Source organism: Erigeron canadensis, chromosome 6 (assembly GCF_010389155.1).
Source record: "Erigeron canadensis isolate Cc75 chromosome 6, C_canadensis_v1, whole genome shotgun sequence".
Taxonomy (NCBI): Eukaryota; Viridiplantae; Streptophyta; class Magnoliopsida; order Asterales; family Asteraceae; genus Erigeron; species Erigeron canadensis.
This window is the reverse complement of record NC_057766.1, coordinates 29,414,194-29,677,287: the sequence shown is the minus strand read 5'-3', so window position 1 is coordinate 29,677,287 and position 263,094 is coordinate 29,414,194. Positions and strand designations below refer to the sequence as shown.

At 33.4% G+C, this 263,094-nt stretch overlaps 40 protein-coding genes and 4 non-coding genes across 50 annotated transcripts; 28 read left to right on the top strand and 16 right to left on the bottom strand.

The window, feature by feature from the left end:
• The first annotated feature begins 2,719 nt into the window (after nucleotides 1-2,719).
• LOC122604663 lies at nucleotides 2,720-3,055 on the top strand. Its single transcript, XM_043777536.1, has one exon. It carries the CDS (start codon nucleotides 2,720-2,722, stop codon nucleotides 3,053-3,055), a length of 336 nt encoding a protein of 111 aa, XP_043633471.1.
• A 3,778-nt stretch (nucleotides 3,056-6,833) lies between these two features.
• LOC122605493 lies at nucleotides 6,834-7,414 on the top strand. Its single transcript, XM_043778447.1, has one exon. The coding sequence runs from the start codon at nucleotides 6,866-6,868 to the stop codon at nucleotides 7,229-7,231; it is 366 nt and encodes a 121-aa protein (XP_043634382.1). The 5' UTR covers nucleotides 6,834-6,865; the 3' UTR covers nucleotides 7,232-7,414.
• A 7,814-nt stretch (nucleotides 7,415-15,228) lies between these two features.
• On the top strand, nucleotides 15,229-18,846 carry LOC122603453. The gene is made up of 4 exons (XM_043776162.1): nucleotides 15,229-15,414; nucleotides 16,360-17,022; nucleotides 17,553-17,978; nucleotides 18,431-18,846. Exons 2-4 carry the CDS (start codon nucleotides 16,392-16,394, stop codon nucleotides 18,604-18,606), a joined length of 1,233 nt encoding a protein of 410 aa, XP_043632097.1. The 5' UTR covers nucleotides 15,229-15,414; nucleotides 16,360-16,391; the 3' UTR covers nucleotides 18,607-18,846.
• Nucleotides 18,847-19,672: 826 nt separating this feature from the next.
• On the top strand, nucleotides 19,673-23,352 carry LOC122603565 (GTPase ERA-like, chloroplastic). Its single transcript, XM_043776297.1, has 9 exons — nucleotides 19,673-20,067; nucleotides 20,756-20,901; nucleotides 20,984-21,124; nucleotides 21,219-21,332; nucleotides 21,778-21,903; nucleotides 22,491-22,589; nucleotides 22,681-22,782; nucleotides 22,909-22,989; nucleotides 23,092-23,352. The coding sequence occupies exons 1-9, from the start codon at nucleotides 19,731-19,733 to the stop codon at nucleotides 23,176-23,178; spliced, it is 1,233 nt and encodes a 410-aa protein (XP_043632232.1). The 5' UTR covers nucleotides 19,673-19,730; the 3' UTR covers nucleotides 23,179-23,352.
• A 9,683-nt stretch (nucleotides 23,353-33,035) lies between these two features.
• LOC122603920 (mannan endo-1,4-beta-mannosidase 7) lies at nucleotides 33,036-36,331 on the top strand. Its single transcript, XM_043776775.1, has 5 exons — nucleotides 33,036-33,457; nucleotides 34,057-34,251; nucleotides 34,346-34,468; nucleotides 35,290-35,480; nucleotides 35,555-36,331. The coding sequence occupies exons 1-5, from the start codon at nucleotides 33,113-33,115 to the stop codon at nucleotides 36,012-36,014; spliced, it is 1,314 nt and encodes a 437-aa protein (XP_043632710.1). The 5' UTR covers nucleotides 33,036-33,112; the 3' UTR covers nucleotides 36,015-36,331.
• A 3,213-nt stretch (nucleotides 36,332-39,544) lies between these two features.
• Nucleotides 39,545-44,538, top strand: LOC122605545 (putative pentatricopeptide repeat-containing protein At3g47840). Its single transcript, XM_043778502.1, is given in 4 exon segments — nucleotides 39,545-41,630; nucleotides 41,633-41,944; nucleotides 42,225-42,661; nucleotides 44,030-44,538. Coding segments are annotated over 2 exon segments (2,223 nt in total). The 5' UTR covers nucleotides 39,545-39,583; the 3' UTR covers nucleotides 41,809-41,944; nucleotides 42,225-42,661; nucleotides 44,030-44,538.
• Nucleotides 43,229-44,198, bottom strand: LOC122604661 (lipid phosphate phosphatase epsilon 2, chloroplastic-like). The gene is made up of 4 exons (XM_043777535.1): nucleotides 44,073-44,198; nucleotides 43,656-43,881; nucleotides 43,488-43,561; nucleotides 43,229-43,366 (listed from the first exon to the last, which is right to left on the bottom strand). Exons 1-4 carry the CDS (start codon nucleotides 44,196-44,198, stop codon nucleotides 43,229-43,231), a joined length of 564 nt encoding a protein of 187 aa, XP_043633470.1.
• A 22,774-nt stretch (nucleotides 44,539-67,312) lies between the features above and the next one.
• On the top strand, nucleotides 67,313-70,030 carry LOC122604660 (heavy metal-associated isoprenylated plant protein 2-like). Its single transcript, XM_043777534.1, has 2 exons — nucleotides 67,313-67,400; nucleotides 69,717-70,030. Exons 1-2 carry the CDS (start codon nucleotides 67,316-67,318, stop codon nucleotides 70,028-70,030), a joined length of 399 nt encoding a protein of 132 aa, XP_043633469.1. The 5' UTR covers nucleotides 67,313-67,315.
• Nucleotides 70,031-71,593: 1,563 nt separating this feature from the next.
• LOC122604659 (heavy metal-associated isoprenylated plant protein 43-like) lies at nucleotides 71,594-72,326 on the top strand. The gene is made up of 2 exons (XM_043777533.1): nucleotides 71,594-71,678; nucleotides 71,974-72,326. The coding sequence occupies exons 1-2, from the start codon at nucleotides 71,594-71,596 to the stop codon at nucleotides 72,324-72,326; spliced, it is 438 nt and encodes a 145-aa protein (XP_043633468.1).
• Nucleotides 72,327-73,122: 796 nt separating this feature from the next.
• Nucleotides 73,123-73,822, top strand: LOC122604658 (protein HYPER-SENSITIVITY-RELATED 4-like). Its single transcript, XM_043777532.1, has 2 exons — nucleotides 73,123-73,531; nucleotides 73,581-73,822. The coding sequence occupies exons 1-2, from the start codon at nucleotides 73,123-73,125 to the stop codon at nucleotides 73,820-73,822; spliced, it is 651 nt and encodes a 216-aa protein (XP_043633467.1).
• A 96-nt stretch (nucleotides 73,823-73,918) lies between these two features.
• Nucleotides 73,919-74,858, top strand: LOC122604657 (AAA-ATPase At3g50940-like). The gene is made up of 2 exons (XM_043777531.1): nucleotides 73,919-74,138; nucleotides 74,452-74,858. The coding sequence occupies exons 1-2, from the start codon at nucleotides 73,919-73,921 to the stop codon at nucleotides 74,856-74,858; spliced, it is 627 nt and encodes a 208-aa protein (XP_043633466.1).
• Nucleotides 74,859-79,157: 4,299 nt separating this feature from the next.
• LOC122605198 (AAA-ATPase At3g50940-like) lies at nucleotides 79,158-81,042 on the top strand. The gene is made up of 2 exons (XM_043778099.1): nucleotides 79,158-80,229; nucleotides 80,425-81,042. Exons 1-2 carry the CDS (start codon nucleotides 79,207-79,209, stop codon nucleotides 80,872-80,874), a joined length of 1,473 nt encoding a protein of 490 aa, XP_043634034.1. The 5' UTR covers nucleotides 79,158-79,206; the 3' UTR covers nucleotides 80,875-81,042.
• A 1,155-nt stretch (nucleotides 81,043-82,197) lies between these two features.
• LOC122604656 (AAA-ATPase At3g50940-like) lies at nucleotides 82,198-83,803 on the top strand. Its single transcript, XM_043777530.1, has 2 exons — nucleotides 82,198-83,236; nucleotides 83,342-83,803. The coding sequence occupies exons 1-2, from the start codon at nucleotides 82,205-82,207 to the stop codon at nucleotides 83,801-83,803; spliced, it is 1,494 nt and encodes a 497-aa protein (XP_043633465.1). The 5' UTR covers nucleotides 82,198-82,204.
• Nucleotides 83,804-89,267: 5,464 nt separating this feature from the next.
• On the top strand, nucleotides 89,268-90,912 carry LOC122605069 (protein HYPER-SENSITIVITY-RELATED 4-like). The gene has a single exon (XM_043777943.1). It carries the CDS (start codon nucleotides 89,345-89,347, stop codon nucleotides 90,848-90,850), a length of 1,506 nt encoding a protein of 501 aa, XP_043633878.1. The 5' UTR covers nucleotides 89,268-89,344; the 3' UTR covers nucleotides 90,851-90,912.
• A 1,672-nt stretch (nucleotides 90,913-92,584) lies between these two features.
• On the top strand, nucleotides 92,585-92,656 carry TRNAH-GUG. The gene has a single exon. It is a non-coding gene; the product is annotated as a tRNA-His (tRNA).
• A 3,246-nt stretch (nucleotides 92,657-95,902) lies between these two features.
• On the top strand, nucleotides 95,903-97,492 carry LOC122604655 (desmethyl-deoxy-podophyllotoxin synthase-like). Its single transcript, XM_043777529.1, has 2 exons — nucleotides 95,903-96,763; nucleotides 96,866-97,492. Exons 1-2 carry the CDS (start codon nucleotides 95,903-95,905, stop codon nucleotides 97,490-97,492), a joined length of 1,488 nt encoding a protein of 495 aa, XP_043633464.1.
• Nucleotides 97,493-97,711: 219 nt separating this feature from the next.
• On the bottom strand, nucleotides 97,712-99,547 carry LOC122605070 (cytochrome P450 84A1-like). Its single transcript, XM_043777944.1, has 2 exons — nucleotides 98,661-99,547; nucleotides 97,712-98,459 (listed from the first exon to the last, which is right to left on the bottom strand). The coding sequence occupies exons 1-2, from the start codon at nucleotides 99,528-99,530 to the stop codon at nucleotides 97,839-97,841; spliced, it is 1,491 nt and encodes a 496-aa protein (XP_043633879.1). The 5' UTR covers nucleotides 99,531-99,547; the 3' UTR covers nucleotides 97,712-97,838.
• A 4,681-nt stretch (nucleotides 99,548-104,228) lies between these two features.
• LOC122605475 (dehydrin Xero 1-like) lies at nucleotides 104,229-105,380 on the top strand. Its single transcript, XM_043778430.1, has 2 exons — nucleotides 104,229-104,610; nucleotides 104,900-105,380. Exons 1-2 carry the CDS (start codon nucleotides 104,332-104,334, stop codon nucleotides 105,140-105,142), a joined length of 522 nt encoding a protein of 173 aa, XP_043634365.1. The 5' UTR covers nucleotides 104,229-104,331; the 3' UTR covers nucleotides 105,143-105,380.
• A 4,686-nt stretch (nucleotides 105,381-110,066) lies between these two features.
• LOC122605678 (dehydrin Xero 1-like) lies at nucleotides 110,067-111,681 on the top strand. The gene is made up of 2 exons (XM_043778631.1): nucleotides 110,067-110,428; nucleotides 111,170-111,681. Exons 1-2 carry the CDS (start codon nucleotides 110,150-110,152, stop codon nucleotides 111,410-111,412), a joined length of 522 nt encoding a protein of 173 aa, XP_043634566.1. The 5' UTR covers nucleotides 110,067-110,149; the 3' UTR covers nucleotides 111,413-111,681.
• A 321-nt stretch (nucleotides 111,682-112,002) lies between these two features.
• On the bottom strand, nucleotides 112,003-114,123 carry LOC122605778 (pentatricopeptide repeat-containing protein At5g44230). The gene has a single exon (XM_043778734.1). The coding sequence runs from the start codon at nucleotides 114,038-114,040 to the stop codon at nucleotides 112,127-112,129; it is 1,914 nt and encodes a 637-aa protein (XP_043634669.1). The 5' UTR covers nucleotides 114,041-114,123; the 3' UTR covers nucleotides 112,003-112,126.
• A 569-nt stretch (nucleotides 114,124-114,692) lies between these two features.
• On the top strand, nucleotides 114,693-119,183 carry LOC122603900 (50S ribosomal protein L7/L12). Of its 2 annotated transcripts, none has more exons than XM_043776745.1 (2): nucleotides 114,693-115,402; nucleotides 118,854-119,183. In XM_043776745.1, the coding sequence occupies exon 1, from the start codon at nucleotides 114,862-114,864 to the stop codon at nucleotides 115,399-115,401; it is 540 nt and encodes a 179-aa protein (XP_043632680.1). In that variant the 5' UTR covers nucleotides 114,693-114,861; the 3' UTR covers nucleotide 115,402; nucleotides 118,854-119,183. The 2 variants fall into 2 exon arrangements, with proteins under 2 accessions (XP_043632680.1, XP_043632681.1); XM_043776746.1 differs by having other exon boundaries at nucleotides 118,850-119,183.
• Nucleotides 119,184-125,339: 6,156 nt separating this feature from the next.
• On the top strand, nucleotides 125,340-128,087 carry LOC122603946 (folate transporter 1, chloroplastic-like). Its single transcript, XM_043776812.1, has 11 exons — nucleotides 125,340-125,555; nucleotides 125,647-125,723; nucleotides 125,953-126,029; nucleotides 126,133-126,223; nucleotides 126,345-126,438; nucleotides 126,574-126,647; nucleotides 126,864-126,971; nucleotides 127,169-127,240; nucleotides 127,344-127,364; nucleotides 127,512-127,579; nucleotides 127,662-128,087. Exons 1-11 carry the CDS (start codon nucleotides 125,408-125,410, stop codon nucleotides 127,792-127,794), a joined length of 963 nt encoding a protein of 320 aa, XP_043632747.1. The 5' UTR covers nucleotides 125,340-125,407; the 3' UTR covers nucleotides 127,795-128,087.
• On the bottom strand, nucleotides 128,053-129,735 carry LOC122603947 (probable ubiquitin-conjugating enzyme E2 16). 2 transcript variants are annotated; one of them, XM_043776813.1, is made up of 6 exons: nucleotides 129,648-129,735; nucleotides 129,358-129,461; nucleotides 128,918-129,020; nucleotides 128,757-128,820; nucleotides 128,473-128,561; nucleotides 128,053-128,376 (listed from the first exon to the last, which is right to left on the bottom strand). In XM_043776813.1, the coding sequence occupies exons 1-6, from the start codon at nucleotides 129,675-129,677 to the stop codon at nucleotides 128,281-128,283; spliced, it is 486 nt and encodes a 161-aa protein (XP_043632748.1). In that variant the 5' UTR covers nucleotides 129,678-129,735; the 3' UTR covers nucleotides 128,053-128,280. The 2 variants fall into 2 exon arrangements, with proteins under 2 accessions (XP_043632748.1, XP_043632749.1); XM_043776814.1 differs by having other exon boundaries at nucleotides 129,618-129,734.
• Nucleotides 129,736-131,200: 1,465 nt separating this feature from the next.
• LOC122603267 (D-2-hydroxyglutarate dehydrogenase, mitochondrial) lies at nucleotides 131,201-136,090 on the bottom strand. 2 transcript variants are annotated; one of them, XM_043775935.1, is made up of 15 exons: nucleotides 135,802-136,090; nucleotides 134,009-134,334; nucleotides 133,818-133,919; nucleotides 133,674-133,721; nucleotides 133,476-133,546; nucleotides 133,265-133,383; nucleotides 133,091-133,186; nucleotides 132,893-133,002; nucleotides 132,633-132,713; nucleotides 132,405-132,505; nucleotides 132,209-132,317; nucleotides 132,007-132,112; nucleotides 131,818-131,903; nucleotides 131,612-131,737; nucleotides 131,201-131,538 (listed from the first exon to the last, which is right to left on the bottom strand). In XM_043775935.1, the coding sequence occupies exons 1-15, from the start codon at nucleotides 135,950-135,952 to the stop codon at nucleotides 131,449-131,451; spliced, it is 1,722 nt and encodes a 573-aa protein (XP_043631870.1). In that variant the 5' UTR covers nucleotides 135,953-136,090; the 3' UTR covers nucleotides 131,201-131,448. The 2 variants fall into 2 exon arrangements, with proteins under 2 accessions (XP_043631870.1, XP_043631871.1); XM_043775936.1 differs by lacking the exon at nucleotides 135,802-136,090 and having other exon boundaries at nucleotides 134,044-134,247.
• Nucleotides 136,091-138,773: 2,683 nt separating this feature from the next.
• LOC122605924 lies at nucleotides 138,774-143,799 on the top strand. 2 transcript variants are annotated; one of them, XM_043778887.1, is made up of 17 exons: nucleotides 138,774-139,147; nucleotides 139,263-139,357; nucleotides 140,409-140,447; nucleotides 140,548-140,601; nucleotides 140,704-140,778; nucleotides 141,132-141,197; nucleotides 141,333-141,375; nucleotides 141,597-141,642; nucleotides 141,868-141,961; nucleotides 142,057-142,109; nucleotides 142,233-142,317; nucleotides 142,411-142,513; nucleotides 142,611-142,703; nucleotides 142,806-142,877; nucleotides 143,038-143,104; nucleotides 143,191-143,244; nucleotides 143,361-143,453. In XM_043778887.1, exons 1-16 carry the CDS (start codon nucleotides 139,090-139,092, stop codon nucleotides 143,216-143,218), a joined length of 1,071 nt encoding a protein of 356 aa, XP_043634822.1. In that variant the 5' UTR covers nucleotides 138,774-139,089; the 3' UTR covers nucleotides 143,219-143,244; nucleotides 143,361-143,453. The 2 variants fall into 2 exon arrangements, with proteins under 2 accessions (XP_043634822.1, XP_043634821.1); XM_043778886.1 differs by having other exon boundaries at nucleotides 138,779-139,147; nucleotides 142,811-142,877; nucleotides 143,361-143,799.
• A 7,742-nt stretch (nucleotides 143,800-151,541) lies between these two features.
• Nucleotides 151,542-158,073, top strand: LOC122603851 (beta-galactosidase 3-like). Its single transcript, XM_043776678.1, has 19 exons — nucleotides 151,542-151,879; nucleotides 152,070-152,165; nucleotides 152,798-152,910; nucleotides 153,444-153,510; nucleotides 153,590-153,682; nucleotides 153,776-153,919; nucleotides 154,139-154,227; nucleotides 154,336-154,441; nucleotides 154,573-154,660; nucleotides 154,804-154,922; nucleotides 154,996-155,160; nucleotides 155,249-155,427; nucleotides 155,502-155,611; nucleotides 155,820-155,929; nucleotides 156,007-156,117; nucleotides 156,198-156,311; nucleotides 156,389-156,591; nucleotides 157,160-157,496; nucleotides 157,614-158,073. The coding sequence occupies exons 1-19, from the start codon at nucleotides 151,709-151,711 to the stop codon at nucleotides 157,737-157,739; spliced, it is 2,541 nt and encodes an 846-aa protein (XP_043632613.1). The 5' UTR covers nucleotides 151,542-151,708; the 3' UTR covers nucleotides 157,740-158,073.
• Nucleotides 158,074-158,213: 140 nt separating this feature from the next.
• LOC122603853 (protein RTE1-HOMOLOG) lies at nucleotides 158,214-158,632 on the bottom strand. The gene is given in 2 exon segments (XM_043776680.1): nucleotides 158,214-158,440; nucleotides 158,442-158,632. Coding segments are annotated over 2 exon segments (318 nt in total). The 5' UTR covers nucleotides 158,605-158,632; the 3' UTR covers nucleotides 158,214-158,285.
• Nucleotides 158,633-160,586: 1,954 nt separating this feature from the next.
• Nucleotides 160,587-163,597, top strand: LOC122603852 (purple acid phosphatase). The gene is made up of 6 exons (XM_043776679.1): nucleotides 160,587-160,785; nucleotides 161,047-161,158; nucleotides 162,621-162,847; nucleotides 162,920-163,058; nucleotides 163,163-163,383; nucleotides 163,472-163,597. Exons 1-6 carry the CDS (start codon nucleotides 160,618-160,620, stop codon nucleotides 163,595-163,597), a joined length of 993 nt encoding a protein of 330 aa, XP_043632614.1. The 5' UTR covers nucleotides 160,587-160,617.
• Nucleotides 163,598-165,040: 1,443 nt separating this feature from the next.
• Nucleotides 165,041-170,909, top strand: LOC122605067. The gene is made up of 13 exons (XM_043777941.1): nucleotides 165,041-165,213; nucleotides 165,391-165,549; nucleotides 166,499-166,750; nucleotides 166,854-166,973; nucleotides 167,819-167,899; nucleotides 168,067-168,159; nucleotides 168,415-168,510; nucleotides 168,609-168,662; nucleotides 168,738-168,941; nucleotides 169,228-169,353; nucleotides 169,597-169,662; nucleotides 169,736-170,035; nucleotides 170,119-170,909. The coding sequence occupies exons 1-13, from the start codon at nucleotides 165,151-165,153 to the stop codon at nucleotides 170,593-170,595; spliced, it is 2,091 nt and encodes a 696-aa protein (XP_043633876.1). The 5' UTR covers nucleotides 165,041-165,150; the 3' UTR covers nucleotides 170,596-170,909.
• Nucleotides 170,910-172,855: 1,946 nt separating this feature from the next.
• Nucleotides 172,856-177,093, top strand: LOC122604654 (probable methyltransferase PMT27). Its single transcript, XM_043777526.1, has 9 exons — nucleotides 172,856-173,284; nucleotides 173,423-174,160; nucleotides 174,601-174,750; nucleotides 174,833-175,103; nucleotides 175,757-175,867; nucleotides 175,948-176,122; nucleotides 176,213-176,485; nucleotides 176,587-176,781; nucleotides 176,880-177,093. The coding sequence occupies exons 1-9, from the start codon at nucleotides 172,856-172,858 to the stop codon at nucleotides 177,091-177,093; spliced, it is 2,556 nt and encodes an 851-aa protein (XP_043633461.1).
• Nucleotides 177,094-177,143: 50 nt separating this feature from the next.
• On the bottom strand, nucleotides 177,144-178,850 carry LOC122605165 (glutaredoxin-C3). Its single transcript, XM_043778058.1, has 4 exons — nucleotides 178,556-178,850; nucleotides 177,897-177,970; nucleotides 177,491-177,589; nucleotides 177,144-177,393 (listed from the first exon to the last, which is right to left on the bottom strand). The coding sequence occupies exons 1-4, from the start codon at nucleotides 178,744-178,746 to the stop codon at nucleotides 177,338-177,340; spliced, it is 420 nt and encodes a 139-aa protein (XP_043633993.1). The 5' UTR covers nucleotides 178,747-178,850; the 3' UTR covers nucleotides 177,144-177,337.
• Nucleotides 178,851-186,258: 7,408 nt separating this feature from the next.
• LOC122606117 lies at nucleotides 186,259-192,698 on the top strand. The gene is made up of 8 exons (XM_043779082.1): nucleotides 186,259-186,565; nucleotides 188,658-190,409; nucleotides 190,509-190,670; nucleotides 190,750-190,801; nucleotides 191,012-191,160; nucleotides 191,881-191,967; nucleotides 192,088-192,213; nucleotides 192,316-192,698. The coding sequence occupies exons 1-8, from the start codon at nucleotides 186,503-186,505 to the stop codon at nucleotides 192,394-192,396; spliced, it is 2,472 nt and encodes an 823-aa protein (XP_043635017.1). The 5' UTR covers nucleotides 186,259-186,502; the 3' UTR covers nucleotides 192,397-192,698.
• A 2,474-nt stretch (nucleotides 192,699-195,172) lies between these two features.
• Nucleotides 195,173-195,243, top strand: TRNAG-GCC. The gene has a single exon. It is a non-coding gene; the product is annotated as a tRNA-Gly (tRNA).
• A 595-nt stretch (nucleotides 195,244-195,838) lies between these two features.
• On the bottom strand, nucleotides 195,839-198,820 carry LOC122604395 (protein FMP32, mitochondrial). The gene is made up of 7 exons (XM_043777290.1): nucleotides 198,347-198,820; nucleotides 197,811-197,942; nucleotides 197,639-197,698; nucleotides 196,727-196,803; nucleotides 196,558-196,614; nucleotides 196,341-196,407; nucleotides 195,839-196,244 (listed from the first exon to the last, which is right to left on the bottom strand). Exons 1-7 carry the CDS (start codon nucleotides 198,605-198,607, stop codon nucleotides 196,125-196,127), a joined length of 774 nt encoding a protein of 257 aa, XP_043633225.1. The 5' UTR covers nucleotides 198,608-198,820; the 3' UTR covers nucleotides 195,839-196,124.
• A 93-nt stretch (nucleotides 198,821-198,913) lies between these two features.
• Nucleotides 198,914-198,986, bottom strand: TRNAK-CUU. Its single transcript has one exon. It is a non-coding gene; the product is annotated as a tRNA-Lys (tRNA).
• Nucleotides 198,987-199,943: 957 nt separating this feature from the next.
• LOC122605004 (3-phosphoinositide-dependent protein kinase B) lies at nucleotides 199,944-204,625 on the bottom strand. Its single transcript, XM_043777866.1, has 5 exons — nucleotides 204,197-204,625; nucleotides 201,050-201,216; nucleotides 200,881-200,941; nucleotides 200,737-200,806; nucleotides 199,944-200,486 (listed from the first exon to the last, which is right to left on the bottom strand). Exons 1-5 carry the CDS (start codon nucleotides 204,456-204,458, stop codon nucleotides 200,366-200,368), a joined length of 681 nt encoding a protein of 226 aa, XP_043633801.1. The 5' UTR covers nucleotides 204,459-204,625; the 3' UTR covers nucleotides 199,944-200,365.
• Nucleotides 204,626-205,480: 855 nt separating this feature from the next.
• Nucleotides 205,481-212,003, bottom strand: LOC122604005 (transmembrane and coiled-coil domain-containing protein 4-like). The gene is made up of 15 exons (XM_043776885.1): nucleotides 211,605-212,003; nucleotides 210,153-210,234; nucleotides 209,268-210,032; nucleotides 208,635-208,797; nucleotides 208,376-208,528; nucleotides 208,193-208,290; nucleotides 208,033-208,124; nucleotides 207,889-207,959; nucleotides 207,666-207,801; nucleotides 207,342-207,401; nucleotides 206,710-206,789; nucleotides 206,550-206,626; nucleotides 206,371-206,441; nucleotides 206,213-206,270; nucleotides 205,481-205,928 (listed from the first exon to the last, which is right to left on the bottom strand). The coding sequence occupies exons 1-15, from the start codon at nucleotides 211,823-211,825 to the stop codon at nucleotides 205,806-205,808; spliced, it is 2,250 nt and encodes a 749-aa protein (XP_043632820.1). The 5' UTR covers nucleotides 211,826-212,003; the 3' UTR covers nucleotides 205,481-205,805.
• Nucleotides 212,004-216,255: 4,252 nt separating this feature from the next.
• LOC122604653 lies at nucleotides 216,256-217,186 on the bottom strand. Its single transcript, XM_043777525.1, has 2 exons — nucleotides 216,718-217,186; nucleotides 216,256-216,602 (listed from the first exon to the last, which is right to left on the bottom strand). Exons 1-2 carry the CDS (start codon nucleotides 217,184-217,186, stop codon nucleotides 216,256-216,258), a joined length of 816 nt encoding a protein of 271 aa, XP_043633460.1.
• A 7,468-nt stretch (nucleotides 217,187-224,654) lies between these two features.
• Nucleotides 224,655-226,412, bottom strand: LOC122604652. The gene has a single exon (XM_043777524.1). It carries the CDS (start codon nucleotides 226,410-226,412, stop codon nucleotides 224,655-224,657), a length of 1,758 nt encoding a protein of 585 aa, XP_043633459.1.
• Nucleotides 226,413-230,166: 3,754 nt separating this feature from the next.
• On the bottom strand, nucleotides 230,167-230,239 carry TRNAE-CUC. Its single transcript has one exon. It is a non-coding gene; the product is annotated as a tRNA-Glu (tRNA).
• A 107-nt stretch (nucleotides 230,240-230,346) lies between these two features.
• LOC122603764 (protein CHAPERONE-LIKE PROTEIN OF POR1, chloroplastic) lies at nucleotides 230,347-233,274 on the top strand. 3 transcript variants are annotated; one of them, XM_043776562.1, is made up of 5 exons: nucleotides 230,347-230,471; nucleotides 230,972-231,118; nucleotides 231,235-231,326; nucleotides 231,883-232,327; nucleotides 232,931-233,274. In XM_043776562.1, the coding sequence occupies exons 2-5, from the start codon at nucleotides 230,988-230,990 to the stop codon at nucleotides 233,079-233,081; spliced, it is 819 nt and encodes a 272-aa protein (XP_043632497.1). In that variant the 5' UTR covers nucleotides 230,347-230,471; nucleotides 230,972-230,987; the 3' UTR covers nucleotides 233,082-233,274. The 3 variants fall into 3 exon arrangements, with proteins under 3 accessions (XP_043632497.1, XP_043632496.1, XP_043632495.1); XM_043776561.1 differs by having other exon boundaries at nucleotides 231,211-231,326; nucleotides 231,886-232,327; XM_043776560.1 differs by having other exon boundaries at nucleotides 231,211-231,326.
• Nucleotides 233,275-234,739: 1,465 nt separating this feature from the next.
• LOC122604060 (fructose-bisphosphate aldolase 1, chloroplastic) lies at nucleotides 234,740-237,762 on the top strand. The gene is made up of 6 exons (XM_043776960.1): nucleotides 234,740-234,975; nucleotides 235,603-235,872; nucleotides 235,959-236,068; nucleotides 236,499-236,589; nucleotides 236,681-236,950; nucleotides 237,300-237,762. Exons 1-6 carry the CDS (start codon nucleotides 234,802-234,804, stop codon nucleotides 237,576-237,578), a joined length of 1,194 nt encoding a protein of 397 aa, XP_043632895.1. The 5' UTR covers nucleotides 234,740-234,801; the 3' UTR covers nucleotides 237,579-237,762.
• Nucleotides 237,763-238,261: 499 nt separating this feature from the next.
• Nucleotides 238,262-244,046, bottom strand: LOC122603833 (probable serine protease EDA2). Its single transcript, XM_043776656.1, has 12 exons — nucleotides 243,777-244,046; nucleotides 243,015-243,140; nucleotides 242,541-242,696; nucleotides 242,183-242,365; nucleotides 241,965-242,081; nucleotides 241,474-241,527; nucleotides 240,975-241,046; nucleotides 240,682-240,887; nucleotides 240,443-240,537; nucleotides 239,446-239,520; nucleotides 239,248-239,331; nucleotides 238,262-238,568 (listed from the first exon to the last, which is right to left on the bottom strand). The coding sequence occupies exons 1-12, from the start codon at nucleotides 243,951-243,953 to the stop codon at nucleotides 238,453-238,455; spliced, it is 1,461 nt and encodes a 486-aa protein (XP_043632591.1). The 5' UTR covers nucleotides 243,954-244,046; the 3' UTR covers nucleotides 238,262-238,452.
• A 15,272-nt stretch (nucleotides 244,047-259,318) lies between these two features.
• LOC122604650 lies at nucleotides 259,319-261,097 on the bottom strand. Its single transcript, XM_043777523.1, has 2 exons — nucleotides 259,912-261,097; nucleotides 259,319-259,686 (listed from the first exon to the last, which is right to left on the bottom strand). Exons 1-2 carry the CDS (start codon nucleotides 261,095-261,097, stop codon nucleotides 259,319-259,321), a joined length of 1,554 nt encoding a protein of 517 aa, XP_043633458.1.
• Between the last annotated feature and the right edge of the window lie 1,997 nt (nucleotides 261,098-263,094).

Sequence of the window (263,094 nt, the reverse complement as noted above, 5' to 3'; positions counted from 1 at the left end):
TAAGTAAAATGGGTATTTTTGAGTTTCACTTAGTTAAGGTTGAAAAAATGAAGGGAACAAATGCTTTATAATGCAGTAGACATAGAGTAAGAGATAAATGGTGAAAAGAGAAGAAGGAACTTAAGGGCTTGGTTATGATTACGTGTTGGTGTATATAAAATAGAAGTACGTCAAGGAACAAAAAAACATTATCGAACACTAATGTAAATTTAGATGGGATTATATATGCATAACATCATAACGTTGGGGTTTCTGTGATATAGTAATCGTACAACGCATAGATCGATCAAACAGGAAGATTGGTGCAATTTTAAGATGTTCATTATGATATACAAAAAGATTACAAATTTAACTACAAATATTATTTCTAACAAATTTTTAAGTTTTAAATATAGATAAATAATGACTGTATTTCATTGCTAGAATATCGGATGTTCACGGGTTTAATCGCTAGAATATTATCGGGACGACAGTGGCATCGAATGAACTTGCAGTCGACTACGGGCTTGTCTTTTTCAAGACTTCTTAAGTCTGGGGTGTTACGGAATAACCTTTGGTGGCTCATAACATCGTGGTCTATCCAAAACACGACTTCTTGGGTCTAGGGTGTCGCACGATTTTGACATTGACAGACTTTATGACGACTGACAAGACCAATGAGAAACCATTACACATGCCTAAGGTCGAAATTAGTTCTTAGTGATTTGTGGAAAATGATAATAACAGTCCTAAGGGTTGTCATTAACAGCTTATTACATGCATAAAAAGTAGTACTTTATATATCAATAACCACCATCTGAATTTTCACAAGACAAAGTACAAATTTTAATGCATCAAATTAATTAATACTTAGGGTTGTCATTAACAAAACTCTACTTTATATATCAAAAACTATCCTTTGAATTTTCCCATGACAAAATATAAATTTAATGCACTCAAATAGTTTACATTGATAGTTTTAATGGCTGTCATCAACAAAATCGTAAGTATAAATAGTATTTCATTTTAAAGAAAACTCAATCATATTTCGCCTATATTACTATATCGTTTTATACATGTTTTTAAGCTAGGACAATTTAAAAATGGTGAAGAGAAATTGACATAGAGAGCGACTAGTTCCAAGCTTAGTATCTTTGGTTTCATCATGATAATCAAGGATCTTTGAAACATTCTCCGCCATCTTATTATTTTTAGAAAATTTGAGTGATCCATATTAGTTTGACTTTCTCAACTCTCAACTCTCGAGTGAGATTGGTACAAGACCTATTCTTACGATCTTTACTAATTGAATTAGTTTGTTTATATGTTGTCGGTATGCTTATAAAATTATGAGTTTTGTTAATGACAGCCCTTAAGGCTGTCAGTATTAACTAATTTGATGCATTAAAATTTGTACTTTGTTTTGCGAAAATTCAGGGGGACAGTTATTGACATATAAAGTGTCACTTTTTATGCATGTAATAAGCTGTTAATAACAACCCTTAGGGCTGTCATTATCATTTTCCTAAAATTATATGGAGTAAAAAACTTTTAAAATACAAGTGTGTGTTATGGATGATTGGATCCTTTAGTCATTTTACACATCACATAAGTACACTCATATTAAGATAAAAATTTAGTTACGAGGGTGCATTATTAGTGGTACTTTTCATTTCAAAATACAAGCATAAGCATCATGTCAAAATCGTTCTTTCGAATTGTTCATATACGGAAGTTGACATACTAAAATGAAATCTAATATATATGATCAACTTTATAACTTATATACTCGAATTAAATATATAGTATATAATATATCCTTCGTTTTCAAAATAAATATAATAATTCGATTAATTTGTGGTTGTTCAAAAAAGTATACTACAAATTCTTAACCCTGAATGATTAAATATGGTTAGGCTACATGTTACTATACTCGTATTGTTATCCTTTTTTTTTTTTGTTAATGAGTGTGAATATCAAATAGTTTATATGTTTTTCATCCTTACAAGTTACAACGGCTTTGAAGAGTTGTTAAGTTAAATGCTAAGTTATTGCACAATTGTGTATCAAAGTGGTTTCAAAGAAAGATCTTTTTGAGTAGACAAATTTAAAACATCCATGAAAAAAATATATATAAAAAAAGGACAAAATGTAATAATTCATACAAGAAATTTAAAAGTTCATGACAAAATACAAATTTCTAAGAAAAACATCGGCCCTTTTTGCTTCTTTTCATATTTCCACGAATTATGCTTGCAAAAAATGAGGCGTAAAATTGTAAAACAAGGAAAATGATTAATCCTTATAACTAGATAATCTTATTATTTTTTGGAAAGGATTCCTCAAGTTCCCTAACATGACTAGTCATGTAAAAGAAATCTCGACACTTAGATTAAAATCAGTGGTTAAGATCAATTTATAATCTTAACCCTTAATTTTAATCCAATGTTAGAAATGTTTTTAACTTAACCCCTTCAAGTTAAAAACAAAACATTGTGATCATTTTAATGAAAATTTCACATCAAACCCACCGTCATATATAGATGGTGTAGTTGTATTTGTATACTTCTACATCAAGGGGACAAACAAAATTTAAAAAACTCTTTCTACACCTATAAACGCACAATCTTTCCATCACCATTTCAAAAGTCAAACCTCAGCCTCTAATTAACCAACCCCTGCCCTCTCTCTTTTACTCTCAATTCTCATCACGTACGAAATTCATACCATGTTTCGAGCCATGAGCACTAGGAGAGGTAACAGGGCATACGACAAACTAATAAACGAATCATCGACTAATGAGCCAAAGATGTTGCGATCCATGACGTTGCCAACAAACTTCTTTGATGAATTCCCGGTGAAATTTGTCGTGGAACCGAAAGTTCCAAGTAAAGTAAACAAGTTTGTAGAAAAGGAAGCAAAAAAGGCGAGCAAGGTACATCCGTTTTTTAGCTTGTTTGAAAGGAAAAACCGGAAAAAGAAAGCAACTGCTAAACCCGAATTCTCAAGGTATATGCAGTATCTTAAGGAAGCGGGTAGTTGGAATGATAATTCAGCTAAGCCTGTGATTTACTGACTTTTTAATTATTTTGATTAAACAGCTAGTAATTAAATTCATGCTTAACTTTATAGAATTCTACATATGATTATTGTTCTGTTCCAAAGGATACTTGTATGTACATCTTAATTTTGTACACTACGTAATAAAGAATAGTAATCTAGCTAGCATCTTTTTTTCTGATATGATAAAAGGCAACAATATAAAGATACTGTTTGATATAGATAATGAATTGAAAATGTTAAATTACAATTTGCAATTACTAATCCGTTTTGTTATGTAGTTTGTTTTGTCTTGTCTTAATTGAAAAGGCTCAATTAGGTGTGAGTTTTTCATTTTTTTGTTTCTTTTTTTACAATTGAGTGTTATTATAAGACTTTTTTGCACCTAATTGTGTTGGCTTAATCTTGATTTCGGGTCAAAAGTATGGGTCACTTTTATTTCGTTTTATAAGTACGAGTCTAGTATTGTGAGTCAAGTGTCTAGTTAATTTAGTAGTGTCTAGTTTGGTCATTTTGCAAGATATTATGATGGTTTTATTTACTAGTAGTTGGTCTATTTTTTTAAAAAAAAGAATAGGATAGAGATCCTCTCAAATCATCCCAACTTAAAGAGTTAAGTTTGAGATATTTTGATCGTTGGATTAAAATCAAAAGTCAAGATTTTAAAATAATTATTAATTTTAAACTAAAGGTCAAAAAACCTCTTAATTGTACTTATGAAGTTAAAATAACTTGAGAAAATCACATCTAAAAGAACGCAGGTATGTTGTGAATTAAGAGAACATGGGCGTACTTTGTCGGGCAGTTGTAGGACTTTGTCGGGCAGTTGTAGGCTATACCCATTATCCTATGAATGAATGTTATGCAATTTCCTATGGTCACAATTCTATATACATAAACATGAAACCAGAAAGTACATAAAGGGCTGATTCCTTACAAATTGATCTATACATTGATACCTGAAAGCAAATTAATTTTTTACATTGGATAAATGGATGACTATATATCTTATCAAATTGATTTTACAATTAAAGCCCTATGTTTCTCGTTCTATGTTTCTCGATCGTTAAATAATAAGAGTTGTGCCGTTCAAAAATAAAATAGAAAGAGTTGTCATGGAATACTAGTGGGCCTAGAAGCCCAAAGCACTTAAACCCACAGCCAAGTAACATATGTACAAGTAACGTAAAACACAAGACCAAAAAACACATATAAGGCTGATTACCAACAAATTAATCTATATATTTAAACCAGAAAAGCAAATTATTTTTTTATCATCGACTAAATGTGTGACTGTTTATATCTCATCAAATTGGTTTTACAATTACACTCCTATGTTTGTCGATCGTTAAATAAAAAGAGTTGTGCCGTTCAACAATAAAAATAAAAAAGAGTTGTCATTGAATTCTAGTGGGTCTAGAAGCCCAAAGCACTTGGGCCTTTATTTCTTGCTGCATGGACGCATCACACCCCCATATTTTCATTTCATTGGTTTTGACTAAACGGATTATACATCCACTCATTCGGCCCCGCCATACCCAAAGCGGACAAAGCCCCTTTTCCTTTTTCTTTCGATCGACCAAAAGTCAAAACTCAACCACCATTTCTCTTGGATGATATATTTTCTCATAAATAAAAACGTATGCATTACACAGTTTAGTTTTATGACTTTATCTATACTCCTTATTAAAAAAAAATAGACCCCCTGTTGAAAGTTACAGGGGAAAATGTCAGAATTGCCCTCCATTAAAGCAATACCTCATAAATACGATACAACCTCACTTTAAATGAAACAAAAACATCATTAGTCCCTCAACCTTTAAAATAACTATACTAACCATTATATTAATTAGATTTACATAATAACTCACACTACTCGTCGTCACCACCGTCAGTCACCACCGTCGCCCGTCACCATCGCATTGTGGTCACGCCGCCGCATTTGCACAGGTACCATGCTATAGTATAATTAAGTGAACAAGTGATACATTGAAAACCCCAAAAATATGGATATCATGTAAAATTATATTACTTGCATGCTCGCATCAACGACCCCGAAATCCTGAATATGAGCTATGATATGATTAGTTATAAGTTTCATATTTTCGGATTATTTAACAATTTGATATTGAAAAATGAAAATAATACCATCCAATAATGCCTAAATAAAATAATTACATTTAAGATCAAGCATGTAATATTTGTTTTATTACTCATGGTAGCTTATAAAAAGAAAAAGGCATGACAGATTTCTTAATGAATCTAGAAACAAACTCAAATATTCAAATACCATTTGATTCAACAGATCATTATTATTAGATCACTCATTTGATGTTCACATAATGAAGCAGTAAATGTACTAGTTAAAGACATGATAAAGAATATGTTACCTTACTCAGAGGCGGAATCAATATTCCTATTCACTCGTAGCAAAAAAGTTTCACTAGTCTCATATCCGTGTAAAAATTAACTATAACGACTAAATTTTTATTATTTTTAAGCGATATCTATTTTCTTTTTTTTTTTTGATATTTTTAACGTTTTAGAAGGTTTATTGCTATAAAATCTTTCATAGTTTAGAGTTATCCACATTGATTAGTATCTCAAATTTATTTGCCAATAACACGATCAAAAAAACTAACGTATTTCAAAAAAAAAGTACACTGTTGAATGAACTCATAGACCGGGCTACTCCTCTTTTAAAGGTAGTTCCGTCAATGGGTATTGGTCATATCACTCCTTAAATGAAATTACATACGTCACACATAACAAGAGCTGTTTGTCATGGAATTCAGTAGAATGAAATATTAATTTTCTTACTTGTTATATTTGGTTAACATATGCATTTTTAAATTTCATTTCACCAAATTCACATAAATACTAGAATCCAAACGATCCATAAAAGTAAATAATACTCTTAAAAATACAAGAAAATATGAAATAAGCTTACTTTTAAGACTTACTTTAAGAAAAGAAAATAATTCATAGTTTAAACATTATATATTTAAAATACAAACGATGATATTTTATGTACATCCATTGGATGAGAAAAATTAAATTAAGGACTCCTTATTTTAGGGACCATTAGGGACACTTCTCAAATATTCATTTTTCATCATCTCCGTCTACCACGACCACCATCACCACCACCACACCATCATGTCCGACCACCACCATGATCCTCCGGCGACGGCGACCACCGCCACCACGACTTACAAATGAGTAAGTAGAACTTACATTGTACTTACACATGTGTACGTAAGTTATACAACCACCATCATCTTCGACCACTACCATGATTCTCCGACGACGGCAACCACTGCCACCACAACTTACACATGTGTAAGTTACATGTCCCTAATGGTCCCTAAAATAAAGAGTGTCTAATATAACCCAACCATCCATCGGATATATATAAGAATACTGTGAAAGTTGAATACATAACATCGAGGATGATATTTTATGTACACCCATTGGAAAAGGAGAAGTTAAAATGCGTGCAACATTTGTTTTCTTAGGCGTTTTTATTTAATAATCCTTTTTTCTTTAGTTTAATCTTGTAGTAAGTACAAAACATCTATCACTGAAATTGATAAACATTGAGGGAATAATTTACTTTATAGTTAAATAAAACTTAATATAATTTGTTTTATAACCATACACTTGTAAAAGCTAGCCCACCATCGAAGACCATACAGAAAATGCCATGCGGGGTTAGTAATGTGTCTTAATCTATTACTTTGATGCCTATAAATCTATTATTCGTCCACTGGCTTTTAGTCACTATCCCTTCACACTCTTTATAGTCTTATACATTTTAGGAGCCATGTTTAGAGCTATGAGCACCAAGAAAAACCGCGGGGGATACTCGCCGTTGGTTAATGGCAAAGTCCCCGTGGACGATATAACGTTAGGAGACCCTAAGATGAACCGATGCAATACGTTGCCTTCGAACGTGTTTGGTGAATCGGTTGTCCCATTTGGTTTTGCACCAAGTACTCCGGTTAGAGTAATACACGCGGTAGAAAAGGAAGTGAAGAAAGCAAGCAAGATGCATCCGATATTTGCTATATTCGAGAGAAGAAGTCGTAAGAAGAAGGCAACGGCTAAGCCCGAATTTGCAAGGTATATGCAATACCTTAAGGAAGGAGGTAGTTGGAATGCTAATTCATCTAGGCCGGTTATCTATTGATTATTTTAAGGCGGGCTTGTTTAATTGATCGAGTTAATTAATTAGTAGTTGCCTTGTAAATTATATGTTGTATGATATGCAAAGAGGCGTAGCTAGTAAAGGGATCACTTGAGAATGCTTGATCCCTATGAACTAGTACAACTTTTTTATAAAACTTTTATTTCAGGGCGTTGATTTCTCGAATTGTCATTTCCCAATCAAGCAACCTGTCTCCTTGATGTCAAATTGTAACTCCAATACTAATATGCATACAATGATGTAGGTTTAATTGTTCAAGTAATCAAATGGTGTTGTAAAATGATGATATTTTTCAGTTTTGTTTAGTTTTTTTTTTTTTCTATATATATAAAAAAATGTTAACGTGATATCATTTGGATACCATACAAAGTGGCCAGTAATTATTTAACAATAATAACATTTGGACATACGTAAGGAACATAATAAAGCATATCATCCTCTCGACAAACTGATAAGAAAAATCAAATATAAAATGAGCCCCAGTTGGCTACTTGGCTGTCCCAACTCACACATGGAATCAAGAAAACTAAACGTGGGAAAGAAAATAAGTGTGGTGGCAGGTATGACGTATGTACATTTACTAATACTAACATAGTATCTGTATAATGCGGCGATGGTATTAGTAATACGATGGTAACAGGTGACGGCAGTGATTGATGATGGTGACGATATTAGTGTAAACTATTAATGTAAATGTAATTACAAATTAATATAATGGTTAATATAGTTATTCTAAAAATTGAGGTACTGATGATGTATTTATTTCATTTATGATGAGGGTGTATTGTATGTACGATGTGTTGTTTTAATGGAGGGTAGATATCCCCCCCTATAAATTTAACAGTTGTCTATTCTTTTAATAAGGAGCATAAATATGATATTTCTTTTATAACCAGAAAATGATTGATCATCCTAAACATTAGCTTAAAAATCATTTTAAAACTTTGTGAATGTGACAAGTGGATTCCACTTAATATCTTTCTTAATCATCCCCTTGAATTTTCACATGTCACCATCCAATAAATTATAAGGATTTTTAGGTTAATAAATTAGGATGATTAATCATTCCCCTTTATAACCTATAATGTATCATACGTACTATTAAAAAAATGAAATGATTAATCCTCCTAACTAAATAGACTAAAAATCCTCCTAATCATGAGATGATGACATGTGAAAAAATCAGGGGGCAAGATTAGGAAAGATAACTAATTAAATAACATATGTCACCTTCTTATAATTTTAGGAGGATTTTTAGACAGTGTCGTCTTTGAGCATTTATAGACCGAGTCCGAGCAAAAAAAAAAAGCTCCTAAGCTAAGTGTAACAAACTATATTAAATAAAATAACAATCATAAATTAATTTGTGAGACGATTAATAATTTAATAATTAAATATGAATTTTAAAATTAACAATCTAAGATTACGCTTAAATAAGTAAAATCTAAAACATAAATAAATTTCAATATGTTCAAAATAATATAAAAAATCTTAGAAAAACGATAAGCAACAAACTGACATGCTAGTTTAATCTTAAATGATATATGAGAAAAATGAATATGTAATTGTCATGTACCTAAATTTAGGTATAAAACATCTCACATATTAACTTTTTTAATATTTTTTGTAGAATAAATAAATGATTAGCTTATATGTTTTTATGAATTAAGATGTGAGAGTTTTATACCTAAACTTAGGTACATGACAACTATATATTCTCATTCTTTTTAATATATACATGTATTGTTTACAATAAATGAGAAAAATGACTACTTACGTCGTCAATAATAAAAACGGTAGACAATAAAGTGAAAATGTCACGGCGATTTGACTGCCCAGTTCTGAAATAAAGTACTGAATAACCTTTTTTCTATCTACAAAAGTATGTAAATAGCTTTTGTATGCAGGTTAATTATATGCTTTAATTTTAGATTATTGTTAGAATTTATAATGGATTTAGTTAATTACATATACGAATACATAACATTTTTTATACAGTATATAACTTTTAAAAAAAATCGGACCCCTTAAAAATCGGGTCTCGCCGCTCGACCACTTCGGCCACCATCTAAGCCGGCCTTGTTTTTAGGCTATTATTTAGAAAGATTTATCATTTTCTTTTAAAAAAAATCAATCAATGATCTAAAATATCGAACCACGTTAACATAAGACGAAGAATCGATCCACGTTAACTCCCATTTGGAGGGTCTGTGTGGTTTTCTTATAAATATATGCTTAAATGTTAAATGCATTAGGATTCGGTTAAAACAAGTGATTATTATAATATGAAAGGACCGTCGTATATTTAACAACTAGCTAGGAGAAAAACTCCTAATATTCCGGCCAAAGATATGACAACATATTAAAAAAAAATAACTCCCTCTAAGATTTAAACGTGGATCTCACAAAATCCACACTTTCACAAATGGACTTGTTTATAATTGGGCTATTAACCCAATTACTCAGATTTTATAAAAAAGTTCAATGGAATATAAAACCCCTTATGTTAAAACAATTTAATATTACCCGGCATTGTAATCAAAATTTTAAAACTAAAAAAATGTAAAACAATGTATGTAAATTTTGTTATCAATATATCATAACTTGATATGAATATAGTGAATCGACTAACATAATGATACGTAAAATAAGAGTACATGTTACGTTAACAAAGTATAAAAAGACATTTCATAATATTTCATAGAAAAATTTAAAATTTATTTGTTTCAAATAAAAGATTAAGAATTTTAAATAAGCATTAAGTGAGTTTTTTTTTTTTTTTGTCAAATATGACATCATAAATGAAAGAAAAACCTTTTAAAAAATGTGTGATCTTGACACATCATAATCTTTCTAAAAATACTTTTAAAAAACAATCTTTTTTATTATATAATATTATTATATAATATATAAAGATATTTGAAAATTCCATAACAAAAGTAAAAAAGTTAACAATTTGGTCAATTAATTTATGATCAGTCAATGCCGAGTAAAACTCAAAATTAGAAGTAAAAAATATAAACCGAAAAAGAAAATTGTATACAATTTATAAAAAATGTGACATCTGTAAAATGTTATTATCTTTAAGGTTTTGCAAAAGAATGTATTGTAAACAATTATGTTTTATCATATGATGATTATAATTAGTATAAACTAGTATTTCTACCTGGGCTTTGCCCCGGGAGAAAAACATAACTCTGGTGATAAAAGTTACAAAAACATTAAGTCGAAAAACAAAATTTGCGTGACAAAAGTTAAGAAAATAAAAGTTGTGGTTCAAAGTAAAGAAAATAAAACTTTGGTAATAAAACTTAGAAATCAAAAGTTATATCGTAAAAGAAAATAAAAGAAAACTTTTAGAGCAAAGTTTAAAAACAAAGTTATATGAAAAAAGTACAAAAGTTAATAAACTTTATACCTAAAAACAAAGTTTGTATATTGAAAGTTTAAAAAGCAAGAGCTATGTGACGAAAGGTAAGAGGGGAAATGTAAATAAAAGAAAATAATTTGGTGGAAAGTTTAAAAAGTAAAAGTTATGTAGTAAAAAAAAGAAAATAAGGGTCGTTAAGTCCGTCACCCTAACAGTCGTTAAGTCTGTTACCTAACCGTCATTAAATTTGTTAATTATGTTGGATGCTTTAAAGTCTTGTACCTTATGCTAAAAGGGAGTACTTTTAGCTACAGTAAAAGAAAGAAAATATCGTTAAGTACGTCATCTAACAGTCGTTAAGTCTGTCACCTGACGGCCGTTAAGTTAGTTAATTTTATTGGATGCTTTAAAGGGTTATACCTTATGCTAAAGGGGAGTACTTTTAGCTACAATAACTTCCCCTCACAAAGCAAAGTTGCTTTTTAGTATTATATATAATTACAACTATCAGCTTTGAAATGGGTCACAATCACACATTCACACCATTGGCAAACGCACTTCGGTGATTTCGGCCTGGTTGTAACTCGCGAGGCCCAAAATCCATATTCTGAATCCGTGTTTTCTCAAAGTTGACATTCCATTCCTTTTCATAAAAGAAATCTTTATAGCACGTAATAAAAAAGGTAAATTGATAGGAAAATTTCAGAATCATGTATTTTTTTTTTATATCTACATAACCCCATCAAAGATGATATTAAGGTGATTCAGCCACAAGTTAATTATGTCTTTGACAAGATTTGAGCCTGAATTTTCTCCAATTTCATAATACGTATGTTAATTGTTTTTCAAATTTTTTATACGTAGTTTGCTTCTTCTCCACAAGGCACGTAATTTTAAGGATAAGCGTAGGTAGGTAACTTACTTTAGGAAACTCCGTTTTGATCCGCCCCAACTGGGAGTTTGTTATTCATAATCCGTTACGAGTTAGAGCCAACATGAATAAAGTGCAGTGCAATATTATATTATGTATCTATCATACTTCTTTTAACTAAATCTCTTTTTAATTGTCAATGATGATCAGTCGAGCTGTCAGTCGCATTTTCGATTTTATTCAAGATCTTGAGTTCGATCCTCAGGGATGACAAGTCTTGCGTTTTTTCCCCTCGAATACTTGTAACGACCCATTATCAATATCTCATTGTCTAAAGTACGTACAAAACTTATTCATTATATGGTGAGGTTTCTTTAAATGTTGTATCTCAAAACTGAATGTTAAAGATAAAATAATCTTTTTTTAATGCTACAAAGAGATGTCATGTTACTATGTTCGTATATAATTCTTATATTTGACATTTATTTATGAAACTGATGTGTATCATCATGTTTATGTTTCATTAATTTTTTCTTTGACATTAATGTGTAAAGATTGAGTCTTGTTCCCTCGATGCTTCTAAACATCCTTTTGACAGAATGTCAAAAATGTCAAAATGTTAATTTGAATAGGTATTGGAGATTTTTGATATTATCATTTTATATATGGCATCGATCAAAGTATATAAGACCAGCTGGACCACACTGTTATAAACTCTAGTTTTGAACAATATGCAGTCAACATCAGAAAAGATACCAAGCCCGAATCTGAATCTTATCGCCATCGTGCCGCCGGCGAAGCCACTTATTTATTTGTGTTGCTACAATATATTTCTGTATATATAATTGATTCGGCAATCAAATGAGAACCAACTTAAAATGAGAACAAATGAAAACACTTAAAAACTACATTTTGATGTATTAAAAGTCCATGAAACTGACATAGTGCATAACTAATTATCATAATTTAAGTGTTTAACAACACATGGATCCGTTAAAATCGAAAAAAATCACGTTTTTTGTTTGATGCATCATTTTGATAATATGCATCTAAGATGGATGCACAAAACAAAAAACGTGATTTTTTCGATTTTGAAGTATCAATGTGTTGTTAAACACTTAAATAATGATAATTAGTTATGCACTATGTTAGTTTTATAGACTTTTAATGCATCAAAATGATGTTTTTAAGTGCTCTCACCGTTCTTATTTTAAAAGTGTTCTTACCGGAATGTTTATATTATAAATTTATTTATAGGTCTATCAAAATTCCAAAAAAGTAAATAAGTCCTCATAAGGTAATTACTTGTGTCCATATATCGAATGCAATAAACATAATTTTCATTCTTATCAATGAGATTTTAATCTTGTCCATTTTAGTTTATCTATTCTTCGAAGTCACAGATTATTGGATCATCGTTTATTATAGCTTTTAAGAAACATTGACTTTAGCCGACACCCTAATATATTATTAGCCAGCACATCGCAGCATTAGAGATGTTGATTGCAATGAAAATTTGCAAGTCAATAACACTGTTAGCGACGTACATCAGCATTGTTACATAAATTAGATACAGTCTTATTTAAAACATATGCATATGACACAAATTGAGATAATGAATACTCCTTCGCTAACTATATCATAGTTAGCACACCGAACCAAATGACTGTTATAGAAAATTAATAATGTAACACCAATATTGTCTTTCCCGATATACAGGGAGATGAAATGTATGACTTTTCAATAAAGAGTAAATAAAACACATTACGAAAATAATAGGTGCTGTTATTTTTAGTGGTTGTAGGAGATAGGTGAGTAGGCTAGGATTAGGCTAGTTAGGCGGTTTTTATTACTGGGTTTCTTAGGTTGTCTAGCATCCGTGGGCCCTTTGGGCCCATTATGTTCTTAGTATTTCCTAGTTATATGTATGTATGGATCTTTTCAAAATACATGTTTAGACTTTTATGATGTTTATATGTTATATGATTACTATCGTATATGTATTGGTCAAACTTGTGAGATAGTAGGCTAGGCGCATGGTTGCTATTCTTCCTTACTCCTAACGTAGTTGGGGTTACTCAGCAGACAGTTAAATGCTCTTATGTTATTCTTTCGGTCGACAGGTATGAAAAGTAAACTTTTTACTTTTTTTCTTTTACTTTTTATGGTCGGAGGTCCTTATGGAAGCAACCTTTCTACCTTTGGGTAGAGATAAGATTGTCCACAGCTCACCTCCCCCATACCCCGCCCAGGGATTGAGTCTTGTTGTTGTAATAGGTGGTGTTATTTTTGTTGCTAGTTATGTTAATATCTAATTTTCTTTCCGAACAATCAATTGAGATACGACATCAAAGAGACCCTTTTGTATACAGATGAAACTATGCACGTACCCTAAGTAATGAGGTGTTAACCATGAGTCGTTAAAATATTTAGAGAAAAAAATCTCATCCCTAATGATGGAAAGTCGTATTTTTTCAAAAGACTATTGTCCTACATAGTATTAACAACAAAGTAGACACGTAATTTAATTAGAGTGAGTTGCAACTTTGTTAATAAAAAGTTGTGATAAATGGCTTATAAATATCAAAATGAATATTGCCATAGACATTAGATCGGACCGAAAATTGTATTTTCCATTATAGCTCACTGGTTGAACATCAACTTTACATGCTAGAGGTCTCGAGTTCGAGACTTGGGAAAGACATTTTAAGGAACTTCATAAATAGTCCTCTAGTGAAGCATGTTTGAGTCCTGCAGGGAGGGCAAAGTTTTATCCCAATTAAATGTCTTGCCTTCGGGCGGTTTAGTTGGCGGGTTTCTCCTCTTACTAGGTATTGAGGGTGTTAGAGCTCCCTAGCACGGACCCGGTTAAAACAACGTAAGTTAGATTTCCTGTTGCGAACAAGTGACCTTTAAAAGAAAAAGATCAGACCGAAAACTGAACCAATGTCATAATATATACTACATACTAGTGCTCAAGCCCGTCCATTGGATGGGTAGTCTCAAGCTATATAAATCTTATAATAATTGTGAAACAAAAAGTGTTTGACCAATATCATAACTTAATGAATACAAAAGCTAAAGAAGAAATATATGAAAGTTAACTCCATATAAATATTGATTTCAGTTTACCTTTTTTTCCCCCAACTTTAGGTAAATAAAAAGAGAAACAAAAAGTGTATGACCATTATCACAATTTAATCAATACGAAAATTAAAGAAGAAACATATGAAAATTAACTCCACATAAATATTGATTCCAGTTTACCCCTTCATTTTCAACTTTAGTAAAATATAGAGAGAAACAAAAAGTGTAGAGTATATAATTTGAAAAATACGTATCAGTTCATCAACAAAGACCATATCAAACGTTTTGATTTTCTTTTTTTTGGCCGTAGGTTTTTCTGGGTTTAAGAAGCCATAATGAACATATAATGACCAACAAACTAAATTAAAAGAGATAATAATAACAATAACATAAAAATTCAATGTTAAATAATAATAATGATGATTAAATATGAACAAATATATAAATAAAAAACCTTTTTAGTTAATAAATATTAAGAAAATAAAGGATTAATAAAAAGAGAGTATTAGGAGAGATTAAGGGTGTTGAGTATACCAACCACTTTAAAAAAAAATACTCGTATTTGTATATAGAGAGAACATACGTGGAGCGTAAGATAGCCAACAACAATAACATGTCACAGGTTTTGAATTTTAATTTTTAAATTTAGATTATGTAATTGGGTGAACAAGAAGAAAGAAAGCTGAAAGAGAGGACTCTTCTCGACTTCTTTTCCAAGCCAAAAATACTTAATGTAAATATATATACATATACAATACAATAAATACGGAATCTCCCCCTCATATCTCTCTTCCTTCCTCAATTCTTCATCAGATGTCTGCCATCACTCCATAAAAGGTACTACTTCTTTCTGATTATTATTATTATTATATATATATGTAGATACATGTGTGTAGCAGTTATATATTTATATCGAATATTTATATTTACTTGTATTAATCTTATGTATCTCAATTTAGGGTTTAATCAAGTTTTTATTATGTATTTAATGCTGAGTTTATGTTAATTACTGTATTTGAAGCTTCAAACTGTGTCGTTTTGTGTCTCAGTTTTACTGCTTGGGGATGTTTTAGGGTTTTAATTTTTTATTATCTACTGATTTAGGCCTAATTACACCTACCTATATATACACGTTTCGAGCTATCGATTTGCTTCTATCGTATGTAACGATTACTCAACCATTCACTATGTATATATGTATGTATGTATCTGATTTTTTTTCATATATATATAACTTGTAAACTGTCTTTGATGACTTGGCAAGTTATAGCAAAAAACGTTAAAAGATGGAATTTATATTAGGAGATGCACGAAGAGGGCGCCGGATACATTGGTAAATCAAAAGATAGCCGTTTTATGGAAAAGTAATAAAACGTGTGTATTTGGACACATATAAGTGTAGTTTGCCGTATAAGCTTTGCTTTTTGTGTATATAGATAAGTTTGTAGGTTATGTGTTTTATATTTGTGATAGGCTCTGCTTATAGTCATGTGGAATTGATGTGTATTTTGATATATTAGTTGACAAGAATGAGCTAAAAAATGTTGAATTTGGACATAATTGTTGACATGAATGAGTTGAAAACCTTTGAAAGTTTAAGCATTATGTGAAACCAGGGTGAAGGTGTGATTGAATTTAGTATCTTGATTATAATAGCTAGCCAGTAGGCAGTAGCCACATATTACTGAATTGAGAGCATTCAGATATACTGGAGTTTGTAATTGTTATTGATTTAAGCTGTTTCATTACTCATTTTAAGCTGCTTGTGTTTAAATTGTAAAGCTTGAAGCTGTGGAGATTGTTTTGATGGTGCAATGCCTTTTACGACGATTGCTTTAGATAGGTTAATAGAACCAAAAGTTTCTAGAACGATGGCAGCAGTGAAAAGTGGAAGTGATTTGAGGCAAGGGAGTCGGATTAATGGCACTGATAAACCGATAGATAGGCATCATTGGACTCAGATTTCACCTGCACTCTATGCTACCCCTGAACCGACACCGCTCCCAGAACTCCCGGATTCCCCGTCATCGTTCACTCCATCACCATATATTGTAAACCACAAGAGACGTGGGCCACGTCTCTCCAAGGCCTTCTCTGAAGATGAGGTAGCTCTTCATGGAGCTGTAGATGATGAAAAGACAAATGTGATTGTGAGAAGTTTAGAGGCAGAAGACATTGAGTCTTTTAAGGTTAATGAAACGGATAATGTTCATGAAGCCATTGAAGACAATCATGCCAAATCCGTGGTTAATGGTGGACATGCAAATGACATCACTGAGAATGCAGCAGCTGGACAGGATAATTTGGAGAGCGAAGTGGATGATTTCTTTGACCCGCAAGACTCATTGAGTGTTAGGAGCAGTGTAGACGGGGAAAGCAGTTTCGGATTGGAGCGCTCTTTCAATCTCAACAACTCGGTTTCTGAATTTTACGACGCATGGGAAGGTGATTTGTTTTATATTTGCTATGTAGAGTATGGACAAGATGGCTATGTTTTCATATTATAATATAGGGCCAATTGCATCAAAAGTTGGAAGCCTTAAACATCTTGGTCTAGATAAGAAAAGACCATCAAAGGTTAATCATTTTAATTGAAGATAATTATATAAGATACAAAAAAGCACTTCATTATTATAACTTTAAATAAAAAGAGTCAACTCCATCAAATTAAAGAGGCAACATTATCAACATTAGTGTCACTGTAGGTGCCATGTAATCATTTCAACCAGTTACCTAGTCAGGTTACCTAAAATCCTGAAACTAATGAAACGTTTTGGTTACTGAGATAGAAGTTGGACCAAAGTTGGTTATTTTTATTGCAGCTATCTCTTGAATTAAAGTAAAAATAACAGGTTTTGTTATTAGTCATTCTTTTATTAATTTTGTAATGAAGAAATAGGAACCATAAGAACTTAATGAAACCATGGTTCATGGTTATGATAGATTGAAATATTAAATTACATTCCTTGATTCAGAATTGTCATCTGAAAGTGGATCCCAGCCTTCTTCACATGTTGAGACTGAATTACGTGAACTACGTTTGAGTTTGTTGGTGGAGATGGAGAGACGGAAGCAAGCAGAAGAATGCATAAATGATATGCGGAGCCAATGGGGGAGGATACGTGAACAGTTATCTCTTGTTGGGCTGAATCTTCCTGTAGGTCTTACTGTTTTGGAAGACCAATCTGGGGATGATCCTGTAGAAGAGTTATCTCGTCAAGTTCATCTTATGCGCTTCGTATCGAATTCTATTGGTAGGGGAGTTGCCAAGGCCGAGCTTGAGACCGAGATGGAAGCCCGGTTAGAGTCTAAAAACTTTGAGATTGCTAGGTTATTGGACAAATTGCGGTATTATGAGCTTGTCAATCACGAAATGTCTCAGAGGAATCAAGAAACTATTGGTAAGTGTTGACAGTATTAGAGTTGTCAATTTTCACCCATTTACTTATTTATACCCATTTATACTTATAAATGAGTGCATTCTGGTTGTACTATATATCTGTTATCTAATGGGTCAAACATGTAGAATAATAGCTAGAAACAGAAGAAAAAGAGGGGGTTGAAAGTTGTCCAAAGTTAATATGTAATATAGAAAACCTTCTAAATCATTTTGTTTAACCAAAGATTGTTATTTTGTTACTGAAATGATATAATTTTTTTAATACTAGAGACACCAATTTTCTATCAAAATCTACAATATTGGACAAACAGCATTCTGGGTTGAGTCAACCCGACCCATCTATAAATATGACCTGTTTCGATCTGTTACAAACCTGCCTACTTACCCATTTTGCCACCCCATTATTTGTATTTTCTGCTATGACATGTGTTCTAATTATTGAATTATGTGTAGAAACGATGCGACAACGTAGGGAAAAACGGAAGAAAAGACAAAGGTGGATCTGGGGTTCAGTTGTTGCAGCAGTTACAATTGGAAGTGGTGTGTTAGCATGGTCCTATGGAAAAGGTTCATCCTTGGCAGACGCTCCTCCGTGTCATACTTCTGAAGACAGTCGTTCAACCCAGTGATGAGAACCTGATGTCATTCGAAGCATATCATTTTCATACACCAAATGGACCGTCAAATTCGACGATAAAGCATCAATGTGAATAGCAAATATAGTTCTAGATTAGAATAAGACTGGTGTATGGAAGTCAAAATAAGTCTTCAATCTGTCAACATTGCACCTAGTATTTTCTGCAAATACAGGTCATTTTGGATTACGTATACACCTGCTGGTTTAGTTCATAGCTTGAACATTAAAGAAATGATTTGATTACAAATGCTAGAGTAGTAGAGTCTCAAGGTATATTCTGCTCGGGATGAATGCATTGTTGGTCTCCCTGGTGACGCTTTTGAGAAATAGGTCTCGGTTTCAATTCCAACTCCCTTAGTGAGGGGTTTGCCAGCTACACATTGCACATGTATTGTCCTTAGGAAAGGGTCGGGTGCGTCTACAGGGAGTTTGGATTCAAATTGTCTGGCTAATCAACATCTTGGGAATGGGTTGAACTTGATAGTTTATTTAGAATGTCTATTTTTTTTTTGGCTGATAGTTATTACTTAAAAGTTTTTATAATATAGTTTCGGTTTCGTTGTTATCAAGTCTAGTCTTACAGCAAACTTTGTGAGGAGATGCTGAATTACATGAGAATGTGGAGCCCCCAACCTTTTAACATCTAATTAATATTACATCGCATTAGTAACAATCACACGAATAACCAAAAATATTCTCACATAATATTTCGCTAAACATGTAATACCCGATATGAAGATTAAAAAAAAAAAACAACAACCACATGAGCTCGTAACAACGTGGCTAAAATGTCTTCATCCAACAATGCGAAACAACGCCGGACAACCAGTGTGGTTGACACTGACCACGCCATTGATCTATTGACTATCCTATCATCTCTCTTGTCTCTCATAAAAACGGTTAATCGAAATTAAAAAAATAATAATAAAAAAAAAAACAAAAAAATATAGACCCAACTGTGTTTAGAGAAGAAAAATAGAAGTCAAAAGTAAATGATAAAAAAAAAAAAAAAAAAAAATACAAAAACAGGAGCAGAAAAATAAGAAGATAAGCAGTAGAGGAGTAAAAACACACATATACATACACCTCACCTGTAAGTAAGTAAAGTAAAAAGTAATGGAGTTTGGCCTTCAAACAATATCTCCCAACAACACTCTCTTTCTCTTATCTCACCACCACCGTACTTCTTCTTTCCCACCTCCCACCAATCTCCGCCGTCAATTCCATTTCCACGCCGTCCCTGTCACTTCAAACCCATTTCCGTCTTCTAACAGCAGAACCCAATTCAAACAACAACAACAAGTTGAAGAAGAAGAAGAAGAGGAAGATGAAGAAGAGTATGGAACGTCGTCGTATTTGTCTTTGAGCTCAAAACCAGATAGAAGCATGGCGTTGTTAGATGATTATGAATTAGAAGAACTTGGTTATGTTCATGACCCTAATCACCGCAGTGGTCTGTCCTTTCTTAATCTTGTGTTTTTTTTTTTAAATTAAATTATGTTATTCCAATTTAGTATTATTATTAGTTATTTATAAAAATAAAATATTGATGGTAAAAATGTGAACTTTGGAAATATTGATTTGCATTTGTAAGATATAGAGATATGATATGTGCTAGTTTATTATCTGTGTGATTCATGGGGTTGAATTTGTAAAACTGGAAACCGAGTGTCAAGCTTGGTTCGGTTTTAATTTGATTCAGTTCGGTTTGAATTTCCGGTTAAAGATGTTAAAATCAGATAGTGCTCATCCCAACTATTCGTGGTAGTGATGCTACATCATATGCTACGATAATGCATTTGGCTTAGCGATATCAAGAGTGTCTCAACTCTCAAGCCTTTAAGGGGTCGAAAGCAAACGTTTGAAATACGGTCCCGTTGTTTTCAGGTTTATTACGCGGATATACTAGAACTAAGGAACACTTTTGCTTCAAAAGTAGAAACATAGACGTTGATTAAAATGGGCTTTTGTATATAATATGCACATAAAAAAGGGATTATGGAATTTTGGGGCCTAAAGCACTAGCTCAGACACACCCCTGAGCGATATCTAGGTAAGGTGACCAATCAACCAGAAAGTTGTGCTTCAAGTCTTATCCCGTGTATCTAGCAAAAATGTATAACGGGCATGTGTAATTACAGGATATGTAGCTGTTGTTGGAAAACCAAATGTTGGAAAAAGTACACTTTCGAATCAAATTATAGGCCAAAAGCTTTCCATTGTAACCGACAAACCTCAAACGACAAGACATCGTATTCTTGGTATATGTTCTACACCGGAATATCAGGTTTGTTTATTTCTTACTATGCTTATGACCATTGATAAATCTTGTGCATCTTTTTTACTAAAGTTTGTAGATATGGTTTTAGATGATACTATACGATACGCCCGGTGTCATCGAGAAGAAAATGCATAAGTTAGATTCGATGATGATGAAGAATGTTCGTAGTGCTGCTATTAATGCAGATTGTGTATTGGTGGTTGTGGATGCTTGCAAGACACCCCAAGATGTAATGCCAATTGCCAACCCCTTAAAATAAACATAAACAAATAAATTGGGTATGTAAACTTACCGTCATTTGTTGAACTTTTATGTTACTTTAGATCAATGAAGTGTTGCAAGAAGGTGTAGGGGAGCTCAAAGATAAGGTTCCTGTGTTGCTGGTTTTGAATAAGAGAGATCTCATCAAACCTGGTGAAATGGCAAAGAAACTTGAGGTAGGAAGTTTATAGACCAATTCTGTTTCCTGGCAACTTAAAATGCCCTTTTTTGCTTCTCACGAAACTTCAATTTTGACAATGAGACTTCTGTCTATGCCAATCATTGAGGTGGCAATGTTGACTCATTTACTTATGAAGAGTCGATTCAGCTTAGGTTGTATCTATAGCTGGTCAAAAGTCGCCCGAAGTTTATATCTAATGCATCATGCATGTAACTTCCTAAGATGCCTCATTCTGAGTATTAGATTAGTTATTGAGATAATATATAGTTATTTTTGTGATCATATTAAAAACAGTAACCACTTACAAAGTTTTTAGTGTTTCAAGTCAACCAAACCCAGGCTGACCCATTTTGACATATACCCATTACCCATTTTGTTTCCGATGCCTATCAACATTTCCATATTGCTCCTCCACTAATCGGAAATATTATTTTTTTCAGTGGTATGAGAAATCTACTGATGTAGATGAAGTCATTCCGGTGAGTGCCAAATATGGTCATGGTGTTGATGATGTGAAGGACTGGATACTATCAAAACTTCCTCTTGGACCAGCATATTATCCTAAGGCATGTTAGTATTAAATTTTTAAATTTGTTCATTTCTTCTTCACCTTAGAGTAAATGGTGTGGAGTGAGTGAGATGCGTCTCTGGTGAGATATGCCTGTGAGATTGAGCTAAGCCATACCATCATTCAAGTGATGGTCATACAGTGAAGCATCATGCGAGGATGGTCACTCTTGTGATGATGGGCTCATATGTATTTGTAATGGGTTTAGAGTGATGAGGGTATGATAAGTAGTTCCTATAATTTCAGGGCAGGCTCAGGGAGGTGTCAGGAACCACATGAGTTTTTTGTTTTGTAATGTAAAATTTCGTAAAAGTTCCATTTTTTTAAAAATGCACTGGGTCCAAAAGAACAATGCACCTGGTAGTACTGGGTCTACCATTGCAAAGTTTGGTGTAAAAACTGTGTGACGATACCATCATTACCATGAATGTGGGTTTGAGTTAGTATGGTGTGATTCTGACGTAGCACCTTGATAAATAAGGGCTAATCTGCTGTTAGTACTTGTTTCATTTCTTAACTTAATTGGTAATGATTGAAAAAATTTACCAATTGCTGGCTTGAGGCTTACTCTTTTTTTTGGAGCAGGACATAACTAGTGAACATCCTGAAAGATTTTTCATTGGTGAAATTGTTAGAGAAAAGATATTTATGCAATTCCGCAATGAAGTTCCATATGCTTGTCAGGTAATTTGCACTCTTCAAACCAAAATTTCTCCAATATGTTAGTCACTTAGTCTGCTCTTTCATGATAAGGTTACATCTGATTGTTTGGCAGGTTAACGTAATAAATTACCAAACAAGACCTAACGCAAAAGACTTCATACAAGTTGAGATAGTCGTTGAAAAAAACACACAGAAAATCATTCTCATTGGGAAGGCATGTGAGCTTTGTTTATTATGGCTCTGAATATAACAGTATAAATCTGCAAAGTTAACTTCTCTTAGGAATTGCAAGTTTGCAATAATTTTGGTCTCTGAAATGTGTCTTGTTTGATTTAACCAGGATGGGAAGGCCTTAAAACTACTTGCAACGGCTTCAAGGCTTGACATTGAAGATTTCTTGCAGAAAAAAGTGTTCTTGGAGGTATTACCTTAGGGAATATATAGATTACAGTATCAAAAGTTTAAATGTATTACCTTAGGGATGAAAAACAAGATTATCAATTGCATATGTTGATGAAAACAGGTTGAAGTGAAGGTGAAAGAGAATTGGAGACAAGATGAAGGGCTTTTGAGGTACTATGGCTATGGAGGCAAAATACAAGCATTATAGTACTAAAGGTCTTACAGTAGTATGAAGATGGTATTTTGAACCAATTAGAGTACAGCAACAGGTACTTATTGCATATAGAGGTGCAAATTGTATCATATTAGAATGCTCCATTGTTGTATCAAACATAGAAAATTTTGATTATCAGGACATAGGAAGTTGTTAGTGTTGGCAAAATTGTCATTATAATTTCGTTCTCGCCTTCTTTTGTGTTGGTTCTCTGGAAATTTGTTAGGATGGGAAATCGCCGAAAAAGATGCAAAATTCACATATTAAAGAATGCGTCTCTGATTAATGCTGTCATGAAGTACTAGATATATGTGATTCTGATGCTGAAAACATTACCCTTTTGTAAAGAGATACAGGGAAATAGAATTTGGGAACTACTTCATTTTTTATTACCAGTAAACATAAGTTTTTAAGAGCAGACTTCAAGGAGGTAGAATGTAAATTGAATTGAACCATCTATAGGTTTAACAAAATTACATTGCCTCTATTAGTGTGTTTTCAAGTGATGATGCTCTTGAGGAACTTCAAACAAAGAATGTGAGCCGATTGAGGAGGGAAATATCTAAAAGGGTGATGGTGAGAAGCAAGTTGTTGCGGACAGTTAGATCTTTACTCGATACTGTTACTTGGTGATAAGCTGTAAAAGATATGGGAAAACTTCTTTTGGTGATGTGTTTTTGTTCCTCGGTAAGGCTGCAACGACTTGAGCTAAGTCCAAATTAACTTGACGGGGCTTGAGCTCTCCTCAGGCTACTTTAGGCTAGGCTCAAGACGGCTGATAGTTTGATGACCCTTCATGTTGCAGGCTTGAGCTTCGTTTGAGAAAGATAAAAGATGGATTGAGCTCAACACTATAAGCATGGCCATATCTCATATAAAAGTTGCCAATAATAAATTCAACCTTAATATTATGGGAAAAATGATCCGTGTAGCTGCAACACCGTGTGACAGTCTCACAAACACCCTCACAATGTGCATATATGAATTTTTTTTAATAATAATAATAAAAAAAAAATACCCTGCAGCATTGTGTTGTTGCAGTGCGTATGCTTTCTCCTAATGTCATTCGCTTCCAGATTAATTAGTTTTTTCTTATACACATGCATAATATGCTTAAAGCTTCTTAAATATGAACCCCATGGAGCTTCATTCCTTATATATGTTGAGCTTGATAATCAAGCTATGGCTTTAGCTCAAACTTGATAAAACATCGTCTATCGTAGTATCAATATGAAACAAGTATGCACTAATATCTTATAATAATAAAACAAATAACCGAATAAGGTGAAAAGGAGAAAGTATGCACTAATATCTTATAATTGTACCAAGTCCAGTGCATGTTGGGAAAATTAACAAATTTTTTTAAGCTTACATTGCGAAAATCATGTAGTTTATGGACACGCTTCTGGAGTCTGGAAACAACCTTGAGTCTGTCACTGCTGCAAATCTTATTTGTGGTTCATAAGTAGCATCTTAGTTATGAATTTTTATCTTTTGAATTATTTTCTAGGACAGATATATCAAAATCAAACAAATGTGCAACAAGCCATATTTTCCTCACTTATCACATAAAACAGATTTTTACATCTAAAATATTAACTCGTCTCCACTTTTTTTTTGGAAAGGCGAATTTCTAAGGGTCTAAACTATGTTGTCTAAACCGGGCCCGCGCTAGAGCACCCCAGAACCACAACACCAACACCACATGGGGGGAAAATCCCTAATTAACCGCCTAAAGGCACATCATTAATTAGGGTAAATCCTGCCCCCTCAACAAGACTCGAACCCGAGACCTGCCTCATAGAGGGACCTCGATGAAACCACTGTGCAAAGACAGTGATCTCAACTTAAAAGATGCAAGTGAAAAGTATTTGAAATAATAAAATCCATTGTTATATACTCTTGCATTTATTAAGACATTATTTTAGCTCGAGTCATATATGATATACCCACAAAGACCAGTTAAAACATTAGTCGCGAAAAGTAACAACTATGAGCACCGACATGTTCTTGAAATAAACGTTAATGTACTCATCAAAAGAACTACCGTCGGTGAAAAGGAATGGACAGCAGTGGTCCCAATGTCGAAGGTCGTTTGACTTAACAAATTTGAAACAGGACTGAAATATAAGTGACAAAATTAATACATTGGTAGAACTTCAGGACTGAAATGCTATTTACACAAATTTAAAGCACTTTATTAGAAACTAAAAATTGTGGTTAGAGTCAGTAGACGTGCTTTAAATATGGTGGGCCAACCCACAACCGACGCGTGCAAGTCATTGCCGGTCCGCAGAATGCGCCAATAACTGTGGACCGCTTTTTGTTTTTCATTTTAGTAGTAGTACAGTAAATCTTAGTGGACCGCTTTTGATCTCGTACGGGTATCTGGCCTTAAACACAACCGACGATCCTGGCAGGCATGGTTTGATATAAGATCTTTGATATATTATGAAGGGGCCGATTAGAAGGGTCCAGAATGGTTTGTATCGACTTATTTTAGTTAAATTTTTGAGTTATTTTCAGATTTTATTATTTTTATTTTATTTTTATCAATTATTAGTCAAGTGGCACATGAACCACAGACTATCAAAGTTAATAGTCCAATGATAAGAAAGTCCATTTATAAAGGTTTGCATTTAGAGATCTTGGATTTCTAGTTCAATTTTTAGAAGACGAGGTTTTTCCTTAATATGTTATTGTGATATTCGATCCGAATCTTAAAAAAATAAGTGCGGAAATACCATTAATAACTTGTTTAAAGGAAAATCGTGTTCGCCTTGATGAATTCATATATCAAACTTAACTCATTTAATTAATCGTGTCAATAAACTGAAGTAAATACAATTCTCAAACAAAAAAAAAGAAGCAGGTTGATCGTATCGTTCTATTCGTAATTTAACTTCTCGATGAGACGAATGAATGTACACAAGTATTATGACATTAGTAGCATAAAAAGCTTTCATAATGCACATTAGAATTAGAATATAATAAAAATTTAAGTGGGTTGACAAGTTTATTGATGGGTTTGTGAGTGACTCAAATTCACAACATTTGTTAAATGTGTTATTTTGTCGTTTTTTTTATTATTTTATATTATTTTCGTGTCATATCACACGTTATATTAAAAAAACTCGGCTAAAAAGACCTAGATTTAAAATGTTGCCTCGACACTACATGACTACAAGGTGGCATAAAAATGTTCCTAGAAAGGTTAATATTCACGTGTGGATAGTATTGAAGGATCGGTTGCCTACTCGATTTAACCTATGGTTCAAGGGAGTCCATAACAATAACTCTATCCTATGTCCTAATTGTAGTAATGGCATTGAAACAATCCATCATCTCATGGCCGAGTGTAACATTGCCAAGAAAGTGTGGAATTCCATTAAAAAATGTATCAATATTCATATTCCTTTTTATTTGGATCTTTACTGATATCCTTGACCATGTGGATTCATTGTCTCTTCAATCTCGTGCCAAAGATATTATCAGGACCATCATTTATACAACATGGTGGGAAATTTGACGGTTTTCTAGAAAACGAGGTACGATTCTTATGGAGTCTATTATTGTTACCTCTTTCTTGTGGCACGGAAACAGAGGAAAGAAGAGTAACTTACGTTGGGACGAGTGGATCCAAAATCCGTTGTTATGGATCTAAAGATTCTTTTTGTTGGAAGCGGATTGTTTGAGAAATTATAAGGGTTCACTATTTTGTAGAATCGAGAGAAAAAAAGACGAGCATTTGAGAAAAGTGAATCTAGATTGTGAATTTATATGTTGTATTGTATCCCTTGTATTATTTAACCACTTAGCGTCTTGCTAATTAGTTGTTATTAATATAATTATTTCTTGCTCTTAAAAAAAAAAAACCTAGATTTAAGATTATGTAGTCGAGACTTAGGTGGTGTTTGTTTATAACTTAATTTAACTTAATCAAAAAATTTTAATCCATTAAGTTGTCAAAAGTGCTTGTTTTCTTGACTTAATAAACAAAAAACAACTGTATTGACTTAATACATACATACGTTATTTATCCATTCAGTCACTTAATCAATTCAGTCACTTAATGGTTAAAAAAACAAATCCTTACCTTGCTTACGCTTTTTGGTTCTTAAGAAAACATGCAATAGCTTTTTAATAAGCTAAATTAAGATAGGTCGAGGATATACATTAATCTACCTTTTAATACTTCAAATAATGTAATTCCTGGCTACCATACATCAATGAACATGTATAATGGTACATGTGATATGTTTATGTGTTGTAGCTTCTATATTTATTGATGGTAGTGATAAATTTGGTGGGGAAAATGATGGAGATATATACTCACATGAAGGTGCTTCTTTTATGTATATCTTGTACGTGCGATGTTATATAAATTACTTGTAACAATGAAAAACACTTATTTTTAAAATAATTTAAAATCCAAAAAACCATATCTTAAGAATATATTGCTTCCTAATTTTGGTTTAGGGGTTTTGATCTTGGAGTTGTCATATGAAAAAGTCTATTTATTTCATAAGAAACAACATAGTCTTGCGAACATTTTTACTAATTCTTCTAGTGCCAATGTGCCATTTTCCATTGATACATCTATAAAGCACAAGCTTTTTTGAACTCTAGGTAAAAACTTAGTGACATCAAAATGATTATCAATTTATCATAAGGAGATTTGAATATATATATATATATATATATATATATATATATATATATATATATATATATAATTTCCCTTGTATCACAAATAACAAATTCACATGGAGTTGCTTTGATTGCATTATAGCCATAAGCCATCCACAAGCTTCTTGGTTTTAAGGACCTTTTGAGATTGTGGCCCCTCTAACAAAACAACCTTCCTTTAATAAAAGTATAAGGAACTTTGGTAAATCTTTATGGCATTCAATTGTTAACCAACTTTTTCAATTGTAATATTTACAATATAAATTTACTACATGCTATTTTTTTCCCCACTTGTGCTCTGTAACAATTAGAATATATTAAACGGAATGCCCCGCGATGGCGATGATGATAACGACAGTGATATGATGGTGACGGCGATGATGGTGGTAACACTGACTAGTGATGCTTGTTATGGCGACAAGTAAACTAAATTATTAGTGTAAAAATAATTGATAGAAAATGAGGTAATATAGTGATTTTAAGAGTTAAATGATAGATGTTGTAAATTAATATATCAAGTTAAAAGTATTTTGAACATTTTATAGTTGGAAAAAGAACTTTGAACATGGATCATAAAATCATTATAAGGTGGTGTAGATTTAAAAATATTAAACTAAAAATTCTTTTAAAACTCTATAAATATAGAATATGAATATTATCAATTCTTTTTCCGAAAACCTTTCATTTCCTCAAACGTCTATCATTTTATTTATAACTATATTAGTTTGATATAAGTTAATGAAATTTAAAATGTTTAACTTATATATTACACGAAAAATAATCTAATTTTCATATAAACCAAAAAATCATAAAAACAACATTATTCTTATATCAACCTAACAAATCAGCCTAATAATCAACCTAAAACATTTATTACATGATAAATATAATTCATTTATTTTCTCTTTCAATCTCTTCCTTTGATTATATCAAATGTCATCATCATATGTTTAAGTTGATCATTAAGTTGTTTTTTTAGGTTATCAATTTCCTTTCTTTACACTTGATAGTTGACAAGGCATGTGATATATGCAACATAGTAATAAGCGGGAATATTAAACCATAACTTTTCCCATTAGATTTTTTTTTCTTTTTTTAAATAAGAATAATTATTTGTTTTCACACTATACTATATCCACATTTTCGGTTACATAATCACATTATCAGTTATGAAACATCATACACTCTCTCTATCTCTATGTAGCTAAAAGAGGATAATTTTTTGTTTATATAGCTATATATTCAATCGACAAGTAAGTTTTTCTTAGTTGTCAAATTTTGTTATAATTGATGTTTTTTAGGTAATTATAAATATATATCTTTTTAAAATACTACTCGTATTATAATACAAATAAAATAGATAATATTATCTCTAAAACTATTTCTATTTTAAATGATAATCTTTGTTGTTACGGTATTATCCTTTTTACACAAAATTTAAAGAACGTTAAAAAGCCTTTGTTTAGAGACCAACATTGTCATATTTATCGAACTAGCCTTGTACCAGCGTAATGCAGCGGGACATAGGAAAAAACGTTAGTTAAGTAGTGGTACCCGTGCGATTACCGGATCACTGTAATTATGGCTATGTGTGTTTTAGACGGCGGAGACAACGACGGTTTTGGGGGGCGGTGACTATGTGTGTTTTAGAGGAAGGCGGTTCTGAAGGGATGTATGTGCGTGTTTTGTTCTAGGGGGATGTATGAGTATGTTTTTTGGTATAATACATGAGCAGCTTCAGGGGAAAGGAAGGAAGACAAATTGGGCGTAAGATTTTTTTTTAAGGGTAATTTTTGATATTTTAGGATCAAAGTGTTTGGTGGTAGTGTAAGTTAAAAGGGTAAAATAGAAAATTTAAAGATAGAGTTTTTAATTTGGAGAGGGTAGTTTATAGAGAAAGTGTCACAAATGGTCCCTGTGGTTGTTCATATTCACATTTTGCCCCCTATGTTTTTTTCCGTTGCTAACAGTCCTTTGGTTTTTCACTTTTGTTGCCAGCAGTCTCTGGCACTAACATTTGTTAGTTTAAGACTGTTAGTGAGGGTATAATCGTCCACTTACATAAAAAACACCCTTCTTCTTCCTCCTTCATCCTCTTCCATCTTCTCCCTTCTTCTGACAACCACCACCACCAAAATCCGACCATTTTTTTCCTTATATTCTATTCATTCCTAATTTTCACAAATCTATACCTTAAAAATTCCCTAAAATTTCTTTCTTCCCCATTCAATTTTATGCATAATTTTTTCTTTTTCTCCTGTCTTCACCTTCTTCGTATAAACATAATAATCAACTCATTTATATCTACCTAAATCACAAATCTACCAATACATCATCACAAAACTACAAAAACATCAACTAAGATGGATGCACAAAACTATATAGACGTCAAAGCTATATTCACTTATAAGCACTCCAATAAAGAAAGTGCATCCAATAATTATAAAAATACAATTACTATCATACCAAATCTAAAAGCCATAATGAAATAGATGCACACCAAAAAATCATTCTTTTTGGGTTAACGATGCATGTTAAGATCTGTAGTCGGATCATCAGTTTTACTATCGCATCATCAAACGATATAAATATATATATCGACGGTAGCCATGACTGTTAAAAAAAAAAACAAAGGTTGCCAGGGATAGTGGCAAAGATAGGAGATAATAGGAGAAGGTTGCCATGGATATTGAGTTTTGATGAAAGAAAGAAAGAGGGGCAACCGTATTGAAAAAAGGGGTGGAAGAGGCTTTCAACTTTTGTTTTATTTTTGATGTATTTTTTTTTATGGGATTAGTTTCCTGGAATGTAACTATACTGAATGTCTATAGTAGGAAAAAACTAAAGTTATGTGTATTGTATGTAAGCAACTCGAAAAAATGTTTACTGTATGTAGGAAAACATACGTGGCAACCATATACAGGTGTCACTTGTCAGATTTTAATTGGTTGAAACGAAATTCTTACATACAATAAACATTATTTCAAAGTTGTTTACATACAATACACACAACTTTAGTTATTTTCTACTATAGACATATGTTCAAAGTTTTTTACATTCGAGGAAACTAATCTTTTTTTTCTATCTCATTAGGATTTGACTATGTTGAAATTTGGGGGCTTGTTCGATAAGGTATACATATAGATACTAGATAGCAATGGGTATAGATCTAATATAGTACTATGTATATGATTTTAGACAGGTATAATGATATGCATATATCACTATCTATACTATCTTATAATAATTATCACATTCTCTCTCATAAAAGTGTTAAATGCAAAATTACCACTTTACCCTTGATAAATTAATTTACATTATCAATTCTTTATCTTTTAAAATATCCCCATTACCCCTTTACATCAATTACATTAAATCAATTACTTACACCCACCACCAACCGTTCATCGCCACCGCGACCGCCGTCACCACCACCAAACGGCCGCCGCATCGCGCGGGTACAATGCTATAAATATAAATACATTTATAAATATTAAATTAACAAAAATGATTATTATCACAAATAGTCCCTAAGGTTGGCAAAATGACAATTATACCCTCATGTGATATGCACATGAGAGTATTTAACGACTAAAACTAACAGAAGTTAGTGTCAGAGACCGCTGGCAATGAAAATAAAAAACAAAGGGACTGTTTGCAACGAAAAAAAAAACATAGGGGGCAAACGCTAATATGAACAACCACATGGACAATTTGTAACATTTTCTCTTGTTTATATAAGGAGTATAGATATGCAAACAATTAAAATGAACTCCATTTAACGAATAGATAGATTAGTTTATATATGTCATCTAATTTATTACTCCATACGTCCTACTAAATGTTTCACTTTTAAACTTTCAGAGTCAATTTTTTACAACTTTGACCTTGAATATATTTGTTTGTGTTTTATAATACTTGATGAAAGTTATATGAATTAATTGAGTTTTACATATCTTTACACCGGCATAACTTTCATCAAGTATTATATAACACAAACAAAGATATTCAAAATTAAAGTTGTTGAAAATTGACTTTGAAAATTAAAAAATGGATACATTTAGTGGGACGGAGGGAGTATTAAGTATTATTATAAACTTAGAATTTCATATCACAAATATCCATTTTCCACAAATGTTTTTGTGTTTATAATAATAATAATAATAATAATAATAATAATAATAATAATAATAATAATAATAATAATAATAATAATAATAATAATAATAACCTATTTGTTAAACTTTATACATTTAAATTAAGCTCCCTTTATGTTTATATATTAATAATATATTTTATATAACCTTATTACATTTCTAATAAGTAAATTATACATAGGTATACATTATCGTTGATGCTACAATATATTGCTATCTTATACTCTAAATTTTATAAATACATTTTTTATTTGTATGACAATATAATACTAAGTCATTTATTTATAAAATTATATCATAGTTATCTTACCATGCAATGCATATATATATGTTAAAAACACCTAAATTTATTTCGGGAAAAATATAAGAACCATTTACGTACATTTTACAATAAGAGTCTTGTGTTTTTAAAAAAAAAAATTAATTTAAACCAATATTTGAATAGTGAATGCTTTTATCTTTGGAGATAAAAGATTATGGAAACAAAAATCATAAGCTCAATCATTTTTTCAAGGACGAGAGTCATTTATCAATTAAGTGAAACCTTTACCTTAAAAAAAGCAACCACTTTCGTCTTTCAGGTGTTAGATCAATCCGATAATATATGAGGAGTCTAAGATGTAGACATACTCTACTGAGATAAATAGGTTGTTTCTAAATTTCACCAATTGGTAGAAAAGTACTTCTAATCTTTTGATGGATAGATGATCGAACCTTTATCTCAATAATCCAAACTAAGTTGCTTTATATTTTTCTACATCACAATCTTCTTTTTACTACCACGGTATCTGACTATCTGGACCTATAACGGACGATTTTATGTTACATTTTTTATTTTTTTTTTCAGAAAAATATTGCTACTTCATACTCTAAAATTTAACATTTATCTCGTGACATATGTTATCGTTCACCATCATCGCTTTACATGCTCCAAGGACACCCACAATCCCTACATTTATTGGCTAATTAAAAACTTACTCTTCTTTAGTTCTTCTCTATAAAAACTTACCTAAATCTTCCACAAACCTCTAGGAAAAAAAAAAGAAAAAAAGAAAAACAAGTAAACAAACAAAGAAAAACAAATGAAGAAAAACTTAGCATTGCCAATATTTCTTGTTACTTTATTGATAGAAAACCACCACATCTTTTTAAAAACAGAAGCAGCAGGAGGATCAAGAAACAATGGATTTATTACAACAAGAGGAGTGCATTTCATGTTAAATGGTAGTCCATATTATGCTAATGGCTTTAATGCATATTGGCTAATGATGTTAGGATCTGATCCTTCTCAAAGACACAAAGTTTCAGCTGCTTTTCAAGAAGCTTCTTCTCATGGTCTCTCTGTTGCAAGAACTTGGGCTTTTAGTGATGGTGGTGGGGTTCCTTTACAATACTCCCCTGGTTCTTACAATGAGCAAATGTTTAAGGTATAATCCATTTTTTTTTTCTTGCAAATAAGATTTTATATATTTGCTCATTTTGTTCATCATATCTTGTTTTTGTTGAATTCTGTAACACTTTTCAAGATTTTTTTATGGAATGATTGTTTTTTATTTAGTTGGTATGAGGGTGATGACATGTTTTTACAAAAAAATTGTAGCTTTTGCTCATATGTTCATAATATCTTGATTTTCTTGCATTTTTGATACTTGTTTCAAGTTTTTCTTCAAAAAGATTGTTTTTCTTGGTTGGTATGAGGGCAATGACATATTTTTACAAAAAAAGTTTTTTTTTGCTCATTTTTTGTAGTATATTTTCATTTTGTTGAATTTTTGTTACATTTTCAAGATTTTCTTTAAAATCATTTCTTTTTTGGTGGGCATGAGAGTGATGACATTTGCTTGCAAAAAACAAACAAACAAAACAGATACAAGATTGTAGCTTTTGATCATTTTGTTCATTATATATTGATTTTCTTATATTTTGTTACAAATACAAGATTTTTAAGGTAAAAAGATTGTTCCTATTTTTGTGGGTAATAGAGTGATGACATTTTCTTGATTTTATTGTTGTGGGCTTGAAAAAGGGGTTGGATTTTGTGGTGGCTGAAGCAAGAAGATTTGGAATAAAGTTGATTTTGAGTTTGGTGAACAACTATGAAAACCTTGGTGGCAAAAAACAGTATGTGAATTGGGCTAGAAGTCAAGGCCAGTACTTAACTTCAGATGATGATTTCTTTAGAAACCCTGTTGCTAAAGGATTTTACAAGAACCATGTCAAGGTACAACAACACACACTTTGTTATATTGTACTTATATTTATAGCAATATTAATTGTTTTTTTTTTTGGTTGAATAACTTTGTGATTATGTGTAGACTGTGCTTACTAGATATAATTCATTCACTGGAATTATGTACAAGAATGACCCAACAATTATGGCTTGGGAGCTTATGAATGAGCCTAGATGCCCTTCTGATACATCAGGAAGAACAATTCAGGTTCTCTTCTGAAATTTATGTTCTTGATCCTTTTTTTTATACTTTGGAAAACAAGAATAGTCAATTAGAATGCATATATATATATATATATAAAGTTGACTCCTTTAATTCAAAAAGTCCAAATTTGTGATGTGAGCAAATAAAGTTCTTGATCAAGAATGAAAAAATTACATAAACTCTTCTTTGGATTAAATCTTGATGTGTTCTTTAGTGTCTTGAAAAAGTCAACATATGTTAACTTTGACCATACATTGGTTTTTGGCCATAAGTTCTTTTTAATATCTTACATTAGTTTTTGGCCATAAGTTTGAAGTGTTGCTGCGAATTAAGTTCCTTGAGCCACAATTACTGACCCACTTCAATTGGTGGCACCAATTGACACACAACACCGACCACCGGTTTCAGAGCTCACATGTTCTGAAACTTAACATGATACTTTCATTTCAAGATCACCTTTTTCATCATTAAACAAAAACTAAGAAAAATAATCATTGTATTCATGTTTTCTCTAGTTAGATATTCAGCACGATTTACATGTGACATACTTAGCTTGTAACGTTTAGCCCAATGGTGGCAGTACTTTATCACGACTTTGGTTGTGGGTTCAAGTCTCATCATAAATAGGTCACTTATACAGTTTAGCAGTTCTAGCCTTTTTTTTGTTACAAACTTGTACTTTGGTACTACTAGATTATTATCAAACTAACTAATGTAAATTGTCAAAAATAGTTCATAGTTAACACCTCGTGCACTTGGGCTAAAATTATGCAACTATTTGGAAGGTTAACCTTTTTTTTTCATTCCTTTTTGATCATTATCAGGCATGGATTACAGAAATGGCTGCACATGTAAAGTCCATAGACCGCAATCACTTGCTAGAAGCCGGTCTTGAGGGGTTTTATGGCAAGACCAAATCCCAGAATCCTGGTTTTGATATAGGAACAGACTTCATTTCAAATAACCAAATCCCAGGCATTGACTTTGCCACTCTCCACTCGTATCCTGACCAATGGTAATTTCTCTAATTACTCTTTATGATTTCTTGTTCATACTTGGTGAACTTATCAATCTATTATATTGTACCAGGCTAACTAACTATGATGATCAATCTCAACTCAACTTCCTAAACAACTGGCTAAGAATCCATATTCGAGATGCCCAATACATCCTCAAGAAACCCTTACTCTTAACAGAATTTGGGAAATCCGCTAAAGATCCCAACTTTAGCACATACAAAAGAGACCAACTATTTAATATGGTCTACAACAACATATACCTTTCAGCTAAACATGGTGGTGCTGCTGCTGGAGGCTTGTTCTGGCAGCTTTTAGCCGAGGGAATGGAGTCATTTGGTGATGGGTACGATGTAGTGTTGAGCCAAGGGACCTCGACAGCTAACATTATTAATCAACAGGGCCACAAACTTTTCCAGATTAGGAAAATATTCGCTAGAATGAGAAATGTTCAAAAATGGAAACAGGCTCGTGCTGCTAGACGGGCTCAATGGTTGGCTTGGAAACGTGGCGTCAAACCTATCGGAAACTAAACAGTAACCGTAACAGTAATGGTAACATCTGAAAAAGTCGATTTGGTTTAATGTATTGATGTTTGTAGTGCTGTCTCTTAGAGATGCATAATGTTCGTCCAGGAGGGTGGCAGAAACTATTATATTTATGTTTTTTGAAGTGACAAATATGTTTGTATTTGATCCAGAAAGAAAGAAAAAGAAATGGGTCATGGTAACTTATAGTGTATGATGTTATAACATGATGGTGAGGATTATTAAGACGTGTAACACCATATGTATTTTCTTTGTTGGTGTTTGTCACCTATTTTGATAAATTTTAGCAAAAGTATTGATGACGATTGACGAGTCGTATAATAAATGGATCGATACGTTGGTTATAGTTTTTAGTCCCCATCTATCCGAACGATTGACAGATAGCTTTACTTATTGTTCGTACATAATAGTGTACAACATGAAGAGGACTTCGATGGGATTCATTGTTGTCAAGATAGGGATGCCGAGTGAAGAATAGCCAGAAAAATAAGGGCACTCACATTGTCCTTCTAATTCAATTATTGTCTACTCGCTACTGAACTAGTGAGCTGATAACAGATAACACTATTAGGGATGTCTCCATTCTGATTGATTCGCTTCTTCCTTCGCGCAAGCCTTTGGTTCGCCCCTTAGGGCTGACTTGTTATTGGCTCGTTATAAGATCATTCATTATTTTGATAACGATCGAAGAAAATGATTTTGTTGTTGTTGGGATTTAATGGGTCCTATACTAGTGAATAGTGATAGAGTTAGTTATGTATTGAAAATGTTATAAGGAAACCTTTTGTTGACACCATGTTATAAGAAATCATAAGGGATCCGTTATTGATTGATGGTGGAGGTGATATTCAAATATAACTAGTTATGAGTTAATAATGAATGAGATATCGTGGCTTTTTTAAGAACATGAAACACTCATGTTAGGGGCTTCAACATGAGATTAGGTGGTTTTTGTTTAAAGACTTAATAAAAAAGTCGCGACTTAATAAGAAAAAGACATAATCCATTAAGTCATAAAAGGTGTTAGATTTTTTGACTTAATAGATAAGAATTAATTGTATTGACTTAATAAATACAGATATTATTTATCCATTATCAATTCAGTCATTTAATGGTTGAAAAAACAAACAGAATATATAAGACTATAATTGATATATAACTGATAAGAGAGATAATAGTTGTATAAGAATATGATTTCGTCTCTGTTTGATCAATGATCAGGGATGAATATAATTCAGTTTCTTCATTTCTCATTGCCTGTAGATCTTTTATAAACGATTTTGTCATCAAAAAATGTTCGTATAAGATGGAGTTATACCATGACTTTTGCAATGTAAGAACTGATAGTTGTGAATTTGTGATATGTTTTTCAATATCTCCTGCCCACTTTCCGGCCACCTACATACTTTCCAGCCACCTAGCTAAATGTCTCAAGGGACTTAAATAAAAATCAGAGGATTTGACGACTACATACTATTAAATTGGGAGCTTATATCGCATGAATCTGATTGTGTGTTGGTGAATATAAGACACTTTCGTAAGTTTTTTATAGTTTAAAATAAAATAAAGTTGTAAGAGATATTCGAAAAAGTAACTTGTTACTTTATATCATAAACCTTAATTTATCACACAAAAACAATTTTAAAAGTCATGATTGTGTAATATGTAAACTATCATGAAATAGTGGTTAGGCTTTAAATTCTTCAGAAGTGGTATTGGACAACTGGGTTAGAATCCAAATTGTCACTGTAAACTTGGTTAAAGAAATACGGTTTTGAATCGTGCTATAATATAAGAAAAACGTGACAACTTTATTTTTGAAAGGAAACTTAAATAACAAAAATATAAAAAACATAACGTGACAACTGACATAATACTTTGAGTTAATTGCAAGATTGGTTCCTGTGGTTTGTACATTTTACCAGGGGATCCTTTTTCGAAAATCGTTGCAATGGGGGTCCATATTTTGAGAATTTTTTTGCAAAATTGGTCCATTTTTTACGGATCCGTTAAACGGGGCCGTCAAGTGTGCACGTGTGGGGGTATTTATGTACTTTCCACCGCACAGGGACCAATCTTGCAACTTTTTAAAAAATCCATTACTAAATAATACCTTTTGATTTTTTCATAAAAGCAAAAATCTTATTAAATAATTAAATATAATTTTTAACACTTTTTAACTTTTCATGATTATTTATTGTTTAAAAAACTAAAAACATATTACAACTAAAAATTCTAAAACTCATAAATACTTTAATTTATGATTAAACTCCAATTTATATAATAACGTATATTTACTTTCTAAGAATATATCAAAGATTTTGTTTTTTAAGGCAAATATCAATTTACTAGTTTGCTTTTTCTTATATATGTAACTAGAATTTATAAGTTTTTTTATTTGCATTTATTTAGTAGTATATTTTTTATTCCAAAAAATGTTGTTAACTTCCTTTGTGTTTGACACGAGAATAGATAATTAAAATACCAAATATGACATTTATATTATTTGAACAGAGTTACTAATTGTATGTTACAATATCTTGAATTAAGTTAATTATTAATTATATTAATAGTTGTAGAAAAAGTTTTATAAACTTACAATTTTTAAAAATTCATCACTAAATAATATGTTTTAACTTTTTTAAAAGTTTTAAAAACTGACAATTTTTAAAAATTCATCACTAAATAATACGTTTTAACTTTTTAAAAAGTTTTATAAACTTACAATTTTTAAAAATCCCTCACTAAATAATACATTTTAACTTTTTAAAAAGTTTTATAAGCTTACAATTTTTAAAAATCTATCACTAAATAATAACTTTTAACTTCTTAAAAAGTTTTATAAGCTTACAATTTTTAAAAATCTATCACTAAATAATAACTTTTAACTTCTTAAAAAGTTTTATAAACTTTTAATTTATTAAAAATCCATCACTAAATAATATATTTTAACTTTTTAAAAAGTTTTATTAACTTTCAAATTTTAAAAATCCATCACTAAATAATACCTTTTAATTTTTTGTGGTAATATGTTTTTAGTTTTTTCTCGATAAAAGGTCGTCACCCCTGTTAACTTATGTTTTTAGTTTTTAACAACAAATAATCATGAAAAGTTTAAAAGTGTTAAAAATTATATTTAAGTTAATTATTTAATAAGATTTTTTTTCTTTTTTGAAAAGTTAAAAAAGATATTATTTAGTGATGGATTTTAGAAAAGTTGCAAGATTGGTCCCTTTGGTTTTCCATTTTAGCAATGAGGTCCCTGTGGGGTGAAAAGTACATAAATACCCTCACACGTGCGGCACACGTGCACACTTGACGGCCCCCTTTAACAGATCCGTCAAAATTGGATCAATTTTACAAAAATTCTCAAAATAGGGACCCATTACAACGATTCTCGAAAAAGAACCCTCTTCCTAAAAGGTACAAACCTCATGACCAATCTTGCAATTAACTCTAATATTTTTTAGTTGCAAAACAACAAATAGAATTTTTGATTTTTTTTGTCATAGAAATATCAAAATGTACCATTAGACGACGACTGCTTGTTGACCATGTTTAGATATGTACCACCCAGAATATATATCATTCGATCATATACAACATCATGCATTGCCCATGCTCAAACATTTCAACAACCCCACAACTTTAACGTATTCCAATTCAACGCTACTCTAAAAGACCTAGTTAAATCAGGCCAATTAAGGCATGCCCGCCAACTGTTTGATAAAATGCCTCAAAGAGATGAAGTCACATGGGCCACTATAATGTCTGGCTATGTTAAGGCATCCGATTCTTCTGAAGCTTTGTCTTTGTTTTCCAAAATGTGGGTCGAGCCTGGTCAACGAATGGATCAGTTTTTACTTAGTTTAGTGCTTAAGGCATGTGGTAGTGGTTGCAGTGTTACACGAGGAGAATCGGTTCATGGGTATTGTGTGAAAACGGATTTCGTGAGTTCTGTTTTTGTGGGTAGTGCTCTTTTGGATATGTATATGAAAGTAGGGAAAGTTTTTGAAGGTTGTAGAGTGTTTGATGAGATGCCGATAAGGAACGTGGTTTCTTGGACTGCAGTTATAACCGGGTTGGTTCGTGCTGGTTTGAATATGGAGGGAATATCGTATTTTGCTAAGTTGTGTAGAAACGGTATGCAGTATGATTCGTATACCTTGGCTATTGCGTTGAAGGCGTGTGCTGATGCTTGTTTGTTACGTACTGGTAAGGAAATTCATGCGCAGTGTTTAAAGAAAGGTTTTGATAAGGCTTCATTTGTGGCTAATACTCTTACTACTATGTACAGTAAATGTGGGAAGGGAGAATATGCCTTGAGCTTGTTTGAAAGATTTGAAACTAAAGACGTGGTTTCGTGGACTACAATTATTACAGGATATGTTCAAATGGGTCAATATCACCTCTCTATTCAAGCATTCTTGCGTATGCGAGAATCAGAGGTGAGTCCTAATGAGTATACTCTTGCAGCAGTTATCTCTAGCTGTGCAAATATTGCTACAATTGATTTAGGTGAACAGTTACATGCTTATGTGTTTTGTAATGGTCTTATCGGTTGTATGTCGGTAGCTAATTCAATCTTGACAATGTATTCAAAGTGCGGGAAGCTACATTTATCTACAATGGTTTTTCAAGAAATGACTCAAAGAGACATATTTTCATGGAGCACTATAATTGGAGGGCATGCTCAAGGTGGTTTTGGAGTGGAAGCTTTTGAATACTTTTCATTAATGAGAAAAAATGGATCAAAACAGACTGATTTTGCGTTAGGTAGTGTATTGAGTGTGTGTGGACAAATGGCGATTCTTGAACAAGGTAAACAATTACATGCACATTGCATTAGTATTGGTCTAGATCATACATCTATGGTTCAGAGTGGTTTAATCAATATGTATTCTAAATGTGGAAGCATTCAAGAGTCTTTTAAGATCTTTAATGAGGCTAAACATAACGATCTTGTGTCATGGACCTCCATGATTAATGGGTATGCTGAACATGGGTTGAGTCAACAAGCTATAGACTTGTTTGAGCGGCTCACTGAGGTTGGTCTAAAGCCAGACACAGTCACCTTTATCGGTGTCTTAACCGCATGTAGCCATGCTGGTTTATTAGACTTGGGTTTGCATTATTTCAACTTAATCACAAATTACAAGCTTAGTTTGTGTAAAGAACATTATGGTTGTATGATTGATCTTCTTTGCAGAGCTGGGCGGTTACATGAGGCTGAAAACATGATAAATAACATGCCATTTAGTGGTGATATTGTTATATGGTCAACTTTGCTAAGAGCTTGTAGATTACATGGTAACGTAGAATTAGGAACGCTTTCAGCAAAAAAGGTTCTTGAGATGGACCCCAGTTGTGCAACAACACATATTACACTAGCGAATCTGTATTCTGCTACAGGGAGAAGGAGAGAAGCAGCAGAAATGAGAAGATTGATGAGAACCAAAGGTGTTAAAAAGGAACCTGGATGGTCTTGGGTTAAACTTAGGGATTGTGTGTTTGCATTTGCGGCAGGAGATCATTCACATCCTCAATGTGAAGATATGTTTAACCTATTGGCATTAGTGTCTTCTACAGAAGAAGAGCTTGTGGAAAAGACTTGCTACCATACAACATAGATGAACAAGAGGAGGAATTTGGGTATCAAGATATAGGTGAATTTGAAGCAACTGGTAAGAGTACTTTTTTTTTTACCAGAAAACTCATGGGTGCAAGTCGTGGAGACGATCTTTTTTCAGAAAAGTCATTGGTGCAAGACTGCAAGTAGTAAGATTATAACCTTTTGGCAAGTCAGGGATTATAGTCATGGAAACAGCTTTTTCTCTAACTACATCTGAAAAAAATATGTACAGAAGCTGTTGTTCTGGAGCAAAGCCGAGAAGAGTTGAGTTACAAGATTTGAGGTGAGTTCTTACCTTTAACTTTTGAAGTAACCAGTGTTTTATGTTATGTTGAAATGGAATTTGTGTGGAAACTATTCTTTGCCATCTTATGAATGTCAAATTAAAGAAAGGATATGCAAAAAATTTTTGGCTTTTGGCGCCATATATGATAGTTAAGTCAATTTGACTATCGTCTCATATTCTCCCTTCATGCGTTCTTCTCCTTATTGAGAAACAAAGAGTCAAAGACATGATAGTAGCTTTCCGTTGATTCTGGTTGTTTTATGGGTTTGGATTTCAGGTTGTACTGATTTATTAAAACCTTTATTATGATTGGACAATGAAGTGGATGTTGGGTGAGGGTTAATCATCAGATCAGTTGCAGCATCTCTGGCAAGATGAGTTTTGGTTTTGAGTTTCTGTTCAAAGTTCAAACACGTGAGTTGGGTCAGAGTTGCTAAGGTATTGTTCAGTTTACCGGACACTATTTGCATGATTTTTGTCTCAGTAGAGTATTTTAGTGGCCTGTTTCAGTCCTTTTCCCCATAGCCATAAGTGAGGACAGCTTGCTTTACTTTCAGTGGCATGGATAGTGGACACCATTTGCATAACACTATTTGTATATTTTAGTCTCAAGATTACGAGTTGCTACATTCAAAGGAAGCACTCAGTTATAAGGGTTGATGGGCAGATGCTTTTGATGAAAAGATATTTAGGCTGACTTTTAGGTTCAGACAGGTATGTATTGCAACTATTTGTATTCCTTTTTGCTCCCCTTTTCCGGTCGAGTTGGTTATTATAAATATCATCGCTGGTTAAATGAAAATTATGAAAAGCTAAATTGCAATTCCATTCTATTCTGTGACAGTTAAACACGTGCGATGATCATATTCAGTTCCATTCCAGTTTCTATAAATTTCAATTCCTTTACAATTCCATCCCTTTTCGAAATAGACTGTGGACCAACTCCTTAGCCTTTTGTACCATTTTCTTTCTTATATCTTCCAGAAATTTGATGGTCTCATCTTACAAAATAGCAACAACAGTAAACATTATATATTTCCATACACAATATATATGAAACCTTTGACCAAATCTTATAAATCTTGTATGAAAGTTAATGGTCAAAGTATAGTTTAGTGATATTCTCTACATTTATTAGAAGCTAAAAATAACAGGTTAGCTAATACGCGCATATCTATCATTTATATATCTACAGACATCAATATTCATCTTAGTCAATGAGGATTATATGAAACAAATCCAACACAGAAACAATTAGCGCCATAAAAAAAGAATCTATCCTCATAAACACGAGTTATATGCCTTTAGAATCATTGCATTGCAATTGGTGAACCATAAGACCGAGAATATAGACCCCACGATTGTGCCTGCAACCACTTGGCTAGTTGTGTGGTAACGTAGTAGAACCCGTAGCCATGTCTGCATAAGCATTTGAACCCATCATAGGTTTGGGTGAAGTCAGATTTTTATAAATTAATTCAAAAGTATAATGTACAAACAAATAAGAAACCATGCCATAGATTAGAGGATGTAGGCTTACAAAATAAACACCAACTGCTACAACTAGCCCGCTGAGAATTACTGAAAGAGCATTCAATCCCAGCCATCCAATAACTGTGACCAGGAGCGCAAACAAATAAGTATTTGCAAGAGTTTGTATATAATGACTACTGTAGAAACTAAAAGTCAAAGGGCTAAAGGTGGTTACTTGAAAGAATGCTGAATATGACAGTAAAGGAAATAGATTGAGCATGTGTAGAAGGCATTCCAGGGCCCGAACACACTTCAGAAACGGGCCGTTCCTGGTTTAATATCTGCTTCAAACTTTTTGATAATATAATGTTCAAAGCGAAACCAAGAACAGCCCATAGTGCTATATTATCTTGCCTTGACAGAATGACTCCACAATATGCTACAGTAATGCACCACATACTCTGCAATCAAAATTTAGTGACCATAAGAATCTTTAATTATCATCACATTATATTCAATAAAAATTTATAGTATGCCATTTCATACAATATAGTTTTCAGAAATTGTATGTCAAAACTTATAACAGATTTCAAAGTTTTCAAAATGCAGCCCATTTTCGATACATACAAACAAAGGAAACGAGGATTCTAACCAGACGATTAAGAAAAACGTGGAGCATCCCAACTGTTGGATAGAATGAATCCCCAACAATGGCAATAACAACTTCTTGTTTAACAGCATAAACCGTAATTTCATCACATTTTGGTGCCTCTACCATTGTTTTATGCAGCTGCGAAAACTCCGAAATGAATTACTCTGAACTTAGGCAGTGAGTTCAACAATGGTGGTGAGTTGATAGGAAGAATGAGGAGTAGTGATGGTTGGAATTTATAGGCGCATCCTGTGATTTTCTAGACCACCCAACAAGAAAAAAGAACCTACATTTGTACATATCAGAGAAAAATAATTTTTTAATACATATATGTGAAAGTTATGATTGTTTATAATTATTGTTATTATTTGTGATCAACTTTAGTTATATTTTAATAGTGGATCATCTAGATAGTTGATTATTAGTTGGACGCCTAATTTACTAATTTGAAGTAGAATTATAAAAATTTGTTAATGTTGTACTTATTTTTGTTGTGTATTACGGAGTATAAAATATTCTTTTAAGCTTGATTACTTATTGGGCCGAAAAGACCCATGGCATTGTATGTTATAAATTGTAAATGTACACCATCAAATTGTATAAAACAAAATGACAATGATCTTGCAAAAACAACACATGATTTATAAACTAGTAAGTAATTTTGATGTCAGAACAACTTCTCATGATTTAACTTAGGGAAGTGATATTGCTACAATATTAATTAGTCATCTACAAAAAATATATAAATTTTATTGTACAGTGTATAACTGTATAATGTAGGTATTGTTGTAAATGGTTAAATCTTGTTGTAGCAATATCATTCCCTTTTAAGTTAGGGGTGTTGAACATAACCATACCCAATTAACTTGACCCAACCCGAATGGAATGAATTTGGGTTATATGGGTTGGGTTATTCGGGTTTCGGGTTCATTATTTGGTTAACCAAACCCATATAAATTTAAACGGTTTGGGTTATGGGTGAAATTTATTTTATTTGGGTTAACCCGAATAACCCATATAATTATTTTTTTTTTATCTATATGATATTTATAGGAGTACTATATAGTTCACTCAATCTTTATGCTTATATTTATAAATTACCAAATATGATTTCTTGCTCGGTTATTTTTGTTTTGTAAGTATTATGGTATACAAAAATCAAACATACCTTTTTGCTTTTTGTTAGTATTATACAAAAGTATTACTATATTACGAGTATAATAGTTATACTAAATACAACTTGTATTAAAATTTCATATAACAATAACTTAATTAAATTTTACTTCTATAGTTTAGTTAAATAATATTTGCAATATATATTGTCAAGATTGTTTAATTAAATAAATTTTTTATATTATTTTTAATAGTTTATAATTTATACATTTTATAAATGTATGACTATTTATCGATTAATATATATAACCATGTTGTAATGCACTAAATTAAAAATTACATAATCAAAATTGTTGAAATACCTTTGAAACAAACAATTTGTTAATTTACACTTTTACGAAGTATGGTCTTCAATGTTTTTAAAATTAAAATTATATTGAAGTATAATTAGCCAACTTTTTTGTTTTAAGTTTAGTACGCTTCATAGTCCACATAATTTTTTACTTAGGTTACCCAAAACCCGACCCAAACAACCGAAACCTAAATAACCCGAATCTTATTCGGTTTGAGTTACGGGTGAACTTATTATTCATCAAAACCCGAATAACCCGAACCAAATTACCCGAAACCCGAATAACCCGATCGATCAACATCCCTAATTTAACTTATTGCATACAAAATGAACAAATGATTGCAGGAGTCCATGTGGTTATTGATAAAGGTATCATAATTTTCAACAAATCTATATATATTGTTTGCTAATTGTATATTGTGATGGAGGAGACCCTTATTTTGATAACCCATTTTTTTGCAAGAACCTTGAGAACTCTTAAACTATGTATGACATCACATGGTTTTTTGTTCATTCGCATGTGAAACGTTATAAAAATATATGTTATAGAAGAAAGTTTTTTTCAAAACCTTATATATACCTGGTTGATCACAAATGAACGAAAACGTGAACATATTCATTCACAAAAGGCTATTTTGAAGGTTTTTTAAAAGAAGTTTATTTTATAATATATTTTTTTCTATCCTTTCACATGTGAATGAGTAAAAAAAAAAAACTATGTAATACAATATATAATTTAAGATTCTCATTGTTTTTATAAAAAAATAGTTCTCAAAATAAATAAAAAAATGGAGTGATACCTATGCTCCGTTCCCTTATTCGCTTCAATAATTAGTGCTGTCAGGTGATCTCCAAATATTCTTTCTCGATCATCATGCAACTAAGATTTAATATTATTTTAATTACATTAATTCTCATTTATCTTTTGATTTTTATATCATATAATATGACATATAACAAAAATACTAAAAGAACAACCTTAACTTTTTCTAGCAGAAATATGCTAATCTGACTAATCTCTAGTTACTAGTCGAACTCAAAACTTATAGATAAAAACCATGGATATGTCTCAAAGACTTCAAGCAATTGCCTTTTCAGTTTTCACCCTTGACAATATTTTCTAGCATGCTTTCATTCTTCAATTCTTTTCTTCTATACCAATAAAATCACCCTCGCACATATACACACATCCTTTTATGACTTTTTTTTTTTAAAAAAAATATACATTTCACTTGTAGGTGAAAAAACGATTTATCTATTATATTTTGATCGGTTGCCCTTTATAAGTTTTAACTGGCAGGATCGACACTATCGTCAAAGATTCCACTTGTAGGATCTATATGCATCACCACGTACACCATCCCATATGCATTTCCAAAAATACTAATGATATAAGACAATCAGTACTTTTTGGTATAAAATATTACAATTATATTATTTATTGAATCTTCACTTAATAGAGTGTATTTAACATTAAGGACGGAATTTATGTACTTTAAGAGACCAATCCATTCAGATATTGATTTGGTCCAGAGAGGGTTTTAATTAATCTGTACGTATTATTGTTATAATCATTAGTATTCATTATAATAATTATGAAAAAGATCTTTACTACCAGAACGTGAGGCGAAGTGGTGTTTACACGTACTTATTTTATTCGATCCAATTCCAAGAGAAGATTTTTCTATGATAATATATGGAAGATAATATTCCAAAAACTATAATGAAATCTTCCAAGAGAACCACACATATGTTAAAAAAACACAAAGCTAATATTGTAGGTAAGTTGGTAACAACGGCGTTGTTTTCACTTTTCAGAAAATTAACTCATCGTTGGTTTTTAAATATGGAAAATAGATATTCTAAAATTTTCTAACTGAGGAACCAAATTTAGTGTTTAAAAATGACAATATTACTTTTTTTTTTTTTGGAAAATGCTAAACGCATCGCTTTTTTTTTTTTTTATTTAGTTAGTTTGTAAACTTGTGTTTGTTTATTTGTTCAAAAAATATGTATATTTCCCAAAATATAAAGTTTATGTAAAAGTGTTACATTTTTTTTGACATTTGGCATAAAATATTATCCATATATGTTTTTACTGGTAATGTTAATGTTAAAGAGATGAGTGTGATGCATGATTTTAAACAGATAATATATATGACATAAAGTAAATAATACGAGTATCATTTAGTAAAGTTTCCCATAAAGTAGAACTAATTGCATTTTTGGTCCCTGTGTTATCATACTTTTCGCACATTTGGTCCAAACTTTTCAAAAGTCCCAATTTTGGTGCCAAAAGTGTGACTTTTTCGCAAGAATGGTCCAAATTGACGATTCTGTCAAAGTTACTCCGTTAAGTACATCATGTGCCTCTCACATGATGGGTAATATCGTCCTTTAATCACACCTCTATTTATTACTCTCCTCTATCTCTCTCTCAACACTCTACATTCTGTCTTTCTCTATCCTTCTTTCCTACTCTGTTTCTCTATCATCATATCTATATATCTAAAACATCCACCAATTTATATAATGCATTCGATCTATATATATTCGATAATCCCTAAATCTATATGAATACATATTTCTAAATCTATATCAATACAAAATCCACAGATCCGCCAACTACCACCACAAAAAAAGATTCGACCACCACTACCATCAAGATCCGCCATCAAGAACGATGAAGGTCGCCGGAACTCACCTTTCTATAAATCTGATTGAAAATCACCAGCGGTGTAGCTAGCACTCACCTTGCCGGAAACTCGCAATCGTGGAACAACATTGGAGTAGTTTGATATGATTGGAAAAATCACCTCTATCAGTATATTATCCTGATGAAGGTCGCCGGAATAACATTGTTGTTGTTGTATCGACCTGATCGTATATTATCCTGATCGTATATAACACTCAAAAGAAAACTCGATCAGTAATGAAAAAGAAGCGACGGTGGTTGGTGTGAAGTGACTGCCAGAATAGTTGATGTCACTGCCGTCATTGTTTGTTTGGTATAGATACGGATAATAATCTATTTTTGTTGTGAACATGTTATGACCTGCCATGAATATAATGTTTAGAGTATATATTGAGGTGAAAATGGAAGTGGGTTTTGGACTTTTGGTGGGGTTTTCATAATGATTCGATCTATATGGTATAATCGATAAGTTTATGTGTTGTATTTTTGTTTCTTTTTTCAGCTTATATCCATTCGTTATATGAAATGGTATAGATTTGTGCTTGATTGTGTTTGACTGTGTTTATAAATATAAAATGGTGTTTGATTTTGCTTTTAATTATAAAAATAGAGATATTGATATAGATTTTTTGAGGGTATGAAGATTTTGTGTGTAGATTTGGGGAAAAAAAAGCAAGAAGAAAAGGTGAGTGAGTGGGCTTTAAATGACAGAATTACCCTTCATGTCACACGCACATGACCACTCTAACGGAATAAAATGGACGGACGTTGCAGTTTGGACCATTCTTGCGATTAATGCATGCTTTTGGCACCAAAAATGCGAATTTTGAAAAGTTTGGACCAAACATGTAAAAAGTGTGATAACACAGGGACCAAAAATGTAATTAGTTCCATAAAGTATGATGTTTTTGTTATTCGAGTAGAGATGAGAGGCTTGCCTTTCTAACAAGTCCTAAGACCAAATTTAGGCATGTGATCAGACTACACGTAGGCATGTGTCCTTTGATATAAAGCAAATTTAACACCATACTAGAGTAGTCATAATTTCATATAGTATCAATAACCAAGCGGCATAAACAAGTCTTTCATGTTAATGATAGCTCCAAATTACATCTTAGTTGAACTTGTAGGCCAAATAAGTTTGCTCCTAGCTATATATATTTTTTTCTTTTGATTATTATTTCGGTTATTGTTAGATTAAGATTTTAAATCAACAATTTAGTACTTATTAACTCATTAGTTAACATTTTTGTCTAACTAATTCACCGTGGTGCTCTCAAATCTTAATATATGAAATTGTAGGCCAAATATTGGGCTTATCAAGGCCTAAAAATATGTAACAATAAGCACTAGTGTAACATGTTTTCATCAATCATTGGCTTAAGACTAGAGACCATTGGAGTAGTTACACTCTGCTGATCAAATTCGACGGATTCTGTGATTAAAATGATCAGGTGATGATGGGTTGGTTTGCACACACTGGGTTGGTTTTAACGTAGTAGTTGGCTATATATTAATGTGCCTATGTGTAGCCCTTTTAGTGTGGAGCTGTAGCTCCAAAATCATGTTGATCAATAACATGTATCCAACCGAGCAATGGTCCAAACCAAGAGTAAAGCCCACATTGCTAAGATGGGCTTTAGGTGAAGCCCACTTAAGCCATCTCACATGTGTACGGTGTGCGTGTGGAATGTTCTACCTCATTCTTCACACACCGCTATAAACGTTTTGGAAAAAGTTAAACGCAATCTTTAGGGCTGCATTTAACGTACATAAAAAATGTGTATCTTCCATATCAAAAGTTCATTCCTAAATTGTATGTTCACGGTCCTAAATCCGGACCGAACCAGACATATACAGGACCGAACTGAGGACCGTTTTTGCAAAAAACTAGAGCCGAGGACCAAGAAGGGGTCAAAGAATGCTTGGATTGGGCTTTTTGTAACCAATCTTGGGCAGCTAAGTTCCCCCCGGATTCAGGTCCCACCATACGTCCGTACAAAAACATCATAAACCTTTCACAGATTCGTCGAACCGTCATCTTCGGTCCGGTTCATGCTCGGTTTACAGTCAGTTTTCGGGTTAGATAGGTTGGACCAACCGGGTGAATTAACAATGATGTGAAGTTCTTCCTTGCATGAAAAAGACCCATGCTCTTTATGCACGTAACCATGCTAAGAAAATATAACTTTAATATTGACTTAACTAAGAATATATTTCTCAAATTTTTATTTAATTTGCCTAAAGCCTGTAGGTGAACAAGATTTCGGATACCATTAATGAGATGTTCTTGACTCCTTGCTACTGGTTATTTCAGAGATCATGAAACTATCAACATGTGACATAAAACGATTAATTCTTCACACACTACATTGATAATGATAAAATAAAAGGCTAATGTTAGTTGATCGATCTCAATAATGAAGATTTTGGGTTACTTGAGTCTAAAACTTGGAGAAAAAAGCTATCAAAAACTTTACGTATATATTATGTTCAATGCTAATAAAATATAATACTAATGTGTACATATTGTTTCCTAAATAAATGAAAGATTCCATCTAAAACTTATCCGTAGTAGCAAATGATTTGGTGTATTTCTCTGTTCGGTTTAAAACTCGGTTTTCTCGGTTTATAAGGGGACCCAAACCGAAAACCGAATTGATAGAATATATATGGAACCATGGACCGGACCGTCAACTTCGGTTCCGTTCGGTTTTGGTTCAATATCGGTCCGGTTTTTCTGTTTTCTCGATCGGTTTGGACCGTAATATGAACATCGGCCCCTACTAAGAGCTGCGTTTAGCAAACCCAAATATTTTTACTCTTTACATCTGTATATTTATCGGTTACTAGTATACATCTTTCGATGATCAGGGAAACAATTTAAGAAACGACTACATAAATTGAATATTAATTAGACTGCATAAATCAAAATATAAAGCTGCTTTGTTTCCACTAACTTGAATATGAATTGCTTTCCATTATCCCTTTTATTTGTTTCATCGTACTTACCACTAGCTAGTAGCTACAAATGTAGTAACGGGGAGGAAGTGGTCACTCGCTCATCAAATTTTACCAAATTTTCATCTCATTATTATCCGATAAAATTATTTTATCTCATTTTCCTTTAATATTTACCAAAACACCAACATCACTTCACCAACAAATTCCTTAATTTCCATATCATCTTTTTAGTTCCATTTATTATAAATATATAAAATCGCAAACTATATAAAATTAAAAACTATACAAAACAAAAACATAACATTTTATTAAGAATAAAAAAAGAAACATTACAACATACTTAAATATAAGAAACAAATATTACATAAAAAAAATATACAAGAAACAACATTAAATATAAAAAAAAACACTAATCATCAAGATATGACAAGTTTTCAGCCGACTACGTGCTCTGTGAGGTGTGTGGTGTTTAAAAGGATAAGAGATTAAAAAAAATAAAAAAATATAAAAAAATGTTGAACAGTCAAAAACCGTTGAATGGTTCCCACACGCACTCTCCACCCCTTCTCTCCTTGGTGAAGTTTGCCGATGCCCGCGTTCTCTCTCTTTTAACGAACCACCGGCGGCGGTGTTATCACGCGTCGCCGGTGGGGTGAACTAGTTTGTCTGACTCCCCCGTCTTTTCCCTAATAGGTAAGTGAACTTTATCAAAAGCCGCAAAAATTTTTACCCGATATTTTAAATTTTTGACTAAATTAGAATATGAAGACATATATATGATCAACAAATGAAATGGACTTGCCTTCAAAAGTAACTCCCGTCTGCATCTTTTTTCCCACAGCTCCACTCGATCACAGCTTTGTCCTCCCACTAGTCCCCACGTGCTAAAACATTAGTATTTTTATCTCTCAATTTTAACAAAATTATCCACATAAACTAATAACAAATTTTTGCATGAATTTTTATATCTATAAATTAAATACTAGAATTTTCTATTTAAAAAAGAAAAAGAAAAAAGAAGAAGCAACTTTTGATTTTACACGCCTATAAAAACTTTCACACGTGTCAACATTGAATTTCTCTAACTGATTTCTAGAGTTAAGAATTTATGTAAAAACTTTGTGTTGTAGGCAAATAACCACTTTAAAAAATGAAAACTTTGTAAAGATAATCAAAAGTTAGTAGATGCATTATTTTATTGAATTTTTAATCTGCCACATCTTCTCTAAATATTTAGCGTGTCAATTCTTTAAACCGTTTCACTAAATTTGTTTATACAAAATTAGAAATATGACAAGTAAATAAATATAAGTTATATGCTAGTTGATTAAAATTAATTACTCCAATGTTTCTTAGTGTATGTTTTCTTTCACTTCGGAACAAGTGCAGTTGACAATGTCCTATGATTCGTGACTTGAGTATATAATATGAAGTTATATTGTACTACCTTCACGTCCTCATATGCCGTCACCAAATTATTTTTTTCGATAAATATAATCTGTCATGATCTAGCATAAACATGTCATGATAATTTGTAACAATGTATGACATATCTTGTATAGGTAATGTAATGTCTATCCTCGACCTAATTATGTCTTATTTTTCATGTCTTATGATCTTGTCACGTTTCTAAAGTGATCCTTAACATATTTTCAATTGAAAAATGATAAATTCTCCTAACCAATCTTTCTTAAAAATTCTCCTAATATATCAACTTGTTAACACATGTAATCCACTAATTTTCTTTTCTAATCTCACCCCCTGATTTTCCACATGTCACGATCCTATTAATTAAGAGGATTTTTAGGCTAAACAATTAGAAGGATTGATCATTACCCCATTTTCCAATTTTTGTCAATCTATCAAATAGCCCTCTTCATTCTCATTTTGTCTAGTTTCACATTTTGTTTTGAGCAACAATTGTATCAAGGATAATGATAAATCAACCTAATTTGTGTATCTAAAGATATAGCTAATAGTAAGATGATGACAGGTGAAAAAATTAGGGGGCAAGATTAGGAAAGAGAATTAGTGGAATCCACATATCAAATTCTTAAGGTTTTAAGTTGATTTTTAAGCATATGTGTTATGTTGATTAATCATTTTTCTTGTATTAAAAAAATGACGTTCGATGAAGGATCGAAAGATATCAAAGAAGTTGCATCATATTGTAGAGATGTGCACGATTTGGTCTAAACCGGCTAAACCGTTTAAACTGAAATAATTGGACGGATTGGTTAGGTTGAAATAAAAAATTTAGACCATCGGTTTGTTTTTTTTCATGAACCGCTTTTATAGTTTGGTTTTTGGTTTTAGACTTTTATCAAACCGTTTAACCAAACCGGACCAATTATTTATATTAATGGTATGTTTGTATATATATGGGGGATGGGAATAGAAGGTTGTTAGGTAGCTAAGCTTAGGTGTGGAACACTCACATATTGTTTTTTTTATCCATTAAAATTAGGGGGGCCATGTGATTTAATTAAAATTCAACAAATATTAAAAAATTAATATGTGAGGGGTTCCACACCTAAGTTTAGGTGTCGGACAACCTTATATTCACTTTTTCATATATATATATATATAGGGGAGCAATCAAATAAGAACAGTTTTAAAATAAGAACGGTGAGAACACTTAAAAAACATCATTTTGATGCATTAAAAATCCATAAACTAACATAGTGCTTAACTAATTATCATTATTTAAGTGTTTAACAACACATTGATCCGTCAAAAGTGAAAAAATCACGTTTTTTGTTGGATGCATCATTTTGATGAATATGCATCCAAGATGGATGCACAAAACAAAAAACGTGATTTTCTCGATTTTGACAGATCAATGTGTTGTTAAACACTTAAATAATGATAATTAGTTAAGCACTTTGTTAGTTTTATGGACTTTTAATGCATCAAAATAATGTTTTTTAAGTGTTCTCACCGTTCTTATTTTAAAACTGTTCTTATTTGATTGCTCCCCTATATATATATATATATATATATATATATATATATATATATATATATATATAGGGTAACACTCCGGTGAGAACACTCTTAAAATAAGAACGGTGAGAACACCTTAAAAACATCATTTTGATGCATTAAAAGTCCATAAAACTAACATAGTGCATAACTAATTATCATTATTTAAGTGTTTAACAACACATTCATCCGTCAAAATCGAAATAATCATGTTTTTTGTTTTGTGCATCCATCTTGGATGCATATTCATCAAAATGATGCATACAACAAAAGACGTGATTTTTTCGCTTTTGATGAATCAATGTGTTGTTAAACACTTAAATAATGATAATTAGTTATGCACTATGTCAGTTTTATGGACTCTTAATGCATCAAAATGATGATTTTAAGGTGTTTTCACAGTTCTTATTTTAAATCTGTTCTTATTTGATTGTCCCCATATATATATATATATGAAAAAGTGAATATAAGGTTGTCCGACACCTAAACTTAGGTGTGGAACCCCTCACATATTAATTTTTTAATATTTGTTGAATTTTAATTAAATCACATGGCCCCCCTAATTTTAATGGATAAAAAAAATAATATGTGAGTGTTCCACACCTAAGCTTAGCTACCTAACAACCTTCTATTCCCATCCCCAATATATATACAAACATACCATTAATATGAAAATTATGTACAATTTTTGGTTTAATTCTTTTATTTTTTTGAATTTTATGATAGTGGTTAATATAATCTCTTTTTTCTTTTGTTTTTTAACAATACATTTTTTTTCATTGTGATGATGAGAAAAATATTATGATGGTAGACGAAGAGTTAGTTCAAAACAAGTGTATATAACAATTAGTTTAATGATTGGATAATGAATACGTTATTGCTAATTTAATTAAGTGAAACTAAATAGATTGTTCGTCCATATGTTTTTTTACGATCATTATTGATCCATTCCATTGACTCATTTGTTCATATATTAAGCGTTTCATTAAATGTTTTTTTAAGCAAGTTTAACTCAAATCTCACTTTATTGAGCACCTTCTAAAGCAAAATAATAATGGTTAATATATATCCAGAATAATAACTAATATATATCTCCAATTGAATAATAACCAATATATATCCAATAGTAAATTAACAATAAATAAAGATTAATGTAAATAAATAAAGATTTTAAGAGTAATTGTACTATTATTTTTTATTAGAGTGTTTTTTAGTAATTGTAAATAACTTCGATAAATATATTTTAATAAAATATTTCAATATAAAACTCAAAGTGCTGATATATAGATCAATTTTTTTTACTCAAAATAGTATATTAAGTTTTAAACTATAATAAATTAACGTATAATATTGATAACACCGTAAGTCTCGTAGTTTAGACACGGGTCTAAAATCTAGTTTATAGCAATAAAACACCAATTTAATTAATATGATTCCTATTTTCTTAGATATGGCGTATTGGACATGAACTAAATTTTACTTGTTTTTTACTTGTTTCGAGTTATTATTTTTCAAGATACTTTCTATTTCATTTCAAGTATGTGTGAACATTTACAATTTGGTATTATTAAAAGTTTTTATTTTATATATATTGAATGTCATATTGAATATCAAAGTATGATAACCGTTTAACTGGACCAAACCAAACTGGCTAAATGGTTTTGGTTGGTTTGGTTTGACATAACAGTTTGGACAGTTTGGTTTGATAAATCATTAAACCGTTTACATTGATTTGGTTGAGATTCTTAACAAAAACTGGTAAAACTGGATCATACATATCCCTATCATATCGGATATGAATGAATAGTTGTAGTAGTCCAACTAAACTACAATACATTTCTATTGAATTAAGATTCCCTGAAGTTGATCTAACTTTATATGTAAAGTTGAATTAACCCAATGGTCAAAATTAAAACATGATATTTAAATCTTGACCATTGGATTTAATCTTATTGTTAAAGTTGATCCAACTTTAAGGAATCTCAATCTATTTCTAGTATTATGTTTAATTAAAAAGAAAAAAATTATATCACGAAAAGATCTATACTAAACAAGTTATTGTCTTTGAAGACTAGGTTATTACGAGTTACGACTCTGTATGTTACCCACCAGGTAAAACATATTGTCTCCACAAAGTTCATGAAAGCTAGAATTTCAGATGTGTATACTAGTACTAGATTAAAGTACCAAGTATATACATGAAAATAGTAAATTAAATATTAAATTTTTATTTGATGATTTAAGTACTGTTTCCTTTTACTTAAACTTTTAAATCAATTAATGAATTCCGTTATTTAAAGAACATTAAATAATTTTATTTGTAATTGTATATTATTTTTCATTAAAAGTTCAAATATATATTGTTTTTATACTATAAATATATACGTTAACATATTTGTACTCCATTTTTTTCAGATTTATCATAATAGAAAAACAATGACATAACCGTAATTTGTTATTACTTTTTGGTTAATTTATTGTTCAAGGCAAAATATGATCTTTACCAGTCAATTAAATTTTGGATAAATGTCATTTACTAATACTAGAGTTTTAACTGCAAAATACATGAATGTGAATGAGTTTAAAATCATTTTATCGTTCTGAATCAAATTTAAATTTGCCGTTAAAAAAAATTAAAACAATATTTTGTCCAAAAAGGGCATAACAATTGACTTGTATATTTCATCTAACACTAAAAATGTAATACATTATGTGTGACAATAACACAAATAAAATGATAATGACGATTTTTTAATATTCAAATATTCTTAAATATGTCGCAATCTACAACTTTAGTGAACAAATTTTAAAAATTATTTCAATATAAATAAAATGATAATGACGATTTTTTAATATTTAAATATTCTTAAATATGTCGCAATCTACAACTTTGGTGAACAAATTTTAAAAATTATTTCAATATAAAACTCAATATTAATATATAGATCAAACTTTTATTACTAAAATAGTAAACAAAATTTTGAACCATAATAATTTAACAATTTATATTGATAACGTCGTAAACCGTATATTAAACACGGGCCAAAAATCTAGTGATAATATTAAAATACAACAATGACATGACATATTTATGTAGCTTTTTAATTAATACAAATCGAGTTACTATTTTATTTTTTATTTTTATATATTTGCTATATAAATTAATAAATAATTTTATAGATATTTTTAAGTTATATATACTTTGATCAATACATAACAAAAAATAAGGAGTAATAAATAAAGAGAACTTTTAATTACATCATGTTATTTTCTTAATTAAAAGCCTTATGTGAGTCATCACTGAAGCAAGCACTTGTCAATGAAGTTATCGACGCCGGAAAGGAAAATCAGTATTAGACCCCATCAACCAGCAATTCAATTATAGCGTTATGTCTCCATGTACACCCTCGGCTTCTGATCTAAATCTTGATGCAAAGTCTTGTTCTACGTGGCTTGATTATATTGGTCCACCAATTAATGGTAATCTAAATTCTGAAAAATGTTGGAGCTATAAAGACCCCAATGGGAATGTTCAGTGCCCTTTCTCTCTCGCACAATTACACATGTGCAAAGATTAATTTTATAGCGAGTTTGAAATTTGAAGACATTATGGTAGTATAAAGGAAACTGTTCGTGTGCATAGTGTTTTAAAGAGACGAACAAAGGATGCCGGTTAGATTTCTTTTACATTTGTGGTTTGATGCAACGGGTGTTCGGTTTCATTCATGGGAGGTCATTCTTTTTGTGGTGCGTTGGGATCCCCCTTCTGATTTTAGTAGTTGTCGCTATGTTGCGTGCGTGTTTGCCTTATATTGTTAGATTGTATTCTGTTCTTATTTTTCATATTTTTTTTATTGGATAGTGTTTTGTACTTTCTAGTTTTTTACTAGCATTTTTAATAAATTTTATACTGTTGTTCTAAAAATAAAGCCTTATGTGATATAAACATAATCATTTATTTAAGTGAACTTTTTTGTTCAACATATTTGTAATGTCATATTTATATTTTCTACTTTCTAAGGGGACTAGGAGTGGATGGCGGGTTGCACAAATTTATGCTAGAAATAAGTGATAACACATTCGCCGGTTGTGATTTTATGTTTCAAATTTACGGTAGTAGGGTTGGGAAGCCGGCGTGCATAAAATCAAGAAAGAGAGGAAAACAATGATTAGAGAAGAGAAAGTGTTTATTATTGGATAAAAATTAGGAAGGTTGAAAATATATGAAATGTCAGTAAAAATGGTTGAAAGAGTTGGTTGACAGGTTGAAAGGTTGAAATGAATTGAATGAATGTTATTGGAAGATTTTGAAAAGGTTAATAAAAGAGTTAATTACAGAAATCGTCCTTGTCGTGGTATTCAACTTGCAAGTTTTATCCCTAGCTTTTATGAATTACAGTTTTAGTCCAAAATAGTTTGCTCCGTCAACACTTTTTGTCCTACCCTTAAACGTCCGTTTAAAAAGTAATCATGTGTCAGACATGTGATGGATAATTTCGTTCTTTTTTGGTCATGGTGAGGGGTATATTATCCTTTCATCTGTTTCAGATCAATATACCATCATCATTATCCAAAACAAAACCTAGAAAAACAAATATCATCATCACCTCTCTATCAAAATCAGATCACCAAATCAAAATAAAAACAAAACCAAATCAAATCAAAGCAAATCTAATACCAACAATAAATTTTAATGAAACAAATCAAGCCCTGTATATCACAATTTATTCCAACATTATAATCAGAATTATAGATAATTATGATAAAAATAAAATACCAATAAACAAAACATCAGCTAGTTATAGATCTTATGATAGTTTCCATGAAAATCATGATGCTATCGATTATGGGTCGGGTTTCCAGTATGAGCTTCAAGTTCTAATGGATACCCGCATAGTATTCGGGGAAGATGTAATAAGGACTTTCGTGAATGCCTGCCACCGCCGCTCAACCACTGTCGGCTACCACCCAGCCATGGTCCGGTCATGGGCAGGTGGCTTATGGAGCGACTAAGACACAGTAGACACCCAAATCGAGCAAAAGCATAAATCCATTGCAGGTGATCCATCTTGTTAAAAATAAACAATCTTGGAAGTCTTTGATCTGGGTAGTGGTGATTTTTGGAATAAAGAAGAAGTATAATTTTTTTTATTATCATATGGTCTCGATGAAGAAATAGATCTGAGTAGAGGATTTCTTTGTAATGTCACAAGTGAACTCAAAGAGCTTTTTGGGTTGTATATGAAGAAATATGGTGTTGATTTGTATATGAAGCAAACAAATGATATTTAATATATATGGAGGTTTGAATGACAGTATCAATTTTTAAGGCTAAAAAAAAGTAAATTACGAATGATTGGTTTAGGATTTTTAATATGTAAATATTGAATCTTCATATGGGAGTTGCTTGAATTTTTGGTTTTTTTTTAAGGTTTAGAAATTATTGGATCATTAAAAAAAATCAAAAGTTTGTTTTCATTAAGAATTTTTGATGGATTTAGGGGTTTTTTGTTATTTTGAAAATATCTGGAATATGAAAAACAAGATATGAATACATGATGAAGGAATGAGAGAAAGTAAAAAAACAATGAAAATGGGGATTAAATTGTGTGGTTGGGGTGTTAAGGGTGGAATTTACGAGATTACCCATCACATGCGGATCATGTGACATGGTTATAAACAGACGTTTAAGGATAGGACTAAAAGTGTTGATGGAGCAAACTATTTTGGACTAAAATTGTAATTTAATTAAACTAGAGATGAAACCTACATGTTAGATACCACGACATGAACGATTTCTGTAATTAATTTTTAATAAAATCAACCAAACCACTCCTAATGCCCTACAAAAATATTTTATCATTTCAAATGGTAATTACAAGTTCTTAAAATTTACCACGCAAATTTGTTACATCTGTGATATACAGAACTTTAAATTTTTATTTTAATAGGTCTCTATTTTCTATTGTAAATTTCAATCAAACTGTATGGTCAATGTTTTAACTATCTCAAACTTATTTTCAATAATGGTTCACTCGAATGTTATATCTCAAAAAGCATCTTACAAAACTTAAAAAATAAATTATCATAAGGTAAATTAGATATTTAATTAGTATGTCATCAAACTGATATCTTTAAAGTTTATGAGTTTCATTAACGTTAATAATAGTTATAAATTTATTACCATTCTTTCCCAATTTAAATTTCCTATTTTGACTTTTAAGGTTATCTTTTAACAATTTTGACTAATGTTATATGACACTTGACAAAATTTAATTATATCAATGAAAAATAAATATAAAACTTAGTTCATTTATATATTATATATCAATTTTATATAACACAATCGAAAATATTTAGGGTCAAAGTTATATATAAAAGAAAGACTTAAAAAATCAAAATTTAACATTTAAATTGGGACAAAGAAAATATTTAAAAAATTGTAATATAATATCATAATAATTTCCGGATATTATCCGGGTTCATAAGCTAGTTGACTACTATATTCGGTTTGTCAATCATACACAATATACTAAACTCAATCGTATACAATATAATTAATAAACTATATAATTAGTAGACGAGAGAAATAAAAAAAATTAAGTAGATGACTGAAATTGAAAAAAAAATAAAAAATTCGTACGACGTAAATGGTCATTTGATTCTTTAAACCAATGGGCAATAAAGAAACAATTTTAATTTAAATTATTAATATTATATACGAGCTTTTATCTTGTCGATTGGGTAGCTAGTCTTTAATTATTAGTTATGACCCAGTGCCTGAATCATAGTTGATTAATATATTATATGTGTATCGATCTAAAGAAATGCAAAAGTGTTTCGAGAAGCTTATAAAAAAATATATTCCCAACGTTATATATTTGCAGTAGAGATAGAGAAAATATTTTAAATGTAGAATTTTTAGATGGAATTTTGGTAAAATTTCCGAACGAATTATGCTCAAAATTCCTAACATACATTACAATTTCGTTTGACACTTAATGAATTCTAATGTATAATTTACTGTAATAATAATAATAATAATAATAATAATAATAATAATAATAATATAATAATAATAATAATAATAATAATAATAATAATAATAATAATACACATGAATAAAATTCATAGGCTTAAATATCGATCGTTAAGAAGAGCTAGATCAATATTCATAATAAGATTTAAGATGAACTTAAAACAAAAAATGTAAAATCCACATGTCAATAGTTGACTTTTTAAGATTCAAAGGTTTTTTTTCCAAGCATGACGTACAATAATTATAAAACACATATTAATGATATTTAATATTTTTGTATAGGGTTCTTGTAAACCTTTAGCCGATTAGCTATGGGATAAATATATAATCTTTGTTTGCAACTCTAAAACTTATAAATATCATATATCGAGAATGTACTATTATAAATATGTCACTTTTTCACACTTGTTTTTTCATATTTTAAAAAAGCGTGAAAAAACACATTTATACATGTGGAAAAAAAATGTTCACACTTTCAATTGTGTAAAAATATATCATTTGTTCACAGTTAAGAGGGTGAAAGTTAATTTGTAACACATATTTTCTTCACACATAAAGAGTGTAAAGAAATCATGTGTTACAAATTAACTTTCACATTTTCAAGTGTAAAAATATTTGACAATTGTTCCCATTTTAAGTGTTAACATTTTGTTTACACATTTATAAGTGTGAAAAAATTATAATTTTTAAAATTTATTCACACTTTTAAATGTAATTTTTTTTTACAGATTTTTATATCTGATTAAATTCATAAGTTTTTTCATATTTTTTTAACCAAGTATGAAAAAATAATTTTTTCTTAGTGATGTTTTTATACATGTTATTCACAACATATATGCTGCTCTCCATATACATCTACAACTACATCAATACATCATGTTTAATTTCTGAAACATATGACGGTATAACAAATAAATTTTTTTATATACATTTCTTCTTCCCTCATTAATCTTTGCTCTTTTTCTTTTATTTAATTTTTGTTATCAATTTTCTTTTAAATTATAAAGTGCTAATCAATAAGGCTAAGGACCAAGCCCGTTAGGTAGATCATCATATTATTGATGACCCTTTAGGCCGGTGCTTATAGGTGCGTCTACCGGTCGCACTGATGTGACGTATTTTATACCAATTTCCCCCAGTTAATATGGTTGATTTAGCATGTTTAATGAGTCGTATTTGTTTACAATTTGTGTGTTTATGGTATTTGTTAGTGTTTCAGGTTAATAATAGGTAGTTGAGCGTTTTTTCGAAGAAAACGACATTCTTGAAGTAAAATAAGTACTTACGGATGATTACCGGGTCGTTTGGATGAAGTTTGGAGAAAGTCAACAAAAGTCAAACCTGGAATCAAGAAGAGCTGAGCAGCAGCTAGTTAGCTGCGCCGCAACTATGAAACAGAAGGGTTTAGCTGCGCAGCAGCTCCTCAATCCTAAATCAACCGAAGTCAATGAAAGTCAAAAAGTCAACAGCGGTCGCAGCTACTAAGCTGCCCCGCAGCTTATGCCGATTCTGCACACAAATTTAGGAAACATATAAATAGTTTGTTTTATCATTCCAAAACCCTACCTTACTTTCTCCAGCCGATTTTTTGCATCTTTAGAGGAGGTTTTTCATCAGTTTATTCATCCTTGAAGATCAAGATTACGATTGGATTATTTTCATCATTCCGTATTAGATTTTTAGTCATTCTTGGAACGATTTCTACATTCGGTACATTATGTCTTCATATACTATTGTTTGTTTTTATCTTTTCATTATGAGAGGCTAAATCTCTTTACACCCGCTTGGGTAGTAAACATGTCATAGGGTCGTTTTGAATGTTACTTGCAATCGTTGAACAAGATTTTTATGTTTAATCAAAGCTCCATATTTAATTGAGTTTAAATATTGTTTTGTTTTTTATATTTATTGATTGATAATTGTAATTAGAAGTTCAGAAGAAATCTATGTCATTGTCAATTGATTCATGAAAAGGTTGATCGGTCTATAATTAACCTAAAGTCGTTGGAGTTCGGAAGAAACCAATGATAAAGATTTAAAACAATTAAATTCATTTTGAATGTGTAAACACTTATGATAAAGGAATCTGATTAGGTGAATAAGTAGTTCGGAAGAAAGCTTTCATAGGTTAAATTGTGAAAATCAACTCCAGATCTTAATGCTTAATTGTTTTGGATAGAAATTAAACGCGGAAGCGATAACTATATTTAGAGCGATTAAAGTGTCAAGTATAACGGAAGTTCGTCTTGTCTATCTTTTGAGTCGTTCAACAAATGCAAGTAATGTTTAGACTCGATGAATGACATGTGAGCTGATCCAAGTGGGTGCCCTTTTAAATTATTGTTCGAAATTCAACAACAAAATTCTTCTTTTGATTAATCCTGAGGGATTATTGACTTTTTTAACTAACTCTTGCAACGTGGCAACTCGGCCACAAAACCCCCTTGTTTTCTGAATCACTTTATTTTAACAACTGCTTAGAAAGTCCTTGTGTTCGACCTCGGTTTACCAAGTCAACTATATTGCATACGAACGGTTCCACTGCCCGCAAGTGTGTAGTAGTCAGTAGCTAGGTATTTCGTGTTTATATATTTAAGACTAGAAAATACACATCACACACCACCACCGGTAGACGCTATTAGCACGGGGACATCTTTCCATGGCGTCTGGTTGGTTTCTTCCGAGTTTAGACATGCAGCGTGAAGGGAGTGGGGTCCTAAGTGGCCGTTTGAACCATTAAAAAAAAATTCAAAAACTTTTTTTTAAATACAACGGCTAGTAGGTCACTAGTTTTTTATTTTATTTTTCTATTTATACCTCTTCCACGCTACCATTTCAAATAACAACTTCATATCACTTCCAAACCATTTTATCTTTCTCAAACCATTCCATAAACCATTTTTCATAAACCATTCCATTCACAATGTCTGGAAGTGTGTGGATTGAAGCAGAAGATCTTTGTTTGTCAAGATGTTGGGTGACGAGGAGACCGGACCCTGTTACGGGTAGGTGTGAAATGAGCAATCCCGACGTCTCCTTTTGGGATGACGTTACTGAAATGTTCAACGCGGAGACCAATGGAGGACCACGAAGCAAGGCTCAACTGCAATGTGACTGGACCAAGATGCGGAAGGAATGTAAACAGTTTGAGGCAATTTGGACGCGGTTGATTGCACAAGGAGGCAATGGAGAGGATGAGCAATATTATGCAATGACGCATCAGATATATCGGGAGAAGCATGAGAGGGGATTCAGATACGAGCACTGCTTCAGGCAGCTTATCTTTGTTCCTTTTTAGTTGTTCTAGATTATGAAGTAGACTTTTTAGTTTGATTAAGTGTGCTTTAGTTTTTTTTAAGTGTGTTTTAGCAGTTTAAATTGTGTGTTGTCTTCTACTATTGTATTGTTCTTAAGTATTTTAATAAAATAAGTCTACTTTAATAAAATAAGTTTATTTATAATTTTAATAACATTACAAACTTAATAAAGAAAAACATAGAACATAACATTAAAAGAGCCTACTTATTTCTCTGGGCATAAACTGCTTTGGCAAAGTTAATGAACTCATTCAAGGTGATGACTGCATAAACAATTTCTTCCACAGCTTCTTGAATCTTGTCAAACTTCCCCTGCAAATAAGTAAAGTATTGACATTCAAACTCAGTACAGTTCCCCGTTTGTATATAATTGATTTGTTCTTGACACAATTTCTTTTTCGCTTGAAGTTTTAGACCAATTTCAACAAGTTGGTCTTTGAACATTTGATGGTTGAGGATATCAGCCATGATACTGTCATTCACTTGATCGACAATCATTGGACGTTTTCGGTAAGGGGCATTTGATGAAGAAGCTATTGCAGATATATAAAAGTTTGAGTTTTGAAATGAAATATCTGGTAGGCAGTATTTATAGCTGAAGTCAAAGACGCTCCTCCAACGTTCAAAATTCAAAATATTTACAATTACAGTCCCTCCAACGTTCACTTCAAAATATTTACAATTACAGTCCTTCAAACTGCCAAAAATTCAAAAAAATTTACATTTATAGTCCCTTAACGACCTTCTACAATGTTACTCTATAAATACCAACCTAAAGCATTTACCAGTTTCATCACCGTTCAAAAAACTTGTTTCATCTGCTAACTCACTCAATATTCCAAATGGCTTCATCATCATCAAAGAACATTCACCGACCTTGTCTCACCGAAGATGAGATGAAAACACGAATCATGGCCGATATTAATGAGGACACCCTCCTTCAAAATGAAATATCTCGGGTTCTGGGTTTCCTACGGAAGAAAAGACACCAATGCGACCAACACGTTCAGGAAATAGAAGCACCAGGCCGCAGGGTCTCGAAACACAAAGAGACATATTCTTATTTTCTGCAGGATGAGAGCAAAAGAGTGAAGAGGGTGATTGACAATGTTTTTAAGGTCGGTCAATGTGTCGGTAACACGTTGACCGACCAATACACTTGGGCCGAATCGTACCACGACAACTGTGGAGAAGGCAAATCAACGTGGGAAGTGAAACGCATAGAACACGACAAGTGGTGGGCCAATGAAACGGCTTACCGTGGATTAGGAAAAATGTCAATCAAAGATGATGACGATGAAGAGTAATCGATTAATTATTATGTATTTTATGTTTTTTTATCCGGTATTGTCTTTTTTTTTATTGTATTGTCTTTTATTTTAAGTAATGTAATGTGTGTTTAATTATTAATAAAATGTGTTTTTTTTTAATTTTGTGTAAAAAAATGAAATAATAAAATAGTGAAGAAATAGTGAAGAAGTGGGGTTATAAGGAGGGGGAGTTCTTGGAGAGAGAAATCTGATGAATAGTGGAAGAAGTGCGTAAGAAGTAGGGAAGAAGTAGCTCCTATAAGGAGTGGCCTTATAACCTATTACCTCACTAGCTACCCTTGTTAAACATGTAAGGACGAAGTTTGTATCATATAAACTCTGGAATTTTTTATTAATGATTTTTTATTTCAAAAGATATAAACAAATATAAAAATAAATCAAAAATAAGAAAAATATAAAACCATATCAAAAGGAGTAAGGAGGAAAAAGGGAAAGGAAATTAGAGATTGAGATTTGTTCCTTTGTCCTCTTTGAAAAGGGTGTCCTCAAATTAACACACCCCACAATGATTTCTGGCAGCGGAGGGTTTAACATACGCTGTTTTAAACAGATTCACGTAAAAAGCCCTATCACCCTAAGCACGACATTTAATTGAGATAAAACTCTGAAGCGTGGACAAGAATCGAACCGGGTCTTACCTCATTAGGACACTATGAGATTCCTTATACTGCTGAGCCAATTGCTCGTTGGTAACCCACCCCACAATGATATATAACGTAATAATTAACTTCCTATAAAACATAAGAAAATATAATATTATGATCAAATTTAAACTACAAAAGCATATCTATCAATTTAGAATGCTTTGGCAAGACACCCAGACAATAAAAAAAATAGTACAATTACAAAATGGAAGAAGGACTTATTTCCCATAACGGTCATGAAAAACTAAACTTCCTATCACGATTGTAAATCCAACAATTAATAGGATGTAGAAACAAATGAACAATAGATTCGAACACTTTTGAAAATGTTATGATCGATCACGAATGAAACTCCATATATCCAGACTCAAAAAGTTTCAGTTGATTAATCACTTGTAAAGAAAACAACTTTCCCAATTAAATAAAATTACAAATACCAAAAATTATACTATGATTCATGACAATATGACATAATAATCCACTCGCCCTATTTAAGTATTCCAATACTTTGTGTTCACAACATCTCACTCATCTTAAGTTTGGCTATTTTATCTATGACAATAAATAAACAATGAATGTTTGTGTAGGATATAAACTACCCCATTTTTATATAATTTGAGAATTAGACTAGATGACAAATGGATGAAATTGTGTTTGAAAAACATTGAGAGTGAATGATGAACAACCTAATTAATAGTATGTTAATTATGTGCATGCCGACTCTATATATATTCTATGTTTATATATATGGATACACACCATATATAATCCACACACATATACGTTGAAGGGAAATTAATTAGATGGTGCAAAAGACGGTACTAAAAGTGAAATTGTCATGCCAGAAATGCAAGAAGAGGATTCTTACATCCATTACTGGTCTTCAAGGTAATCAATGTTACATCTTTCCAATTTAAAAACATTATTACTGTTACGTACAGATTTATTTAATTAAGTTTGATATATATTGAATGGTACTCAGTACTTAATTAAACTAGTAATGATATATCTAACCTAAAAAATTAACCTAATAATTAACCTAATGTATATATCATTTAACAGCTGTAATCCACTCATTCTCTCTTCAAATTTCTTTCTTTAATTATGTTAAATGTCATCATCATGTTATTAGGTTGATCATTAGTTTGATCTATAAGATTGATTAATCAATTCCTTTACCGATTAGTTATCATGAACCATGATTGTTGAATGACATTACAAGATGATTTTGGATATATCAACTATATGTATAAAAACGTACATATACTTTGTATAAATGTTTGTGGAATGCTCTTTAACATATGATGGTTAATTTGCTCTTATACCCTTTAATTTTTTTTTTTTAATGATATGCATTTTCTTAAAGAAATTCGAGTGATCAATTAAGATTTATGAAGATACGAAAGCTAATTAATTCAGAGCTTGTTGCATGTGATCAACTTAAATACATTTTACAACGTGTGTTTAACTTTGTTATGTTCTTATTTAATTGCATGCACTTGATTATACTCTTGTTGACCTGATATCAATATAAATTGACAGATATGACGTTCATATAAGTTAAGGTAAAAAAAAAAAAACATAGGATAAATGCGAAGTAACAATCACATCAATAACTAGAAAAAATATCACATCAACCACAACTCCACAAATAACAAAAAAGACAACATCAACAACTAGGTAGAAAAATTTGGATACACACAAGTAACAATCACGATCAATCAACAACCAGCTAGAAAAAAAAAACCCCAACCCACATACCAATGACGCATTTACAGCCCCGTCAATATCACACGAACCAGCTTTAAGAATGACGTACATGGTTGTGGCGCTCACGCTGTTTGCTTATCGCGCCATATCTGATAGAATTCACGGGCAAGCTTCACAGTTATAGATGTGTATGCGTTGAAGTATTTATTTTGAAAAGCAGAAGGGCTTGATATGCAATTAATTAATTTTGTGAGTAAACTTTTTATCTAGGAAGTTTTGAGTTCTGATTTGGTATTCTCGGTGATGAATGAAATTGTGTGCATTTTGAAGGATTTAATTAGTATGAATGGTGATGGAGATGAAACTAATTAGAGTTAGGTGTAGGTCAATGAAAAAAAATTATATAATCATGGTTGTCTACGTGTGTAAGGTTAACTAATATATTTTTTCCATTATTTTGAAGTCTTTTTTTTTCTTTTTTTTTTTTTTTCTCTTTTTCTTTTTTTGCAAGATTCTTTTCTAATGTTCTATTATTGTCCTAGATGAATGGAGGTGGCTTTTCTTGTTTATGTAGCGGAAAAGACCGAGGTTTTTGACTGGGAAGTATAAGTGTGACTGTGATATGTTTTAATCATTTCTGAATCCAAGTCACGCGAAGATATATAAATTTGACATTACATACATATAGTTAAAAAAAAAAATTAATAAATACTACGAGTATTATAATATTGAAGAAGTTCAAGATTTTGATCCCTTTCAAACCATTTATGCATGAATAGGTTTTTCACTTTGACTCAATTTTTTTAAAGAGTTTTGTTAATTAGAATCCTTAGGGCCATCAGTATTATTATTTGGGTATATTAAAATTTGTATATTGTCATGCAGAGAGTTATTTTTATTGTTTAAAGTACTATTTTTATTCATATGATAAACTATCAATGACAACTCTTAAAACTGTCATTATCATTTTTTATTTTTTTTAAAAAACATCCTAGTTTACAAACCTCATTTACAAATTACAACTACCATCATAGATGCTCTTTCCCTTTCCAGAATTCATTCAATTATTCAAGTAATACTGTATAAGGCTTATAAAGTTCCAGGCCCATAAAATTCAAGAGACGGCCCAGATATATTGAAACTTAAGATCAAGCATGTTATTTTGATATAATCGTATACTCCAAAAAAAAAAAATACATGTAGTTAAATCTTATAGTAATTACTACTAGTTGTTATTAATCGTAAACTTTAACTATTCCAGATTTAAACTAAACTGAATATGTAGAGAAATATTGCCTTTGCTAATTAGATCTTTTAAAGTTATAAAATAAATGTTATAATTAGATTATAATCTCTAAAAAATATCAATAGTTATGTTAACTCAATTTGTTATTTTTGTTTACTGTTATCAAGATTAGCTAGTTTAAGATGCAATAAAGCATTAATGTCATTTAAAACTTTTTTTTTTTAATTTTATAATTGAACTGATTTTAGGCATAGATAAGATTGAAATTGATCCAGCGAAAGAAACATTAACAGTAACAGGAGATGCAGATCCTTACTGTGTTATTATACAAGCAAGAAAAATCATAAAATGCATCGAAGTCGTGACAATTGGTCCTCCTCCGTCCGTAAAGAATCCGGAAGAAAAGAAACCTGATACCAAGAAACCATCAGAAGATAAGAAACCCGACATAGTTTTTGTTCCGTCCTGTATCCCCATGCCAAAGACTTGTGTTGCTTGTCCACAAGTGGCTGTGGTTCATATGAAGGAGGACCCGTGTTATACTGCTTGTTCTATTATGTGAAAAAAATTTCATAAACATTGTGAATTGTATCGTTGCCATTACAAAAGATGTATGTTTGTTAGTTTACGGTGCATTGATATAATCAAATGTTAAGAAACACGAGACGAAACATTGAAATAATCATATTAGGCCCTGTTTCTTTTTTACTTAATACACTTAATAGTTAAAAACTTAATTAATCAGTTAAATTTCATGTTTCTTTTTTGACTTAATAAACAAAAATAACCGTCAATTACATATATTATTTTTTTGGTAATTCTATCATTTTCAAAATAAAAATAAAAAAACATGTCGAAAAAATTATCAATGTCTATACCATTACAGTTATTTTTGAGGAGATACCAAAGCTCAAATTAAAACAATGAAATAGGTAGATGATACCAACTACACTTAGGTGGGTTGGCCAAGGGTATTCTAAATCCACTATGTGGGTCCCGTAAGTGAGTTTTTTCTAAGGTTTCGGTTCGAGTCTTGGATTTTTCATCTCAAAGAATTTTATATGAGAAGGAGGTTAGAGATACAACAAATCGCTAGTTAAAATTGCCTCCAACACGTCTGAATAATAATAATAATAATAAAAAGAACAGTTAACGTCAAATTTCATCTACTGATGTTGGTCAAAATTTGTTAAAATAGCGTGTAGGTTTTGAGTTAGATTCCCCGTTGTTTGGTGCGAATCGATTTAACATAGTGGTTGAAGTTACATGGGCCTTGGTTAGGTTGGGCCCAATCCTCTGTTTAAATCATCTGGATGATTGATTGATTGTATGGATGATTCAACTATTTTTTTATATTTTTTATATTTTTTTTTATGTATTTTAATTTTACTTTAAGGCAAATAATAGTTGTTATAGTAATTAGTAATTAAACTTCAATGTCCGGAATTTAAATCCGAGACCTCTAGAGCGGTAAAGCTTCTTACCTTCCCTTTACACCACTAGCCAATAGCTCATTGACATTCTTTTTAGCTTGTTGCTAGCCAGTTATAAGTACTCTAACTTTGATTTTGATTCTCTTATCAAAATGGTACGTGAGATATGATGATTTATCAACAAATAGGTTACGTCTTCTAGTCTCGGGTGAACATATTGTAAATATGTGCGCGCTTTTCTAGATATAAAAGTATATCCTGATGCTCTAGTTTTGATTGAGACCAAAAAATGAGGCTATAATTTAAGTTCACTTTACAGTTTCGTAAATAAATGAACAAGCGTATGATAAGAATACCCAAACGATGAAACAAATACCAAGCTTTAGCTTGAGCATAGTTACGAAGCTGTTAGTCTGTAATATGAGTTCAAGCCGAACCAAAACTCTTTATTACATTGTGCCGGCCAAAATCAACAAGATAGAGTGAATTATAGTAATTAATATGAGAAGTTTTTTTGTGGATCTAGTATATTAGACAACATGACAAATTGATATGGTTGAGTTTGGAAATATTGAGAGGGGATGGCGAATAAACCAATGACTATCTCTTTTTTGTCTGATCATACTTTTTAGTTATATATGTTGAGAGACAAATACAAACAATTTGGGTGTCTCTGTGTTTTGAAAGCCCATATGGTGCAAAGGACGGTTTTGAAGGTGCAACTATCTGGCGAAAAAAGCAAGAAGAAGATCCTCAGATCAGTGTCCGGACTCAAAGGTAATTTTCATACTTGCGTACGTAGACGCAAAAAAGACCCTCGTTGCCTCGTGTCTAGTTTTATATAGACCTTGAATCATATACTATGATGCAATGGGAAAGAGATCATTACATCATTGCATTTTACAACTTACAATCTATAAAACCCCGAAATATCACTCAAGAAACTTAAAGAAACTTTTTGTTTATCGAAAAGAAGTTTTCATAAGTTGATCATTATATTAGGTACTTGTTACTGTAACTGTTTATTATTGTTATCAACGGGCTAATGTGAACAGATTCAAAATAATTGTAGGCGTTGATAAAGTTGAACTCGATGTATCTAAAGGAACGTTAACAGTAACCGGAGATGCAGATCCTTATGAGATAATATTACAAACAAAGAAGGCTGGGAAATTTGTCGAAGTTATAACAATCGGACCTCCACCTGCTCCTCCAAAGAAGCCAGAGGAAAAGAAGCCCGAAGAGAAGAAGCCAGTAGAGAAAAAACCCGCAGAAAAGAAACCTGAAGTAAAGAAACCCGAAGAGAAAGTACATATTCATCCTTATGATACCCACAAGCCATATGATTGCGTTATTTGTCAACAAATGACTATGGCTCCTATGAATCAGTGGGAGGAGCGTGATTCTACTTGTACCATTATGTAAAATTCGTATGAATTCTGAAGTTCCTGTGAGTGTCTTAAATCAGATATTAGTTCATCATTTTAGTATCGTGTATTTCATACTAACGTATACCGGTTGAGACGCAACTCAAAATCGGTCGAATGAGGATTAGCTATATGACCATATCCATCACTAAAGCTATCAAGCACCCATTTGAAATCCAAATGCAAATAAATCCTGCATTTGTGACTAATTAAGGCCCAAAAGACTAGTTTAGGCTCTGTATTTTGACCAACCACAAAGATAGAAAGGTCGGTTCTGTTGATCATTATAGATTTATAGGGATATATTGTTTTGGATTTGGGCATGGTTTGAACCATTAACGATGCATCATTTTACATTGAAATAGAAAGCAGATGGACAACAAGTTGCGCTGCTAAATCCTTTCTGTATGACATTCGGGCATTGGGCTTATTGAATGTTTACCATTGGCAAAATTAACAAGTGGACGAGCCTTGTACCTCAATTATTTCTAAAAATAAACATTACTTAAACTTTAATATTTTCATAATAATAATCATCACTTTCCGTATTATGATGATGTATAAATTATTAAATTTCTTATAAACATGGAAACATACATTTTTTGAATGTCAAGTTTCTAAAAATAAGAAGCTAAATTCATGAAATTAGCAATGTTACTATAATGCCTAAATTAGTAATGTCATAATACCTTTATATAAATATTATTCATATATGAAAACCAACTCGATCACCATCGATGATTAGTTAATTAAACCTCGATCATCATCATCATCATATGACATAAGAAAAAAAGATGTCTTTACGTTCATCAATTAAATCCAAAATCCCGACAGCCACAAAAATCATCTCCGTGGTAGCATCGGTTGCAGCCACTGCAGTGGCGGTTCGCAAAATAGCCCGTGATCACTTGCCCCAGGAATTCCAAGACTATATGTATCTTCGTTTTTGTAAATTTGCCCAAGGATTTTCTACAACCTTCACTATGGTCATCTACAAATCCAATTCGTCTTATGACAACGAAATCTACAACGCAGCGGAACTCTATATTGCTGCTAAGATGTCTGAAGAGATCCATCGTGTAAAAGTCATCAAAAACCGTAGACAGAAATACATCGTGGTTACGATGGACATCAACGAGGAGTTCACTGATGTTTACAACGGAGTCAAATTCCATTGGTCTAAACTAGCTAAGAACATGCCACGTAAACACCACGATGACTATTACCGACATGAAAAACGATATTAATTTAGAGCTCACGTTTCATCGTGACCACAAAGATATGGTGGTTCACGAATACTTGCCGTTTATTATGAAAGACGCAGAGATGAGGAAGCTACAACAGAAGAACATCAAGTTGATGACGGCCCATACTCAAAGTTCAAAGTGGGCATGGATGGCCGTGAATCTAGACCATCCGGCGACATTTGAGACTCTGGCTATGGATTCCGATACGAAAGAGATGGTGATGAAGGATTTGGATAGGTTTGTGTAGAGGAGAGAGCATTATAGGAAAGTCGGAAAGGCGTGGAAAAGAGGCTACTTGTTGTACGGCCCGCCTGGGACAGGGAAATCAAGCTTGATTGCGGCGATGGCAAATTACTTGCATTTTGACATATATGACTTGGAGTTGACTGATGTTCAGTCTAACTCGGATCTGCGAAGGTTGTTGATGGCCACGGCTAATCGCTCGATTTTGGTAGTGGAGGACATAGATTGCTCGGTGAAGTTGAAGAATCGGTTGGCAGTAAAGTCTGATGCAAAAGACAAAGACAAGCAAAAGATTATAAACACAGAGGACGAAAAAAAAAGTAAGTGAACGCTTTTATTATAAAATTTCCGTCTCATGTTAAATGTCTAATTTTTACTTGTCAAAATTTTGCTTTCAACTTTGACCTTAATAATATTTGTTTATATTATATAACATTTTAATTTAGGGTTAAAGTGTAAATTGGTGATGAAAAATCAAAAAGTATAAATTAATTTAGACATATGTTGATTTAATTAATTTTACGAAATTGAGAATTGTGATTGGTCAATTGAGGTTAGGTCAATTGCCCTTTAGTATATATTAAAATTAAGATAAGGCTTTTATTATAACTAATACAAATGGTTTGAATCAAGTAACTTTGTCGGGCTTTCTCAATTTCATTGATGGGTTATGGTCAAGTTGTGGTGACGAAAGAATCATCGTATTCACGACGAATCATAAGGACAAACTCGACCCTGCACTTATACGTCCTGGTCGTATGGATGTTCACATCCATATGTCTTATTGTACCCCTTGTGGATTCCGTCTTTTGGTCTCCAACTATCTTGGTATCACCCAACACAAATTATTTAAAGAAATCGAGGATTTGCTGCTCAAGATTAATGTTACCCCGGCTGAAATAGCAGAGCAACTACTAAAGCACGATGACCCGGATATTGTTTTGGATGGACTTATCAAGTTTTTTGATGTGAAAAGGAAGGCAAAGCAGGAAGAGGCAGAGGCCATGGCAGGCCGAAGATCAAGGAAAAAGAAGAGTTGACTGCAATTGAGAATAATGAAGTAATTGAACATTTCGAGACCGTTTAATGTTAATCAATAATAATCAATGTTTTTGTTTATGCATTATGATGTTATTAATTATAAGTATTCTTAAGATTGATAGCTAAGACTAAATGGTATGAGGCATTTCATGGGTGAGGGGTCTTTGGCCACATGGCTCCATGTCACCATAGTAGGCATTCTCCAAAACTAGGGGTGTGAGGCATCTTAAGTTAGTGGGGGTCTTTTGCTATGTGTCATCATATAATAATTAAGTAATTATTATTATTATTATTATTATTATTATTATTATTATTATTATTTATGAAAACTACATATTAAACACATAAAAAAGTTCATACAAATAAAATAAAAATTAAGTCCCGTTACATAAATATAAAAAGACTAAGCGTCATCATCGCTAACGTATTCATTGAAGTCGGGCACGGGTTCATCTTGTCGCGAACGGGTCGTCCATACTTGATCCACCAAATCCGCCATGAGCATGTTGTGGGTTTCTCTACTTTTGATCGCATGTGTGTTCTCGATCCGTTTCTCCATGGGAGTTTCTTGTGTCCAGTACTCCGGGTCCAAAGAAGGGTCTTCCGGGTCGTAGTCTTGACAGAAAGCTTTGTCCTCGTCCTGTAAAATCATGTTATGTAGGATGATACAAGTGTAGATCACGGATTGCATCTTATCCTTGTCCCAATATCGTGAAGGATTACTAATAACCTTCCACCTCTTCTTCAATACACCAAACGCTCTTTCAATATCCTTTCTTGCCGATTCCTATTTCTTCTTAAACAACTTTCTTTTGTTGTCAATTGGATCGGTAAAAGTCTTGACGAAAATTGCATACTCCGGGTAGATGCCATCTCCCAAATAGTATCCGGACTTGTAAAAGTTGCCATTTGCATAAAATGAAGCTACAAAATAATAATAAATGAACAAATTATATAAAGTAGAGAATAGTATTAAATTAACAAATTATACACTTAATATAAACAAAAGAACGAATTTAAAAAATGTACTTTAAAACTAACCTGTAGGAGCCAAACCAGATATAAGCTCCTCAAGAACAAGCGAGGCTTCAAAAACGTTAATGTCGTTGTTGGACCCCTGCATCCCAAAATATGTGTTCCAAATCCACAAATCATAAGACGCAACTGCCTGAAGCATCAACGATGGTTTCCCAATATCACCTCAAGTATGAGAGCCATGCCATGCGTTAGGACACATATCCCAGGTCCAATGCATGCAATCAATGCTACCAATCATGCCCGGGAAACCATGGCGTTGTTCATGGACCTCTTAAATCCGTTGGAGATCACTCCAAGTCGGTCTACGTAGGTAAGTACTACCGTATAGTTCCCTTATGCCTATATATATATACAATTACAACTACGTTATAAACTATAACTATGTTATAAAGTATATATTAATTTTAACTACCTAAAAACTATATATAAACTATAACTACATTATAAAGTATATATTAATTTAAACTACCTAAAAATTATATATAAAATATAACTACATTATAAAGTATATATTAATTTTAACTACCTAAAAACTATATATAAACTATAACTACGTTATAAAGTATATATTAATTTAAACTACCTAAAAACTATATATAAAGTATAAAACGTTTTGAGTAAAAGAATTCTACCGGTACAAAAGTGTTCTAGTGTATCACGTGAGGTCCTTTATGATATGCCAAAGTTCTCGTCAAATGCGTCAACACTAGTGCCATATGCCAATTGACGGAGCGCCGATGTACACTTTAACTTGGTTGAGAAACCAAGCTTCCCCGACCCATCGTATCTTTGTTGGAAAAATGGATACTCGGCTACTAAATCATCACATATTTGGAGAAATAACCGCTTACTCATACGATAGCGCCTCCTAAACATTTTTGCATTGTAAATCGGTTCGTCAACAAAATAGTTACGCATGAGTCGAGCTTCGTCTTCTTGACGCATACGCACAATAGTAACCCGTCTCTTAAACCGCGGTCTTACAACTTCATCGTCATCATCGTCATCCTCATCATCATCATCGCCGCGAACGGCGTCGAACATAGCATTCACGGCCAAGATGGCCGCCTTCGAAATGGCCGCGTCTAGCTCGGATGAACCACTCGAACTACCGGATGAGCTATCGGTCAAACTCTCGCTTGACGACAACGGATTGTTGAGATCCATGGAAATATAAAGAATAAAGTGTGTGTTTTTTTTTGATGATATATGGCTTATAGTGTAAAAGAAAATGGTGAAAAGGGTGGGTTTATATAGCAAAAAAAGAGGATTAATGGTTTAAATAAAACAAAAAACAAAAAACAAAATAGCAAAAAGTTAGTCAAAGGAGCCGTTGGTAGCATGGGGAAGAGGAAAGCTCAAAAAACAATTGCAATTTGTAGGCGTTTGTTTTGGTCCGGTTATCCCCTTTTGACTAGTTGGAACGCGATCGAGGGGCAATGTGGATGGCGTTTGGACCACGTTTTGGGTGTGGAACGCGGTGGGGAAAAGCCTCACACCGCATGGTCTAATGAATGAATATGCTATATAATATAAAAGTTGAGTTATGACTAATGAATCAACTCTAAAACTTAAATAATACCTCTTTATAAATGTTGTTATATCTGTAATTACATAGTTTACAACTTTATAATATAATGTAAATACTGTAATGGGCTTTGGGCAACAATTTGTCATATAATGGAAATACTTTAATGAACTTTTGGGCGGGCCATGGAGACCTTGGTTTCAACATGGCTCCGCCTAGCCTTTGACAAAGTATACATCCATTTGTCATTGTAAAATTATGCGCAGTTAAAGTTGCAAAGGTTTATGATTGTACTGTATTCATTATGGCAATATCATATACTCGATCGTAAATGTTTGGCAAAATATACCTGTTTCTCTGTTTTGACCAAGATTGAGAATTAAAACCAAGGGGGATATAATAGAAAACATAAACAGAAAAATAAGGAAAAAGTAGTAGATCCTTTAAGCACAATAGAAAGGACTATTAGTTACATTGTAGCCCTATCATGAAGATACTTGAATGAAACCCTTTTTGATATTTGTCGAAAAAGATTGATAACCGGCAAGTGGAGAATGGTTATTAATAGATTTACTTAACTTTTGAACTTGCTATATGTTATGTATGTTTGATACTCGTATGATAACAATTAAAATTTCCTAGTAATTTCGAAAAAGAAGTCGTAGTTTTTTTTCTATATATAGTCAAGTGGATTAGTGCGACTCAAATTTGTGGAGCCATGAATGATGTTTGATTTTGGAATCATTTGTTTTTATCATTACCAAAGCTTTTATTTATTTTTCAATACTAAATAAAATATCTTAACAAACCAAAAATTTACAGAAACAGTTATGAGTCATTTCATTAGTATGTACTTGTAAACAAATATAATTTTGTGTAAATATTAGGTTTAAACACGTGTAATTATGAATCTTATTTTATACCATGTGATTATCGAGCAGACGTGACTTAGTGGTATTAATAAACTTGAGATCGATGTGTGATCGGTGATATATATGAGGTGATCGGTAATAATGATGATCAGTGATGGAGATTAGTTACGATACAAACAGACGTCGCCCTTAGCTATACGTGCTCTGCCATCGGTCATGGTTTTGTAACAAATAAACAATGAAACTGTAAACAAAGATAGATATATTAATGAAATTGTGATACAAACAGTTCGTAGAAGGTTGTATCACAGTAGTGTACGTGTTATAAGTTTTATAACCATCTCGGATCCTTCACATTATTAAGGACTTCGCATAATATCCCACATTTATATTACTATGTAACACCTTTTGTATGACAAATAATTTCAACTAGCTAGCTAGCATACGTACGCCTCTCCTCAACTTAACACGTACGTAGCTAGAGAGACAAATAATAATGACAAAGTATATATGTGTAAGTGTTTGTCCATTTTGATAAATATGACGTCACTAAGAAGACTAATACTTATTTTACCAAACTATTGTAACAACAACATATATGTAATATGTGTATCCCAAATATACAAACTGATCGAGGAAAGACATGATGCGTGGTTGACTGGTATCCCTTTTAAATTAATGTCTAAGGAAAACAAATGGAAATTGCAAATATTCTTCTTCAATTCTACGTAAACAACGTTTTTTCGTCACCAAATAACAACATTAACTACATCCGTTGATTTCACCTAACCCATTTACTTGACACCTATATATATATAAATAAATTCATGAAATCTAATTCAATGAAATTAAACCAATTCACTCACTATCATTTGAACCTCAAAATTGTATTTGCAAAAAAATAAAAAGATGTCATCACGTTCAACTAAATCCAAATTTCCAACAACGAAAAACATCATTTCGACCGTAGCATCCGTTGCAGCCACCGCAATGGTGGTTCGCAGCTTTGCCCGTGATTACTTGCCCCCTGAATTCCAAGACTATATTTATCTCGGCTTTCGCAAATTCATCTACAGATTTTCCACACACTTGACCATGGTCATCTACGAATCCGACGAGTTTCATGACAACGAAATCTACAACGCTACGCAACTCTATATTGCTGCCAAAATGTCTTCAGATATCCATCGTGTGAAAATCATGAAAAACCGCAACCAGAAAAACATCTCGGTTACAATGGAAATCAACGAGGAGTTCACCGATGTTTACAACGGAGTCAAATTCTATTGGTCGGCCGTAGCTAAGAAAACGCCAACTAGGCATTATTATAATCACGATGACTCGAGTAGTTCTTCTCGATCTGATGAACGATTTTTGGAGCTCACGTTTCATCGTGACCACAAAGACATGGTGATTAACGACTACTTGCCGTTTATTATGAAAGACGCGGAGATGAAGAAGCTAGAACAAAAGAATGTTAAGTTGTTCACGGTCAATACTACCGTGAGGTACTCGAGGCCTCTTGCATGGAAGTCCGTGAATCTAGACCATCCGGCGACATTTGAGACTCTGGCTATGGATGTCGATACGAAAGAGATGGTGATGAAGGATTTGGATAGGTTTTTGGAGAGGAGAGAGCATTATAGGAAAGTCGGAAAGGCGTGGAAGAGAGGCTACTTGTTGTACGGTCCGCCTGGGACTGGGAAATCAAGCTTGATCGCGGCTATGGCCAATTACTTGAACTTTGACATATATGACTTGGAGTTGACTGATGTCAAGTCTAACTCGGAGTTGCGGACGTTGTTGATAGCCACCGGTAATCGATCTATTTTGGTAGTGGAGGACATAGATTGCTCCGTGGAGTTGCATGATCGCGTAGCCGTAGAGGCTGGGCGAGCCAAAGAAAAGGAAAAGAAAAAGGAAGATAAAAATGTAAGTGACTAATTCTAAGGAGAACTCGAGTAATTATAGTATTAAACCGAAGTCATGCATATTTTTCCATTATTAGTATTATTTGTTTAATTATATATATCACTTAATTTATTTATAACACTTGTATTTATTTATTTATATTATATAAAATTTACGGAGTTTTTGTGACTTATACAAGTAGTTTGAATCATGCAGGTAACCTTGTCGGGCTTTCTCAATTTCATTGATGGGTTATGGTCAAGTTGTGGTGACGAAAGAATCATCATATTCACGACGAATCACAAGGACAAACTCGACCCTGCACTTATTCGTCCTGGTCGCATGGATGTTCACATCCATATGTCTTATTGTACCCCTTGTGGATTCCGTCTTTTGATCTCCAACTATCTTGGTATCACCCAACATAGTCTTATTAACCAAATCGAGGATATGCTACTCAAGATAAATGTTACCCCGGCTGAAGTGGCAGAGCAACTATTAAAGCACGATGACCCGGATATCGTTTTGGATGGACTTATCAAGTTCTTTGATGTGAAAAGGAAGGAGAATGAAGAGGCAGAGGCCATGGCGGCGAATATTAAGGAGGAAGGAGAGTTGACTGCAATTGAGAATAATGGAGAAACTGAACATTCCGAGACCGATTAGTCTTAACGAACTATAAGTCAAATGTTTTTGTTCAATTGTTCATACGCTATATATGATGTTATAAATTATATGTATGCTTAAAATTGATAGTTAAGTTGAATGAGCAAGATATTGCGAAGTTAAGATGTCAAATTCAACTTTATGATCCACCATAACAACTATTTTTGACTATTGGACACAAGTTAATTAAGCTAAGTCGTGTTTGTAGGGACAATGGATATGACAAACTCGAATATGAGAACCTAGCTAATTAATTGTCAAAAACAAAATAATTATCGGAAAGATATTTTGTCCAATCCAGTGAATATAAATTGAAGGGTAATCTGACTGTTTTGTCCCATTCTAAGTCACTATTGAATCAGGCATGCGGGTTGTCTATTGATTAATTAGACTACAATTCATATATTTATAGTTTTGTTTATTTGTTCAATTTTCAAACAAGTTTGGCATTCCGACTTCCGAGACCTACTCTTCTCTAGCCAACATCTATACCTAATAGTGCAGTACATCGAATTGCCTTGCATCGGCATAACACAAGTGTACGTATGTGACGCCCCTATCCAGTGGCGCTTCCAAAATGCAAGGTGGATGAATTGAATAAAAACTAAAATTATTAGAAAGCTAGCTTAGTTAAAACTTCATTTAGTTGCATTCTTTGTTTTGTTTTGAATTTTGAGGATTTATTTTAATTTATTTTGGAGGGTTTTTTAACATTTTCTTTTTCCTTTTATATTCGTTTTGTAACTTTTAGTTATTTTAACATTTTTTCTTCAAAACCTTTTTGCTTTCATTATACTCTATTCTTTTCAACAATTCCTTTTGTAATCTGTTTTGTTTTTCATTTGCTTTTTGGATTTTTTATAACATTTTATTTTTTGTCATTTTTTAAAGTAAATATAAACATGATTATGTCCTTGTAGTATTGTCCTTAAAAAAAAGAAAACGAACACGTAGCAACTTGATTTTTTTAACATTTGTTTTATTTTGAAAAGGTTTGTGGTTTTCTTTAGCCCCGATCGATCCATTAACTATATAGAAAAAAACAAGGGAGATATAAGAGAAATACATGCATATTGTATGTGTGTACTAACCGGGGTACAACAATAGTTACCCTCTTACCCAATTATATGAGTGTACTTATTTCAACAACTTTGAATAATAATTTGGGTATGGTTCGTCGGTACATATATTCGATTAATCAAGCACACATATAACATGAACTAGAAGTGTTTATACATGGCATATATGCACATATAAGTACCCCGGCCATATGCCATTTATACAAACCAAACTTAATTTCTTCAATTCATAATATACCTTAGTTGCAAAAATGTCACTCTCTAAAACCAAGTCCAAAATTCCCACCTTCAAAACAATAGTTTCAACCATTGGCTCGGTCGCGACAGCGGCAATGGTGATCCGTAGCGTTGCCCGTGACTATCTGCCTCCTGAATTCCAAAACTACATGTATCTCAGCGTCCGAAAATTCATCAACAAATTCTCCACACACTTGACCATGGTCATCCATGAATCCGTTGATCTCCAAACCAACCCAATTTATAAAGCCGCCGAGCTTTACATTTCATCTAGAATGTCAACCGATATACACCGTTTGAAAGTTACCAAAAGTTCTAATGAAAAAAACATTGGGGTCGCTATGGAAGTCAATGAGGAGTTCATTGATGTATACAATGAAGTCACATTTACTTGGTTAATGAATTCTAAAAAGTGTCCTGAGAGAAAATGTTACAACGACGAGGGCACAGTTCAGTCTGTACAATCAGATATTCGATCTTTGGAACTCACCTTTCACCAAAAACACAAAGATATGGTGTTGAATGAGTACTTACCTTTTATACTTAAACACGCTGAAGAACGTAACCACGAGAGGAAAGTTGTGAAGCTATTCATGTTTGATGGAAGATCGTACTCACGGTGCAAGTGGATGTCCGTGAATCTAGACCATCCGGCGACGTTTGAGACTCTGGCTATGGATGCCGATATGAAAGAGATGGTGATGAAGGATTTGGATAGGTTTGTGGAGAGAAGAGAGTATTATAAAAAAGTCGGAAAGGCGTGGAAGAGAGGTTACTTGTTGTACGGTCCCCCTGGGACAGGGAAATCAAGCTTGATCGCGGCGATGGCCAATTACTTGAATTTTGATATATATGACTTGGAGTTGACTGATGTCAAGTCTAACACGGAGTTACGAATGTTGTTGATGGCCACGGCTAACCGCTCCATTTTGGTAGTAGAGGACATAGATTGCTCCGTGGAGTTGCATGATCGCTTGATTGCGCGAGGGGATCTTAAGAAAAAAATGAATTCTACTACGGAGAACTCGACTAAATCGAATCAACACGTATATTTCCAAAGAAATACTCATTGTTTATTTACTTATGGTATAGTATAATTAATTAGAGGGCTTTTATAACTAATATAATTATAAATGGTTTAAATCATCCAGGTAACCTTGTCGGGTTTTCTCAATTTTATTGATGGGTTATGGTCAAGTTGTGGTGACGAAAGAATCATCATATTCACTACGAATCATAAGGAAAAACTTGACCCTGCACTTATACGTCCTGGTCGTATGGATGTTCACATTCATATGTCTTATTGTACCCCTTGTGGATTCCGTCTTTTGGTCTCCAACTATCTTGGTATCACCCAACACAAATTACTTGAAGAAATCGAGGAATTTATCCGTAATGTGGAGGTTACACCGGCTGAAGTGGCGGAGCAACTACTCAAGGACGACGACCCTGATATCGCTCTTGGTGGCCTCGTTGAGTTTATTAAGTCTAAGAAGAAGGATAAAGACCAGACCAAAGGAAAGACAAAGGAAGTCATAGATTTGGCAGCAAATATGAATGATAAGAATCAACAAGAGGAAAATAAAAAAACAATTTCGATATCGACCAGCTAATTAAGATCGAGTTGTGGGTGTTCAAATGAAGAAACAATTTGTATTTTCATATAGATGCAACTCTTCTTTTCCATTGTAATAATTAACTATGTATTCATAAAATACTACTAGTAGAATAGATTGATTTAAGACTTCAAGTTAAGGGCAAGTTTTTATGATAAGTGATAAAATCTAGAGTACATGCAAGTCTTGGTAATTAACTAATCATTTATATGATAAGTGATTAACATGAACATGTTCTGGTTAATTAGTTAGAAAAAATAAGTACATGGTCTAACTAGTATTATGACCGTTTTTTACCGACGATTTCAACATATTTACTTTAGTAAGGGTCGAACCAAAATTTTGTCACCAGATCATCTAAAAAAAATAAAAATAAATGATTTTTAAAGAATAAATACAAAATAAGAAAGTAACAAAAAATTGATTTGCGATCAAGATATATTTTTTTCTTAAGTTTTTCCTTCTTTTGTTAAAAGATTTACGCTAATTATTCAAAATTATCTAGCGTCATTACAAACCTTTAAACCATCCACCCATAGATTAAACAACAATGGTGCTAGCCATGAAACAGAGCAATTACAACAAGCTATCCGAAGAAACAGAGTCCTCTGCTTCTGTAATCCCTCGAATTTAACTATCAAGGGACATGTCTGCAAACGACATCTTGAAATACGGAATTATCGTGAACGTGGAGTGATTAAGAAAGTTGCAGAACTCGTAGATGATGGCTTTCGTTCCTTGTTATATATAGCCAAGGGTCTCCTTGATTAAACCTTATTAAATGACACCTTGAAATTGCCGGGTGTTCACATTTGTGTGGAAATGTATCAGCGGGTCTTGTCATTCCAGATTCATTATTTACGTCCCATTGTTCGCAAACTAACTTTTGTTTGAAATATCAAGTGGCCATGCTCAGTCATCTTTTTTTTTTCTTTTCATATACTAAAAAACAATTAACTTTCAATTTTGATATTTACTATTATGATTAATATTTTTTAGCTTCTCATAAATAATAATAAATAAATTATTAAAAACATATAAAAAAAAATCTAAAACTTATCTATTTTTCAATCTATCTTTCTATTAATGATGGTAATTCAATTCACATAAGAATTTATATTCACATTTTAAAAAGTATAAATTATTTTATCGGTAAATTAAAAATATACATTAAAAAAATTCTTCTTTTGAAAATACTAAATTACAAGTTCGTTTAATTTTTTATATATATTTTTGTAAATATTACCAATCCATAATATTTACACCATGAGACTTTAAAACGTACAACCTTATACTAGTTATACTTCACTACACATACCACTATGACCAAAGTCCCTTGGGTAAAATGTAACTGGTCAAACCTATTTCTTATTTTAAAAATAAGTCAAATTTGGGGGTCGGTTTGTTATCATTCCTTCTGCAGATTTCAGACTGATTAATTAATTTACACTTAAAAGGCATAAAGCGATGAAGATTGAAGACTTCTACGTCTTTGTTTATGTATATAGTAATTTTTTTCACATCATTTCCACATCTAAGGAAATGATCCTTACACAACATACTTCAGTCATACACAACCTCATATGTATTATATAGTTGTACAGTATAATCATATAATGCATATATTGTTATGTATGACAAAAATATGGTGTGCATGGAACACTTCCTATAAATTAAGGGTACGTACAGGTATTATCTTTTGTGTAATTGTGACATGCAATAGACTTGGCTAGTTGGCTAAACCAGAAAATGGAAACCCTCCGATTCTAATTAAAGCTACTAATGAATTACTCACAGGCCATCATAAAAAAAGTAGAGTCTGAAGTTTAGGGGCAAGGGTGTAGTCGGTTAAAGCCATCAGCAAAAACCATCGGCAAAATCGGTAAATCGGCAAAACTATAGCACGTGAATCGGCAAGTTTCGGCAAGCAAAATCGGCAAGTTTTGGCAAGCAAAATCGGCTAGTTTTGGCTGATGCATATGAACGTTGGGAGCGTTATCGGAAAGTTTTTTTTTGTCTTTTTCCTTTAAATCAAAGAAAAGGGAGAATTGGCAAATCGGTACAATAATCGGCACTATAGCATCACATTTGGCAAGCTTTTAGCTAAAATTGGCTTTTTTTTAATCGGACACGTGGCGGCTTGTGATTAGCTTATTTCTTGCCAAAACTTGCCAATTACCCACAAGTGTGGCACTACATCTTTGCCCCTTATATAGCATTTGAACAAGATCATTACGGTACTAGAAATTCGTTGTAACCCCCTCAAAAGTAGAGCGCGCAAAGTGTATTAGTGGGCCATATGATTGATCAAATCATCATATTTTTTTTAATCATACGTCACCAAATATACTTTATGATGTTTCACTAAACAATAATATTATGCATTTTTGGTGATTGTTAAAAAGTAGTATATACAGATCATTACCCTTAATCAAAACTAATGCTCTTTCCATTTAATGTACTAATATAATTGTTATAGATACAGTACTTCTGCTTCTCAATTTAAGTAATGTTTTGAGAACTAGTGTACAACTTAACAATTCTTGTAGAAAGACTTGATTCAAATAGTACATTGAAAATAAAGGACTATTCTATATTTGGAAAGTTAATTGTTAGATGAAAAGAGAGAAGAAATGAAAGTGAAAAGAAACGGGGGAGAGTCTAATAAATGTAAAGAAAGTGAGTATTGTTTTCTATTTTGGTATTCACATTTAACTCTTATTTATATATTTATTATGTTTTGTTTATATGAATGATTGATATATATTATATGTTGAGATGGGAAAGAAAACCCGAACTTGAAACCGAATAAAAACCCGAAGTCAAAACCGATGTGGATTTTGGGTTTTCAAAAACCGTTAAAATCGGGCCGAATTCAGTTTTTTGCAACAAAAAAAAAATCATGATAAAATCCGGTCCATATTTGACCTAAAACTAGGTTGAAACAGGTTTGGGTTGGATCAAATTTGGTTTTGGTCCTGTTGACCAAAAACCGATTCGGTTCGAATCTGGTTAGGTCAAACCCGATTTTTGCCCATTACTAATTATGAGATACCAGTATAGTAATGATATAAATTTGAGTTTTGCTAATTTATGAATTAAAGTAACAAGCTAAGGATGGTGGGTATGGAAGTGGGTTGATGTGCGAGCAAGCGTATCCGAATGGGTACATTGCCGCCACCCAATGCAGGTCGTTAAGGGTTGAGGGGTAATTCATGATTAACTGGTTCGTTAGTTGTAGTTCACAATAAGAGACAAAGATTGAGAAAGATATGAAAAAATCAAAAAAAGGCTTCAACTATCATGAAAAACACCAAAGAGACCACTATTTTTTTTTACCTCAAGTTGTGTGTTTTTCTAGTAAATTTCTTTATTTATTTATTATTTTTGTTTTTATTTTTACAGCGGGTTAAAATATAATTTTAGTTTAATTAATGTGTTAATTTAATCTTTGATTTGATTGTATAGCCATGGACAAGTATGTTGCTCACTTGCTCCAATTCGATATAGACATTGATAGTGAATAGGTATATAGATAGATCGATCGATGATATAGATAGATATGATCATATAGATATAGATAGAAATTAGAATGATGACAAGATCTATAACTTTTCCAGCGTTGGTGTTTTTATGCCCCGAATAAATTTGTTTTTTTATAAATTAGTTTTGTCATTTGTTTTTTTTTTCTTTTATAGGGTATTGTGATTTTTCATTTTCAAGATATTATATTTATTCATATGTTCATTAATCATTTTCCCAGTTTTTGTTCATGTGTTTACATTTAACCTATCAATTGGGGAAGTGATATTCGTACCACAAGAATTATATTTACCACATATATGTTTTACTAACTTGTACAATATGTTATAAAAGTTGTACAGTGTGTTGAGTAAATCAAAATTTGTATGTCTTTTCTAATGGAGGATGATATAAATGAAAAAAGATATCAATTGTGTCATGAATGTCGAATACCTAGAGTCTTGAGCACCTACGCTTGTGTCTTGAATGTCGAATATCTAGTGTCTTGAATCTTCTTTACCTAGCAATTTGTCTTGAGTTTTCCCTTCAATATATGAACAATACCTATCAATATATCTTCAAATGTTCCGTACTACCTACCAATTTCTTTTGAATTTCTGCCTTCAATGTTCTGAACCAACCAATATGTCTTCACAATTTTTTCACAACATTACATGTTGGCTAATATAGTGAATTCTTTACTGTAACATATTTTTATAGGAACGGCCAACTTATTGAAGTCTGATATTGATCAACATATTGGATGGGGATTAATTTTGCCAACTAAGTTTTGTCACAACTGTTATAACCATGAGTCCATGAGACCATGACACTCTTTTCCATACAACTAGTACGAACTAATATAAGACTAAAAGGATTGGACAACTCTTAGCCCGTTCCTCACCCAAAGTCGGTCAAAGTCGCCATGAACTCCACCACCCTCGCCGACTTCTCCTTCCAGCGACCCCTACAAGTCGCTCCCCCTCTTTTGACTTTTGCGTGGATCAAGAAAAAGGACAAGGAATATTCCTTTTTTATTATTATTATTTTCTCATCCCCCTCTATATATATACAATATTTCCTTACCCTACATGGCACATGACGCAAGTCGCTCCACTCTCCAAAATTCACTCATTTCTACTTTTTTTAAGGAGCAACTCTTCTTACACAACATGACACATGCCGTAAGTCCATTTCTATACACTCCTCTTAGTCTAAAGGCGGTAGCAATGAAAGTCACTCTCAATCCTTTTAACAGCATATTCTCATCGAATAAATTAGATATATATTTGTCACAGTATCGTGCAAATACAATTCTAGCTAGTATATATAGTACGCCATTGCGTGAGAGTCATACCATTAATTTATAATTGGGAAAAGTGACTATGAGGCTGTTATGCACCCAACTTTGTTGAAAACCCTTTACATATCAAATTTTTAATATTTTAAATAAATGTTTGGGCTCTCATGATTTTTATGGTTTAAAAAAAGTATGTAAGGGGTTTTCCTCCCTGTATAGATAGTCTTACGTAATTATATTCTATCATCAACGTCACATAATAACAAAAATAATAATAAAAATAAACAAACAAATTTTCTTTCTTTTTAGCTGCAAAAAGAAGAAACTAAGCATAACCTACATATTACTAAAAATTACTGGATGACTTACTTGAACCATTTAATTGAAAAATCGATCATTGTCTACAACTCTGTAAAAATTTGAATTTTTTTCTGCGTGATCATCACACATTTATGGGTTGACGCAAGTCAATTGTAACACCTTCTAGGAAGGGGTCCGTTTTCCTTGTTTACTACGTCTACACACCTAACCCCACTTGATACCTTATTTTCTAAAAGTAAACTGAAGTCAACACATCCTACCTCACACCCTATAAAAACACACATCATATAATTTTTATTTATTACAACAAAAAACCAACCCTTTGATCCCCATACATTTCCTTATTACAAGATAGTAGTAAATCCTAACAACCCTTTCATTATTAAAAAAAAAAAATGTCTTCATCAAATGAATCTAAAATGGCCATGGCAAAAACAGTCGTTTCCACTATCGGATCTGTCGCTGCGACCGCGATGGTGGTTCGCAGCATTTCTCGCGATTACTTGCCACCTGAAGTCCAAGATTATTTATATCTTGGTTTCCGTAGTTTCATCAACAAACTATCCAGACAATTAACCATGGTGATCTACGAATTCGATGGTTTTCGAGAAAACGAGATTTATAACACGACACAAGTGTACCTTGCAGCTCGTGTCACACCCGATATCGGACGTCTAAAAGTCACTAAGGGTGTTAGTGACAAAAATATCAGTGTTGCTATGGAAATAAATGAAGAGTTTATTGATGTTTATAATGGGGTTAAATTTAAGTGGTCGTTGGTGTCTAAAAAGTCACCAACGAGGGAATATTATGATCACAACGATATGAACGGATCTTCTTCCAGATCCGATCAACGATCGTTGGAACTTACATTTCATAAAAGCCATAAAGATCTCGCGTTGAACGACTACTTACCTTTTATTATTAACGATGCCAAAACAAAAAAACAAGAAGAGAAAACCGTGAAGCTATTCACGGTTGATCCAAATAACCGTTATTCGGGTCTCCCAACCGCATGGACCCCGGTTAATCTTGACCATCCGTCAAACTTTGCCACGCTGGCAATGGATGATGACGTCAAGGAAAAAGTGATGAAGGATTTGGATAGGTTTGTGGAGAGGAGAGACTATTACAAAAAAGTCGGAAAGGCGTGGAAAAGAGGCTACTTATTGTACGGTCCTCCTGGGACCGGCAAATCAAGCTTGATCGCGGCGATGGCGAATCACTTGAAATTTGATATATATGACTTGGAGTTGACCGAGATAAGGTCAAACTCCGAGTTGAGGAGGTTGTTGGTTGGGACCGCTAACCGGTCTATATTAGTGGTGGAGGACATAGATTGCTCGGTTGAATTACATGATCGGGTGGATAGAGAGGCTGTTAAAGTATTTGCTCGAGAATCTCGTCGCCGAGGTGGTTTTATCGAAGAACAACAAAGGGTAACGTTGTCGGGGTTCCTTAATTTTATCGACGGGTTATGGTCAAGTTGTGGCGACGAAAGAATAATTATATTTACAACTAATCGTAAAGACAAGCTTGACCCTGCACTTCTACGCCCGGGTCGTATGGACGTGCACATTCATATGTCGTACTGTACCCCGTGTGGGTTCCGATTGCTTGCGTCTAACTATCTTGGTATTACCGAGCACAAAATGTTTGAAAAAATCGAGGGTTTGATTCGTGAGGTTGAGATTACCCCGGCTGAAGTCGCGGAGCAACTACTTAAAGACGATGACCCGGATATCGTTCTTGGTGGACTCATTGAGTTTTTTGATGTGAAGAGGAAGGAGAATGAAGAGGCTAAAGCTAAGGCAAAGGAAGCAGAGGAATTGGCTGCAAAAGAGAGTGAAAAGGAACAAGAAATTGAAGATAGTGAAATTGTTCATGTATCTACTAACTAATTACACTACTTTGGAGATTCTTTTATTATGAAATCATGAGCTATATGACTTGCTTAATCTTATTTCTTATGTTTATTTAATATATAATCATTCGTTGGTTTTATGTTAATGTGACTACTGACTACCTATTCTGCTGGTCAAAAATTAAGTTAATATATCATAACCAGGGTAATCCTTTTACCCAAAAATTTAGTCAACATAGATGTAAAAATGTGAGATAAAGACTCGTTTTGGCTCTTTTTTTTTTTGTGAACGGCAAGACTCGTTTTAGCTATGACTTATGAGGTCTCTGCCAAAGTGTAAGCCAGCTGCCCAGATGAACTAAAAAACCAAAAAAGGAAATTTGAAGTTAGTTTGGGCTTGAAGTGAGCCCAATATAGTCTATAAGTGATCCAAATACGGAAACGAAGTGACAGCTTTCATTTCAAGAAAAAGGTAAGAAATTAAATACATACACTCCATGTTATACATACATTGATAGATATCATTTGAACCCCCAAAAATAAATTAAAAACATTATTGTTAGTTAATTCAAGTAAGAATTGAATAAAATGGTTGGTTTTCACTGCTCACATATGCATTACTTTCAGGAAAAATCACTTGTATAGACTCAACCTTTCACCTTTTTACCATTTTTGTCACCCACATTTTATTTTTATTAGAATGAGATGCAATTTTTCACCTTTTTACCATTTTAATCACTTATCTTTCACTTTTTTACCACTTTAATCACTCAACTTTTATTTTTGTTAAAATGGGATGTAACTTTTGGATAAGTTTTTACATTAATCACTCGCATCGTAAAAAGTTGTTGAAAAAATGTATTAAAGTACACTTGAACACCAACATGTAACTAGATAACCTATAAAGAGTTCATCTTAGCTTCCACGTAGTTTGTCATGTCACTTAAAACATTTATTTTTGTCATCAAAACTTATTAACTTAGGATGACACATCAACACCATAATTAAATCCATCCATACCCATTTACCTTTTCTATTTTTACCCTAAAACATCTTTGTCACTAAAGGAATCGAACCTTATAAATATCTTTATGTATAAAGTCGTTGTTGTTGTTTCTAAAATATTCTTTTAACTTCAATTAATGAATAAATGATTATAATGAGTATTAGTTCGATATCATATATGTATCTTATGTTATGCATCATATATACTTTTGTATATTATTTTTATAAATCTAATAGTTAAAGCTAAAATTAAAATAGGTATTGATTTTATGTCAAAGACAATAGACAATCGGTAAATATTAGTTATTATTTTAATAAAAATAAAAGTTTTGGTAGTTAAAATGTTAAAAAAGTGAAAAATTGTATCTTATTTTAATAAAAATAAAAGTGGGTGCTTATAGTAGTAAAATAATGAAAGGTTATATCCTATTTTAATAAAAATAAAAAAAAAATAAAAGATTGAGTCTATACAAGTTATTTTTCCCTTACTTCCATTATAAATGCATGTAGATATATATGAAGCTATGAACTAATTACATAAGGAAGTTATGAAGACAAATTTTACTTGATTCATTGAAATCTTGTAGAATTAATAAAGTATACATTATTATAAAAAAAATATAGAAATTTGGTTTATTTTCATCCATTTAAAATATAAAAAGGACTAATAATCAAATCGAAAAACGGCCAATCTGATTACCTTTACATTAGTTGTGCTTACATTAATTAGTATATATAATTGATAAATGCCAAACATTCAAATAATGTGGGTGTAGTTTAGTGGTGAGAATTCCACGTTGTGGCCGTGGAGACCTGGGCTCGAATCCCAGCACCCACAAATGAATTTTTTTTTTCGTCTTCGACATAAGCTATCAACACGTTATTACAATTCACATGTATTCTTTTGACTAGTACTTCTTTTATTTATTATAATCTTGTTTTTATATATTACGTTTGTAGTGTTGTAATATATTTGCTAGTTTTATAAAATCACTACATCACTCCGTAAATATGTTAATACGTAAAATTCATGCAAAATATTTTCCAAATATCAGCAATATTTCAAAAATTGGAAACTCGTTTTGTACATTCGTAAAACTTCATCTCAATTGTAGATTTATTTCACTACTAAATGTTATGTTTTTACTAAGGGAAATGATATTTCTACAACAACTTTTAAACATCTACAACAAATAGTACAGTTGTACATTATGCAATAAGTTTTATACCTTTATTGTAGATAGCTAAAATTTGTTGTATAAATATCACTCTTCTTTTACTAAACAATTTGATTTAGAAAAAAAAAAGAGTTAGTGATGTTGTTTGTTAATTGTTATTATGCCTCATATTACTCGCGTTCACGTAAAATATTATTTGGCTTCTTAAACTTCATTGATATTAGGTAGGAAGGAGTACTTTTTCATTACCCAATTCTTACCCAATTTATCCTCCAATCAAAACTCTACAACTCACAACTATCCAATTTTTACCCAAATCACTGGCAATACATACCCAATTCTTACCCAATTTCATTTTCTTTTTCATTTAATTTTAATACATATAATTAAAACCATATAAATATAAAACATAATTTCGTTAAACTAAAAACCACAATACATAATATTACATACTTAAATAAAAGATACTTAAATACGACTAAAAAACACTTAAATAAAACTAAAACACTTAAAATAAAACTAAAATACTTAAATAAAACTTAAACTAAGCATCAGAATAATCCGAGTCCACAGTGCTGTCACCGTCATTGCGGTGAATGTAGGGGTAGCGCTCAGGAGACTCGGCGGCCACGCCTGGTAGAGGAGAAACGTACTCCTCACCCGGGTCAGAGCAGTAAGGTACATCCTGACCACCACCCACATTGGCTTGCGAGAATACCCCGTGGTCTAGCGTCCGGGTCAATGTTGAAGAAGCGGCGTTTAACTGAAAAATAACTTGATTCAGCCAGTCGATCTTCTGTCGAAGATATACAAGATGCTCATTCTCTGCAATGTTACGTGCATAAACCGTGGCAGTAAGTGAGTTGATTGCGGCTTCGTAAGCCGCTTTGTTCTCAGAAATGCGCTGAATGACGTTATTGACATTTGAGAGGTGTTTGGAGTCGTGATTTAGGTGAGTTTGGATAGCCATTTTACAATCACGAAGGTCCATTGTAGTGATTTTGGTTGAAAAGAAATTGTGGATGAAATGGAAATTGGGCGAAAATGAAAGTTGTGGTGTAAATTTTGGAATAAGAATGGGGTTTTCATGGGTGAAAAGGTAGAAAAGTGGGTTAAAATTTATTTTATTTTTTTTTTAAATTTCAGATCTAGCCGTTTGGGGGGAGGGGGACCCACTCCTTGCCAACGTTCAAAGTTGTTGCCCAAACACTTTAGCCGATCGGTTTAATAAACCAAATTCCTACCCGATCGGGCCTTAGCCGAACCCTGCCCGAACGCAAGGAGTGGTGTAGCCGATCGGGTTCCACGTACCCGATACCTTACCCGACTCCACTCCTTCTTACGGTCAACAAGGGCCCATGGAATTTGATGCCCCAGATATTATAAGGAATCATAGTGTTTTCCTAAATAATCTGAACATAAAAAACTTTGTGGTATTTAATGTTTTAAAATAACTCTGTATAAAAATAATGTTCATATTCTTAACAATACTAGTGTATGTAGTCAAACATGTATTATAGATTACCCATCTTTTTAATGACAGGTATTATAAATTAATAGATTATTAGTATAACTATGTAGTAGATTATTAGTATAACTATATAGTTTTCACTTTTCAGAAGTCATGGAACACTCGGCGTCAATAAAAACTCAAAAGGACTTACATATAGTTTGGGCTGGACCAACCGACCAAGACTCTTGGGCTAAAATATATACAAGAAATTGGATGAGATATATATGCAGGGATTGGAGTATTGGACTTCGGAGTGTGCACTACCTTAAATCAGGCCCCGATGGTCAAATTACTTTGTGTTGATGAAAGAATGATCATATTCACAAGAAATAGGAAACACAATAATTAAGAATGAATGTAAAGGTAAATGTATGTAAATGTAACACCCAATGTTGTTTTTTTTATAAATTTTAAGTCCCAATATCTCGACGGTGTAATGAAAACTTAACATTGCTCTTGGCGGCTAAGTAAGTACATAATGCCGACCCTAATATTGCTCTAGTGGCGTCATTGAATTAAATTTTTGAAGCCTAATAAAAGGATAGGGAAAGAACAGACTAGAGTAAAGATAAAAGAAGTCATTATGTAGAACTTCAATGCCATATAAACTAAAAGTATTTGATAATGGAAAAATATGAATTAAGCCAGCATTTTCTCAATACATATACAAATATCTTGAAATTAAAAAAATGTCATACACCATATTTTTGACCCATAATTTGAACAAATTAAGATATTAATAATCATGTTCGTAGTAAATTATATATATTGTCTTCTTTTTGTTGGTTACTAACAATTTGTATGTCGCCGACCTGCTACAAAGACAAAAGCTCCATTTTCCGTCCATGACAAAGCCGTCCAACACGGTGTTTGTCCGTCAAAGATGTCAATTGTGTATGTGAAAAAGTTGGCATGGTTTGTGTGAATTTATATAGTATTGAATTAAAGGAACTAACGTTAATAATACATAAATATTTCTAGCCTAATATATTGCATATGCAAATCCTTCATGTTTTAACATGATATTTTTAATTTTCAAGCGAATGATTATTACGAGTACAATTCAATGTGATTAGTAATAATAATACTGTAGTAATAAATAAAAAACTGATATTGATGTTATATGTTTTATACAACATAAAGTAATAGTTAATTAGTTAATGTGTGTATATTTATTAGAATAGGTAAAGTACATATATATTGTCATCTTTTTGTTGGTTGCTAACAATTTGTATGCAGCCGTCCTGCTACAAGGACAAAAACTCCGTTCTCCGTCCATGACGTCAAAGATGTCAGATGTGTCCGTGAAAGAGTTGGTGTGTATATATATAATAGTGAATTGAAGCAACCTTAATATAATTTAAATATAGCAAACCTTAATTTCTTAGCAAACATGTTTCAAGTGTCGTTAGTCTTCTTGTTTTTCATCTTTTTCCTAGTTAAAAAATGTCTTGCCAAAAAGATTCTACTCCCTCCTGGCCCTCCAAAGCTACCGATAATCGGTAACATGAACCACCTTGTACATCCATCACCACACCGAGTCCTCCACGATTTGGCCATGAAGTACGGTCCCATCATGCACCTAAAACTCGGGTTCATTTCCACTATCGTTGTTTCCTCGGCTGAAATGGCTAAAGAGATCATGAAGACTCATGATAGTATCTTTTCTAACCGCCCAATGCTTGTCGCTCCAAAAATATTAGGCTATAACTACACTGATATTGCATTTGCTCCTTATGGGTCTTATTGGAGACAACTTAAGAAGATTTGTGTTGTTGAGCTCTCAACAACTAAAAGCATGGATTCAACAAGGTTTATACGTGAACAAGAAGTGAATTCGTTTGTTCGTGCGGTTAGTGAAAGTTCTGAGCCAGTAATAGACTTGGCAGAAAGGCTTTTTGCTTTAAATCATAATATTATCACTAGGATTACGTTTGGTGGTGATAAGTTTAACGATGAATTGAGGTTTCGAATGGCAATTAGAGCGGGGAATGCATTGGCAGCCGGATTTCAAATTGGGGATTTCTTTCCTTCCCTTGGTTTTGTTGCTAAGTTAACGGGAATGAATGCCAAGATGGAAAAGTGTCTTGTGGAGATTAACAACATCATGGACGAAAAAATACAACATCATATCGAGCAACGTAAACTTAAGAAGCCAGAACGTGAGTGTCTTGTTGATGTTCTGCTAAGGGTTAAGGAGAAAGGAGGCCTCGAAGAACCACTAACACTCGACAACATAAAGTCTGTACTCTTGGTAAGACATAAGCCACTAAAAAACGTACTTTTTCCTTTTATATTATTGTTTAAGTGCCAACTTATACTCTTCTAGCCGTAATTAACCATGATATTGTTATAGGATGTGTTCACGGGAGCAAGTGAGAATTCACCGAACATAGTGGAGTGGGCGATGACAGAGATGTTAAGAAACCCGACCATGATGAAAAAGGCACAATCCGAGGTCAGGGAGCTCATCCGTGCAAAAGAGAAACCAGCTATAGAAGAAACCGATCTAACAAAACTTAGCTACATGAAAATGGTTATCAAGGAGACACTAAGGTTTCACCCACCGGTTCCTCTATTGCTCCCAAGAGAGTCTATGGAGAAATGCACAATCAACGGTTTTGAAATCCCTTCTAAAACCCGAGTGCTTATCAACTATTGGGCCATCAGTCGGGATCCTAACAGCTGGAAGGATCCCGATGTGTTCAACCCTGAGAGGTTTCAGGATGAAACCAAAGATTATAGAGGTTATGACTTTGAATACATCCCTTTTGGCGCTGGTCGCAGAGTTTGTCCAGGAATATCATTAGGAATGGCTAGTACCGAGCTTTCTTTAGCTTCTTTGCTTTACCATTTCGATTGGGAGCTAGCTCATGGAGAGAAACCCGAAGACTTAGACATGAATGAGTCCTTTGAAATCACTTGTCACAAGACTTGTAGTCTCCAACTCGTTCCTACTCTACGTTTTCCTATAATAGCCTAGAGTACTTTTTGTTTTTGCGGTATCTTTTTTTTGTATTGCTTTCTGTTAAGGGATTGCTTTGTGGATCACTTTTAAAAACAGTTTGTTTTTAATATAAGTAGCCATTCTAAATCTCAATATAAATGTCTTGATAATATGTTTTCAAGTTATTTCATATAAACTTGAATTAAAATTTGCTCCAAAAGTTGTATAGTTATTGTCTCATTGAATCACTTTCTATTTTAGAAAGCTAAAATGATAGTTTATTGCCACAAGAGATGAAACTTGTCTCAAAGGAAGACGACAAGCCCATAAAAAATGTACAGAGATTATCCAAAGTTTTCATAAATGAAAAGCTATCCTTTCATTAGAGGGGACATAGCAACCGTGGTGTTGGAACTGCCACAAGCCGCACAGCTCGTGGAGCAGCAAGCCCAAATGTGTCACTCATGTCAAGCTCACTTGGCTTTGTTCCACTTGGCAACTCCCATGTATAACTATGGAGTAATCGAGCTAATGCCATCTCAGCGGTATATAAGCCAAGTTGCATCCCAGGACATGACCTTCGACCCGACCCAAATGGTATAAACTCAAAATTAGCATCCTTATAGCTAGGTGCACCTTCTTCTAAAAATCTAGACGGCTTGAAAGTGTCTGGATCAGTCCAAGAACCCTTATCACGTCCAATGGCCCATAAGTTGATCATGATTCGTGATTTTGCTGGGACATGGTAGCCAAAAACTTTAGTATCGTTGGCATTTTCATGGAAAAGGAGGGGGACTGGAGGGTGGAGACGAAGGGTTTCCTTTAGAGCACATTTTAGGTATATTAGCTTCTCAAAGTCGGATTCTTCAAGTTGGCGACGGAGGCCAACAACATTAGTCAGTTCTTGTTGGATGAGGTAGAGATCTTTAGGGCTGTGAAAGAGCTCTGCCATCGCCCACTCTATTACTCCTGCTACCGTCTCAGTGCCACCAAACATGACATCCTGCAATAAGAAAATTTGTCAATTATGATATCTAAAAAGCAGAGGTATATAAATGGGTTTGTTAGACAAGTCAAGGTAACACGTCAAAACTTGAAATTGTCATGACTACCAAAAATGATCAACTTGTGTATTACTCGTACTAATTAATTATAGATATATAAATATAGATTATATAGATATAGATCTGGAGCTATAACTTACCATGATGATTGCTTTAATGTTATTTCTCGTAAGCTTAACTGAATCGACTTGACTACCTGAGGAATTAGGAGTTGACTCGTCGTAAAAAGCCAACAACTCATCCACCATATCGTTCTCGCCATCCTTTACTTTTTCCTTTTGGATGTGCTCGTCGATAATCTTATCAATGAACCTATCTAGCCCATCGCGGGCTTTAGGGAGTTTGGTTTTAAATCCCTGTGGGTCGAACCATTTGAGAAAAGGCAGAAAGTCAACAATATTAAAGGCACCAAACAAATGTGAAAAGTCTTGCATTATCTTGATAAACTCTTCTTTCTCATCACTTGAAGTTGAGCCAAACGCGGCTCGATAAACAATATCATGTGTCAACTCATAGACCATCTCCCCAAGCTTGACCTCAGAGCCAGTTTGGTTCGAGATTGATTTGATAAACATATCAATCTCAAACCGGACAGAATCCCAAGACTCTGCCCGTTTCTTGCTAAACAACTTCATGATGCATAGCGTCCGCATCTGCTTCCAAAATGTTCCATAGTGAGCAAACGCCATGTCAGCCTGACCATACGTTAGATAACGAATGGCCACGGTTGAGGGACGGTTAGAGAAAATATTGTCTTGAACTTTCAAGACTTCCTGGGCAACTTGTGGGCTGGAAACCACCATCATGTGAATGGAGCCGGCACGAAAATGGAGAAGGCCTCCATACTTGGCTGCCAGCTTGGCTAGACCACGGTGCGTTAGTTGGTCCATCTTCAACATAATCCCGATCAAGGGCCATCCACGTGGCCCCGGCGGGTATGACTTTCGACGAATTTGGAACAGAATCATCAAGCAAAGAAGAGAAACAACCGAAATAATTGTAATGTCCATATGGTCTAAACCTTGAAACACATAATCCATATTGTGTGGCTTAGGCCTTGAGTATACCACTGCTATAAAATTTATACTCCAATATTAGGGGATCAATGCATGCCGTCCAATATTCTTTTTTAGTTTTTTCAATAAAAACAATATTCCAATTATTGGTTGTTTCAATCGATATTACTCTTATTATATCATCTGAGATAATTATGATACAATAAAATTTGGTATGCATACTAAAACATTGCATATACGTGCTACTTAATATTTTTTGTCACTCACGTAGTCACATATAATAGCGGTATAGAGAAGAAAATAAAAGATGGCATGCCTCCTCGCCTCTTCAGCTCGTAAACTTACTGGGCCTACTTAATGGGCTAATTAGAAATAAAGGACTTTTTCAATTCGACATATTATATTTGGGCTTTTTGACTTAAACCATCAACTCAACTTTTCTTATACAGTATTTTTTAATCCTCCTTGGCTTTTAAATTTCATTTTTGAGAAATGATTGATAGGCTTAATTGGTAAAATTAAAGACATGCTTAAGAATATGGTGCTTATTTATGACATAATCAAATGATAAAGTTTAAGAAAAAGAGAAACCATTTTTATTTTTTATTTATATTATGTTTTTTTTATCTAAGTGTCAGACATCCAATTCGTTATGTTTTAGTCATGTAATAACATTTTGGTTTTATTAAAAATTTTAATGTTGTTGTGACTTACTGACTCACATATTGACTCTAAAGTGGATGATGATTTGGAAATATATGACCTTACAAAAATGGACCATGTTCCGTCATTCTCGCGCATATATATTAATTAGGCCCCCATTGCTTGCACATTACGTTCGTATCTTTAGCCCCTTAAACTCTAAAGCCGATCGAATAACCAGATCCGACACTAATCAGCTTCTGTTGAAACCTCTAAATAACAAGAACCAGTGACTTGCAATCAAATTAATGCGCGCATTAATCGACATTTACATTTTAAAAGGATAATTTTGATCTCCAAAATGGTAACATACTAATGCGAATGTTGCATAAAAGAGTAATTAACATTCTTATGTCAAAACTCTTTTAGCCCGAAAGGAAAAGTATATACTGTATACAGTTTTTTTTTTTTCCTTTTTACTTCAATCGATCTCAAATGTTGTTGAAATAATAGTAAAAATAAGTAATAATGGAGGATTTACAGGTATAAGATTGTACAAAGATCAAACATAGTAACAAAGAGATATGTGGTTCTACCAATGTAACTTACATCCATAACACAGTAATTGCACTGTTGTAAAATACCAATTGGTGCGTACGTTGAAACACTATATTACATTACAATGTAAAGGGAACTGATTTGGGTTGATCATGTTGTTCGATCCTTTGACCACATCCATATATTGTCGCAGTACAAGTTGGCATGTAGAAGATATGATTCTTATTTCTAAACCAATTGACCTTGTTGAGGACCAGTCAACAACACAACTATTGTATGCCTCCATATTACAATAAGGATATGGTTAATGACAGTCACATTAACGTGCATAAAATAGTTGTACTTTTATCATAAATGTTAAGGGTGGATTATGAAGGTATAATTTTTTTTATACAGGTTATTTACAGCCTTTAGGATAGTCATTAGAAAAATACAAGGTAATTTGTTTTAATTTCGTAAATACTTAATTTCGTAAATATTTAATTAATTTGCAAGGTAATTTGGAAGAAACAAGCACGCACAGATACAAGTACGGGTTTCCTGCAACGTAACCTGGCTCGTGAGGGTTACGTTTGTGACCCTGCTTATTATCAAAGGCTTTTTGATAATGAGCGAGATGGCAGTTTGTCGTTCTAAACAACCGAGTGAGACTCACATTGGGTAACAAATTCTACATACAGATATGACTAAAATATATATATACCTTACAAATTTTTTTTCACGATAGTAAATATGTGGGATTATTTTCCACATATTTAGGATTAAAAGTGCCAACTCTATAGTAGTATGTGTAAAAGTTTGTGTATTTTGTTCTTTTTAAGACGTCATTCCACACATTGTTTGCTGGTAACTTTTTTTATAACAAATTTTCCACCTATTTATTACCTACATAAAAGATAACATAATTAATTTAGCATGCATGTTAAATGTTAAGCTCCCTTGGTTCTATTGCTAAGCCTAAATGAGTCAATTTTTACCAATTGGATCGAGACAATAAAATTTAAAATTGTATTCAACGTCTTTCTAATGAAAGGATTTTATGCACATGGATAAAGCCTAAAGGTTGTTTATCTAGATAAAGGTTATGCCTTCCAAACTTGGAAGGTAATGGGTTAATTAGTATGTCACTTTATAAAAAACCGATTATCTTCCTCAAATAGTAATAAGAAACTTTTGATTCCTACATCTCTAACTAGAATACACATTTTAGCTAGAAACACCCAAATACGAATTTTTGTAACTATTGAAAGAGAAAATATTCTTTTTGCATGATTAAGTTCATGAGACACTTGTGTATGGGCTTCATGTAAAACCTCCAGGCCCAAACAGAGAAATACGATTGGCATGAGGCCTAACACATAAAATGCATGATTCTCTCATGGGATCGCTATATAGAGGGGCTTGAGAAACCCTAAGAATTTTAAACATATATAATCTCGAAACAATGAAGAGGGGTCTTACATGAAGAGAAAGACATTGTTTGGTAGCCAAGGATGACTTGCCTATTAATTTACGTTCAAAAGATTTATATCGATCATGACTTTTAACACGTTGTTACAAGGCAATCTTCTTTGGCTAACTTGACAATATCATCTTTTCATGTTAGCCCTCCTTTTCTATCTATGTTTCTCTTTTTGATAGCCTCCTTTGATCTTGGCCAAAAAGCATAGCCAGAGAGGATAAACTGGTATATATGGTATTTTGATTTCGGTAAATTCTAGTTTTATATCTTAATTTTTAAGACGATTCCATTTAATAAGATTAAAAATGTTCCACACTTCCATGCATTACATATATTAATTAATTCTCATGGCACAATATGTTTCTATTGAATCCAAACTGACTAGATAATATAAATTAACTTATAAATTAAAACTAGCCTAAAACATTATTGTGGTTCTTTTAATTAATACCGAGGTCATATATGTTTTCTACTACTTCAAATGCAAAAACATAAAAGAATTCTTGAAACATGAATATTATAAAAGAGGGAGAGGCCGGATTTTTATTTTTACTTTCCTGACTAATTGGTCAGATTTGATAACTAATTCTTTAATTATTTGAATTAATTATCATATATATATATATATATATATATTAAAAGAGTAGTTAAACAAATGATTCTAAAGCCTCTTCAAAACCAAAGATATGCTTAAACATTGTTATATAGGATTTATCCTATGTATAATGCTTATAATTTTTCATAATATTTTATCTCATATATTTATATAAATTAATTATTAAAAGAAAATAAAAATAGAAATAAACATAAAATTAAAAATAAAATAGAAAAGAAAAGAAACAATGGTGAACAAATCGTCAACTTTTTAGGAACTAAATTTATTCGGAATTTAAGTGTGCAATCTTTAAGACCATATTATCTTATTTTAATTTTAGTATTCAAAGTAATCTATAACCAATTTAAAATATAACATTACTTTCAATTATATATATGTAAATTGTATCAACATGAAAACAATATCATCCAATATATTTTAGATCACCTTAACCATTATTAGATTTTAGACCTGTATCAAATACATAAGTTCTATAACATTATCAATACAAAAATTAGTATATGTAACAAAAAATACTTATACCTTAAAATGTAAAAATATATTTAAAAATTATTTGAAATATTCAAATGTAAATACTAATTGTTAAAGGGAAGTGATAATCGTACCATTTGTTTTAATATTTTTACCACAACACTGTATTACTGACTTGTACAGTCTGCTACATATATTGTACTTAATGGTAAATTAATTGAAAAAAATGGTACTAATATCATTTCTCATTGTTAAATCATATCAAGATTGTATAGTGTAGCAAGTTTTTTTTTATGCAAACTATTCGAGATACGCAATATCTTAACCTTGATTACACAGTTTACTGAGTTCTCATTGATGTCTTGCAAAAAAAGCAAGTTCGTTTATGTTAATAATGCTTATTCAGAACAATAAAAGTAGCAGTTGATTCATGAGTTTTCAGTGATTTCGTATGTTGTAATTTTATTTGTAGGGTTCGCTTTATAAAATAAAAAGAAATAAATCAACTTTAAAGCTACCGCACATCGTGCGGGTAAAATACCTAGCATATATATATATATATATATATATATATCCCATCTAAAAATGTCCGGATGTAGGAGTTGGGCTAATATCATATTTATGTGCAACTAATTATATCAAAATCATCATCATTAATCAAAAGTACGTCATCTTATATTAATGCTAACACATGTTGACAAATAATTAAGTACGTGTTATATCACTTGATATATTTATAAGATCCAAAATCTTATCGAGAAAACCAACTCCACATTCTCGGCCGACATGCTTTACACTTGTCAATCATCGTTTGTTAAATTATAAAGAAGCTTCGATTGGCTAACATTGTACGTGTACGGTTGTTTCCATTCCATGCATTTTCGATCCTCCACGTACTATCCTTCCATTTACTCGTTTTCTCTCTATATAAATCCCATATAGTTTCTCATCATCAACGTAAACAACTCTTTAATTAATTGTATCTACATCTTCAATCATTATAATATATATACTTAATTTCCAACAATCTTTTTTTCACTTGAAAAATGGCACAATATGGAGGTGAGCAATACATGAAGCAAGAGGGCCAATACAAGACTAGTCCTACTGATCACGAGTATGGTCATCAGAACCAACTTCACTCCAACACTGCTGCTGCTGGTCATCATGAAATGGGAACCAACATCCACTCAACAACCGCAGCCGCCCATGGCGGCATCGGAAATACTACTGGAACCACCATGGGGACTACTGGTCATGGTTATGAAGAAGGGAAGCAGCACGGTGGCATCCTACACCGAACCGGGAGTGGCAGTTCCAGCTCTGTAAGTGACAGAGTATCTTGTATATAATAAATTGATTCTTTTAAAAAACCAATTATGGGAAAACGTTTTCTGAAAAGTGAAAACAGATTTTGCTCATATCAGAATTTGAACCAAAGTCTCAAACTCCCTAACTAAGTACCAATCCATGTATTGATGGTTGGCTTATGCAAAATATATATATATATATACTCCGTAGTAATTACTAGCTACATAATTTTGCTTTAAATGTTTAGTGTTGTAAAGCTAATATTATTGACTAAATAGTGATCAATGTGTTTGATTTGTGCAGTCAGAGGATGATGGAGAGGGAGGAAGAAGGAAGAAGAAAGGTGTGATGGATAAGATCAAGGAGAAGCTACCTGGCGGTGAACATGGCGGCGTCGATGATCAATACAAGAATACTTCAGCCACTTCAACCACCATAGGCGGCGGCGCTGGTGGAGGACATGGATATGAAGGAGAGCAAGGACACGAGAAGAAGGGATTGATGGATAAGATTAAGGACAAGTTGCCAGGGGGTAACAATAATTAATCAATTAATTACTTTGTATACATACATACATACACATGCATATATATAGATTAATGTTACATCGTGTATGTGTAACTTAATATATACTCATATATATGCATGATGATATGATGCCAAAATAACAATAATCTGCTTTTGGTTGGGTATTTGATATACAAAGCAAAGCAGGGGTTGTATATTTTCGTTTTGTGTGTTTTGAGCGTGGTTTGTTTTATTTTTATATATACCATCTTTTATACTCGTGTGTCTATTGATTGTGTTCAATTTGTGGATTTTACCGTTTTACACGAATTATTTATGAGGATCCATAAGCAAAATCCGTACTTGCTGTGTATTCTGAATTGAACCACGGAAGGTTTTAACTTGTCAAACATTTACCCAAATATCATAAGTGCATAAACTATTAACACTACCAAAAAATTAATTATTTCAACTTAATTAACCAGTTTTGAGAGTTAAGAAAACTACTCTCTTACAAATTAGATAAACTTAAAACATAACTGATGATATATATACCCTCCTAACGGTACCTAGATCTGTCATACAAAGGAACAGTAGCACTACACGAAGGATGTCCGTAACGAAAGCTTCCACATAAAATAAAAGAGATAAAAATTGTTTTCCTACAAAGTCGGGATTTGTTCTTGGCGATAATTAAGGAAGTGATATTCGTGACCTAAGACTTAGAAAACCCTAAAGAGGCCTACTTGTTGCCCAAAATAATCCTCCTCTGTGAAAGGAGGACGTAAAGCCTCCAAAGACATTCATCGATCTACATACATATACAACTAATAACGTACACATATACAACTAATAACGTACATATCCATCATATCGTGTTCTTAACACGATCAATATAACTCTAGATACGATCGATCAGATCGATAACCCATTCACTGGTACGATCATAATTAGCTAACTACACACATATTTGATTGGCATGAAGAAGCACGAACCCTACCTTCAAGGAATCACCAACAAATAACCAAAACACCCCATCATCCCCACTTTAAACCTAAACTCTCGGTTTGGTGTACAATCAATAACTAAATAGCACAAATTTGTTATATACAGTATATAGTGATAATAATATGAAAGATACTACTACTCGTAATAAACTAAAAATTGAAGTCAGAATATGCCACGAATTTTTGAGACACCAAATCAAGATATAAAATCACTTCTTTCTTGCCATCTAATATGCTGCTAATATTCGGACTAAAATACGTACAGCACCCACCAAAATATTCAACTTTAATTTTCTTTCAAGAACACAAATATGGAGAGTTTAATTGCTATGAAGCACACTATTACATTAACACTATGACTACTTTTGAAGGCTAGGTTTGATAAGCGGAATTTAATACGAGTATCTAAAATGCTACTGTAAATTATGCTAAAATGTGTAGTAAACCTTTAAGATGAAATGGAAAGTAGGTATTTGAGGGAATGTAGGTATTAGTGAAAGGAATAATTATTGGCTAAAAAGGTTAGTTTCATTGCATGTGGAGGAGTTTATATAGGCAAACTAATTGCTATAAAACCCCTCCTTAATTACAAACAAGTACATAGTTAATTACATGATAAACCCTTCAACAAAACTTAATAAACACAAAGGACAATACAAATGCTAATATACAAAACACGCACTATAATTATAAAAGCTAACAGCTACAAGTACTATACTGATCATAAAAACAGACACGTAATTAAATGTTTAACGTACTTTAACTGGTAAAATCACATTCAAATTTCACATGAAACTTTTCTGTACAAATTAGATTGGGATGTGACAGGGTTTCTTATATTATGTTTTTATGACCTTGGTTTAGATAATCTTGGCCTTAAACCCGATTAAGAAACTCTATCCTAAACCTGGTTTCGATTCGGACGAGTCTTGATCGATATACATTACTAACTATCAGTTTGACAGTTTCTCATAGATACTGAGGATTATTGTTAAATCTAAATATCATATATCAACCAATACTAAATATCAATATTATTTATGTAGTATTTTTTCAAGTAGATTTATTACAAAATACAACGTCTAAAACCAAAAAATATTCGAATGACAAAAATAATCTACTAGTCATTATATTTATCATAAAAATTCCAGATTTAACATAATCCAGGAAACCGTCCAACAACTCCACGGACATTGATAATTTACACTTGGAACATTATGTGTTTAGTTTAATGTATCAGAAGCTTCCATAACTAGGCTAACGTGGCACCTGATTAGATGATCTCGCATATCGATTGTTTTATAATTTGTCTCCTTCTGCAACTTTAATCCAATTATCCACGCACTGTTTTTCCATATATATTAAAGCATGATTCATTAATTTCCTATACATACACTATACGAGTATATAAGTATATTACCCCCCTTTAAGTATATATAAGTATATAAATTCAACTGTTTCTTGTAGATTTTGTGTTAGTTAGAACGAACAATGGTTATAATTTGAAATAACATAAATTAAAAAATTAGGACAGTAATATATATATGTCTGGGATGGACAAAATCACTATAGTTGTTCGACATGCTTGTCATCCGGAAAGGAGAATGGAAGTGCGGTAGTCAAAATCTGCGGTTTAATTAATTAAAAGAACGGTTTTCTTTTATTTTTCTGATGTGATATAACCGAATAGTCGTTATATGCATGTAAATACTTTTTTTTTTGGAACGGATCGAGTCGTTAAATGTTACTATCTTATAGATTAAGTTAGCATGATTGAACGTTATCCAAATAACCGGCCAATAATGCTACAATACTATGGGCCGACATGGCAAAATTACACTTGTCAAACATCATATGTTTAGTTACGTTTTATCAGAAGCTTCGATAGTCTAACGTGTCTTATTATAACACGATCTCTACGTCTAGGATTTGTTTCTCCACGTAGGCCGAGTGATCGAGCCGGTTTTGGGTTAAATTCAAAACCGAAACAAAAAGTCTGGATCTAAAGATTAATATTTCTTTTATATATATACTAGTACTTAGACCCCGTGCGATGCACGGACAATCCTAAATAATCTTTCTTAAACTTTATTTTAAGATTGTATCAATGAATAAATATAACTCAGTTGGACATAATAAAAATATTCTTATGAGTCGATTAATTTAAAAAAGAAGAATGCTAAATATACCTTGGGATTTATTAATGATACACGAGAGTTTAAAACGCGTACATTGCACGCCGGAGAGAAATTATAAAATTGATTGCCCATAGTAGGCGCATATAAGAAGGATTATGTTGGTTACCTGGATGTGATAGGTATTATGAATTTTCCCCCACTTTGATATATAGACCCGCGTGGATGCGCTATAACCTTAAATAATTTCTTTAACACCAGTTCAAGCATGCATGTAGCGAAGTAAATGTACTCCTATTACAACTAATGACCATTTTTAAAAAAATTATTGACTTAAAATGCATAAAAAAAGTCTTATTTAGCACTAAAATAAACCAAATATACCTTATAGTTTTCATCACAAATTTGATAGGCTGTTCTTTGTATAAGATTTGAAATTTGTTGATCATTCATTTTAACTCCAATAACACCAGTGACATCTACAATCCTAACTTGCACATTAAACCTACCAAAAAAAAAAAAAACAGAGATACAATTTTACCACACAACTTAATGATTATAGAGTTTTAATATGAAATATAAATATATACCTAGGATTGATGAGAACTCCTTTCTTGTTACATGAACAACAAATCCACATTTTGTTGTCCCTTAAAGCATCAATAATGTCGACTTCATCCATGTAGAGATCGGTCAACTTAACTTCTTGAGAACAGTTCACACATTCCATTGAATACCATAACTGGTCGGTTGGAATAAAACCGATTGTTGCAACAACAACAACCACTTATCAAACTGTCAAAATGAAAATGTTTATACATTAGAATGTTAAAAAGTTAGTTATAAATTCGAAAGAAAGTTATGTTAAAAAGTAATCTAATCAAAAAAGAAAAATTCACAAAAAATGAATACTTACATGTTCGTCCATCAGGATCATCTCAATACTACCTATGTTATTAACATCTCCATATAGAGGTTGCTTCCATAGCCGCAAAATTCTAACCGTTATCGTACATGGCGTATTATTTGAACGCAAATTTCTAATTGAAACATGGTTTAGTGAAGCCATGCAAAAATTGATCTGTTATATGTTTACATTTTAAAATGTCTTAAAACTGAATGGAAGTGGCCTTATATAGACATAGACATGCAAGGAAGTAACCGCCACAAGCAATACACGAACGGTTACACATTCAAATTTTCGAAAATTTGAACTTCTTGAAAGCATAACTAATCTGTTTCCGAAAATTTGAACTTCTTATAAAAGTAACTAATCCGTAGACCTTCCAAGAAGCAATATTGTAATGATTTTTGGGCTTTCTTGCATTTTTAAGCATGCCACATAGGCAATAACTAACAAATTTTGAAGTGAGATTTATATAATGTAGAGATATATTTTTCTATGGGAACAATTAACATTAAGTTAAATTCGGCACTAAACAACACTTTACATGGAAATAATCTATCATTAATTTATCATTAATTTCCTTTAGATTTTATATACTACATCGAAATATATAGTCCTTAACGTACAAAAGCCATAAAATATGTGGAAACTAAGATACTTGTCATGTTATAGTCACATAATTCCAAAAACGTTATCGAGAAAATTAACCAACTCCACATTCTCGGCCGACATCTTACACTTGTCCACATCCATAAAATTTTTTATTAAAAAAGCTTTCATGGGTTATCGTGGCACGTACCAATACGTCTAACGTTGCCTCCATCCCATGCAACTTTAATTCGATCCTCCACGTACCGATTTTTCGTTAAGTACATTAAGTAATCTCCTCCCCTATATAATCCCCCCTTAATCCCAGCTCATTTCTCATCAACAAAACTCCTTAATCATTATCATATATCTGCTTAATTTATAGCTAGCTAGAAAACTATAGTGAAAAATGGCACAATATGGAGGTGAGCAATACATGAAGCAAGAGGGCCAACACAAGACTAGTACTACTGATCATGAGTATGGTCATCAGAACCAACTTCACTCCAACACTGCTGCTGCTGGTCATCATGAAATGGGAACCAACATCCACTCAACAACCGCAGCCGCCCATGGCGGCATCGGAAATACTACTGGAACCACCATGGGGACTACTGGTCATGGTTACGAAGAAGGGAAGCAGCACGGTGGCATCCTACACCGAACTGGGAGTGGCAGTTCCAGCTCTGTAAGTGATTTTTTAAAATATATATAACCAAATGTTCGCAAATGAACTTTTGGCATGAGGTTTAAAGAAAAAGTAGGAGGCTTTAATTTGTCTTTCTGGAAGGCTTGGGTTCAAACCTGAACATTGACATTAAGTTATTACTAATAACATTTATCGTTACAAATTATATGCAAATTGAATCAAAAACATATAACTTTTCTCTAAAAACAAATTATACTCATAGATAGATAGTTAGAAACAATACAGTCAAACCTTTATAAATTAGTATTCGATAAATTAATACCTCGATAATATTGATAATTTATCCGGGCCCAACTTAAGAGAACTACTGTAAATTAACACTCGATAAATTAATAACTCGTTAAGTTAATAAAATATCTTGATCCCGACACCATTAATTTATAGAGGTTTTATTGTACTTTTATTTTGTGAATAGAATTTATATACTCGATCCGTAGCAAAGTAGTTTTAATTCATTTGATTTTTGTTTCGTTATGCTAATACGGAATTGTCTTTCGAGGACAATCTGAATATGAGATTCCTTATATTAACATAAATACAAGATAAGAAAGGATCGAAATCTGAATTCCTTTCTATATATCAAATACCATTGAAATCTTTGAATGCAACGACCCCTAGCTTGTAATATGTAAAGGGCAGTATCATTATACATTTATACATGTACTTAATTTTCTAATTAAAACGGAACACTTGTGTGAAAGCAGTTTACTAAATGTGCAGTCAGAGGATGATGGAGAGGGAGGAAGGAGGAAGAAGAAAGGTGTGATGCAAAAGATCAAGGAGAAGCTACCCGGCGGTGATCATGGCGCTGTCGATGATCAGTGCAAGACCAATCCAGCCACTGCCACCACCATAGGCGGCGGCACTGGTGTAGGACATGGATACGAGGGAGAGGAAGCAGGACATGAGAAGAAGGGATTGATGGATAAGATCAAGGACAAGTTGCCAGGGGGTAACAAGTAATCAATAACTTGCATGTGTTTTTGGATTGAAAATGTATACATGCATATACACATTATGCATATATAAACGTGGCATGGCATCATATATGTATGTAATTATATATATATATATATATATATACATGATGATATGATGCCACTATAAAATAATAATCTTCTTTGCGGTGTGTCGCAATCGAAGTTTGTTTTTCGTTTTGTATGTATTTGCCTATCGGACGTGGTTTGTGTTATATATATGTGATGGTGTGCAGTTAATTTTATCTATTTTAATGAATTGTGTCTTTAGAGATTTTAAGAAACGAAGATCCATAACAATATATATATATATATATATATATATATATGATCATTTTTCGAATTACATTACTAATAATGGTGAATATCATTGAACTAAAACTAGAGCTGTCACTATATTCAACAAATAGTCACCATTGGCTTGACTAGATTATAGGGAATTACTGAATTAGAACTTAAACCCAATAAAAAAACATCTAAATTTCTACAGTGATATTTACTGTCGTTGACTAGATTGTATGTTTATTTTGTGAGTTGTATTATACAATGAAAGTGCAGCAATGCTACTACAGTATATAATACAACTTTGTTCAAAATTTGTATATATACTAAACAGGGCAAAAGGAAACAGAACACTCAGAAACAGGGCATTTGAAAACAAATGCTTTTGCTTTCACTCCTATATATGATCAAATCAAGTTCACCAATAGTTACTACAAGAACATACACCGTTCCGAAAATGATGAAATCTCATGTTATCTCTAACGATAATCTCTCTACCACTAATCTTTGAAGCTCCACACATGACTACATGACAATCTTCGCATATTCTTACATTCTTCATAATCCTAATAGTCCCGCAGTCGCCAAGCAATCCATACGCGAGCGCTAGCTTTTCACTATGCCCAGACAATATCCTCTTCTTTTCATCGTCACTCACGTTATATGGTACAGAGCTCAAAACTGGTGTATACCCATCTAACATTAACTTATAAAGAAGACTGTCCAACTCTTTCTTGATCTCAGATGTCCTTGGATGAGTCATGTCGCCAGCAAAAAACTCGTGAATAACCCCTTTTGCCCCTTCTACCCAACTACTTGCAGGGTTCTTCTTCAAACCCTTTGATCTAAACAATGCCCGGATTCTTGAAACATCATTCCATTTTTGTGCTAAAGCATATGTGTTTGAGAGGAGTATGTAGTTTCCTATAGCGTTTGGTTCAAGCTCAAATAAATGCGTAGCAGCTATTTCAGCAAGGTCGGGATTTCTATGGACACGACAAGCACCAAGCAATGCTCCCCACACGCCCGCATGTGGTTTAATTGGCATTGTTTTGATGACATTATAGGCTTCTTTAATCAAACCAGCTCTTCCAAGAAGATCAACCGTACAAGTATAGTGATCAGCATTTCGTGTTACACCATAGTCTTTCTCCATGGATTCAAAAAAGTGACGACCGTGTTGTACTAAACCGGCATGTGTACAAGCACTTAAAACTCCTAAGAACGTTACTTTATTCGGTTTAACATCCGTTTTCACCATCTTTTCAAACAAACCAATCGCTTCTTGTGCACATCCATGCATTGCATATCCAAGAATCAACGAACTATAAGAATAAACGTTCTTTTTCATCATTTTATCAAATACATTACGTGCTTCTTCAATACAACCACATTTAGCATACATATCAATCAACGCCGACCCAATCACCACATTATCCGTACCAACAAACCCAGCCCTTTCAGCAACATCTCTAACCCATCTCGCATACTTAGTAGCACCCAACTGAGCACAAGCCGAAACAACACTAGCCAAAGTAACATCATCAAACTCCACCCCATCTTCAACCATCTTATCAAAACATTCCAACGCTTCCCTCGGCTTCCCATTTTGAGAAAACCCCATCACCATCGCCGTCCACACCACCATATCCTTAACAACCAACCCATCAAACAACATCTTTGCCTCATCCATTTCCCCACGTCTCACATACGCAACAATCAACTCCGTCCACGAAACAACATCTCGTTCAGGCATTTCATCAAACACCTTACGCGCGTCCTCCAAAACCCCACATTTCACATACATGTCAATCAAAGAATTCCCAACAAACAAATCAAACCCAAACCCACCAACCCGAATAACCTGCCCATGAATCTGCACACCCAAATTCAGCCCATTAACATCACCACATTGTCTCAACAAAGCAGTAAAAGTAAACGAAACCGGGCTAACCCCGTTTCGTCTCATCAAACTATAAACACTAACTCCCTCTCTAATCTTTCCTTCCACAACATACCCACGAATTAAAGCCGTATACAAAAACGGGTTCGGATTATTCACTTGTTGAAATGTACGTAACGGGTACGGGTCAATGGGGATGTTAAATTTGGAAGTTAAAACGCGGATAAGTTTAGTGATTAGGTAAGAAGATTGATGAAGGGCTTTGCGGATAATGTGGGCGTGGATTTGTTTGGTTTGATTAAGGTTGGTGGTTGTGTCGAGTAAGGAGACCAGTTGTGTTTCCAAGATTTTTGCAGGGTTTAAGGTTTGTTCAAGTTTAAGGATGTTGGTGTTGGTCGTCGTTATTGTTCTAGAAATAGAAACCATCATCAAACATATATGGGATTTTCGCAACAATCATAGGGACTTGACAATATGCAACTTTTTGGAACTAATTGTATTTTTGGTCTTTTTGTTATCACTAAATTTGTAAAAATGGTGTAAACTTTTACCAAATCGCAATTTTGGTGTTAAAAATACGTTTTTGTTCAAGTATCGTTCCCCGCAGATAACTTGATAGTTGATTATGTAAAGCCTCCAATGTTTGTTATATGAGAAACAATTGTTGTGGTGTTGTATAACCATGAAAAGAGTATATTATAAAGTGTTTTAAATAAGAGAACGAAGACAATGATTAATTCTTTTAACTTATCTCTTTAACAATTCTTCTATAAATATTTATTTTTTATATACGATGGGTTTAGGTGAGTTTTTTTCTAGATCTTTAAGGTTTTTTATGAAGTTTAAATTGAGTATCTATTCCATGAGTACGCACTTTAGCGCATATTCGATTAAAATAACGTAAGTTAAACTTTTGATATTTGCAATTAATTTACACATTTATAAATAAATAAAAAAAGTTAAACAATTTTAAAAAAGAGTTTAAAAAAATATACGAAAATATATTTTGTTTTGGAAATAGTAAAGTTGATAAGTACCCCTAAACTTTTAAAATCTTCAATACACCACCTTAATACTTTACAATCTCAGAAACTTCCCAAATCTTGAGAAAACCTATAGCCGTCCGTCCCTCTACTAATAACTCCACTCTAAAACCCTGATTCCCCAAATTCTTCATTTTTCCATATGATCACCAAACAATAAACAAAACCCCAATTCAATTCAATTCAATTCAATTCCATCAAAAAATCATGAAGAAACACTCCATAAAACTCATCACACAATCTTTCTTAAACCCCAGATTCAATTCTTCAATCAAACCCATAACAACAACAATCCAACAACAACAAAGATTCTGCACAACACCCTCACCGCGAGTAACCGAAATCGTTAACGAGCTAATGAACCTAACACTATTAGAATCAGCAGACTTAACAGAAGTTATGAGGAAAAAAATGGGCATTAATGAGATGCCAATAATGGCTGTTATGATGCCTGGAATGGGGTTGAAAACAGGGGTCAAAAGTGGCGGTGGGGCGGCTGCTGCGAAAGCCGAAGAAAAGAGTGCAGAAAAGACTGCTTTTGATTTGAAACTTGAAAGTGGGTTTGATGTTGGATCAAAGATTAAGATAATTAAGGAAGTTAGGACTTTTACTGATTTGGGTTTGAAAGAAGCTAAAGACTTGGTTGAGAAAGCTCCTACTTTATTGAAGAAAGGCGTTCCGAAAGAGGAAGCCGACAAGATTATCGAGAAAATGAAGGCGATTGGTGCTAAAGTTGTTATGGAATGAGGTATAAAAAGTTAAATTTTTTTGTCTGAAATAGTGAAATGATTGCTTTGGTTGATTTTGTGGCTTTGTAGTTTTGCAATGATGGTTATATGAATGTTTGAAAGACTTGTGATCGTTTGCATTTTATTTCAAAAGCAGATAAGCAATCTCGAACTTTCTCAAATAACTGTGTATTTCATAAGGAATGAGCACTTTAAAATAAGTTAGCTAGCTAGCTAGTACATGCTTATTTTTTAAGCAGATAAGCACTTTTAAGTAAGAAACCCCCCAATTGTTGGTTTAGATGGAATTATATTCTGGTTAAACTGGTTGAAAAAAAGAATTTTAAGGCTTTGTTATAAAAGGAGTTACTTTTTAACCAGATAGGAAAACATTGCAATCATGTAGAATTGCTCAAGTTTGTTCATTTATGGGACTTTATATTCTTGTATATTGTTTGGTTTGGTGCCACTAGTGTATGAAAAAGTCTATAGGTGAGTATGGTTTCACTTTAAAATGTTAAGCGAGCGATAGATTTATGTTTGGCATGTCGGAATTTGACTTTATCATAAGGCCATTACCCTTGACTTTAATATAGGTTTGCACAATGAGCGGAAAATTGATTTAAGCTGCTCTTGTTCCAACTTAGATTTTGTATCTTCGTTGCTGCTCAAGCTCAATAGGTTTATATTAGCTTTGGAGTTTTAGGGTTTTGAAAGTTATGTACTCCTTATGTTATATTCTTCTGTTACAGTGTAACTTGATAAGCTCATAATATGTTGGTGCACAATAGGTGACTTTTACGAGTGGTTTTCTTGTTCAAGCCTATTTCTTTACGTCTACAATTCACCCAGTGGGTATGTGTGATTAGTTACCTAAAAGCCATCCACCAACTGCATACAAAGACTCCCCTTTCCATTTAGGATACACATTAGTACATTACAGGAAATAAATATATGGGCTGTGTAGAACTTTGGAAATACAAAACAGTTGCTTATGTAGAATAAACTTCCTGCTGTTAAATTGGTGACGTGGTCAATCTTAAAATTTTATGTTGAAAGTAGCTACTTTTGAGACAAATGGGAAGTATTGAAATCATGTAAGATTGTTTTGTTCAATTTCGGGACTTTATTTAAGTACAGACTGTTTAGTTCAATACTTCTAGTATATGCAAATTTCTACACTTGAGCATGATTTATAATGTTTGGCAATGTACTTATATATGAGTATTTGACATATCTAAATTCGACATCACCATATGCATGACAACAATAACCCTGCATTCTCGAGTTTAAAACAAAAGAAAAGAGAAGAAGGGATTGGAAATGATAAGAAAGAATATAAATTGTATCCAGAAAAAAGCATTCTCGAGTTGTAAGGATAACTAAAGAAAAGAAAGGAGAATTAAAACTTAATTGCATTCTCAAGTTAAAATGATAAGAAAAGAAAGTAAAAAAAAAAAAAAAATTTTACAATTATATCCCTATCTACAATATTATGATAAGAATAAGATTACATTTTCATCGCTAAACATCTGTAAATTTTTCAACAAATTACACAAATATAAAATGACGGCTGTAAAGTAATTGGAGATTGAAACTAAAAATACACCATATACCAAGCCGCCATGGTGGCACATGGATTAAGGATAATGTTTTGCACATATTGATAATACTCGACATTATTATTATTTTATTCTCAATTGAATTTAATTTTGCACTGTTATTTTAAAATGGAAACTCACATTAGTCAAAATAAGAAAACACACTGTCATGGGTCAGTATCACCGCCAGGTCCATCACGAGAAGAAAGGTTAAAGAGTTGAGAGTTGGTTAAGGGATAAAATGGTAATTAAACATAAAGATAGAAAAGTTTCTCTCCAAATCTGGCCACAAATGGGAGGAAAAGTTTGGGCTTTAAAACTCCTATATTTCCCTATCAATTCTTTTCCTTTCCCATTTAAAAACAAACTCAAGAATGAGAAAAGCATAAAATTCCTATGATTTCTTTTCCTTTCTTACTTGAAAAAAACTCAAGAATAGAGCCTAACAATACCCAGTCGCAATGGTGTGTGGGTTGTGGGGGAGGTAAGATATAGATAGTCACACTTCTATCTGAGGGTAAGAGACTGAAGTCCCCATTACACTTGGCTTCAAATTGGACTTACACCGTTAAATGAAAATGGATTTAAGCCATTATTATTCTACCTTAATCACTGAAGTAATGATTCCTTGGTGCTCCATATATATGTTGATTCTTTGGAGTTTGGGCTTTGGGGTATCTGTAAATCATATATTTGGATACGAAATTTTCATATATCCCCATCCTAAACCCTCGAAATATCATGTATACCCAAAGCACAAGTTTCAATGCATCATGTTATATGGTTTTGAAACATGTTTTGGGTATATTATGATATTTATGGGCTTAGGTAAGGTATATATGAAGTTGACCCTTTCGTATATTATCTGATCAGTCCACATTATCATCATGACATGTTGTAGCTCAATAATTTCCTAATGTTCTTGTATATGTTCTAGCCTATTTCATTACATTTATAATTCACCTTGTGGAATTATTAGCATGTATTCCTATAAATTGCTTCCCCTTTTGCATAGTTCTGTGACGTGTCATGTTCATGTTAATTGGTACTCTTAGTGTTAAAAGGTATGCTAGCAGTCATGTTAATGACTAACTTCATAAAAAGATGTCCCTTTCTTCTTAGTATCCACATTGCAGCAGGTAGAGGTTGCAAGTTCGACAGATTGGGTAACGGGTCACTAAGGCTTTGTTCTTGAGTATATGTTTGAAAGAAAAGAAAAGAAACAAAGAGATATGAATAGAAAAGAAGTGATTCCTTTCAAATTATCCCACTTTTGGGATGATTGATTTTAAACCAAAAGCAACTAAATCTTCTATCCTTTTCATTTCATTTCATTTCATTTCATTTCACTTCTTTCTTTAAAAAAAAAACTCAAGAATACAAAATTCTTTTCATTTCTTGCCAAAAAAAATAACTCAAGAACATAGTGTAAATGGGTAATCTGTTGGTATTTGTCAAATTGGCAAGTTTAGGTATATCTGTAATATTTCTTTGATCTCTTTTTTGCTGTTCTATAAATAGATGTTTTATATGATCAAGAAAACAATGTTATTCTAATGACGATATAGTTTTTGCTTAAATTGATTTTAGAGGTTTTACTGCTTCAGAGTATACTTCCAAAGACCTGCAAATTGCGATTCACTTGACCCATTCTGATATACATTTAGCTAAATCTTTTGGTATTGCTAGTTGACTGAATCAAGATAATGCATAAAACCGAGCCAGTCAATTTACGTATCAAGGGTTCCAGATTGTCATCTCTAACAGTAGGAGACGTTTTCTTTGAACGTATGGTTGTTAGACTAACTAGAAACCATTTTTTACATTTTGCAAGATTTTTATAGTGCTTCTCTCTTTTCTTGGTAGGCAGGCTTGTCAATGGCGCACATTTTCATAATGCATTCGCGTTCGTCAAACATAGGAGATCATGTCAGCTTTTCGTTGCATACTCGTTCTTCTTCCTCTGTAGAAGTGATTATTTATATTTCTGTGCTAGTAAAGCACCATGTAACATTAGTTAGATGTTATCAAAGAAATTGATCTTTTTGGAAGACGGATACAAAGTTTGGAAGTTATAGACATTCCATTCCAAATAATTGTAACGAATCGCAGATGCTGTTGCTCAAATTTTGTTCCAGATTTTGAACAATTTGAGCATCATTTCTTACCCAGAATCTCGATTGATATCTTCTAAAGTTTTATTTTCACTGTTGCTGTGGATATTTAGGAATGCTCTTGAGTTTTCTTGGTATCCAGTACTTCAGGGTTCAGGCTTATCAATGGCCCACATTTTTATGATTTATTTCCGATTCTTAATCATAGGAAAACATGTCAGAATCTTTTTGCATTCGCAGAAGTGATTATTCATGTTTCTATGCTAGAAAAGCACGATGAAAGCTCTTTAGCGAAGTATTATCATAGAAATTGACTTTGTGGAAGATGGATTCGATACTCAAGTTTTCTTCAAGAAGTTTATCAATTTGAGCATCATTTCTTAATTGGAACACTATCTTGATTGATCTTGCTAAGGTTGTTTTAAGGGTTAGTCATTTACAACCCAAACGGGCAATATTATTAATTAAAAAAACTAATTTCTCTCTCTTATATGTAAACGACCCAACTGAAACCAACTTTTATACTCTCATTTACAGCCCAACCAAAATCTATGTTTTATTTAAAAAAAACTCAACTTTACCTACTACTAAACAAAACTAAATCATCTAAAAACTATTAGAATATTTTAAAAAATAAACTAAACTTCAGTTGGCTACGTGAACAAGTCGGTGAGTTTTAAAGGAATCTTAGTGGGCCTAACCAACCGGACAAAACTTTATACACAAGGATGGTAGTCGTATCATATGATCACATTATACTATCATATGCCCTTACAATCATACAATGTATTATCCACTTCACACTTTGCACAATTGTACCCTCAACCTATGTCTAAAGTCACATTACCCTTTTTATCTTTACACTCCTCCTCAGGTTAAGAGTGAGAAAATGTCAAAATTCTTAACTTGGAGTCTTGAACAATAGAGTATTATCTTGATCAACGGGGACAACCTTAGTGAAAACGTCAGGAACTTGGCGAGTAAAGTTGGATGAATAACACTTGCCTTTAATAGATTTTTAGCATAATGACAATCAATGTGAATATGTTTAGTGTGAGAGTGAAACATCTGATAAAATGTGAATCGTCGATTATAACAACAAAGATCCACGAAGCCCAAGTCTTCGAGACGTAAATCCTTTAAAAATTGTTACAGCCACGTCATTTCACAACACGTCAAAATGATAACGTCACTTCACAACACGTCAAGATCATAGAAAGATACTCTGATTTAGCTGAACAGTTTAAATTTTCTTAAAGAAAAATACACTGTATATTATTATATATAGGATAATAATAAACAACCAACCGATGATGACATTTTAAAAAATCAAAAAATAAAGATAAGATTATCTCTATATATAATAAAATAAGATTTTGCTTACATCATTATTTATAAAGACAAATTTACTTGGTATTGTTAGAAAATTTCTTATAATTTTTTTCTTTTTTAATTAAATGATTTATGACATCATTTATTAGTTAATTTTTAAAAATTTTTAATTCTTTTATTAAAACACAAGAAATTAGATATAGCTAATTAGTATATGTATTAATCACAAACATTAGCTATAATACGTAGTACATCATAAATAATTGTTAAACATTTTTCAATAGATCAAAACAAAATTTTCTTTGATTTGCCCGTGTAGTACGCGGGTTATTAAGCTAGTAATCTAATAACATATAAAGTTGAAGGCCTGATCGTTTTTTGGCACTTCACTTATGATGTTATTTATGATTGTCATTGATTAAGGTTAATGTTTTCCTTCCTACTCTTCTTGATTTTGTAATTTTTATCCATCAGTGAATGCATGGTTTGTTAGTTGGTTTAAATGAGATGTTAATTATTGTTTGCCAATGAATTGAACTATACAATTGATGCAAGATCAGTAAATATACGAGAATTTGTATAGCGTGAAGTTGTAAGGGTTGTATCACATAATATACATTAATTCGTGCATTGCATTTTACATATTGAGTTCATATTGTGTTATTTAATGTTTTAATTGATAACAAGTATAAGTATGTTATTTATTTGATTTGTTTACTCAAGAGGTATTATTAATTTGTATATGTATGTATGAATGAATCATTCAATGAACGGATTTAGAGGTGCGTCATTTGAGTGATAAATACTATATTCATAAATTTATCACCTCTTGAGTTTCCGCATCATACATCGAGACTATCGAGTTCCCTGCATTTACAATTATACTCTGCTATTAGTTTTTGGCATTCAATATCAACTCTCCATTTTGCAGCAACTATTACAAATCATATATGTAAATATGGTTTTTGCTCTATATCTTTCTGCAACTTCTCTGTCAGGTAATTTTTATTTGATCCGTTTACTTTTTTTTTTTTTCTGATGTAGATTGATAGAAAGCAAACATCTTGAGGTTGGTATTTTATTTTTATTTATTAGTAAAATTTTTGGTTATTACCAAATTTGAATTGAAATATGATGAAAAATTTTGAATTGAAACTCCTTTATTTGTATTTCATCTCTCTTTTTATGATTTAGTTATTTAAAAGTTGTGAACTTCTTTTTTCTTTGTAATGATATTGATTGTGTTATATTGTAAAGTTACACAAAAGGTGTTTGATGAAATGTCCGAAAGAGTGGTTTATGAATTTTCGGTATTATGTTTGTCGTATTCTTTGATAATGATTTATATGCATTTGTATATTTATTTTCCGCTAATCAATATTCTCATTTCAAGGTATAAAACTTTAAGAATGTTTAGGATGTAATACTGTAATAGCATCAACTTCAATTTAAGATAAATACAAGTTTATGGTGGGTAGTCATTGAACTTGAAGATGGGCTATGAGCATGGAGCAACTTAAGAAACCCAAGTGTGTGTAAACTTGCAGTCAAACAAACTAACTGGTGAACGTTTGTGCAAATCTTTCACATACTCTATTTAAATAACAAGAACGTAAGGTGTTATTACACACTTTGATGATAATCTAACATGAAAGAATTTAGTAAATAGAAAGTGCCTCTTATTGTGGAAGCAGCATTGCCATTCGTAGAAAAAAAGAATTCCATTGGTATTGAAGAATATACCTATGTAAAGAACCATGAAGACGAACAGCCGATATTAGAATCAATGGAGAAACCCGATTCTGGCGAGATGAATCTATGGGTTTGGTTCCAGAAAAGAACTCCATTGTATTGATAAAAATTCCTATGTAAAGAACCATATGGTCTACATGTTGATATTCCTGCTCATGGACTGTGTCGACCTATTTAATGTGTTGAGGTTCTTCCTTACGTGTTACTGTTCGCTTGAACGTAATGATGTTGTATGTGTTCTTGCAGAGATCTCATTGGTTATGTCACGTATGTCGGGGCACCTATAACAAAATCCAATGGCGCGCAGACTGTTGAGTTCAATTTGATTATGGAAGTACATAATATCCCTACTATTTGCTACTTATTTTATTTTTGGATTAAGTCAAAATAGGCCACACTGACCACTGTTTATATGTATTGATGCGCAGTGGTCGACACATCCCAGTAACGTTATAGGGCTCGATGGGAGAGGAACTGATCAATAGGAAAGGATCAAAACCGGTTGGTTATGTATGCATCCTTACTGCTATGACTGTGAAAAAATATTTTGGTGAGTTTCTTACGTGTCTCAAATGTGAATGTTTTCGTCGTTTGTTGTTCCAACTTTTTTGCACCCTGTTCTACAAGTGAGCTTGGACTGTCAAGCTCATCGCTGGCTCAGATAATTGATGGTGAGGAGTTGTCGGTTTTGAAGATGTTCAAGGCTGGGCTTAGGTTGTGATTTAACACATGATGCTTTAGATAGAAAGAGAAAAGCTTCTGCAAATCAGGTGTAATGGGTCAAAACGTGTTTACGTTGAAATGTGTCATTTTTAGTAGGATAAGATCTGGTATAGTGGAATCAAAAACTCCGACTGTCCACTTATCACAAAGATAAATATGTTTTTTATTTTAGATTGAAGATGAAATTGTTATTGCAAGTAGGTCATTACATAGAAATAGATGGAATACAAATAACCCAACAGATAGCTTGCAACAAGTTCATGATCATTTTTTTGTTGTACAATTCTTCTTGGAACATCATAGAGGTTTCTTCTAGGTTTTAACAAGTGCACCTCTATGTAACGAACAGAAGTTATTAGTTGGAATACAATCTTTTACTTTCTAATTATATGTAGGGGTTTTTTTTTGGTAACCTGTGTTTTCCACACTACTTGTAGGGTAAGTAGTAACCACACTGTTTGTAGGGGAGGTGGCAGCCCTATTCAAATTGTTCAAATACATCACTTTGCATCACACTTGAAAAGAATCGCAGTTGTCATTCGCATAGAAGAACAATTTTATGCATTTGTGAAGGTATGTGAAAGGTCAAAGTTGTAAATACTACTAAATTTATTTAATTCAGTTTCAAAGTTATTGGTGCTGAAATTTCAGGGTGCACCAGAGACCATACAAGGAAGACTGAATGATACATCGGCGTTTTATGTAAGCATATACAAGAGGTACACACACCAAGGATCCCGTGTTCTGGCTTTAGCATATAAGCCTCTTCCGGATATGACGGTTCGCATTATATTATTTTTGGCAACCTTTTGTTTACATAGTTATTTTCATTTGGTTGAATAGTTATAGTAACTAAGCTAGAAACTTGGGCAGGGAAGTAGTGGAAGTGGACTCACTCTTGCTATCCTGCGATATGAAGATACATACCTACTTCTTTCACATAGTTATTACATGACCAGAGGTCCGACGAAAAGGGTAAGGGTAACATGTGACATTAATACATACTCAATAAGACATTTGTACCTCTTAAATATATATATATATATATATATATATATATGTACACGCCCTTTCTTAATTATCATATTAGCTGATCAATGTTACGTTTATTCAGTTAGGTAAGAGCCCATAAAGTTTGATTCTATAATCTTAACTAAATAAGTTAATTAAATAAGTTTCCTCCAATTGAACAGACCATTTAAAGTCATTCAGCAAGGCAAAACCCGAATATCTAACATACTTATCGATCTTAAATTTGGCAGGTCCTATGCAATTCCCAGATGGAGTCACAGATGATGAAGAGTCTGATGACGATCAAGACAGCATGATATTACGGTTCGTTAGGATGAAACATAACAAATTGAGCCGTATGTATATTATATGTACATACAGACACATAATACCTATATATATGCATACCTCTCTAAACTTATACCAATGACTATGTTGACATTCACAATACATACTTAAATAGATTGTTCTATGTATGTATAAACATTCTATACTTAATGTACTTTCTACATACACTGATGTACATGAACTGGAATGAGTGAAACAAACTCCCCTAAAGACCAGGATGCTGATGAACCCGTTAACAACCCACCAATCAATGAAGATGAGGATATGAATATCAACAACAATGACGTCCAGCTGGCAGAAAACGAGACGGAAGAAGAGAATATCAATGAATCACGAGAAACCACTCCATCAACTGATTAGGCACAAGATAGTGAAGATGAAAACCCTTCCACACGCAGGCAGTACCTTTTGAGGCCTCGAAAGTTCAAAGCAAGAAAATTGAACCCCAGTGAAGAAGGAGAATCGGAGTTTAACCCAATAGTTGTCACTTAAGATACCCTGGATGTAACAGAAGATCAAAGAAGCAGTCATGAAGTCGTATTTTAAATACCTTTTGCTAAGACTTTATGTACCCATCATTCGATTTTGTTCACCTTTAATACGGGTTTGAATGATGCTATTCTATCATAATATCTTTTGATATCCTACTACATTATTGTGAACTATGCAATCTTGCTTCATATAGTTCTGCAAAGTTTACTAAAATGCAATCAATAGTTGGACGGTTGTATCATTCACACAAAAAAAAAAAAAAAAAATCTAAAAGCAAAGAACAGAACTACAAAATACAATTTAATTACCTAATTCCAAACAATCATAAGAAAAACCCTCAAAGAAAGACAAACAATCAAAACAACCCGTGAAGCCCGGTCGTGCAACGCACGGACCTTCACTCTAGTATAGTATACTAAAATTCATGTGTTAACTCTTAAAATTTAAGGTTAATTTATGGATGGAGATTTACTCAACATGTGAGCTAAGTTAATTTATTATTACTTTTTTAATTTTATTTACTAAAAATTTATATACAATAAACATAAACATGCCAATAAAAGTCTAGACATGAAAATCTTCGATATCTATCTATGTAGGAAAATATACGTAGTCTTAACGCAACTACAAAAGCGTCGTAAAAATTAGACACATGACGACGACGACGACGACAACCGTATCATCAGGATGGTCACCGTGGAAGGATTGGCAATTGGAAAACGCCGTTGCTGGATCCATCGCCGGCCTTGCCACCGTTACCTTTACCCATCCTCTCGACGTTGTCCGTACCAGATTCCAAGGTCCCTTCCTTATATCTATATATATATATATATATATATCTCATTATATATAAATTATTTGAATATAAATTTGAATTGAAATTTGTAACAGTGTATGATGGTCGGAACCCTAACCTCCCGTGCTACAGAAACACTCCCCATGCTCTCTTTACTATTGCTCGATCAGAGGTCCCTTGTTTTTCAAATTTTTAATTATTATTTTATTCTTTTTTCACATTAAATAAATTTATTCTATCATATTAGTAACTATCTTAGCTAATTGCCTTATAGTATTGAAATAGAAACTAATTCTATTATTATTTTATTTATTTATCCTTAGATAGAGAGATTCATAATTCTATTATATTTCTCTTGATGCATTGTAAATGTTTTAATTGAACAGTTAACATTTTTCTAGGGTCTCAGAGGGCTTTATGCCGGCTTTAATCCCGCGGTTTTAGGCTCAACTATCTCGTGGGGTCTATATTTCTATTTGTAAGCTGTTGGAGACTTATCTTAAGAATTTAATGCATTAAACTATCGATGTATTGTTCACACATGTTCGAGTTGTTGACGTATCTACGTGTCGTGTTTATAGTTATAACAATGCTAAACAGAGGTATATGAAGAGTCGTGACAAGACAGGTGCACGTATTCATCTTGCTTCAGCCGCAGAAGCTGGAGGCTTGGTGAGTCTTTTGCGCTTCTATGAATTTTCACTGAGTGTGAAACGATTGGGTTTTGTTTTTTTCTACATTATATTAGTATAAAATTTGGGCTTCTTACGATAGCAAAGTTGTTACATATCAGGTATGTCTTTTTACAAATCCTATATGGGTCGTGAAAACAAGATTACAACTTCAGACTCCTCAGCTCCAGGCTCCGCCGTATGCTGGTTTTAGTGGTACCGCTCAATCTCATATATTAGACAGGGGATATTGTGCTTTCTGATCTGTTATTTTTCTTTTAGCTTGAGGGAACAATATGTATTGAAATAGAAACTAATTTTGATACATTTTATTTTATTGTACAATGGCAGATGCTTTGAAAACCATATTGAGAGATGAAGGATGGAGGGCATTATACAAAGGGCTTTTACCTGGACTTTTTCTGGTTAGATTTGGTATCGTTATTTCTGTGCAAGATGCTATTAGATATGTTGTGTTTATTTGTATGTCACCATGAGGGTTCATTTTGGCTGATTTAGCATTTAGTATACCGTTGTTCGTTAGGAATTAAATCTAATTCTAGCCGTGGATTTCCTATGTTAGCAATGCTTGCTTGCTATTACATTAATGAAGTTTTCTAATCGTTATATTTGTCCTATAGGTCACTCATGGGGCCATTCAGTTTACAGCATACGAGGAGCTTCGTAAAATTATTGTTGAGTTTAAGGGTATACCAAATTCTTCCAATGCGAAAAATTCTGATTCACTGGTAACTTCCTCTTCTGACTGATTTTTTCAAATAAAGGCTCAGTATTAAATTATCAGCAAACATCTTTTCTATCAAAGGTGTTTTTATAGCTGAATCAATGATTGTATGTACTAATATTCATTTTAAGTTTGAGTCATATATATCTTGTACCGTCCTTTTCTGCTTTAATAATTTACTGTTTCACTGGTTTTCCTCAGACTACATTTGATTATGCCGCTTTAGGAGCTACTTCTAAACTGGCTGCCATCCTTGCAACATATCCTTTCCAGGTAGGTATTATCAACCTGTATATCTCTGACAACTTCTAAATCTGGAATGTGAATTTTTCTAATTTGTGCTTGTTTTCTCATATTTACGTGGTAACATTTTCAGGTCATTCGTTCTCGCCTACAGGTACACCAGCAGGCTTTTAATTTTTTCTTTTGAACTGTTGAAGTTTCATCTTTATGGTTTCCCGACTCAACATTGTTAATTGTTCTTTTCTTATTGGAAGGCAATATTGGTACTTGTTATCTGAACTCACATATTTTTGATCTGCAGCAACGGCCCAGTGTAAATGGGGTTCCAAGATATCTGGATAGCAGGCATGCTCTGACAAAAACTGCTCAGTAAGTGTCTTCAGTTGCAATATTTTATTTCTCGTAGCTGAGAATCTAAACTGAAAATACATGATTATATTTTGGGATGCAGGTTAGAGGGTACAAAAGGTTTTTATAGAGGCATTACAGCAAACCTTTTGAAAAATCTTCCTGCAGCTTCGATAACCTTCATTGTGTATGAAAATGTTCTGAATTTGCTAAATCGGACAAAGAAGAACGACTGACATGTATTATTATCATCTCTCTCGCATTTGCACCACATTGCTTGGCAGTTATATTTAATTTTTGGGCGAGAACGATGATTACTATAGCATAGTTGTCACGAGTTAGGTACTTCTTTAGTAATTCTTTCAGGGTAGGTAGAAATGGGCATAAGGCTTTCAGAGTCAGGGCAACCAACCATTTAGTTTCAGTTTTTCAGATGTATAGGTATACTTATCTAGTGAATATGATGCATTCCCCCCCCCCTAAATAATATATTATTTGATGGTGTCATAATATGATTTGTGTTATAGGATTTCATACTGATTAAATTACATGATCAAAAGATTGTTGACTGAAACCAACAAGAAATGGGATCTTCAGATTCAGGCAAACCAAAATTGGCATCACCGCTTTATAGCTGCATCTGTTATCACTGTCTCTTCATGTTTGCAATTAGCGGAACATGATTACGCTTAAGAGATGCTTGTATGCTTGTATTCTCTTCACTAAGCTTTGTCATCATGAAACCACCACCTAGTTTCTTTAGGAGATCTACCATTTCTACAGTTCTTAATATATCGATCATTATCTCCTGGTTGCTCCTGAAAGGATAGGAAGAGCCTTATTATTCAAGCAACCAAGGTGTTATTTTATGACAACAAATCCCACCAAGTTTTTCTAGCTTTTAGAAAATAGACCTTCACAGTTGAACTTGAAAGCATGGAGAGAATGCTGATGCAAACTGAGCCAACAGTCATGGCTGGTGACCACGAGTCATATAAAATATCTAAGTAAACAAAACAAGTAAACTCATATTAAACACGAACGTGACGTCTAAGATGTGAAGACAGGTTAATTTGGGCTTTGTAACCGGGCTAATTAGTAATACTAAAGCAATCGGGTCAAACATGTTGAGAGATTAAAATAGCCTACGTCAATACTGTTGAAGTCTTAAAGAGATATACGTATATAGTATACTTGCCTAAACAAATATGGCCATTGCTATATATATGTGGATGCAGGGGAACTGGATGCAGAAATATCACCTGTATCACATTATCCAACAAATCATAAGCAACACAAGTGAAAGGCCACCCAAGTCGAACACTGTCCGACCCAAATAAATACCAATATACATCTGACCTGGGGTGCTTCCATAGGATAATGTTCAGGAAAATCAATTTGAAGCTGGTATTTCTCATTAGCATAGATAGTTCCTTGAGCTCCATGCACTTCAATCACCCACCTTCAGGCAGAGCAAAAACGTTGTTTCACATATATTGGCACTCAAATTAGTTATCTGTTCATCTCATGTAAATTACAATGGTTTACTCTAAACGTCTCAAATGAAATGTCTAACCTTAAAAGGGCACATATTAACGTGTCTTAAACCAACTCTTGGGATTACTTTTTCTATATCACATAGACACATATCTCATCATGTGTCCCTAGACAAAACCTTTCAAGTACATAACACCATACTACTATATATTGACTTATTGGGTGTCAAATGAAGTACTCTATATAAAAGTAGTAAAATAGAAGCTCATGGTAAATATAAACATGATATAAAATATAAAAACCTTTGAAGATTGTCAGTGACTTGGTGTGTAAAACCAGGAGGAGGGTTGACCTGCCACTCCATCAACTCCTTTTGAAGTCTATTGCTTGCTATCTTACTCAACGCCTAATCATCATATATATCAATCAACATCAAATATTTACAAAGTCAATTGCTAGTTAACTAATCCATCTAGTGTACACACTGACACATGCATATTAATATCTTATAGGCTTATAGCAACAACGGTACTCAATCCCAACAAAAGCCGACGAAGACAACCTTGTGAGAAAGCTAAGATGAAGAGAGCACCTTGTGAGAAGAAGCAGAGGAGCCAGTCATGATGGTGAGGAGAAACAGAGAGGGTTGCTTAGTGTGTGTGACAGTTCATGAACTGGGGTGCTAATGTGCCATTTTTATTTAGAGTATCTTATATATTTAGTCCCTCGAGTATCTGGTCTATATCAACTTTTGGTTTATAACTTTTTTATTTTATATAGTTGGTTTCTTGGGCAACCTTTAACCATGAGTTCTTTAATTTTGAAACCCACAAAGTTATTTAAGTAAGTTTTCAATGAGTTAGTAAAGTACATAACTATGTTTACTTTAAGTACACTGTTACATAAAAATCTTTACTTTTAGAAAGATAGATGCTTGTTAATACTATTGAAGATAATCGTATTGTTCCTTCATAAAAAGTTAAGATAGATCATTGAACACTATTGAGGTCTGCGGGAATAAATACGTAATCATACTTTACGCTCATTCCATTTGGATTTTTATGTACTATACTTTATAAAGGTATGGCTTCAATGATGGCATCGTATACTATACAATACCACATACATTTTCAAACAACCTTTAACATCTATTACATTATGCAGAAAATGCGTCTTTAATATCACGAGACACGTACAGCTTTGTTACAACAAAACCTTGTTTATACCCGAATTATAATACATTTTGATTTTGCCACAATAGCTATTGCATTTGAAACAAATAAATGGCCAGTGTTTAATTTAGCATTTATATTTTTGTGTCTGCATAATGTCATGGCCATACATTCATACTTTTATCAGTTTATGTGTAAGAATTTAATTATTTATTTCGATATAAATCAGATACTAACTGGATAAAGTCCAAAATCAACTATGTTTGCTGACATGGAAAATATTCTTTTGCAAGTGGAGGGCTGATTAAGTGAACATAGCCTGATGAAGGAAATGAATTGGTATCTTGCTTCCTTTTGACTGATCCACTATCATGTATAAAATTGTCATGTAAAGTTGACTTCGAGATTGCATGTGATGAAAGAACAAAAATAGTGTTTAAAAATTAGGTTTGACCTATAGGTTACAAAATAAGGGAATAGAAAACAGAATAGTAAATCAAACGGGTCGGATGATGGGTGAGGACGAGGTCGAGTTGAAGACTTGAAGGTATGGCTAGTTGTGTGCATTGAAATACACCTTAGCCACCTTTCAAATCATTTGACCCATTTCTGTTTTAGCTTAACCGTTAACTCATTTGACACATTAGATATAATAAAACCCACATCCATATGGAACGTGGGACAAAAATTGCTCATAAGTAAGAAAAATGTATTCGGGGGAAGATATTAGTGTTTTACATGCACATTAGTTATTAGTTAGTCAGTACAATTACTGCCCTTCTATGTTGCTGCTTTTATGTACAAACTACAAACAAATGGTTAGATTTTTGTACTAAAAGTTTTATCATCTTTTGAAAGACAAATATGTGAATATTTGTCCCCAAAGGGACTAGAACGCACATTTTGGTCGATGGGTCACATAAATAGCACAAGAAAAAGTGAAAAGCCCCTTATCTAATGTAAATTTGATGCGTTGATCAAAGCTATAAGAGTTTTCAATTCCCAATAATTCAAATTGAGGTAAACCTTTATCATTTATTCACAGATGAAGCTACACATTAGTGCGAATACAAATGCTTTTCCTATAATAGTTGTTACAAGCAACATGTTATACACCGAGTCCCCCATGATACCATAGTATATTCGATCTCAACACGAGGGTTTCTTGCTTGTGATCTTTAAGAACTACGAAAAGGTTACAGACCAAGTTTCTGACCTCAACTAGGATAGGAGCGATGTTGGGATAACTTTGTAAGGATTCAATATACCACTGGGATCCAACAACTTCTTGATTGAAGCCATAAGTTGTACCTGTTTACAAGTGAAAGTTTGTTTCTTAACGTTTTCACGTTTGATCAAAGAAAAGACATATATAAAGACTTACAGTTCCAGACGCCTTGCTGTAGAAAATCTTTTCAGCTTTCATAAGACCCAGTCCATGTTCAGCACTAATACTCCCACGATGCCGAGATGTCCATTCATAGACAAACGGTTCAATTTGGGCCAATAGCTACAGTAGATAGTATAAAACTTAGCAGCATATAGAATTTTCCATTTCTACTTTGATGAAGCAAAGAACATTAATCTTACAGAATCATCATACTGTGGAGCTGAAATGTTTAAATGGAGGTTACCGTCTCCAAGGTGACCATATCCCACTACATTTGCTTTTTCACCTGGTTTTGTTTTTTCATTCAAACATTACTTAAAATGTACAACAGATCAAATCAAGTTATTGAAATACATTTGCAGTATAACATATAAAATCATTATAGTTACCGAGACGTATTCGCATTTCCTCAACAAGATCATACATCTTTTCAACAGGTAATGATAGATCATACTTATATACAGCTCCAGCTTTCATCAGTGCTTCTGGAACACCCTGAAAGCGGACATATAGGATTAGTGAAGTAACAATGCAAATTGAATATCAAAAAGGGCAAGTCATTCGTCACTGTATTATAGTAGGACTGCAAACCTCACGAATGTGCCAAAATGATGATGCTTGATTAAAATCCTGTGCAATGGCACCATCAGATACCAAACCACTTTCCATAGCATGAAGAAGAAAGGCCTCAAGTTTCTCCCTACAAAACCAATGCATACATTTGATGACAGCTTGGGAGAAAAACAAAAGTCAAAAAGTTTAACAAAAGTGCATAGCAGTAAGTTACTTGTCGCTAGATTCCTCACTGCCTGTTGTCTCGATGAGAACATAAAAGTTGTAAACTGAGGATGGTAATGGATTCCGGACACTATCTAAATGGTTAAGAACCTGTACAACACAGCAACAAAAATCAGAATTGTATATCGAATGTAATGGAATGTGATATTTATTCTTTCGCATGTGATGTTTCTAAGGCCACATTAAGCTTTAGCCTAAAATATAAGAGAAAACCTACCAGATTCATTGCTTGGGCATCTAGAAATTCAAATGCAGATAATATTTCACCAAGCCTTCGTTTAGCTTGAAATAGGAGTTTCTGATAAATAACATTGAAGCAAAACATAAGATTAATCAAACAAAAGGCTTATATAGTTATATATAAGACATTGTAAGAAAATATTAACTTAGCCACTAAAGAATATCAAATCATACACAGATACATTTATTCTAATGTGTGAGCTATGACTACTTCTATATTGAGAAAAAATATGTCACCTGGCAACTAACATAATCTTGGCAAGCAAGGAAAGCTATGTTTACTGAAGACAATTTTGGAGGTGTGAGTATCGAAATCTTTGTTATGATACCCAAGGACCCTTCACTGCCTGCAAATTAAACAAGACCATTAAGTCAGCCCAGATATGAATATAATTGTACAACAAAAGGATGATTGTATGGGAAGCATTGTCACACCTATAAACAAATGCTTCAAATCATAGCCAGTATTATCTTTTCTCAAAGTACCAAGCATATCAATCACATCACCATTCGCCAAAACAGCTTCAAGACCTGAAACATAGATATATGGATACATATAGGCAATTTTGAAAAGTCAAACTTATACGGGTAAATAAGAAATAATCTTACCAAGAACAGTTCCATGTAGCGATCCATAACGCACTAAGCGCAAACCACCAGCATTAGTAGAAACATTTCCACCAATTTGGCAGCTTCCTTTTGCACCCAGGTCTAATGGCATAATAAAGCTTCAAGAAATGAAAGAATAAAATTTATATAAAAAAAAAGGTTCAGAAGTATAATAAGTGGCAAAATTTTCTATCGGTTATAAAATTCTTACCCTTTTTTGTCTAAGAAAGATATCAGATTTTCCAGTATACATCCTGCTTCACATACAAGTACACCGCTTGTCTGCAAATTAGCAGAACTTTATCACTTCGTCAAGGGATGGTCAAATACAGCAATTTTTGCATTTATAAATAAAATATGGCTAATTAGATGTTTAAAACTTATAATAAGAGAAGACTGACCTCCCTACCTCGTCAAACGAAATAATGCTATTCATGCGCCGAGTATTAATAATGACCTACAAAAAACAAATGAAGTCCAAACCAGATTCAATTTTTGTATACATTTACTAGAAAGTTTGAAATGTGCAGGAAAAAAGGGACAGTAGTGTTACTTCATCAAACACAGGAACACTTCCTCCAACAAGGCCTGTATTTCCACCTTGTGGAACAACTGCCAGACATCTAGAATTGCAATACTTCAGAATTTGAGATAACTGCATGAAAACACATAGACAGTTATGACTATATGCAATTCAAGCCACCATTGACAACCGATTTGGCAAAAAGAAACAAGATTTTAAACCTCCTCAGTGTTCTCGGGTAGGAGCATAAGCTTACTTGATCCTTTGTACTTATGCATCCAATCAGTGTTTGCAGTTTGTAGTTCTTCATCTTCTTGAATAACTTTTTTAGCCCCGAGTATCTTCTTAAAATGGATGATATCGTCATCATTAATGGTCGAAAAGGAGGGGTTTCTCTGAACTACAGTGGAGACCACAGACCCATAATTTCTGTACTGTATCCCGGACATATTTTGCATGTGAATCAGGGAAGGTTTCTGAAGGTCCCATATATAATTTGCAAGAAACCGTTTTAGAGGCACAGGGGAACTATTTCCGATGCCTGCAACTAGAGTATAAAAATAAAACATGGCAAAATTATGTAAAATGAAATACCGGTGAACAATGAAGGATTTCTTTAGTAAAGTTAAAGCACCAATCTTGCTTCATATCATAACACATTGATTCATGTCGCTTAAATGTCTTAAAAGCCCAAGTAAGATCACCATTTTGGTTGCATGATCAACTCAAAGAATTTTTTTTTTTGCCTTTGACCTAGTGGTATGGATAGCTATTTACAACCCGTTGGTCGTGGGTTCAAGTATCATTTTACAACATATAGTAACTTAAATTGAGCTCGTCAACTAAAAAGCATTTCTCATTTGGAGTTATTTAGCAAATGCTACGACCAAGTAATCGAAGAGTTGTCATTGAATCCAAAAGACAAAGACTTTTTCGTCTAAACGACAAGGACTTGGAATGGTATTTAGTTTAACACTTTAAGGTGTGCTCTTAAGCTTTTCAAAGAGTAAATTTGGCTAATCCCTAGTGGTGGGGACATGCAGCACTGTGTTACATGATGAGAATCGGGTAATCAAATATCTATATCTATATCTATATCCATCTATCTATATCTATATCTATCTATCTATCTATCGAATATATATATATATATATATATATACGAGAGCAAGTATCCGCGCGTTGCGGCGGTGAGATGGTGGGGGTGATAGGTCATGGAGTGTGATAGCCAAATGTCTTAGTCATACGGGCTCTGCCCTCGGATTTAAAAATTCGTCGAAAATATATCGAATGAGATCTCTAATTAAAGAGCATGAAATTTTAAGAATACCCATATAATTTTTATAATTTATCGATGTACAGTTTTTGAGATAAAAGATTTTGAATGAATCGGAGGAATAAGTGATTTATGGAGGAGAAAGAAAAAAAAATAATCTGTTGAGATTTGAGGAGAGAAAAAGGGTAGTAGGTAAATATAGAATTAATATATGGGCATTTTGGGAAATTAAATGTTGAAACTTAAAATGTAAACAGGGAGATCTGCTTTATAATATACGAGAGCTAAGTACCCGCGCGTTGCGACGGTGAGAAGATGGGGTGATAGGTCCTAGAGTGTCAATGCCAAATGACTTAGCCATACAGGTTTCGCTCTCAGATTTAAAAATTCATCGAAAGTATATTGAATGACATCTCTAATGAAAGAGCATGAAATTTTAAAAACACTCATATAGTTTTTATAATTTATCGATGTACGGCTATTGAGATAAAAGATTTTGAATGAATTGGAAAAAGAAATCATTTACGGAGGAGAGAAAAAAAAATGATAGGTTGAGATTTGAGGAGAGAAAGGGTGTTAAGTAAATATAGAATTAATACATGGATATTTTGGGAAAGTAAATGTTTGAAACTTAAAATGTAAACAATTGAGATCTGCTTTATAATACGACTAGTATAGAAATATAGATATAGATAACAACTTAGAATGTTGTGAGAAAGAAATATAAAAGAGCGATACCTGGAGAAGGCGATGGAGGATTAAGTTGAGTGAAAGTATTAATAAATGATGGGATGAATCGAGGATTAAGAAGATGATGATCAATGATTGATTTATTTGAATTATTTTTAAGAAAATGATGATAATAACAAGAGGATAATCGTTTCACCATTTTCGTTTGGTTTTTGCTTGCGTGTCTCAAATGGTTTGTTTTTGGTTTGGTGTATGCCACTCTCCAGCTCTCCTTCTTTCAATCTTTACTTGTCTTGTTTGCTTTTTTTTCTTTTTCTCTTTTTGTCACAATTTTATTGACTATACTGGTTTTTCCACGGATCTTAAATTCGAATTTTAGAGTTACAAATATATGGTTTTTTTTCTAAATAATCAGTAACGGTTTATGGTCTACATCACGTAGACTAAAGTACGCTTCAGCAATTACGCTCAGGGCCGGCTTTAGGGTGGCTCAAGTGGTGCTTGAAAGTCAGGCCCACCTTTTTGTGGGGCCCACCATTTTTTATAATAGTTTTATATATATACATTTTTTAGTATGAATATCGGTGTTTAGATGATTATACGTGGGGTTGTAGACCAATGAAACAAAAAAAAGCCCATGTTAAGCCTAACAAAAGCTTGACATAGTTTATGTTTCTTTAGTTCTTGGTTTCCAACCATCTCTAATTGATCATATATGAAATATTAAAATCAATTTAACATGTTTAGTCTTCGACAAATTGCAGCAGCTGTGCGTATACTCGTGTCACATCTTTTTATTTAATAGGTATTTTTCATTCCTAACTACATATAATTCTTATGAATGTTAGTTTTTTAGGTTTTTAGGTACGCTTAAAACTTATTTATATGGTAGTCAAAAACAAAAAAAAAAAGGAGAAAAATCGAAAATGAGTTTATCAAGTCTCGAATAGGGATATTAAATATACTAGGTATGGATTACAATGTGTTGATCAAGAACTTTGCTTCAGAAAATGCAAGGATAGCTACACGATTTACTTAATAATATAAACTAGGTTTATTTTTATTTTCATACTTTGTTTTTATTGTCAAAAACGTGTATCGTCGTAATCCTATGTTATTATATTTTAACATTGACTCGTTATATTAGAGGCCCACTTTTTATTTTCGAGCCAGACCCCGGATTTTTTTTACAAATTCGAAGACGGCACTGATTACGCTGAGGTGCTTTCTATTGTCGAATACCTCTAACTGTTAAAAAAAATTTAATCTATTTTACAAAATGTTAAAAATATATATATCTAATCTATTTTTGAGAAAATTACCAAAATTGAAAATATACCCCTTCAAAATTTACAAAAGTAATTGTATCATTATTTTAGAGAAAATACTATTCACAAATGTTGCATATAAAATGTTTGTTTTATACTTAATGGTACATTGACTAATGTAATATTTTTTTAAAGTGTTGCATTAGGCTTAATACAATATTTTTAAATTAATGCAAAACTCATATGTGAGATTGGGAAACTTGTGATCAAGATTCGAATTGGCAAGAGTAAGTGGGAGAGTCGGGATTTTTTAGAAACTAAAACTCGGATCGGGAAGAAATAGTAGTGTGGTTTTTATATAAAAAAAATATAATTTCTAAAACTAAATGTAATAAAAAATTTAAAATACAATGGAAACTTCAGGTATATTAACTCGAAGTATTATTGAATGTGAGATAGTATAAGAAAAGGTAGTTGGGATAAATTTCGATGTTCAAGGGTTTAAAAACAAACATTCTATATTTCATAAAGAATAAATGAGATGAGAAACACTCGTCATTTTTTTATTCCTCATCTTTTTTCATGTTTCACTTCTATCGATCGCTGTCAATCTACCATTACCCTAGTGCCGATTTGACCATTTACCTTTATTGAACCGTTGACCGAAATAATTAGTATAACTTTGGAAAAAAAAACATTTTTAAGACCAATATGAAGTATAATTTTTAATAAATGAGATTAAAAGGATTTACCAATGAGGTGAAGCTTTGAATATTACTAAATTCAAATTCATATTCTATTATTCCGGTTGTTACTTTTGCGCCGTTTCATGATAACAAAATTTGGTTTAGCCAACTGGCTATTCGTTTTTAAGTTAGCACCATATGACCATAAAGATCTCCGTTTCTGTTCCAAAGTTATTGAGTTAACAGTAGGGGTATTCGTGGACCGGTTTGGTTCGGTTTTGACTAAATCTCAAACCAAACTGCTAATTTCGATTTTAACATATATATGAAACCAAACCGAACCAAGTATATTGTCTTACCGAACCAGACCAATCCATGTAAGCAGATCTGATTTGACGGTTTTTCAAATTTATTTTTTCTTTCCTTTATTTTCATATAAATTTGTATATAAATGTCAAGATTTGTGTTAAGATCCATAACAAACACTTAAAACTAGAAGTATACATATTTAAAGATTTACTAGCGGATCAAACTATTTGTTTTAATGTATTCGAACTTTAGGTAAAAACTTTATTCATATGTTAATAACAGGTATAATAACCACATATTGAAAAAGTTGTTGTTCACATTAGAAATGTATAATTAATTATAAATTTGAAATATAAGTTTGTTCTTTATAGTAAAACTCTAAGGAATTTAGAGCATAAAAGTGTTTTTTTTCCGTAAAATGTTTAAGTTTTATAACTCTAGAAAAAGTGATTTTCTTATCGAGTTGTGAAAGTATGAACTACGGTCCGGTCCAGTTTTTTGCGGTTTTTTTTTTTTTGCTCAAAGCATAACCGAACCATATAATCCAGTTTTTCAAAACTTAAAACACCATACCATACTTTAAAATTTCAATCCGTCCAAACCAATCTAGTTATTGCCGTTCGGATTAACCGATTTGACTGTTCAATGAATACCCTTGATAGTATGAAAAAGAAAATGGAAAAAGTTATATATTTCTGATAAAAACGTAACACCGGTATGAAGCTAGACAAAATAAAAGAAAGTATCGAAAGCCCAGCACACTCACTCACACGTTTGGACTTAAGACTGTTTTATTTGCCTTTCTTTAAAAAAAAAAAAAATACCAGCAGCAGCAGCTCTCCCCCATCTTTTCCTAGCATTTCAATTTCAATTATTTCATCTTCATTGTTTGGGTCGCTGAAAAAAGCCCTCATCTTGATTTACGGGGAGACAAAAACGAATATAAAAGAACCAAACAACATTATGTCTGGAACAAAATTCCACAAACATCATCGTCTAAATGTTGGATATTTATTATTTACTATTTCTTATTAGTTAAGTAATTGCATTTATCAATTCAATTCCCTACTTATATGATACTTCGTAATAATAATAGAATGATGAAGCCCAGGATCAGTTTTATCCTAACAGGTAAATAAATCATGAATTATTGCTACTTAATTACTGTGTTATCATTGATATTATTTTAATAATAGTATATGTTTGTTAATTAATTAATTAATAGGTTGTTTATATATATTTGCAGTGTTGTTGCTATATAAAACTGCAAGTGTTGTTTCAGTAGTGGTACCTGCCACCAGTTGTTATGTTCTTGACAATTCTAGCCACATTCATGATTTTGTATCCTACTTATATATATACACACACAGGGTGGCTATCAAATGAGAACTAAATTAAAATGAGAACATTTAAAAACTACATTTTGATGTATTAAAAGTCCATAAAACTGACATAGTACATAACTAATTATCATTATTTAAGTGTTTAACAAGACATTGATCCGTCAAAATCGAAAAAATCATGTTTTTTGTTGGATGCAACGTCTTGATGTATATGCATCCAAAATGGATGCACAGAACAAAAAACGTGATTTTTTTGATTTTGACGGATCAATGTGTAGTTAAACATTTAAATAATGATAATTAGTTATGCACTATGTTAGTTTTATGGACTTTTAATGCATCAAAATGATGTTTTTAAGTGTTCTCACCGTTTTTATTTTAAAAGTGTTCTCATCGGAGTGTTACCCTATATACATACACACATATATATATGGGAAAGTTAATTATAGTACAGGCAATCCAAAAAGTACAAGGTTCTTCCTCCTTCTTCTTTATTCTTCGGCGAGACAACCATCGCCACCACTATCATCTCCGACCATCCCAACCACGGCGCCGGCCCTGGCAGCAAGGGCTTCGCCCGTACCGTATCAAACCGTCACCATCTCTTGGATCGCCGCCCATCAAATCCATACGATTCCCATATGCGTCTCTTGACAACCAGTTTAGAACGGATGAGGGTAACGCTCATACCGTATCCACCCGACGATCCTGATTCTCGCCGGAAAAGTCGCCAGAGATGTCGCCGGTGGTTGTCTCGCCGGAGAAGAAGGAAGAAGGAGGAGGTATGGTGGTCGCCGGAGAAGAAGGTGGTGGTTGGCGGGCTGCAGTCTCGCCGGAAGAAGGGAGAAGAAGGAAGAACCTTGTACTTTTGTACTTTTTGGATTGCTTGTACTTTTGTATGTATTAGATGGATTTAAGTTGATTGGAATTTTTGGTGCATCTATAAGTATTAGATAGATTATTACTAGGTAGTTTAGTTCTAGAGTTTTAGTGATGGAAATGATGGTTTCTATCAAAAAACGATTGTTTTCCTTAACGGCTATGTGCAGAGCAACTGGATAGGAAAAGAGTTCGAGTATGATGGAGCGGTAAATTCTTGTATTCTATCGATTCATTTTGTTTATTGTGATTTGGGATAGTTTGGTGTCCATTCTGGCCTTCTGCTGATATTGGTTACATTGTGTTAAGGGTACCGACTTTGCTGTTCGGTTCTGTACAGATGTTGAAAGTAGATCAAACCTGGTAATTAAAATCTTTTTTGTATAAGTTCCCGGAAGTATATTTGTAGTTTAATTTTGACATTTTAAGAATGATGGCGATTATAACTGTATGGGCTTACTGCAGGGATATGTTGGTTTTGGCAGATTTGATGCTTTCCACTATTTTGCTGCTGGTTCAGGACAATATGATTTTGTTCAGGTGAGCTAAATACGTGAATCTCGAATTCTCGATACCATGAATGTGAAATTAATGCAACTTGTGATTATTTCATGTCTGATATGATTACTTATTTATTTTCAAAGATGTGTTTTATCATCTAAAACCAGGGCTTTAAAAAGCATCGAGCTTTGTTTTTGGCATTTAAGTATGTGTAGCAAATGACCGATGAGTGAGTTAGGATTCTGGGTCATAGTGGAACTAACCTTAACATCAAACTAAGATATGGATATGTGACGTATATAAGGTTTTATAGTGTACACATTATAAGTTTATATCAATAAGTGATGCTGTTTAGGTATAGTCTCAATCACTGGAACTTTTTAATGCATCAGGAATTTTACAATGGTGATCTCCGACTATGTGAAAAAACTCATGACAAAAGAGGGCGGACGGCTCAGGTAAGCTTAATGACATTCTTTAAGAAGTTACCACATAATCTGGTTAAGCCTTTAGGTTTACTGGCTGAAGAAGAATCATAGATAGAGTTTGCTTTATTTTAGACTATCTAATTAAAGATTCCCTTTTTAATCCAGTTAAACATAATATGCGGTGATTGCCCAAATGCGCGGTGCAAAGGTATGTGATTTTATGTATTGATTTAGCTTTTAGTTCCTCTTTGAACTTAAAATAGTTTGACATTTGTTGATTTCGTTCTGTTTATCGAAATAACTGATATATTAATTTTAAAGGGTTATGCTTAATAGGATTGTTTTTTTAGAAAACACATGCTTAAAGGTACACTATTACTTAATTATTACCATACTGATTGCTATTATGGTTTCCTCTTTAATTCTTAGGTGGGCTCGAATGTGTATGCAATGTTACATTTGAATCGGATTGCAGGTTTTTCCTTAGTAAAAATTCTTATCTTCCTTCAAAAGTAATATCTGTACTCCTGCATAATAACTCAAGTTTGATATACTAATCTAGGTATATATTAAACATCGTTGTGACTTGTGAGATGGAATTCCGCCTTCATTTTGATTTAGTATTAACCTAATTTAATTCGATGGGATTACATCTTCATTTTGATTTAGTATTAAGTTATTTTCAAATTGTTGAGTGCAGAATTATTGTTGAACTTGCAATTGCATGTGAGAAACCTGGTGCACGAGTGTTTGAAGGATTCACTGTCGGTTTTCATCCACGGTCATGGGAAATTGTAAAATTTGATGTTACTCTCCCTTAATTTACTCCTAGATGGAATTTATATTGACAATGTAATTATCAATTGACACATTACTCAACAACTCATAGGTTTACAATGGCATGACTCAATACGGTTATGAAAAGGCATACATGGACTACAGGTCCTGACCCTTTTTTGTTTCTTTTTTAAGATTAAGTTACATATATGTTTTGTGAGGATTCATTATAGATTATTATTACTTTTACATGAGCTAAAAGAAAATTCTTACCTTCATTTATTGTAGTTTTGACACAGACCAGAGTCGTCTATCACTCTATATGACTGCAATTTCTTCAATTTCTCAATTAGTGACAATTCCGACCATTACGGTATATTCATCTCTTTGGAAATTCACTTTCTTTTATGTTTTAACTTTGTGATCCGGATTCCAGTTCAATTAGGGTTATCTGTATTTTAACTAGGTTTCCCCTGACACCGGTTTGGAGGTTACTTTGTCTGGATCGGCAGCAACTGGGAGTCCACCCACTACTTTGTCTCCAACATTGTTGAATATAGACTGGAGATGTATATATTTTTCTGTTGCTATGTTTTGCTGTTTTCCCGTCTTCTAAAGCTGGTGCTTTTTGTGTAAACTAAAAGAATATTATGTGCATAATCTTAGGCGAAAGAGCCCATGATAGTCCATATGAGGTCCAGGTAACCATCCCAGTGGATGGTTATGATCCCGTCAAGTTTACTCTTACAAAAATGTGTAGTAAGATTCAGTTTCTTATCTTTCCCTTTGAGATGTAAATTCTATTTTGACTTACTCATATAGCTATTTCAGTTAATCTGATGCATGACTTTTTGGAAATAGTACAGAATTTAAGCAAAGTGAATCTGGAAACTCTACTAAAGGATGGGCAATATTTGGAATTATATCATGCATGTAAGTATGTTTAACTAATTCTATTTCACAACTCGTGTGCTTCTATCTATTACATATCTAAATAGGTGGCTGCTAAAGTATTCTTGTTTTAGTGTTATTTGAAAAGATTCATGTGTTAACTGATGCAAAATCACTTCTCTGACTCTATGTCACCTGGCAGATTCTTTGCCATTTCAACACTGTTTTGCTGCGGTGGCTTTATTTACAAGATTCAAGTACAAAAGCAGGTTAATTCCTATGTTCTAGAAGTCCTTTTATTCCGTGCTTATCTGTTTTCTCTTTATAAAAACTGATTTATTGCTAATAAATGCAGCATGGGATTGATGCACTGCCAGGCATGACCATATTATCTGCATGTTTGGAGACTGTAAGTACAAATTTTCATGCTTGTATCCAAGCATATATATGTGTAAAATATACATGTTTATACCTATATATGTTATTTAGGAGTTATTCATACTTTTTTGGCACAAAATAATGCAGGTGAGTGGTGCTGGAGGAGTGTCTGCCTACATGCAGCCAAATGACTTCAATGATGTTTATGCAAGCCACGCCTCATGGACCCGTGATTCTGTTGCTTCTCCAGGATCTTCAAAAACAAGTGAGAGAAGATACGGGACATAATTAAGCTTTTGCTGGTATTCATCATTTTGTGACTTCTACGCTCTATAGCGGTGGAGACCATAGTTTTAGATCTTCCCCAGTAACAAAGCAAAATGCAGAACCCGAATTTGTATGGTTGGTGGAGTCATTTCTTTTCTTATTATACTTTTAAAGAACACTGAAGTCAACACGAGTACTTTGATTGCTCGATTTATACGTTTGTTGATTTTCCATTACTTGTGGATGTTATATTTCGATGTGCTGGCTTGTCTTTGAATTTCGGCATATTAATTTGAGAAATGATAATATACTTGATTAATATTCTGGTATAGTTCTGAAGTAACTGAAATCATGAATGATCTAATGAATCTAACACTGTTAGTATCAGCAGACTTACAGAAGTTAATAAGAAAAAAATGAGCAAAGATGCCAATAATGTCTGTTATAATGCCTGGAATGGGGTTGAAAACAGGGGTCAAAAGTGGCGGTAGGCAGCTGCAAAAGGCAAAGAAGAGTGCAGAAAAGACGGCGTTTGATTTGAAACTTGAAAGTGGCTTCGATGTTGGATCAAAGATTAAGATAATTAAGGAAGCTAGGAGTTTTACTGATTTGGGTTTGAAAGAAGCTAACGAATTTGTTGAAATTGAAGAAAGTCGTTCTGAAAGAGGAAGTCCAGAAGATTATTGAGAAAATGAAGGGCATTAGTGTCAAAGCTGTTACGGAATGAGGTAAAAAAAATTGAAAATTTCTAGTTTGAAGTGATTGGTTGTGGTTGATTCTGAGGTTTTGTAGTGATAGTTATATGAATAACTTGTGATCGTTTGCGTCTATTTTTTCTATGGGAAAAGTATCTGTGTATGTATGTAACTTCTGACCAGCTACTATTGTATAAAAGAAACTTTAGTCGGGTTCATTGTATGTAAGTAACCTGTTTAAACTAAATGAATCGTGTAAACAAGCTGATGTGGAGGTCTCTCATTGGGCCATGTATCATATGCCTGGAGGTGCCATGTTGATTCCTTACATGATTCGTTCAGTTTTAGTAGGTTACTTCCATACCATAAACCCAACTAAAGTTTTTTTCATACAATAGTAGCTGGTCACAAGTTACATACACACACAGATACTTTTCCCTTTTTCTAAAGCAGATGAGCAGTCTTGAACTTTCTTGAAAACTATGTAGTTCATAAGGAATGATCCCTTAAAACGATTAGCTAGCTGGTACATGCTTATTTTTTAAGCAGATAATCACTCTTAAATAAGAAACCCCCTTATTGTTGGTTTAGATGGAATTGTATTGGTGGTAAATTGGTAAGAAAATGCACTTTAGGTTTCGTTTTGAAAGGGCTTACATTTTTAGTCAGATGGGAAAATGTTGCAATCATGTAGAATTGCTCAAGTTTGTTCTCTTTGGGGACTTGATTTTGTTGCATATTGTTTAGTTTGACACCACTAGTATACGGAAAAGTCTTAGGTGAGTATTGTTTCACTTTACAAAGCTAAGGCGGGAGATGGATTTATATTTGACATGTCGAAGTTTGACTTCATTATAAGACCATTGCATTTGACTATGATTTAGGCTTGCACAATTAGCGGGAAATAGATTTAATCCGCTCTCGTTCCAAATTAAAATTTTCGTTTCTTCATTGCTGCTCTATAGGTTTATTAATGATTTGGAGTGTTAGGGTTTTCTAATGTATTTATCTTATATTCTTCTGTTACAGTGTAACTTGATAAGCTTATGATATATTGGTGCACAATAGTTTGACTTTTACGAGTAGTTTTCTTGTTCAAGCCTATTTCTTTACATTTACGAATCACCTGGTGGGTATGTGTGGTTAGTTACCTAAAACACATCTACCAGCTGCATACAAAGACGCCCCTTTCCATTTAGGATACACATTACTGTATGTTGAGGACTTTCGGTAAGTAAATGTATGGGTAGTGTGGAACAAAGGAAATACAAAACAGTTGCTTATGTAGAACAAACTTCCTGCTGTTAAATTGGTGACATGGTCTGTGTTAAGCTTTCATGTTAAAAGTACCACCTTTTGAATCAAATGGAAAGTATTGGAATCATTTAAGATTGTTTTGGTCACTTCAGGACATTATTTATATCCATACTATTAGGTTCAGTACTACTAGTATATCCAAATTTCTAACACTTGAGCATGATTAACGAAGGCTGGCAATGTACTTATATATGATTTGATATCCCCATGAGCCTGACAACAACAGGACTGAATCCCACTAGTGTGTGGGGTAGGGGGGATGTAAGAAGTAGACAGTCCACTCCTATCCTAGGGTAAGAGACTGACTTCCCCGTAATGGCTTGAAATCAACTTACAAAGTTAACATTATCATGACATGTTGTTGTTCTACCTTCATAACTGAAATATATGTATTCTCGGTGCTTCATATACTTGTTGATTCTTTGGAGTTTTGGGCTTTGGTATCTATCAATCGTATGTTTATATATTATTTGATTAGTCAACATTACCATGACATGTTGTTGCTCTATAGTTTCCTAATCCTCTTATATATGTTCAAGCCTGTTTCGTTACATTTACAGTTCACCTTGTGAAATAATTAGCATGTATTCCTATATAATGCTTCCCCTTTTGCATATTTCTGTGCGTTTCATGTTCATGTTAAGTGGTACTCTTAGTCAGTGTTAAAGGTATGCTAGCAGTCATGTTAATGACTGACTGCAAAAAAAAAAGATGGCCCTTTCTGCGTAGTATCTGCGTTACATATTTACGTCAGGCAGAGGCTGCAAATTAGGCAGGTTGGGTAATGGGTCACAAGATGGGTAATTTGTTGGTATTTGTCAAAATGGCCGGGTTGGGTAGATCCGTAACATTTCGTTGATCACTTTTATGTTGGAGTTCTATAAATACATGTTAAATATGATCAAGAAAACAATATGATTACAATGATGGTATGGTATAGTTATTGTTTTATGCTTTGGAATATGCTTCCAAAGACCTGCGAATTGCTATTCAGTTGACCTGTTCTGATTTTAACTATATCTTTTGGTATTGCTTAGTTGACTGATTCAAGATACTGCATCAACCGGGCCAGTCAATATACCTATAAATGTTCCAGATTATCATCTGTACAGTAGTCAGTAGGAGATGTTTTCCTTGCACGCTTATATATATATATGAAATGATCAATGTATGATCTGGTTGTTGGGCTAACTAGCAACCATTCTTTATATTTGAGTCCAAGGAAATCAATAGTTTTTTCTCTTTTTTTGGTATGCAGGCTTGTCAATGGCTCACAGATTATAATGGGTTCTCATTCCTCAAACATAGGAGACCATGTCGGCTTTTCTTTGAATACTCGTTCTTCTTCCTCTGTAGAAGTGATTTTTTATATTTCTATGCTAGTAAAGCACCATATAAGTTTAGTGTTATCATATGAATTGATTTCTTCAGAAGATGGATACAATATTTTAGAAGTTATAGACATTCTATTCCAGATCATTGTAACGGATCAGCATATGCTGTTGCTCAAGTTTTGTTCCAGATTTTGAACAATTTGAGCATCATTTCCTTCCAAGAACAACTATCTGGATTGATATATTATGACTCTTGTTTATAATATTGTGCACAAATCTTTCAAATTCTTTCAAGAAACACGTTGTGATTGGTCAGGTTTTGATCAAGGACTGGGCTCAGGCTCGGCCTGAGTTGCCCAAAAAAAAAGGTAACGGAGGAACTCTAACTCCGGGACCACGATTAGATACTCATCCTAACCTTCTCTATGCATCTATATTTTTAATGTCTTGTCTAGGATGGCATTGACTACGAGCATTCGTAAAAGTTAGCCAGATATATCATATCATAACTACATAATACCTCCAAAGTTATGGTATGGGGCTCCATTAAGAACTATGGTACAAATGTTATGGTCCATTTCTCATATATAATAAACATCAAGCGGTGACCACACACGTGCACATCATTAGCGAGGCATCCATCATGTATCTCACCAACCGTATCTTCTACTTGTATTTCTTTCCCTACCGTTTTCTCTTGCTCAATCAATACCTATCTCAGTTTTATACATCAAAATGGTTTCTTCAAATAAACATCTATACACAGTAATCAGTCATAATTATGCGATTTAATTAATTATTCACATCGATACGACTATTGTACACAATTTAAAAATGGGTCTGTCATTAACGGCGTATTATCGAATGAGCTAATGAATTTAACAAGTGCAAGTTTGGTCATTGTAAGTTTTGATTTGCCAAAGGTTTTGGCTATTTTGTAACTTTATAACTAATGTACGGTGTATGATACATAACTACAAAAACTATATATTATTCAAACAATAGCAAAAAAAATTATGTAACTTTTCATGATCCTGGAACTTTTAAGAGCTATACATACATCATCTATGATAGATGTACACTATGACACAAAAATATAATGTGTCTATTCATCCATTTTCAAAATTATATTATTTATCTATCTATACCCTCTTATAAAACATATTGAATTTTTCTATTTAAAAAAATTCAGTATTTTTTTATACCCAAAATACCTTTATTTCTTAATCCTAATTTCCCTATACATCTAATCAATACTTTTGTACTATTTAATAATAAAAAAAACAACTCTCTTTAAATGTTACATGGATAAATTATTTAAAATAACATTAATTATTAAATTACACTACCAGTTTTATTATCTATTAAAATATTTCCATTAACTTTTTAAATCAATTACTTTTAAGTCAATTATTTACACCACTTGACGCCGCCTCCACCACCAACAGCCACTCCCACTACCACACCATTACCGACCAACGCCGCATTGCGCGAGTACCGTGTTAGTTTATAAAACTACCTTTGAAAATGGTATGAGATTACAATTAATATAGTTAGAAAGCTTAAAGATGTCACAACCGAATAATTAGTATATGAGTTTTATCGACTTGCCACATGCAGTCCTTTTAATTTGCTGCTTTTAAACTTATTTTGCTATTGTTACATTTGAATTTTAGTCAAATATTTATATAATTCTCAGCATGGAAGCATTAACTAATTTATTAATTAACTAATTCTTGCAAATCTTGATCTTGACTTCTCATTGCTGTACGTTCACTGTCTGTCACAACCTTAATCACGTCAATAATATACGTCCATTAATGAAGAATACTTCACATTACTTTATAAGAATATTAAATTAAATGAATAAATCAATAGTATTATAATTAGAATATTCCCTATAATTAATTTGGCAATGATCAAAAGCTCTCATGAGTGAAAACTTATTTTGAGAACTTTTTTTTGTGAGAATCTTTGAGAACTTTTCAAATCAAGTCCAGCCGATAATTATTCTTTACATAGAAATTATTTTTTGATTATTTTCTGAATAACTTATGTGTAATTTTGAAGTTTATAATTGTGTGGAGGCATTTTATCATCCGTTATACAATTATATGGAGATTTAGATTCTTGATCACATGTGCACGAATATTGCTATGATTACATGTGATCGACTTGAATACATGTGATCATAACAATATTCGTGCACATGTGATCAATAATCCCAATCTCCATATAATTGTATAACGGATGATAATCCATGCTCCACACAATTATAAACTTCAAAATTACACATAAGTTATTCAGAAAACAATCAAAAAACAATTTTCATGTAAAGAATAATCATCGGTTAGGCTTGATTTGAAAAGTTCTCAAAGGTTTTCGCTAAAAAAGGGTTCTCAAAATAACTTCACCCGCTCTCATAAAAACTATTCATAAAAGAACAGTCTGGATCATGGTATTTATCTAAAGCTAAGTAGACGTTAAGAGAAAAACCAAAGGTGTCCACATTTCTTGTGTTTAGCAAGGATCGAACTCCCTCCTGATTTATACAATCTTGGTGATTTGCCACATGAACCGTGAGTCAATCTCGCTTAAATCATGTATAAACATCAGTTTAGCATAAACCAACATACTCTTTTATCCTTTTATCATGTAGAGCTAGAGATAATAAAGGAAGGAGCGAGCCATATAGGTTAGAAGGAAATAGAAATAATATTAAACAATCTAACTCATATACCTAAAAATCAACCTAAAATTTTTAAAATTTGACATTGTATTCCACTAATTCTCTTTTTTAATCTTGTCCCTTGATTTTTTCACATGTCATCATCTTACTATTAGGCATATCTTTAAGCACACCAATTAAGTTGATTTATCATTATTCATCATTTTTTATGAATTATAGGTCTATTACCGTCTAAAAGGGTGTATAATAAATTATTAGGATATGATATTGTTGTGTAATCTCCCAGCATTCATCCTACAACTCTGGTGTGATTTGTGACAAAATACTAAAATTTAGTCATTTTTCCACCAATTTGTCATGGTATATGTTAATTATATTGTTGTGTACAAAATTCAATATGTTATAAAAATCGACAGGAATTCACAATATTCAACAACAACAACAGGACCCAATCTCTGCGCGGGGTATGGGAGAGGTAAGCTGTATGGGAAATTCACAATATTCATTTTTGTTATTATTAATTTGAATAAAAAATGGAGTAATTGAAAAACAAAAAGAAATGTAGCTACAAGGGGTGTCAAGGTTTGACCTAAGGTAAAGACAGCTAAAATGAATAGTGCAACTAGTATAAATCACATGGTTTTTTCGGAACATACAATGCAACCAAGATTCATTGTCAAACTAAAACCAACATTGCGTACTTAAGTTATGGTCCAAGTTTTAACTTTTAAGCATATGTCGTAAGCATTAATTAAGAAACATATTTCATGCCACTTTTAAAATCGCACAAGAAGACTAATTAATATGTTATTCCAAATATTTAAGAAGCTTTTAAATGTAAATAGCAAATATTACGCACGTAATCACCTCCTCAATCTCAAATTTGATACTCGTATTTTACATTTCAAATAGCTACCAACTTTTTTCAATTTATTATATTTTTATGTTATACTTATTTATATTTCTGTTATATTATCTATACTTCTATACTATATTATAAAAAGAATAGCGCTCTTTATTTTTGGTAATGTTGAAAATATGTAATATTTTCACTTAGCACCCTTTAAAATGTTTTTACATACACAATCCCCTTAACATTAATGACTAAATTACACTATCAATTCTTTTATCACTTAAAATATGTCCATTAACCTTTTACATCAATTATATACATAACTCAACGCCGCTCCACCACCAAAAGTCGCCCAACCATCACACTGTCGCTGTCACGGCCGCCGCCGCATCGCGCGTGCACCGTGCTAGTTTATTTTTATTTTTATCTCCCATTAATTACTTTGTTTATAATAATTTATCAAAAAATTAATTTGATTTGATATCGTATTACAAATAATTCGTATTATTCTAAATATTATAGACCATGATCTCTTAACTACATTGGCAAAGTAAACTGTCACATTCCAAACAAAAGTAATTTCATTTCATTTTCCAACAAAAAAATAATTTAGTTATTTTCAAAAATTCAAAACAAAAGAGAGAAAACATATATATTAGTATATACATGTGTCCCAACAAAAAAAATAATATGGGGTTGTTCCTCATCTAAGCTTAGATGAGAAACCTCTCACATTCAAATATTTCAATATTTGTTTGTATTTTAAATAAAACCATAGGTCTCATGATTTTTATGATTAAAAAAACAAAATATGAGGTGTTTCCCATCTAAGCTTAGATGGGGGACAATCTCATACTCACTCCCCTCCCCCCTTTGCATTAGGGAAAAGTGAATATGCGGTTGTTTCTCATCTAAGCTTAGATGGAGAACCCCTCACATTCAAACATTTTAATATTTGTTTGTATTTTAAATAAAACCATAGGCCCCATGATTTTTATGATTAAAAAAACAAAATGTGAGGTATTCCCCATCTAAACTTAGATGGGGAACAACCCCATACTCAATTCTCCGTTTCATTATTATTATTATTATTATTATTATTATTATTATTCGAACGTCAATTTATCAAGAACACTCCCCTTTTCATTATTATCATTAGATTAGATTAGATATACAATACATCTCACCAAGCAAGAAGATCTCTCTATATAAAAACAAAAACTACTACTTTCAATTCCCACACTCACTCTTGCTCTTCCTCAACCACTTCACTCTCTTTTCACAGCACAAACTATACATTTTCGCCTATTAATTCTCATTTTTTAACTCTAAATTAAATCATGGAAACCAACTCGATTTCCAAATGGGTTTTGTTCTTCTTTATTGTTATTCAATTGGGTTTCCAATACATTTCGTGTAGCGTAACGTATGATGGCAAAGCCATTGTTATTAATGGTAGAAGAAGAATATTGATGTCTGGTTCTATACATTACCCACGAAGTACTCCCGAGGTGACATCCTAATCCAAAAAATTATCTCCATTTTCTTGACGTATATATATTTGTCTGTACTGAGACTTGAACGCACAACTTCTGATGAGTGTAACATGTTTAATACCGCTATATATAAGCTACTATTTTGTTACCATTCCCGTTTGAATTTAATGATTGTGAATTTGTGTTTTTTAATTAATATTTGCAGATGTGGGAAGACATTATAATGAAGGCTAAAGAAGGAGGATTGGATGTGATTGAAACTTACGTGTTTTGGAATGTTCATGAGCCATCTCCTGGCATTGTAATTTTTTTGCTCTCCTTTTTACTACAAATTTTTTTCTTTCTATTTTATCCTTAAAAAAAGCAACATTCGAAAAAGCAAACTTGGGATTTATTAGGTGTTGAAGGGTTTCAAATGTAACAGTATATATAAATGTGGGACCATATATCCAGCTTACACACCCATGCATTTCATGGCATTCAACTGTCATATTCCCCAACTATAGTTTACCTCATATTTCGCCTTTTTCATAGCTGTAACTCCATAAATTTTATTGCTTTATATGTATATAAAAATATATAACATCATTTATTTATTATTATTATCATTATCATTGTTATTATGGTATTTAATATAGAATTTGGATTTTAATAATTATATATAGGTCTAAAATTCAATGTTAATACTTAATATGCCATTTTTTTTTATATTTGTGTTGTTATGCAACTAAAGTGAACTACATTATTATGTTCATCATAATGCTTATCGAGTATTCCCTTTGTCTTTTCTTTATTTTCCGTTGAATAAAAATAGTGTTTGTATATAAACATGCTTTAAATAATAATGATCATTTTTGTGCTTCGATCATTTATATATTTCTAATCTTTCTCTAACTAAATTTACTATATTTTTATTGTGTGGAAAACCAACAGTACAACTTTGAAGGGCGATACGATTTGGTAAGATTTTTAAAGACAGTACAAAAAGCAGGGCTTTATGCTCATCTCAGAATTGGACCTTATGTTTGTGCTGAGTGGAATTTCGGGTAACTTTTAGTTATTTAGAGAAAGTTCATATTTGATTTTAAATCATTAAATTTGGTATTGTGTACAAAAATGTTATAACCAAATTTATCGAACTAGTATACAAAAAAGAAGAATCTATGTCAGATTTAAAAAATTAAAAGATATTATGAGTTGGATGTTAATTAATAAAATACGGACTAATAAATAGATTCTATCTTCTGCCATATTTATTGCTGAATTTAAGTTTGAAAATTCAAATTTTCTACTTTTATTTTTCATTTTTTATAGTTATCAAATGTGTTTGAAAATAAAAATCTAAAATGTGGTTCGCATTACTCATGAGAATTAAAACCAAACATTGCTATAGTAGATACAAAACCAAACAAGTGTAACTATGAACTTAGAATAAAATTCAGTCACTTCAGTTACATGTTCAAATATAATTATGAACTTAGAATAAAATTCAGTCACTTCAGTTACATGTTCAAATATATAGTAACTTAGTAAGGTATATGTATATAAAATTTGACTAATAGTGTGACAATTTATGCAGTGGATTTCCGGTATGGCTAAAGTATGTGCCAGGCATTAGTTTTAGAACTGACAATGAGCCATTTAAGGTAACAATATATAAAATTTTAATTTAATGCTTTAGTGGCTTATGTTGTAAAAAAGAAATTATTTTTTGAATTTTTGCAGAGAGCTATGAAAGTGTTCACTGAGAAAATTGTGAATTTGATGAAGCATGAAAACCTATTTGAATCCCAAGGAGGCCCAATTATACTTTCTCAGGTGGAAATATTATCACTTCTATATAGTTTTTGTTAAATTTACATACATATATGTATGTATTCACCTATAATGATTGTATGAATGATGGTTCAGATAGAGAATGAGTATGGGGCATTAGATAAAAAATATGGAGCTCCTGGATACAACTACATGACTTGGGCTGCAGAAATGGCCGTTGGATTAAGGACAGGTGTCCCTTGGATCATGTGCAAGCAAGACGATGCGCCGGATCCTATTGTAAGTGTAGCTCTAACTCGACCTAGTTTTCATTTTAGTACTCTTAGTTATCATATTATGATAGTCGGACCATGGGTCATATTTATACTTACAAATATCATTTTGAACCGAACCTCTGTTTAGCTGCAATTTTGTTTTCCTATCTTAACTTTACGCGTGTTTTCAAATAAGGAAAGTCTGGTACTATGGTCATTTACGATTCACGATCATTTGTGACAGATAAACACATGCAATGGTTTTTATTGTGATGCTTTCAAACCCAACAAGCCTTACAAACCCAAAATTTGGACAGAGGCATGGACAGGATGGTATTTTGTGTTCTTTATTGCTCTCACTGTTTTCTTTTTTATAGCGGGTCTCATTTTCATTTGTTTTTGAGCTTTTACTTGAACTCCTGTGCCTTCAAATCCCTATAGGTTCAGTGAATTTGGTGGTGTGGTGCACAAGAGGCCCGTCGAAGATTTGGCATATGCTGTTGCACGCTTCATACAAAAGGGTGGATCGTTTGTTAATTACTACATGGTTTGATTTTTTTTATGCCTTATCAAGTCATATCTAGTGTTTCTGTTTTCATATTCACTATATGATACAATATAGTTATGAATGGTGATATATATTACTGTGAATTCAAAATCTTCATGTTTGATATACAGTATCATGGAGGTACAAATTTTGGCCGCTCGGCTGGAGGTCCTTTTATCACTACTAGTTATGATTATGATGCTCCAATCGACGAATATGGTAATCTTTTAAACATTGTGGTATTAGGTTTTGTTTTTAAATATTTCTTGGGACTTAAAGTTACTAACTTTAGACGATGAAAGTTCATTACAAGTTAAATTCTTTTGAAACAGAACGATTAAGTTTGATGTGTATCATTACAGGATTGGTCAGACAACCTAAATATGGCCATTTGACTGAGCTTCACAAAGCAATTAAGCAATGTGAACCTGCTTTAGTGTCTGGAGATCCAACTGTCATCTCTCTAGGAACTAATCAAAAGGTTCACATCTTCATCATTCTCAAATATTTGAACTTCAGTGGAGAATATGTACTAAGTGATTATAAATCTCCAGGCACACATATTCCATTCGAAATTTGGACATTGTGCAGCTTTTCTCTCAAATGATGATAAAGCTAATGCCACACGAGTATTGTTTAACAAGATGCGCCATACCTTACCTCCTTGGTCCATCAGTATTCTTCCGGATTGTAGGAATATCGTCTTCAATACGGCCAAAGTAAGTTATCTGATTTCATTATCTATTTATATTAATTTTGACTATAGTTGGTATATTTTGTTGTTTTAACGTCTAAGGACTTGTGTAGATAGGAGTTCAATCAACACGAATGAAGATGTTACCAACCCATTCCGTGATGTTTTCATGGCAAATGTATAATGAAGATTTAACTACAAGGGACGAAGACTCTGGTTTCACAACGTTTGGTCTTTTAGACCAAGTAAATGTCACTCGGGATGCTAGTGATTATCTTTGGTATACAACCAGGTAAGACTGTGCAGCCCGATTCTTGTACCTTTACATACAGACCGTTTTCATGACTCAAACTCATAATCTGACAGTGTTGATATTGGCTCAACTGAGTCATTCTTGCATGGAGGGGAGCATCCAAAGCTCTTAGTGCAGTCAACCGGGCATGCTCTTCATGTGTTTATAAATGGGGAACTTTTAGGTACTGTTTATATCACATTTCTACTAATATCTTGAATGACAGACGAACTACTTTAACTTTTAAAACTTGTAAGCTTCGGATATAACAATTGACGGTTGCATTAAAATAGACTAACTATTATCATTACGAAAGCTTCAAAATTACAGTATATTCTAACTGTAAAAGAAAGCAACTATCATATCCTAATTAACTCGAATATTTTTTTAAGGTTCGGCTTCTGGAACAAGAGAAAGTAGGAGAATCACATACAAGGAGAAGATTAAACTCCGTTCTGGAATAAACAAGATCGCTCTATTGAGTGTTGCTATGGGATTATCGGTTAGTTTCTTCTCTTTTCTCTATGTGGGTATTATTATTCTAGATCAACTCTTTACATGAATTTCTTTTTCTATAAGAATATTGGCGGGCATTACGAGAGCTGGGAGACTGGCGTTCTAGGTCCAGTGGTTTTGTATGGTCTTGACAAAGGAAAACAGGACTTGACCCATTCAAAATGGTCATACCAGGTTCAGTCTTGTGTTAATCGTATTTAATGTTGTATGGTCTTTCGAGTTGTATACTAAGGTTTGCCTCATTGAACACTCAGGTTGGTTTGAAGGGTGAGGCCAAGGATGTTGTTTCCATGAATAGTATGTCCTCTGTTGAATGGGTGCAAGGTTCCCTAATTGCCCAAAAGAAGCAACCGTTGACATGGCACAAGGTATGATAAAGCAATCTACGTGGATTTTTGGTGAGATGGTTAACAAAACTGACACTAATCAACTTAAATGTTTTCAGGCGTACTTCAATGAACCCGAAGGCAATGAACCATTGGCTCTAGATATGCAAAGTATGGGGAAGGGACAAGTATGGATTAATGGTCAAAGCATTGGAAGATACTGGACGGCTTATGCAGCTGGTGATTGCCAACGATGCCATTATACTGGAACTTATCGCCCTTCTAAATGTCAAGTTGGTTGTGGTCGACCAACCCAACGATGGTAAAACCTCAACAAAACACACACATACACAGACTCACATACCTACCACATCTGGCTTGTTCAGGTTTGATGGCTTGAAGCTAATCAGTAATCTGCATAGCTTAGAGGTGGCAATTGTAACCTATTTACTTATGAATGGGCTGATTATAGTTGTCTCTCATCTCAAACAAGTCAAAAAAAACAAAAAATTAAAAAAAATTAGCTAGGGCAAGAATGAATCAACAGGTAGAAAGTCACCAAAAGTCTACTTTAAAATGCATATAACCTCCTAACTATTACTATGTCATAATAAATTTTGCAGTCATAATTAACACATTAACCATTTAATTTTAAGTATAAACATGGGCAAAAAGGATTTTGTTGGTCAACCCTACCCGACCTGGTGCGTTCGATGTGTGCCAAAAATGACTTGTTTCAACCTGAGCTCGGTTTTATTCATTACCATCCCCCAGCAGACCAACACATTGTGCTAGTTACCACCACTAGTGTAACTTAAATGTTCAAGGTCTGGCTTAGTTTCGTCTATATTCACTCCTTGATACAAAATGACAAATAATGTAATATGCAGGTACCATGTGCCTAGATCATGGCTAAAACTGACAGGTAATCTGCTGGTGCTCTTTGAAGAGATTGGGGGCGATCCTACGAGAATTTCACTAGTAAAGAGATCAATGACAAGTGTGTGTGCTGATATGTTTGAGTATCACCCAAAGAAAAAGAATTGGCATTATAATAGCTATGGGAAAACACAGATTATTCGTAGACCAAAAGTTCACCTCCAATGCAGTCCAGGTTTTTCGATTACTTCAATTAAATTTGCAAGCTTTGGAACTCCTCTTGGAACCTGTGGTAACTTTCGTCAAGGAACTTGCCATGCTCCTTCCTCACATGATGTCCTTAGCAAGGTATTTCTTTACATACGTTTTTCAGTTTGTACTGCACATACGTTTTTCAGCTTGTACTGCATGCATACACAATTCTCGTAGTATAAAGCAGGGGTTAACAGAATTTGCATGCTACAGAGGTGCATAGGGAAAGAAAAGTGTGTCGTTACAATATCAAACAACAACTTTGGTCAGGACCCGTGTCCAAACACATTGAAACGGTTGACGGTTGAAGCTTTCTGTGCTCCAACTTCAAGGGTTTGAGCTTAACAACCGCTGATTAAGCACTTCAAAACGGCTCCAACACCAATTGTTTAATTAGATTAGTTCTTCATGTGATTTATTCGATTGAAGCATAGGTTAGAAATGATGGTTTACATAAGTTAGGGAAAATCCGCCCCTAAAGGTTCTAATTGTGAGCCTGGTGATGGATCCTAGTCCTGGTCCTCTGGTTTAACCTGAACCAGGAAGTCAGGAACAAGGTCTTATATATGGGGACGAACCCCAAAAATTGGTTCATAGATTCTATACTAAGCATTCATCTCGAGTCTTATGTGCAGTTCATGGTGATATATAAAATGAAATTTGTGTGGCCAAAGTCATGGTTGAGTTATTGTTATTACAAGGAACATTTGATCAAACGCAAACTTATTCACACCTAGCTTAAGTGTGCTAACTTATACCACGAAACTATTGTTGTAATTATGTAACCAAGTCGACATCGATCAATTTGGGCGACATTTATTGTACCAGAAATCAAATCAACATATATACATTTCGTATATATACAACTACAAAATGAAATTGATACTAGATTTGGATAAAGTTTTTGAAACAGTTGGTACCACAAAGAAACCATCCAACCAGAAGAAATGCAAAAAATGTCAAGAATGTTAGAAAGGTTACCCCTCCAAAGATGATTCCAATCAAGAAAAAGAACATAAACGACAAACAAGATCGAATCATAGATATTATGTTTCCCCAAAGGAAGGAACCATGAAATAACTGGTAGAGGTGTCCACACAATGCAACACGGAAAACATCCTTTTACCGGATCAATCTCCTTGCTAGCTAGTGGAACATCTTGCTTAGTCATCATGCCGCCCTCAGATTTTATATCTAATTCCATCCCCAAACCTGTACAACCAAACTTATAAGCAAATAGATAGAGAAAAAAAAACGTTAACATTTCTCCACATAACTTTATTATTTCATTGAAGATGTTAGGAATTACAAAATATAATATTTTCGCTCATAAAAATGTTTCTAAAGCAATATTTTATCTCTATGAAAATGCAAATAATCATTTTAAAAAAAAATCAAAATAACTAAAAGAGTTTAAAATGTGTATAAGTTTATTATTAATACATAAGTAAAATAATGCATGTATAATATAATTTCGGTAACATCTAATCTCATATTCCGAATATTAATACACTACAACAAAAAATTTTAGTGGTGACATAAGATTTTTTTTCACTAATGATCATATTTTCATCACCAACAAGTTAAATTTGGTTAATATTATAGAACAAATTTTCGGTGGATATTTAGATACCAAATAGGATTATCTTTTGGTTAATAATTGTGTTTAATGATCAAAATAAAAAAAACATTTTTATAATGATGGATAAATAAAGTTACTATTAATCAAATGATATCATTTGTTTCAAAACTAATAATTACTTTTTTTATAAAAAAAAAAATTACTTATTTCTTTTTAATTACTAGTTTAGGCTGTCATTATAAAATACAATTTCAACAAAAAAAATTCAATATATCGATCATGACAAATTGACATTTTTTTTACACAATACGAATTTTTAGAGTTGAATACACATGATATATGATGAACAAAGTTTATTACACTTTTAAACACTAATCTCATTATAAAATCGTTTTCAGTGTTCATCAAATTAAAAGGGTAACGTTAGTTAAAAAAAATTGGATTATTAATGTTTGATAAAAACACGTTCTAATTTCTAGAAAAGTTACTTGTATTCAGTCAAATGTTAGAATCCATAAAATAATCCTCAAAATGTGGGTCTAATATATGCATTCAATTTGTAATATCACTTAATTAAATCAGGATAATTGAACAAATCCAAGTAAGGAGAATATTATCATACACGAGTTAGTATATTCCAACTACAGAATTTGTGGGAAAACCACTCAACCAATATATATACACTTCGATTGATCATTTTCTGTGTCCATATAGTACAATCTGCCACCTTCTTGTAGTTATATATCTATCCTTCTCGTCATCAAAATGTGGTGGCTCATCATAACAATATTGTCATTTTTATTAAATGGAGTATGTGACGCAGGTGTCACAAGTAGCTACATTAGAGAAGCTGCACCTTCCGTTGAGATACCCAAGAATGATTTCCCTCCACCTGTCGGTTACAATGTTTTTATTTTTTCAAACGATAAATGTTAGTAGTTAGTTTTTTAAATTAATTATCTGATTTGAACCCGAGACCTTTGTAATAATTCTTTATAATTAATAATTCAAATATTAAATGGTAAATTGTCTGTACGGATTCAAATTAATGTTAGATATGGTCTTTATTAGTTAATTTGTGTTTGTTATATTGTCCCACATTGATAGAAGATAAAAGTCTAAGTGGGTTTATAAGTCTTGGTTTGATTGTCATATTCAAATAGCTTGAAAGATTATTTGGAGAGAAACTAAAATATATATATTCTTGATTTAGCACTTTGCCTAGTTTTTTGGTGGTTATCAAAAACTGAATTTGGGTTGGTTTTTGATAGTTATATATAGAGGCAATAGGGGACGTATTTTACATTATCTTTTCTTCTTCTATTTTCTCTGATACAAACACATACTCATAATGTTCATAGAAAAAGATTAAAAACGCTGTTTAATCTTTTGTATTTGGGGTGAATCCTGGGAGGAAACTAGTCTGAATCCACCAGCGTTTATAGTGGGGGCTAATATTCCTTAAGGATAGTGATAATCACGTCCTCAATTTCGTTCATATATTTTCTATATCTTTAATTTTCTGTATTCATAAAACTACTTTTCTAACAATTAATACGTTTTTTGTTGCGATATATTTGATAAGTAGGTTCATATAACACAAGGTGATCTTGTTGGGAAAAGTGTGATAGTTTCATGGGTGACGCATTAGAAGTACACCCGAATTACGTGACTTATTGGGAAGCAGCCGATGACGAAAAAAATGGTATCAAGCGCGGTCGTGCTCGTTCAAAAACCACTACTTATCGATACTATAACTATTCTTCTGGTTACATTCATCATGCTACAATCAAAAAATTAAAGGTACCTTATTTTAAGAAATATGACTTTAATCAAAGAACTATTCTTTTTTATCAATCCAATTTTTACATATTTTATGTAAACGAAGCCATAAGGGCTTTCCTTAATTTGCATTAAATAGTTGTACACTTACCATAAAATTTAAAGAAAGGGGGGTTTGATATAGAAAGATATACAATTTGTTTATACAAGTTAAGTGAGATGGGCTTCATCTAGCATTTTTTTTTATAAAATAGTTGTATTTATTGTTTGTTATACACACAGTATAACACAAAGTACAAGTATGAGCTTGGGGAAGGCAATGGCACTCGCCAATTTTGGTTCATGACTCCTCCGGAAATAGGCCCCGACGTTCCATACACATTTGGGCTCATTGGTGAGTAGTATCTGCGATTCCAACAATATTAATAAGAGTTTCAAGTTAGGTTTAATTAAATGAATACACTTGGGCAGTTTGCCTAACCTCGAGCTCGTCTCATTCAATTTGAATGGTCTCGTGCTTGTTTAATTTTACTGTAAAAACTTTTAAAACGTAATGTATAATTTAGAGTTAATTACTGAAATGGTACCTCACGTTTGCGTCATATTACTGGTTTCATATCTTTCCTTTCGAAATTACGCTGATGATACCGAACGTATGCAAATCTCCACTCGGACCATACTGGAGGCTAACGCCGTCAGCTGGCCGTTAAAACCTCCCCCACGTGACTTGCACGTGAGGGGTAAATATGTAATATCGCGTTTCCTAATTACTGAAATGGTACCTAATGTTTGTACGATATTGCTGGTTTCATACCTATATGTTTCTTAATTACTTAAATGGTACCTAATGTTTAGTTATTAATTAATTTATTTATTTATTTTTTTAAATTTGTTTTATTTTTCTTTTATAAAAATTCTCTAAAACTTGTTACAATTTAATGAAAATAGTCAGAATACACTTATAATCCACTCAAAAATAATACCAAATAGCTATTTCATAACAAAATATAAGTTTTAAAGTTCACGAATAACCAAAAATAGCAATAAAGTGTAATAAAACAATTTTAAAAAAATTTGCGAGCAAATTTTTTTTTTTTGAAAAAATTCCGGAAATACCGCAATGAAAAAATTCTGGAACTTTAAAAAAAAAAATTTCCGGAATTTAAAAAAAAAAAAAAAAATTTCCTCGCAATTTTTTTTAAAATTGTTTTATTACACTTTATTGCTATTTTTGGTTATTCGTGAACTTTAAAACTTATATTTTGTTATGAAATAGCTATTTGGTATTATTTTTGAGTGGATTATAAGTGTATTCTGACTATTTTCATTAAATTGTAACAAGTTTTTGGAGAATTTTTATAAAAGAAAAATAAAACAAATTTAAAAAAATAAAAAAAATTAATAAATTAATAACTAAACATTAGATACCATTTAAGTAATTAAGAAACATATAGGTCTGAAACCAGCAATATCGTGCAAACGTTAGGTACTATTTCAGTAATTAGGAAACGCGATATTACATATTTACCCCTCACGTGCAAGTCATGTGGGGAAGGTTTTAACGGCCAGCTGACGGCGTTAGCCTCCAGTATGGTCCGAGTGGAGATTTTCATACATTGAGTATGATTAGCGTAATTTCGAAAGGAAAGGTATGAAACCAGTAATATGGCGCAAACGTGAGGTACCATTTCAGTAATTAACTCTATAATTTAAGTAAGAAATATTTTTTTGTAAATTTTCGTGTGCCTTGGTTTGGATATAGGGATAACAAGTTGTGTTTTTTAGTTTTTGACTTTTCGTAGTGTGAAATAAAAGTTTGTTATTTGTTATTGTATGATTTATTATTAAATTGATAGGTGATTTGGGACAAACACAAGCATCAAATCAAACATTGGAGCATTACCTGGCTAGCGGGAAAGGTCAAACTGTGTTGTTCCTTGGTGACTTCTCCTATGCCGATGTTCATCCCTTTCACGATTACGAAAAATGGGATACATTTGGACGGTTTGTCGAGAAGAGCAATGCTTACCAGCCATGGATTTATTGTGCCGGAAATCATGAATTGGACCTTGCTCCTGAAATTGTAAGAATATATACAACCATTTGTTTCTGTCTAAATCTGAGTACCGGTTCTGAATGTTTTTTTTATTTATAGGGAGAACACATTCTTTTCAAGCCCTACAGACAACGATACCATGTACCTTATCGAGCTTCTGAAAGTACATCGCCACTTTGGTATTCAGTTAAGCATGCATCAGCCCATATTATCATTCTTTCTTCTTATTCAGCATATGGTACGTAATAATAAACTTCTTGATCTAGTTACATATAAGGTTTTGTTACAAAAAATTTAAATTTAATCTAAGATGATCAAAAATCTTTTTTGTGTCCCTTGTAGCGATATACACTCCTCAATATGTTTGGCTCGAACAAGAACTTAAAAAAGTTAACAGGAGCGAAACTCCATGGTTGATTGTTCTTGTGCATTCGCCACTTTACAATAGTAACAACTATCACTACATGGAAGGAGAAACTATGAGAGTCGTTTTCGAGCCATGGTTTGTCAAGTACAAAGTAGATCTAGTCTTTGCCGGTCATGTTCATTCATATGAACGCTCGGTGATTAATTCTATTACTTTTACATTAATAACACGTCATTGTCATATTCTAAACTAATTTAGTTGTATATTGCCTTTAAATTATGTAGGAGAGAGTATCAAATATTCAATACAACATAACAGAAGGAATAAGTGCCCCGGTTAAAGATTCTTCTGCTCCGGTTTACCTTACAATAGGTGATGGCGGAAATTGTGAGGGTATCGCGGATAGGTAGTATTTTATATAATTTCGATTTTGGTTTTGATTTTAATGTATTGATGTTATTTGCTGCAAGTAATTAACTTCACTTTATAATGACATTTTATAAATGCAGTTTTATAGAACATCAACCAAGTTACTCGGCTTTTCGAGAAGCAAGCTTTGGACACGCGATACTTGAAATAAAGAACAGAACACATGCTTTTTACAATTGGCATCGAAATCAAGACAATGTGGCTGTATCAGCAGATTCAATTTGGTTTTATAATCGCTACTGGTATCCTAAAGAAGAAAGTGACTCCAACACTACAAGCTAGTTAGCCTGGGCATGATATATGTTTGAGTCTTGATTGATTATTTATGGTCAAATAATTTTGTTAGGTTTTTTCATATCTTAGTTTAGCTAGCAACTAAGTTATTTATGTTTTTGATTTGATAGTTTTCTTTGTTATTGGTTTGTTTCATGGACTATTAACTTGAAAAAGTTAGATTTTTAAAACATGTTTGGGCTCATCGGCATTATCTTTTTATATACTCATTTTTAATTTAAGAAAAAACATCGTTATTAATTTTTGGTAAAACCAATGTTTTCAACTCCGGTAAGCATTTTCCTCGCATCCGGTTTTAAACTCAAAACCTTAAAGTTTCAAGTCTCCTTATATATTGATAGCTGGTGAAAACAGTGAGAAAAAAAATTGATTAGTAATTAAACTATTGATTCATCATGAATTCTATCTAACCTTAGTTGCAATGAAGATACCCCTTCTTTTATAGTCAACTTCCTAAAAGATATATATGAAAGTTTTTAAGAACTAGAATATGTTGTATCAAGTTTGAACAAATCGAATTGGACTAACATTCATTTTAGAGGCAAGGTTGAACAAATCAAAGAAAGAGACATCAAAACACTAAATACAAGCTTATAGGTGGTGATGGCATGAGCCTTTGTTAGCGTCAACGTTAATTGCCTCTCTCAACCTGCCCCTAGTTGGCAATGTTCTGTGTCGAGATATCGGTATAAAATTGTTGTGCATCATTCAACGTAAAAAAAATTTATGTTATCAATTATATGTGTCTATACTACAACAAAAACGGCCCAAAATTAATGTAATGGTGAATTTTATGTTTCCAATTCTTTCGCTTTTACTTAAAAGGATCTAACCACACGACATTTTGGATCATTAAGATTGCTATATCTATATACTACAACAAAAACGGCCCAAAACTAATGTAATGGTGAATTTTTATGTTTTCAATTCTTTCTTTTTTACTTAAAAGGATCCAATCACGTGACATTTTGGATCATTAAGCTTGCTGTATATGTAAAGGGAGGTGAACCTGCAGGTACACCACAAAATACGTTTTACGATTACTAGCATATAAAACATGTTTGTTGATAAATAGTACAAGTAGAAGGACTATTCTAGTAGATCCTCAAAATATCAGGGGCCTGATCCTGAACCCTCTCGAAACCGTCGTTACTCTGCAATTCTGTCAAAATTCTCACTATCCGTCTTCATCTTCTCAAATCAATCAAACAAATTTAACAAAAATCGCATCAAACTAACCATGAGGAAACGCGATTTAGCGATCCTTATGCTCGCCGCATTCGCTATTTTCTTTTCACTTCAGGTATAAATATATATATGTATATATATATCACTTTCTTTCTACTTTTTTTTTATTATTATTTCAATCGAACTACAAATCCTAGAATTCATAGATATATGTATAGATATAGCTGTAATTGTATGATTACTGAGCTGTAATTAGTTGATTAATAATTAGTGTATATTTGTAATAATACAGCATGAAGGTGATTTTTCGTTTAAGGAAGCATGGTATCATTTATCGGATGAATATCCGATTAAATACGAAGGCGAGCGGCTTCCGCCTCCGATTGTTTCGGATCTTAACGGAGATGGAAAGAAAGAGGTCCTTGTGGCTACTCATGATGCTAAAATTCAGGTATTTTTTGTTTGTTATTTTTAGGGATAATGGCATGTGAGTGTAACCAACTATGACCAAAAGGTTATGTAATGTAGCCAACTACTCGACTAGCTGTGTAATGTAACCAACTTTGTTTTTTGGGTTATGCAGTGTAAGCAACCGGATACAAAACAAGTTGCCGGTTACCACTTTTATTTTTATGGGATAATGGCACCGGAGTGTAACCAACTATGACCAAAAGGTTATGTAATGTAACCAACTACTCGACTAGCTATGTAGTGTAACCACTACATAACCTTTTAGTCATAGTTGGTTACACTCCGGTGCCATCATCCCTAAGTTTATTTTTGGCTTAACCGGATGGAAACTTGAAGTAACCGGTAGCTTACATGACATAACCCAAAAAAACAAAGGTGGTTACACTACATAGCTTGTCGAGTAGTTGGTTACATTACATAACCTTTTGGTCATAGTTGGTTACACTCCGGTGCCATTATCCCTTATTCTTATAGACATTTTGTATGATTTAGTTTGTAAGCTGTAGCTCATTTTTTTAGGTGTATTTTGGAACTTGTAAGGAATGTATATTGTTTTAAAATGTGTGCACGGGGCAGTTGACGTTTTTTTTTTTTTAAATTTTATCTCGGTTTGATTTGGCTTGGAGCTCTTTTTGGTGGATTAACTAAACTTTCATCGAGGTTTTATTTACTCGTAATCTAGCTTCAAACGGCTCTAGGAAATAGTTGGATTTTAGTTTCTCGTGTTTGCCTTATTCTTGCATAAAAGCAAGACACGTTTTATTTTATCTCCCAGTTAGGCTTAGATATGAATTTTGAAGGTTCTTTTGCCTGTGTTAACCATTTTGTTGTAAATGTTAATGTCAAATACTTTTGTTTTTTGTACATCACTAGTCGAGCAAAATCATGTGTGCGGACATCTTATACTTACTTGTTTCATACTCTTCTAGGTTCTTGAGCCTCATTCAAGGCGAGTGGATGAAGGGTTTAGTGAGGCTCGTGTTCTTGCAGAGGTGAGCCTTTTACCTGATAAGATCCGTGTTGCTTCTGGTAGACGAGCAGTGGCCATGGCAACTGGAGTGGTTGATCGAAGTTTTAAACGTGGTCAAGTACAAAAGCAGGTGTTGGTTGTTGTGACATCAGGTTGGTCTATTATGTGTTTTGATCACAACCTTCAAAAGCTATGGGAAACAAACGTTCAGGTGAGTTTAGAGGGTAGCTTTTGCAAGCTCACTTTCTTTGGTCAAGTTTAATCCTACATTTTATTTACTTAGACCCTGTTTGATATACATTGTGGTGTTTCAGGAGGATTTTCCTCACAATGCTCACCATAGGGAGATATCTATCTCTGTAAGTAATTATACGCTAAAACATGGAGATGCCGGGCTTGTGATCGTTGGCGGACGGATGGAGATGCAGCCACATGTAAGTCTTTTGGTCTACTCTTCATTTTCCTCATTAATGTAAGATTGTGCAGTTACTGCTGTTGCTACCATTCAATATTTAGCTTCTATTGATTTTGAAATAAGTTGGTGATCAGTTTTAAGAGTGGTCAGGGAAAGCAATTAGAAGGCACCGCCAGAATTTATGCCTGCAATATACTGGCTTTGTGTTATATCAAAAAATTAGCAACTTCTCTGATCACTAGAAGCAATTTAGAGATTTTGTTTTGTGCTTTGAAATAAGCATTTTTATTACAGTTCATATTATATCACACTTGGTCGAACTTAATGAATATCTAATTAGCAGACTGTCAATTATGCAGTTCACCGTTTAATGTTATTGATTTACTTAAAATGATATACGTAAAATGATTTTGCTTTAGTTCGAGTAACCAAGTTCTTACCTTTTTCTTCATAAGGTTTACTGTGCTTTAGCAATTCACATCATGGGGTCCAATTCGCAAAATTGACCACTACTTTTGCAAAACATGGTTACCATTTTTTCTGCATTACATGAGCCAGCTTTTCTGGTAGTATTGTATTTGTAGCAATTCTGGGTGGGTATGGGTAAAGCTTGGGCACGCCACTAGTAACTCTTTTAGAAGGATTGAAGTATCTTCATAAACTATTTCTTCGATTTCTGAAGTGTTAGAAGGATATGGGTAAAGCTTGGGCTCGCCATTACTAAAACCGATCTTTGCTGCATTTTTTGTGTACAAATTTGACTTCACAATGTCTAGAGGTGAAGATGTGTATTATCTTATATTCTTATAGCTATTCCTACCTTGCCCAAGTTTTAACACTACATTATTATCTGCACTGTTTCAGATGCACCTTGATCCTTTTGAAGAAATTAAGATGGCCGAGGAAAGTGCCGATCAGCATAGAAGAAGTGCAAGTGAAAAAGAAGTAAGAACTTTCAAATTGGTTGACAAATTTTATGTATCAATGTTCTTTTGTGCGTGAACAGTGAACACTATTTTTCCTTCAATACTTCACATTTTTTTTGTGGTGCTCATTGAATCCAATGTACATCCTCCGTTCTTCTAATTATTGAAATAATGATTTGCATGTAGTCTGAAGCAGCTGCAGCTGTGGATTTACGCCATTTTGCATTTTATGCTTATGCTGGACGAACTGGTACGCTCCGATGGAGTAGAAAGAACGAGGTAATTTGAAGTTTGTATTTCATCTCTGAATAGTTGAAAGATAACCACTTATCTTACTAAGATCGACCATCTTAGATTATTAATAATTCATGCATTATTTCTTGCCACTGGGACTCTTTATTAGTCTTCTTGGAAGTATATTGTTATGTATGCTATCTGAATAGTGCTCTTCCCCAATCAAATTTGTCAAACATGAATACACGAAAGCCATTTTTTTTTTTACTAACATTTATATTTTTATATTCTTAATCAAAGAACGTGGAAGCAGCTCCGTCAGATGAATCTCCACTAATTCCACAACATAATTATAAGCTTGATGTACACGCACTCAATAGACGTCAACCAGGAGAGGTACTGGAAGTGCACAATATGTTTTTATCAAATGCTATATAGCAACATGTTATACTAAAAGTGTGATATCATTGCCACTCAACATTTTTCAACTTAAGTTTGAATGCAGGGAATTCAGAGAATCAGTCCTCGGAAGTATGCCACATCACTGGGTAAGCCTTCTGTTTTTGGTTTTGCATTGTTTTAGTTGAAATGAAATCTCCTGACAAACTCTATCTATCGATCAGGATAGGCGGGAGGATACAATGCTACAGTTGGCACACTTCAGGCGCCACAAAAGGAAGGCAGTGAAGAAAACCCCTGGAAAGACTTCAAATTACCCATTCCACAAGCCAGAGGAAAACCATCCTCCAGGGAAGGATTCGTCCAAAAAGATTTCGAATTTGATTGGTAAAGCTGCAAATTTTGCTAATACAGCCAAGACTAAGAAGGTAAAGTTTAATAGCTCCATAGATGAAGTTTCAAGGATACCAAAAGTTCCGAAAATAATGATGTTGTACTAAATTATTCAGTTTTGTAACATATTCCAAACCATGGGTCCTAGGTTTAGCCTTATGTTCAGGACTGGTATATGTGGCCTGATTAATAGATGATATCTCGTTTAGTGGACTTGATTTTAAGTGTTAGTATTTTGCTGTGCAACTTGAGAGCCAATTTCCCATGTACCGGGGGAAGTCTATGCTTGCTTTAACGAAACGCGATTTATGTCTAATGCAGGCATCACCTTATGTTCCTACAATTACAAACTACACACAGCTGTGGTGGGTACCTAATGTTTTGGTGGCTCATGAAAAGGAAGGGATTGAGGTTTTGCATTTGGCATCGGGGCGCACATTATGCAAGGTAAGACAACATATATAAACATTATCTAAGGGTACGTTTGGATTGTTACAATGGAATACCATAATATTAGTTCCATTCTGCTAAGCATCTCTTGATCAATTACTACTACAAGCATTTATATGGCTGTAGGTTTTTTAAAATGTGTTTGTTGATGTATCATATCTATATTACTTACTTTAAGCTATATGTCATATACTATATGAATTGTCTCTAAAGATTTACTCTTCAACTTTGCTCTTCTAGCTTCACCTTCAAGAGGGCGGTTTGCATGCTGATATCAATGGAGATGGAGTTCTTGATCATGTCCAGGTTTGCAGCTTTGTGATTATGAATTTGATACTATATTCATTCTGTCTGTGCATAACACTTGTAATTTCTGCAGGCTGTTGGTGGAAATGGTGCTGAGCAAACTGTTGTTAGTGGATCAATGGATGTGCTAAAACCTTGTTGGGCTGTTGCAACCTCTGGAGTACCAGTACGAGAGCAACTCTTTAATGTTTCCATATGTCATCACTCTCCTTTCAACCTATTCCCACATGGAGAATATTCTAGAAGCTTTGGACGAGCTCTAGATGTAAATTCTCTTGAGGTGGCAACACCAATCCTCATCCCAACAAATGATGGCCATAAACATCGCAAGGGCAGTCATGGAGATATTGTTTTTCTGACTAATCGTGGGGAGGTACACTTCTCGTCTGGGTAAATATTTAATTTAATCTGATTATAAACTGTTGGAAACTAAAGGGGTACAATCACATGTGGCAGGTAACTGCTTACTCTCCAGGGCTGCATGGGCATGAAGCTGTTTGGCAATGGCAGATGTTGACCGGTGCAACATGGTCAAACCTCCCATCCCCATCAGGAATGACAGATGCTGGTTATGTGATCCCCACTCTCAAATCGATTAATTTGCGGATGCATGATAATCAGCATTTGATCTTAGCAGCAGGAGATCAAGAGGCCGTTGTGATTTCTCCAGGAGGAAGTCTACTGACAACTATTGACCTTCCTGCACCACCAACTCATGCTTTGGTTGATGCTGACTTTTCAAATGACGGGTTAACGGATCTCATTGTTGTTACTTCAAATGGTGTGTATGGGTTCGTCCAAACAAGGCAACCCGGTGCTCTCTTCTTTAGCACACTTGTTGGTTGCTTAATCGTTGTGATGGGAGTTATATTCGTTACCCAACACTTAAATTCAATCAAGGGGAAACCTCGAGCTCCATCAGGCCACATTTAGAACTCATGGTACTAGTCTTGACTGAAATGTTGATATTCTGAACACATGGAATTAGAGACAATACTCATACATCTACTAAAAGATTGACCAGAGATCTCTACAAAAGTGAGTCAACAATGAACTATTTTTAATTTTTATGCTAGTATGATGTAGCAAAGCCTTAGAATTTCTTTAAGTTGGTCATTGAATATCAGTCTGCTATATAGCTCATATGTATGAGATTGTAGTATAAGAGGATTTTGTACAAACTCTGCGTACTCCTTTCATATCATAGCACATTAAGATATCAAGTTATGTGATCTACTTTTGTCCCATAATGCACATTCAGTTTTATACAATCAAACTAAAGAGTTATTGTGCTGTTATTAGAAGATGGGATATGAAAAGCATCTCTTCGTGAGGTATTAAGAAAATATTGCATACAAAAGATATCTGTTTTAATCATTGGTTACAAATGATGTCTGAGCCTTTGGGGTCATAGCATTGAAAGCAAGATGGTGTTAGTTTAAATGCAAGGCGTTGGTTCCCTAGTTTGCGTCAAACTTGAATTTTATTTTTAAAGCCATTATGAATAAACTTGGGGATTAGTGTTCATCTTTTAAAGCCGCTTTGTAAGCCGACTAATTCCAAGGCGATCAATCGCTTTACAATTAGCCTGGAGTTGTTGCTGGTTAATCTCCACAGCCACAAGGGGTATATTTTTTTGCTTTCTAGGACCTTGGGAAGACCTGACTTATACTACTATACCACTACTCTTGTGGTTAATAAATTGTGAAATCTGGATGTTTTTTTTATTCAAATGTACCTATTTTTCCTTTCTTTTTTTTAATCGCTTAAATTCGGTTTACGTGGATCATCATCAAATGGTTAGAATTCATTGAAATAAGAAGTTAATGTCAGGATCTACTCAGCCCATCAAATTAACTTTTGAACTCTGCATTATATACAACCACCCGAAGTTATGAATATTTTCAAAGCAACTAAAACCAAATTACCAGCTTATATAGATGCAAATGTAACGCTTCTATGTAGCAATACCAAAAATACCAAATATCCTCGATTACATTTGCATATTCTGGGGTCCTTCTATGCCTTCTTTAGTAACTGTGGTGTGTGACCTTGATATTTGATGCTGATCAACATCGCATGAACTGTGCCTAGTTCCATGCCAGAACTACAACATTTGTGATTTTAAATATGCTCTTATAGGATGTGATTTTTCCCCTTCATTCACTTCATTGTGATTTTTCCCATCATAATGATCAGGCAGCCAGCAAGGCCGCTAAATAAGAGACCATCATCCAGTTGCTTCGCTTGACTAAAGCTATAAGCCCCCCACATGTATATACAAACGTTAAGCCGTTTAAAAATCTGCATTGACCAAGGCATGATGTTAGTGGTGCGAGTGTGCGACAAAATCTATATCAGTTAGCATGTAGTATTCTATGGTTGACAAGTGTAATGGAAGAACTTGAATAATTGACCATATTTATCTGACATGTTTTAACAATCCAAAAAAACTAACCAAACTTTTAAACAATGGTAAATAAAAAAAATTTATATATAGTCGTACACCCGTAGCTCTTGTCAAACAAAGAATAAATTAAAAATGTTGGATTGTACAACATAACTGAAGAGATATTTACACCAACACTTGTTGGCAGATCCTTCCTTAGCAATGAAGTCATCAATTACTTCTGATTTGGGATTTGAATGCAGATCAACACACTATTGATTTTTCAAAAGACGGAGTCAAAACATAAAGATCAACACACTATTCATTATCTTCCCATTCTAAGTGTCCACCTTTAAAAACACACAGTTTCATGACATCATAATCATTGCATCACGTAATAACTAGTTGACAGTTTTGTCCTAAGGTTTTGCATAGACGTTAGAGAAATCTCTGTGAAATATATAAAATGGAAATGTATAAAGGTATAAAGGTAAAATTACATGTGTTACTTTTGAAAATGGACTCCTATTTTGGTACAAACTAAAATGGATATGTAGACACTTAAAATGGAAGAAAATGCAGCTTATTAATTGTTACTATAGTTGTAGACCGGTATTGAAAGATGGTAGAAAGGATGTGCAGAATTATGAGAGAAAAAAGGGGAAGGCAGAAAGGTGGCAAAACATGGGCAGAGCCTAGTCTTTTGGATCTTGACAATGCTGCTTCTTATCTTCTCTGTCTCCCAACAAACTTTGCTAAAACTTCTCTTCCCATCTTTGCTACTTTCTTTCTCATGCAACCACCATGCCCACCGGAAAACACCGTAACACCAAGCGATCTTCTGGTGGTTCCTATACATCAACCATTACCACTGTCATCTTTGTGTGCATCTTTATATTAGGTGTCTGGATACTCACTTCTAACTCGTATGTTTCATCAAATAAGTCCAACCGACTCGCTAAATTTTCTTTTTCTGCAGTCCGTTCTCGCAAAATCCCCATTGATCCACCTGCTTTTGAAGATAACCCCGGTGATCTCCCTGAGGACGCCATTCGGCCTGATGATGGTTCTGCGGCACGTATTGACCCAATCACCAGGTCAAATGAAACTAAACCTCGAGTCGAGACAGCTACAGGAATGGCTGTTGATAAACAGCCACATATTGATAAAGAAGGAAAAGATGAGGTTCAAATATCTGAGGAAAGTACAATGACTCAAAATCAAAGTATTCAGGTAGTCCCAACGATTGACCATGCTATTGAAAATGAAAATCAAAAATTGAAAAAAGACCATCAAGAAAAGAAAAAAGACAAACAAATGAATGTTACACGAGATGACAAGTTGAGCATGTTTGACAATGAAGAACAACAGAGAATAGAGGAAGCACAAAGAAAGGATATTGAAAATGAGATGCAAATGAACGCTACAGGATTTGATGACGAACAGAATGAAGTGAACAATCAAGAACACCATATACCACAGGAAAAACAAGAAAAAACAAAGAATGATATGCAAACTTATGCCACAGAAGGCAGTGATAAACATAATATGGTCATCAATGAAGAACAAGATATATCAGAAGAACAAGAAAATAGAATCAACCACCAGCAGCTACAACAACATGCCAAAAACGAGGAAACAAGCAAAGATTATTTACAACAAATTGAAGATAAAGCAATAGAAATTCATCCAGAGAACGAAACAAAACAGGTGATTGATGAAGCCAAGATCAAAGCCACAGTCATAGAGCCAAATAAAGATTCAAAAGCGGTAGCAGATGGTAACATGACGATGGATCAGAGTTCTTCAGGAATTCCAAAGGAGTCCAATATATCAATGCAGGAATGGAAAACCCAAGCAGGTCAGTCAGAGAATGAAAAAGAGAGACAAGCAGATGTTGCAGTTAATCACAAATGGGATTTATGCAATGTTACTAGTGGGACAGACTATGTACCTTGTTTGGACAATGAAAACGCAATTAAGAAGTTAAAAAGTAGGAGTCATTTTGAGCATCGGGAACGGCACTGCCCAGAGGAGGGTCCAATGTGTCTCGTCCCCACACCCGAAGGTTATAGGACACCTATTCCATGGCCTCAAAGCAGAGATAAGGTATAAGGTGAAAAAAAAAAGCAAGTCGGGCAGGTTGGGTCACAAGTCAAAAGGCTAACATTTCAGCCATGGTTGTCAGTTAAAAGGAATTGGGCCATTAACCTGAAAATATTCTTTTCTAGAAAACTTCAATTTTATATGATAATAGTGTGCAGAATATGCTTACAAAACTTTTCAAATATATCATTAATGATGCAATTTGGTGGTAAAATTATTAGGAGCTTTTATGCATTTTAAATACACTTTGGATGACTTTCAAGCTGTTCAACCCAGCTGGCCCGTTTCCTTTTAATCTAACCTTCAAGAGTTCAAACATAACCTGCATCACTGAAATCGCTAACTCTAGATATAATGGTACATGCAAGACCTGTAGCTTTCTCTAACTTGAAGTCTATACATAGATAGTTCATCTTTCAATTAAATCAAGATGTAAATAACAGATCTGGTTCCATAACGTACCACACAAGTCCTTGGCAAATACAAAGGGACACCAGAATTGGGTGAAGGTGAGCGGTGAGTTACTAACTTTCCCAGGAGGTGGAACTCAATTTATCTACGGTGCTCTACAGTATATAGATGTGCTACAACAGGTAGAAAAGCTAATTATAAAACTAGTTACAGGATCTATGTATAAGTAAACAATTAAATAACTCACTGCACTTTTATGTGCAGGCAGTGCCTGAGATCGACTGGGGAAGGCACACTAGAGTAGTATTGGACGTCGGATGTGGTGTAGCAAGTTTTGGAGGTTACCTTTTTGAGAGAGACGTCCTGACTATGTCATTTGCCCCAAATGATGAACATGAATCTCAAATCCAGTTTGCTCTTGAGAGAGGAATACCAGCAATTTCTGCTGTCATGGGCACTCGACGCCTTCCCTTCCCAAGCAACGTTTATGATCTCATACATTGTGCTCGTTGTAGAGTACCTTGGCACAAAGAAGGTTCACTCGTTACCTTATAACCTTCACATTATCTCAGCATTAAATTCAATCTAGGGTCATATCTGCCATCTAAAAAGTACCTCCTAAAATGGTAGTGGCAAAATAAATAGGTCGGCTAACAAGTAAGTGGTTCAGATCAATATGGCAAGCTTTTTGTATCAGTAAGTGGCTAACAACTATATATATATATATATTAATAAAATATTTAGTGTTAAATAAGATTATACAAGACCATACAGTCTATCCTATACTGATAATTAAGATTTGTCATATGAATAGAATAAATAAGATCTTGTGCTACAAAATTACACTTGGGGTGACCTTCAACCATTTTGAAGATTTTTACTAATTCGTGCAGACAATAAAGGTGTTCGATAGTTCGTGCATGCTATAACTTTTTGTGCATAGTTAGTTACATTATAGTACACTTATCCTAAACAAATTGACCAGTTAACATAAATCAACTCACTCAAAACCAAATGGGTCGAAATTGTTGCCTCTACTTTAGATGATGTGAGCATAAAATGTGATCACTGGTCAAATTTACTTAATGCGAGGATAAATAAAGATGTGAGATACAAAATAAAGATCAGAATCATGAAGTTTAAAAACCATAAAATCCATATGGACTAAGTGGCTGTTCTTTTCTTAAGGTGGAAAGCTTTTACTGGAGATTAATCGTTTGCTTCGGCCTGGAGGTTATTTTGTTTGGTCAGCAACACCTGTTTACCGGAAGAATGTCGAGGATGCCAAAATATGGAAAGGTAACATTAGGAGATCTTTTTTATTGACTCCAATTTTGACAAAGTTTTAAAATATAACTAAAATAGAAAATTTCACTTAGAGATGTCTGCTCTAACGGTAGCAATGTGTTGGGAGCTTGTAACTATCAAGAAAGATAAGGTTGATGCAGTTGATGTTGCTATCTACCGCAAACCAGAATCAAATGAATGTTACAATGGAAGAAAGAAACAAGAACCACGAATGTGTAAACCAGATGATGATCCAAATGTTGCATGGTAAGCATTAGATCAGCTTTCTTTTTCCGGTTTTTTTATTCTATTCTAATTTTTTAATCTACATCAATTCACTTGGGTTTTAAATGCCAGGTATGTACCTCTACAGGCCTGTATGCACAACATCCGAATAGGGGACATAGAGAGGGGTTCAAGATGGCCTGAAAATTGGCCAGCCCGAGTTCGAACACCTCCATACTGGTTAAACAAATCCCAGATGGGCATTTATGGAAGACCAACACCAGATGATTTTACAGCAGATTATGACCATTGGAAACATGTTGTTAGCAAAACATATATGAATGACCTAGGATTCAATTGGACCAATGTAAGAAATGTTATGGATATGAAAGCTGTTTATGGTGGGTAAGTGTTAAATCAAGCTCACTTCTTCAACAACCACTCGTGATAAATTAAAAGGTGCAATATAATCTGAAATCTGCTCACTTTTAGCCCACATTATACAGGTTTGCTGCAGCATTAAAAGACCTAAAAGTATGGGTACTAAGTGTTGTGAGCACGGACTCACCTGACACGCTGCCAATAATATTTGAGAGGGGTCTTTTCGGAATTTACCATGATTGGTGTGAATCTTTTAGCACGTACCCTCGGACATATGATCTCCTCCATGCGGATCATCTCTTCTCCATGCTGAAAAAGAGGTGAATCCGTATACTCTGCACACACATACACAATGCTAGTTGTAATTGTCTAATAATCAATGACAAATGTCACATGAACTTCAATGTGGTGTATGCAGGTGTGAAATTACACCTGTTATAATAGAGGTTGATAGGATCGTGAGACCAGGAGGGAAATTGATTGTACGAGATGAATCCACCACATTACAGGAAGTCGAGAAATTATTGAAGTCACTACATTGGGATGTCCATATAACTGTAACTAAAAACAAAGAAAAAATATTAAGTGCTCAGAAGTCAACATGGAGACCCGATACTTATGCAATAGCTTAATTATTCTGACCATTCAGAGACAAGATACACAAAATAGAGAATATCCAATCTTTTTATCTCCTACAATCTTGAAATGTAGATCCATTCAGTAAAACAAATGAAAAATATGTACAGACAGAATACAGAATCCTTATATATCATCTTTCTCTGAATTTATGTTTTCACCAGTGAATGATTTACAGGGCCAACAGGCAGAAAAGCTACACTACATCAAACAGATAATATCGACTGTTTCCCTTCATATTCAACTTGTGCTAAGGAGATCTTGCAACACACCATTCTGGACGGCTGCTTCAAGATCTACATAAATAAAAGACCTTCCTAATTAACCTCAAAGTAACCAATAAGGCATATATACTAGAAGAAACATAAAAGAAAAAAGAATGTGATAGCTAACCATCGGCACCACCAATATGTTTCCCGTTCACAAATATTTGAGGAACGGTACGACGGCCAACAAGATCTAAAAGCACTTCTTGAATTTTGTACCCATCGTCTGAAAATAACCATCATATCATATATTTTTAGTGATTAGCCATTACAACACATATACCAATCTAAGTAAAACTAACTCTATGAAAATGCCACACTTCGTGTACGTGAATTCGCGCATACTACAACACAATCAGTTTTGCGAAAAAGATATATATATGTATATATATATATATATAGCAAACAAATTTCTTCAAAAAGAGTATAGAAGCTACAAACTCCACTAAACTAATTAAACTTATAAATTCGTCCAATCAATAAGAAATTCAAGTATCAAGCTGAATAAAAAAACAATCGAAATCGATACATACCCCGATGGTCAAGTTCAACAACATAAGGCTGTTCGTTTAGTTCATTAAATATGCGTTTCGCATGCCTACAATACCTGTACCCAAAAACATAGTTAAGTTTGTTACAGTTAGTTAAATTATTAGCTACAATAATAATATAATAATAATATTAACTATATTAGGCTTAACACATAGTATACAACAGGTAATGATATCAGTTTTGTATTGACATTATTTAAAAACATAAATCAAAATAATTGATCTATAAATTAATTAATAAATGAATTTTAGTATTAAGATTTTAAAATCAAAATGCTAACACTCTTAAAATAAGAGCACGGAGAACACTTAAAAACATTATTTTGGTGCATTAAAAGTCCATAAAACTAATCTAGTGCATAAATAATTATCATTATTTAAGTGTTTAACAATACATTGATCCGTCAAAATCGAAAAAATTATTATTTTGTTGGATGCATAATTTTGATGAATATGCATCCAAAACAAAAAACATGATTTTCTTGATTTTGATAGACTAATGTGTTGTTAAACACTTAAATAATGATATTAATTATATACAATGTTAGTTTTATGGACTTTTAATACATCAAAATGCCGTGTTCCTAAAATATATAGATATGAATAGAAATAAATAATAAATATATATAAAAAATACTAACGGGCAGTATGATTTGGAGAACATGGCGATCTTATTGGAGTAGATGACGGTTTCAACAAAAGCTGACGTGGATTTCGAAGCTGTTACTTTACTCGGCGCGTGGATTATCATCATGAACAGCAGCGTGACTGTAAAAACAACTGCCGTAAATTTTAACCGGTTTCTGGACCGGTAAACCGTCGTTGTATTCATCTCCGCCGGGTTTTCTGTGTATGCGTCTGAGACTGGAAGAAAAGGTAAAATGAGTTGAAGACTTTACGAGCAGTTAGTTATAATGGGCTTTAACCTTGGACAAACTTCGTAAGTTTCATGCCTCTTTTATATATTTTTAAAATTGAATTTCTCGTAATTTAATTGCATTTAGCATACATCATCTAATCTGAGAGAGTTCCTTTAAATATAAAAATACGTATTTTAAATACCCGATGAAGAAACTCTATTAATCCGTCTAAATGCACGGCGATTAATAGAGTTAAACTCTGCCACTCGGACTTAAACAAGTCTTTGTATCCATTATAGTTTGTCAAAATAAATACTTGTATCCCTACAAAAATTAATATATAAACTTTACTATTTAACCCTTAATGCACTTCTTTTTATAATTGATTATTAATGGATAGATAACCTATTAGTAAGATCTTCAATCTTGAAGAAATTCATGAGGGTTTAAATTCTCACGTATATTTATAGAAATGGATTTTTATGAAGGTTTCGAGAGTATAAGTTTCATCACAAGCATGCGTAGTTCAAGTTCCGCATACTCTTCAATTAGATGTCACTATATATATTTGTTAGAAAAAAAATATGATATCATGATCTTACTATTGCACAATAAAAAAAGATAATGTTAAAGGCAACTCATATGGCTGCATATAGCGTACATAAAAAATTTGTATTTTTTATATAAAAAGTTCACCTTCTGAATTTTATGTTAAGTGTATATAGCCAATTAATGCATCTTAACTACAAGCGTAAAGATTACGTTTAGAAAAAGTCATAAAATATTTAAACATCTTCACAAACATCATGTTTCATATGTATAAACATTTAATGGTAACAATTATATATTAGTTACGTTAATACATACACATTCCTTCTTTATATGACAAAATTTTTATACCTCAAGCATTATTAAATGAGTTTATAATTTCTTGAAAAATATCCATGTCACAATATAAAATACGACAAACTTAATAGTGATCTTTATACTCTTACTAAATGGATGTTCGTATGTTGCAACAATACCATTTAAAAAACAACGATGGTTAAGTGTGGTGGTGATGGAAATGGAAGGCGATAGTCGGGTGTCGGTGATGATGGATACTGTCACACTAAAAAGTGGTAATATGAAAGAAAAGAAGACAAAGAAGTGGTGTGATAATATGGCGGCGGTGGTCGTGGCAATGACGGTGTGGTGGTGGGACCGACTGTTGGTGGTGGAGGCGACGTTAAGTGGTATAAATAATTGATGTAAAAGTAATTGATTTAAAATGTTAATGGATATGTTAAAAGCTAGATAAAAGACTGGTAGTGTAATTTAATCATTAATGTTATTTTAGATAATTTCCCTATGTAATATTTAAAGAGATAGTTGTTTTTTTTTTATTAGATGGTATAAAAGTATAAATTATGTGTATATGGAAATTATGATTAAGAAATAGAGGTATTTTTGTATAACGCTCCAAACTCTTTTAAACATCATTTAATAAAATATTGCACAAGTTGGAAAAATTTTGGTACTTAGAAAAATAATGCAAATTTTCGTCGAAAATCGAAATGTTATAAATCAAGAAATGACAAATGGAATATTCTTATAATGGTATAATAAGACTAATTTACAAGTTTCATGACTCGGAGAGTTCAAACGAAGGCTCGGTAAAAATGATGTCGAGGACAGCGGATGGAGGATGGTATGGAGGATGGTATGGCGGATGATCCGCCTTCTCCTGTGGATGCTCTGAAGGATGATAAGCATCATCCGCAATTTCCTGCAGTCCCACCACAATTTGACAACCTTTCTTGACAACAATTTTTATGACCAAAAAGACATATCTCATACTTAAACACCCAAAGAAGTTATAAATACACAATCCAACATTTCAACAATAACCATTTCTCAAAAACACAAATTCTTCATCATGACGGGTCGTCTTACCCATTTTACCAACGTAAAGTTTAACACTTGATCATTTAAACAATTTCAACAAAGGTTTGACCTACAACTCCAAATGTACCAAGAGCCAAAGGGGGAAGGATGTCTAAGCCTCTAAACCACAAGATTGTCATTCATCCATGAATGACCTAAATACCTTCAAGTCTTGCAAAATCTTTACTTCTAATATTTCAAGCTTTAATCAACAACTAGTTCATTCTTCCGGAACTACCTATAAAAATGGTAAACAACTAAAAAGTAAGAGAATGTTTAGTGAATAAACTTGCATACAAATATATACACGAAGGAGGGCAAAAACACAAAAGACTATCGCATGTAGCCAATGATACCGTCATATTATCACTTGCATACTCACTTTTGCGCTAACAAAACATACATGGATCCATATACGCTAAACAATAATCTCAAAAGGTTCTTAGGCCTCAAAGGTTCTTAGGCCTTTATCTCATATCAACTATGGGGTTCTTAGGCCCCGACCTCAATTAGGCCCTAACGCCAAATCGATTACCACACACGCAATGTAAGGACCCAAACCTTTTTAAACAAAATCAAATTTTTTTATTTTTTTTTGTTGAGCCCACTGCGGCGCAGTGAGGCAAAACACCTCCACTGCGGTGCAGTGGAAAACTTCGGCCGAAAATGAAAGATGGCCCACTGCGGCGCAGTTAGATACCACACACCCACTGCGGCGCAGTGGTTTTCCTCGGCAACAACTACCCAAAAGCCCACTGCGGCGCAGTGAGCTAGGATAGGCTCCCACTGCGGCGTAGTGGAGCTACCTGCAGCAACTTTTGTTCAAAATCAGATTTTCCCTGTACTTGACTCATTTTGTTAAAACCAAAACACCATTTCAACTTCAACATTTCCATATACCAAAACATGACCTTTAAAGCATATAATTTACCCATACATTGAAATCATTCCTTTTTACAAAGCTTATGACTACAAAGTTCCACAAGCGGGTCGATAACCCTACTTGGGTAATTGTCAAGTTAGTTACAAATTCTACCATTACTAAAGTTTCCAACACAACAACAAATTATCCAAAATGCCAACCTTCAAATAGCAAAAGCTTCCAATCCTAACTTCACTCGATCGCTTCTTTACTTTTGCTACTACCAACTCCTATAAGAGAGTTAAACAACTCAAACATAAGCAACGCTTAGCGAATGCATACACATATAATCACAATCATGTCATTTCAACTTAGTGCATCAAGCACCATATGAGCCTAGCAAGCTAGCCTTTTCATACATTTCAAACAACATACATTCATTTTCAACATGGCCATGGATAATTTGCCTAGTAGGAATTTACCCACCTACTAGCTCTTATAAACAAATCGACTAGTAGGAATTTACCCACCTACTAGTTCTAACAAACAACTATCAAATGGGTCATAGGAATTTACCCACCTATGACCTCTAGTAACAAGAACATGATTATATGCATATACACTCACTTCAAACTTGGCTACTTGACAAAACAATGCTACAAGATCAACAATTTATTCTTCAACACCTATACAAGAATAATCACGTATCATCTATGAGTTCCATGACTCAACTACTTGAAAACATCTAGTTGTATCCAACACCTCTAAGATTATGGTGTTTGGCTTCTAAACACTTTTCCAACAACTCTAAATTTTCATGATAGAACTTTATTTCATGATTTCTAGCCAAACACCACCACTATGAACTTCTTATTATGGGGGATTTTCCATTGTCATCAAGTCTTTAAATCAAGCTAACAAATTCCCATTTAAAACTATTAGGGTTCTTCTTGAAAATCCCAATTTAACAAAATCCCCAAATTCTAAGGTTAAGAACCCTAAATTTTAATAACAAATAAAACTGGGGTTATGAAATCAATACCTCAAGAGTGAAAGACAAAAGATTAGGGCTTGCAAATCACAATTCTTCCCCCCTTTTCTTCTTGAGAATTTCGGCCACCACCACCTCCACACAACCCTCAAATTTCAATTTCTTATTTAATTGGTGGTGATTGTTGTTATTGTTCAAAGATTAAGGTTCTTTAATTTATAGATTGAAGATTCAATTGCATGCACTTGAAAGAATTGAGAAAATAAGATAGTTAGGTGAAGAGTAGAATTTTGAAGTGGGAAACTATGAGTCATAAGGATGAATTGGCTGGCTTATTTCCTGATAGCCACGTCCCATTCTAATTTTTGTGGGTAAAATACCCGCTAGCCACTAAAGTTCCAACTAAATTAATCCCTTATCTCAAAACAAAATACTAGGAAATTAATTTAATGCCAAAACTATGAAAAGGGTAAATTTTCTTTTACCTTAAAATATTGGGGTGTTACACGGAATCCACCATCATATGGTAATCGACCCAACGCACATATAAGAGTATGCAAGAGTACTCACCTCCTCCGCGACTAACAACAATCAACAATGCAACAACGAGTGCAAAGCTTTCAACCTATCAATTCAATACAATATGCACATAAGACTTTATTCACAATCTTGGCTAACTCACTTAGCTAAACTAACGATTCACTAGCATTCCTATTCACCCAAACTCAATTTCCTTGAGTTGGCTTAAAATCAAGTTTCACTTAACAAAGCTCAATCTTTCTAACTCATCAATCTCAATTATCTATCATTTTGCTAAAAATCTCATTTTACCACCATCATGTGGCCATTTCATCTAGTTGCTCAAAATTACCAAATTCTCATTCACTAGCCTTTTCCAAACCCAAAACCAACCTATTTGTCATTGAGTTACTTTCACCTTTAACAACTATATTAAGTAGTTCATCTTACCTTTTCAACCACATTACAATAACTAGCAAAATTTTATCTTTTCTTACAAACTCAAATTATTACTTTGAAATTATCAATTTCATAATCAAACACATCATATAACTCAATGACAACTAGGTTAACTAAGGAATTGGGAGAAATTAACCATAATTCATTTTCTAGCAAAACCCCCCAATTTGGTTCATCCATGAACCTTAAATTCAAAAAGAAAGATAAAAATTAAATTAGGGGAATTCAATACCTCAACAACCAATAGATTAATGCTTAGACTTAAGTTGGAAAATTCTTCTTCCTTTCTTTTCTCTAGCAATTTCGGCCACCACCACAAAACCCACAAGCCCTAGCTTTTCAATTCTTGAATGGAGATTATTTGATGGTGATTATTATTATTATTATTATGATTTTTATTCTTGGATTGAAAGAATTTGTCTTTGATTTTGGAAGAATTGAGATGAAGTTGCATGGAGGAATGATGGTGAACAAGAGTGAAATTGTGAGAAGTGGAAAAAAAGGAAATGGCTGGCATTTCCTATGAGTGCCACGCCCTTTACTAACTTTTGTGGGTATTTTTATCCGCTATCCGTTAAAGTTCCAACTAAATTAACCCCATGACCAAAAATAAAATGCTAGGAAATTAATTTAAAGTCAAAACTATAAAAATGGGTTAATTTATTTATCTTAAAATTATTAGGGTGTTACATTTTGGTATAAAAAAGTGTTGAATTTCTTAAAATAGATTAATTCAATATGTTTTATAAAAAGTTATAGATTTATAGATTATAGAAGAGTGGGGTATAAGGGGTATTATAGGAATACTGGAAAAAAATGCGAAATATGTCCAAATAGTTAACATATAGTCAGGATATTAATATATGGGTCAAGATCCGAAATATGTCCGGGATCTTGGGCTCTGAGATTACTAACAGTAATTTATTTTATCTAAGCAATATAGGAACGTGCAAAAGTGTTTTCTTGCCCCCAAAGTCGGAGTTAGTTGCTGGAAAACATGTGGAAATGGTCCTTTGATGTTCAAGAGCCAAGTCTTCAAGTAAGAGAAAAATCTGCCAAAATCCCATAATTTTAGGATAGTTAATTGTACTTTTTCCCTATAAAAGGGCAAATAATCAATAGGCTGAACAATTCGGTTCTACCACAGAAAAAAAAAACATACATCCTCTCCCTAAAACTCCAAAAAACCTCTATAAACACTCGGAATTCATTCACACCAAGATTTAACCCCCAAATTCATCACTTAGAACGATCACTTACGCCCTTGTACTGTAATTATTCTAAAATTATAATAATGAAACAACAAAGGCAGGAGCAATTGCTTCCTCCCAAGGTTTTTATGTCGGCATCCAGATGGATTAAGGGTTTTTCCTCGTAAAAATGCTATGTGTTCATGCCTTTTACTTTTTATTTGTCTTAGTTTGCATTTACGAAAGGTTTTTTAGTAGTTTATTTAGGGATCATAGTCTAGATCTTGAGTCTTTATTGCTCTAATCTTCGTTGTTTTTGTCATGTCTTCTTTAAAACGTTTTTTTAGGTCTTTGTTAGAGGTTTCCTGATCAAAACTCTTTTCGTACTATTTTCATTAGCAAAAACCTTTCTTTATTTTAAGATCCTAGCTTTAATTTTCAGTACTTAGCTTTAATCTTCAACAGTTTTCTTAGATTCTCAAAGTAGCTCTGTCTCAAAGGCTTTCATAAAACTCTTTTTAGTAAAAACTCTTAGTTTTAAGTATTATATTTAAGAAAACTTTACTTTTATTTGAATATCCTAAGACACCAAACCCACTTACAAATCTTCGGTACTTGAAATCTTTTCTAAAATTATCCTAGGTAATTTTTGACCGAAATAAATATCCTTAATAAAATAATTTATAACATAAATACTTCAACTTTTAAATAACCATATTAACCCCAATTAAATCAACTAATTTTACATTCATTACCACTCCACCATCATCGCCCACCCACTACTACTACCGTCATATCACGTTGACATACGTCTAATACATTATAAATGAGTCCAGTAATACAACAATATGGATCTAGATTTAAATATAAATGTTAATAATAAGACATTATATCATGTTGGAAACTAAAGAATGAAGCAACACCAAAAAATCAATATAGATAAAATAACAAACCAAATGAAAATACTTAATCAACGTACAAGTAATAAACTTAAACATAAAACTCGTTATGAACTAAAACTTCATTTTAGTTATATAATATTGAAGTAACGCGAATAAAAGTATAAACTTATGTATAAAACAATAATACGGATAAAGTAACATGTGTATAGTCATTTCTTATTAAAAATGGTTTAGATATATGTTGAGTTATGGTTTTTTAAATGATGAATTGCTAAAGACTAAAAAATATCGAATAAAATAATGTCTTCTTAATGATTCAAAGTGTATTTTTATGTAATAATTAAAACTGCATTAGGGGGGTAAGCACTCGATGATGACTTTGGTGAATCGAAGAGAGAGAAAGAGACAAAAGTGAGACAAAAAACGGAAGTGATTTTGATAAAGTACACTGAATCGATAATAATAATACAATCAAATTGGTTAAAAGTGACATGGTTATATTAAGGAATATCACCAATTGAGTTCCAACATAACAATAAAACATAAAATGATAAATGATAAACACATTTATGGTAAAAAAAAAAAAAATCCAAAACATTTAATATCACAATTAAATAATTAAGAATAAAGAAAAAGCAAAAAAAAAAAAAGAAAAACCTGTCCCCCTCTCTCTAGAAAAATAAAAAACAAAAACGAACACTGGTTTTGCTCGTCAGGAAAAGATTACCCGCGCTCTAACAAAAAAATTCGCATTATTCTCTCACTCAATGCTCCTAATCTGAGCTTAACCTTAATAGAAACCTTCATTTCTGTCAAATTTATCCAAATAATTATCAACAGATAGTTACTGACTGTGAATTTAGGGTTTAATTGGAGAAGATGACTTCTGTTTCTTCTCCATGGATTCCTGAAGATGACCTCCTGCTCAAAAATTCTATTGAGGTTTCATTTTTTACCTTTTTATTTTTATCTATTATATATATTATTATATTTACTATTGTAGATTATTATTATTATATTTTTTTTCTATATATGTTATTTAGGTTACTGTTATACCATGATTTCATTGATTGGAACATAATTACATTAAAATTTGTATGGGTATATATATATATAATTCACGAATTTGTATTATATATTTATCAGTGAATATAACTTCTTTTTGAAACAATTTGAAATAAATTTGATTGTTATATGAATATATTTCCGGTGTATATAATTAGAGATAGTGTTCATAATTGTGCATACAGTTATAGATTATTGGTGCTAATGTATGCATACGCGCGCGGGAGCACATACATGTGCGTGTAAAATGTGTATGAAAACAGTTTTGTATAAATTTTGTAAATTTTGTAGAAGAATGAGATACAACCTAATTATATCGATGTATGTGATGTTCATGTAAGTATGTTTGTCGGCATATGTGAATCTAGCTTAAGTAGAAAGTAGATCTTCTATTAATAGCATTTGAATTATTAGTGTGGAATTTGCTGGCTTCACGTGCGACAACAGTGTAATGAAGATCTGAAAAATCCGTAGATCTTCTGATCAGTAATATGAGGGTGAAACTGTGGCATTATTAGAAATATAAGTGGTGTCCAAGTATCGGAAGAGATTAATGCTAGTTGTATTTGTGTAAGAAAATATAGGTCTTATGTCAACTCGAGGAAACATCTTTTTGTTGATAATGGTGCATTGAATGGGCAATGTGATTTTAAAATCGCTTTAAACATTGTGCACCATTCTCGTTCACAATTTGTTGAATGTGTTATATGCTCTCCTAAATTTCCTTAGTGCTTTTATGAGAAACACTAGCTTGTATGTAGGTTTGTTAGTTTTCAGTCTAGCATGTGCCTTATCAATCCAAGGAGCTTCTTCTTTGACCTTGCACGTTGTACTTTCTCATATTGTGGTTGATAATTGTTTTAAACTACCTAGGCTTTATTGGTCACGTAGCAAGTTGATTCACACACACGCACACACAAGTAGAAAGGGAAGCAAACATATAGTTCGATGACAATTCGCTTTGACAAGTAGGCTGATGTGTTGATTCATTGATTGTTATGTTTATCTCTATTATGATTATCATTGCGTCTCTCTAAATAGTATAAGAGAGAAAATAGAGATTCGTTACTATAATAAATAGGTATTTGGTTCACGTATGTACTCTCAATTTATGTAAGTGAGTCTTAGGTTCTCGAGGTGGGACTCGTTTTGGCAGCGGGTTATCTTTACAAAAGTTCAAGATCTTTTCATTTGTTAATCTCAAATCTAGAGTGTATACAAGCACGTCAGATTGCCAATCTATTCTTGGGAAGTTGAGAAGTCGACTATTCTGGAAACCTGTCTTTATTTTCAGCACTCCATCTGCAATTTAGATATTTTTCATGCCTAACGTGCAAATGATCTTTTGAATCTTGAACTTGGCAAACGCTTAGTCAAGACAGCTGCTAGGTGGTCTTTGGTGTTTAGGAACATTGATGAAATAACTTTCAAGATTCTCCTTTATGAATTCTATTATTGTGCTGTACTCGATATTGATCAATTGTTGATTATAGATATATTGTTGTTATATATAAAGATCTACCGACATCTTATGTTCATCTAAGATGGCTCTATTTAATAATCTGGGCTTATTATAATTACTATGAAGTCTGTGCGAAATATTGTTGACCACAGTTTTGTAAATACAAAAAATGTAACTCATCTGATTATTTTTTAAGAAATAAACTTATATAACTCTGGTGCAGTTACGTATGAGTACATCTAAAGCCCCTAGTACACGCATATACTTTTAGATCTTTGATGATTTTTAAACATAATAGGGCAATGTAGCTGTTTATTTATATTTCAATACAACCCATGGTGCTTGGTCCTAATGGTATGTTTGATGACCCGTCCACCAATAGGTTAAGGGTTCTAATTCCATGCTGGACAAGATATACATATGTGTGGATGTTGTGTATGATTGCGCCTCTAAAAAAATTTCTATGTCAATATGCGCTCTTAGTTTATTGTTTGTTTACCTTCACAGGCTGGAGCTTCTCTTGAAGCACTTGCTAAAGGGGCAGTAAAGTTTTCTCGCCGATTTACATTTTGTGAACTTCGAGATCGGTGGTATTCTCTTCTTTATGATCCTGATGTTTCTGTCCAAGCTTCTGCTCGTATGGCTGAACATGAACTATCCAGTTCTAACCCATCAACAAAATCTAGATCGGACAGTTTGAAAGGAAGTGAGAAGGTCCATGAGAAGAGAAAATTTGGAAGCATCCGCAGACATTATTATGCCATGCGGAAGAGAATAAAAAATGAGATTTTTAGTCCTCCAAATCTCGGATTTTTCGAAGAACGCAACCTTCAAAACTACAACCACCAAGAACATAATGTCACAACTAATCACAATGCTCATGGTGGCAATGCCATGCTAGATGACTGTCTTGCAAAAAATTTAGGGTTTGAGGAAAATGACTTTGAGATCTTGCGCCAGGCTTTTCCAGAATCAGTAGGAACCATTGCTACTACTACCGCTACTACCGTTGTTAATAGTCAAGCTACTGCTTTTCATGTGCAAGGATGCCATAAGTCAGCGGAAAATGATTTTATAAATGGATCCATGAGGGACGATGGATTATATAAATTTACTGAAGCTGTTTCCCTTTCACGTAACGAATTGATGGGTTCAATCGATCCAAATATTGAAATGAAAAATGCCAACTTTACTGATGAGCCAGGTCCCTCTGAGGCTACTCCTAATGAAAACTTTCCCAAAACTGATAAATCAACTGGATTTGGAGGAAAACATCATTTTCACTCTCCTGTTTCAGATGGTAGTGCTTCATTTCACACTTTAGGATTTTCATCTCCATCAACTAGACTGCCACTCTGGAAGACATTAGAAGACATTTCTGCCCCTGACATGCCAGTTGACGAGAACAATGCCGAAAGTCATCAGGTTGCAGAAGAAACATTGGTACACCCTGAGGATTGTGAGCAGAGAAGAAGTAAGAGCTCGCCAGGGTATGATGGGCCCCACCAGGAGTCCCTTTTGGAAGATAGATCTAATGGTTTTATCAATACTGGTGGTGTTCAGGATGGTGAATATGCAGATTTACCAGATTCTCTTCTCAACTTCTCAAACGAGGATGATCTTCTTTTCATGGATGTAGATGTGAAAGATCCAATAAACGATATTCCCAAGGATGTAGTAGAAGCTGATTTGTGCAATGCTGATGCTACCACAATTCCAAGTATTCAACGTCCAGAAAAATTAAAAGATACATCATTTCATAGTGATCAGTATCAGGGGGTTGATGTACCGTCAACATCTGCATCGCAGCTTGATTCTCTCCAGCCAACTGAAAGGCAAATTTTGTGCACTCTAAATATGGAAGACCCTGACATACCATGCAATGATGATATTTTCTTACTGATTCACCCATCTACTCAATTTGCTCATTCAGATGGATTGCAAATTCCTACAGATGCTATTGGTCCATCACCCTCCTCATCTCATGAGAAGGATGGTGAACAAGGGCCAAGTTCAGATAAAAAAGGTAAAGATCCTGAACCATGTTTTACGGAGTCACATGCCGGTGGACCAAGTGCATTACCTGTTGGTTCTGCATTGAAACATGAGTCATCTGATGCTGACTATCCAGTTCCACTTCCACTTCCTGGGAAACCTAATAATCCTACAATATCTAGTCAAACTAGGCCCATGCATACAGCTCTAGAAATTAACGGGAATGGACTAGTGGAGGAAGGTGCTAGCAAAGTTGAACTTCGGGTATTTTCACCTTGATTGCATAGTACAAATGCTTTTATCACAACTTCAGTAGTATATTATTACAACTTTGTCTCTGAAGGTATATTATGTTGTGAACAGGGTTTAGGCAGCCCAGCAATATATAGCAAGATGCCATTACCTATAGAAATTGGTTCCGTCAAAATGATAGATCCAGAAGCAATGGATGATTCTCATATTGATGATCTTAACAACTCTGACAGCGATGGTGACATACCTTACTTTTCAGACGTTGAAGCTATGGTAAATTATTGTGACGTTGTTGTAGATATTTTCATTGCAATTTGAGATATTCCGTTACATAGCTGATCTACTCTTTCAGATACTTGAAATGGACTTGGCCGATTCTCAGGAGTCATGTATCACAAGTGAAAGTAAGCTTTGGGCACCTCTTTTTAGTTTTTGGTTGGAAGTGGATAACGCTACTTAATCACAATGTAGTAAATTTTAGTGATAAAAAATGCTTACATTTTTATGAAGTTAGAAAATTAGTTCAAATGAAGCTTATCCCATGCATAAGAGATGTGCATAACATATGGTAGTTTACTTGTTTTTATATATTGTTGGTTTTGTCCCATATGCAGTTGCGAGATATCAAAATGAGGGTACTAAAAGGTTGATAATGAGGCTAGAACAGGCTGCACGTTCTTCATTTCAAAGAGCTATGTCATCTCAGGGAGCCCTTGCCATCTTTTATGGGCGTCGTCTGAAGTACTATATGAAAAAATCCGAGGTATAACTCTGATGAAAGCGTCAGATTAGTTTCTCTGTATTGATAGAAATTTGGTACACTCATGTTAGGTTATGTTGTAAAGTCTAGTGATATCTGATTAGTGACTACATATATTGGATACGTAGCCACTTTCTTGTGTCCCAATGAGCATCTCATTTGCATGGTAATATGGAAAATCACAGCTCACCTATTTTTTCTTGTGTTCATTTATCAAGATGTAATCGACTACAACTATATCATATTTTTCCTTTACTGTTTAGTTGTTAGGATTAATTATGTGAGAAAGACAGACTAGCTCTGGAGCTGTTGTAGTGGGTCCATTGGAAAGTTCAGAGATAGTAAATTACCTGTTTAGACTGGTCAAACAGCCTGCCAATTTTCCACATTAAGATTTATATTTTTATGTACTTCATTGAAGTTTTGTCATAATTTTTTGTCAAGGGACTAGGCAACCACTGTCCCGCATGGAGACAATGGTCTGAGTAGCATAGTTTTTGCAATAATGCCAAACATCCAAGGAATCGATTTTGGTTCCTTGAATTTAGGATAACTTCTTGCCCACTTGTCGGTTAGTAAAAAATGGACTTCTGATAGTTTTCAACTTAGTTACCAATGATCACATGGCTGATATGATTTGTGAGATGATCCACAGACCAATTTAATGCTCATTTTCTTAAAATTGAAACCGGGATCCTGAAACATTATAAATATGTTTTGCAGGTCACAGTTGGAAGATCGACTGATGACACCGAGGTTGATATCGATCTAAGAAAAGAAGGGCGTGCCAACAAGATATCTAGGCGGCAGGTGAGATCGTCTCCTAATCCTACACTTTTCTCTTAAGTTGCTAAACTCGATCAGTGCAGAATACGTGTGTTATGAAATAGATCAGGCATATTATTTAGCATTCTTTGTTTATCTACTCAGGCTATCATAAAGATGGAAACAAACGGATTCAGTCTTAAAAATCTTGGGGCGAATACAATCTCATTAAATGGCAAAGAAGTTGCTCATGGGCAGATGGTTGCATTGCCTTCAAGTTGTTTAATTGAGGTGATCAGACTTTCATATTTCATTTTCGATAAAAAAAAAACAGATATTCTTATATAAAGTTAGTTTGTGCATGTCATCTTATCTGATCTTTTAAATTGGTAGATACGGGGTATGTGTTTCGTGTTTGAGATCAACGACAAGTATGTGCGACAATTCTTGCAGAAGCAGCGAACCCAAGTGTAGACTAGTAGAATAACTTTAACCTGATAAGCAGTTGTGGCATCACTTCCAAACCATGAGAAGAAGAGTATCATCCTAAGTGTGCCCTTCTCTTTCCCCAGGATCCTCTAATTGTGTACTCTTGTGAAAAATGTCAATTACTCATGGATACATATGCTTCCCCATAAATATGCAATTGTGTAGTCTGTAGATATGTAATGTAATGTAATATATATCATTATACATACACATGGTTGCTGTATTAACGAGTCTTGTGGGACATGAATCTCCTCCATTGATAATATCACATGATAGAAGTATATGTATGTTCTTGGTAGTCTAACTTGTGTTTTGAATGACAAATTCATCTATCAAATGCAATGGTTGATGTGGTAATGATGATCCATTAAATTTTGTTTTAATCCTTGGCTTTGGCTTGGTATATATATATGTGATAGTCATGGGTTTTAGTTTGGTGACAGGCATATTACTTACTCTAATAAGGGAATAGGATGTGAATAGTGGTTTTTTTGTCTTTATCTGTACATTGAAGATAAATAAAAGAATTAGCAATTATTAAACGTGAAATGGATTTGGTTCAGTGGTTGTTCTTCATGCCTTAAGGGTGGAGGTCATGGGTTCAACCTTTCTCACCCTCTTTTAGTTTTTTACATTTTGGTCCCTCCTTTGTTTTCTTTTTACTTTTCTGTCTTTTCGGTTTTTATTTTATTATTTGAACCCCCTAACCATATATAATTTGTTTTTTTTTTAAAATCTTTTGTAACATCTTTGTTTTTTTAATACCTTTATGTTTTACTAATACTTTGTCTTTTTTTTTTTTTTTGTATTTTGTCATTTTTATATTTTGACATTTTTAGTATTTTATTCTTTGTAACATATTTTTTTGTAACTTTTTAAATTTTTTATAACCGTATTATATGTACTTTATAACAATGACATATGTATTGTAGTTTATAATGTTTTAACATTTAGTTTTTTTTTTTATATATAACTTTTGTTTAATTTATTGATTTTTTTGTCTTTGTATTATACAATAGTTTTCAACACTTTGTAACATTTAAACTTTTATAGAATATTTTTTATAAATCTTTATTTTTTTAATATTTCATTTGTATATTCATCATTTCTTAAGTTTTTGGTCTTTTATAAAAAAAATTTGTAAAATTTTGTTTTACATGTATGTTATCAAATATTTTTTTTTTGTTTTCTTTTGATTTATGCGTTTATTTATACATTTTTACGAAAGAATAGTATTTGATAACGCAGACATTTTCAAAAGCCGATGCCGCCCATCGGGCGGCTCGAGCTACCTAGTTATATATACACTAAAAACCTATGTGAATGTACAAGTACTTTATGCATGTACAAGCTTTTAAAGCACATACTAATTTTAACCAAATTTCGTTTTCATCCCTTAAATTTAAACCAAATTTTGTTTTAACCCCCTAAAATTTCTATATTTTTTATTTATACCCCACAACAAAGTTTTCGCTTTCATTTTCGTGACACTAAACTTTTAAATTCTCATGTTTTCATCAAATAACTTTCACACAATTACGGTTTTATCTTTTAAACATTTGGTCTTTGATTATTTTCATTTGTCTTTTTATACATATAACGTTTTCATTATACAATAACTTTTATCATCGTTACGTCTTACGTTCATGTTACATTTAAAACATTAATATAGTTATTGTTCATGTTTTTAATATTCTCTACATTATTTTATTGTATTGCTACATGTTTAGTTGTTTTTTTAATGTAAGTTTTCATCTTTTAACATGTATCCCACATCAAAATTTTCTTTTTCATTTTTATTGACACTAAACTTTTGGGTTTTCAGGTTTTCATCATACAATTTGTACACAGTTATAGTTTTACTTGTAAAGATTTAGTTTTTGATTATTTTCTTCCGTTTTATACATATATATATATATAACGTTTTTAATATATAATAATTTTTATCATGTTTACGTCTTACATTCAAGAAACATTTAAAGTATTAATATAGTTATTATTTGTGTTCTTATACGACTTATTATTCTTTTAAAATATTTTTAATGTTATTGCTAGATGGTTAGTTGTAATTTTTAAAGTTTGGGTTTGAATATTTGGCATAAATTTGTCAAAACTTTATTGTATACTTTCTGCTTCTTCAGAGCCCTCACTTTCTCACTCAACTCACTCAAACGCTCACCAAAAACGTACCCCGTGGCAACAACTAGTTGTATACTACGTAGATCTTATTGCTGTCTTCTAATTAAATAAGGTTTTTTTTAAAAAAAATTTTTGTTATTATAAGGATATCATGCTTACTCTTATAATAACAACTAGTTGAGGTCTTTGTTTTGCACACCAAATTGGATTATCAACATTATCTATCTCCTCCTTTATCATGGAGTAGTAATAATGAATACTTGTTACAAGTTTTGTTTCAACTAATTAAATGTAATGTTTGATTTTGACATACCCAGACATTTATTTATTTTTATCATTAATAAAACATATAATTGAAAAAACTTGTGAACCATATCTATCATCAGGTTTATCCATTACAAACATTGATATTAGAGAAAAAAAAATGAATTGCAAATTTTATTTGGAAAAGTTACAAGTGTAGTCTTGTTCCACAATGGATCTCAAAATTTGCAGACTAGGAAATATCTTATAGTTATATGTATGCTTAATTATACAGTATATCGTTTGATAAAGACTTTGCAAAATTTAATAACTCAGCTCGTCGGAATATTACATATTGTGTGAGAACATAAACAACAAGGCACCAGTGGTCTAGTGGTAGAATAGTACCCTGCCACGGTACAGACCCGGGTTCGATTCCCGGCTGGTGCATTTTTTTTTTAATTCGTTGCGTTTTGAATGTTTAGGGAGAATAAAAATGCGACCAGAAAGTATTGATACAAGAAAGAGAGGATTGTAATAGCACTTGTATTTGCACAATCCATTCACTTGTTTCAAGTAATAACTCGTTTTAGCTAGCACACCAAACCCACCAAGATTGAATTTTACTACTTTTCGGCAGAAATCAGACATTTGCAAATTAGCACACCATACACATTAGAAATGGATTTTATTTCTTTACAGCAGGAACACAGCATTACCAATACCAATTGCACACCGTACACACAACATGAGTCAAAGGTACACTCAGACTAATATCATAAGTGGCTCTTTGTAGTAACGCCCACAAATTTGATTAATAACTCTTTACACTTTGTAACGCATCGTGGTCTGTTGCTTTTATTTCTCAAGCACACATATTAGATATAGTGTCATACTGTCATTGGTCGTCATGCATAATAACAAGGATAAAAGTGATTTGATGGTTCCTGGAGCAAAGATACCATACATGATGCTCCTATAGCTCAATGAAACAAAATTCATGAAAAACCAGCAAAGAGATGAAAAGAAGCAAAAATTCCTGTACTACCGGTAAACACTAATTCATAGTTTTGACAACTACAAAGAAAGATCAAATATTGATTTTCCAGTTTACATCAATGCTATTTAAAAACCAAAAACAAAAAGATATTTCAAGTTCTAAAAGAGACACAACATCTACCAAGTCTTGGCATTTGTGCAAGAACAATGGTAAGATTAGTACAGTTATGCTACATTATCAACTGATCACGAACAAATAAAACGCGTGAAACTGACGTATCATATTTCTCTATGTGTTAATGCTAATTGTTACAATTAGCAAATATGACAGTTTACATGAGTATACGGAGCACGGCCAAACCAACAGCAGATATCGAGACGAGGGTACCTATGCAGTACTTAATCACATCGTATTTTGCTGCTTCTAGCTGGGCCCTTAAAGAATGGATTTCCTGAATTTATATAAGAATATACAAAGTAGAAATTCAACATTTTGGTCAAAGTCGGTATTTTGCCAACTGCAGGTAAAAAAAGTAATGTTTACTCACTCGATCAAGTTTGTTTGTAAGGTTAGTAGTCTCTTGGTTTTGGTTAGCTAGTTCATCACGAATTCTCCTGCAATCATTGATCACTAAGAATATAAGATTGACAGTAACCATCAGTCAACTTCAGATGAACTATGTCCAAATATCATTGTTTCATAATAGCATGGTCTTACTCTTCATAAGTCAATCAACAAGTAAAAAAAGAAACACATTGAATTACCCCCTCTCGAGATTCAAATCTAGACGCTGTCCAGCAGTGACTTTGTCAATCTCATACCTATATCACCATAAAAACCAGTAATCATTGGTTTCAATATAAATAATATTAAGGTTTGTTTAATCACCAAATCATATGCTGCAAAGTTGACTCAATAGTAAATAGTGCATACCTCAACTCACTGCGCATCTTCTCTATATCATTCCTCAATTTTTCTGTCTCGCGTTGCAGCAAAGAAAAATGATTTTCCTGCAAAAGAAGCAAAAGAAATCAACTACTGGAAGACAAGTCACCAAAATAAACAAAGCGTCTCCGCTACTTTAACGAAATCACACACTAAGTCAAAAATAAATGCATCAGTGCATTTTTACGGCAGTATTACAACCCCAAGATCGTGTCTTGATCCATTGATAATTATTGTAGATGATAATAGATTTAATCTACAAGATTCCTCTATTTTGTTGTTGTTGAGTCAATTAATAATTAGCCATTACTATGATACATAGATTGTGCATTGGGTAACAAAATATTTAAAACATAAAAATCATGAATATCAGCCCATATGATTAAAACCTACACCAAAAATTATTAATAAAAGTCCATGTGATAAACCTACCACATCCTAAAGCCTAATGATTGTTCCTATACATGTTTTGGTTCGTATCGGGTTTTTTGTCAAACACCAAATTCAAATCCGAGTATTTGTGCAAAAAAAGGTAGCATCTTTGATGAACGAACACAAACTGAAAGAAGAAATAAAGCTCCAGGGCTCATTATCAAAAGGAAACAACAAAAGCACATAGACTAACATGACAACACCCGACTTCAAACAAAAATGTACAAGGGCTGTTCCAAAATCAGTTGGTAATGGGTGGGGATTGGGGGTACCGTTGTCACAGATAGCACAAGGTCTTGGGTTTGAGTTCGCATACCCACAAATGCACAACAGCTGAGTGAGCCATGCATGCCCCCCACATTATTAATACTTTGATAGGCAGCCGATTGGGGGCAGTTTGGGTTGCCGATTATTAATTTTTTGCCACAAATATTGTGATATCGATATAACTGAACCATAAATATATACCTGAGAGCTTTGTACTTGAGACTTGAACTTCCCCAAGTTACCATCTTGAGTCATCTCAATCTAAAACCAAAGATGCACAAACTTACTCACCAGATAACCCAACAAAAAACAAGCAACAGCAATTTAAAATCGACAATGAAACCAGAAAAACAAAAACAAAAAAAAAACAAACCCTTTGCATTTCAGCCTTGGAAACAAAAGACTGGGCCACATTTTCCAAACTATCATTCAAAACCTCAGTTATCGCAGACGTAATGGCTTCCGCTTGCTTCGAAGGCACTCCTTGTCCTTCTAACCTTCTAACCTAAAAAAAAAATAAACAAAAATCAAAAACCATCAATCACATTGACCATAAACCTAATAATAAGCGGCTAGGCTGCCGCTACATACCAATAAAAAATAATTATATATAGTCAAAAACACTGTTCACATGACTAAAAATCCAAACTTTTTTGCAAAAAAGACTACATTGTTTAACTTAATACATTTGTTCAAATTCTTCTAATCTTTCTATCTAATCTAAAAGAGAAAATTCGGTCAACCATTATTAACATTGACCAAAACCAACATTAAGAAAAATTAAAACAAGATAAATAAAAAAAATTCATCATCAAATAAATGCTACAAAATGCATTCAAACTAAATATCACATTCCACAAATATATATATATATATATATAAGAGGAAAATAGGAGGGAGAATTATTACAAGGGCAAGAGTATCAACAAGGAACAAACGTTTGCCGTTAGATTGAACTAATTGTGATATCCCCCTCCTCCCATCTGAAAAACATTTATTATAATTATTTATATTATTATATTCATTATTATTATTATTATTATTATGATAATAATGCGATGATGAAGATGGAATAAGCGTGGTTTTGAAAGCAGATGAGGACGAAGTGATGGCCTGAACGGATCGGAGTCTAATTCCGGCCCGGATACAGGCAGCATACGCTGCTGCCATTTTATTTATATTTAATTAATTTAAAAATCAAAATTGAAACCCTAATAATAATAATAATCACGATTCAAAAATTTGATTGAAATAAAATGAAATTGGATTGCGGGGGGTTTTATGGTTGTGGGAAAATGTGTATATGGGGATGGTTTCGTTGATTTTTATTTTTTTTTAATATTTTTTTGGTATAAGATGAAAATAGTATCCGTACACGTTTTTCTTTCTTTGGGAATGAGAAGAAGATATACGCCGACCATGTATGAGAGAAAGAGAAAAATGAAATTAAAACAAAAAAAAAGAAAATGAAAAAAACGCCCACCGTGGGGCTCGAACCCACGACCACAAGGTTAAGAGCCTTGCGCTCTACCAACTGAGCTAGACGGGCTAATTTGTGATTCATATGTTTACATAAGATATAATACTACTTCTAAAGATGAATCATGGCCCATAACAACATGATTTGCTAAGAAGATGGTAACTTTTTAATTATTTATCAATAAAAGAAAGGATCTACTTTTGCTCTAATTGTAATTGCAGGATTACACACATGGCGGGACGAGGTATCTTTATAACTAACCGTCACCAGGTATTCAACAATATTAACGATCGAATCATCTTTTGATAGTGATACCCAATGGCTATGTACGTTATCCATTTTTTAAGAAGAGTTTTTAGGCCATGAGTCCAACTACGGAAATGGATGATGTTGATTTGAATCCATGGATGGAAATTGTTGTTGATTGAATAATACCCAAGTGTATACTATGAAATTGTAAAGTTTTTGGTGTTTCATTTAAATAATATTGTTTGATTGATAATAACAACATTATCAAGAAAATATATCATCTCATCTTCTCTCATCATCATGGTTGTTACTGATTAGTAGTAACTACTCCATTGATTAGCAACAATATATTATTTTGTCAAAGCAAAAATAAAAATATGCTGTCATGGAATCTTTTCTTCTTTACCATTGGCGCCTGTAAATTACTATAATTGGTACTTGATCATTGAAAAAAGATACTTGAGCATAAAGTATACCATTCACAGCTATTAAATCAATCTGATGATATGCTGTCAAAATGTTTTGCTCCATAAACTATACTAAAGTTTTGTCAGATACTAGACTACAGTTAAGTTAATCATTCAAAACTAACAGACCCACCCTTGGTTTATTTCATTACAAACAACTGAACAAGTAAACAATTAACTTACTTTTTTGCAAGACAGATGATACTTTAGCAACATGATTTAACTAATTTTATCCATATACCCCTTGCAAAGTCTTACATATGTTTGCATATAGAAAACACAACGGTTACAATGGTAAATGCTCAATGCAAAACTAAAATAACATTTGTTTTGCAATCAAACAGATTCATTCCACAAACTAGTAACAATTATTTTTGTCTGTTAAAAAAAAAACAAAAAACAATTATTCTTGTCTGGTTTTCAAAGAATCTCATGTCAAAGTATACAGGGCAAAAGTAAAATACACAACTCATTCTGCACTTATCTTTGTGTGTGCTAACATAGTACTGACCGCGGCCTAAATCATCAAGGACTTCCAGAATTCAGTTTTAAAACATCTTTTATAAGAAAAAATGAAAATTCTTGCATCCTTAAAGTTAGAGTCTTGATGATTCTTGATGTTCTTCTCTTTTTTGCCACTTTTAATGTCACAAGATCGATTGTAAACTTGATTTTTCTGTTCTTTGGTATGGATAAAGAATGTCCATTCCTAGATCTTTATCGAGTCAATCCTTATTTTGGCCGTCTTCGATAAGGATACAAAACGTCCTCGACGCTATCCTTTATTTGATTGCCAACTTTGCGCACATTCTTTGCTACTCCTGATGCAACTACATTTGCATTTCTAGTAAATCTGTTTTTTTAAAAAGAAAGAGCAAGTGTAAGCCTATGCAAAGATAAACTTTGATATTTTGAGATCAAACACTGATCGTTTGATAGATAATCTACTAATAGATTTGACATAAATCATACTAATCAAAAGTCTCAAAATATTTAAACTTGCATCATTATAAAGCTCAGAATTAGCTTTAGTCGACCTCAAAAACTATTTTGTAAGTTGTAACAGATGGGAATATCAGAAACACATAGATATAACTACTTGCCTGCTAAAGAAATCATCCGATGCAGATTGAGTCGGCTTGTTTACTCGTGGTTGTGGAATTGCATGGTTATCTTCAAAAAAGAATGACTTGACTTCATAATTGCACGTTTTTGAGTTTTCATATAACGCTAATCAAAAAATTTACCTTTGCTATGAGCATGCGTCGGAGCAGAGATAGCATTAGTAGGTTTTCTGTCCACCAAAACCTACAAACATTCGATTATGTAAGTATATCCGTGATACGCAGGAGAATGACAAACCAGAATAACACACAGATATCTGAGCACAGACAGAGAGAGAGAGAGAGAGAAAACCTCGATACCAACACAAACTGGCAACTCCTTTTGTGTATCTTCATTGCCAGGTTGACTTTTCATATCTGAATAAACGGAATAACCAACACAACCATATCTGAAATCAGCAAGACTCCTACCCTCCTTTGAAGCTTCCATCTCGGATTCTCCAACATAGTAGCGAGGTACTAAGCATAAAAAATTCAATATCCAACATTATTTTTATTATAACAAATGACGATATTGTATGTATGATATTATTTAATTCACATATAAAGGTACTAAGTATAAAAGTTGACATTCAACATCCAACATTACTTTTATTATAACAAATGACAATATTGTATGTATGATATTATTTAATTCACATATTAAGGTAATCACAAACAGGTACAGATTCCATAAATACACAACAAAACCAACATTTATGAAGGTTCAATCATTCAACCATCAAATAGTAAAGCAGCTGAGGTAAAAAAACATGTCAACAAGTCAAGGTTCAAGAAACACCAGATCCGTAAAATATAGTAACGTACTAGGAATCCAAAAGTAAACATAACATGTGCTAGTTTTTAAACTGCCAATGTCAAATATAACAATGTCTTATAATCAAGACTTTTATCGAGTGAAATAAACTTGAATTATACTTTTTGTTTTCCCTTTATTAAACTGACAGCCTTATATCAAGAAATAATTATAAACATATATGAATGGAGTGATTGCATTTAGATAAAGTTCGTTTTAAGTTATTAACTGCCTCGCTAAAAAATGTTAACTTAAATAGAATGAGCACACAACGACACTCTTATAAGGTTTTACTTATCAAACAATCCAACACACACACACACACACCATAACTGGTTTTAACTTAACCTCCAGGCAATGCTAGGAATAGTCCGGTATGAAGTCGCGATTCGCATATCCTAAAATTCTGAATGGTGGGGGTAGGCTCATTCCAGATTGCTTCGGTATGATGTACAATTTATTTTGGTATGATACTATGATGTACCCAATACATAATAATATTAATTTCGTAAAAATTTATACATCTACAAGTCACAACCAAACTTCCTATTTTTATTATACATTTAGAGGATTTAGTTATTTCACCTTTACATGTTTGTTCAAAGGACCCAACTAATAGTTGTATTAAATGTTACAAAGAATCGGGTATATTCAAGTATTTGGTGACTGTCAAACTTCCACGATCAAAACACTGATTTATTGACATAAATACATTAAACCAAACCTCTTTGGAACCCAAATCGCATACCGCAGAGGCCTGAAACAATTTTTGAAGTTGATGGTGAATGTTTCCGTACAAAATTGGGCCTCTGAGCAATCTGGCTCACAATCATACCGCAATTTGGTACGGCTGTACCCATTGTTGTATATAAAGGTTTTGAAGGTCATTATAACGCTTAAAGGTGGTCTACCGTTATGTTATCTGTCTTTTAGGGTAGATTTAAAGGTTGCATTTATGAATTTTTATCCATGACCGGGGCCATGGATAATAGATCAATACATATATTTAACCTAATGGTTTTGTGTTTATTAGGCCAACTTTGATTTTCGGCCCAATACCGATATCTTATGAAACAGAATGATGGCTTGGTTTAAATAACACCGCCAACATTTATAGTTAGATAGTTATTTTGTTGGGATATTTTTAGGTAAAAGGATTTACCAATTTACCAATCTTTAGTCTCCGTTATAACGCCGATAAATCTCCACGAAATGAGATCTATCCTTAAAAGTGGTCGCCGCCAAGTGACCGCCGACCGTTATTTACAACCTTTGTACCAAAACGAAATCGCGGTTGGTTTAGCGATCCCTGTGACTATGTTCCAGATTCCAGCTAATTTCATGAATAGATACTTTTCTATTGGTTACTCTCAATTGCTTAGAAGCACCCTCTGGCTCTGATCATGACATCTATACTATATCCAACAGATTATTATGATCAAGTTGAATGCCTGAATGGTACTACAGGTGACCAAGTATACCCGTCTTCCCAAATAAGTTTATCAATTGCAGAAGGCCACAGGATCATACAGTTCATATTTCGTACGACTTACTTTATATAATTCTGTTGAAGATGATGATGCCCAAAGTATTGACGGAAACTATAAACAGTGTAGAAAAGTTGATGCATGTGCTGGAACTTTGCCAAGTCCCATACCATTAAATAAAAGTGCGCGGAATTGTACTGCCAAATTCTTAAAAGAAAAGCCAGCTGGACTGAAGTCATAATTACAACTTTAAACCGTATAGCTAGCTACAGAAACTAAAATGTTGCCATTAATAATTCGTCTGCAAATATCATCACAAATTTCTATTATCAAATACTAGCTTGGGAATACCTACACGTCAGTTCACACGATTACTGTGCTACCAATTTATTTTAAATTAGTCTCTGGGTTACACATATAATAATAAAACAAAAGAAGAAGACCAGTCGCATTAATAATAAAACTATGCGGCTGGTTATCGTGACCATGGTTAAAAGAAGACTGATTCAACCCATATAGAACTCAAATAACCTCCTACTTTAAAGTACTAAAACCGGAAAAAATGATGATCTAAAAATATACGTGTAATAAAGATTAATATGTATGAAGTTTGTGTCTTGGGGGCAAATTTTATCAGGTAATGCTTTACAAAATCCTAAAAAATGCAAGAAAATAATATACAGAGCAAACGATAAACTAATCATTACACAAGTAAGTAGGTAATGGAATCAAAACGATCTGATATCGAAATTTAACTAAATACTAACACTCAAATTCACACAGAACTACGACGTAAGATAAACTCAAAGGTAGCAGCTTTAGCAAAAAGTAAACTCAGCACGATCATACTAATACTCCATTTCTAAAAGAGCCAATAGCTAATACTGAATACTAAACTAATGTCTGTCTGTGCAGCGGTCCGTCACTCTCAAGGTCGACTCTGCGAAACGCATAATTACTTTTTCTAATTTCTTTTTCTTTTTTGTCAAGCTAGTATTTGCAGTATTAGCATAATCATAATATACATCTATATGACTATATCTATAATTCTAAATCTATAGACCAACCGAAATCAAGTAATCAATAATAAATAAATATTAGAAATCACACGAAATACAGATCAAAAATATATATATAATTATATATAGATGTATACCTTTGGGAAGGGAACGGGTGAAACCGACGCAAACCGGATTGCGAGAATTGGATTTGAGAGTTGATGAATAATATAAACATCCTTTACATGATTTACCTTTTGTAGCTGCTGCTCCTTTTTCATTCAGTAACTTGTGTAAATTATTACTGCTACTTTTATCTTTTTCATTATTATTATTATTATTACTGTTGTTGTCATTGTTGGTGTAATTAGGGTTTCCTCCTCCTCCTCCTCCTCCTTTCACTTCTTCTTTTTCTCCCATCGATTATTATTATTATTATATTATTATTATTTCAATCCCTCCCTAATTTGTTATTGTATGAGTATGAATAAATAAATTAAATAAATAAAAGGTTAAGGAGTAGGTGAGAAGCAGCTCCCGGAACGCTTTGGAGAGGGAGTCGGGGAATAAAAATGAAAAAATTGCACAGATATGAATCGAATGCGGGGTGTTAACGGACTTTCTGTAACATTTTAGGGGGTAAAGAATGATTTTGGGACAAACACGTTTCCATAAGTAGAAGTTACAATATGACATCATATAAAGTTAATAGATTTTGTGTTTGATTTAACAAACTTCGTGTCTTTGTGTTTGAAAAACTAACATTTGTGTTTTATAGGTTTTTTAAACAAATCTTATCAAAATGTAACCTTAAACACACAAATTGACACGTTATTTGTTGCATTTGTATTTGATTTTAACAATTTCGTGCTATAACAAGTTTTGTGTCTTAAAATATAACGACTTACGTGGGTTCTAAGGATGTATTGCGTTATCTTCGCACAAGTGAGATGATTTGTTATTGGTGTAAAAAACTGCACACCATAAAATCGTTTTTTGTAATTTACCTTTTATTTTATCAGTATAAAATATTAAATTGCAACTAAAAAAATCATTAAATTGTTGTATTTACACTTCAAAAATAAGCATTAATGCGTAGATGCATCGATACCACTTCATTACCATGCTTGATATGCGTAGATTCATATTTTAAAGAGACTAATAAAAAACATCACGTCAAATCGCCAATGGCTGCCGCTCCCCCCAACTGTCTTTAGATGTACTTTTGTATTTTGTTATGACATTTTTTGCTGTGCAATGTGAGAATTCTAGACTTCTGAGGCAAACGAAGAGTATTCAAAATTTTCAACATGGTATATATGTATATATATATATTTTGATTCAAGTTGAATATCAATTAAAGTGAATCTCCTTTGTATCAGTAAACATTTTTGCAAAACACATGAAGAGCGATTGTACACTACCAAAGCGGAGATGATCAATGATGCAAACACAAGCAAAGACAAAAAGCTTTGCAACATGAATATGGTTTTCAGGTGTATTTAAACATGATAGAATCTGCATATAACCCCACTGTACATGAAAAGTTTTGTGATCTGTCATGCAGTGACTGAACAAAATTACTCGCATTGGTGCCTACTGCCAACCCCACTGTACATAAACAACTACATGAAGGAAGCGCCATCCCTCTATACACCAACCTCATGTCTCTAATACATATCATTCCGGCTCCTCAAAAAACTTGACTAGGGTTTTATGTAGCAGCATTGTAGCCTTGTAGGAACAATCTGAAAAATGAAACCCACCTTAACTTTTGTTGCTATTTTTTCTGAAAATGGGATAATAAGTTTCAAGTTCCAGACGATCTAGTATCTCCTGTGTAGCCCATAGGTAAGATGAGTGACCATCAATCAATTCTGTAACATCAACCTGTTCACGCAACAGAATGCTTAGACAGAATTTTGGAAACCTTTGTTGTTTTACTTCATCGTTTTTTCAGTAAAATTATATATATAAACATAAGTACATAACCAGATTTAAACATGGCATTCAGCATACTTATATGAAACCAAAATCGGTAACAGGACCTGCAAATGCTGGTCATAAATCTCTAAGCTCAAATGTGATGGTTGTGTTGAAAACTAGATGAAAGACAAAAAATTTAAAGCACAAAAAAACAGATGCAAAGCAGTTGAGAACGATAATGAACTTACATTCTCGATTCCTGGGACATTTACGGATTGAATTCCAGCTAATCCTTGAGTTAGGAGACTGTTAAAGCATATAATCAGATCTTAGCAAAATATTATAGATTATAAAAATAAAACATAACACACAGAGTCATCAATTATTCAAATAAGGACATGCATACTTGGCACGGAAGGCTACTCCCAGCATCCAGTCATTTGTGGAGTAAGCATTTATCAATCTGCCGGAGACTACCTATGATAAACAGATTTGATATATATGACTAAAAGGAAGTATTAACATAGTTATGCTTTCCATAACAAGGGATAGGACATAGGAAAATAAAAAATAAATTATGAATACCTTTCTAACAGCTCCCCAATTTTCACCTTGTACAGCGATAGGTGCCCCAAGTAGAACCACTCTTTCTACAAGTCCATCTGCAAATTCAATCAAAGATGTGCATTAAGATCTCTCAAAAAGCTACTACAAGGAACCTGATTTCTGAGAACTGGCCGCTTACCATATCCAGTTTCAGCAAGATGTTGAAGACACTTGAAGATAGCACGTGCTCCAAGGGAGAAACCCACTAGCGTTACGGGCCTGAAGTTTATAAGCACGTCATACATGCAGAATTAGATTGGCATGCTTCTTAGATAAGGGATAGCTTTTTTAACCTAATCTAGGAGGTAGAGGTAGCAATTTTGACCCAGCTGTAGATCAGTTGAGCTGGATTGTGTTTTCTCGAACGGGTCAAATAGAAATATTAGCTAAAAGGGGTACAGATCAAGCAGGTCACACATGCTGAAAGTCATCCGAAGTCCATTTTCAATTATATGCAACCTTCTTATACTGTTGAAAAATTCAGACTACTATCATAATAATATTATTTTATAAATCATTATTTATGCATTTATTCATACAAAAGCATCTTTTTTAAAGGGGCAAAAAGATTCTAACGTATCAACCCGGACCCGACCTGGTTCAGCCAGTGCAAAAAATGGCCCACTTAAACCTGAAGCTGTTATTGACCTGTTACGCGACCTGCCCATGTTGCCACCTCTACTAGTAGCATAAGCATAACAGATTTGCATTTTTAAAACTATCTAACAGATGGCGAAATGGCATAGCCAAGAATTTAACTATTTATTTTACCTGTTTCCTTGCAAACCCTTGATCAACACTTCAGCAAGCAGCTTTCCAGCCTTGTCGGATCTGTGAGAAATCTGTAAGTTTAATCCGAAAACTTGCATGGAACGAATAGAGTGCAAGCACCATTGTAGAACAAAAGTAGATTTGATATTTGCAGTGAAAAATTCAAACAGAGTTGTTCTTTCCGACTTGTAAAAAACAATAACATTATTGACATTTCCAATATCATAAAAAAGAAACAGATTTTGATCATGAAAATGCTTTATTTGAAAATAATGACAGAGTAACCTTACAGGGAGGGGAAAGGGATTATATAATAATAAAAACCTGTTCACGGCAATTGTCCATTTGCTGTCAATTATATCTGTTAACCAAAGTAAAGTTGCAGGCCAGGCAAAAGCTGATAGAAAAGAGCTCAAGACGGTCATCATGGCACCACGTCTCATCAATTCCATTGCTAGAGCTGCAGATAAAATAAAAATGAGTATATAATCAACTATATAGAATTAGTACATTGGTTATTTACATTTTCATAGGTTTAACTAATTACTTGATGAAAGCCAGTCCTGAATTGCGGTGCTTACTGCAATTAAATGCTTAGACTCCCATTGAAGTGCATATCTGACGAGTTTGTGCTGTTAGAAAAATAGAAACAGCAAAATTGAAGAACAAAAGAATATAACAGTTGAGTTACCTTTCCATATTATCACTTCGGCCTTCCCATGGCCTAAAAAAATCTTGCTGCTCAAAAACAAATCCCGAGACCAATATTTCCACCGCCAGCCTCTGGTAAACATAAGATTTGTGAGAAAACATCATCATGAAATAGGCAAAAAGAGCTAAAAAAAACTCACGCCTTGATTATGGTTTTCTCCTATTTCTTTGAACTCAAATTCATCAACGTCTCCCGTTCTTCGAGCCATTTTTGTCCCGGTTAGTCCGGCTCCAGCAGCTGATTCAATCTAAGTGTTAGCCATTGCAAAGACTAGACTAAGGGGATACTTGGAATTTAGATTTTTTTTTCCTTTCAATTTTACCTCCAAATGAGGCCGCAACTGCAACAGAACCTGCAACACTTCCTGCAGCTGTTGCAACAGCAGCAAACCCACCGGCTCCAATCACGGGTATAATTGTGCCCAACGTAGGTGCTAAAGCACTAAACCCTGCAGCAATAGCTGGAGCAGCTAGACCTGTTGGAGATATAATATAAAAACTATTAAAGAACCATGTGGCATTATACAGATGACATCAAACATAGATAAACATTAATTGTGATGCTGTAGACTAGAACTATACCACCAGTAATTGCCATTAAGGTTCCACCAGTTAAGGCAGCAGCCCCAATGATACCACCACGTTTCCATTTAGCCCATGAGCTTTTTGGTGCTTGATCTTCTTCCTTTGCCTCTTGTTTTAAAATCGCCATTGCAGAACACGCAACAATGATCTCAATTGCTTCCTGCAAAAACAAAACATTTCTCTTGGAGCATGACTCAGCAGGCATGTAGATCTTTTTACACCAGAGGTGGCCATTTTGACCCAATTACAAATAAGAAGGGTTGACTTACATCGAGTTGTCTCAAACAGGTTAAATAAAAACATACTGGCTACAAGAAAAACATGTCACATGGGCCCAAAGGAGTAGAGCAGGCTGAAAGTCATTTGAAGTCTATTTTTAATGCAAACAAACTCTTAAACGTTTTTATTCAATTAAATAGTAACCATAATAACTTTGTTTTAGTAATCATTGAAACTAACACATTAATTACCTATAAATAATGGCCAAAAGAGTGTTTGCAGGTCAGCTAAACCCAACAGGATTCAGCCCGTACTAAGATAATAACTGTTTTGACACAAACCATTTGACCATTTACCCAACTCGACGTGTCCATCTGGCAACACCTATATTTGAGATATATGAACACAAACCATTTTGATCCATTTGATGTCAAACCATGTTGTCAGCAACCGCAAAGCTGCACGGTGTCGAGCATCATAACCTTTCCCACGTCTCTTGGATTTACTGTTATTATCTTCAGGTATGTCTGCCAAACAAGCTGAAAGAAGCTCATATAGAACTGTCACCTTCCTTCCATAACTGAGCATCCTCACCTCTTCAATGACTTCTTCTTTAACCACACTGTTGGAAGAAATACAAACTTCTCCGGTGCTAGGCAACTTGTAATGTTTCTCCAACTCATTTTTTTGGTTTTCTTCGCGATATTCCTCCTGCTCGTTTTTTAAGCTTTCATTTATGCAATCTTTCTCCTGCTCAGGTTTTAAGATTTCAATTTTGCAATTTTTCTCCTGCTGAGGTTTTAACTTTTCAATTTTGCAATCCTCCTCCTGCTGAAGTTGTAAGCTTTCGATTTTACAATCTTTCTCTTGTCCGGATTTTGTGCTTTCAATTTTGCAATCCTTCTCCTGCTCGTTTTTGGAGTGTTCCTTTCCAAATTCTTGTTCCAGCTCTGTTTTTAGGTTCTCGTTTTCCAGTTCAGACTTTGATTCATTAGTGGCCAACTTTTCTTGCAACTCATCTGCATATGCACGTTGCTTCTCTTTTTTGGACTCATAATCCTCAGGGGTTGTTTCTATGCTTGCCACCATGGCATTGACAGCATTGGACAAAGCAAGCTCATAATCAGACGCTTCCAAAGAATCGTCAACGCTTTCTTCTGCCAGTAGTCTTAAGAACTGTAATATCATCAATAAGGCTGGTCAAAAACAAACACCCAATTATATGTGTTCCATAAAAACCGTATGATCGAGTAACCTATTTCAATAAAGTATTTACACAAGTATGAAGTCAAATACCGCTCCGATATGACGACTTGGAGAAGAAGAACCAGCAGTTTCCTCTAGTCCACACCATGCCGAATCTTTGATTTCAAAAAACCTGTTTTTGTCAAAATTTGCCATTTATGACAAATCCCCATCACAACTACATATAATTGAACTATTCTCTCAAAATAAAAATAAAAGTTGCACTATACTGAAGCAATGTAGAATTAGGGAATGTAAGATTACAACAAATAAAAATAATTTAAAAAAAAAAAATTAAAGTCACTAAAGTATAATCAAATTTATAAAAAAATTTCGTTTTTAGTCTTGTACTCATGTCCTTTTTTTTGTTCATTTCATCATCAGAGTCGCTATTGCTATTAAAAAACATTGAAAATTATAACTACAGTACTACACTTATAAAAATCATTTATTTGGATCATTGTACTCTTTTATAAAGTTCAAAATAGTAACTGAATTGTATTATTGAAGGCCATTTAAGTTTGAGCACAAATCTCATAGGTTTTTCGAGCTAAGAGACAATGACCCAAATGAATAGAAAATAAGTACATGATTAAAAGAAAACCTTTGAAGATATACGTTAGTACATGACTCTCCAGTTACTTTCAAGAATACAGAGGTACGAGACAGATCCTGTTCAAGTAAGATCGTACACTCCAGTGACTTTAACCCATAAACAAAACTAGAATTTCAAGCTAGGATATACGTTTTCATCCAGCCTTATACATCTATCCTAGTGTATAAAGGCTTATAGTTATTTAACAGTGGAGGAGCTATTTGGTGGCCACGGTTGGCCATGGCAACCCCACAATTTCTATAAAACTCTATATTTATAGTACTATTTCTAAGTATTTATTCAGTTTTAAGGTAATTGGCAACCCCAGACTAGAGTAATTGAAATTCGTAGTTTAACTTTACACTTATTAGTATCATGAAAACTGTTCGGCGACCCCTGATAAAAATCCTGGTTCCGCCACAGGTTATTAATATTAGGGGGTGATTAAGGATTTTATATCTATGTATGCATCTGCTTATTACTTATGATTTACAAAGATAAATGATTCCAAAGACTTTTCTGAAAGCTGCTTATCTGCTTGTTTCAGAAAAAAAAAAAAATTAGCACTTCCGCACATGCGCACTTTCAAATAAGCAAATCCCAAACACCCCCAAAATTTAAAGACACCATTACGCGGCCGGTAAACATTCATAATCACAAAGACACCTAAACCCTGTAGAAGAGTATTTTCAGTTTTGCAAAATGCATCTACCATTTCCATTATTTTTTTTGTTACATAAGAAGCGTTACTATATTGTTATCTTAAAATCAATTTCCTCACTTATATATTTACAACTACTATCAATCATTTATGAATTATTTCTAACCTATAGATACAACCAATACATACACTCTAAATCATTTCAAAAAGAAAATCAAAAGGAATAAAAACGTAAACTAAAAAAGACCTGAAAACGGGTCGGAGCAAACCCGAAGACTCATTAACCCAAAGCAAAGGATCTTCAGCGACAGAATCACTACTACTGCTTGCATTGCTGTCACGGTCTTCAGTCAGTTCATCGTAACAAGAGCCCAAAAGTAGGGTTTGATGAATTTGGGCCTGGTTTAGGGCCAGCCCAAATAAAGCTCCAGCCGCGTATCTCTGTGTCGGTGTTAATTTTGACGACATTTTGATGCCCGGACGATAAATTGATTTTGTAAATAGTACTGATTTTGCATGTGCCGGTTATTTTATCGGAAATTTTGGTCCGGTGATCGGTTTGATGGTTTGTTTGTGACCGGGTTTTTAAGTCGTCGGAGAAGACGCGTGATCCACCGTTTTGATGTACAGAATGAGTGAATTTCAGTTATTTTTCCCTCTTAATTTTTTAGTTTGGTTTCTTTTACCCCTCAAAGTTTTGGGGTTAGAGTAAAAGCCTTTGGAAAGTAATTCAACTAGTCTATTATACCTTTTTTAGGGTTTGGACAAAAAAAATTCTCTATTGTAAGAAACAAAACCGGCAAAAACTCTAGTCTTTATTGGCAATAAAGCCTTTCTTTAATTTGACGTAAACAATCATAAAGATTGAACTAGTCATAGTTGTGGTGAACCACATACTTAGTGATAGACTTTTAGTCATATCTTGAGGGTAACCTTTAATTATTGGCATAGCCAAATTTATGAGTTGCAAATTCAACATGGACATGTTTGTCTGCATATCAATTTTATATGTTTTGATTTCTTTTTCAAGTTTTTAGTCTTAAGGAGAATAAGTAAATTACCATATAAAGTTGTTTTAACAGTTATGAGTAACATACCTTTTCTTGATATCTTCTGATTCTTCTGAATTCTGTTTCTGCTAGTGACCAAACCCAACCAATATTTCCCTAGCGGCCTCCTGCCTAAACGGTACTTCATCATGGCTTCAGGGTCTCCAGGTTTAACAATAACAATTATTTAGAGAAAAAGATAGTCTTATTTCATAACTGTATCTTATCCGAAGATAAGAAACTTCTTGATAATTTACATTATTTCTCCTTAATGGAGAGACTACTCACTAGTAATCATATTATACAATGAGAGAAATGGGTGTGTGAAAGATGAGATGAGATTACAGGTGGTGATGCTAAGTTGAGAATGGGATCTTCAGAATGGGATGAGAATGGGATGCCTTAAACTAAATGATTCATCTTCCTTATATAATGGAAGTGGCTTATTACAAGACAAATTAAAAAGTCGTCATCTCTGACGTTTTTTGCTCGACAACCGCATGTGTTGAGTTAATTTTTCTTCTTTCGTCATCCATGACGTTTCTTGATCGACAGCTACATGTGCTGGGTTTATCTCTCTTCGTCCGTATAAAGAGATTCTTTACTAGTGGAGGGACCACTTGAATTATTTTCTTCTGTTGAAGATTCTTTGCAATAATTGCAGTTATGATTTTTGGTCATAGGCTTTAATCTTTTGCAAAGTTTTTCTTTAGTGATTGGACTTGCTTCAATTGTATTGAAGGCAATTTGTTGCTCCATTTTCTCTAAAGCTTCTTTTTCGAGCATTGGTAGTGGGGTTCCACAATAACTAGTGATAATGCAATGGTTACTGCAATAATTCACTTTGTTAAAGCTACCTGCTTTTAATCCTTGTAGATTATTTAGGATTTTTATAAATCCTTTTGCTCTAATATTAACCCAGTTTTCTAGGTCATTGTAGTCTTCATCCATTACTTTGGACGGATCAACTTTTCTTGCTTGGGCAATACCAATTTCTAGATGATGGTAACTCTAGAAGGATTCTCCATGTGACCAATCTGGTAGTGTAGAATTACACTTGATAAAGATGTTTGCATCTTTTGCAGCTGCAATCTTTTTTCGAAAGTTTTTAATAGCTTTCTTCATTCCTTCTGGTTGTAAGCTAATTTCTAGCAAGTTAGGAGAAGGATATATGAACTTTATTAATCCAGCTGAAAATGCTAGAGAAACAAGCTCTGGGCTGGCACCTGGACAAAAGATAATTAAACTTTTAGTAGCTTTATCTTCTGAATAGATATGTTCGACCTCAAAGTCTTTTTGACTTAGCGATTTGGCTTTGGACCACATCATTCTAAATTCGTCTAGAGAGATTAAATCTCTTTCTTCCTTTTCTTCAATAACTGTTGGTCTTGAGAAAGGTTGATTGAATTCGATGATTCTTTCTTTCTTTTTGCTCTTCAATGGCTCAGTAAAAAAGGTTACCTTTAAAGGTATTTCTTTCTTTCCATCCTGTGCTGAATAATGAGAAGCTTCTTGCTGTGCTTGTAACAGCGTTTTATATTTCTTGTATGGAAATGGGTTTCCAGTTACATATTTGGAGACAATTCCCCAATCTTCGTAAATTCCTCTATTTTTGCCTTCGAAAATGACAAAATATTTGGAATTTGTGTTTGTGGGCTCATGTATCACTTGAGCGTAACTTGGTCTGAGAGAGACCGTTTCAGTTTTTGGCAAACTGTCAGCCATCAACGAATTTTTTGTGTCTTTACCAGAGCCGTTTGCTGCTGGACTAGATGAAGATTGTAGTTCTTCATTAACTTTCTTTTTGCTTTTTTCCAAAGCAACAGGAGTCAACGGATTTTCTTTTTCTTTACCCTTTACCGTTTGAGAGGGAATAGACTCAGATTTTATCCTTGCGGATTCCTGTTCTGAATTAACAGTTGTTAGACTTTCGTCATAGACAGATTTTATCCATGCGGATTCCTGTTCTGAATTAACAGTTGTTAGACTTTCGTCATAGAGAGCTATTTTTTCTTGAATAGCTTTTAACTCAATCAAAAGAATTTTTTCTTTTAGGCGAAATGCCTTAAGCTCATCCATTATTCCCCTTTCTTTAAATGGAAAATTAGATGTCTTTTTCCTTTTCAAAGACTCTTTGAATGCTATTTATAGCAAAATTTTTGATTGTGTCATTGCTTTCGTTTATGAAAATAGTGGGTCAAGCAATAAACAATATCATTTTTGTCAAGATGTTTTAATGGAATATCTTGAAATCTGCATTTGTCTTTTGACAAGACATCACTTGTTATCTGGATAGATAATCTTTTTTACCATGAGTAATTTTCTTTGGTAATTTCTTCTTTTCCTGCAGTTTTTGTCTTCAAAACCTGCGCTTTAAAATTTATTAGAAACATCTGTTTAAAATAATATTTATTCTTCACTAGATTCTTCTGACGAAGAGTATTCAATTTTTAATGAGTATACCTTTGTTACTCCTTTAAAATTGTCTTCTGAGGGAAAATATCCATCTTTTTCTGCTTCTAAAATAAGCTTTACTTTGTTAGGAAAATTTTGCCTATTTGGACATTCATTTGCATAATGCCTTTCTTCGGAGCATATCCAGCACCGACAGTCTTTTTTACCTTGAGGACATACCTTAGGTTTTTCTTTTGAAAAGTATTTACCTGGGGTAAATGTTTTCTTTTTTGGCTTCCAAAACCTTCTATTATTGGTAGGTTTATCATATTTCTTTTTATATTTATTTTTGAAATATTTCTTGTCTTTAACTATGTTACAACCATATGATAATGGTGGTATATCAGTCAAATTTGTACAACAATTTTTATTAAACCTTTTTAATTGTTTTTGCGTATTTGCAAGATCACAAATAATTGCAATTTCTTCTTTAACAATTTTTGTAGCAAATCCAAGGGAGTGCTTTGTTAAATCATTTTTTTCTTTATTCCATCTTTTTTTGGCTTTTACTCCAACGATAGGAATTTTCATTAAATATATCTCTATCCAATTATGATATTCACTTGTGGATAATTTATATAGATTTTGTTCAAATAAACAAGTAAAGTCTTCTAAAAGACATATATCGCAAATTTGAGCTTTTGTTAAGGCTTGTCTTGCCTTTTCTTGTATTCTGCCATTTTCTTGATCTCTATTGGTAACAAAATCAAGTCCTAAGAACATCATGTATATGGCACCAATAATTTGATAATATAAATCTCCTCCATGTAGATCTATATTCCAATTAGTTCCTTTGATCATATTTTGAATTATGCCAGAAGATTTATGTTCTACCAAAAGTAAAATAGTTCTTGCATGAGAAAACTCATTAGGATTTGACTGAATAATTAAACTTACTTCAGTATTCCATTTATCAATTATTTCTTTTCTTCTTTCGAAGTCAAAGATGCAATCAATTTTTATAGTGTCAATGGGTTGTGAATTTCCATTGTTATTTGAATTGGGTATGCCTTTGTGATATGGCATAGAAAATTCCGATTTAGTATTATTATAGGAAGACCTTTTGCTACTACTAGCTTGAGTTTGATTCCTATTTATTTTGTGCTCTATTGGCTCTTTTTCTTCTTCAACCTCCATGTCATCAAAAGAATCGTCTTCGGTTTCTGGTTCTTCGATTTTTGGTTTTTGAATAGTAAAAATCTTCTCTTGATAGGGAAAATATTTATTTTTCAATTCTTTATTTTCTGAGAACCTTTGTTCACATTCTTCATCGCTTAAGGATAAAAGTTGCACTAGTTCATTGACTTGATCTAGATCATCTTTTTCTAAGTTATCAAAAAAGTTTTTTTCTAACTTTTCAGGTTAGAACTCAATTTTTAGGAATAATAGGACATATTAAATTCCTACTACCTCTTTGAGGATTTCTCCATATTTATCTATCCTTTCGGACATTGATCTCATTAAATCAGAAGAGATTTCAAATGAACTAGGTTCACTTAATCTTAACGAATTAGAGAAATTATATCTAGGCCTTTGGTGTAAAACCTTTTTATTTCGCGCAATATTTATTGCCCAATTTTCTTGTAACTGTGATGGTTCAGTAAATTTACTGCCTTCTACAGTTCCAATTTCTGAGAATATATCTTCCATTGTGATATTCTCTTTTTCTTTATACTCTATTGAATGAGTACTATTTGTAATAGCATATGCGATCAAATAATTAACCGTAAATACTTTATTACCTGGTTCCATAAGGTCAGTTCTTTCACATTGGTGTATAAAGCTTAAAGACTTATCAAAATCTCTAGACTCTCTATGTAATGCGAATTTAGGATAAACTAGTAAACATAAATTTACCATATGCTAAATTTCCTTGTACTACCCCTAATAGAGCATCTTGTCTGTTAACAATTCTATTGTCAACGAGTGCCATTTTTATTGGAAAGTTAATTCCATCTCTGAATTGTGCTTTTAGGAGAATTTTTACAGCTCCTATATGAACCATATTAAGAGACTTTCTTAAATCTGGTCTAACACTTAATAGCCTTTTTGCTATTTCACCTTTGGTTAAAAGTGGTAAATAAAGTTCTCCAGAAGTATCTTTTATATCTACTGAAAGTTCTTCAGTATTAAAACAGTAAAAGATTTTATTTTTTTGAGTAAAAGCTTTTGAAACTAAACTCTGTAAATATCCAGACTGGTTAAAAACCTGTCTTGAATCAAGCTTGAATTTAAGCTTGTTAATTTTTGTAAGTTGATCAGAATTAATCATGTAATCTGATACAAAACCTTTTTCATTTTCATTGAAATTTAAAATTTCAGTCATGTTTTCTTTAGATTCTTCAAAATCGTTTATTAAAATGGATTTATTCTCCATCTCCCCCTTATTTTAAAAAACAAAATGGCTCTGATACCATTGACAAAAAAAATTCTCTATTGTAGGAAACAAAACCGGCAAAAACTCTATTGTGAGACTCTACCGGCTAAGGGATGATGTGGAACCGGTTATCACTCATTTGTTATCTATCAAATCCACCTGGCATACATGTGGACATCCGTTTTTCTTCTAACATCTCTTATCACTTCGCAAATTACACATTATTATACATACAAATCAATCCTCAAATTCATATTTCATCTCATATCTAAATTATTAATAATAATTTAATTGATCAATTTCCAAATATAAATCTAAACATCATATCTTTGTATTTGTGTCGTTGAGGGTGGAGGTGGCAGGGACGAATATAGAAAATTGAAAACAGAAATGAACCCACTATTTGCTTTAAGGTTCCACCATTTTCATGGGTGTCGTTTTTTGATGTCTATGTGGTCGGAAAATTGTATGTTAGTTCTTGGGAGGATTGGTCGGAATCTTTGCCTGAAGTGACCCACGTCTACCCTTCATCAATTTAAAATAATCAAGGTTTTATCACCATGGAAATGTTTTTAATGTTTTCCTATGACTATAAACATTAAGAGGAAGATATTCGAGGGCCAATTGCTTCTTCTAATTATCTGATCCTCCTGATCTATTTGTTAGAGCCAAATTTTAGATATCTATATATAGAAATCTGATTTGCTAACATGGTGAGTCCAACCGACTTTAAGGTTTAAGCTTGATGAAGTTGATTATAATTTTGGTTGGATTTCTTGTATATGAGATTAGTTTTGTTGTTGTTGCTGACTGAGACGTAACCAGATGCCAACTTGAGAATGAAAATGTATAATGGCCATGATGGTGATGGCGGTTCGTTATGTTGAATAATTTGGGGAGAAGGTGACATGACATCTTACATGGCTTTTTCATCCATTTAAAGAATACAAAATTAAATTATAAATGAGAAAATGACTGCAAACCTACTGTTTAGGCCACAAAAGATGTTTTAGACGGTTTTGTTTCTTACAATAGAGAAGTTTTTTTGTTTAGACCTCAGAAAAGATATATTGGACAAGTTGACGTACTTTCTAATCAAATGGCCCTAGAGTAAACTCATTTGGTTTTCACTTTTCGCCTTTAGGGTTATCAAACAAGGCGGTGCCGACTTGAGCTTTTTGGCTATACTAGATTAATTTTGGGCTAGTTTATTAGCATACAATATAAAGTAAAAAAAGATAGATGCTACGAAGAAGGACCATAAATCTTACTATCTTGTGTTGGGTGCTAGTGGTGCACCGTGGACTTGTCGAAGTGGTACAATGCAGACCTGGTGGTGCCACCTCTGGTTCACGGTTTTTTGCGGTATGTGGATTATAGTCTACACCAAAACATAAAATTTTAACTGAAAACTAGAGAAGTTTAGAAGATTATTGAATGATTTCGGGAGCATAATAAGTTAAACATCATTAAATAAACTTACCTAATTCGATCTCACCATACATATAGGATTTGAATGTTGACATCATATCTTGAGAAAGAAAATAGACATGCTTTACTTCTCAAGGAGGTCAGAGTTTTGTTATGAGCAATTGGTTAATTATGTGACTATGTGAGTCGTCTACTCGTCCCCTCTTTTTTAGCAATAGTTGATTTTTTTTTCCTTTGTATTAATTAGTATAGTATTAACCCAATTATCAGAAACCTTAAGCTCACTGTATAAAAGTTAAAGGTCTTGTACTATTGGGGGCCCAAAGCAGCTACTTGACCACATATAACATTTGGGCGATATCTGCAATTGGGGTGAATCAGTTCCATGTACTCTCATGTAGGATAAATTTATACTATAGTTGTTTTTAAGCATTTTCTATTTACCTTGATAATATTTATCTAGAAAAGTTTAAAACTAAGATTTCACATTTTGTGAAGATGTCAAGATGTTTTACTACTAAGTTACATGATGGAGATTTGGGTGTCCGATATTGTCTTTTTGTAAACCATATACTATTAGTAGGGTATGTATCAATCATAGGGTATTCGTACATGTGAGGAAATTTTTTGTGAGAACAACCACATTTCACATCTATGTTGAAGTATCATCTATAAGATTGGATTGATGTGTTTTCTCTTTTTGTGTATATACTTTTTATCTAATTATTTTATGATGATACGTCAATTAAGATATACGTTTTACGAGTATGCAATCTTATATCATTATACGATAAGAAGCGTACATTGGTCCCATAACACCTAGTATGGGGAGATGTGAGAAGGATTAGGATATTTGGGTGGTGATTCCCCGCTGGTAACTCGTATTATGTATACGGTTTTACGCCATCCAATCCTATGATGGTTATATATGTTCTTGTTATATTTGCTAGATAGTGATTGAAGGTTTTGTGGTTCAGAGAGAATTATAGTACATAGAGTTTTTTTGTAAGAACTTATCATTTTCCTTCCATGTTTGTTTCACTTATTTATAGTGACAAATATGACCTTTAGTGATTCGAAAGGTTGTCCTTTAGTAACTCAAAAGGTTGTCCTTTGGTAATCTGAAAGGGTTGTATCTTGGTAACTCGAAAGGTTGTCATTTGGTGACTCAAAAAGTTGTCCCTTGGTAACTCGAAAGGTTGTCCATTAGCAACTTGAAAGGTTGTCTTTTGGTAATCTAAAAGGGTGTTCTTTCATAACTCGAAAGGGTGCCTCTTGGTGATTTGAAAGGGCGTCCTTTCATAACTTGAAAGGGTATTATTTATAAAGGTTTTATTTCCTTGACTACGTTATCGTATGTATATCATTAAGCCCCCCAATTCAAGTGCTCCAAAAATATGTTTTTGGAGTATATGAATTTATATTTTAATATCTATGTATATATCATCTATTTTAGTTGATTATTGTGAGAATTTTAATTTTATTTAAATAAATCAGGGGAATCTTGTTATGGATATCTTACACTATACGGTATTATGATGTTTTTTTTTTCTTTGTAGTAGACATTTTATAAGTTGTTACCATTGTCTATGCTAATTTCACATCTTTGAATACTTTATAACCTTAGTAGTCCAACTACATGCTGACTCATTTTTTGTGGTCCAGTTTTGCTTGTTACGTGGATACTATTATTGCCATGTTGCATGGCTATTACTAGGGTAATGATTGTTTTACTTAATATAAATTGTTGTATTTTTAATTTTATTTTTACATGTACTAAAAGTAATCAATGTAGCCGTATCAGGTAATTCTTTACCTTTTTTGAGTCTTCTTTTATTTATTTTAGAAGTATTTTAGTTCTATCATTGGTGCTATTTAGTATGTTTTTAAAAAAATGCCTTTTACGCAGATTAACACTTCTGAAGGACCCTTCACCCCGCCTCAAATCGTTCCCGAAGTTCCTTCCCGTATTGAAGCCGCTTCCTCTACCGTTGGTCACTACGTCCCCCCTCACTCCATTGTTAAGGCTGAATCGTCAAATAACCATGCTTCCAATCAAATACCCTAGATAGAACAACGCTATTATGACCTCATCAAGGCGAATCAAGAACTAACAAATCGTCTCGAGGAGGCGATAAGGTAAAGGACTCAGCTTGAGTTTTACAATAATGAACTCAAGGCTGTTGCTGCTTCTCGCTTAGATGATATCAATGTATGTATGTTAGAGAATCATCGTCTTGCTGTTGCCTCGGGGCCCAAGTCTATACAATGGATGCCGAAATTGTGTACCTCCGTCAACTTTTTGGCTGTGGTCACGTCTAAAGTGCCAGGTTGGTTCGTTTGTTTTCCTAAATTCCCTTTAGGCCCTTTTTTTATATATATATAAAAATGGCCAATTTTGCTGTTGTTGGGTTTTTAGGAAAAAAAGATATCTAAATAAGTTGTGTGGTTTGTTGCTTCTACGTTTCTATGGTGGGTTTAAAGATTATTTCTCTTTATGTGGCAAAGTTCAAGGGAGATAAGGCTATGTAATGAAGTTTGTTTAATAAATTCTATTTTTATGTTTTATGTTCTCATGTCCATATTATTAAATTCTTATGTTGCTGCTTGAAGTCTACATAATCTAACGTGGATATACTTCATATATTTGATCACTATTTTGCAAAGGCATTTCTTGTACTTTTTGTGCTATAAACTTTGTGATATTTAGGACAATGGATTTAAGGCTTTGACATAAGTTTAATGGCATGATAGTGCCATTTTTTTTATATATGATATAACGACGACATCGAGATCATATTTTAAATACCATGTTTTGATATGAGTACTTAAATATATTGACCAAAATAGTTTGTAAGGTTTTGAGTTTTTGTTCTCTTAGATAAGATTAATTGATTGTACATAAAATGCTAGAACCATTTTGGTTATGGCCATGTAATGTAATACAATAACCGATATAATTTTTGTAAAAAGTTGTTCACTTTTTGTTTTTATTTTTATTTTATTATTATTATTATTTTAAACACAAACATTCTTGCATTATCATATCTTTAAATATATATAATAATAATAATAATAATAATAATAATAATAATAATAATAATAATAATAATAATAATAATAATAATAATAATGTATATATTTTTGTACACAAGTTTTTTTTGTGTGTACATTTACGCTACTTTGCGTGACTTATTTATACATCTTTGGTGTATAATTTATTTCATTGCGCTATATATGATTTTCGTGTATCTTTTGCGCTTTTTTTTATCCCTTTAATGTCGGGAGATGTACATTTATTTGCCGGCAAAAATATAATATTTCCCATGGGAGAGGCTTTTATTACATAAGAAATTACATTGTGGATGAGTTGGTTTGACACATTAATACCACTCCATTATTTATTTGGGTATAAATAGTAAAACCCTGGGGTGGTTTGTCACTTGGACATAAATTTTAAAAATGGAACTTTCTTAAGTTGCTGATGTGCCACGTTCGTGGTATCTTTTGCCCCTTTAAATCTGCCAAAGTATACGTCCCACGGCTTTTGAAACTGATAATTTGATATGGGCCTTCCCAATTTGGATCTAATTTCTATTGTTCTTCTTGTTTGAGGCGGGGTGAAGGGTCCTTTATTTATAAGTTGTTACCATTGTCTATGCTAATTTCACATCTTTGAATAGTTTATAAGCTTAGTAGTCCAACTACATGCTGACTCATCTTTTGTGGTCCAGTTTTGCTTGTTACGTGGATAGTATTATTGTCATGTTGCATGGCTATTACTAGGGTAATGATTGTTTTACTTAATATAAATTGTTGTATTTTCAATTTTATCTTTACATGTACTCAAAGTAATCAATGGAGCCGTATCAGGTAATTCTTTACCTTTTTTGAGTCTTCCATTATTTATTTTAGAAGTTTTTTAGTTCTATCATTGGAGCTATTTAGTATGTTTTTTTTTAAAATGCCTTTTACGCAGATTAACACTTCTGAAGGACCCTTCACCCCGCCTCAAATCGTTCCCAAAATTCCTGCCCGTATTGAAGCCGCTTCCTCTACCGTTGGTCACTACGTCCCCCCTCACTCCATTGTTAAGGCTGAATGGTCAAATAACCTTGCTTCCAATCAAATACCCTGGATAGAACAGCGCTATTATGACCTCATCAAGGCGAATCAAGAACTAACAAATCGTCTCGAGGAGGCGATAAGGTAAAGGACTTAGCTTGAGTTTTACAATAATGAACTCAAGGCTGTTGCTGCTTCTCGCTTAGATGATATCAATGTATGTATGTTAGAGAATCATCGTCTTGTTGTTGAAAAGGAAAGCCTCGGGGCCCAAGTCTATACAATGGATGCTGAAATTGTGTACCTCCGTTAACTTTTTGGCGGTGGTCACGTCTAAAGTGTCGGGTTGGTTCGTTTGTTTTCCTAAATTCCCTTTAGGCCTTTTTTTTATATATATAAAATGGCCAATTTTGCTGTTGTTGGGTTTTTAGGAAAAAAGGATATCGAAATAAGTTGTGTGGTTTGTTGCTTCTACGTTTCTATGGTGGGTTTAAAGATTATTTCTCTTTATGTGGCAAAGTTTAAGGGAGATAAGGCTATGTAATGAAGTTTGTTTAATAAATTCTATTTTTATGTTTTATGTTCTCATCTCCATATTATTAAATTCTTATGTTGCTGCTTGAAGTCTACATAATCTAACGTGGATATACTTCATATATTTGATCACTATTTTGCAAAGGCATTTCTTGTACTTTTTGTGCTATAAACTTTGTGATATTGAGGACAATGGATTTAAGGCTTTGACATAAGTTTAATGGCATGATAGTGCCATTTATATATATATATATATATATATATGATTTAACGACGACGTCGAGATCATATTTTAAATACCATGTTTTGATATGAGTACTTAAATATATTGACCAAAATAGTTTGTAAGGTTTTGAGTTTTTGTTCTCTTGGATAAGATTAATTTATTGTACATAAAAATGCTAGAATCATTTTGGTTATGGCCATGTAATGTAATACAATAACCGATATAATTTTTGTAAAATGTTGTTCACTTTTTGTTTTTGTTTTTATTTTATTATTATTATTAATTTTTTTTTTTAAACACAAACATTCTTGCATTATCATATCTTTAAATATATATATATATAATAATAATAATGGATATATTTTTGTACACAAGTTTTTTTTTGTGTGTGTGTACATTTACGCTACTTTGCGTGACTTATTTATACATCTTTCGTGTATACTTTATTTCATTGCACTATGTACAATTTTCGTGTATATTTTGCGCTTGGACATAAATTTTAAAAATGGAACTTTCTTAGGTTGCTGATGTGCCACGTTCGTGGTATCTTTTGCCCCTTTAAATCTGCCAAAGTATACGTCCCTTGGCTTTTGACGCTGATAATTTGATATGGGCCTTCCCAATTTGGATCTAATTTCTTTTGTTCTTCTTGTTTGCTTGCTTCGTTTTTTCTTAGCACAAAATCGCCAACTTTTAGGAAGTTGTGTTTGACCCTTCTGTTATAGTATCTTTCTGTTTGTGTTTTGTATTTCGCATTGCGTATTGCCGCCATTTCTCGTAGTTAATCTAATAGTTCAAGATTGGTACGCAAATCCGTGTCATTTGTTGTTGGATCAAAATGACTGACGCGATAAGTTGGCATCCCAATTTCTGGTGGTAGGACAACTTCTGACCCGTACACAAGACTGAAAGGAGTGCAGCCTGTGTTTTTGAAGTCGTTCTATATGCCCATAAGACATTTGGCAACTCTTCTACCCATTGTCCCTTTGCTTTGCTTAGTCGTGCTTTTAGGCCTTGTAAGATCGTTCGGTTAGTGACCTCTGTCTGTCTATTTGCTTGTGGGTGCGCTACGGATGTAAATTGTTGTTTTATTTTAAGCTCAACACACCAATCTCAAAATGGGTTATTTGCAAATTGTTTCTCGTTGTCGCTGATGATTACTCAAGGAATACCAAAACGACATACGATATTGCGCCATACAAACTTAAGAATTCTCTGGCCAGTTATCGTTGCCAATGGCTCCGCTTCTGCCCACTTAGTAAAGTAGTCAATTGCGACTACTAAGAATCTTACTTTTCCTGGTGCCATTGGGAATGGTCCCACAATATCGATTCCCCATTGATAGAATGGCCATGGGCTTGAGATGCTTGTCAAATCTTGTTGGAGCTGGTGTATGATAGGTGCGTGTCGCTGACAATTTTCACAAATTTGGACGAGTTTGGTTGCATCACAGTACATTGTTGGCCAAAAATATCCTAGCCTTGCTGCTTTTTGTGCAATGCTGCGTGCTCCAGCATGTGATCCACACGAGCCAAAGTGTGACTCTTGTAGTACGTAGTTAGCTTCTTCGGATGTCACACACCTTAACCAAGGAGTCAAGTATCCTTTCTTGTACAATATTTCCTGTTTTATTGAGTATTGGGGTGCTTTGATTCTTATCTTCCGTGCTTCACTATGGTCATCTGGTAAGGTCCCGTTTTTCAAGTAGTCTATGATTGGATTCATCCAGGTTCCTTCCACTGTTTCAGCCGAGCTGACCAGTTTTACTTCGATACTTCTTCTAGGAACAATTTCAACCAACAAATTCTTTGTTAGGTGTGTGAATGAGGAAGACGCTAGCTTGCTGAGGGCGTCTGCTTGTTTGTTCTTCGATCTTGGCACCTGCGTTTTTATAAACGTGTTGAAGGATTTCCTCAAGACTGTCACCTTTTTTAAGTACTTTTGCATGACCTCTTCCCTAGCCGTGTATTCTCCATTAACCTGGTTGACAACTAACAAAGAATCAGTGTATACATGCAAATGTTTTGTTTCCATCTGAATTGCTAGTTCTAGACCGGCAATTAGAGCCTCGTACTCGGCTTCAGTATTCAAGGCTTTGAAGTTGAATCGGAGGGCATCGGTTATTTCTTGTCCGTCCGGGTCCGTCAAAATCAAGCCGGCTCTAGAGCCGTCAATGCTGGAGGCTCCATCAGTGAATAAAGTCCATGTTAAGTTGGGTGATCGACTTGGCTGTTGATCCGTTAATTGGTTGTTGTGGGTGATAGTTGGTGATTCTGCCAGAAAATCTGCCAAGACCTGTCCTTTTAATGATGTGCGTGGCTTGTATATAATTTCGTGTTCTCCTAATTCGACTGCCCATTTTGCCAGTCGTCTAGAATTTTCCGGTTTTAGAAGGACCTGTCTAATTGGTTGATCTATCAAAACACAAATTGTGTGTGCTTGAAAATATCTACGTAGTCTACGTGCGACATTTACTAGAGCTAGAGCTGACTTTTCGAGGTTTGGGTAGTTTAACTCTAGTCCCTGAAGAGCTCTACTGACGAAGTGTACTGGTTTTTGGACATTCTGACGTTCTGCTAAGAGAACTGCGTTAATGGCTTCTTTTGCGGCTGCTAGATAAAGGATCAATGTTTCGCCCGGTCTTGGGACCGTTAATGCCGGCAGAGATTGAAGGTGGCTCTTAAGTTCTTGGAACGCCGATTCTGCTTCCCTGCTCCATTTGAAATCTTTTTTGTTTAAACACCCTTTTAAAGTTTTGAAAAAGGGTAACGACCTTTCTGCAGATTTTGCTAGGAAGCGTCCTAGTGCTGCCAACCTTCCATTTAAAGTTTGTACATCCCGTAGTGTTTTTGGGGATGCCATCTCAACTATTGCCTGGATCTTTTCAGGATTAGCATGTATCCCTTCGTTAGTGACCATGTATCCTAAAAATTTGCCGCTTTCCATTCCAAATGTGCACTTTCATGGATTCAGTTTCATGTTAGCTTTGCGCAACATTTCGAATGTTTCCGTGATGTCCGATATTAAGCTGCCTTCATTACTGGATTTTATCACCATATCATCTACATATACCTCCATGTTCCGACCCAGCTGATTTAGAGATATGTTATCCGTCAACCGCTGGTAAGTTGCTCCTGCATTTTTAAGTCCAAATGACATTTTTGTCATAGCAAAAGGTCCCATGTTCGGTGTGGAAGGATGTTTTCTCTTCATCCTCCTTGGCCATGCGTATTTCATGGTAACCTTTATAGGCATCGAGGAAACATTTTAGCTTATATCCTTCTAGAGATTCTATATCTTGATCTATTTTTGGTAACGGGTAGCTGTCTTTTGGGCAAGCCTTGTTTAAGTTCATAAAACCGATACACATCCGCCATGTGCCATCTACCTTTTTTTTACCATAACGGGGTTGGATACCCATTTAGGAAAAATACAGCCCTCAGTATTCGTGCCTTGACTAATTTTGTGACTTCTACAGTTATCACGTCACTTCTTTCTTTTGCTAAAACACGTTTCTTCTGCCAAACCGGGAATGTTCGCGGGTGAACGTTGAGCTTATGTTCTGCAAGTTCTCGAGGTACCCTGGTCATATCGGTTGGCGTCCAGGCTAACACATCCTTGTTGGAACTCAAGAATTCGCAGAGATGTTGCTTCATTGTTCTTGGGAGGTTTGAGGCTATGGAAACTGTTTGTTCTGGATATGATTCATTGATGACTATTTTTTCTACATCCTTTGTATCATTGGAGGAATCTGGAGGATCTCTTTTTCTAGAGATTTGATTACAAATGGGGTCTTGGAGTCGTTCACCCTTAATAATGGCGATTTCATGTTTCGTGGAGAACTTCATGATTGAATGCAGGGTGGATGCTACCGTGCCAAGCTGCCTTATTCCAGGTCTTCCTAAAATGACGTTGTAAGGTGAAGGAGCTCTAATTATCATGAAATTGGTTATTATTGTCTTGCTCATTTGTCCACGGTAATCATATAAGGTAACCGGTAGGCTAATCGTACCCAAGGGCCATGATACTTGACCAACAAATCTGACAAGTGGTATCGTAGGTAGTAACATTCTTGCCTTTTCTTCTGTAGTGAGTTGTTTAAAACAATGCTCATACATGATTTCAGCTGAACTTCCCCCGTCAACATAAATTCGGTGAATTTGTGTAGTACCAACAATTGCCTTGATGATTAATGGTTCGTCTCCTGTGCAATGTTCGGGTATAGGGTCATCACTGGAAAATGTGATGTTTGGAACTTGTATCGTGGAGAGGGCTACGTTTGCATATGTATGTTGAATCATGTGTATTTCATTCTTTGGCTTGGCGTCCTCATTGGTTTTTTGGTTCCATTCAAGCTGCGGAAAGCATGTGTTAGCAGACCCTGAGGGTTTGTTTGTTTGGTTGTTGTTATGAGCCTTTGCTTCCTTGGCTAGATGGGCCATTTTTCAGTTCCGTATGCATGCTTCAATTTCCTTTCGCAGGTCTATACAATCGTTGGTGTCGTGGCCATGATCTTCATGAAAATCACAATACCTTGTGCGATCTCTTTTGTTTGCGGGGGTGAACATTTTTGGTGGCGGTCGTAGTAGCGTTTTCTCTCTGCGGTAGTTAGTATTTCTGCAGGAGATATCACGAGAGGTATAAAAGTGTCACGTTGAGCGTGTGTCCGGTCGTTATGTCTAGGTTTGAAATCATTTTTTTCTTTTTGCCTTCGGGATAGGTCTCGGTACGTTGCATGTTGCTTCGTCTCGTGACTCGAGCGCCGAGGATCATGCAATCGATTTTCATTATTAGCATCCTCTGCGCGTATGAAGTTGTTAGTCTGAATAAACAGATCCTCCAACGATGACGGTGGTCTTGCAATGAGGTCCTTGAATAGTCTTCCAGGACGTAATCCACTGATAAATGCTCCACGGACCATGGCGTCCGATCTGTCTGCCATGTGCAGTGTTTCTTTGCTGAATCGGGCTACATAGTCTTTTAGCGATTCCTCCGGCCGTTGTCGAATTCCAAGGATCCCTGCTTGAGTCTTTTGGAATTTCCTTTGTTGAAGGAAGTTTGCCCTGAATTTGTCTCTTAACCGATGGAAACCATCGATGCTTCCGGGTGCCAGTTTATCGTACCAGAATCTCGCTGCCCCACATAACGTGATATGAAAGAATCTACACCAAGCAGGTTCTGGTAACTTATGTACATCCATTGTTCCCATGAAAACCGTGAGATGATCGTCAGGATCTGTAGTCCCATCATACGGTCGAAGGTTAGTTGGGACCTTCAAGCCGTCAGGCATGTTATAGTCCCGGATTCTTTTGGTGAAGGATGAAGCCACCAGGTCTCGAACGTCTCTGTCAGGTTCTTTAAATACGAAGGGCTCATGGTAAAAGTCTGTGTTTGGTGTGACTTTCCCTTTTACGAGTGGTGCAGCTCCCGTGGTGGTGCGAGCCCTTGTTTGGTCTGTGCTATCACTTTCAACAAACAAATTGTCTTTGTTTTTCCTTTGGGCTACGTCATCAGAATCTAAATTTCGTGGTTCCGTGATTAGGGGGTTGACTCCTGTGAATAAGGGTCGGGGGGAAATGTCTTTCAGTTTTTGAGCGAGTTCAGTATACAAGGTGTGGATTTGATCAAGGTTTCGAACCATCGTCTGCGTCATAAGTTCATTTGAGTTTAAATGGGAGATCATGTTGCTAGGTCCCCCCAGTGTCATGAAGCATGAATGAGGGTTCATTGCCTAGAGCTTCTGGATTGTTGTAGGTTGGGGTGGTGTTTGGTCTGAGTTGTCGTTGGGGTGATGTTTGGTCTGAGTTGTCTCAACCATTTCTTACCTAGTTACTAGCAAGATGGTGATATGAGGTTCTTGGTTTCCTTTATAAGAATGGGAATCCAAGTATGGTCCCATGGATGGTGCCAAATGATGATACGTCAATTAACATATACGTTTTACGAGTATGCAATCTTATATCATTATATGATAAGAAGCGTACATTGGTCCCATAACACCTAATATGGGGAGATGTGAGAAGGATTAGGATATTTGGGTGGTGATTCCCCGCTAGTAACTCGTATTATGTATACGGTTTTACGCCATCCAATCCTATGATGGTGATATATGTTCTTGTTATATTTGCTAGATAGTGATTCGAAGGTTTTTTGGTTCAGAGAGAATTATAGTACATAGAGTTTTTTTGTAAGAACTTATCATTTTCCTTTCATGTTTGTTTCACTTATTTATAGTGACAAATATGACCTTTAGTGATTCAAAAGGTTGTCCTTTAGTAGCTCGAAAGGTTGTCCTTTGGTAATCTGAAAGGGTTGTCTCTTGGTAACTCGAAAGGTTGTCCCTTAGTAACTTGAAAGGTTGTCCCTTAGCAACTCGAAAGGTTATCCCTTGGTAATCTAAAAAGGTGTCCTTTCATAACTCGAAAAGGTGCCTCTTGGTGATTCGAAATGGAGTCCTTTCATAACTCGAAAAGGTATTATTTATAAAGGTTTTATTTCCTTGACTACGTTATCGTATGAATATCATTATTTTACATTTGAACAATACCAAAACATCAACATGTAGAAAACCAAAATACATTTATTGACTTTAAGCAGATTTAAACTAACGTTTATGAAAAATGCAAAATGAATAAGAAAAAGCCAACTTTTGAAAGAAAAAATAAAAAAAATATTCCGTTGCCGGGACTTGAACCCGGGTCTCTCGGGTGAGAGCCGAGTATCCTAACCAACTAGACTACAACGGAATGTTGATTATGTGTCTACTTAACCTTTTTTAACCAACTTAGAACTCTGGTAGCTGCTATAACAACAAAAAGCCCTTTTGGCCGAGCTCCCCTCCCTAATCCTCCATTGTTTTGAACTCCAAAATCATCTTCTGAAAACTTCCATGAAATTAATTACTACATATTTTATCTTCATTTCATTCTTTAATTAATTAATATATACTGAAGCTATCAAAACAACCACCCTTATCAGGTACCTCCTTCATATTATATTATGCTCATTTTTAACCTGCATTAATTTATTGCTTGCTTATTATTATTGTCAAGTATACCTCAAATTGTTACTCAATTTTAGTTTTAATTTTCTCACTAAATAAACAATATCAGCATATTTAATATTTTTAGGTTATATAACTTTGTTTTAGTTTTTGCCTTTTCGTGATTAAGTTTTGTATAGAGGTGTATTTCCCCAGGTCCAGAATTGACTGACCTAAGCTTCAGCTAAGACGTTTTCTAATACGTACCGACTTCGGCTTGTATACTTTTTAAAATGCCCCCAGAACCAACTAGGATGCTACACACTAGAGACAAAGTTGTGTAAAATGATGCTTTAGCAGTGATTTAATGATGTCTATGACTAAATGTTGATATGTTTCATGCCTATGCTTTGTTACGTCGTTTTTTCGTTCAAGTCGTTGATTTGTGTTCAGATTCAGAGTGATTTAATAATGATGGATATCTGTGTTTTTGAAGTTTATCGTATAAGAAGATGAATCTATCTGGATTGACTGGTAGTCCCACCAAGTATTGCTTTCGTCTACATTCACGAGGTCCGGCTTTACCATGTAAACGGACTTCTGTGTTGAGTAAAAGTAGAGAGTTCTATAGTGTTTATAAAAGGTGAGCTTTATTTGTCGCCTTTTAATGATGTTTATATGTAGTATCAGAAATTGAGATTTGTAAGTTTATCTGTTGATTTTGTCTCTAAGCAGGCGAGATAATTTGGCTGGTTTTAGTTTGACACAGAGATATATCACAAGAAGAAGGAATTCTTTGGTGAAATGTGCCATGGATGCTTCCTTCGGTGATGCTAGGGATGAATCATCAGGTAATCCGTAACATGCACATGGTCTTCTTTACATAACAACAGTTACTTTGATGTGTTATTGCATAGGTTTATAAATTCTGAATTGTCATATACTGGTTTCTGCACTTATTTTTGGGGATGTATAGATTTGCATTTTGAAACCAATAAACATATTCTGATTCTAGTTGTAATTCTCAGCTTCTTAATGAATGCAACATAAGAGGTAAGACACAAACTAGCTTTTTATTTCTTAATAACACTTAATGAGACTTTTTACTCCTATTTTTAAATAATATATTAATGAACAGTATGTCAAAGACTCAAACATTTGATTTTCTGATTATCAGTAGAAGCTTAATCCTAACTCTGTTTTTTAGGGTCTGCTTTCTTGGCGCTTAATAGCTAATTGTCTGATTTATTTATTTAACATCACATAGTCACTTTCAACACGCACATTCAAACATTCTTTTTGTTGTTTCAAAGACTACTATTGGTTTTGTGTAATATTCAATTTCAATGGTGTTTTTAAATGAATCCCGACTTCATAACTCTAATCTAATGTTTTCTTTAACTGCAGCAGTTTTTCCAAGAATCAACATAAAGGATCCATACAAAAGACTTGGCATCAGCAAAGAAGCTTCTGAAGACGAAATCCAAAGTGCTAGGAACTTTTTAGTTCAAAAATATGCCGGTCATAAGCCAAGTGTTGATGCAATTGAATCTGCGCACGACAAAATAATAATGCAACAGTTCTATGAGAGGAAAAATCCCAAAATCAATGTCAAGAAGAAGATGAGGGAAGTAACCCAGTCCCGTTATGTGCAGGCTGTTACAAGCAGATTTAGAACTCCGGCTACAAAGTTCATTATCAAAACGTCCATCGCCTTTGTGGTACTTGCAGCTCTAACAGTGCTCTTTCCAACTGAAGAAGGGCCCACCCTTCAGGTTGCAATATCACTGTTTACCACAATTTATTTCTTACATGAGCGGCTACAGAGCAAACTCAGAGCATTTCTTTACGGGTATGTTTCATACTTTCTATATGTCTTCTCGTGTAATACTGCTATCTAGTACAGTATTTTCTAATGTTTCATACTTTCTATATGTCTTCTCGTGTAATACTGCTATCTAGTACAGTATTTTCTATCTGTTGACGCTTTTAACTAAATTTTGTTTGCTTGTATGATTAAATTAGACTAACATTATCACTGGTAAACAAGTTATGGTATTTAAGCAATCTTGGGCTATGCTTCAAAAAGGGCTGTTTAAATGCGTAACCAAATTTGGTCCAGTTTCAGTTAATGGTAACTAGCTTTTCAAATACTAGAAAAAAAATGTTAAAATCTTTTATTCACAAGTCTGACTGGGTAAAATGATGACGTGGCAACTGATGTTTGTAACTTTCGACCATGCTGACTCTTTCTGATGAGTTGATGTGGCATGGTGCATCTTGAGTAATTACCTAAAATCAAAATTTGGAACTGTTCTCGTAAAAACATAAATGAGACCAACGCTGGTTCCCTTTTATTATAATTGGCACCTTCAAGAAACCAAAGTGCTGATATTGTGACACAAAGAGAACTATAGAAGTTCATACTGTTGACTTAGATGTATTTGACTTGCAGGGTTGGAACTTTTATTGTGTCATGGCTGTTAGGAACGTTCTTGATGGTGTCTGTTATTCCACCAATACTCAAAGGGCCAAGGAGTTTAGAAGTGACAACTTCGTTGGTAACTTATGTGCTTATGTGGGTTTCATCTACTTATCTCAAATAGATACAACTTTTTCACGTGAAGTTCCAAATTTTGCTCTTAAGAATGTGCTAGTTTTGTTGCAGAGGTCAGGTTAACGGGTAATTTCTTACCCTACAAGTTGTTGTATCTAGGGATTGTGACATTACTTTTGTGACTTATTGTTTGAACTTTCCGAATTGCTCATGATCATTTTGATGAATCAGTTATTTTGTTATGTTCTTGACTCCTCAAAGTTACAATGTCCATATCATGTTCTGAAAACTGCAAAGTTTATTGACCAAAATTTGATGAACATGTATCTTCATTTTGTGTTCCTTTCTACCATCTATTTTATTTTGGCCACTTTAAACCATCTACAAAAACATCACATCACCATTACGATTAGAGCTGGCAATTTCCGACACGGACCTGTTAGCACGACACGACACGACTTAGTTTTTTCGTGTTTGGCCTTAACGTGTTTCTTGTCTTAACAGGTCTGAACCTGTTAAGACACGAATAGTTATCGTGTCCTAACAGGTCTGGACATGTTAAAACACGATAAGACAAGTAGTATATATATGGACATGTTAAAGACACGTTAAGGACCCGTTAAAGACCCGTTAAAGACACGTTAAGGACACATTAAGACACGATAAGACACGTTAAGACACGATAAAACACGTTAAAACACGATAAGATACGTTATCAGGTCCCTTATCGTGTAACTTTTAACAAGTACCTTAATAGGCCCCTTATCGTGTAACCTGATAAAAATCGTGTCGTGTTCGTGTTTGGAAAAACTGACACGATTAACTATCGTGTCGTGTTCGTGAATAACCCTATCGTGTTCGTGTCTTATCGTGTCGTGTCGGACACGATATGCCAACTCTAATTACGATCCATATATTGTTCAGAGAATATTGTGGGCAAAGTAAAATAAAGAAGGAATTATAGGTGCAAACTGCAACTCATTTGCTTGCAGAGTAGTCCACTAGTCCTACTACTTGCTAGTTACATGGGTCAAATGTAGCTTGAACAGGTTGCAAGTACTTGAGATGAGGGGGCAAACCCCATTATACAAAGTTAGACGTGGGTTCATGTTAAAATAGCTCAAACTTGTATATCTAAATTCTTATAGCTTCTATGTTGATGGGCCTAAGGGTTGGAGTTGGCTGGGCTAGGGTTAGAGGTTTGTGTGTGATTTTTCGAGGCTTGTTACACCGCTATCAACGACCACTATTGGCTAACAATCACCACAAACCGTCGAAAACCGTCAAATATGAATGATCATAAAAAATAATCAAGAAACCATCAAAAGAGATAATCTGTCACTCATTATACGGATACCACGCTAGTTGCTCATGAACTATGAATAAGGAAGTATTCAATTACACAAAAAGAATTCACATGTAACATCCAAAGATAAAATAAACATAATTCAAGGGACTATACATGCAATTCACTCAAAATCACATGTTCAATAATAGGACAATCATAAGGACTCCCATGAAGAACAAATTTCGTCCCTTCATCACATATCATCTCTACACACAACTACTAAATTCCTAATGCCATGTAAGCAAAGTTATCAACCCACATGGCAACTTCTCATTGGCCATCACATTATGGCCTCAAAATGCATATCACTAATGCGACACCAGTTACAAGTGTTATATAACCAGTGAACCCAAACACATAATGAGTGGTGTTTAATTCAAAAGGATAAAAGTTTGAGCCCATTTGTTGTTGTATACTAACCATGGCCTCAGCATCTCTTTTCAAGTCATCTCCAGCAACCATTCTTGATAAGTCTGAATGGGCTAAGGGTCAGACCCTTCGTCAAGCACCCGTCTCTGTGGTCCGCTTTAACTCGTCTGCACCGTCTGCACTCACTGTCCGTGCTAGTTATGCAGATGAGCTTGTCAAAACCGCGGTAAGTATCTTTTTCTGTTTTTTTTTTTTTTTTTTTTTTCTTATGTTTCATGCATTGTTTTGGAATCTTGGATTGGTTATATACCGTAAAGGACTAGAAAAAGTTGGCCACTTGGATAAGAATCAAATCATAAGAATTCTTTATGTTTGTCAACTGTCAGTATGAGAATAAATTCAAATACTTTTTTTTGGCTGACAAGTTGTAACTTTATAAACAAAGGCTTTTGGTCATATATTTCTGTTGTAGATTTATGAAATATGGTAAATACTAGTTATAACATGTGAAAAACTGGATTTTGATGTTTTATACGAGTAGTTCATATAACCGGTTGATGGAAAGAACATTTAATAACTTGATGTAACTTAAACGTATACATATAGAGTTAATATGATATATATATCATATTTGGAGGTTCTGCATATTGGTTCGGGCCAACTGTTCAAACAACATGTTTTTATGCCTAATCTCTAGAGATGCCCAGATTGACCTGTTGGATTACGAATGGGTCGATGTGGATATGATTTATCTGTATCTTGTTAAATAGGCCAAGTATAGTAGTTGGCCAAAAAGTGACAAACAACACTAGACATATATGATATTTCCTAATGAGTGGATTTGTTTATGTAGAAAACCATAGCATCTCCTGGCCGTGGAATCTTGGCCATGGATGAGTCAAATGCTACATGTGGAAAGCGGTTAGCTTCTATTGGTCTTGAGAACACTGAGGCCAACCGCCAGGCTTACCGGACCCTGCTTGTCACCCCTCCAGGTCTTGGCAACTACATCTCTGGTGCCATCCTCTTCGAAGAGACCTTGTATCAATCAACCGTTGATGGCAAGAAGATTGTAGATATCCTTGTTGAACAGGGAATCGTCCCTGGTATTAAGGTCGACAAGGTAGTACAACTAGACTCAACCTGTGTATGTACGACCTTTTGTTACTCTTTTATTAAGTGGCTAATCCAAGGTTTTACCTTTGACAGGGTCTAGTCCCATTGGCTGGTTCAAATGATGAATCATGGTGCCAAGGTCTTGATGGACTTGCTTCCCGTTCCGCTGCTTACTACCAACAGGGTGCTCGTTTCGCCAAATGGTAAATCCATATTGTTGCTCATAACAGTTTAACACTTGCTCTTTTTGATTATCCTTAGGTGGCAAGATGGGTGGGTCGGGCAAATTAGTTAATGGGTCAAGACGGGTTTTGGGCAAAATGAATTGACCTAAAGTGGACTGAGTTGACCCAGAACCACTTCTTTAGCTATTTATTTAGACTTTTCATAAATAATTTCTGTATTAAATATGATTACAAACTACTCCGTATATTGTTGTATTAGTAGTCAAAACTTTTGAATAAAACGTCTTAAAAGGTTATTAGGTTTTAACTAATATTTTGTATGAATTGCAACACTTTCAACCAGTTCCCTATTAGTTAAAATTTTAAATGACCCATTGGAGATAAAACATAACCAAAGCGACCAGTTATAAGAAAATGGGTCAAATTTCTAAACTTCAGTTTCATGTAGGCGTACTGTTGTGAGCATTCCCAATGGTCCTACAGCACTTGCAGTCAAGGAAGCAGCTTGGGGTTTGGCTCGTTACGCCGCTATCTCTCAGGTAATCAACTGACTGATGTACCATAAATGACTGATGGACCATGGTTTCATGTGGTTCGAGGTTTAAAGTATCAGTATGGTGCACTTTGCAGGACAATGGTCTGGTCCCAATTGTTGAACCCGAGATTTTGCTTGATGGAGAACACGGAATTGACCGGACCTTCGAGGTTGCACAAAAGGTGTGGGCTGAGGTGTTTTTCTACCTAGCAGAAAACAATGTTATGTTTGAAGGCATTCTTCTAAAGCCGAGCATGGTTACACCTGGTGCTGACTGTAAAGAACGGGCCACACCTCAACAGGTTGCCGATTACACTCTTAAGCTTCTCCAGAGAAGAATCCCACCCGCAGTTCCTGGAATCATGGCAAGTATCCTTAAACCTTTAAGTGGGGTGATAATTTTGGCGACTTAGATAATGGGTCGTAACAGGTTTGGATCAAAACAGTGCTCAAGATTTTTATAAATAATAGTGCAAAAAATGATTACAGAAGTTTATAACATTTGAATAATCATCAATTTTCTAATAAAAGGAGTTATGAGATTTTTTAACTTAAAAATATATTTTGGGGAAAATCTGACCCGTTTCATTTTAGAGGTAAAATATCCCAATCAACCTATTCTTAAGTATATGAAATGAAATTTTCAACTTCACCTTCAAGTATACAACATATTTTAGTGCTCATGATGCATAACTTGCTAATTTTGAAATGCAGTTTTTGTCTGGTGGACAATCTGAGGTAGAGGCTACACTCAACTTGAATGCAATGAACCAAAGCCCAAACCCATGGCACGTGTCGTTCTCATATGCACGTGCCCTTCAGAACACTTGCCTAAAGACATGGGGAGGAAGACCCGAGAACGTGAAGGCAGCTCAGGATGCTCTGCTCCTCAGGGCTAGTGCCAACTCTCTTGCTCAGCTCGGGAAATATACTGGCGAGGGCGAGTCCGAGGAGGCTAAAAAGGGAATGTTCGTTAAGGGATATGTCTACTAAGTTTAAGAATAAATTATGAATTTGTGTTGATGTTTTTAGCCCATGGAGACTACTACTTTTGTTCATAGCATCTACATCTAGCAACTCTATAAGTTTTTCATGCTATTGATGATATTGAGATGGAATCATGGATTCTTATATCTTGTAGTTTCAACAGAAATCTATAAGATGTTTTTTCTACTTATATGCAACAAAATGTTTAAATTTAGAAACTGAAAAACAACAAATGCCAAAGGATTGTGTCCGGCTTTCTTGAGATATTCGCCTGTTTCCTCTGGGCCTTGCCAACTACCATAGGCATTCTTGCCATACTATTGTGTATCAGATCAACATTCAAGCTCTAAAAGAGACGAAATGTCAGTGTTTAAGGATAAGAGGAATTAGTTGCTTAATCATCAAACTACAACCAATGAAGATTATATTATGTTGATCTCAAGAGTTAGATTTGGTCTTATTTTTATCTATTATTAGTTCCTTAAATAATCAGAATTTTCCAAACAATCAAACTGATTATCTGATTGTTAGAAATTTAAATGAACATAACTGCATCCAAAAACCAATTTTCGAAGACTGCTTTCTCATAACTCGTCACCTTACACGATTCTAGTCACCCCAAAATACCATCCATCATACATTTAGGACAATAAAGGAGAACATCTTTTCTATGCCACCCTTTACAAAACTACAAGAAATGGTGCCGACTATATTAAAGTGGGATTACAAAGAAACAGCGATGAAGGTAATATACATCGCGAGTGTTTGCATTATCATGATGCATGCTATCAATAAGAACATACAATGTCATGAATGACAAAAACTATACATATGTTGACAGGGTAATTGGTTAATCGACTTCATATACATTGAGGACTGCTTAACCTGAACTCTTACCGACCGCATGGCACTCAGACAACCATAAATCTATCTGTTCTACCATCTGATGTCTTACTTTGTTGACTGCATCAGGTGAGCTGCAATTTTTAGAGTTCCCTGCAATATATGATTTTCAATATTAGGTCACAATTCGTCCAAATTGATAACTTTTGCAAACTATCTAAATCTATACCCTTGGACTTAACACCAAAATTACTAAATATACCCTTTAACTTAACAATTACCAATATGGTAGGTTCAGGGGGGGCTTAGGCATAGGACGAAGTGGACGACCGGCCGAGGTCCGATTTTTTAGGGGGTCCGACTTCTTATTTGTTTTATGTATAATATATATATATATATATAATATATGTTATTAAGTAAGCCCGTTACAAATTTTAACAATTATCCAAAAATTAAACAATAGTACTTAACGAAAAAAAGCTCATGTACCAATTTGCTATAACGTTTATCATCGTTTTTATCTATTAGTTTATATAATTATAAATGTTGCACCTATCCTCCGGGCCCTTTTTTTTCCCGGCCGAGGTTCATAAATCCTCAGAGACCGCACTGGGTAGGTTAACTAATATGCAACATATCAACATTTATTAATCTGTTAATTATCATCAATAGTCAAATCTAAGTTAGAAACCTTTCTTTACACGACCTAACCACAGGCAGTCAACGGAGACGGGCGCCATCGTCCTTAGTCATGTCCCTATGTTGAAACCATCCACTTCCACACATTGCGTGGGTAGAATTCTAGACAGATTTTACGCAGAGGTATACTAACCTTCAAGAACTAAAGGAGATTGTGGGCATCCTCTTAGATCACTTCCATGACCACAATTGTGACAGGTGATTAGATACGATGGCACTACACATAAAAAGATGCAGGTTTAGTGGTAAAACAACCGAGTGAATGAACCGAAAAAAGATAATAAACTGAAAAGATAAATCAGCTACAACAATATTACGGTTTCAGACTTACTATCTGGAGATGAAACCTGCTTGGATGCACGTCGCCATGGATCTTGTGACCCATTTGTAAAAACTATTTTTGATCCTACATGTACATGCCACAACATTAGCTCCCGATTGATGCATAATTTACATTATATAATGTTTTCAGATGTTCTAAATGATACAATCATATGATAAGCATACGCCAAATAATCATATGGTAAAGTAACAGACAATTTTTTCTTCTTATTTCGCAGAACAACTTAATTAACAGGATATTAATGTTTATATTGTCGCATATGAATGAAGCAAACTACACCTTTTAGGTTTATGTCTTGTTTCATAAAAATTGTGAGTGCTGAGCTTCACATATGGCTAAAACAGTTGACTGCTAATAAAATATCTAAACTACCCTCAATGATGACAAGATGACTAGATCATGATCATCAGTAGTTAGTAATTATGACATTAAGTAAATAGTTGAATTTAACTTAAAAATCTACCAAAAAGAACCAATACAACTTGAATGTGATATCTTTGCGATTACAGGTGGCAACTTTAACCCACATATATGGAAACAAGTCAAATCAAGATGTATATTATTATAACAGTTCAAACACATAAAATTTATTAAAAAAAAAAAAAACACATATATGGAAACAAGTCAAATCAAGATGTAGATTATTATAACAGTTCAAACACATAAAATTTAAAATAAAAATTAAAAAAAAAAAGGATAGAAAGGAAACACGCAATAGGTCGAATATGTAAAACGGGTTAAAGTTATATTCATATGCATACAACCTCCAGAAAATTCTACTATTTATAAGAACTTAGTTTAGTTGTCGAAACAGTTTTTGTTATCAATTAGCACATAAAGTTATCTGTAAAGCATCAAAAGAAACAAGATAGTGTTGGTGGGTGAATCTAGACTTGTTGGCCAACCTGCCTAGACCACCCATTTTGCCACTTTTACTATGCAATTTAGATGGAACAGAGAGTAAATTAAGTAGTCATCTTTATACCAGCAATGTCGGTGCCCCCATAGTATAGATTTGTAGCATCAACATCTGGATAGACACCTTCTCCAAAAACGTTTTTGCATAGATCCAGATGATACCTGTCACAAATCACACATAAAGTTCAAACAGTAATGTAACAGAATTACAAGAGGCATATTTGGTGACAACTAAATTAAAGGGACAGAATCATGAAACTTTGAATATTTGTATAACATGCAAAAAGGGATATAGGCAGTACATGCCTGGTGTTAACTTTTGAAGAGCGGATGCTATCGTTTGCAGGCGCCACTTGGAAATATGCCACTTCGGTACAAACTTGGAACCACCATAATCGATCACCAGATGCGTCACTCAGGATGGTCCTTTTTAGACTTTCCTGGTTATATGTTTGAACTTCAGCTCCAAAACTTCCAATGTAATATTCCTTTATGTATTTTGCATATGCATTCTGCATTAAGATTGTTTAGTTGTTAAAATCAATGAATAGAAGGAAAAGGATTCTAGGAACAAAAAATCCAAAGAGACTTGGCATTACCACTAGATCATCTCCAGCTTTCTTAGCTTCAGTCATAGGGGTGCAAAGTTTGTCAGGGTTTCCATATTGAAACTACCAAGATTCGGATATCATGTCAGCTATGGCAAACTATATACAGTAGAGAAGGCATTTTATTAGATTGGGTGTGCTTTATCTTAAGTGGGTCAAGTGGGTTAAAAAGAATGAGCCAGAAGAAAAACAGTTTAAATCGGTTGAAAGTCGCTTAAAGTATTTTCTTTATGTAATCATTTTTATTGAAAGATTTAAGATAATATCGTCTTTGTAATCATAATATATGTACTAATAGTTTATAAAAACTAAACTACTAGAATATTGACAACATAGTGGCTGTACCCAACCCGGCACATTTCAACCTTACAATAAGTATTAATCTCAATCAGAACCCACTTTGACCCATCACCCAACCTGTACAACTCGACCATCATGCCACCTTCAAATTATATACCACTAAATAAACAACAAACTGGAACAAACTTACAGCTATAGCTGCAGCATCAGCTAGGAAATACAAGAAGTCACCATCTACTTTTAGCTGCAAGGAAATTTCAACTAATCAAATATAATAATAGTTCATCTTTCTTAAAGAACTTATCTAAGCACTCACTCCATGCCCAAATAAATAAAAATGTGACCGACATGTCCAAAGGGAGATGATTTTTGGACCATGATATTTGTTTTTTCATTGCAAACCCAAACCATCAATTAAAAATGCAAAAAAGAAGAAAAAACCCGATAATTCCAACAAGCCAAGAAAGGACAACTTTTCACAGGAAGTCAAATATGACTTATTTGAAAGTCAATTACTGCATATAATACTACAAAAAGAGTGTTGGAGCCAAAATCCGTACCATCAATACTTTTCAAGGATTATCAACGGGAAAATAGTTGGTTTTGGGTTGACGTTAACCAAAACGGAACTTTTGCATTTATCTTTGTAAAATTACTTAAAGGAATAAGTGTTTTATATACCTCGGTAGCGCCAAATGTGGCTTTCAGAGCATTACCATTTAATGCAAGCTTTTCTTCAACAAGTTGAGTTACTTCCTGTAATACAGCTTTACATTCAGGTCCTGCAGACTCACCAACCTGCCATAATCACAAAATGGAGAAAGTAAGTTTTTTAAAAAATTATAAGACAACAATATCGCCTTAAATAGCCGCAATTAGTGTAACACGTCTTTAATCACCTGCTGATCAAATTCTGTAAAATCATAAACGGCAAGAACTACACCAGAACTTGCAAGACTGCCACATGTGAGGTGAGGAAACTTCAATCGAAACCATGCACTCATAGCCCCGGAATAAGAAACACCAATAACGAACCATGGATTCTCAGCATTTGTTCTGTTGAATTTCAAATTTAAGGATTCCTACATGATTATGGAAGATAATACGTTATAATACTAATAAAAATATTATGCGGGCTACTTCATATAAACTAGGATTTACGTAAAGAGTTAGCCTCTGGCTGTTTCATCTTAAACACATCAAACTTGGACAAAACGTTTTCAGCCAAAGTTGATAAATAATGAATGTACAGCTTACCTGATAGAATTGACGAAAAGCTGCCAAATCAAAGAGTGCCTGCTTAGATGAAAGATATTGAAGATTTTTGGTGGTTAGAGATTTGAATGGAGAACTCTCCCCATAATAACGATGCTCAAGTGTAACCACAGCAGCTCCAAACTTCTTTGCCATAACCTGTATGAAGTTCAAAGTTGAAGTAAATTTAATCCATTGTTATATGATCATATGCAGTTTATAATTATATACCACATATATCAAATTTAATCACTTAAAGGCTTTAGAGAATCAGAATTGTGGAAGAGTCAAAGAAATGCAGATGATCAAATGTATTGTGTATTACTGGTGGAAAAAACAAAATCAATCACGTGTATACAAGTCCTACATATGAGCAAATGTAACCTGACAAAATGAATTTATACATTCATGAGTAAGAACGGAAAAGTCAGGAACATTATATTTATCTTAATATTGTGGTAAACTACTGGGACTTACACTGAGATAGTCATTGGATATCCCATTACATGCAGATTCACCACATATCTTTAAGAATATTGGACCGTCAGGAACCCTAAATTCATCCAAGTATTCATAATATCGCTGTCCAAATTTACGATGATCCTGTAACAACGTCACAAGTATGAAAAGTAGAACACAAAATTCATAAATTAATAGATCCATATAATGTTGCTTCTTCTATCCAATTACAAATGTATCGAACATAATGTATATATGTAACTATGTAAATGAACATCTCAAATTCAGAAAATTCTCTATTCAAGCATGAAAACTATTATGCTGAAACTCGACCTAAACTATTTTAAGCTCAAATTCGACTCACTTACTGACTTACACCCCCCTAACCCAGACCAATATGAAATTTCTAGGCCTATAGTTTTCTAAAATTCTGCATTCCTTTCGTACTAGTTCTGAACTTAACTTAGTTACTACGTATTTTTAAATATTAATTAGAGATAATAACCCAAATACCAAAAAATCATCCAATATATACAACAATTCCCAAGTTTTTTCGACTGTTCACAAGATACTCATTAAAATCGCAAACCATTAATATAGATACTAATCTAATAAATATCAATATTAAAAAAAAAAAAAAAAAAAAAAAAACATTTCAAATTCAAACTTCACTAACATGGAAAACAATAATAAATATATAATCATATAAAACAATTCTATATTAAGTGGGATATTTTGTCTTAATTAATAAAGATATATAAATATATATAGAATTCATACATAAGGTGAAAAATGGTCAAGTGTCTGATTGAACCAGAGCTCATCTCTGCTCAAATAATAGCTACTGCTACTGCTATGCATACGTTCCAAATATCGTGAAGCTGATAACGCATTACAAACATTAATATTATCAATCATAATCAACATAAAAACAGCTGAAATTACTAACACCCTCATTTTTACTATTATTTGTTTTTTTTTTTCCCCTCTAATCTGATATTTTAATCGGTGAACATGATGCTTGTAATTTATTTATCTCTGACTTGTAAGTCAAACTTGTGGTGGTGTTGGTGGAAAATTGAGATTGGGTTGCGTGTTTTTAAAGTTTTGACCCGAATAATATAACCAGGTCGTATAAGGCTTTAGATTATTGGGCCTTCGTAATTGAGATTCTACGTTTGATAGTGATTTTCACCGAGCCCAAAAAACCTTGAAATCGACTCTTTAATGTCAAGGCACTATAAATTAGAAGTGTAACAATTAACCGGTCCGGTTATTAATTTGTAACTGAAACCGTTTTTTTTTTAAATGTATTTCTAACTATAACTATGATTTGAGAGACAAACCTTGAAAAGTTTTATCCTGAAGATTAAGGAATTACAAATCTATAATGTTAAAACAAGAAAATATTATTTTCTTTGTTAAAACAAGTAAATATTTAAAAGAAAATAATTTAAATAATTAAATATTTACTTGTTTTATAAATATAAGATAGTCGATTCTTTTTTACAAAGAAAAAATAATAACATCATTAGACAAATATATCATCATCCTCGTCACCATCATATATGGGAAAGGAAATATTGTTGGTGTCATGTTAAAATAAACAATTTAACTTTTTTTTTTTAGCGGCAAATTTAAAGCTAGCAATATGCCTTTTCAACTTTTCTTATACCAAATTTCAAACTTAACTTACTTGGTATTATTAATTCTCGAAAGGGTGTTTACTTTTCGTATAAAGAAGTCAATTAGTAAGACATCATAACATAGAATTATTCAAACGTAAATGTTAGAAATTTCATAAGACAATCGAAAACTAAAGCATTATAATGCGCAATAGAAATATAATATATTTTTGTTTAGAATGATGAGTGTTTTTAGCACTACTAGAGATACTTATGAGATCAAAACATACAATCTATGTTTTAATGTTTTCAACTGCCGTTCCCAAAAAGAAATAGAGATAAAATAATATTTTCAACATTTAACAAGGTTTCCTATCCTCCAAATAAATTCCAAGTGAAAATTCTTAATATGCATAGTTAGGCCCCAACACAGATCTGTTAAGGCCCACCCATAAATTTGCTAAACTTGAAAGTTGTTTCCATAGACATACACATTATAATATGTTTGTTTTTGTTTCCCATTGTGGAGTTATTTGTTTTTTTTAAGAATAACTTAAGTCTATAACTATTTAATTTTACTTAATATAATTAGATATTTTACTTCTTCATTTAATCACTCCAACATTAGTTTCAAAGGTACATAATTTTTGCTAGCTATCTAAATATAGCGTTTAGTTTTATAACTTATTGAGGCATAATCCTTTGAAACTTGTTATTATAAACCATTTATTTATGATAATGATAACAAAGCAAGCAATTAACTTTAACAATAGTTTGTTTGGTAGAAAATTCTTTCAAAATCATTAATTAAGTAAAACAAATGAAAGTTGCTTTATGGTGAACATGATGATGAATTATAATTTTTATATAATATATTGAACTAGACACTCTAACCATGTTTTTTATCCTACGCAACCAAACTCAACCAATCCACTCGATTATAATAATGGATTCTAATAACTGCAAAGCTAACAGACAATTAGAAAAAGTAATTCGCCGTTTTAGTTTAATTAAATATAATATTAAATAAAGGTTAAGAATCTATACTATTTATATAAACCAAGGTTGAAGAACTTGTGACTTTGACTCGACTCGGAAAGGGGGGAATCATGAGTTTTTTGGAGACTCAAACTCAACTCAGGGAGAACTCGGATTGTAATTTTATATACAAACATAAGTATTTTCGAAATTATGTAATAGAACTTTAAAACTATCTTCCAAACTTCAAATTTAACATAATTGTTTAAAAACAGTAACATAATAATTCAAAACTTGAAAATTAAACGTAAGATTAGTTGATAGATTCATGTTTCATCATCATTTTGTCCGTATCTGGGTAAGAGAACTCGTGACTCGGACTCGACTCGGCGAGATGAGGAGTCAGGAGTTTATTTTGGGTACCCGGCCGACTCGGGAGAGTTTTACAACCTTGATATAAACAAACTACACCCTCCCCCATTTAACTCTCTACCTTTGAATTACCTAATATACCCTCTACATTTAAACTACCTTCACACACCTTATCCCTGAAATTCCAAAATTACCCTTAATTAAAAAAACCACAATTACCTAAAACCCCTATTGTTATAAAATCTTCATTAACTCTAGAATTATTATTGCTACGAATAAGAAAAAACATCTTATTTGTCATAAATTATATTACAAAATGTTTAAACAATAATTGTTTTTTTATAACTCATGAAATTAAGAACCAATTATGTCCTTTGTATAAATTTTAATCTTTGACTATTTATTTTTTTAATTGTCTTGATCTCCTCCCCTACAATTGTAAGTGGTTATTTTTCATGGTCAGTTTTTGCACTTCATTATTTTTTGCACCTAATACGCGACTTATTTTTGAAATGATATATATGGTTAGATCCGGCATTAATGCATCTCATGAAAGTAAACTAAACGCTATAAACCGTTACAATGTCTAAATCGTTATAGACCGTCGTCGCTATAACGCGCGGACACCAATCTAGTACGTAAGATAATGGAAAATAATATGATGATTGATGACCGTATTCTACTATTTGCTAGTTCAACCAATTGGCTATTTATCATCAATGACCTTTTCTAATAAATCAAGTTCATTGTAGGCTTTTAATTGAAGTGGCAAATTAATCTTAATGCCAAACCTCGATATAAAAATAAGTTTGCTTCATATAATGTTTACATAAGGAATGAAATCTTTAAATGAAATTAAATCTAAGTAAATGAAATATAAAATAATGTTTATGATGTTTTGGAGATTCAAAAGAGTAAAATAACAAAATTCCATCTAATACGGTTAAACATTGAGATTACATCAAATGAATAGATGTTTACATTTTAATAAAATGATATTCTTTTCCTTTTTATTTTTTGAACAACGAGTTAGTAATAAGTAGTTAGCAATTAGCATTCGAAACACCACAGTAACATCCAATTAGGTAGTATGCGGTGCTTGAACCACGCATACCTGAGATGAAACCCAGGACTCTCGAAAACCCCCTAATAATCCACTCCTACAAATATAGGAAATGAGATTTGAACCTTGGTAGATTTCGCCAAAATCAAAGATTACCAATTAGCCACCAACCCATTGGCATATTCCTTTATTTTTTAATAACCAAACATATTAAAGAATGTAATATAATTCAGATACATCAGTTTTCATCAAAACTTGTGAACCAAACACGATCTAAATTTTATTTTGTAAACCACATCTATTATATTAATAAAACAAAAATTTGATCAAATCATTATTTTTAGAAAAAACTTTATTTTGCATTTTTAAGTTTTTTCTTATTAATAATCTTTTTTATGTAATTATATTTATGACATCATTCACAATTTCATTTTTAAATCTAATAAACCCCCATTAATAAGTTTTTTCAAAAATAGTCAAACTTAATGTTAAATTAATATTTTTTGAACATCTAATCATAAGTATATTTATTTTAGAACGAGATGAGTACCCGCGCAATGCGGCGACAATGGCGGCAATGGGTGGTGCTAGTGGCGGTGGTGGTAACGATGTGGTTATTAATCTAAAAGTAATTGACGTAAAGTGTAGCGTAGTTATTTTATGGTTAAGAGATATATCTTTTGTAAATAACCCTATTAAGAATATTATAGAAATGTTAGGTGGAAATATTTAAATTAATTAATAAAGAAGATAGATAGTTTGGATAAATATGAGTGTAAAATATTTTAGTAATATATTGGGTAGATTTAGTGTGCGAGTTAGGAATGTGTTAAAGTTTAAGGGTATTTTGGGTATTTTAAAAGTAGAGAGGAAAAAGGGAGAAGGGTAGTTTGTTTATTAATAGGGTATAGATAAATAACTTTATTAAGAATATTATAAAAATATTAGATTTTTAAATTAATTAATAAAGGAGATAAATAGTTTGGATAAATATGAGTGTAAAATATTTTTGGAATATGTTAGGTAGATTTAGTGTGCAAGTTAGGAATGTATTAAAGTTTAAGGGTATTTTAAAGGTAGAGAGTTGAAAAGGGAGAATGATAGTGTGTTTATTAATATAGTATAGATAACATCTGATTTCGTAAAACATGTGTTACGTCATTCATTATATTTATTTTAGTTTTGTACGTTTTCTTAATTATGCTTCGTTTTTTTGGTATATCAAAATAATTTTTTTGTGATTTACCCGTATAATATGCGGGTTATTAAGCTATATGTAAAATGTCTTAGCGAGGTATTTAAAGTTAGAGTACAATGTATAGACAAGTTGGCTTCTTTCCTTTAATAGTCAAGACATTGTCATGAACTCATCAAATGTCATGAGTACAAAGTTAGATAGATTAGAATATAATTATCTTGTTGGGCCTTTTTAATAAATGAAAAATTGGAAGTATGGCAATTCATGCATATGTGGTTGGCTTGAAAGGGAATCCAAAAGCATGTGATCACATGTTTTTTTTATATCGATAAATAAATTACATTAAATAAGCTCATCATCAACCACAGGGAAAGAATTATGTAGTAATTTAACCTAAAATGTATACCCAAATCTTTTTTTTTTTTTTTTTTCATCTTTTAACTTTTAGTTTTTGAAATACTTAAATTACCTCTCTCTTTTATTAACTAATTCAAATATCTCCACCTATTATATCTATAATAATCTTAATAAATTTAATTACTTTTACATTACCCCAATTAAATCAATTACATCTAAATTAATAAACACGTCGCTAGGTCATCAACACCGATGTCACCCGTCATTGTCGCCGCATTGTGCTGGTAACCTTCTTATTACATTAAAAAAGAATCATATATAAATTGAAAAACATAATGACATGCTTTATTTTAACGTTCACGTTTTCGGTGTTATATAAAAACCTGTTTTAATTTTTAATAATCATAATAATTATGTAGAAAAGATATATATACAAGCTAATTACTTCATAAAAAAATATATTTTTTAGGTTTCCTATATTATGATTGTATAAGTTTTCATTTAATAAGACATTATCCGACAAGTGTGGTGTTTATTTATTAAAAATAACTAGCACCTTTTGAATATGAGCGTTACACCCGATGTGGGGAACGAAATTATTTGAGGGTCCATTTTCATACCCCGAGCTACGGTCCAATTTTTTTTACATTCTCAAATACAAATCTTATAAATATGACAAACAAATTTTAAATTTGTTCCCTTAGTAAAAAAAAAATCTGACTCCGTTTATGTGCGTGAGGGAAACTATATAAGCTTGATCAATTTATTAGTTTTACACAATGTTATGGGATCTAATTTATTAATTAAATTTGTACAATAACGTTAAGTCTTCAACCACTTAAACACGTTTGACTGAAAAATAACACATGCAATGTTTTGGTTGTTGAAATGTCAGAGCAATTTTGGCATTATGTTTACTACCAAATCTTGGGTCAGTGTGTCTCCATTATATTTCGAGTTTCAAAATTATATTGGAGATGATCGATTGATATACAATGAACAATTAAGTTGGATCAAGTGAAAAACTTTTTTCTTAGATGGTCTAGGGGTAGCCTTATGCTTTCGTCCTCGACTAGTCCTCGATTCGTCCTTGAGGGAACACCATAGGGTTGGATTAGTCCTTGGACTCGTCATTGGTCACTCATCCCCCAAGGACAAGTGTTTAAGCTTATTTTTCTATTTTTGGTATTGTGAGTGTATAATTAAATAAAAGGTTGGTCCAAAACTAGTCTTTATATAAGGTTGGATTTAGAAGGATTAGTACTTAAATGGTTTTTTACTGATGTGACGTTAATTAAGTTTAGTCCTTTTGAGGATGAGTCCGGGATAAGGCACCCCTGTCCAATCTTTATTTTTTAGCAGTGGTCTATTTACTTTTTTATACTTTGTGAAAGACCGAATTGGACTAGGGTGTTACTATTGATTTATATATGTAAAAGGGGACATAGAGCCATAGACCCACATACTTTTTATGGGTGGACCTCAATGAGTAAACAATTAGCTTCCCGCATCGTGAAGTGTCTCATTTTCTTCAATCTAAATTTCATGGTCCCAACAATGCAAGAATGGATGTTTAAATTCATGGCCTCTCAAGTCTCAATCAACCGCTTTCCTCCTCTTTATACAATTTGCTTTTTAACAATTTTTGTGGATTTTCAACATCCATATAGTGTTGGCATGTATGGTCTTACTATTTATATATGTGCAAGTTGTTTTTCTTAGAAGTGAAGTATCTATAATCATTTTAATGTGATTGATTAATTATCTCTAAACTAGTACTTGAAAACGATCATGAGATGCAGATGTACATTCGTATAATCCATTTGCAATTTTGCATCACATATTCAAAGTAACGGCGATCAAGATTATACGTACACAACCTTTGCAACGTTCCATGGATTATAAAGCGTTTTGAAATCTAAATGAATTAAGATTGCCAAAGAGAAAATTAAAACATGTTGATATTGCCGATGGGTTAAAACCCCAGTGACATTTCAAAGTCCTGCAATGATGTTTGGATCCTAGGATACAAGGGTTAGAGTATAACTAGGTGAGATTTTACCTCCAATTTAACGTCGTGCCTTATGTAGCGGTTAAATTAGTGGGTTTTTCCTCCCCCCGTGGTCCCTGACTTCGTGGATCGGTCGCTAGGGACTGTCTGCCCGTATGGATGTAACGGCTAGCCGCCCCGTGACACGAACGTTAAAAAAAAAACATGTTGATATTACGTCAGCTAATTAAAAATGTAGTTTGAAATGATCAGGAGGTGAACCATGCACCTTCTTATTACCTTGCTTACATCACAAAGTTAAGTTATCGACAATTAAGAGGTCGCATTCGCGGGCTTACGGTTGAAGTACTTGAAACCTAATCGGAAATTGTCGAAGAGAAGATCAGCAAGTAAATTTATAGGTTCATCTCTATAAGTTATGGGTTTAAATCTTAGATAATCACTTAACGATTAAAACAATATAATTTATCTTGGTGTATAACGCCCCAAACTCTTTTAAACATCATGTAATAAACTATTACACAAGTTGGAAAATTTTAGTATTTAGAAAAATAATGCAAATTTTCATCGAAAATCAAAATGTTGTAATTCAAGAAATGAGAAATTAAATGTTCTTATAATGGTATAATAAGACTAATTAACAAGTTTCAGAACTCGAGAAGTTCAAACGAATGCTCGGTAAAAGTGAGATCAAGGACAACGGATGGAGGATGGTATGGCGGATGATCCGCCTTCACCTGCGGATGTTCTGGAGGATGATATGCAGCATCCGCAGTTTCCTGCAGTCCCACCAATATTGACAACCTTTCTTGACAACAATTTTATGACCAAAAAGACATATCTCATACTTAGACATCCAAACAAGTTATAAATACACAATCCAACATTTCAACAATGTCCATTTCTCAAAAACACAAATTTTCACCATGACGAGTCGTCTTACCCATTTTACCAACATAAAGTTACACTAAACTTACAATACCAAAGTTGAGTTGAAATTTAATAAAATACATAACAAAACCATATCATATACTTCATCATTTCATTTACAAAAAATACGAGTTTTTAGGGTAGTTGGGAGCCCATGGACCAAAAGGGATATCTAACCATCAAATACTTCCAATCAACACAACATAGCTCTTACCCAAACGCTTCTTCAAAAACTTCTATTTAGTCGCTTCTTTACCTCGGCTACTACCTACCCCTATAGGAAAATTTAAACAACTAAACAATAAGCAAAACGCTTAGTGAATGCATATACATATGATCATAATCTAGCTATATAATTTTAAGCGCATACAAGCAACTTTGAGCCATTCTTTCCGTAGTCAAAACAACAACAAAACAAATCATGATCATGCTAATTCTACTTGGCCAAGGATGTTTGCTAGTATGTATCTCATCATCTACTAGTCTTACTCATAATATATGCTAGTAGGTATCTCATCATCTACTAGTCTTGCACCCACCATATATGCTAGTAGGTATCTCATCATCTACTAGTCTTACCCACAATATATGCTAGTAGGTATCTCATCATCTACTAGTCTTACATACACAATTTATGCTAGTAGGTATCTACACATCTATTAGTCTTACACAAAATGAACATACAATTGGGTTATAAGAATTTACCCACCTATGACCTTTATATAACATAACTATGATCATATACATATACATTCACCTCGGTTCTTGACAAAAAGACACACTTGACTATTTGACTCACTAGAACAATCTTCTCTACCTATACATTAAGTAAGTCACTATGAGTTTTTCTTAACTCATTTCACTCACAAAACTAACAAAACTCAAAATTCAACCATCATACATGGTGTTTGGCTTTCAAGATCATTTTCCATAATAATTTCCCATAATTCTTCCAATATAAAAACTTGGTCAAACACTCTAAAACAATACTTTCACCTATATGGGTTCACCATCAAAACACCATTTCCATTCCCAATTTTCTCATAATAATCTCATTAGGGTTCTAACAAATTCCCAAACTTATAAAAATCCCAATTTATTCAAATTCCCAATTTCAAATGGGAAGAACCTTAATTTCAATATTCAAAAACCCTAATTTTAATTAAATTAAAATAACATTTCTTTAATTAAATCCCCAATTTCATATAGTTCAAGAACCCTAAATTCACATAGTAAAATCTCTAGGTTAAATTCTTACCTTCAAGAAAGGAAAGGATTAAAAACAAATTGAAACTCCAATTTATTCCTTTTCTTCATGTGGAAATCAACCCACTCTCAATTTACCACCAAAACCCTTGATTTAATCATTATCATTATGAGGAATTCTTTTTTTTTTAATTGTTACTTAAATTTGATTGGGGTTTTCAATCATGGAAAACAAATTTTGGAGAAAATAAATTAAGAATTGGAAGTTTTGAGAAGCAGGAGAATGAAGAAGATGTTAGTAGAAACATCAAGAAGAAAGTGGTGACTTCCTCCCCTGAAGTCACGTTTTTATTAAATGAAATAGAGATATTATACCCGCTAGCCACTAAAGTTCCAACTAAATTAACCCCTCATCTCAAAACTAAATACTAGGAAAGTATTTTAAGGGCTAAAATATATAAAATATTGATTTATTTATCTTTTATATTTTTGGGGTGTTACATTATGACACTCATTATATATATATATATATATATATATGTATATGTTTTAGGTAAAATAAAACAAGTATTCAAGTAAAACAAATAACAATAAGTTTCTCTTCACTGAAAATCATCGTGCATCATAAAAATCATCTAGCATCAATTGCTTCGTGAATCTTAGTGCATCAATTTAACCATGATATAAAGGTCAAGATATTATCCTACTTGTTTTACTTTAATAGTTGTTTTACAATACTCAACCTCTATATCTATACTATATTATAAAGCAGATTTTTTCTAGATTTTTAACATTGAATTTGAAATGTTCAATATTGATTTTAAGTACTTCCCCAAAATGTCCCTCCTATCTATTCTATATTTATCTAAAATAACTATAATACCCTTTCTCTCTCCTCAAATCTCAACCAATCATCTTTTTTCTCTCTCCTCCATAAATCATTTATTCCTCCAATTCATTAAAAATCTTTTATCTCAAAAACCGTACATCAATAAATTATAAAAATTGTATGAGTGTTCTTAAAATTTCATGCTCTTTCATTAGAGATGTCATTCGATATACTTTCGACAAATTTTTAAATCCGAGGGCGGAGCCCGTACGGCTAAGGCATTTGACTATCATACTCTATGACATATCAACTCCTATAACCTATCATACTCTATGACCTAGGTATCACCCCACCATCTCACCGCCGCAATGCGCGGGTACTTGCTCTCGTATATAATATATATTTGAAAGTTAGTTTTAATTCAGACGTGCTAGAGGTAATTTTGACCAACGATTTGTTAGACCTCCAATCCTCTCTTCATGGAAAATACTTTGGGCTAAGAAACCCAATACTCGAAACTGAGACCTTGAAAAAACTCACATCCAGAGCCCATATAGTGATTCAAAATACATCGTTGTGATTAGGGATAGCAACGGGCCGGGTATGGTCTAGGTTTAAATATTCCCGGACCCAGAACCGAATAAAAATCTCCGTCCCAAACCCGGACCCGACGGGTACCCGTTTACCTACTAACCATCGGGTAACGGGTTTCCCCACGGGTAATCGGGGATCCGTTAAGATACCTACTTTCACTTTTCCTTCAACAGTGATATCACAAATCTTGACAAAGTAGTTTACTGAGCATGCACCATTTAATATGCATTAGGTTTATTATGTAACACATATACATGAGGCTTTTGTGTGATGTTACTGGTCGAAGTCCATTTGGGCTGTTAGTATTTTTGCTCTCTTCAGTAGGTAAGTATTTCAATAGGTGGAACAGTACATATTACATTTTACGTTACATAATAAAGATTTTTATACTTATAATGGGTTTCTTATATATATGAGACAAGGCGGGTATATGGGTTCGGGGCGGGTTTCGGGTATACGGGTCGGGTATGCGGGTTTTCATTATAAACCGGCCCCGGACCCGAACCCGGGAAAAAGTATAAAACTATCCCCATACCCGTCCCAAGACCCGCATACCCGAACCCGGACCAAAAATGTCGGGTTTCGGTTTTCCCCACCGGGTACGGGCTTTTTTGCCATCCCTAGTTGTGACTAACATAAATAACTCAAAAGTCTAAAGGATTTGTAAAATATGCAATATAATATTTCACATTTTTAATTATCTTGGCTTTCAAAATTTAAATAAAGATACTTGTGCTTTAAGTCACACATAATGATACATGATAGCATTCAATGAATTCCGTATTTATTAAATTATCAAAATTTACATTTAATGCTTATTAATTTAATCTGATAATTATCATTTTTATAAATACATAATTTTATATTTAAAGTAAAATTGACTTCATTAAATGCAACATAACTAATGTCTTTTTTTTGTTATATGTTCACAAATGGATTTCCATTAAAATAAGAACTAGCGAGCTGCTAGGAAATACATAAAAGTTTAAATACATGTTACAGAGATAATAGTGATAACAACGGATGAAAAGGAAACCTAAAAGTTAAAGGTGTTCTATTTTTCTCATTCGACATTTGACCACAGAAGCTTGTTGACTTGATTTCTTTAGTTGCAAACCGAGTTGAGGGCTGTTTGTTTGAGAAAATGCAATCATTACGACACTTCCATATTACATACGTATGCAAGCATTACCAGATTGACAAAACTTCTTTTTATTCGATCGAACATTGGGTTATTGTGAAATTCAAACAACTCTTTAAAGTTGTAGGGAATATGTTTGTGCACCAAATCGCGCTAGGGTTAAAGGGGGTTTGAGGGGTTTTGGACTATTCGTTGGCGATTCCCATATGGTAGAGTGTAAGCCGCTTTACGCCAATCAATTATGATTTGATTGTTAGCCGATTAAGATCGTGCTATTATGCTTTAGATGTGCTCTGATCTCTTTGATAGAGTTTATGAATGAGTAAGAGTGAATGAATGATGCCTTCGTGAAGTCTTATGAATCTCCTTTTATAGGAGAATCGTTTATAGGAGGATAGAAACTTCCTTGTAGATAGGTTTTCCCATGATTTAAAGGGATAGATTTAACTTCCCAAATTAGTTGGAACTGATCGTCCTTATTTTAGGGAAGAAAAGATTTAGGCAATCTCTTCTTTATTTGGGTATTATTTCCAGCTGGGCGCCTTCTCAACGCAGGTTCCTTCGTAACGCTACGGGTTAGCACTTGTCCTTTTGGCAGGCGTTTCGTAGCGTAATATGGATACGCCATCAAGCCCCCCAGTCCAAGGGGATGATTTTTGCCAAATAAACATTCCCTTGGACTATATTTGAAATATATTTCATCATGAAAGGACATGTTGCAGGTAATGGGAACCAAAAAGTCGCTGCACGTATCCCTAAATGTGCAATCGACGGTTGTGACTTTTTCTCTTCTGTGCCAAAATAGTTTGCTGCGCAGAAATATTTATTGCTTCAATTGAACTTCTGCCTTCAGTCTTTTCGCTGTTCCCTCCCCATAGGTCACTGTTTCTACTTTTTCTTTCATATACCTCCATCTCGTTTTATTTTCTTCAAAAATCTCTGTCTTTGTTTTTCTCGCAAGACTCAAGAGCCATGTCAAAGAGAAAGATTACCGACATCGATGATGACTATGTCTCGGATAAAGGGAAGGGTCCTGCTGCTTTTCCTCCCATCTCCTTTTCCGGTGATTTTTCTTGAAAATTCATGGAGGAGGAACTCTTATCTGATAACATGAGTGAACGAAAAAATCTCTTGGTCCGTGGTATGTGTCGAGAATATGAGTATTCTCAGGATATATTGAAGGAGTCCCAGCTTGTCATCACTAGTTTATTTGACCGGGTTGCCTACTTGGAGAAGCGCTTATCTGAGCAAGATGTGGAGATGAAGGTGTTGCGTGCAGGTTTTAAGAGGCGTCATGATGAGCTTTTGGAAAAGGATCTGGACAATGTTGAACTTCGTCGGGAGGTAAAAGTGTTTGTGAAAGAAGTAATTCCCCATATTTGTGAAACTCTTGCTTTAGGGCCAGAGGCTATCACTTTGGTTGATGCTGCCGTGAATGCTTCAAAGAAGAAGGGGATGGCTTTTGCTCAGCATTCCGATCAGTCTCCTGAATATCTCCAGGCTAAACAGGTGTTTGACCAAGCTATCTCAAAACTGGCGAATTACCAGAGTAATTATGTTCATGATCTCACCCACCTGCATAATACTGAGGCGCACAGTTTCCTAGTCGTGAAACCCCGGTTTGGTTAACTATATATGTTATGAAATAAATATTTTTAAGACTTATTTTGGTATGTACCTTTTAAATAGTTTTGATTTCAAACTATGGTACTTATATGCATGTCTAACAGATGGTTTAATTTCTTATTTTGCTTATGATATGTTTTTATATGACCATATTCTGTGTTTTTAGAAACATCATTATATAGCAAATTTTGCTATTATTGGCTTGAGAACCATTTTTTAGAAGTAGTTAAAACTTGCTTCTCTTACGTAATTACGTGTATAAGGTTAGCTTATTCAGGCGTCCCTGTTAGCTTGTTCCCTTTTTACGAGGGTAGCGACCCCCCCAAGGCAAATATCACCTTGACGCTTTCGCCCTAGCCGTACGGGACTTTCTGCGGTTTTTCATTTATATATATATATGGCCATTTTATATATATTTTGTTTGCACTTTCCTGTAGGATTTTATGCTTAAATGAGGCACTTGGCCCAATGTATGTATGATCAGAATTGTTTACAGGCATTTTTATTTAGTACTACATATATTTTAAAAAGGAAGGGAATTTTAACAATAGAATTTACGCAAATTTGAGCCATTCCATGTTCTGTCAACCGGAGCTCCTTCGGGCGTTTCCAGCTCGTATGCTCCTTTTCCAAATGCTCTCCTTACCCTGTATGGACCCTCCCAAGTAGGTCCCATTTTTCCAGTGTATTCTTTTTTGCTCGTGTTATTCAACCGCAACACGTAGTCACCAACTTTGAATGTTGTTGGGTTTACCCTTTTGTTGTAATACCCTTCAATCTTCTTTTTAAACGCAGCTTCTCTGATGGCGGCGATTTCTCGTCGTTCTTCCAGCAAGTCCAGATCTATCCTTAGTTCGTCTTCCTTCCCTTCGGTGTTTATCATCCAGTGGGTAGAGACTTGGAATTCTGCTGAGACGACAGCCTCCGTTCCGAATGCTAGGCTGATAGGGGTTTCTCCGTTGCTTCGCTTTGGCGTTGTCCTGTTGGCCCATAGGACTAGTGGTAGTTCGTCTATCCATCCCTTGTGGTTTCGCCCTAAGCGTTTCTCCATTCCCTTGATTATTTCTCTGTTGGTTACCTCCACCTGCCCGTTCCCTTGGGGGTGGTAAACGGATGTGAAGGATTGTTGAATTTGCAATTGTTTGCAGAATTCTGGGAAGACGCCTTTGGAAAATTGTGGGCCATTATCCGAGACGATTGTATGAGGTATTCCAAACCTGCATATGATGTGCTCCCATACAAACTTCTTCATTTGGTCTCCGTTTGTCGTGGCCAGTGGCTTTGCCTCCACCCACTTGGTGAAGTAATCGATGGCGACAACCAGGATTTTTTTCTTGTTTTGGGCTTCGGGAAGAGGTCCCACAATGTCGATACCCCATTGTATGAAGGGCCATGCCGATGTTACGGAGGTCATATCATTCTTAGGTTGTCTCGGGACATTTGCACGTATCTGGCATGACTCGCAGTTTTTCAATAATGCCATAGAGTCCTGATGCATTGTCGGCCAAAAATATCCTAGCCTCATAGCCTTCGTTGTGACGGATCTTGTTTTTGCATGTGCTCCGCAGATTCCTTCATGTATCTCTCGGATGATCATTTCTGCTTGGTTTGGACCTATGCATCGGAGCCATGGCGTGACGAAGCCTTTCTTGTACAACTTTTTATCTTGGATTTTATATTGCGGGGCTTTCACTCTTATCTTTCGGGCTTCATCCTTGTCTGCGGGGAGTATCCCGCATACTGGGTACTCATAAATGGGGGTCATCCAATTTTTGCCCTCTTTCTCCACATAGTCAGAGACTTGTTTTTCTTCGATCGATCTTTCCTTGAGGACTTCTACCAGTACTTGTTTCCCTAGGTGTCCGAATGTGAGTGAAGCTAGCTTGCTCAGTGCGTCTGCTTTTTTGTTTTGGTTCCTTCGAATGTGCTCTATTTCGAAGTGACTGAAACATTCCATCAGCTCCCGCACCTTTTGTAGGTATAGTTTTGTAGTGTTCTGCTTGGCTTCGTAGTCCCCTTTTACTTGATTTGCGACCAATTGAGAATAGACATATACCTGTAGGTTGCAGATCTTCATATCTCTGGCAATCCGAAGCCCTGCTAGCAATTTTTGGTACTCGGCTTCGTTATTTGTTACTCCAAACTCAAATCTCAGAGCATAGGTAAATTCTTTGCCTTCGGGACTGATTAGCATCAGACCGGCTCCACAACCATCGGAGCTTGCGGCTCCGTCAATGTACAACTTCCATAGATCATTTTCGACGTTCCCCAACACCTCGAGTGACACAGAGTGTGTCATCGAGTTTTCGCCTTCGTGGACTTCGCTGAAGAAATCAGCCAATACTTGCCCCTTAATTGCATTCCTGGCCCTGAAATCAATGTCATGCCCCCCCTATTCGATGGCCCACTTGGCCACCCGTCCTGACTTTTCTGGCTTAAGCAATATCTGCCTTATTGGCTTATCAGATAATACAACGATGGGTTGCGCTTGAAAGTACCTTCGCAACCTACGTGCCGCGTGGACAAGGGCTAAGGTCAGCTTTTCTAACTCGGGATAGTTGGCTTCTGCGCCTTGCAGGACTCTACTCACGAAGTAAATGGGTATCTGTTGTTTATCCCTTTCTGCCATAAGCACAGCGCTAACGCATTCAAGTGAGGCGGCCAGATACACGTAGAGTATTTCTTTTGACTTCGGGGCTGTTAGCGTTGGCAGGTCTGCAATATATTTTCTCATCTGTTCCAAAGCTCTCCCCGCCTCCTCTGTCCATGTGAAATCCTTATTTTTAAGACATCCTTTCAATACTTTGAAAAAGGGTAATTGCTTGTCAGTTCCGCGTGAGAGAAAGCGGCTAAGGGCGGCAAGCTTGCCGTTCAGGCTTTGGGCTTCTTTGATTGTCCTTGGTGCTTAAATTTGCTTTAACTTATTTATCTTGGAAGGATTTGCGTGGATGCCTTTGTTACTTACATAGTATCCTAAAAACTTGCCTTCCTCCACTCCGAACGAACACTTTTTGGGATTGAGTTTCATGTTGATTTTTCTGAGGTTCCCGAAGGTTTCCAGAATATCTTCAATGAGTCCTTCTTCATCCCTGCTTTTGATAACCATGTCGTCGACGTATGCTTCTAGATTCCTTCCTATTTGTGTAGCGAAGGCCTTGTCGACTAACCTTTGGTACGTAGCTCCTGCGTTCTTAAGGCCGAAGGGCATCTTTCGATAACAATAGGTTCCCTTACTGGTGTAAAAGGTTGTCTTGTCTTCATCTTCTTCCGTCATCTGTATTTGGTGGTATCCTTTGTATGCATCCAGAAAACACTTTAGCTTTTGCTCTGCTAACGATTCTACTTTCCAGTCGATTTCCGGGAGGGGGTAACAACCTTTTGGGCATGCCTTATTGATATTTGTAAAGTCAACACACATCCTCCACCCTCCGTCTCCTTTCTTGACCATTACCTGGTTAGCGATCCAAATAGGGTAGACGGACTCCCTTATTATCCCAGCTTTAAGTAGTTCATCTACCTCCTTCCTAGCAGCCTCATCTCTTTCAGCGGAAAGGTTGCGTTTCTTCTGGTGAACAGGCTCTATATGCTTGTGTTCCTTCAGACGATGCTCCATGACGAAGGGCTTTCCTTCCAATGTTAGGGTCCTTGGAACCCCCGTCATATCTGAATAGTCCCATGCAAAGACATCTACATTGGCCTGTAACAGTTTTTTAAGTTTGTGCTTGCACCCTTCTGAAAGTTGGGCACCTATGGAGATCGTTTGTTCAGGAAAGTTTGGATTAATTACCAACTTTGTTGCGTCCTCTTCTTCTTTCGTTTTCATGGGGGTAGGTGGGACGTCGTCATCTACCCTTTTCACATCATTGATTTGTTTTGTTGGCTCGTAAGAGGAGTGGATCGATCTTATCCCTATTTCAGATTGGAATTTAATGACCCTATGGATGACAGAGGGGACCATTTTCATCCTTTGCATCGCAGGTCTTCCCAAAATTATATTGTAGGGGGATGGAGATCGTATTATCGAGAGATCCAACGTCTCCGTTCGCTCGTGTATCCCGTCTGTGATGGTCACGTCTAGGTCGACTTCTCCCAACGGCCATGCATGTTTTCCGGAAAAACCTACCAATGGTCCCCGGGGATCCGTCCTTCGGGCTCGTATGGATTCTGGCATTTTGAGGAAGCAGTGTTCGAAAATAACGTCACACTCACTTCCACCGTCCAGATATACCCTCCGGATGTCAACGTTGAATACAGTGGCTTGGATGATGAGCGGATCGCTCGAAGGTTCGCTTTCTCCTAATAATGGGAAATAAAAACCTTCCGGTGTCGTTTTGGCACAGTCAAATCGCTGATTCTTGCTTGTTGAATGGCCAGAGCAGACCTTCTTCCTCTCGTCATCCTGTCTTTTTTCTTTACCATTTTTTACAGCGTAAGATGCACAGAACGGTATATTTATGGGTTTTTCTAGTTCAATAGAGAGGTCCCACGGATGGCGCCAATGTTTGTGCACCAAATCGTGCTAGGGTTAAAAAAGGGGGTTTGAGGGGTTTTGGACTATTCGTTGGCGATTCCCATATGGTAGAGTGTAAGCCTCTTTACACCAATCAATTATGATTTGATTGTTAGCCGATTAAGATCGTGCTATTATGCTTTAGATGTGCTCTGATCTCTTTGATAGAGTTTATGAATGAGTAAGAGTGAATGAATGATGCCTTCGTGAAGTCTTATGAATTTCCTTTTATAGGAGAATCGTTTATAGGAGGATAGAAACTTCCTTGTAGATAGGTTCCCATGATTTAAAGGGATAGATTTAACTTCCCAAATTAGTTGGAACTGATCGTCCTTATTTTAGGGAAGAAGAGATTTAGGCAATCTCTTCTTTATTTGAGTATTATTTCCAGCTGGGCGCCTTCCCCACGCAGGTTCCTTCGTAACGCTGCGGGTTAGCACTTGTCCGTTTGGCAGACCTTTCGTAGCGTAATATGGATACGCCATCAGAATAATTGGAAGAAGATCGCATCGGGTGATTACATAGTCCCATAGCAAAGCTGTGAAGGGACAATGTAGGAAGCGGCGTTCAACATTCTCATTGATTTGTTTACACATACAACAAGTGGTGGAGTTAGTGTAGAAAGAGATGTTCAACATAACTACGAGTAATATTCTAGGGGTGCTAGTTAGTAAATTTCATGATACAATTATTGCACTAACATTATCTTGAATAATGAAAAAAATATCATTTTTGTTTTTTAACAATACACTTTATATTTTTTGAGAAAAAATTCAATACATTAATTACATTTTCCTTTTATGTATGCCTTAATTAAACACAAACTAAAAATTTCCGTTTTAAATAAAAAAGAAAGTTATTATGTACCTATGATGCTCTTTAATCATTAAACATGAATAATACCAAGAAACATTTGTTCCCTCCACATGCATGGTTTGATACTTTGATCATTGTATATGTGAACAAAGGGAAGGATCAAGGATTTAACATGGAAAGTCAAAGAGCAAGCATCAACAATAATTCAACGCTAAAATCATCATTGTTTCCGAATTTACAAAATCAATATTATACTACATAAAATGGATATCGTATCTTAAACTAGACATATATGGACATACAAACAAATTATGATATGGCCCTTTTCGAATATATAATCTATTATTTAATACGAGTAAAATATATAATGTAGCTGTTTTTTTTAAACAACTTAAGATTTATTAAATAAAACGACTTAGCAAGAAACTAGAGGCCAATATAATCTAGGATACACAATTTACACAACTTGATCATTCTCGGAACTTTAACTGTTAAGACCGCAAAAAATTGAAAAAAAATGTGTTCCAATAATTATAGTTACCCGAGATAAAAAAACTCATCGACGAAAGTAGACTCACCAGTCATCACAAGAAAAAAAGTTTGTAATATCGATTAATGTGTCATTCGAGAATTTATACCTAACGAAGTTTCTTTAAAATATAAAAATTTGCTTTACTAACATTTTTGCCAGAGAAAATAAAAAGGAATTTAAAAGATAGAGAGAGTACGTCTATGTGGGATGAAAAGTAAAAGAAACCTTATGGACTTTTTGGTGTTAATATTAAAGTTTAAAATTTAAAATACTAGTAAAAGAAACATCGATCGAAAGGGGACCAATAGAA

Coding starts and splice junctions, on each gene's coding strand:
- LOC122604663 (XM_043777536.1), top strand. CDS start 2,720: ATGAGCACTAGGAGAGGTAACAGGGCATACGACAAACTAATAAACGAA.
- LOC122605493 (XM_043778447.1), top strand. CDS start 6,866: ATGTTTAGAGCTATGAGCACCAAGAAAAACCGCGGGGGATACTCGCCG.
- LOC122603453 (XM_043776162.1), top strand. CDS start 16,392: ATGCCTTTTACGACGATTGCTTTAGATAGGTTAATAGAACCAAAAGTT. Junction 17,023..17,552: donor ATTTTACGACGCATGGGAAG/GTGATTTGTTTT, acceptor TCCTTGATTCAG/AATTGTCATCTGAAAGTGGA. Junction 17,979..18,430: donor GAGGAATCAAGAAACTATTG/GTAAGTGTTGAC, acceptor AATTATGTGTAG/AAACGATGCGACAACGTAGG.
- LOC122603565 (XM_043776297.1), top strand. CDS start 19,731: ATGGAGTTTGGCCTTCAAACAATATCTCCCAACAACACTCTCTTTCTC. Junction 22,590..22,680: donor AAGTTCCATATGCTTGTCAG/GTAATTTGCACT, acceptor ATTGTTTGGCAG/GTTAACGTAATAAATTACCA. Junction 22,990..23,091: donor AGAAAAAAGTGTTCTTGGAG/GTATTACCTTAG, acceptor TGATGAAAACAG/GTTGAAGTGAAGGTGAAAGA.
- LOC122603920 (XM_043776775.1), top strand. CDS start 33,113: ATGAAGAAAAACTTAGCATTGCCAATATTTCTTGTTACTTTATTGATA. Junction 33,458..34,056: donor ACAATGAGCAAATGTTTAAG/GTATAATCCATT, acceptor GGCTTGAAAAAG/GGGTTGGATTTTGTGGTGGC. Junction 34,252..34,345: donor TTTACAAGAACCATGTCAAG/GTACAACAACAC, acceptor GATTATGTGTAG/ACTGTGCTTACTAGATATAA.
- LOC122604661 (XM_043777535.1), bottom strand. CDS start 44,198: ATGGTAGAGGCACCAAAATGTGATGAAATTACGGTTTATGCTGTTAAA. Junction 43,562..43,655: donor CATATTCAGCATTCTTTCAA/GTAACCACCTTT, acceptor TCCTGGTCACAG/TTATTGGATGGCTGGGATTG. Junction 43,367..43,487: donor TAGCAGTTGGTGTTTATTTT/GTAAGCCTACAT, acceptor ATGCTTATGCAG/ACATGGCTACGGGTTCTACT.
- LOC122604660 (XM_043777534.1), top strand. CDS start 67,316: ATGGTGCAAAAGACGGTACTAAAAGTGAAATTGTCATGCCAGAAATGC. Junction 67,401..69,716: donor ATCCATTACTGGTCTTCAAG/GTAATCAATGTT, acceptor AACTGATTTTAG/GCATAGATAAGATTGAAATT.
- LOC122604659 (XM_043777533.1), top strand. CDS start 71,594: ATGGTGCAAAGGACGGTTTTGAAGGTGCAACTATCTGGCGAAAAAAGC. Junction 71,679..71,973: donor ATCAGTGTCCGGACTCAAAG/GTAATTTTCATA, acceptor AAATAATTGTAG/GCGTTGATAAAGTTGAACTC.
- LOC122604658 (XM_043777532.1), top strand. CDS start 73,123: ATGTCTTTACGTTCATCAATTAAATCCAAAATCCCGACAGCCACAAAA. Junction 73,532..73,580: donor ACTAGCTAAGAACATGCCAC/GTAAACACCACG, acceptor ATATTAATTTAG/AGCTCACGTTTCATCGTGAC.
- LOC122604657 (XM_043777531.1), top strand. CDS start 73,919: ATGGCAAATTACTTGCATTTTGACATATATGACTTGGAGTTGACTGAT. Junction 74,139..74,451: donor CACAGAGGACGAAAAAAAAA/GTAAGTGAACGC, acceptor GTTTGAATCAAG/TAACTTTGTCGGGCTTTCTC.
- LOC122605198 (XM_043778099.1), top strand. CDS start 79,207: ATGTCATCACGTTCAACTAAATCCAAATTTCCAACAACGAAAAACATC. Junction 80,230..80,424: donor AGAAAAAGGAAGATAAAAAT/GTAAGTGACTAA, acceptor TGAATCATGCAG/GTAACCTTGTCGGGCTTTCT.
- LOC122604656 (XM_043777530.1), top strand. CDS start 82,205: ATGTCACTCTCTAAAACCAAGTCCAAAATTCCCACCTTCAAAACAATA. Junction 83,237..83,341: donor CGACTAAATCGAATCAACAC/GTATATTTCCAA, acceptor TAAATCATCCAG/GTAACCTTGTCGGGTTTTCT.
- LOC122605069 (XM_043777943.1), top strand. CDS start 89,345: ATGTCTTCATCAAATGAATCTAAAATGGCCATGGCAAAAACAGTCGTT.
- LOC122604655 (XM_043777529.1), top strand. CDS start 95,903: ATGTTTCAAGTGTCGTTAGTCTTCTTGTTTTTCATCTTTTTCCTAGTT. Junction 96,764..96,865: donor ACATAAAGTCTGTACTCTTG/GTAAGACATAAG, acceptor ATATTGTTATAG/GATGTGTTCACGGGAGCAAG.
- LOC122605070 (XM_043777944.1), bottom strand. CDS start 99,530: ATGGACATTACAATTATTTCGGTTGTTTCTCTTCTTTGCTTGATGATT. Junction 98,460..98,660: donor ACATTAAAGCAATCATCATG/GTAAGTTATAGC, acceptor TTCTTATTGCAG/GATGTCATGTTTGGTGGCAC.
- LOC122605475 (XM_043778430.1), top strand. CDS start 104,332: ATGGCACAATATGGAGGTGAGCAATACATGAAGCAAGAGGGCCAATAC. Junction 104,611..104,899: donor GGAGTGGCAGTTCCAGCTCT/GTAAGTGACAGA, acceptor TGATTTGTGCAG/TCAGAGGATGATGGAGAGGG.
- LOC122605678 (XM_043778631.1), top strand. CDS start 110,150: ATGGCACAATATGGAGGTGAGCAATACATGAAGCAAGAGGGCCAACAC. Junction 110,429..111,169: donor GGAGTGGCAGTTCCAGCTCT/GTAAGTGATTTT, acceptor CTAAATGTGCAG/TCAGAGGATGATGGAGAGGG.
- LOC122605778 (XM_043778734.1), bottom strand. CDS start 114,040: ATGATGGTTTCTATTTCTAGAACAATAACGACGACCAACACCAACATC.
- LOC122603900 (XM_043776745.1), top strand. CDS start 114,862: ATGAAGAAACACTCCATAAAACTCATCACACAATCTTTCTTAAACCCC.
- LOC122603946 (XM_043776812.1), top strand. CDS start 125,408: ATGACGACGACGACGACGACAACCGTATCATCAGGATGGTCACCGTGG. Junction 125,556..125,646: donor TGTCCGTACCAGATTCCAAG/GTCCCTTCCTTA, acceptor AATTTGTAACAG/TGTATGATGGTCGGAACCCT. Junction 126,972..127,168: donor CGAAAAATTCTGATTCACTG/GTAACTTCCTCT, acceptor GGTTTTCCTCAG/ACTACATTTGATTATGCCGC.
- LOC122603947 (XM_043776813.1), bottom strand. CDS start 129,677: ATGACTGGCTCCTCTGCTTCTTCTCACAAG. Junction 129,462..129,647: donor CCTCTGCTTCTTCTCACAAG/GTGCTCTCTTCA, acceptor TATGATGATTAG/GCGTTGAGTAAGATAGCAAG. Junction 129,021..129,357: donor GTCACTGACAATCTTCAAAG/GTTTTTATATTT, acceptor CTCTGCCTGAAG/GTGGGTGATTGAAGTGCATG.
- LOC122603267 (XM_043775935.1), bottom strand. CDS start 135,952: ATGGTGAAACGATTATCCTCTTGTTATTATCATCATTTTCTTAAAAAT. Junction 133,722..133,817: donor GTGTTCCTGTGTTTGATGAA/GTAACACTACTG, acceptor TGTTTTTTGTAG/GTCATTATTAATACTCGGCG. Junction 132,318..132,404: donor AGTGAGGAATCTAGCGACAA/GTAACTTACTGC, acceptor TTGGTTTTGTAG/GGAGAAACTTGAGGCCTTTC.
- LOC122605924 (XM_043778886.1), top strand. CDS start 139,090: ATGATACTTCGTAATAATAATAGAATGATGAAGCCCAGGATCAGTTTT. Junction 142,318..142,410: donor TGACAATTCCGACCATTACG/GTATATTCATCT, acceptor TATTTTAACTAG/GTTTCCCCTGACACCGGTTT. Junction 142,704..142,810: donor TACTCTTACAAAAATGTGTA/GTAAGATTCAGT, acceptor GAAATAGTACAG/AATTTAAGCAAAGTGAATCT.
- LOC122603851 (XM_043776678.1), top strand. CDS start 151,709: ATGGAAACCAACTCGATTTCCAAATGGGTTTTGTTCTTCTTTATTGTT. Junction 154,661..154,803: donor TGCTCCAATCGACGAATATG/GTAATCTTTTAA, acceptor GTATCATTACAG/GATTGGTCAGACAACCTAAA. Junction 157,497..157,613: donor CACATGATGTCCTTAGCAAG/GTATTTCTTTAC, acceptor TGCATGCTACAG/AGGTGCATAGGGAAAGAAAA.
- LOC122603852 (XM_043776679.1), top strand. CDS start 160,618: ATGGGTGACGCATTAGAAGTACACCCGAATTACGTGACTTATTGGGAA. Junction 160,786..161,046: donor CTACAATCAAAAAATTAAAG/GTACCTTATTTT, acceptor TTATACACACAG/TATAACACAAAGTACAAGTA. Junction 161,159..162,620: donor ATACACATTTGGGCTCATTG/GTGAGTAGTATC, acceptor TTAAATTGATAG/GTGATTTGGGACAAACACAA.
- LOC122605067 (XM_043777941.1), top strand. CDS start 165,151: ATGAGGAAACGCGATTTAGCGATCCTTATGCTCGCCGCATTCGCTATT. Junction 168,511..168,608: donor ATAGACGTCAACCAGGAGAG/GTACTGGAAGTG, acceptor TTTCAACTTAAG/TTTGAATGCAGGGAATTCAG. Junction 169,663..169,735: donor GAGTTCTTGATCATGTCCAG/GTTTGCAGCTTT, acceptor TAATTTCTGCAG/GCTGTTGGTGGAAATGGTGC.
- LOC122604654 (XM_043777526.1), top strand. CDS start 172,856: ATGCCCACCGGAAAACACCGTAACACCAAGCGATCTTCTGGTGGTTCC. Junction 173,285..173,422: donor CTCAAAATCAAAGTATTCAG/GTAGTCCCAACG, acceptor GAAGAACAACAG/AGAATAGAGGAAGCACAAAG. Junction 174,161..174,600: donor GGCCTCAAAGCAGAGATAAG/GTATAAGGTGAA, acceptor TGTAAATAACAG/ATCTGGTTCCATAACGTACC.
- LOC122605165 (XM_043778058.1), bottom strand. CDS start 178,746: ATGAATACAACGACGGTTTACCGGTCCAGAAACCGGTTAAAATTTACG. Junction 177,971..178,555: donor TTCTCCAAATCATACTGCCC/GTTAGTATTTTT, acceptor TTTTGGGTACAG/GTATTGTAGGCATGCGAAAC. Junction 177,590..177,896: donor TGTTGAACTTGACCATCGGG/GTATGTATCGAT, acceptor GGTTATTTTCAG/ACGATGGGTACAAAATTCAA.
- LOC122606117 (XM_043779082.1), top strand. CDS start 186,503: ATGACTTCTGTTTCTTCTCCATGGATTCCTGAAGATGACCTCCTGCTC. Junction 191,161..191,880: donor ACTATATGAAAAAATCCGAG/GTATAACTCTGA, acceptor TATGTTTTGCAG/GTCACAGTTGGAAGATCGAC. Junction 191,968..192,087: donor ACAAGATATCTAGGCGGCAG/GTGAGATCGTCT, acceptor TTATCTACTCAG/GCTATCATAAAGATGGAAAC.
- LOC122604395 (XM_043777290.1), bottom strand. CDS start 198,607: ATGGCAGCAGCGTATGCTGCCTGTATCCGGGCCGGAATTAGACTCCGA. Junction 196,408..196,557: donor GATTTGAATCTCGAGAGGGG/GTAATTCAATGT, acceptor CAATGATTGCAG/GAGAATTCGTGATGAACTAG. Junction 196,245..196,340: donor TTACAAACAAACTTGATCGA/GTGAGTAAACAT, acceptor ATATAAATTCAG/GAAATCCATTCTTTAAGGGC.
- LOC122605004 (XM_043777866.1), bottom strand. CDS start 204,458: ATGGGAGAAAAAGAAGAAGTGAAAGGAGGAGGAGGAGGAGGAGGAAAC. Junction 200,942..201,049: donor CAGTTTGTGTTGGTATCGAG/GTTTTCTCTCTC, acceptor GAATGTTTGTAG/GTTTTGGTGGACAGAAAACC. Junction 200,807..200,880: donor GACGCATGCTCATAGCAAAG/GTAAATTTTTTG, acceptor TCTTTTTTGAAG/ATAACCATGCAATTCCACAA.
- LOC122604005 (XM_043776885.1), bottom strand. CDS start 211,825: ATGTCGTCAAAATTAACACCGACACAGAGATACGCGGCTGGAGCTTTA. Junction 208,291..208,375: donor AGTTGCGGCCTCATTTGGAG/GTAAAATTGAAA, acceptor AGATTGAATCAG/CTGCTGGAGCCGGACTAACC. Junction 207,802..207,888: donor TCAGGACTGGCTTTCATCAA/GTAATTAGTTAA, acceptor TTTTATCTGCAG/CTCTAGCAATGGAATTGATG.
- LOC122604653 (XM_043777525.1), bottom strand. CDS start 217,186: ATGACTGAAATTTTAAATTTCAATGAAAATGAAAAAGGTTTTGTATCA. Junction 216,603..216,717: donor ACAAGGAAATTTAGCATATG/GTAAATTTATGT, acceptor TTATGGAACCAG/GTAATAAAGTATTTACGGTT.
- LOC122604652 (XM_043777524.1), bottom strand. CDS start 226,412: ATGGTCACTAACGAAGGGATACATGCTAATCCTGAAAAGATCCAGGCA.
- LOC122603764 (XM_043776560.1), top strand. CDS start 230,988: ATGAATCTATCTGGATTGACTGGTAGTCCCACCAAGTATTGCTTTCGT. Junction 231,119..231,210: donor TTCTATAGTGTTTATAAAAG/GTGAGCTTTATT, acceptor GTCTCTAAGCAG/GCGAGATAATTTGGCTGGTT. Junction 231,327..231,882: donor TGCTAGGGATGAATCATCAG/GTAATCCGTAAC, acceptor CTTTAACTGCAG/CAGTTTTTCCAAGAATCAAC.
- LOC122604060 (XM_043776960.1), top strand. CDS start 234,802: ATGGCCTCAGCATCTCTTTTCAAGTCATCTCCAGCAACCATTCTTGAT. Junction 236,590..236,680: donor GTTACGCCGCTATCTCTCAG/GTAATCAACTGA, acceptor TGCACTTTGCAG/GACAATGGTCTGGTCCCAAT. Junction 236,951..237,299: donor CCGCAGTTCCTGGAATCATG/GCAAGTATCCTT, acceptor TTTGAAATGCAG/TTTTTGTCTGGTGGACAATC.
- LOC122603833 (XM_043776656.1), bottom strand. CDS start 243,953: ATGAGGGTGTTAGTAATTTCAGCTGTTTTTATGTTGATTATGATTGAT. Junction 240,888..240,974: donor AAGCTGGAGATGATCTAGTG/GTAATGCCAAGT, acceptor ATCTTAATGCAG/AATGCATATGCAAAATACAT. Junction 239,521..240,442: donor TGGGGGCACCGACATTGCTG/GTATAAAGATGA, acceptor ATGTACATGTAG/GATCAAAAATAGTTTTTACA.
- LOC122604650 (XM_043777523.1), bottom strand. CDS start 261,097: ATGCCAGAATCCATACGAGCCCGAAGGACGGATCCCCGGGGACCATTG. Junction 259,687..259,911: donor TTCGTTCGGAGTGGAGGAAG/GCAAGTTTTTAG, acceptor TCACATGGACAG/AGGAGGCGGGGAGAGCTTTG.